Source organism: Doryrhamphus excisus, chromosome 18 (genome assembly GCF_030265055.1).
Source record: "Doryrhamphus excisus isolate RoL2022-K1 chromosome 18, RoL_Dexc_1.0, whole genome shotgun sequence".
In the NCBI taxonomy this organism is placed as follows: domain Eukaryota; kingdom Metazoa; phylum Chordata; class Actinopteri; order Syngnathiformes; family Syngnathidae; genus Doryrhamphus; species Doryrhamphus excisus.
This window is the reverse complement of record NC_080483.1, coordinates 6,795,468-7,019,842: the sequence shown is the minus strand read 5'-3', so window position 1 is coordinate 7,019,842 and position 224,375 is coordinate 6,795,468. Positions and strand designations below refer to the sequence as shown.

The 224,375-nt window shown below is 39.9% G+C and overlaps 19 protein-coding genes across 31 annotated transcripts; 14 read left to right on the top strand and 5 right to left on the bottom strand.

The window, feature by feature from the left end:
• The first annotated feature begins 678 nt into the window (after positions 1-678).
• On the top strand, positions 679-23,356 carry cntn2 (contactin 2). Of its 2 annotated transcripts, XM_058055476.1 has the most exons (24): positions 679-883; positions 4,171-4,251; positions 4,631-4,772; positions 5,777-5,952; positions 6,025-6,120; positions 6,196-6,408; positions 7,381-7,483; positions 7,700-7,881; positions 7,956-8,092; positions 8,564-8,693; positions 8,760-8,910; positions 9,967-10,094; positions 10,681-10,856; positions 11,493-11,613; positions 13,079-13,237; positions 13,325-13,474; positions 14,236-14,306; positions 14,686-14,920; positions 15,919-16,034; positions 16,144-16,330; positions 17,277-17,389; positions 19,439-19,607; positions 19,694-19,756; positions 19,881-23,356. In XM_058055476.1, exons 2-23 carry the CDS (start codon positions 4,197-4,199, stop codon positions 19,708-19,710), a joined length of 3,027 nt encoding a protein of 1,008 aa, XP_057911459.1. In that variant the 5' UTR covers positions 679-883; positions 4,171-4,196; the 3' UTR covers positions 19,711-19,756; positions 19,881-23,356. The 2 variants fall into 2 exon arrangements, with proteins under 2 accessions (XP_057911459.1, XP_057911458.1); XM_058055475.1 differs by lacking the exon at positions 19,694-19,756 and having other exon boundaries at positions 19,881-23,355.
• A 4,077-nt stretch (positions 23,357-27,433) lies between these two features.
• On the top strand, positions 27,434-33,909 carry chia.1 (chitinase, acidic.1). Of its 2 annotated transcripts, XM_058054848.1 has the most exons (12): positions 27,434-27,444; positions 27,580-27,637; positions 28,104-28,133; positions 28,640-28,844; positions 28,917-28,973; positions 29,052-29,217; positions 30,286-30,410; positions 30,537-30,660; positions 31,665-31,847; positions 31,921-32,037; positions 33,324-33,450; positions 33,641-33,909. In XM_058054848.1, exons 2-12 carry the CDS (start codon positions 27,619-27,621, stop codon positions 33,847-33,849), a joined length of 1,362 nt encoding a protein of 453 aa, XP_057910831.1. In that variant the 5' UTR covers positions 27,434-27,444; positions 27,580-27,618; the 3' UTR covers positions 33,850-33,909. The 2 variants fall into 2 exon arrangements, with proteins under 2 accessions (XP_057910831.1, XP_057910830.1); XM_058054847.1 differs by lacking the exons at positions 27,434-27,444; positions 27,580-27,637 and having other exon boundaries at positions 28,006-28,133.
• Positions 33,910-38,565: 4,656 nt separating this feature from the next.
• LOC131106342 (acidic mammalian chitinase-like) lies at positions 38,566-42,028 on the top strand. Of its 3 annotated transcripts, none has more exons than XM_058055298.1 (12): positions 38,566-38,590; positions 38,664-38,690; positions 38,767-38,971; positions 40,085-40,141; positions 40,270-40,435; positions 40,513-40,637; positions 40,717-40,840; positions 40,941-41,123; positions 41,196-41,312; positions 41,410-41,542; positions 41,697-41,735; positions 41,802-42,028. In XM_058055298.1, the coding sequence occupies exons 1-12, from the start codon at positions 38,566-38,568 to the stop codon at positions 42,026-42,028; spliced, it is 1,428 nt and encodes a 475-aa protein (XP_057911281.1). The 3 variants fall into 3 exon arrangements, with proteins under 3 accessions (XP_057911281.1, XP_057911283.1, XP_057911280.1); XM_058055300.1 differs by having other exon boundaries at positions 41,697-41,770; positions 41,855-42,028; XM_058055297.1 differs by having other exon boundaries at positions 41,697-42,028.
• A 4,006-nt stretch (positions 42,029-46,034) lies between these two features.
• Positions 46,035-48,544, top strand: LOC131106341 (acidic mammalian chitinase-like). The gene is made up of 11 exons (XM_058055296.1): positions 46,035-46,078; positions 46,159-46,185; positions 46,269-46,473; positions 46,582-46,638; positions 46,929-47,094; positions 47,171-47,295; positions 47,379-47,502; positions 47,566-47,748; positions 47,832-47,948; positions 48,032-48,164; positions 48,252-48,544. The coding sequence occupies exons 1-11, from the start codon at positions 46,054-46,056 to the stop codon at positions 48,500-48,502; spliced, it is 1,413 nt and encodes a 470-aa protein (XP_057911279.1). The 5' UTR covers positions 46,035-46,053; the 3' UTR covers positions 48,503-48,544.
• Positions 48,545-50,446: 1,902 nt separating this feature from the next.
• arfrp1 (ADP-ribosylation factor related protein 1) lies at positions 50,447-55,606 on the top strand. Its single transcript, XM_058054968.1, has 7 exons — positions 50,447-50,756; positions 51,084-51,171; positions 53,284-53,366; positions 53,653-53,734; positions 54,626-54,696; positions 54,774-54,874; positions 54,946-55,606. The coding sequence occupies exons 1-7, from the start codon at positions 50,664-50,666 to the stop codon at positions 55,031-55,033; spliced, it is 606 nt and encodes a 201-aa protein (XP_057910951.1). The 5' UTR covers positions 50,447-50,663; the 3' UTR covers positions 55,034-55,606.
• Positions 55,607-56,069: 463 nt separating this feature from the next.
• On the top strand, positions 56,070-61,742 carry LOC131106546 (serine/threonine-protein kinase 35-like). The gene is made up of 3 exons (XM_058055723.1): positions 56,070-56,735; positions 58,033-58,773; positions 60,511-61,742. The coding sequence occupies exons 1-2, from the start codon at positions 56,234-56,236 to the stop codon at positions 58,749-58,751; spliced, it is 1,221 nt and encodes a 406-aa protein (XP_057911706.1). The 5' UTR covers positions 56,070-56,233; the 3' UTR covers positions 58,752-58,773; positions 60,511-61,742.
• A 1,859-nt stretch (positions 61,743-63,601) lies between these two features.
• On the top strand, positions 63,602-64,597 carry si:dkey-78k11.9 (P2Y purinoceptor 1). The gene has a single exon (XM_058055832.1). It carries the CDS (start codon positions 63,602-63,604, stop codon positions 64,595-64,597), a length of 996 nt encoding a protein of 331 aa, XP_057911815.1.
• Positions 64,598-67,378: 2,781 nt separating this feature from the next.
• Positions 67,379-85,317, top strand: si:ch73-267c23.10 (serine incorporator 1). Its single transcript, XM_058055187.1, has 10 exons — positions 67,379-67,547; positions 73,460-73,621; positions 75,265-75,458; positions 79,390-79,469; positions 80,164-80,301; positions 81,786-81,955; positions 82,100-82,190; positions 82,836-83,037; positions 83,476-83,700; positions 83,947-85,317. The coding sequence occupies exons 1-10, from the start codon at positions 67,512-67,514 to the stop codon at positions 84,080-84,082; spliced, it is 1,434 nt and encodes a 477-aa protein (XP_057911170.1). The 5' UTR covers positions 67,379-67,511; the 3' UTR covers positions 84,083-85,317.
• Positions 82,663-87,234, bottom strand: tp53rk (TP53 regulating kinase). The gene is made up of 2 exons (XM_058055188.1): positions 86,978-87,234; positions 82,663-85,849 (listed from the first exon to the last, which is right to left on the bottom strand). The coding sequence occupies exons 1-2, from the start codon at positions 87,198-87,200 to the stop codon at positions 85,359-85,361; spliced, it is 714 nt and encodes a 237-aa protein (XP_057911171.1). The 5' UTR covers positions 87,201-87,234; the 3' UTR covers positions 82,663-85,358.
• Positions 87,235-87,565: 331 nt separating this feature from the next.
• Positions 87,566-94,181, top strand: ap5b1 (adaptor related protein complex 5 subunit beta 1). The gene is made up of 3 exons (XM_058055712.1): positions 87,566-87,873; positions 88,591-89,373; positions 90,698-94,181. The coding sequence occupies exons 1-3, from the start codon at positions 87,736-87,738 to the stop codon at positions 92,576-92,578; spliced, it is 2,802 nt and encodes a 933-aa protein (XP_057911695.1). The 5' UTR covers positions 87,566-87,735; the 3' UTR covers positions 92,579-94,181.
• Positions 93,980-96,650, bottom strand: c18h1orf50 (chromosome 18 C1orf50 homolog). Its single transcript, XM_058055713.1, has 5 exons — positions 96,376-96,650; positions 95,808-95,923; positions 95,280-95,366; positions 94,997-95,128; positions 93,980-94,514 (listed from the first exon to the last, which is right to left on the bottom strand). Exons 1-5 carry the CDS (start codon positions 96,422-96,424, stop codon positions 94,329-94,331), a joined length of 570 nt encoding a protein of 189 aa, XP_057911696.1. The 5' UTR covers positions 96,425-96,650; the 3' UTR covers positions 93,980-94,328.
• Positions 96,651-99,173: 2,523 nt separating this feature from the next.
• Positions 99,174-109,375, top strand: p3h1 (prolyl 3-hydroxylase 1). The gene is made up of 15 exons (XM_058054962.1): positions 99,174-99,786; positions 100,011-100,163; positions 100,234-100,423; positions 100,488-100,619; positions 101,287-101,426; positions 102,828-102,917; positions 102,999-103,051; positions 103,124-103,251; positions 104,477-104,604; positions 106,264-106,359; positions 106,841-106,991; positions 108,372-108,489; positions 108,560-108,635; positions 108,702-108,842; positions 108,914-109,375. The coding sequence occupies exons 1-15, from the start codon at positions 99,307-99,309 to the stop codon at positions 109,214-109,216; spliced, it is 2,379 nt and encodes a 792-aa protein (XP_057910945.1). The 5' UTR covers positions 99,174-99,306; the 3' UTR covers positions 109,217-109,375.
• A 4,331-nt stretch (positions 109,376-113,706) lies between these two features.
• cldn19 (claudin 19) lies at positions 113,707-124,296 on the top strand. Its single transcript, XM_058055752.1, has 5 exons — positions 113,707-114,366; positions 117,985-118,149; positions 119,564-119,648; positions 120,879-121,025; positions 123,963-124,296. The coding sequence occupies exons 1-5, from the start codon at positions 114,144-114,146 to the stop codon at positions 123,997-123,999; spliced, it is 657 nt and encodes a 218-aa protein (XP_057911735.1). The 5' UTR covers positions 113,707-114,143; the 3' UTR covers positions 124,000-124,296.
• Positions 124,297-131,765: 7,469 nt separating this feature from the next.
• On the top strand, positions 131,766-152,172 carry nucks1a (nuclear casein kinase and cyclin-dependent kinase substrate 1a). The gene is made up of 8 exons (XM_058054781.1): positions 131,766-132,084; positions 144,752-144,801; positions 146,035-146,125; positions 147,695-147,741; positions 147,830-148,009; positions 149,305-149,454; positions 150,353-150,505; positions 151,303-152,172. Exons 1-8 carry the CDS (start codon positions 132,068-132,070, stop codon positions 151,560-151,562), a joined length of 948 nt encoding a protein of 315 aa, XP_057910764.1. The 5' UTR covers positions 131,766-132,067; the 3' UTR covers positions 151,563-152,172.
• Positions 152,173-152,404: 232 nt separating this feature from the next.
• Positions 152,405-165,151, top strand: nuf2 (UF2 component of NDC80 kinetochore complex). The gene is made up of 13 exons (XM_058054780.1): positions 152,405-153,863; positions 154,242-154,316; positions 155,997-156,073; positions 156,861-156,922; positions 157,539-157,636; positions 158,787-158,860; positions 159,681-159,774; positions 159,847-159,909; positions 159,985-160,122; positions 160,204-160,344; positions 162,385-162,560; positions 163,258-163,393; positions 164,951-165,151. The coding sequence occupies exons 1-13, from the start codon at positions 153,741-153,743 to the stop codon at positions 165,056-165,058; spliced, it is 1,365 nt and encodes a 454-aa protein (XP_057910763.1). The 5' UTR covers positions 152,405-153,740; the 3' UTR covers positions 165,059-165,151.
• On the bottom strand, positions 162,310-182,452 carry cfap57 (cilia and flagella associated protein 57). 8 transcript variants are annotated; one of them, XM_058054773.1, is made up of 23 exons: positions 181,059-181,265; positions 180,228-180,714; positions 179,643-179,956; positions 177,428-177,457; positions 177,207-177,364; positions 176,945-177,119; positions 176,719-176,871; positions 176,367-176,506; positions 175,925-176,090; positions 174,835-174,948; positions 173,765-173,977; positions 173,131-173,304; positions 172,707-172,859; positions 171,706-171,861; positions 170,880-170,973; positions 170,201-170,391; positions 169,609-169,782; positions 168,482-168,640; positions 167,305-167,448; positions 167,117-167,233; positions 166,883-167,017; positions 165,606-165,755; positions 162,310-165,531 (listed from the first exon to the last, which is right to left on the bottom strand). In XM_058054773.1, the coding sequence occupies exons 2-23, from the start codon at positions 180,550-180,552 to the stop codon at positions 165,376-165,378; spliced, it is 3,591 nt and encodes a 1,196-aa protein (XP_057910756.1). In that variant the 5' UTR covers positions 180,553-180,714; positions 181,059-181,265; the 3' UTR covers positions 162,310-165,375. The 8 variants fall into 8 exon arrangements, 7 of the variants coding, with proteins under 7 accessions (XP_057910756.1, XP_057910755.1, XP_057910758.1 ...); XM_058054772.1 differs by lacking the exon at positions 181,059-181,265 and adding an exon at positions 181,650-181,792 and having other exon boundaries at positions 177,207-177,457; XM_058054775.1 differs by lacking the exon at positions 181,059-181,265 and adding an exon at positions 181,650-181,765 and having other exon boundaries at positions 177,207-177,457; positions 180,228-180,394.
• Positions 182,453-182,645: 193 nt separating this feature from the next.
• On the bottom strand, positions 182,646-194,002 carry acad9 (acyl-CoA dehydrogenase family, member 9). The gene is made up of 18 exons (XM_058054778.1): positions 193,550-194,002; positions 193,022-193,115; positions 191,641-191,742; positions 191,100-191,206; positions 190,922-191,022; positions 190,542-190,620; positions 190,304-190,475; positions 189,060-189,133; positions 188,387-188,462; positions 188,249-188,319; positions 188,050-188,169; positions 187,029-187,157; positions 186,624-186,703; positions 184,939-185,065; positions 184,780-184,857; positions 184,325-184,453; positions 183,365-183,437; positions 182,646-183,246 (listed from the first exon to the last, which is right to left on the bottom strand). The coding sequence occupies exons 1-18, from the start codon at positions 193,736-193,738 to the stop codon at positions 183,146-183,148; spliced, it is 1,902 nt and encodes a 633-aa protein (XP_057910761.1). The 5' UTR covers positions 193,739-194,002; the 3' UTR covers positions 182,646-183,145.
• A 6,113-nt stretch (positions 194,003-200,115) lies between these two features.
• ptpdc1a (protein tyrosine phosphatase domain containing 1a) lies at positions 200,116-222,599 on the bottom strand. Of its 2 annotated transcripts, XM_058055063.1 has the most exons (13): positions 222,388-222,599; positions 221,111-221,247; positions 220,875-220,930; positions 216,059-216,261; positions 213,120-213,215; positions 211,310-211,481; positions 211,091-211,171; positions 210,603-210,721; positions 209,175-209,312; positions 206,466-207,523; positions 205,468-205,650; positions 202,563-202,673; positions 200,116-201,480 (listed from the first exon to the last, which is right to left on the bottom strand). In XM_058055063.1, the coding sequence occupies exons 4-13, from the start codon at positions 216,165-216,167 to the stop codon at positions 201,361-201,363; spliced, it is 2,187 nt and encodes a 728-aa protein (XP_057911046.1). In that variant the 5' UTR covers positions 216,168-216,261; positions 220,875-220,930; positions 221,111-221,247; positions 222,388-222,599; the 3' UTR covers positions 200,116-201,360. The 2 variants fall into 2 exon arrangements, with proteins under 2 accessions (XP_057911046.1, XP_057911045.1); XM_058055062.1 differs by lacking the exons at positions 221,111-221,247; positions 222,388-222,599 and adding an exon at positions 216,922-217,054 and having other exon boundaries at positions 220,875-220,893.
• barx1 (BARX homeobox 1) lies at positions 220,887-223,968 on the top strand. The gene is made up of 4 exons (XM_058055064.1): positions 220,887-221,264; positions 222,365-222,635; positions 223,231-223,315; positions 223,452-223,968. The coding sequence occupies exons 1-4, from the start codon at positions 221,075-221,077 to the stop codon at positions 223,623-223,625; spliced, it is 720 nt and encodes a 239-aa protein (XP_057911047.1). The 5' UTR covers positions 220,887-221,074; the 3' UTR covers positions 223,626-223,968.
• The last annotated feature ends 407 nt before the right edge of the window (positions 223,969-224,375 follow it).

The window sequence follows — 224,375 nt, the reverse complement described above, 5'->3', positions numbered from 1 at the left end:
GGTGTTATTTAATGTCTAGAGAGCTGAAATAATGTTATAAAAACACATTTAAAAGGAACAGTTTTTCTAGGTTCTAACTACAGAACACAGAAACGATATCAATGATATAATTTATTATTTATTATTATTATTTATTTTGTTAAAAGTTAAAAATAAATAATGAGAAAGTCCTTATCATTATTAAGCTCCCCTTCTTTATGCTTTTATATCATGACAATATTGATTCTGCTGACGTGTGGCTTCATTTACTCTTTCTGCTCCCCTGGGAGAGGAGGATGGAGGAGACGAGGAGGTAGGAGAGGAGGATGGTAGGAGGGAGGCAGGGATGCAGCGCCTGCCAGCTCTTTGCATCACTTCCAGGCAGACCATAACAAAAGAAGTGCTGCGACTGGAGGAAAGCTAGATTTAGCATATATAAGAAGTTGTCGCACTTTGCCTTCAGTATAAAATATAACCTTAATAAAGCTGAACTGTATTTACACAAATATCCCAATGGATGATAACAAAAATGATTCTGTTTACGTTTCAAAGCCAAAACACACCGTGGGAAGTCTTCATATTGTAGTTTGGCTGGTAAACTATGCATGTAGTAAACTCATAATACAGCAATAACGAGAAACGACTGAATCTGTCATTTATTTTGTTAGACGGCAACCGGAAGTAGATTGTAGTATTTGCGCGAGCTTCTTTAGTGCCGCCATGGAGCAGACAGAACGTGAGGATGCAGGCGAGATGAACGTGAAGCAAAGCGAGAAGGCGGACGTTGACTAATTAAAAAGGTTGCTTGGTTCCGTTAGCGAGGATTTAAGCAACGTCTGGACTCCTGCGCACATTTTTCGCTGCTCCGCATTTCGGTGTTGGGAAAGGCAGGACCGTCCGCAAGGTATTTGTAAATAAATACATTCTTTTCATCCTTACATTCAGCACATGTGTACGTTTGTCGTTTAAGGGTTTCAGGACGGACGCGTTTAATACACAACAACAGCATGACTTGTATGATGTCACACACATGTGTATCTTTCGAACTTCAACCCAGCCATTTGTCTTACTTACGTACAGTACCTTCTGACTACATACACACACATACATATAAAACCATATATAATACCATACAATATGCTGAAATTCTTGTGGTAAGATAATATGATGGAACTTTAACCATTTTTCTGTTCACTCACCGATTATTATTATTTTAGCTAGTGCACATATCACTCGGCTACACATTTACAGTATTTAGAGTATTTGTTTTTGTATTTAAATATATTTAATATATTCAAATGTTATTGGTAGTAAACACACTGGTAGAGAAGTATTTATATATTACACTTGTGTATTGGTAGTAAACACAGAAATAATTGTAATTTTTGTAAATTTTTAAAATATATAATTCTAAGAAATATTTACATATTAAATGTATATATTATTTGTTATAATCACTTAGCTGGAAAAATATTTTCATATTGCCTGGTCGAGAAATATTTATATTTGGTCAATTCTTTGCATATAATATTCATATATTTATAGTAGTAAATACTTTGCTATATAAATATTTATATATTATGTTAATATATTATTGGTAGTAATTATGCTAAAAGGTAATTATGTCTATACTGTCCAATCAATTTTTTTTTTACAATATATATATACATTTATATCATTGTAGGAATCACAGAAATATTTATATTGTATATTTATATTTTATTTGTAGTAATATTACTGGTAGTAATACCTGCAGACCAACATTGATATATTATTGGTAGTAATGATACTACCAGACAAATGTGTGTTTTTTTTATCTGGCAGAAAAATATTTATATACTATATTTTATGGTAGAGAAATATATTTATACTCCATTTAAGCTAAAGGGGGTTTAAGGTACGTTTGAGACTTATCGTGGTATCAGCAGCTAAAACTAATTTATTACCATTCAACGTATACAGGAAGCCAGTGCAGTGAATCTAGGGGAGAAGAAATATGATCTCCTCTTGCTCTGGTTAGAACTCTTGCAGCAGCGTTTTGGACCAGTTGGAGACTTGTTTGGGCAGCTTATTCCTAATTTATGTAATACTACTGCACTTGATCCTCGCTTTTCACAGGGGTGAACATCAGCAAGTCATTGAGACACTCATGAAAATGTCTATATTCATTAGACATTTCTCCACCCTCCAAATCCTTTTGCTGGTGTTCTACAATTTTGGATCAACATTTGAAATAATGTAATTATTAGATTAGATTCAGCTCCAGACTCTTCAATTGTCATTGTTGTACAGCATGCCTCACACACTTATTAAGTACATTTAAAGTACTATATGACATGTATTGCTACTCACCACTATTGAATGATAATGTAGATGATCTGTGGGAGTCACTGCACACAGCTGTGGTGTGTTCAAGTACCTCTGAAGTGTAAATCGTTTGACGATGTGACGATGATCACATATTTACAAATGATTACCAATTTTAAGTGAAGTGTCTCCTATTTTTGGAGCAAAAAACGCAAAAATCAAACACAGTCGTTTTTTTTATTTCACCAAAAATCTGTGAATGTGCGGGGCCATGAACGCTGAATCATGAATTAGTCGATGAGTGAAGTTAGAAAGTGAAGACGACAAAGACTCTTTGATTCAGAGACAATTATCCATTCTAAAAATCTGCACACTTTGCTTCTCAGCTGCCCCATACTTGTGTACCACGCCGTAATCCACCCATCAAATACACTCCATTGATATCTCACTCTCTGAGAGTGAGTGGACACTTCAAGCTTTGTCATTCGTGCTGCTCATGTCTGACCATTTGGATGAATCGTTACTTGTTTGAGTGAGACTTCATTTTGACACATGAGAAGCCGTGTCTGCACACTGTGACCAAAGAGCCTCTCAGCTACATCATAGATGGTACAAAATGCAGGGGGAAGGATGCGGCTCTTATCTGTTAAATCATACTGGCATTTAATGCAATTGGACAAATATCACAAACGTCTGGTCAGCGTGGATATATTTTCCTCCATCTTGGCGGTCAAATGTATTAATTCATTCAGCACTAAATAAAAATATCCTTAATGCATTTGACTGTAAAAAAAAGGCTTTTCCTGTCTATGGAAGTACAGCAGTGACAAGCACTTTTCAGATCACCCACACCCCACCCCTTTAGGATGATAGGTATAGATTTAGGTAGGTATACAAATATACAGTAGTCATTGAGGAAGTAATAAAGAACTAATGAGGAACCAATGACTAACACACATACATTTAGAGTAGTTACAGAGGAACTAATGGAGAACTGATGAGGAACTAATGAGTGCAGTAATAACTGAGGATTTAGAGTATGTACATTTAGATTAATGAAGAACTAATGATTATTGCTTGTGTCAGAGTGAAAGTCATGATTGAAATGTATCTTTTCACCATTTTTTGTTGAGAAGTGATATTTTGCTGAAACTGATGACTAAAGAACAGAAAAAGGTAGAAGCTGATGAACGATGAGAGTATTCATTCATTCATTTTCTACCGCTTTTCCTCACGATGGTCACGGGGGGTGCTGGAGCCTATCCCAGCTGTCTTTGGGCGAGAGGCGGAGTACACCCTGGACTGGTCGCCAGCCAATCATAGGGCACATATAGACAAACAACCATTCACACTCACATTCATACCTATGGACAATTTGGAGTCGCCAATTAACCTAGCATGTTTGAGAACATGCAAACTCCACACAGAGATGGCTGAGGGTGGAATTGAACCCTGGTCTCCTAGCTGTGAGGTCTGCGCGCTAACCACTCGTCCACCGTGCCACCCGATGACAGTATAATATTTCTTTTTTCGGCAGGTCCCATGCTTATAGACCTCTAGAAGCCAATATTCTGTGTGCCTTGACAATTCCGTGTAAATCGTCCAAAATGGCCGATACTGGGATTGGGCCTGGGATTGAATGAGCTAAAAGACATTCAAAAGTCATGGTGTATAATAAATGTTTCTGCAACATTATACTAGTGGCCACATCCTGACAAACACATAGTTTTTTTGCACTTCAATGCAAATAAATGCAATATTTGTCATATGTATCATGTTTCTTTAGCAAAAAATAACCCCCTAAAAAGTCAGAGTCCCATCCACCACCACCCACACGTACAGTATGTACCGTATACATTCAACTCATCTGTTTTTTATACACAGGGACACATTGGAGTTGGACTGAGAAGATGGCGTCTTTGCTGCCATTCCTGATCCTCACCTCGCTGTTTCTCACGGCTTTTGGCAAGTTCACTTTCTCACACGACGGGCACTCTGATCACTCAAATGGTTTTCATCCCACTTTTCTTTGTATTGCTTGTGATACAGTATACGGCACATGTGCCAAACTCCGGTGCACTGCTGCTATTTCATCCCGCCCACGGAAGTGTTTGGAAAATAGTATTGAGTTGGCTCACCTCACAGACTTTATCAAACAATCTGTGTAATTAAGCACCTCCAGTATAAACTACTCCTCTGGCTTTTTCATTTTATATGCGGAAATAATATTTGTATACAGCACAAAATTCACAAGCATTCGTAAGGGTGCCAGATTCAGGTCAAGGGTTCTTATTTAATACACCAGGTGATGTGTGGTCTGTGTGAATTGTTGTCCTTTTTCCAGGTGGGGACGTGTGTGTATCTGGTCATGACAGTGGGCCAGTTTTTGAAGAGCAACCAAGTAGTGTCATTTACCCAGAAGGTCTGAGTGAAGGGAAGGTGGTTCTCAGCTGTCAGGCCAGGGCCAGTCCAGCTGCTTCCTACAGGTGGGTAGTGCCAAACAGCTCATGCACAGTTGTCACATTGTCACACACACATTGTCATCTGTATCATTCATTCATTTTCGACCGCTTATCTTCACAGGGGTTGTGTGTGTGTGTGTGTGTGTGTGGGGGGGGGGGGGTGTTATGGGGGTGCTGGAGCCTATCCCAGCTGTCTTTGAGCGAGAGGCGAGGTACACCCTGGACTGGTCGCCAGCCAATCACAGGGCAAATATAGACAAACAACCATTCACACTCACATTCATACCTATGGACAATTTGGAGTCGCCAATTAAGCTAGCATGTTTTTGGAATGTGGGAGGAAACCGGAGTACCCGGAGAAAACCCACACATGCACGGGGAGAACATGCAAATTCCACACAGAGATGACTGGGGTTGGAATTGAACTGGTCTCCTAGCTGTGAGGCCTGCTTGCTAACCACTTGACTGCCGTGCAGCCTAATGTTTTTTTTTTTATAAACATTTTTTTGTCCCAACCAAAAATTGATTTTAATTATTTTCTTCTCCCTCATGACTAAACATATAAACTAAACACATATAGACAAACAACCATTCACACTCACATTCATACCTATGGACAATTTGGAGTCGCCAATTAACCTAGCATGTTTTTGGAATGTGGGAGGAAACCGGTACCCGGAGAAAAAACACATCATCTATTTTCTATATCACTTGTCCTCATTAGAGGTGGCCTGGATTCTGCTTACCATAATGGCGACCAAACCTGCGCAGGGCATACTACGGATATGGACTGTCCTATTTCTGTAGCGTTGACTGACAAGGTGTTTTACCGGCACCGTTTATTGCAGCTGCTAAATTTCCCACCGTGATGATGAGGTGCACATGCACTGGACTACCACAAGATGGTCTCCCACACAAATCTAAATCATTTATCAACCATTGAACCATTATCAACCATTACCAATAAAATGGTATTATCACGTACTATATACTGTATATTGGATGCTGTGTTTCTCTTTGAAATACAGGTGGCTGGTGAATGGCACCGAGGTCCCATTGGGTTTAGACCTCCGTTACACTCTGGTCGCTGGCAACCTGGTGATCAGTAGACCAGAATGGAGTCGAGACACAGGTTCTTATCAGTGTCTGGCCATCAACCGCTGTGGAACCATCATCAGCAGAGCAGCTATTCTTAAATTTGGCTGTAAGTAAAAATGAATGTTTTCTCTTCATGTGACGACAACCACATCATCATGGTGGTCTTTCTTTACTTCAGACCTTCATGACTTTCCTCCGGACAGCAGGAGTCCTCAGACAGCTTATGAAGGCGCTGGGACATTCCTCGCATGTCAGCCACCCCCACATTATCCAGGTATCCTGTTCACTATTGGTCATCCGTCAGTACATTTCCCCTTGATCCATCTGATCCAATCTTGTCCCCCTGTAGCTCTGTCCTACCGCTGGCTCCTCAATGAGTTCCCCAACTTCATCAAGAAAGATGATGGCCGCTGGTTTGTGTCCCAGGTAACAGGGAACCTGTATCTGGCCAAAGCAGAGCCCAACGACACCGGAAACTACTTCTGTTTTACCACAATCAACATGGACATCAGCACCAAGAGCACCTTTAGCAAAGCCAACCAGCTGACTGTGCTGCCTGATGGTAAGACACCAGCTCAGCAGCCCAGCAGCAAGTCACACTGCTGACACGGCAAATTTAGGTGCAAGTCTTTTAAAACCAAACATTCATTTTCAAAACATTGATGGTAGCACATCTCAGGAAAATACTTATTTAAACAAGATACAGTACAATATGTCTTTGTGCGTCTTCCGTATGGCTAACGTGTGTGTTTTGTACGTTGTTCTGTTGACAGGTTTGCGCAAAATGTCTATTTTTTTGTATGCCGTGGTTGTGAACACGTGATTTCATTCATTTTCTACCGCTTTTCCTCATGAGGGTCGCGGGGGGTGCTGGAGCCTATCCCAGCTGTCTTTGGGCGAGAGGCGGGGTACACCCTGGACTGGTGGCCAGCCAATCACAGGGCACATATAGAAAAACAACCATTTACACTCACATTCATATCTATGGACAATTTGGAGTCGCCAATTAACCTAGCATGTTTTTGGAATGTGGGAGGAAACCGGAGTACCCGGAGAAAACCCACGCATGCACGGGGAGAACATGCAAACTCCACACAGAGATGGCCAAGGGTGGACTCTAACGCAGGTCTCCAAGCTGTGTAGCCTGCATGCTAACCACTCGGCCGGAATTTGGCATGAAAACCCATATTATTATTATTTTTCCATTGGTAGAATATATGTAGCAGAAAAAATGTACTTTTACACACAGTACTGCCCTTCTCGGCACGGTTTTCTATGATCGAACCCTGGTCTCCTAGCTGTGAGGTCTGCGCGCTAACCACTAGACTGCCGTGCCGCCTCACGTGATTTCAATATCAGGATATTTATGTCGCATCTTAACCCTTCATGGTAACCAGAACTTCCCAAAAAATTCTTAGGTCTGGTTGTGACCTAAGCTGAAAGAAAGTATTTGTTTTTTTATGGTAGTCAATGTAAGAAAAGTATATGTTTTTCATTGTAGTCCATCTAAAGAAGTACTTCTTTTTTCTTTTAGTCAATGTAAGGAAGTCAGTTCCAAGCATCAAAGTTCGATTCCTTGCAGAGAACTACGTCCTAGCAGGAAACACTGCCCAGCTGGAGTGCTTTGCCTATGGGAAGTAAGTTTCTTTTTAATAAAACTTATATCTTACTACTCCAATATCTGTTTTAGATATAATATAGATGTAGTATATATAGATATACAGTATAGATGTAAATATTACCTATACATACCGTACAATGCAGTGTAATGAATTGTAAATTAGCACAGCATCAATAAAAAAAAAACAGCAATCCCGTAATATTGTGACGATTGAGTTTTTCTACTCTTGTAGCCCTGTTCCAAAGGTTCGATGGCGAAAGGTGGATGGACTCATGCCATCCAAGGCAGGTTCTAGTGTTGAAGGTCCTACTCTCATTCTGCCAGACCTCTCCTTTGACGACGAGGGTGTCTACGAGTGTGAAGCCTATAACTCGCAAGGAGTTGATACGCACCAGGGCCGCATCAGTGTGCAAGGTCTTTTTCTAGCTTACTTTGCACTTAGTTTTTGGGTTTTTTTTTTCCCACAATGGTTATCTTTTTGTCTCCAGCTCAGCCAGAGTGGTTGCAGGTGATGAGTGACTCGGAAGTGGAGATCAGTTCAGAGCTTCACTGGAGTTGTGTGGCTGCTGGTAAACCACGACCTTCCATTCGTTGGCTCCGTAATGGACAACCTCTCGCCACACAGGTGTGTCTTAAATGTCTTATTTTCTCTTATTATGTTGAATATAGGCGGCACAGCGGTCGAGTGGTTAGCACGCAGACCTCACAGCTAGGAGACCAGAGTTCAATTCCACCCTCGGCCATCTCTGTGTGAAGTTTGCATGCGTGGGTTTTCTCCGGGTGCTCCAAAAACATGCTAGGTTAATTGGCGACTCCAAATTGTCCATAGGTATGAATGTGAGTGTTGTTTGTCTAAATGTGCCCTGTGATTGGCTGGCGACCAGTCCAGGGTGTACCCCGCCTCCCGCCCAAAAGACAGCTGGGATAGGCTCCAGCACCTCCGCAACCCTCGTGAGGAAAAGCGGTAGAAAATGAATAAATGAATGTTGAATATATCGATAATAGCAGTGCAAAGGTAAATATAGGTGTGTTATTTAAAGTCTAGAGGGCTTTAATAATGTTAAATTCAATAGTGTTTCTGACCTTCTTTTATCAGGACAGAGTACAAGTGAATGGAGCTCGTCTCAAGATTAGCAACCTCGCCTTGGAAGATTCTGGGATGTACCAATGTGTGGCCGAGAACAAGCACGGAACCATCTACTCTACTGCTGAGCTACGAGTCCAAGGTAGGATAAAGTTCATTAGAAGACACTCATCGCTTAGGCTAACTTCATTTTACTCCTGTACTCCAGTTCAGGCTCCAGACTTTCGGTTGAACCCCGTGCGGAAGCTGATCCCAGCAGCCAGAGGGGGACAAGTGATGATCGAGTGTCGCCCTCGAGCTGCCCCAAAGCCCAGCCTGTTCTGGAGTCGTGGGACAGAGTTGCTCACCAACAGTAGCAGGTTTTTAGCAGACATCTTCTTCACATTAAACAGAGATCATAGTAACAAAACAAAAAAATGAACCTGTGGCATCATTCACTATCTACAGTGCATTCTTACCGGGCTAGTCAGGGTCCCCTTGACCTCAGGTGGGCCAGAACCAGCCTTCCAACACCCATGTAACTCAGGATGTTCAATAATATTGGCTGAGTCTGGCATGAAAATGATATATCAGTTCATATCAGTATTGTTTTTTTCTGCCGACTCAGCGTTACAGTCATCCATTGCCACTTTGCAGTTCAAATTTCTCTGCTTCTTTCTATGACTGTTTTTCAAAAGGATACTATTTAATAAATCTGCTGTTTCATGGCTGAATATGGCATTTATGTAAAGGCACTTTTGGGGGAATTTTGCCCATCATTCACAATGCTTATGTGAAACATGAACACATATTTTTTTCCCTTTTCTGTGCATTATAATGAGAGAAAACAAGTTAATATGAACTAGCTAACAACAGACCTCATGGGAAATATCTATATTGACCCTAAAGCCCTCAGTTCCATTTACAGACTTGTATATTAACCAAAAAAATAAAATAAATATTCCTTTTATGTAAGGAATCCTACTTTGCCGAAATTCGCTTATCACAGTCCGGTCTGGAACCAAGTAACCATGATAAATGAGGGATTACTATATTTTGCAATACCCCAAAGTCCAGCTGCAGTATAATGTATTTTCATTAAATATGTAATATTTAAGAATTTTGAGTTGACACTTTTCCACATTTTGGAAAACCAAACCAGTTGAGGACCAATGTGCTAGAAGGCTAGAAGTTACCAAAACACCATTTTAGATAGCTAGATAGATAGACTTTCTTTATTGTCATTGCACAATAACACAGCAGTGTAATTGCCAACAAAATGTCGTTGCCTGGCTCCCGTATAACAATAAATAATAAATAATAATGTGGAGAATAAATAGATGACATCAAATACCCCAGAAATGTTATGTTTTTGATTATTATATATTGTGATGTATTGATATATTGTCCACGGCTGCCACCTTGTGTTTGCACAGGGTGACCGTGACTCCAGACGGGATCTTGTGGATCACCAATATCAGCAGGGCAGATGAAGGCAAATACACTTGCTTTGCTGAGAACTACCTGGGCAAAGCAAACAGCACAGGACACCTGTCTGTCAGAGGTATAGTATGTACACACACTGCAGAAAATATGTTTACACTGTATATTCAGGGTGATTGAAAAGTAATTCCCTATTTTTAAGAACTTGTCATTTATTTCGGAAGTATAATTTTTATAAGAAAGGATCTTGAGAAGAAATTGTATTGCATAGAGTGTTATTTAAAATTTGATATGGGCGCCAGCATTCACCACCAGTTTCTCAAGATGCCTGGGGGCCGCATTAACTGATTTCATGAACTCTTGTGGGATGGATTCATAGATTTAATTATGCCATAGATTTAATTCCAATACATCATGGAACATTCACAAAAAAAGCAAAAAATATTACAACATAGTATAACTGTATGAATAAATTAATAAATTAAAAAAACATTTAAATAAATTTAAGTATTTTAAAATGGGCAGTTACTTTTCAATGACCCTTTTTATATATGTAGTCGCTCAGCTGATTTTACTCTGTTTCATTATACCATCTTCCCTAATATATAAGAGTTTAGCATTGCTTACTTCTGTTTTTTAGTGTGAAATGTTTACAATTGTACACTTTCACAATAAAGGTAACATTACTCATGATGTTGCCAAAACAGACGCCACCAAAATCACACTGGCTCCCTCCAATGCCGACATCAATCAGGGCGAGAATGTAACGCTACAGTGTCACGCCTCCCATGACCCTACCATGGATCTGACCTTCACTTGGGCCCTCAATGGGGCTCTGCTGGACCTGGAGGACTCGACTGGGCCCTACCATCGAGTGGAGGGCGTGAGTGCATGACTGATTTTTTTTTACCCCATCAATCATAATGTTCACTGTGCACTTAGTACACTCTTAAAACAACCATCCATTCACACATTTTCTATAACGCTTGTCTGCATTAGGATCACTGGTAGCTGAAGCCTATCCCAGTTGACTTCCGGTGGGAGGGACGGGGTACACCCTGGACTGGTTGCCAGCCAATGGCAGGGCACAACCAAAATATTCAACAAACCATTCACAGGCCCTTGATGAGGTCCGTTACAATGCCCGACCAAGGGTGCAAATGGATGGGCAAAGGTTGGACTAAATCAGAGTAGCTGCTACCACTTTGAGTGGAGAGGATCCATGTTGAGGTGGCTCGGGCATGCGTCCTGGATGCCTCCTTAGTGAGGTCTTCCGGGCATGCCCAGCTCAGAGGCAGACTGAGGACACAGGTCTCACAGCAGGCCTTGGAATGCCTAGGCGTCCCCCCGGGTAGAGCTGGAAGAGACTCCTGGTCCCGTGACATGGACAAACGGAAGAAAATGGATGGATGATTGATGATTGATGATTGTCGATCAGGCATAAATTTTGTTGATAGTATGAATCTTGTTTGACTTATGAAATGTCTTTGTTCTCTGGTTTGATTTATTTGCATTGCAGAAAGAAAACATTGGAGATCTGTTTATTGTGAATGCTCAGCTGAGTCAGGCAGGTACTTACACCTGTAGCGCTCAGACTGTGGTGGATGGTGCTTCAGCTGTAGCCAAACTCGTAGTACGAGGTAAGTTTGGACACACAGTTCAAAATGGACAATAGCGTTCTTAAAGAAAATTCATGATTAATGACAAACAAATTAGTCCATTCAGTGGTTAAATTTCCATTGTCCATTTGTTTACAGTCAAGATGAGAGCACTCAGCACACATTTGAGCTGGTGTGACAATACATATGAAGTACAGTAATCCCTCGCTACGCCACGTTCACTCAATCACGTTTTTTTCAGAAATATCTTAATTAATAAATCATACTTTTGTGGTTGAATGTGGCCTATTACTAGTAGTCAGCAAATTTGACATATTGATGTTTAAATTAAGCGTTTTCAAGCATAAAAATGGCAAAATTAAGTAACATACAAATACTGTATAAGGCATTCAGAAGATGCATTCAAAGACGTTGTGATGATATGTAGTAGTCAACACCGATCACTGGGTGTCAGTGATGTTATCGTAATGACATACAAGCACCAGACCCTCGCCTGAAAAACAGGCTTTTATTGTAGGTTTGAATGAGCTCACAACAGGCCCAATCGGCCCCAATAATCCATTGGAGCCTGTAAACCACGGCAAGATAAAACATCACTTCCTGTTTGCACCCCACTCAGCCCCCCTAACACCAGAACACATTTACAGCAACACACACAAGCTTTTAATGTTTTACGTTCTCTTATTATGTCTACTATATTGGGTAATAAAAGTGTAAATGTGACTATAGGGGTGTTATTTCATGGCTAGAGGGCTCTAATAATGTTAGAAGCGTATTTAAAAGGTTGCAAACAGGTTTTCTATCTAGTTTCAACTACAAAAATTAAAACGGTTACTGTGATAGAAGAGGGACTGTATATTCAATGCCAATCAAATCAGCAGGCTTTAAGTCACTGTTGGTGGAGCCATGTACGTAATACATTAAGCCTAAAGATACACATATGCAGTAAGAATACAGTATATTCAAAATGTGTCCAAAGTCCATGACAAGGCTCTGTTTATGTTCATATTCTTCTATATTAATAGTAATGGACAATCATCGCCACTATACCCATGCTGTACTAAACATCTACGTGATGCAACCAACATCAGCGAAAACAATTTTACCAAAATTCACAACCACTTAAATGGACAAATGTCAAAATCAAGAAAATTCTCCTAACATATGTTATTAATAAGTAGAGAAGCTCTATATTGGCTTTCCTTTGCATTGAACATTAAATGTTGTAATGTAAATTTGTCCCGTTCATTCATTATTTATGTGCATTTAGAGTTTTATGTAAAATTAATTCATTGTAAAACGATACAAATGTGTTTTTTGGCTTTCTGGAACGGATTAATTGGAATTACATTACGTTTCTTATGGGAAACATGGATTGGGTTACAGCAGTGGTTCCCAAACTTTGATGAGATTAGAGATATACATATATAGACTGTGTTACCTTGTGGACCTTGAAGTATACAGTATTTCCTGTTGTGGCCCCCAGGTCCCCCAGGACCTCCTGGAGGTTTACTGGTAAGGAATGTTGCAGAGACCTCAGTGGAACTGAAATGGAGTCGTGGTTATGACAACCACAGTCCCATTGGCAATTACGTGATTTTGGGCCGATCGTCTCTGTCATCACAGTGGAAGCAGATGAGGACCGGTGAGTGAAGTCATCTCACTCAATGATGTGATTTTGGTATTGACGTGGGTCCCGAGTCTTTTATGCATTATTATGATTTGAATGCAGAGCCGGTGAATATAGAGGGAAATGCGGAGTCTGCTGTCGTGATGGGCTTATTACCTTGGATGGATTATCAATTCCAGGTCATCGCCAGCAACATCCTGGGCAGTGGAGAGCCAAGCATGCCGTCACAAACCATCCGCACACAACAATCACGTAAGGACACACACACACACGTTCATTTATACTACATACTGTCCCTTTGTAAATAACGGAAATCCAAGTGTAAGATTTAGTATCACACTTGCAATGATACACCAACTGTGAACCTCATAATCAATATCATTGAAAGGTGGCTTTAATATTGCATCTATGGTTGTCCCTTGCCACTTTGCAGTTCACATTTTTCCAAAAGAAATGAATAAATTATTACTGTTTCGTCATGGAATACGTTCTAATATTAATTTAAAAAGAGGTATTTTTGGGAGGGGAGGAGGCGTTGGTGCGCCGAGCTGCGCTGGACTGCTGGACACCCCGTTGCCGCTGTGCCTACCAAATTAGAGCCCAATGACTCCAAATTGTTGTAGTACGTCTATACCAACATATAGACAAACAACCATTCACACTCGTACCTATGGACAATTTGGAGTCGCCAATAACCTAGCATGTTTTTGGAATCTGGGAGGAAACCGGAGTACCCGGAGAAAACACACGCATTCACGGGGAGAACATGCAAACTCCACACAGAAATGGCCGAGGGTGGAATTGAACCCTGGTCTCCTTGCTGTGAGGTCTGCGTGCTAACCACTCGACCGCCGTGCCGGTTTAGGCAAAATAACATCTACAATTTGCTTTTACTATTAAGTGGCAATATTCAACCACAAAACAACAATGATGGTGGCGAAACAGTAATTATGTTTTATAACTATACATATACAGTATGTTTTACATGATGTTTTTATACACTTGGTCCTCAGCTCCTTCAGTGGCTCCAAGTGGACTCGGAGGAGGAGGAGGAGATGGAAATGAGCTCATAATTACGTGGACGGTAAGTAGCAGACGATTATTTTTTTTAACAGTCCTATATGTCCTGAGTTAGTGGACAAAAAAAAAACGTAATGATTGTTAAAATGCACAATTATGTTGAACGATTACGTAAGAACCGAGGCTCAAACCAGCAGTCATCGGGGTTGGATGCGACCAATCTACCACCTGAACCATGTCACTCTGTTACAGTAATGGAAAATGATTTTGATGGAAAATGATGAGCTGAACATTAACGCTGGATTGGATTGGTTTAACAACTTTACTGTCTAAAGAAGATCTGCTCTCTCGAGTCTTTGCCCTACACAGCCTGATTTGAAACGACAGTCTAATATGTGTTTAGAATTCATCCACACACTAACATCTACTGCCCAACATTTCAGCCCATGGCCAGGGAATACCAGAATGGTGATGGTTTTGGCTACACCCTGGAGTTCAAGAAGAAAGACACGTCGTCATGGACAGCGGTACGCATTCCCTTGGTGGAGTCATCCCGATATGTGTACTCCAACGACTCCCTGATGCCGTACACGCCCTTTGAGGTGAAGATTAAAGCTTACAACCGCAGGGGAGAAGGTCCATTCAGCCAGATTGCTGTTGTCCACTCTGCTGAGGAAGGTCAGTTGATCTCCAATCCTCCAAACATACTATGTAGACTATTACACTCAATCAGTCCAACTGTGTTCTTTGTGTATTTTTGTCACACAACGTCCTCATTAGTATTATATTATCTTGCTACTGCAGTGGTACCTTGGTTAACATTCACCCCAGTTAACAGCTAAAAATATTGCTAAAATTTTGCCTTGGTTTGCATTCGCTCACCAGGTTAGCATGCAATATGGAGCACATAATTTTTTTTTAACTCAGCCATCTTGGATTACGTGTCTGCGATACTGAGTTCACACTTTACTTCAGCAGTCTGTAAGGCACATGTAGGGCCTCCAGAATCAAGCGACCAATCAATGGACCCTCAGCATTGATTACGCCTGTCTGTGCAGTTTTTCATTGAGTGCAAAAAACTCTACATAAGCCGCTATGAGTCCAAAGAAGGTTGTGAGGGACAGAAACATTCCGAAGAGCGTAACCACTATTGAATTCAAGAAAAAAGTCATAAAAAAGTAATTGCAAAGTTCAAAGATTGTCCGTTTTTCACTATTCTTGCTAGAATGTACTGGAAGGCCTTATCAACATTAAGTACAATTTGCATTTTTGGGTGTCTGGAAAAGATCAATTGGATTTAAATTATTTTATATGAGGAAACTTGCCTTGGTTAGAGCCCATTTTGGTTTGAGTCGTATTGTCCGGAACAGATTAATGACGCTAACCTGTGCTGTCTCCCCGTCTATGATGTCATCAGCGGTCGGCTGTAGTTCTTTGTAACTAAACCAACACAGTTACATAATAAGTCTCAAAAATGTTTTTAATGGGAATTATTTATTCTGGAAAAAAACTGATTTGGCTAGAGTGTGTTTTGGTTAGAGTTGGACCTTCTGGAACGGATTCATGACGCAAACCAAGGTTCCACTGTAATTGAATGATGCGACTCTTATCCGCTCTTATGATTAAAATACGGTATGTAAGTTGGTGTTTAACGTTCTTTCTTCAAACTCTCACAGAACCAACAGTTGGACCTCTGAGCATCAATGTGACTGCACTGACAGCTTTCGACATCCAGGTGTCATGGGAGCCGGTCCTGCAACCCAATACCAACGGCATCCTCAGAGGATACGAGGTGATGTCAAAACATGAAAAAATTTGAAAGATAAGTCGCATCAATTGTTTGTTTTTCACAAGAGTGAAAGATGACTTAGACTTTGTATGTCCATCCTGGATTCCTTCAGATTCGATATTGGCGCCAGCATGAACGGGAAGCGGCGGCAGACCGAGTGCGGACAGCAGGACTCGAAACAACAGCTCGGGTGTCTGGACTTCGTCCTAGCACGCGATACCATGTTGCAGTCGTGGCTTATAACAGTGCAGGCACGGGCCCTCCATCGCCCCGCTCCACTGTCACCACCAGGAAACCACGTAAGCATATACCATGCATGCATGCACACAGCAGTTTTCTTCCAGCCCTGTGATTGGCTGGCGACCAGTCCAGGGTGTACCCCGCCTCTCACCCGAAGACAGCTGGGATAGGCTCCAGCACCCCCGCGACCCTCGTGAGGATAAGCGGTAGAAAATGAATGAATGAATATACTAAGTAGGGATGTCTGATAATTATCGGCCTGATATCAGCATAAAAATGCGATATTGGTTATTAACAGTATCAGATTTTCTTTCTTGATCATGAAAAACAATTAAAAAATGCACGTTCCACCACAGGAGATATGTCATGTTAAACATATCGGTATCGGAAATTGAGCGTTATCGGCACATCAGTTTTCTGCAAAAAAGCCAATATCGGAGTATTTGAGCACTAATTATAGGTTATCACATAGGTTTGTCTGGTATCAGACCAGGTCTCGTGCTGATACTGGCACGCGGGGGCATGATACTGGGCCTGATACCAGACAAATCATGTGATGATCTTATTATCACATACTATTTAATCATGAGCTTATTATCACGTACTATTTAATCAAAAGACCATTTTGTTTCCAGAAAATGTTCAGTTTATTACATGTATTATATCTAAACAGTGTAAACTGTGTGTTCACGCTCGTGCGCTGTTCTCTGATTGGTTGCTTCACGGGCACGATACCAGAGCAGCGCGCTCTGAGTGGACAGCTACGGGGTCTGATACTGGACATGGTTAAACTCTATATTTTATCAGTATCACTGCCCTGGGCTTTGACACAGTATCATTTCAGCCTTTTCCCGTATCATTCATGGGCGGTTTCTAGGGTACAGGTCCAATTAATACTGTAGTATGTGATAAGTCATAGTACATTTATTGATGATTTCATGTTATTCAAGAAAGTCATACATACATATATATGATAAATATATACTGTATATATGTTTTTTTCAGCTCCCAATCGCCCTCCTGGAAATGTGTCATGGAGGACGGATGGTGGGTGGGTGACTGTGAGCTGGGACCAGGTGAAGGCCTTCCACAATGAGTCTGCTATCCTGGGCTACAAGGTGAGTCTTATCGTGCACGTATGGATTTATACCCTTTTTCATTGTGTTGTTACAAAGTTAAAATATCCATTAGAGTCTTAACTTGAATAAATATTGCATGAAACGTGACACCAGAAACCTTTGAGCTTTGGAGCACGTGTTTGTATTTATTATGTACACCAATTTTTAATGAATGACTCTCATTGATTGTAACAATAAATCTGGGTACTTTGATCGTTATTGATTGCCCTCATTTAGATTTCATTTCAGTGAGCCATGAAAAGGAATATCAAACAAAACGCAAAGTTCAAATGATTAAATAACCATTAGACAGTTAAAAAATGACATGCTGAGGTGACCTTGCACAAGGTCAAGATAATGCAACATGTTACCGTGTTTCTTGTGCTTACTCAATGAACCCGTTAATAAAATAAATAATAATATCGTAATCCCTCAGCCCCTTATGCTTAGACTGTAGTGGCTTCACTCTATCACATTAAAAAAAATAAATACATAAATAAATAAATAAATAAATAGATAAAAAAAATATATATATATACTAATAAAGCATGTTGTTTCGTGGTTGAATATTTTCAAATAAATTGTATGTATTTTTTGCCTAAATTAAACATTTTCAAGCCTAAAAATGGTCTAGTTGAAATAAAATAAGAATTTAAGGCATTCAGAAAACGCATTCAAAGACGTGAATTATACTGTCGTAATACTGGAATGCTAGGTGGGACACACAAGCACCAGACATGATCGCCGGAATAATTCGTAACAAGGGCTACTGTCGCCGCTGTAACCCACGCCAAGCTAAAACTCAACTCAGAACCCCAGACGTCATTTCCTGTAAGCCTCGCAACAGAATATATTTACAGTAACATGCACGAGTCTTGTTGTTTTATATGTCTTATTTTCTCTTTTAATTATGTTTGCTAGATTGCTAGTGTAAAGGTGGCTATAGGGGTGTTATTTAATGTCTAGAGGGCTCTAATGATGTTTAAAAGCATATTTGGAAGGTTTCTATGTTCTAACTAGGAAGATATTCCATGTACATTCCAGAAATGTTCATATGACAGTCAGGTCTGGAACCAATTAACTCATTCACTACCAAAGACGTATTTATACGTCGTTTTTTGCGTTTGAGGCACAAAGAATACACAATAAAAAGAGCATGTTTGGTGCAATTTTAAGCTGAAAAAACATCATCCAGGTGGCAGAAGTGTATTTCATAAGAGTCTTTGCCTTGTAAAAGAACACTCTGCAAACCAGGAAGTGAAAAGGCTTGGAGCCATGTTGCACGAAGGAGGTTATGCATTGAAGGGCAACTATAATGCATGTGCACATACACGTACAGTTCAGTTGAAAATGTGAAAATTGTCAATAGTTCATGGTGTTATATTTGTAAAAAAAAATATTTTTCATGTAGGCTGCGAGTGGTTAGCACACAGGTCTCACAGCTAGGAGACCTGAGTTCAATTCCACCGTCGGCCATCTCTGTGTAAAGTTTGCATGTTCTCCCCGTGCATGCGTGGGTTTTTCTTCGGGTACTCCGGTTTCCTCCCACATTCCAAAAACATGCTAGGTTAATTGGCCACTCCAAATTGTCCATAGGTATGAATGTGAGTGTGAATGGTTGTTTGTCTATATGTGCCCTGTGATTGGCTGGCGATCAGTCCACCCCCGTGAGGATAAGCAGTAGAAAATGAATGAATATTTTCATGTAAGACAACCTTTTTTGTGTGTTGTTTATATTGTGGCATCATTGTTAAGACCAGTAGTTTTCAAACTGGGGGGCACGCCCCCTAGGTAGGGGGCCCAAAGTTATGACAGAGGGGGTCTCTTACAAATGGTTAGAGATTAATGTTCAGTATGTAAAATGTATGTAAATGGAAAAAAGTCATCAGTATGACTGAAAATTTGCGATGGGAGCAAATTCATTCATCTAGTTCACATTATGACGTCACCAAGATCCCCGTCTCCACCAAAAACGGGCATCATCATCATCATCATCATCATTGATTGAACTCAAAAATAAATTCCAAGTGATTGTTTTCATGATGGCAGGTTCTGTACAAGCATGAAGGCCAGGCAGTTCTGAAGGTGGTGGACAAGGCCAAGACATCAGTGAAGCTACCGCTGCCCAAAGACAACGGATACGTGGTAGTGGAAGTGCGGTCCTGGGGTGAGGGCGGCGACGGACCTGCACGTGAGATTATAGTCTCACGCGACTCAGGTGAGTCTCTGTGACGGTATTTTTAAATGAGTGAAGTAATGTTACATTGATGAGACATGACATTCCATTCCATTACCTTAACAAAGCATGGAGTCAGCCATGAACATGAATTAGTGAAAAAAGTTCTCCTCCCATTACGTGTGGCAGTGGTAAGTTTTTCGTTTCTTAATTTGTCCTTCTTCATCAACTGATGTATTATTGAGCGATATGCAGCATATGGAATGTTGTGTATTATATTTATTGATGTATGAATGGTCTGTGATGTCTTTGCAGGAACCAGCATGATGGTGCAAAACCAGGCCACGGCGTGTCGTCATCCAATACATCTCCTCACTGGCTCGCTTCTTTTTGTTTTTCTGTCAGGACTGTGAGTTCAGCCTTTTGGACTTTTTTTCTTTTCTGAATTAAAAGTTCTTTTGTGTTCAGCCTGTTTGGCATTTGGCAGCTGGGGACATTTTAACCCTGCAGGAGGTACAGTTTTCATATTTGTGTTAGACAAACTCAAATGTCATTTTTTTAATGGGCAAGGCAAGAGTCAATGAATGTTTTATGAGGGACATGAGGTGTGACCAGCTATACTTTCATCTGCAGTATTTACAGCGTACAAGTATTTGGACGACTGAGTGGAAATCACAATAAACAAAAGTAAAAACAAGATGCCATATTCATCTGTCATTCACATACACAAAATGATGTAAAGTGGTTTTCGTCATCATTTGTTCCAAAATATCAGTCAAAAACGCTTTCAGGAAGCTGTGGTGATGCAGTCGTATTTCCTAGTTTCCGTGTTACCACGGGAAACTCATGCATGATATGTTCATGAACTTCTGTACTCAGCTGCAACGTCATTTTCAGACTTTTCGGAATGAAAAACACACCCACACGGTTGACATCACTCCAACACCTTGCTAAAAGGCTAGCTGTTGTGATCACATGGGTTCTTTAATAGAAGGGGTGCTGCTGGATAGAACTGCTGATACCAAGTCTGGAATGGACTGCTTGTATCGGAGTGCCAATGTCAGAGATTCTAGATGGAGGTTCATTCATTCATTCATTCATTTTCTACCGCTTATCCTAACGAGGGCTGCGGGGGTGCTGGAGCCTATCTCAGCTGTCTTTGGGCGAGAGGCGGGGTACACCCTGGACTGGTGGCCAGCCAATCACAGGGCACATATAGACAAACAACCATTCACACTCACATTCATACCTATGGACAATTAGGAGTCGACAATTAACCTAGCATGTTTTTGGAATGTGGGAGGAAACTCGGAGATAGCCGAGGGTGGAATTGAACTCAGGTCTTCTAGCTGTGAGGCCTGCATGATAACCACTCAACCAGCGCGCAGCTCATGGAGGTTCATATCATCTGGTATTGGGGTTTTTGGCTGATATCGGACCGATATCCGATATCATTATCGGATCAGGACACGCCTACTTAGAACCTCCATAAGATCCAACAGTGCAAAATATTTTTTTTTGATCAGGAGTGCACATCTATTCTTTCCCCATAACTTTCACATATCTTCTATCACTATCGCAGGGTGCTCTGTTGGGGTGCCACAGGGTGCCATGTGATTTTGTGGAATGATAGAGTACTGGGTAAACAGGCTAATTTGTTTATGCAAATGTCTACTTAAACTGAGGAAAAATTGGAGCAAACATTTTCCATGTAAAGCCAACCATACAAAAGCTGGGGCAAAAGTGCAGTAATCCTTTGTTTATCACGTATAATTATTCCCACATTCGACCATGATAAGTGAATTTCAGTGAAGTAGTATTTCAAAAATAGAGACCCGGTTTAAAAATGTTTTTAATATTATCAGAGCCCTCTAGACATAAAACAACACCCCTACAATGATCTTTATAGTCCTATTACCCAGTTACTCTTATTTGTAGATGTAACAAAAGAAAATAAGACTTGAATATTGACTCACACGTTAGTATTGGGAGACTTCCTTGTTATTCTTTTTGTAGTTCCTGTTCTGTAGAGTACTTCCTGCAGTGGCTGTTGTCCCATCAATGTAACATTACTGACACCTACTCACCAGTGTCGAATTACATACCAACATGTTGTCTTTGAATGCGTCTTCTGAATGCCTGTGTATATTTGTATGATACTTTATTTAGCCATTGTTATGCTTGAAAATGCTTCATTTAGGCAAATAATCTGTAAAGTTAGACTAAAAATGCATATTTTTGTCTAATTTTAGGCCATATTCAACCATGAACAGGATTTATTAAAAACTGAGAGCAGGAGGCCGTGAAATTTGAAGCGCAAAGAGCTGACAGGTGTAAATATCAGCATAATTATTTTGACTTGAAGTTTAGCAATGATCTTGATTTCAGGGCTTATCTCACACAAAGAACACTTCCTGTTAGTAACAAGTGTCAAAATATTTCATTCTTGATTGATCCATTCCATCCATGGTGGTGTATCAACAATATCCAATACAGTGGAACCTTGGTTGACGTTGAAAACCTGATTGTTGCCAAAGACACGATGTGGCAGCAAGATCAACATGGACCAGACTGGACCGCTTTGCTATGAGTTAGTTTTTAGTGTTAGAGTTAGTTTTTTTTAGTGTTCATTCGGTTGGACTCACTCAGTGTATTAATAACACGATAAGATGAGCCATTTTGTGTGCTATTCGAAAAAAATTATGAAAACCAAGACAAAATCTTACCGTAAATTTTGGACATTATCCATGCTGACATACACTAACCGAGGTTCCATTGTACTTGTGCCAAGACAAACACAGTGGAATTGACAACATTTTCGATCACCCTTAACTGGGACCAGTGACGTGTGGTCAGGGGAGGTAGGTGAGGCATGGTGGCCCCATAGTAGTATAAAAATGCAATATCAAAAATATGCAAATTTTGTTTTTTCCCGATCATGAAAACCGATATTAAAAAAACATATTCATTCAGGAGATATGTCATGTTACACATATCGGTATCGGAAATTGAGAGTTGGATAATATCGGCATATCGGTTTTCAACACGGGCTCACGGGGGTGCTGGAGCCTATCCCAGCTGTCTTCGGGCGAGAGGCGGGGTACACCCTGGACTGGTCGCCAGCCAATCATAGGGCACATATAGACAAACAACCATTCACACTCACATTCATACCTATGGACAATTTGGAGTCACCAATTAACCTAGCATGTTTTTGGAATGTGGGAGGAAACCGGAGTACCCGGAGAAAACCCGCACATGCACGGGGAGAACCTGCAAACTCCACACAGAGATGGCCGAGGGTGGAATTGAACCCTGGTCTGTGCGCTAACCACTAGACCGCCGTGCCGCCCTGAATTTGGACATTTCCGCCAATAATACAATATAATATTGCAGAAACATTTATGATACACCATATTCTACAATGTGTGTATTTTTAATGTAAGTGTGTCCCTCACCAGCCATGAACTTCACCGCACGTCACTGCTCTTGTCACATGATCTACTATGAAATAACCAGCAGACTGATTGGAAAAGTCACGGTGACAATATGGAAGTGTTTTTGCTGATACAGTATGAGAACAGTCTGTCCTTGTCATTGTAATGCTGTCAGCATCTATCAGCTCTTATGTAATACTTTGTCACATTTATGACAGCAGAAAGATTGTTTCTTTTTGGGATAAGATCCAATGTACAAACTTATTTTTCTTCATGGTAATATTATGTCATATTAAAAGGTCGGGTTACCATGAAAGACCAAAATAAAGACAAAAGCATCTCTGAGTTCATTGTTTACCATTCATCCATCCATTTTCTACCGTGTGGAGTCAGTTGCAGTACACATAAGTACACAGTACACATTCATTCAACGCAGGGTGAGACATGCACCAGACCCGGATGACATGTCTTCACAAAGTGAAGGACTTCTCCCTGCATTATTAATATTAGTATTACTTTATTATAAGATATCCTGTCCATAGGTACATATGCTTAAGCTCCACAGGCTGACTTCGCCAGATGGCTAACATAATAAAGTCATCAAGTCATATTGTCACAAGCATTATGTTCATACCAGTTCAAGATCCTTTATAACAGTGGTGTCCAAAGTGCGGCCCAGGGACCATCTGCTTTGCATGGCTATTTTTTGTATTGACTTACAGTACATTCTAAATATATACTTTAACAAGAAAACATAAAAAACAAACAAAAATTGAAAAATCTGCAGTCATTTTACAAGAATGAAAAAAAATATTACAAAAAAAAATTATAATTTCAAGAAAAAGTAATAATTTTAAGAGATTAAAGTCCTGGGGAAAAAACATCATTTTAGTAGCATAAAGTTTAAATAATAAAAATATGTTGTTGTTTTTTTAAAGATTTTTAAAAGATGGTAATAAAGATAAAGTAAAAATATTATGGAAATGAAGCCATACTGTTAATGAGTAAAAATTTCATCTAGTTCGAAAATGTTAAAAAGAACAGCAGACATGAAAAAAAATCTGTAATTTTACAAGAATAAAGTCAAAATGCTCTGAGAAAAAAGTTCTATTTTAAGAAGAAAAAAGTTGTAATTTTAAGAGACTAGCGTCGTAATATGACAAAAGAATCACATAATTTTATGAGCATAAAGTTGAAATATGAAGTAGATGGTATTTTTTAAATAGTTCTAATATTATGACAAATACACAAAACAAAATAAAGTAACTGTTGGAAAATTAGGTTGCGGAAAAAGTTATAATATTATGGGAATAAAGTCCTAAGGAAACGTCTGAAGATTATGTAAGAAGACAGTTGACACTTGAAACTAGTAATAGGCATGTTTAACTTCTATCATAAAGGTGTTTCTTGAACTCTACACACAGGAGAGCTTTACCCTTTTTAGTACCCTTTCATCAAAGATCCTTTATTTGACCACAGCACTCTACCTATTGTACAAACAGTGGAACCTTGGTTAATGTCATTAATCATTTCCAGAAGGCCCAGCCTGAAACAATCCTATTCATCTTTTCCAGAAAGCCATAAATGTTAACACAAAACTTTTATAGTTTACTATTATAGATTAACATGCATAAAACTACTTCAAATGCATACGCATATCCATGAAAGGAATTAGGGATTGGCTTTTTTGGCGAAAACCGATATTGTTCAACTCGGAATTTCTGATACCGATATCAGCCAATACCGATATGTGTAACATGACATATCTCCTGTAGTGGAATGAACACATATGTGTTGTATACGGCATGTTTTTAATATCGGTTTTCATGATCGGGGCAAATCTGATACCGATATCAAGCGATATTGCAACACAAGTGCTGCGCAACACAATACAGATGGAAATAAAAAGTCACAAACCCAGAAGACATTCGACCGTAGAAAAGTATTGTGTGTAAAACTACATTTTTTTCTACTACATATATTCTACCAATGTAAAAATAATAATAATAATATGGGTTTTCATGCCAAATTACGGCCGAGTGGTTAGCATGTAGGCTACACAGCTAGGAGACCTGAGTTAGATTCCAGCCTCGGCCATCTCTGTGTGGAGTTTGCATGTTCTCCCCGTGCATGCGTGGGTTTTCTCCGGGTGCTCCGGTTTCCTCCCACATTCCAAAAACATGCTAGGTTAATTGGCGACTCCAAATTGTCCATAGGTATGAATGTGAGTGTGAATGGTTGTTTGTCTATATGTGCCCTGTGATTGGCTGGCGACCAGTCCAACTGTGACCCCGCCTCTCGCCCAAAGACAGCTGGGATAGACTCCAGCACACCCGCAACCCTCGAGAGGATAAGCAGTAGAAAATTAATGAATGCCAAATTCCATGTCCAGCTAAACAGATAAACCTCAAGTCGCTGCCTTTCTTCGAATCACGGCTTCAAAATAAGCCAAAATGGAGCCAAAGAGAATCACAAGTGTCAGCATTTTGATAAGGCTAGTGATAAATATACTGTATACTGTCCAGCTATCCAGTATACTGTATCTGTATACTATCTTATCACTGACAAGAGAGGAAGTAGTTGCTTCCATGTTTCACTAAATGACAAGATGAATAGAGTCCTATAACCAACAGCTAATACAGTGGAACCTCAGTTAAGACGTTTTGGTACATTTATGTGTTAGCATACAACGCTAATACACAATCATCACAAAACGTCAGATTAGCAACCGAACCGAAAGTCAACTGTGTAGCTCGTCTGTGATGTCATCAGTGGTTGACACCCAAAAATGACACATAAAAACAAAACTAGTGTTGAGCAATCATGTTCATATACCAATGTATCGGTAAAATTGATAATAAAAAGAGTACCTTTTTATACAAGACTCACATTTTTATACTTTTACATGCATAAAACAATTCGACATGCATATAATTGGCGAATGAAAGGATAACGGAACATTTAAGATGAATTTTACCTTCACTGAAGACAACATTCCCAAACACACAATGTGGCAGCGAGTAACCAAACGGACACCACGTTCCTGTTTTGCCATGAGTTATTTCTTGAATTCAATTCAATAGTCTTTTTCACCTTTTTTATCATAATGCTGGCACCTGAAACTTATTTTTCTCCATTTTGTTATTGAGGTGGGGAACACTATTGAATTCAAGAAATAACTCATGGCAAAACAGGAAGGTGGTGTTGTTTTCATTCATTCATTTTCTACCGCTTTTCCTCACGAGGGTCGCGGGGGTGCTGGAGCCTATCCCAGCTGTCTTCGGGCGAGAGGCGGGGTACACCCTGGACTGGTGGCCAGCCAATCAAAGGGCACATATAGACAAACAACCATTCACACTCACATTCATACCTGTGGACAATTTGGAGTCGCCAATTAACCTAGCATGTTTTTGGAATGTGGGAGGAAACCGGAGTACCCGGAGAAAACCCACGCATGCACGGGGAGAACATGCAAACTCCACACAGAGATGGCCGAGGGTGGAATTGAACCCTGGTCTCCTAGCTGTGAGGTCTGCGCGCTAACCACCCCATAAACGAACATTTAAGATGAATTTTACTTTCACTGAAGACAACATTCCCAAACACACAATGTGGCAGCGCATAACGGACACCACCTTCCTGTTTTGCCATGAGTTATTTCTTGAATTCAATTCAATAGTCTTTTTTTATCATAACGCTGGCACCTGAAACTTATTTTTCTCCATTTTGTCATTGAAGTGGGAAACACTATTGTATTCAAGAAATAACTCATGGCAAAACAGGAAGGTGGTGTTGTTTTCTTTTGCATTTAAATTGTAAAACATGTTTTCTCTTCACACTTTTGGCTTTCTGAAATGGATGAATTAGATTAACATTATTTGTTATGGGAAAAATGTATTCAGGTAGCATCCATTTTGGTTTGAGTAAGCAAATGATGCTAGCCAGGTTCCACTGTATTTATTATCAGTCTTATTATGATATTGAGCCTTGCGGCACATTTAGTATGCCATGACAAGTCATGATGTAACTTTTGACTCAGTGTGTGAAGAATTGAAGAACGCATCAAAGCAAATATTGTAGTATTTTGTACCATGTGTCATGTACCAGAAGTGTTTTTAACAGTAAACCAAACAAAATAATGTATTGGTGTTGTTATTGATGGTAATAATAACTTCCTGATTGATGGATGTCACCAAATAGTAAAGTAGATACAAATGAAGCAATGAGTATAAAAGTGCCAGGAGAGGAAGAAATGATGATGGAATATGCTGTATAGCTTACATAACACCCGCTTTGTCAATAGCCTATTGTTCCTTTCTTATTAAATCCATAAGACGCCCACGCCTTCTTTATCAGCTGCACTTTGCCATTCAAGAGAAAAATATAAATGAGGCCCAAGTGTTGAACGTCTGCACTGGTGCCTGCGCTCCTCTCAATACAAGGTAAAGAAATCTCTTTCTTTCTCATGCAATCATCTTTTCTCACATGCACACCAATGCTATTATCATCTTTTCACATACAGCACACACACCGGTGTCAATGTCATCCATGTTTGAAGTACTTGTCAATCTTTGCAGTTGTTTCGTCGTTCCAGCAGGTTGTTTTCAAACAGCACGATGGCCAAACTGCTGACAGGTAAATATCTATTTTTATTCCAGGTCATCACTATCTAGTGCAGGGGTGGGCAAATATTTTGACATGTGGGCGACATTGAGTTAATAAAATTGTCTGGGGGGCCAGAACATATATATTTAACACGCACACACACACACTGCTTATAATTTTCCTTGAATTATTTGTCTAATTTTATCTGTAAAATTGTTATACTATCAGCTGTATGTTCTCATGTCATATATTTTTTTCAGGAGCACTTTAAACATCACACCACATCAAATATGAAAATTTAATTTTGCAGTTTTGTTGTTGCAAGTCATGTTGCCAGTTTGTATGTGGTCGCATGTGGTCCCCGGCCCGTAGTTTGCCCACCCCTAATCTAGTAGATATTTGAATTTGACATCATTAACGTAGCGTCACTACAGCTACAGTCAAAAATATCATCATGAAATGTATAAAGTAATAAATATGTCATGTATCCATACAGGTTTGGGTGTTCTTCTGATGCTGGGCATAGGTAAGATGTTGCTTTCATGACTGCTTCCTGTTTGCATCCTCTTACTCTCATTGCATTCATTTCCTGCGAGACAAACATGGTGTTCATCATGCAGTAGAAACTTTCATTTTGCTTAACCAATATGATTACATTGAATATTTTTGTAGTTATGGCATCCAAAACCTGTAGATGGTCTTTTAAATTGAGTGTTTAACAGTATTAGCGCCCTCAAGATATGACATAACACGCCTATAGTCACTTTTACATTTGTATTAAACCATATAGTCGATAGTATAAGAGAAAAATAGACATAAATAAGACATATTAGACACAGTTCCTTATTGTCCCGTTCATGCGGTGTCACAATAAATAAGTTCCCTAGGGAGCCTTAGTGATGAGACCTAGTGCCAATCTTACCAAACACTGACATCTAGTGGCCAATGTAGGATACAGCACTTAGAGTCACAATTACTCTGTTACTGTCTCGTGCTTAGCCCAAAACAACAACATGTCTTCTCTCTCTCCAGCCGCTTCCAGCAAACTGGTGTGTCACATGACCAACTGGGCCCAGTACAGGGCCGCCAATGGCAAGTTCACCTCAGACAACATCGACCCATTCCTATGCACGCACGTCATCTACAGCCTGGCCACCATCAACAACTTCAACCAAATCGCCACCATTGAGTGGAACGATGAGCAGCAGTATATCAGACTGAACAACTTGAAAAAGGCGTAGGTTACTACTCGCAATTAGTAGTAATTAGTAATAGTAATATTGATATTGATTGATGTTCATGTTGTTAGCAACCCTGCACTGAAGACTCTGCTGTCCGTTGGAGGAACAAAAAATGGAATTAGCCCGTAAGTCCTTAAACAATCCCTGAACTACTACTATTAATTAGTACTAATACTCAACTAAGTACTTGAACGTCCCTCCAGATTCATCATGATGGTCGCCAAGCCCGAGAGCCGCGCCACCTTCATCAAGTCGGTTATCAGCTTTTTGAGAACCCAGAACTTTGACGGACTGAATCTGGCTTGGGAATATCCCACCTTCAACAGCAGCCCCATGCAGGACCGGGAGAGATTCACTCTGCTGGTTAAGGTTAGCATCTTTTATCACCATTTAGCAACTATTGGCTATACAGTGGAAACTCGGGTATGGTTAGTGCTTTTTTTTTTTTTTTTTGGTTCGCCCATCTATGATGTCGTCAGCGGTTGACTCTGTAGTTCTTTGCTAACTAACACAGTTACACCATAAGTCTCAAAAACACACAAAATGCCTTTTTATACAAATACAAATATTTTTTGTTTGATCCTTCTGTTTGTGTAAAAGTACACATCGTATTCATTTATTCCAAAATTTAATTAAATGCGCTTTTGTTTGAGTTAATGCAATGGTTAGTAGGTATTTATTCCTATATTAACTAACTATTATTATTATTATTATTATTATTATTATTATTATTATTATTATTATTAACTGTTTTATGCATGTATTATTCCGATATTAAATCAAATGATTTAATGAACTTTGATTTAATGTATGTATTTATTTACTTCAGTATGAAATTAAATGTACATTTGTTTTAACGCATTTACACATTTAAAAAAATATATATCAGGATTTAAATGTACTTTTTTTTAGATATTTTAAATGTATTAAACATGATTTATTAATTTAAATATGAAATAAAATATAAAATAAAATAAATAGTATATTGGTTTTCACTTATTTTGTATTTGTTTTTAAAGTTTGTTATCAATTTAGATGTATTAACTACAAATATATTTATACATATTGGTATTCACTTAATTATGAAATTAAATTTACATTTGTTTGAACATATTACTGTATACATTAAAAAGTATTTATTAATTTAAATATACAAAATATATATATTTGCTTTAATGTATTTATTCATTATTATAAATTATTTAATGATCATTATGAATTATAATGATTATTAATAATTTACACTTAATGCACAAACAATTAATATACAAGTAAATGTACATTTTTCATGTATTTATTAATACAAATGTTGCATTAAATGCACATATATGTATGTATTATTATTTTTACATTACTTTTTGAATTACTTAATTAGAGATTCATTAGAGATTAATTAACTATACATTTTAATATGAAATGAAATGTACATTTGTGCAGGAGTTGTCTGCAGCTTTTGAGACGGATGCCAGCGACTCCAAGAAGCCTCAACTCCTTCTTTCCGCCAATGTGGCGTCCATCAGAGCTACCATTGACCGAGCCTACGAGGTCAACAAAATTGCAGCGTAAGCTTCAGGCAACCTTTTTTCGTGCATAAATTAGCATGCTAATCTATGTCACCTCAACAGAATAGACTACCCCAGATCATAAACCATTAGCACAGAATAGAATTTCTCTGCTTTCACCCTCAGATACTTTGACTTCATCAACATCATGTCGTACGACTTCCACGGACACTGGGAGGAAGCTACCGGACACAACAGTCCTCTCTACCCCAGTTCCATGGACTCTGGAACGCACATTCACCATAACATTGTAAGAAACACACAAATCCATCTAAATATCGCACAATACATGTTAATATTTCTAAGCGACATTGGTGAAGGTTCTGATGCTCATCCAAATAATACTGTGATACTACTTCATCACAGTAGTCAAAGAATGCACATTGTCTCTGATCTTATTTTACACGGGGGTGCTGGAGCCTATCCCAGCTGTCTTCGGGCGAGAGGCGGGGTACACCCTGGACTGGTCGCCAGCCAATCGCAGGGCACATATATACAAACAACCATTCACACTCACATTCATACCTATGGACTATTTGGAGTCGCCAAACCTAGCATGTTTTTGGAATGTGGGAGGAAACCGGAGTACCCGGAGAAAACCCACGCATGCACGGGGAGAACATGCAAACTCCACACAGAGATGGCCGAGGGTGGAATTGAACCCTGGTCTGAGGTCTGCGCGCTAACCACTAGATCGCCGTGCCGCCCCATTCGATATACTTGATCAAGTATTTAAATTTATGACTTTTTTATTCTAACAATCTATTCTTATTTCTTACTTTATTATTTTGACAATGATTTTTTTCACTTTATTATTCTAACATTGTTATTGTTATGAATGTCCTTATATGAACTGAAGCCATATTTTGACAGGAATACAAGAAGAATGAATGATGAATGAATAATTAATTTCATAGTGTGGACCTTGGCAAAACCAGTCCAGAGTGTACCCTTACTCTCGCCCAAAGTCAGCTGGGATAGGCTCCAGCATACCCCCATGACCCTAATGAGGATATAGAAAATGGATGGATGGATGAAAAGTGATGATGAAGTAGTAAATGTAGGTCAGTATTTCTGGTAGGCCTGCAGAGAAGGCTCTGCTGGCCCTAAGTGTACACCACTGGGTGTATGTAAGTAGTCATAGGTATACTATATGTCAAGAAGTTCATGTTTGTCATTGTGAGAGTAAAAGCAGCATAGAGTATCCGTATGTAGAACAACATAAGTGAAAATGTGTGTTCTTTGCCATCTTAGAACTCATCTGTGTCACACTGGTTGGCGCTCGGCGCCCCAGCCGAGAAGCTGCTCCTGGGCTTTCCAACCTACGGTAGAACCAACCGCCTTACGACGCCTGCTAACGGCTTGGGAGCACCAACTAACGGACCAGCCGACGCCGGGCCGTACACTCGCACTGCTGGGTTCTGGGCCTTTTATGAGGTGGACTGATAGTAGTTGTAAGGACTTTTCCAGGGCAAGAAAGTGATGTTGTGTGGGTTTGTTGTTTTTGCAGGTGTGTGGCTTCCTCACCAGTGCTTCCGTTGAATGGATCGAGCAGCAGAGCGTTCCTTATGCCACTTATGGCAGTGCTTGGGTGGGCTATGATGACCATCGCAGCTTCTCATCTAAAGTAAGAACATCTTATACAGCTGGTGCCTTCCCACTTATTTGGGGCTGTTTCACTTTAATATCAATCAATGCATAACAAATACAATCATTAAGGTCCTCTGACAACATTATTATAAGGCTGGCCCTTTAAGGCTGGAGCTTTAAGGCTGGCCTTCTAAGGCTGGAGCTTTAAGGCTGGCCCTTTAAGGCTGGCCCTTTAAGGGAGGCCCTTTAAGGCTGGCCCTCTAAGGCTGGCCCTCTAAGGCTGGAGCTTTAAGGATGGCCCTTTAAGGCTGGCCCTTTAAGGCTGGCGCTTTAAGGCTGGAGCTTTAAGGCTGGCCTTTTAAGGCTGGCCCTTTAAGGCTGGCCTTCTAAGGCTGGCCCTCTAAGGCTGGCGCTTTAAGGCTGGCCCTTTAAGGCTGGCCCTTTAAGGCTGGCCCTTTAAGGCTGGCCGTTTAAGGCTGGAGCTTTAAGGCTGGCCCTTTAAGGCTGGCCCTTTAAGGCTGGCCCTTTAAGGCTGGCCCTCTAAGGCTGGCCCTCTAAGGCTGGCCCTCTAAGGCTGGCCCTCTAAGGCTGGCCCTCTAAGGCTGGCCCTTTAACATTTAACATTCTCAGAGCACTTAAATTATTATTATTATTATTATTATTATTATTATTATTATTATTATTATTATTATTATTATTATTATTATTATTATTATTATTATTATTATTATTATTATAAAGATTCAGGATTAAAATGAAAGCAGCGGGATAGCAGGATGTGGTGTACACACAAGACAGAATTAATTCTCATACTTACGTCATACGTCATAACTGCATTCAAGACTGGCATGATGACCAGAGAGCTATGTTCCAATCATAAACTGTATAAGGTTCCTATAAAATATTGTGACAGATCAATAACACTCAATAGGTTATTACTTAGGCCTATAAATGTTTTTTTAATCATGCAATAACTATTTTACAATAAAAATAATTTTTATACATATTTTTATAATATTTTTATTATATTTTTACATATATTATTTTTATAATAATATTTGCAAAAAAATCATATAATATTTAATTTTTTTCATAAAATAAATCGTATTTTTAATGACCTCTTATGGCCCACCTGCAATACAACCACGGCCCACAAAGGGCCACACTTTGGGAATCACTGTTCTAATGGATTAATATGTATGTAGATTGGTTCTTCTGACAATGTTATTTTTAGTTATTATTTTATTCCACTATGTTTCTAACATTGTTATTGAACTCTATGAATGTATTGTTATGATTCTAATCATGTTATTGTTGTTGTAGGTGCAATGGCTGACTGAGATGAACCTGGGAGGTGCTCATGTGTGGACTCTTGACATGGACGACTTCAGTGGATCCTTTTGCTCATTAGGATCTTATCCACTCATCAACCACCTCAGGCTGTCAATGGGTGAATACTCTCCCTTGCTCACTTACCATAATGCCTTATTATTATTGTATATATTTTATTATCTTTATTAAAGTTCCAAGAAGCCGCAATAAAAGTAGTAAATATAAGGTAAAAGTAGAAATGGAAGGTAAATGAGTGTGTAGCGTGAATATGCTAAAAAGTATTTTTAAATGTATTTGCATGTGTGCAGGGTTCCCGCCTAAACCCACCACCACGCCAGCTCCCACCACCACCAAGGACCCCATGGCCAGCTTCTGCCACGGGCGTCCTGACGGCCTGTATGAGAACACAGCTGATAAGACCACATTCTTCCAGTGCTACCTTGGAAACACGTACTTGCACCGCTGCCAACCGGGACTCATTTTCTGGGACTCCTGCAAGTGCTGCAACTGGCCTTGATACGCAACAATACACAAACACACACACACACACACTACCGGAAGTACTGACTCCACAACACAAGGCAAACATGTAAATGAGTCTTTCATAATAAACTACATCTTTACCAAAAACAAAACTGTTGTTGTTGCTTAAGGTTGTCATTGACTAATATTTAAATTATGTGCACTGACTAAATCCACTTTTTTACGTGACTAAGTCTTTTATTTTAAAAATTGTCAAATTTTATAAATTATGACATTGTTAAAATGGCATTTTATTTAGTAAACACTAACCAAGGACTTGAAAATTCCAAGCCTATGACTTCCGACTTGACTTGAATGTCTTGTTGTGACTTAAAACTTGACTTGGACATCTTTACTTGAGATTAACGACTAGATGCTTATTTCATAAAGGCAGTAATTAATAGAAGTTGCCAAAGCTCACAGCTTCTGGAAGACTGTTCCAGACATGAGCAACATAAAACTGAAACACAGCCTCACTGTGTTTAGTCCTGACTCTGGGAACCAGCAGGGAACCATTCCCTGAAGGTTTTTAGATGGTTCATATGGCTTTAGACTTTAGTACTTGGTGCTAGACCATGATAAGACTTGTACACAAGCAGAGCTATTTAAAACTCAATTCTCTGAGCGACAAGACGCCAGTGGAGAGACTGGACTAATAATACCCTATTCCCTGGTTCTAGTCAGGACTCAAGCAGCAGCATTCTGTGTGTATTGCAGCTGTTTTACAGCTCGTTTAGACACCCCAATGGGAAGACTTTTACTGTATCCTTGCCTGCTGGGTGTCCCTGGGGACCAGCTATACACATCTACAATGTACACTTCATTGCTACACATGTCTGAAAAGGAGCAGGAAGAAACAAAGCTTATTGAATCCTACCCCTTCTCCACATCCGAGTAACCAATTCAGTTATGGATTTTTCTTTCTGCATCCACACAGAATCACACACAAAACCCAAAACGATACAAAAACAAAAGAAAAGTGAGGACACCCCCACCCCCCACTAAAACCCCCCGTCCCCCCCGGTGAAACCCCAGGACATTGCCAGAGCACACCATAAACCCCCCAAAAGTAATACATTCATGAATAAGGAATCTTTTTTCATGGAAATTCACTTTTCACAATCAGGTCTGGGATCAATTAAACAAGGATTACTGTAGTTATTGTTTGAAATAAGACCAGCCCAGAACACCCCCCCCCCCCCCGGGCCTCGGGTTGATATGGGGTTTAGCAGCACAGAGGACTTATATAGGTGTCCTAGACAACAGCACCGTGTCGGTGTTGTTTGAAATACCAGCTATGGTCACTGATGGTGGGTGCTGAGCTGGGTGAGCAGGCTGAGGATAGAATCTTCCATGTCTGGAGCGAGGGGGGCCCATTTTATTCCCTGATTTCATCCAGCTTTCAAGACAGTCAGGAAGTCTCATGGGTGATGGTGGAGACAACAATGATAGTGGGCCCCAGGCCTGTGGTGAGGGTGATGGATCGGTTGGCTGAAACCTTGACTGGGTTCTTGAGTAAAGGGTGAGGAACCTATTCTGTCGGTGGCAGGACAGGATCTGGTCCAGGCATATTCTGAGCGTGAAGAAGGTTATCTGCCAGTGTTCTCACTGCACCTCTGTTCAGGTGTTGGCCTTGTCCTTTAAACAGATACTCTCTTTGCCAGGAGAGATTAAATTTGTCAATAAACGCAGCCTTCTGGACCCACAGGCATTAGACAGCCATGTGTTTAACTTCAAGTTATTCATCCGCCTGTCGATGTTTGGGAGAGGTCCACTGATGAACTTTGGCATTGGCCACTTTCTCAAGACTGTTTTCAAGGTTTCAGACTGTTCCTTCCTGACATCTTCTTCACCTTCGTTCACAATCAGCTGTTTCAATCCTTGGTGTTTTGCCAGTTCTTCCAGGTAGCAGTTTTATGATGCCAGAGACAGTGGTAGCTGCAAGTAACTGTTCTGTTGATGTTTATATTAGATGTGGCTCCGTCTCCAAGCACCGGAGTATCTTTGACCTTTGCACTCGGTACGGTTATCCTGTCCTTCCGCCGCTTTGCGCTGACTTCACATAAAACACAAAAATTAAAGAGAAAACTACATTCCACTCACTTCCAATTCCATCTTCCACTGGTTAATGCAATCAAAATGTCACTCGCGACAGGTTACGCACCACAATCATTCCGTAAACAAAAAAATGTAACTTTGAGCCACATGTCTTAGCTAACTACAGATCAATATCCAAACTTCCACTTTTGTCCAAGATTGTAGAGAAAGCCGTTGTCAAACAGTTACAGGATTTCCTACTAACCAATCATAGACATAGACTTTCTTTATTGTCATTGCACAATAACACAGCAGTGAAATTGCCAACCAAATGTCGTTGCCTGGCTCCCGTGTAATAATAAATAATAAATAATTATGTGGAGAATAAATAGATTACATCAAATATGAACAACAATGTACAGTGTAAACAGTAATTTGTACAAATAATTTAGAATAAATAACATCATCTACAGGCGGCACGTCGGTCGAGTTGTTAGCGCGCAGACCTCACAGCTAGGAGGACTAGGGTTCGATTCCACCCTCGGCCATCTCTGTGTGGAGTTTGCATGTTCTCCCCGTGCATACGTGGGTTTTCTCCGGGTACTCCGGTTTCCTCCCACATTCCAAAAACATGCTAGGTTAATTGGCGACTCCAAATTGTCCATAGGTATGAATGTGAGTGTGAATGGTTGTTTGTCTATATGTGCCCTGTGATTGGCTGGCGACCAGTCCAAGGTGTACCCTGCCTCTCGCCCGAGGACAGCTGGGATAGGCTCCAGCACCCCCGCGACCCTCGTGAGGAAAAAGCGGTAGAAAATGAATGAATGAATGAATGAACATCATCTACCTCCTCACTGCCTCAGACAAAGGCCTCAATTATGTACTGGTTTTATTACATCTTATATTAAACACAATTGGTCAACAAATTTTAATATATCAGAACATGAAATTGGCATTAAAGGAACTGCATTAAACTGGTTTCGGTCAGATCTTGCCAGATCGTCTGCAGTTTGTAGTCATTAGTAACAAAGACGCTATAAACGCAACAGTCAGCTGGGGAATCCCGTAGCTCGGAACGCCACTAGTGAGCTTTTATGTGTCCTTAAACAACGTCATTAAAAAGCACTACATTAACTTCTATGCAGACGACACAACTCTAAAAAAAACTAGTCAGCTGTCCAAACTCCAGACATGCCTCATAGTTCTTGGTTCCCAACAACTCATTAACAAAGGTTGCAAATGATAGAACCGTTCTTGATGGTCTTGCACTGGATCCTTGGTCCCATCTTTGATCAAGATCTTTTTTTTATTTCCCAAATACGATAAGTGTTTTTTTTTGCCACTACCAGATGCCAAAAAATGTGGTGACCTCCAGGCTGGATTATTATAACTTCCCGATTTCTTGTTTTTTTGTTGTCATAGGCCTACTTCATGTGGGGAGTTCTGTGTGGAGTTTGCATGTTCTTCTCGTGCATGTGTGGGTTTTCTCTAGGTACTCCGGTTTCCTCCCACATTCCAAAAACATGCTAGGTTAATTGGTCACTCCAAATTGTCCATAGGTATGAATGTGAGTGTGAATGGTTGTTTGTCTATATGTGCCCTGTGATTGGCTGGCCACCAGTCCAGGGTGTACCTCGCCTCTCGCCCGAAGACAGCTGGGATAGGCTCCAGCACCCCCCGAGACCCTTGTGAGGAAAAAGCAGTAGAAAATGAATGAATGAATGAATGAATGTTCGTTTATCCCTTTCATTCACCAATTATATGCATGTCAAATTGTTTATTTTTATGCATGTAAAAGTATAAAAATGTGAGTCTTGTATAAAAAGATACTCTTTTAATTATCACATACTACAGTATTAATTGACCCTGTACCCTAGAAAGCGCCCATGAATGATACGGGAAAGGCCGAAATGATACTGTGTCAAAGCCCAGGGCAGTGATACTGATAAAATATAGAGTTTAACCATGCCCAGTATGAATGTGAGTGTGAATGGTTGTTTGCCTATATGTGCCCTGTGATTAGCTGGCCACCAGTCCAGGGTGTACCCCGCCTCTCGCCCGAGGACAGCTGGGATAGGCTCAAGCACGCCCGTGACCCACGGGAGCATAAGCAGTAGAAAATGAATGAATGAATAATAATGCAATAGTGCTATTTTACATGTTTCCACTGTATAGGTGTACTAAAAAGACCGCCCAGTTGACACACAGCATACAAAAAGTATTTTCTTTGACTAAATGGACGTTATAATGATAAATGAGTGTCTTATCGCAAACATCCTGTATGCTCACAATGATCTTGCAGCATTTATTATGTCTTGTCAGTGTGTGTCATGTTATCTTATCCTTTCCAACAGAAACAAGTTGTGTATGATAGATGACTGCTACCTGCTCCTTTGCACTGCTGTGATATACTGTACACTATATAAGATGCTGTACAGTAGCTACTTGTTGGGTTCTTCTGAGGTGCCAAGGTATGTAAGCATGTGTCGAGAATGAAGTCAGTACAATTTATTTTTTAGTGCAGAAGCAATAATTCATTCATTATTCATTCATCGTGTGGCAACATGAAAGAATATTTCATGTTCACAGTGTCACCATTCATTTGAGAAATTCCTCAAACATTCTCCAACATAAAATAATGTTGATGTTTTTTGCTCTCAGCCTTTGGTTCAAGATGACAAAGTTGACAGTTCTAGCGGGTAAGCGCTCTTCACGAAATACGACGTTGCATTTGTACAGTAAATGTCAAGTTTTGTCTTCTTCTTCCTTCAGGACTTTGCCTGCTGATGTGCCAGCTGGGTAATTCTTACTTCCCTCATGTTGCAAAGATTTCAACAATGCATTTTTGACAGTGTGTTCTCTCCTCAATCACCAGCAACGTCCACCCAGATGGTGTGTTACTTCACTAACTGGTCCCAGTACAGGCCAGGTACTGGCAAATACATGCCAGAAAACGTGGATCCGTTCCTGTGTACACACCTGATTTATGCTTTTTCCATCATCAACAACAAAAATGAGCTGGTCACGTATGAGTGGAATGATGAGACCCTTTACAAGAGCTTCAACGATCTGAAGCGCAAGTATGGGCCTAGAACACCTCAATATTCAATACTCAACTTTCTGCTAAAGGTCCTCTGATTTCACCTTCAAATGTTAATATTTTTTATTCCCTTAGTCATCCATGAAAGCAGACCTATTGTCTTTGTGTTTTAGGCAAAAAAAAAAAAAGTATTCCTACACATCAATGTTGACTTTGGACATTTTTGCTTCATTTCTGATATGTTGCAGACCAAACCACTGTTTGTGTTTGCTTCATATTTGGTCCATTTTGGACGGTGATGTAAAAATGGAAAAATCAGCAATAACTTTACAGGAATAAAGAAAAAAATTGTCAAAATTTAAATTTTATATAATTTAATAATAATAATTTAATTATAATTTAAACAATTTTAGTTTAAAAAATGTCAATCTAATGGGAAAAAGTAATAACTAATGTTCATGTAACAATATAATATTATAATATAATCACAATATTATCAGGAAAAATAATGTCATATTAGCAGCATAAAGTTGAAATATTAAAGAAAAATATGTTTCTAATATTGTCATAAAGAAATAAAACAAATGAAGTTGTAATTTTTGGAAACCTTAGTTGAAAAGTTATAATGTTGCAAGAATAAAGTGTATATATTGTGTAAGTAAAGTCACAACTACGAGAAGTAAATGCACAAGATGAAATTTGAAATAATTAATAATAAACAGAAATGTAAAAATCAGCTGTAAAGGTAGAAGAATAAAGTTAAAATATTAAGTAAAGAAAACAAGAAAAAAGTTGCAATTTCGCAAGAATAAAGTAATGTCATTTTAGTAACAGAGTTGAAATAGTAAAGAAAAAAATGTAAGTCAAAATATGAATGTAAACTAGTTTGGAGAAAAAGTATAATGGGAATAAAATTTACAAATTACTAAAATATCTCGCAAATTTGGTAAAAATGGTAAAAAATGAGCATGGAAAAATGCATTTTCTTTCCTGTAATATACATCACTTATTGACATGTTGCTTTACAAAAATATTCAAGTGCATCCATTCATTTTTCACTAAGTGATTGCTCCATCCAATTAAGAAGCTTCACGTGAAGAAGAATAATTGTTAGTTGCAGACGTAGAACTGACACACTTTCTTTGTTTTCAAGGAACCCAAGTCTGAAGACTTTACTTGCTGTTGGTGGATGGAATTTTGGCTCAACTCGGTGAGTTTCTGAGCATGAATTGAAACACTCCGATGACTGCATTTGGTAGTAAAAAGTCACAGGAAATGGATACATGCATTATTGCAAATTGTAGGAATTGTTCATAGCTTTGATGTTATATCTTTTAGGTTTTCCATCATGGTGTCCACTCCAACCAACCGTCGGAAATTCATTCAATCTACTATAAAATTCCTGAGGGCTCATGGATTTGATGGTCTGGATTTGGACTGGGAGTACCCTGGATCTCGCGGAAGTCCCCCAGCAGACAAGACGAGGTTCACTTTGCTCTGCAAGGTGATGCCTGAACTTTCCGGCAACAGTTTTATGCGCTGACACTATAAATGTGAAGAAACACATGTGTACATTAACAGGGACTTGCTGACGCCTTTGTGGCCGAGGCCAAGGCTACCGGCAAGCCCCAACTCATGCTGACTGCTGCAGTGTCTGCAGGGAAGAGAACCATTGATGCAGGTTACGAGATCTCTGCCATTGCTAAGTACAAAACAAATTGTTCTTTGGAAATGTCATCCTCAGTATACTCTTCTGTTAATCATGTATATCCAATATGCTTTCAGGTATCTGGACTTCATCAATGTCATGACATATGACTTCCATGGAGCCTGGGAGCAATTCACAGGACACAACAGTCCTCTGTATAGAAGCTCACATGATACCGGTGACCTCATCTACTTTAATACGGTAAGATTCTTAGTGGCGGTATTTGAAGACGGAACCATTTGTGGATAAATCAAGCACATAGCACATTTTTAGATCTTCCATTGCTCGATTTCTGTGTCAGGACTATGCTATGAAGTACTGGAGGGATAAAGGCACCCCAGTAGAGAAGCTCAGGATGGGTTTTGCTGCCTATGGTCGTACTTTCCGTCTGACGTCATCAAACACTGGAGTCGGAGCTCCAGCTAGTGGTGCTGCATCGGCTGGCCCATTCACACGTGAAGCTGGATTCTGGTCCTACTACGAGGTCAATACCAGTGCTAGTCAAGTTGGTGACTCTTCAGACCATCCATAATGTTTCCTCTGAACGCTTTTTCAGATTTGTAACTTCCTCAAGGGGACCACCGTTGAGTGGAGTGGTGAGCAGAAGGTTCCATATGCCAGCAAGAACAGTGAGTGGGTGGGATTTGATACCCGAGAGAGCTATGAGATAAAGGTTGGTGAAGCATCGTGACACAACGATTAAGGGTTCAGTGTTCCACTAGCTAGAACTTTGTTAAACTTGTTGACTTGGGTTCTTGCTCGATCCAAAGGTTCAATACATGAAGGACATGAAGTATGGTGGTGCATTTGTGTGGGCTTTGGATCTGGATGATTTCAAAGGAGAGTTCTGTGGACAGGGCAGCCATCCTTTGCTGGCACATCTACGCAAACTTATTGATGTTGGTAAGTTTTTTTGTGCGAAAAATCAAGAACTGATCTGTGGTTTCAGGACACAATTCTTAGCACTTCATTTACGAAAGCAGGAATCATCATGCTAGCAGCTATCTTTTATGAGTGGAATTCTATTGCAATAGCTTTTTTCCCTTAACTTTTCCAGAAATACCTCCAACGCCATCAACCACAACAAGGAGACCAAGTGTTACAACCACAAGACCCGTACTGTCCACAACCGCCAAACCTTTTACGACCATTTCATCAACAGCCTCAACCACAACCAACAAACCCATTGGCACAACCACCCCGCCATCCACCAAGACCACAATTCCCATCCCAGGACGTGGCTTCTGTAAAGGCAAGCCTGACGGAACATACGCCAACCCGCATGATAAAACCAGCTTCTTCATGTGTGCAGGCGGAAGAACCTTTCAAAGGATGTGTGGCATTGGCACTGTCTTTTCAGACAGATGTAAATGCTGTGTGTGGCCTTGACAGTCACATGGTGCAATGAAGGAATGTTCCTGGACAAAAAAAGGCGAATAAAACAACTGAAATGTTGTCAAATTCAAAGGTTTACGCTTAACAAATATGTTAAGAGTTTTTTTCTTTACCATACCCTAAAACTGACTGAATTTATCTCTTTCAATGCACTCAATTGCACAGGGGACAAAACTCAAAGCCTACTTTAGGTTGGGGGCCAAACTGGACATAACCCCCATCAACCACCCACCCACATGGACATTTCTGTACACCGACGTTAAGGAAATGTGTGTTTTTTTCTGCTTGAAATTTCTACTTTTCTACAGTACGACTATGGTTGTTTTGGTGTAGTTGTTTGTTTCAATAAAGAAATTGTTGAACGACTACCTCGTCATCATTCTCTAAATGTCCGAGTAAAAGCTACAGTATTTTGTCTCAAGACAAAAACAATCACAATCCGCAAGATGCATAACACCGAATTTGCATCATTCTCATTTTTACGCTAATGTTTGATCTAGTCCAATAGCTCAGTGCAATGTCAGTCGAATAACTTCTCATAGGGGCCTTCAGGACACACACACACACATGCACCTAACACAATCAGAGTTGTGCAACACTTAAGATATGACTCAAGGAAGATGACTGGGAGACCAGAGAATAGATGCATTGTTCTCACTCACACCAGTGTGACTCTCGGTCACTTTCACACAGACTTGACTTTCTCTTCCTGGGCACACAGGCTTAGGTATCACTTTTTACCGGGGTGCAACAACTGCTTATAACTACTTTCATTCTGGGCTCTTTCTTCAATCTTGAAAATAATAATCACACACATTGACTACCAATCCAATCCAATCCACTTTATTTATACAGCACATTTTATAAACAGAGTTTCCAAAGCGCTGCACAGACCAGTAAAATAAAAAGTAATAATCCAAAACTAAAAGATCATTTAAGAAATAAAATAGTAAAATATATATTAAAATATTAAAAAAAAGAAGCAAAGCAATAAAAGTACTCCGGTTTCTTCCCACATTCCAAAAACATGCTAGGTTAATTGGTGACTCCAAATTGTCCATAGGTATGAATGTGAGTGTGAATGGTTGTTTGTCTATATGTGCCCTGTGATTGGCCGGCAACCAGTCCGGGGTGTACCCCGCCTCTCGCTCAGTTACAGCCGGGATAGGCTCCAGCACCCCCACGACCCTCGTGAGGATAAGCGGTAGAAAATGAATGAATGAACATACATTGTTTATTTGTAATACAAACTGCTTTGGCACAGGTGTATATATTATATATAAACATTACCCATCCCTAATAGCAGGGGTCTCAAACACGCGGCCCTAGTTTGAGGCCCCCGCCTTGATATGAAAGTTTAATGTTAGTGCGGCCCGCGCAAGTTTGATATGGATGCTGTATGGTATCATGTACCCAGAAAAAATTATTACGTTTGATTAATGTTCATGTTAAAGGTTAAATAACTGTTAATAGTTATCCTCCCTATCCGTGTGGAAGTGGTAAGTTTTTGGCTATTTAAGTTTAAAGGAAATAACTTGAAGGCTACCGTTTAGGTCGCTAGCTCTCTAGTTTGTGAGTTAGCATGTGTCTCAAGACCCTGCAGTTGCGCAATATGTTGTTAATAAAAAGAATACGTATAAATGTGACTATAGTCGTGTTTTGTCATGTCATGTCATGTCATGTTAATTTTAATCTGAAAAAAATAATTTGTCTACCCACCAACTATATGTGGTTTCTTAAGTTTTTATTATTTGCCGTTTTATTATTATTATTATATTTATTTATTACTGATTGATTGATTTTCTTTATTCTTGATTTGTTTATTTATTTTCATTTTGTGCAGAAAAATAAAAATTAAGATATTTGAGAACAGTGGAATGTTTTATCAGAGCTTTTATTGTAGAAAATCGGAACCAAAGCACAGAAAAAGTTTGTATATTTTTCTGTTTTTAATAAATGCGTTTTTGTTGTTTTTTGGAAAACCTGATGCGGCCCAGCCTTGCCCAGACCCTAGCTGCAGTGGGCCCCAGGCAAATTGAGTTTGAGACCCCTGCCTAATAGTTTGCTGGTGGATGTTCTTATCCCTCACTTTACTGATATACAACAAAATAATCACAATCATTCTATACTCAATAAGATGTCTGCTGTGAATAACCATGTATAAATAATCACATTAAATCTCCACATACTTCAATGAGGTGCCATTTTGAACTTCCAGTGACCAGTATGAGTGAGTATAGGAGCAATAACACCAAAATGAACACACATGCTCCCCATTCACACGTAAAACTTTGTACTCATTTTTCTTTCCAGTGGATTACGACATTAAAGGTCATGTGTTGAGGGTTTTTTTACATTTATGTTTGCAGAAATGTGAGGGATAGACTCACTTTTCTGTGTAACAATGACTATCTGTGAGGTTAATTTTTACAATGCATTACTGTACAGTATTTATGACTATTGGAGCCATATTCCACCCATGACGTTCAGTACTCTTTAGATCAAACAGCTGATTTTCTCATGTTTTCTCATGGTATTTGACCGACTGAAATATATTGTCAAACATTTTTGTCACTATACTGTGTGTATTTGTTAAATCATCTTTTAAATGATGATTTTAATGTACCATGAATGGCCATTTACCATCAAGTGCCATTTATGGTGTGTTTTCAATCACACTGGTCCACAGTCCCAGATAGCTTCACACTTATCTCCAGGTTACCAAATGCTGAATGGAAAACAACAATCAGCTGTAGAAGATTGTGATGGTCAATGGTCAGTTACCAATAAAGTTATTTATTTGTGCACCCTTGTTGATGTACTTCTGTTGGCATTATTGCATTGCACATTGTAAGTTAATTCCTTTCGAATGTAAAATTGTGTGATATGATATTTTGTTTGATATGGAGAGAAGGCAGTTGTTCAGAGAGTTATTGTACATTTAGTACACAATGGAAGACAATACTCAAATGATAGTAACAAGAAAAGAGACGACTGGAATGGAATGTAACAACTGTGAGATATGGTTAGTATGTAAATATTATTATTTACTAAGCATTAAACAATGTTTAGTATGAGTTATATTTTGACTGTATTTCTGTTTTTAATGCTTGAAAATACTTAATTTAGGCCCAAATCAAATTAACCAAAGTATGATTTTTTTAAAGTTAATGTACAGTCATCCCTGCTTATAAGGCAACCCTACCCCCCTCCCCCGCCCCCCCATGACGACTCCCCGACCCTTATTATGTCCTATTGGGTAATAGCATTAATAGCTTTGTAAAGGTGATTATAGGGGTGTTATTTCATGACTGGAGGGCTCTAATATCAAAAACCATATTCAAAGGTTGTAAATGGGTTTTCTATGCTTACCATGGTTGCATCTGGAACTAGTCAACCTCGATGAAGGAGGGATGAACTTTGAAACTTGCGACAGAGTGAGGCAAGGGATGACTATATTTAAAAAAATGTCTAACTTTGCTTATTGTTGTATGACAAAAAAGTACAACATGTAAGTGTCAGCATTGTAAATATTGACAGTGATATGTTTTGTTGTCCAATTAAAGTTTGTTTCTGTTTTTCTGTGTGAAATAGCAAAGTTATTGTACAAAAATGCTGAAGTGTCACTTGAGGATTGCATAATCATACTATGATCAATTGAAAGGCACTTGATTATATAACAACATGATACAGTCCTGGCCTAATTTGCAAGAGGCACCTGTGAAGGTCTGGTAAATGATTGACAACGTGTACTTGCAATGTCTTCTTATCAAAAAAAACATGTCTTAATATTAATGACTTTTACAACCCTGACACTAATAAATGACTGGCAAACCTCCCACAAGGAATGAATAAAAGGTCCAACCGTGCTGCTGCTGGTTGGGTCTTTCTTCTGGTCCCAAGGTGGGTTTCTGAAGGAAACTTCAGATTTCAGCTTGTGACTATTGCTTCTTACATCTGTTGCATAATTTGTGTGTTTCTTTGACAGTAACCCAGTGAATTTGTGCAGTGAGATCAAGATGACCAGGCTGACAATACTTGCAGGTACTACAAGAATGCCATCTTGTAAATAGTATTGTTGTGTCTCTCTGGTGTTTTTTACCTGTTTTCTCTGCTTCTATTAGGCCTGTGCCTGGTGATATGCCAGCTGGGTAAGTTATGTCATTTTCAAATCATCAAAGCATCTTTTTGTTTAGCAGCATCATGGCTACATGGTTTCTCTTCTCCGACACAGGATCGGCCACCCAAATGGTGTGCTACTTCACAAACTGGTCCCAGTATCGCCCTGGAGAGGGGAAATACATGCCACAAGATGTGGACCCCTTCCTGTGCACCACTCTGATCTACGCCTTCTCCATCATCAACAGTAACAACGAACTGGTTACATATGAGTGGAATGATGACGTTCTGTACAAGTCCTTCAACAACCTGAAGACTAAGTAAGTGGCCAGATTGATGCTTACTTGGAAACCAAATGTCAAGCAAATTAAACAATACCTACAGTTTTAAAATGTGATTGTGATGATTTGTTGTACTTTGATTTGCAGGAACCCTCATCTGAAGACTCTTCTGGCTGTCGGTGGATGGAACTTTGGTTCTCAACAGTGAGTCACACTTCATCCATAGACACATCAACACTTGTGCTCTGATTCTGACAAGATATCATATATTCCTGCTGTCAGAATAGTAGACATAAAGCACAGAACAAAACCAAAACTTTTTGGTTTAGAGTTAAGACCATATTCTTTCAGGGTGGTGGGACCATTACTCACACAGGAGTAGCAAGAAGTTGATACCTGAAACATGGTGTTTCCAGGAGTGACCAATGGTGGCCATGGCCGCCTAGTTCCACCACTGTATACCTCGAGGCTGAATAAACTGGTGTGTCCCACAGGTTCTCCATCATGGTATCCACTCCAGCTAACCGGCAGAAGTTTATCCAGTCTACTATCAAATTCCTGAGGACCCACGGTTTTGATGGTCTGGATCTGGACTGGGAGTACCCCGGAGCTCGTGGAAGCCCCCCAATTGACAAGCAGAGGTTCACTTTGCTCTGCAGGGTAGGCACAGATATCTCTTGGTCATACATCGGCAGTATTCCTAAATTGTACTACATATATATATTCCTTCCGACAGGAACTTGTTCAAGCCTATATTGCTGAGGCCAAGTCCACTGGCAACACTCAACTGATGTTGACCGCCGCAGTGTCTGCTGGGAAAGGAACAATCGATGCTGGATATGAAATCGCTGAGATTGCCAAGTACGTGCATGCTTAGATTTCTTCTCAACGTGAATATATACCCTAAATATAAATGATGTCATCGTGTTTTTCAATGAACTTAGGGAACTGGACTTCATCAATGTGATGACCTATGACTTCCACGGAACATGGGAGCAGTTCACTGGACACAACAGTCCTCTGTTCCGTGGCTCCCAGGACTTTGGTGACCTCATCTACTTCAACACTGTAAGTAAGAAGAACGTGACACTGTTCAAAAAACTCTTCTCAATATTATGAACCCCTTTTCAGGACTATGCTATGAAGTACTGGAGAGACAACGGCACCCCAGTGGAGAAGCTCAGGATGGGTTTTGCTGCCTATGGTCGTACCTTCCGTCTGACATCGTCAAACACCGGAGTTGGAGCTCCAGCTAGTGGACCTGCAGCAGCCGGTCCATTCACACGTGAAGCTGGATTCTGGTCCTACTATGAGGTATTGTAGACGGTAATAAATATCACGTGTGAGACAACAATACTGAAAAATATAAACCACTAAAACCTAACTTTGTCATTCAGATCTGTGGCTTTTTGAAAGGAACGACCCTTCAGTGGATCGAGGACCAGAAGGTTCCCTATGCCACCAAAAACAATGAGTGGGTAGGATTTGACACCAAGGACAGCTATGAGACCAAAGTAGGTTGCCTTTAAGTGTATACATTAAGCATGCGTTCAAGATATCCAGACCTGCATTAAAAATATTGTTTTGTTCCCACTAGGTGCGTTACCTGAAGGAGCAGAAGTATGGCGGTGCTTTTGTGTGGGCCCTTGACTTGGATGACTTTGCTGGACGGTTCTGTGGAGAGGGCAAACATCCTCTTCTGTCTCATCTTCGCAAACTTCTCAATATTGGTAAGTTTTTCCAGAGTATGTTAGTAAACACATACATAGAATACAAAAACAAATACCTTAACATATACTTCTTGCATGACCATCCAGAGCTGCCCCCACTTCCTCCGACCACGACGCCCAAACCAGGCGCTAGCACCACCTCCCGTCCCACCACAACCACCACGGCAACCACCCATGCCCCAGGATCCGGCTTTTGCAATGGCAAACCCGACGGCCTGTACCCCCATCCAGACGACAGGGCCAGCTTCTACATGTGTGCAGGTGGCATCACCCACGTGAGGCAGTGTGGCTCTGGATCTGTCTTTGATGATAGCTGCAAGTGCTGCGTGTGGCCATGAGCAATAAAAGTATAACTGCCATGTCATCTATTAAACAGACTGTGATCATGTATCCACGGTGTACAATTATTTCAGTATGTATGGTTTGAGTCTGAGTCAATGGAAATGGATGATTATAGAATAGAACATAACATTTATGTTTTGGGAACACGAGTGTAACCAATAGAGGTGTCACGGGAGAGTGGGTGTACGCGAACAAGACAAAACTTTAACATTACCTTTAAGAAAAGTACAAAGAAAATATATAAAAAAATATATATTGCAATTAGATTACACTCTTCTGCACTCATGCACTCTGCATGCTACCAGAACCGCCTCCACCCACCAAGACAAAGAGACAGTATTACTGAAGGCAAAACTGTGTGATTAATTAATTAATTAATTAATTATTAATCATCGCCCCAGGTCTAGTTAGTGCCCACAAGACATCCATTCATTCATTTTCTACCGCTTATACTCACGAGGATCGGCGAGAGGCAAAGTACACCCTGGACTGGTGGCCAGCCAATCACAGGGCACATATAGACAAACAACCATTCACACTCACATTCATACCTATGGACAATTTGGAGTCGCCAATTAACCTTTTTGGAATGTGGGAGGGAGCCGGAGTACCCAAAAAGAAAACCCACGCATACACAGGGAGAACATGCAAACTCCACACAGAGATGGCCAAGGGTGGAATTGAACTGGTCTCCTAGCGGTGAGGCCTGCGTGCTAACCACTTGTCCGTCGTGCAGCCTAATGTTTTTTTTTTTTTTAAATAAACATTTTTTTGTCCCAACAAAAAATGGATTTTAATTATTTTCTTCTCCCTCATGACTAAACTACACATGTAAGGGGCATTCAGAAGGCACATTCAAAGATGTAATGATATGTAGTATTCCGCACTGGTCACAACAGGCTCTGCTTCAAATCTGTACATTCGGTTTTCTCGATTTGTTTGTGACCTGTTGTCCTTCAAATTGTTTTGCGAGCCAAGTTATAAACAGAAAAGAAGGTAAAGTAAACACAGCATCACGTTAAAAACAGTGATGTAAATAGTTTTGTCAATAAAATAAAATGTACATGATGTCCACTGTGGACATAGTGACTTCGCTATTTTTAGTTTGTGGGCTGTACACAAACTAAAACTAGCCAAGTAACTGGTCCATTTATAGTATAAGTAATAATGTACATACAGGTGTATATAATGTACATAAAGGTGTACGTAATGTACATACAGGTGTATGTAATGTACATACAGGTTTATGTAATGCACATAAAGGTGTATGTAATGTACATACAGATGTGCATAGAGCAGGGTTGCTAATAGCCGTGTCCCACCACAATCAGTGGCTCTATACCTGAGTTTTTTTAAAAACTGGTATTCCCACAAATATCATTACACATTACCAATTCTATAGATAAAAACGCTAAAATGTAAAGCAACTTACCATTCAGAGACGCCTTGAAGTAAAGTGTTTTCTTGAGAAAACTGTTCAGTCTCTACTTCCAGATCGGATTCGAGGTCCAACACATATGGCTGTATGTTAAAGCGGACATTTTAAGTTAAATCGCTGTTTATTGTCAACTCATATATCGTTGATCAAAGTGAAGGCAGAAGTCGTCCTGCCATCATTTGAGACTGACCAATAAAAAGGCTTGTACCATTGTTGAAAAGTTACAAACAAAACAAATCTCCAGGAAACGCCAAAGAAATGTACGGTTTCAAAAGCAAAAGTGCATTTAATTTTTTTTTTTATTATTTCGCTTGCATTTTTTTGTATTTCAAATCCATTATTTTCGCTTATATTTGTTTGACTGGATACACAATTTCTCCCCATAAAACCCATAGTGAAAGCAATAAGAAGGAGGACGTAAGGTTATCTCTGGGAATTGTAGTTTATTTATGAGCTTAAGGTCGAACTACGACTTCATTTCCCACAATTCCTGCAACATCGCGTTCCTTTTACGTCACATCACATCCGCTTTCAAAGTCGCAGTCGACATTTTCACTTATTTTTATTTTTATTTTTTTACATTTGTCAGCTACTCGAACGTAATAATAGAATTCTGTTCTCAAATAATGGAAGTACATTGGCATGATTGTCTATTGTCAGCCCTCAATGTCAACTAGAGTCACAATCGTTGTACGTATTTGGTAGTATTGTTTGTAACCATGTACACGTTATTATCAGGCTTGTATAAATACATGTTCCAAAAGGACGAATACTGCATTTTAATCCTGGGACTGGATAACGCTGGAAAGACGGTGAGTTAGCATTAACTTTTATTGTACTGTCGCCACATTAGTTAAATTCAGGCTACATCCTGTTAAAGATGTTTTAATGACAGTAATGTAAATATTTAGCTCACCAATACTACCTGCTCTCGTCTTACACAAATAAACGAAAAACACATTCACCATCAAAGTGGAACTAGAAACGTACAATATACTACATGACGTGTGGGACTTGACTGTTTTTGTGTAATCTCTCATTTATTTTCAAGCTCTGTATTATTGAATGCTTTAATAAAGTGACCACTGGATGTCATCTATGTCAAATACATAATGAATATGTAAATGTTGTCTTTCCAGACTTTTCTGGAACAAACCAAAACAAAGTTCAGCAAGAACTACAAGGGGATGAATTTGTCCAAGATCACAACCACAGTTGGGCTGAACAGTAAGTGTCTTCTTGTACTTCACATACAGCAGTCAGCATTCAGAAGACTGTTGATAGACTGATGATATTGATTTTATATTGATTTGATATTGCCACTACACCAAGTACGCAGAAAATGGCAAGCAAAAAAGAACAATTAGCTGTTCTGTGAGACACACAAGCACCAGACTTCATTGCCGCAAAAATAGGGTTTCATTGCAGGTTTGAAAGAAACTGTGTTTAGAAGGTTGTAAACAAGTTTTCTATGCTCTAACTATGAAAATATTCCATTTATAAATAAGGAATCCTACTTCATGGAAATTCATTAATCACAGTTGCGTCTGGAACCAATTACTGTAATTTCTGGTATAAGCTGCTACTTTTTTCTCATAATTTGAACCCTGCAGCTTGTACAATTAGGCGGCTGACTTATGGCTAAAAACTACATTTCCCGTGATGTTTAGAGTGTAGTGACATGGACGACTGAAGTGAAAGCAAATAGCACATTTTGAACTCTTATGAGGCGATCTCTGACACATCTTCAGTAAGTTTGAGACAGTTTAGAAATACTACAGCATCCGTTTGGGCTACTCGGACCACCGACCCTCCACTATCACCAAGGGGGTTTTGAAAGGCTGGACTGAATGAACAGGATAGCTCAAGCAAAGGGCTAATTTGCTCACAAACCAAGAGCGTCAACAAAAGACAGGGAGAGACTTGTTATTCTTGTCAAGACAACTTGAGGGGTTTAGTTCCCAGGAGGAGGAGGCGATAAATAACTTCTGGTTGGCTACTGTTTAACTTTTTATCTTACACTCACTGTTTGGAAAAAAGTATTCACTTAATCAAAGTTAATACGATCTTTATGTGTACTAAATATCCCATGTTAGGAAGTCTGTGGCTTAAAGACGGTACAAATCTTTTTTTCTCTTTAAATTTATTGGGTGTGGCTTACATACTGTTGGGCTCTGTAGTCAGGAAATGACAGTAACAATAAGTGAGGGATTACTGTATTTAGAAATTATTACTGATTTGGGATAAATAAGATGTGTTTTCTGTGAGGAAAAACTGCCAATTTTCAGAGAAATAAATACATTTTAGACCAGGGGTCTCAAACTCAATTTACCTGGGGGCCACTGGAGTTAGGGTCTGGGCGAGGCTGGGCCGCATCAGGTTTTCCAAAAAAAAAAAACGCATTTATTAAAAACAGAAAAATGAATAAATTTTCTTTGGTTCCGATTTTCTACAAGAAAAGCTCTGATAAAACATTCTACTGTTCTCAAATATCTTCATTTTTATTTTTCTACACAGAATAAGATCAAGAATAAAGAAAATCAATCAATCAGTAATAAATACATATAATAATAATAAATTGACAAATAGTGAGGAAAAGCGGTAGAAAATGAATGAATGAATGAATAATTAAAAATTAAGAAACACATATAGTTGGTGGGTAGACAAATTATTTTTTTCAGATGAAAATGAACAAAGCATTATTAGAGCCCTGTAGACATGACAAAACACGACTATAGTCACATTTATACTTTTTTTATTTACAACATATTGCGCAACTGCAGGGTCTTGAGACACATGCTAACTTGCAAACTAGAGAGCTAGCGACCTAAACGGTAGCCTTCAGGTTATTTCCTTTAATCTTAAATAGCCAAAAACTTACCACTTCCACACGGATAGGGAGGATAACTATTAACTGTTATTTAACCTTTAACATGAACATTAATCAAACGTAATAATTTTTTCTGGGTACATGATACCATACAGCATCCATATCAAACTTGCGCGGGCCGCACTAACATTAAACTTTCATATCAAGGCAGGGGCCTCAAACTAGTGTCCTGCGGGCCACATTTGGCCACGGGCCGCGTGTTTGAGACCACTGTTTTAGACAAAAAATTAGCAAATTTGGCAATTAATGTGCAGGGGTCCACTGTGTACACCATATATGGAATGCAATGGCCTTTATTGTCATTATACAAGCTGTACAACAAGATTGGATAGCTTCTCCTTTCAGTGCAATAGTTAAGTTAAAAAAGTAAACAAAAAGTAAAAAAAGACAGTTTAACAAGATATATATACTGTATTTATACTGTTTGTCTGTATTCACTTATGTTACAGTTGGTACAATTGATGTGGGAAAAGCTCGTCTCATGTTCTGGGATCTGGGAGGCCAAGATGAGCTTCAGTCTCTGTGGGACAAAGTAAGTATTACTGCTAGTTCCTGTCCTATAATTCAGAGGAAAGACAATCTTTTATTTGGCGTGATCATTGTCTGTATTTTGAAGTCCATGCAAAGTTTTAATATCCGCCTTTTTTGTTTGTTTAATGAGTAGACTTCTTGGCCCCTCAGTTTGGTTAGAATATGTGTACTTGTACACTTGACCATTGCTAATACGCAAGCACAACTGATAAAAATAGTGACCTAGTGTTGTATGGAGTTGGGTACAGTGCTGTACCTATGTGGTAGTAATCAGTTGTGCTTTGTAGTACTACGCAGAGTCGCATGGAGTTATCTATGTCATCGACTCCACCGATGAAGCCCGTCTTTCTGAATCCAAGGATGCCTTTGGTGAGTACTGCTTTTACGTTGGCATACTGTTCATTCACCAAATGCAACAAAACCAGTGCTACAGACCCAACCTTGATAAGTGATTTTTCATGATGTATGATTCCTTATTTATAAATTTAATATTTTGATAGTTAGCATTACACCTGTCAGGATAATGGGGGGAAAAAACAAAAAAACAGGTGGATAATTAAGATGTATATGTAGATTATATGCATGTATGTATGCGTGTTTGGTCTTCTCATACAGACTGGATGACAAGAATGTTCACTCTGCAGCTGTCTGTGCGCATTGATTCTATAAGTGGAATAAACTGAGAGAGTGGGCTCTCATCTCATTCAGCCTCTTTGTGGAGGCGGGGCTCCTAGGGCACTACCCTCGATGCAGTTAGCCAGTATACGCTAACATCAATGACAAAACAAAAGCGATTTTAAGGTGAATGTCACAGGCACAGTGTGGGAATATTTTGGTTTTTCCAGTTTTCTCGACTGGGGGGAAAAAAGTACTGATGGAGGTGCTCGGCCAGCGGTGCATTAGTTCAACGATTGCTGAAGCGTTTGGTCGACAAATAACAATTCTATAACAATTCCTGCACTTAGCTGCAACATCTTTTTCAGACTTTAATGAAAAATACTGCCACACAATATTAGAGGTTTTAGATGCAGGGTAATACGACCTTTTTGTTGTTGTTTATTTAACCAATATCTGGTATTAATATCGAATCGGGACACCAATGCTACACATCATCATGTTGTCTTTGAGTACATGTTCTGAATTCCTTATTTGCCTTATTATTTCCTTATTATACTGCATTAGTCATATTTGAGCATTCAGTGAATTATAAGAGTCCAGTTAGTCTGTCAGTACTGACTGAATTGGTTCTTGTCCTCCCAGAGAAGATGATCAGCAGTGAGGTGTTAGAAGGGGTTCCCCTCCTGGTTCTGGCCAACAAACAAGATGTAGCGGTACTGTGGCACTATTTCAAGTACACACCGTGTGGTAGTTTTATCACAGTTTTGTAATGTGTGCTGTTTTCCACCAGAACTGTTTGTCAGTTGCCGACATCAAAACATCCTTCAGTGACTGCGCACCAAAGATTGGCAAGCGAGATTGTCTGGTGCAGCCATGTACGGCCCTCACAGGGTGAGTAGGTCTTTACTCAAGTGTTTTACTGCATTAATACTGCTCTTCAATGTCAGGGTGGTGTTTTGTAGGGATGGAGTGAATGACGGCATTGAGTGGATGGTCAAGTGTGTCATCAGGAACATTCACCGACCCCCTCGGCAGAAGGACATCACATAGACAAGACCCCTCTCAGTACCATTTGGACCTTCTCATCAAGAACGTGACTAGCAACCCCTGACTCGGGGCGTGTTCACACAACATGTCAAAAAAAGACTTTAGTCTGGTTTGCGTTCACACTTTTTGTCAGCGGACCAAATACTGCTCAGTTAAAACACATCAGGCCTCCATTGGACGCCGTATGTGACGTCCCACCTCACATGACGTCTTCACATGCACTCAGAGGGCTTTTGTTTGGATGGCGGAAGGAGATCCTTCTCTCATGCGGTCTGCCCCCTTCAGTCCTGGATGTGCGCTCACACTTGACCAAATGAACCATACTCGCAAAGCAAATGAACTCTGATCCGTTTTAACTGAACACACCCTAAATGTCTTCTGTCCTTGTGTCTGCATTATGTCGTCCTTGCGGAAATCTGACTCTTTTTAGGATGCTAACATATTTCCCACCATTTTGAAAGGTTGTTTTGCTACCAATGATCGTTACTGATCAGTAAATTGGAAGAATTCTATATCATATCATAGCATTGTGTTTTAGCCTCTATCAATAAAAAGTACAACAGTTGTCTTAAAGCACTGCTTCTTAATTATTTTCTGTCATGCCCCAGTCTGTACTGTACAGACGGAACTTGAAAATGGAGAGCACACAAACATATTCAAGAGTCAAATTGCAAGATTTGTACGTTGGTACGTCTGCATTGAGATGAAAGCCCCGAAATAACATTTCTAATTTGAAATTATCACCATCAAAGCGATGTTTGTAAAGTTTGAAGGAGTGCAACATTTAAATATGTGGCATGTCGCAATAAATGCCTTCAACCTTTAAGACAAACTTGAATCAACTGATACAACACCGGAGCTATTGATATTTTGTTCCTTTGTTGATTAATCACCAACGCCAACACCAACGTCTATCGAGGAAGCAAATGTAAGCGGTCCACTCGGAATGAACGGAGGTGATGCTCGTCAAGATAGTTAAAAAGTGCCCACACTTTTATTTTGGTGGGGTTTCCCGGAAGTATACTACAGCTAATTTTACAATTACTAAACCTGACCGCCCCTCCCCTCGTGCTGCTGTGCAAGTTAGTTCCTGTTGTGGCGGTTCAAAACACGACCACACTGCCGTTGGTTCAAACCATGGCCACTCCGTCTTATCGATACTGCAGTTAGTGAAAACATGACGTTTAAATCAAGTGATTGACGATGACCACAGTTGGTGGCGATAGCTGGCGGGGACGCACGAGGCGCGGGCGAGCCCGCTTCAAGCTAGCAGCAGGGCTAACAGCTGGTTTAGCTGACGACAGCACCGTGTTACGATGCTTGAGTGTGGACAACGCAGGAGATGATCATGACATGGGGGAAGACGTTGGCTTTTTCAAGCAGGGCGACTTGGAGCGGAAGATCATGGCCCCACGCTACAACCTGATCCGCGAGGTGGGAAGGGGCACGTACGGTGTGGTTTACGAAGCGGTAGCTCGCAAGTCTGGTGCCAGGGTGGCTGTGAAGAAACTCAGGTGCGACGCGCCTGAGAACGTCGAGCTAGCCCTCCAGGAGTTTTGGGCTTTGACAAGTTTAGAGAAACGTCACCAAAATGTCGTCCAGTTGGAAGAATGTGTCCTTCAAAGGAACGGAATGGCCCAGAAAATGAGTCATGGGAACAAACGCTCAAAGCAGTATCTTCGCCTGGTGGAAACCTCTCTCAAAGGTGAGATTTAATTCTATACAATATAGGTGTATCACATGTAATAATATAACAATGTCAAAGTGAACCGTTTGAGCTGAGTCATGTCAGCACTGATTTGATCAAGCTAGTTAGCTGCTGTGTTAGTAGTGACGTCACCACGTCCAAACAACAAAAGTACATAACTAAGTTTTGTTCTAATTCATGACATTTGACGTTTTGGCATCTAACGTTAGTAATATTTCATTGGTGTGAAGAAGGAAAGGGAATGAATGCTTGTTCGTACCTTTTTCACTTCCTGAAGGATCCAGGCTAATTGTTGTCGCCATGACAGCCTGAAGGGGGGGATGGGTCCATTTGTGGACGAGCTCCTCTTCCAAAATGGAGTCACTTTTGTTGGCCACATAATGTCATCTATTACACACCACTGTACTGTATATATAACCATACTTGACCTTGTCACCATTCATTCATTCTATAATAGCATATCCATTCATTCGAACAGAAGAAGCCGTCTGGCAGTTTGTGTCTGCAACAACTAGGATATACTTTCACTTTTACTCTTGGTTTAGTTTATTTGGTACTTGCTAAACAATGTGACTTTGAAGTAAATCACATGCATACATATTTTTCTCCAAAAAGGAGTAGGATGAAGCAGGGTGGAGAATAAGAAAAGAAAGTACGCAATATTAACTAGAAGTTAGGGATATTGGGTTTTCAGGTGATATTTCAGGATGAAGCTATAATGTACTAGTCTGTAACTTTTACAGGTGAACTGAATTTGACCTCTAAACTTTTGAAAGCATACATCCAACAGATGACTGTTCTCTAACAAGGAACTAAACAGTGGAAAAATTTGGAACAGGTGTGTCATTCTACCTACTTTGGTAAGGGATGAGCCTTTGCCATGAAGCTCGGAATTGAGCTCAGGTGCATCCTGTTTCCATTGCGTCCACAACTTCATTGGACTCCACCTGCTGACTATTCATTTGTTTCATGATTTAGAAAGCAGAGCCCAGACTCGAATCCTGGTATTTATTTGTTCACTGAATTCACACAACAATGAACAACTTGTGTGGAATGGGATTGTAATGTAAAGGTTTCCTAGCTAACACAGGTTAAAAAGGTTTGTAAATAAATAAATGAACAAATAAAATAAAAAACAGATAATAAATAAATAGGTTTGTAAATAAATGCCATTTACAATGGAGTCAGAACGATCGCAATAGTATGTGACATAAGTGAAGGTAGGTATTTGTCTACTAAGTGTACACATTTGTTGTGTAAAATTCATCACACTGAATGACTGGGTGTGTTGCAGGGGAGCGGGTGCTCACGCCTTCAGAGGAGCCGTGTTACCTGTGGTTTGTCATGGAGTTCTGCGAAGGAGGTGACCTCAACCAGTTCATCCTGTCTCGGAGGCCCGACTCGCAAACCAACAACAGCTTTATGCTCCAGCTGACCAGTGCCGTGGCTTTCTTGCACCAAAACAAGATTGTACATAGAGACCTCAAACCAGACAACATCCTTATCTCCGAGAGATCAGGTACCCCTGTTCTCAAGGTGGCAGACTTCGGCCTGAGCAAAGTTTGTGCAGGTTTAGGAAATGCCATTGAGGGCAAAATAGGCGAGGACAAGAATAAAAATGTCAACGTGAACAAGTTTTGGTTGTCATCAGCATGTGGCTCAGACTTTTACATGGCTCCTGAAGTCTGGGAAGGTCACTATACAGCCAAAGCGGACATATTTGCCCTCGGCATAATCATTTGGGCCATGTTGGAGAGAATTACTTTCATCGATGCAGAGTCCAAGCGAGAGCTCCTCGGAACGTATGTGAGACAAGGAGCGGATATTGTGCCAGTCGGTGAGGCGCTGCTAGAGAATCCAAAGATGGTCCTGAACATCCCGCTGAAGCGCAGATCGTGCATGTCGGATGGAGTGAGGAAGCTGCTGCTGGACATGCTTGCCGTCAACCCTCAGGAACGACCAGATGCCCTGGAGCTCCAGGCCAGAATGGACCAGGTTACTTGCATTGCGTGACACCATGCTGTTTGTTTCTCAGGTAACACAACAGTCCCATGACTTCTTCAGCACACAGTTTCTTTGATTTAGTCCAAATGATGCATATCCACACTTTTCACTTGTTGCCTTTAATTTGTGTTTGTGTTCTTGTGACTATTGCATCATCCAACATCTCGCGATTGCATATAAAGGTTTGCTCTTGTAGCTTGGAAGCGTCAGTTCATTTTAAAGGGGCCCTATTGTGCTCATTTTTCGGCCCTTTTGTATTGAGCTGTGGACTGCTATAGAGCAGCTACGCACAATAACCAGCACAAAAAGGTTTCTAGATCTTTCATAATCGACACCTATTCCGGCTGTATTTCTTTGGATGTTGTGCGTCCCGCGAAAACTGCCTCCTTTAATTTATTCCACCCACAGCCCATCTCCAGGCATGCCCACTCCACTGTCGTTGGTCACATTCCCGGGTGCTTAGCACTTGTTGTGCCGCTAGCTGCAAACCCAACTTTATAGGAGTTGATAATAAATGCCGATTTATACATTTTTAATGTTTTTGCTTTTAACATACAGCCATATTATTGGATCCTGAATCCAATTTGGAAGTAGAGACTGGACAGTCTGAAGTTTCTCAAGAGATTACTTCAAGACGTCTCTCAATGCTAAGTAGCATCGGTGGGACTATCAGTGTTTTTAAAAAACTGGGAAACAGCTATTAGCAACCTTGCTCTCTGGATGCACACTCTATAATGCTACAGAGACAACCACTTTTGTTCCATGACTTACACAAAACAAACAGAACACTGATAAATGCTCTTCTGACTCTTCCATACTACCAAGCACCATTGGAAAGGCATGTGATGTGTATGCCTTGCTGCTGCCCCCTATAGATCAGAGGAAGTATTGCACGAATCTGCACTTCTCTAGTTAAGACTAAGAATGAGTAAGAGCAGTGCTTCTCAATTAGGAGAGCCAGCCCCCCTGTGGGGAATTAAAAGCTTTGATGGGCCTAATGGGGCCCACACAACACATGTTGAGGACCACTACTTTATATCCTCAATGTGTATTTCGGTGTAAATAGGTAGGGGGAAACACTGACTAGTAATTTCCTGTGGTGTCTGAGGTTAAATACCATTCTGGTGCCTGCTTTTGGCAGATCTCCCCTTGTCGCTTTTCACAGACAAAGCACTGTTTTCACTTTGTAACAATGTGGTGGAAATAAGTGTTTCCTTACAAAGATCACAACATTTATTTTATGGTAGTTTTATTTCAGAATTAGAATAGAGGAAAACTTGAAATAAAATATTTATTTCAGAGACAGATTGGGGGCATGATATCAAGGTTCTAAATAATTTTGAATTCAATGCGTGAAATTAGTATTTGCTCATACAATACAAAAGGGTGAATCTGAAATATGATTGCTTAAATAAACAGCCCCATAGCTAATTAAGTGACATTGGTCAGCTAGGTATAATGTGAGATTTGAAGTGCTCAATGAAGAGTTTAAACCCAACTTTACTCACCACAGACAGGGCCTGGTGTTTTCTCTTCTACTCAGTTAGTACACGTTGTTGTTGTGATGACACGGGCCCTCTCTGGTCGCTTCTGGATAGACGTGCTGGGGCAGAGTGTGCTTGTATCAGAGCTTTTTGGCGGAAATAATCGGAAAGTTGTTCTTTGCTGATATCGGCCTGATATCGATATCGGATTGGGACACCCCAAATTGGTAAGCTTTTGTCAGCTTTGTGCTTGTTCTAATACATTTTTTTACATGTGCCTGCAGACATGCATCTTTACCTTGAGCTGCTACTACAATTCCCTGCTGTGATACAATGAAGATACAGGAGACACACACACCCACCCACACCACTCACTCTGTCATGCTACTCTGTCCCCCACCTTCACTTAAGTGCTCTTTTGTTTACAACCATTATTTAGGATTGTATTTTGTGTGTGTTGTTTGTAATGTGTAACGTCTTTACGTGTTACCCCAGAGAATTGACACCTTTTATCTATGAGAAGCCACCCTTTCTGTGTTCTCCAACAAAAGCCCCGCTCAATCTTCAGCATGCTGTGTCTTCCAGTGAAAGTATTCTATTGGTCAATCCTGTCAATCAAAGAAATGGTGTTGAAGCCATCATTATTCTCTCTCTCTCTCTCTCCTGACCTTAAGTAGCGTATATAAATATCTATCACCTCAAAACACACCACTCTAATTAGTGCTGACAATGGCATAAGAATGAGTTTTATTGACACGTTAAAGCACAGTGTTTAGATCTATCTTCCACCCACATCCTTTACCTATGGTGCCTTTAGGAATTGGCTACTCTTGGCTAACTGCTTGCTTTTTCTACAATCATTTATGGTAAATGCTAATGTCTTTAGCATCGACACATGAGTGCTGGTATTTACTTTCGCATTGACACAAGTACTCCGTAGTATTTCAATGGTGTCGATGGGGCAGGTCTGTTCGGATGACAAAAGTCGAATGTGTCCATCGAGTGTGAATGCACTACCTCGTCTGCACACCTCCTTTTGCTGAGCCTTGTCTGAACACATTCCTCCTCCTCACAACACCTTCCAACACTTGATTTGATGAGCGTGTTGGCAGTCAACACTGCAAATGATTTCTTCCTCCCAAGTTTACGCCATGTACTGTGATTATTTTAATTTTTTATTACTGTTATACCTCATTTCTGGACCTTTTCCCATGTTTGAAGCGTGCAGGGTAGATGTGATGGTTTTTCTATTGGAGATGCCTGTATTTGCGTTGAGTTTTTTTTTTTTTTTCTTGAGTTCATTGTGTGCTGTTGGTGATAAGCACGCACACATACTAAGAATATTCGGTGTCTATGCAATGACTCTCAACCTTAAACTGTACCAATCTAACCAGCGAAGGTGGCGCTGATGGATGTTTCTGGTCTTTATTTCAAACGGTATCTTCATTTGTGCAACTCATTGCTTACATTTTTATTGCTTCCTTGGTTCATCAATAAAGTTTGGGAATACAATGTGCTCTGCCTCCGTTTTGACCTTCTTTATCTCCTCATTTTGTTACTTGTCTGCTGTCTGCCGCATTGCACCTGTTGGTTTGCGGACATTAGGTGTTCACAGATTACTCTGCGCATCTGAGTTCTTTCAGCTTTCTCAGACCTTGGTTGTCACCAAGGTACATCCCATGTACCAACGCTAGGCCACAAGTTGACAGGATGCGTCAGAGGCCTACATTGTTTTTTCCCGCACAGGGGGGGGGCGTTTGTCCAAGGTCTATTGAGAAACACATCTGTAGATTGAGGGAGAAAGACTCACAGAATTCTAAAGGATAACAAATGTGGTGTTACCTCAAGTTACTCCTACAGGACCTTCCACTTGGACTGTCCAGACATACTTATAATTCTAGAAAAAAAAATGCTGCTTTCGTTTTTGAGTTAAAGATCTAAATGCACAAAATGGCACAGAAGGGAAAAATTTGACTTTTTGATTCTGAGAGCGTGGGTGATTATGTAATAGGCCAAAACTTAAATGTTAATAACTCAGAAACGAAAGCAGCACTAATGTTCATTTTACTTGCACAAAACGAGAATTACACCACTTTGGTTAAATTCGGAGCATGTTTTGGGGGGGCTAACTGACCTTTGGTTGACATCTGTAATAACTCCAGAACGAAAGCAGCACAAATGTTCATTTTTAACTACACAAAACAACACAAACATAGCACAAAAAATGAGACTATTATATCTATGACCAGAGTTTTGAGTGAGGTGGGGGGCCAACTTTACTCAAGTTTTACTGTGTGGTCCTTGGATAGTATACGCTCTAAAAAGTAATTCATAGTATCTGTTGACACCACTTGATTTAATACATAAATGCAATGTAAAAAATGTAATTAATTGATTTAGATAAACTTTCTAAGTTGCTAACTTTATTTTTTAAGTTATGTTCAAATAATAATGTTGGCTATTACATGAACTTAATTTAGCATGTCATATACACTCAAATTTTATTTATTTTATTTAGCAAATTATATATATGAAACTACTTTGAATAAAATGATTAAGTCAGTTGACTTAACATATTTTTACGAGTTACGAACTTAAAACCTTTATTATTCTTTTTCATTTAAAAACAATTATTCAGTAAGCATTACTTAAAATAAGCTTTGAGTGAAGAGGAAACGCTAATTCGTGCAATGCAATATTGTTTGTTGGTTCAAAGCAATTTCAAATTAAGTTGTCATAACTAAGAAAGACTAATGGAAATTGTTGCGTTGAGTTTTTTTGTTGAGGCTAAACATTTGTTTTTTGAGCGTAGGCAGGCCTTTTCCAGCTTGTACACTGTGTCAGAGAAGCAGTAAAGGATGCTTGTGCACTTCCTAATGTAGGTTGCTAATGCCGTCCAGCCTGCAGGCCACGGTGGATGGGATCTCACATACCCTTAATGGTCACAACACATGCAGGTACAATGTCTGGAACCAATTAACCACCATAAACGAGGGCTTGGACACAACCAATAATGTGTAGTGTTCAGAAAAGCATTCTTTTGTATAGATAATGCAACATGAAGAAGTCAGCCTTAAGAGTCAGGCCTGTAGCGCTTTCAAACACATCACATGTTTCTCCACATGATGGCAGTGTTTATTTATCCTTCCCCTGCACCAAAAGGTCATGTAGATATGCTACCAATGTGACCACACAAAGATGAAGACACTAAGAAATGCAACGTCAAGGATAGCATCATTTGACGCATGCAGCACCTTCTTCAGAGAGGAGGAGCATGCATTGAGGCGTGCTTTGGCTTTTTTACGGAAGAGACACCAAGACACGTGCATCTATGCAAGGTGGCTGCAGACAAATTGAAAGGAGCAAACGTTGAAGATGTTTGGCAACATCACTCAAGGGAACAACAATTCTATGTGTGGAATAAACATACATTTCACACATGCGTTTCTGCCACCTGTCTATATCGCCATCTTTGTGGTGGGGACACTTTCCAACATGTGGGGTTTAAGAAGCGTGTGCTTGGCGTGGAACAAAATAGGAAGCATCAACATCTTCATGCTCAACCTGGGACTGGCGGACCTGCAGTACTTGTTCACGCTACCATTCCTGGTGGCGTACTACGCCAGAAATAGCAACTGGACGTTCGGCCAGCCCTTCTGCAAGGTGACGCGCTTCTGCTTCAACCTCAACCTGTACGGCAGCATCGGCTTCCTCACCTGCATCAGCATCTACAGGTACCTCGGTGTGGTGCACCCCATGAAAGTGATGGGGAAGATCAGCAGCCGGCATTCTCTGCTCATTAGCGCAGTGGTTTGGCTGATGGTCGTTGTTCAGATCCTCCCGGACATGTTCTTTGACAAGAACGACACAGACCACCAGAACGCTTGTTTTGACACCACCTCCAACGAACGAATCAGAGAGTATCTTCCTTACAGCTTTGGATGGACGCTGACGGGGTTTGCTGTACCGTTGCTGATCATTGTTTTATGTTACGGGCACGTCGTTTGGATTCTCTCCAAAAAGTCCAACATCAACCCTCTGCTTAAGCAACGCTCTTTGAAACTGGTCCTGGTTCTGCTGCTGCTGTTCTCCGTCTGCTTTGTTCCTTACCACATCTTCAGAAACCTCAACCTACAAACCAGGATCCTGAAACAAGATGGTGTCTGCCTCCCGGGCTACCGCCACGTTTACATCGCCCACCAAGTGGGCCGATGTCTGGCATGTATGAACAGCGCCATCAACCCGCTCATTTACATCGTAGGAAACGACCAATTCTTCATCAGGCTCCATCGACTTAGGGACAGAACCAGGGAATCTCTGAGCAACATCACGCAGGTCGTCTTTAACCGCAACACTTCTCCATCGCTGTGAGGATGATGAACTTTGACCTGTAGCTTTACCACCTGATAGAACAATCATCTTTTATCATTTTAACATACTGTACATGTAGTATATATATGTATATTTGACATATCAAACATCTATCATCATACAGTGGAACCTTGGTTAGTGTCATTAATCCGTTCCAGAAGGTCGGACTCTAACCCAAACGGATACTCTTGGAACTAGTATTTCCTGACTGGGTCTGTTGCCCCGTGAACCAAGACCCAGATAAGTGGGGGGAAAATGGATGGATGGAGTACCAATACCGCTTCCCAGGTACTGGTACATCAGTACCAGCTCGCTTCATATGTGAAAGATACAAATTTGTACTTCCTGTTGCGTTCTATCACATCATCAAATAGTAATCTTATTACATGAATTTCACATGATACTTGTTGTTTCTTCCTGCTGTGTTTTCTATAGTCTTCTACTGAATGTCATGTGTTATTTTGTGTACTTGATTGGAAGTAGTCAAATGTAAATACATGCACTGTGAGGTTAAAGTTACTTGCTACCATTGAAAGACTGCAGAAACTATAAAACAGCATCGTTTGTGGTTTCCTGTGCAGGTGTACTGTTACTGACTATCACACCACAAAAAGTGGCTCAACATCTTATTCAATTTTAATGCAAAAATATCAGATAATTCACATCAAAATGTACCCTAATTTACTACATCATGCACCTTTTGTGTGCGTGTGTGTGTGACATTGAAAATGGCATTCAATCCAGGGTTGTGGTCTTAAACTTTTTTTTTTGTCTCACTCCCATTTCTTTTTAATGCATTTTGAAGCTCTACTTAGAACTGCCTTAAGATCCAACAGTGTAAAACCTAAATTCAGGGGTGTACGTATGTAGTATATACAGTATACACTATAAGTGTATACATAGATTTAGATAACATAAAAATCTATGCTTCTTCCATGTCCGCAATTAATTTCTTAGAGTTAGCATTGTGGGCTGCACAGCGACTGAGTGGTTAGCGCGTAGGCCTCACAGCTAGGAGACCCGGGTTCAATTCCACTCTCGGCCATCTCTGTGTGTAGTTTGCATGTTCTTCCCGTGCATGCGCAGGTTTTCTCCGGGTACTCCGGTTTCCTCCCACATTCCAAAAACATGCTAGGTTAATTGGCGACTCCAAATTGTCCATAGGTATGAATGTGAGTGTGAATGGTTGTTTGTCTATATGTGCCCTGTGATTGGCTGGCGACCAGTTCAGGGTGTACCCCGCCTCTTGCCCGAAAACAGCTGGGATAGGCTCCAGCACCCCCCACGACCCTCGTGAGGATAAGCGGTAGAAAATGAATGAATGAATGAATGAATGAGCTAGCATTGTTGCAAATAGCATTGTTTCACACATGAACAATGGAGGTCGGAACATTCACACTTCTCCAGGAGTTCCCCTTCATGACACATTTCTTTGTGGGGGAAGGAAAGACTATTTTATCAGTCACATCAGACACAATATTATAGTCACAGTCTGGGGTGCTTATTTGCCAGCTTGTGAAATAAATAGCCAACAAAGTGTGTACATTTTTTGCAGGGGTTGTAACACCAATCCGTGAAGGGGCAGTAAGGTGAGGAGAGCCCGGAGCTGGTGGTGCCTGGGGGTGCCAGCTTATCTGTGTCGCGTCCTTCACCCCAGGTGTCTAGAGATTTGCTGCTTGTGTGTTCCTTTGATGTGTCTATGCCATGGTGAGTCATGTGTGTGGGTGTATTAAGCTGCTGCAAATCACGCAAAGCACTACGTGTGGGTGTAACTGCCTTTTAAGTATAGATAACGGCTAATCAATAAAACTATTCATTATTGTAACAAAGGATAAAATATAAGTCCCTTCATTCCTTCAACATGCTGAAGGAAGGTAGACGTTAAGGATTAAATGAATCTTCGGTTTGTTACATAAAGGAAAAGCAATATGTTTTAACAAGGATGCAAAAACACTACAGCGGAGCGGCGGCAGGACGAAGTGGCACGGTCAGAGGAACTGTGAAATACGCATGGGTCACTATTATGTTTTGTAGGTTGATCATTAAAATTCAATGAAGGTATGAAAAAAGTTAAGCAAGGGAGAAATTCGAGAAAATGTTTGAGGAAAAGTGTATAAAGTGTAAGGGTTTTACAGCCTTAAAACATCTACAATAATTGTTTTTACAATTATATATTATAAAGCTGATTACTTTGCAGATTTCACCAGCTGCAGGTTATTTTTGGAACCTCACCCCCACAATAAATGAGGGAACGCTGTAATTCTAAACTGGCGCTTGTTGATAATGTGCACTATTGGATTTTTTCCCCCAAATTGCAAACTTGTCTGAATTCATTGTAAAAATAGTTTTGGGATTTTTTTGCCCACGTGACCAGCGCCTCTCCACCAGTGAAGACATGAAGGGGATCTTCCCCCTGCCCCCATGTTGTGGCGCCCCCTGGCGTATCCATTTCCATACACAAGTGAACACAAGTTCACACAATAACTATACAACAGCAAATATTACGTTGTAAAACTCCCACAGCAGCTAAACAAGGTTAAAGTATAATAATATATCAATAAGGAATAAAACAATGTGATGTTTATGAAAACAAAGTATATAAAATAATTACACTATGTGATATATCTGAAAAAAATATTTTCTATTGGTTGACTAAATTTAACAATAATTCAGTGTCAAATTATTTGTTCATTTTGTTGTTGGGTCAGCACACTGGTGAGTGACGTCATAGGTGACTGATGCCTTCACGGTCTGTGGGCAGAAAGAGTGTTACAGCAGCCTGGCAGTGTCGGAGGAGGGTCTGAACCACAGCACCGTTTTCAGTACAAATGTTGGCGCTCTCAGAAGAGAAGACCATCGTGGAGAAGAAGACAAGTTGACAAATAGCCAAGTGAACGTCACAACAAAGGCTGCCATGGGAGCTGCAGTGTCTTTTCCGCTCCTTAGCTGTGTAAGTCATCTTGAAATTTTACTTTTTATCCCTCGTGTTTTTTACGCATGTACATGCTATTCATGCACAGATTCTTTCGCGTCATTTCACATATACAGTAACACTGATATCATACTTTGGAGTAAAGGAAGTAACCGACAGAAGGAAGTAGCTAACGATGAGATCCCTTTAAGCCCTAGTGTGCATTTATCTCATTAAATGTCTCTAACCTCATTATGAACTTACAGTACATTTATTTATGTTACTAACAATCTCAGAACTATACACATTAATTAATTTCTACACACATTAATGACAGCATGATTGATTATTTGGCTTAGTTGTGTTGGTGAGTAGTGGATAATAATTATTTTACGCATGTAAAACTATACAAACTTTTCTGCTATTAGGCCACAGAGCTAACTTCTGTTTCCTGGTTCCATATATTAGCAAGCTTACAGGATGTTAATGAGGATATTTTGTGATAAAAATTCATTAAGAACACAGTTTGACTCACACAATGTAATAATAACTGGAAAACATACACAAACTGATGACAAAATGGCAAATTTTGGCGGGAATTTTGACCATGAACTGAAAAACATGCTAACTGGCGCGTATGCTAACCAAGGCTATTTTTCAGTATGGAATATTTGGTACGGTATGAGGTTGGTCATGTTAAACTTTCCCGGTTGTTTGCCACCATGAAAAAAGTTTGGCACACACTGCAACATCTTTTTCTGACTTTCATTAAAACTACTTGGCTAGCACGTTAACACATGCTGTTGTTGTGATCATGTTTCTATGGGAGTCTATGTGAGTGCCAATATTGGACATTTTAGATGCAGGCTCATATAATGCAGTGCTTTTTACTTGGCTCTATTAGAGCTTTCTGGGTTTGTTATTGGACTGTATCAGTGAGGCTGACACAAGAGTGAAACCATGCTTGTGTCCATTTAATGTGTTTGATGTGGAACATAAGGGGTGTGGTTAGTCATGCGCTGTTTGTTATCTGGCCCACATAACCACACGTCCACTAAGCATGCTAAACTAAGCTAAGCTGGCTTGTCTGGCTGGATGGGTATTAACTTGTTGACAAGCTTCCAGGCCTCTGATGACTCCTTAATAGAGGAGAGGCATGTGTCATACCATATAAGTACAAGTTACATATAACAAATCTGTTGTCCTACAAATTATTGCTGATATTATTTTGATACAGTTTTTTTCATTATTCATTCATCCATTAATTTTCTACCGCTTATCCTCACGATGGTTGCAGGTGTGCTGGAGCCTATCCCAGCTGTCTTCGGGCGAGAGGCGGGGTACACCCTGGACTGGTCGCCAGCCAATCACAGGGCACATATAGACAAACAACCATTCACACTCACATTCATACCTATGGACAATTTGGAGTCGCCAATTAACCTAGCATGTTTTTGGAATGTGGGAGTAAACCGGAGTACTCGGAGAAAACCCACGCATGCACGGGGAGAACATGCAAACTCCACACAGAGATGGCCGAGGGTGGAATCGAACCCTGGTCCTCCTAGCTGTGAGGTCTGCACGCAAACCACTCGTCCACCGTGCCGCCCCACTAGCATCATGTATTGTAAAATTGGTCAGACAGAATAAAACCACAAACACAGGATCCTGGGCTGATTTTTTCTTCCAGTGTCCGCATGCAGCCTCCCGATGAGAAGAAGGAAAACCAGCCCTGATTCTTCCCTTTTCGTAGATTGGCTTAGATGGGGTGGAGTTGGGGTATGTGCATGAGCTGGACCTGGATCCTGTTCTCTGTCAGGTTCGAACCCCAGTAAAAACACTTGTAAAAACACTTAATTACAGAAGAGACAGACAACAAAATTCAATGTTTCTCGCAGCGAGGAGAATGAAACAACATACCCAGTGACATGCAGTTCCACTCTGAATATGCCATCCATGCTCCTCTCTTTTTGTTTTCTTTAGGAGGTCCCTAATACATTGTTGAGCAACAATGGGACGGGGGAGCAAGCAGTTGCATGAGATGTACTTGTTCATCTATGTGTGTACTATGTGAGAGTAATTGCTTTTTGTGCATGTGTTCTTATCTTGGCACATTTTTGCATGATGAACAGGAACATCTTCAAAGTCACTGCAGGCGTTCCCAGGCACCTCCAAGACCAGTGGATGCTGGGAGTAGCTGGTCATGGTCACAGAATGTTCCTACTTCAAAACACTCAAAACTCTCTTTCTATTGTCTAAGTAAACTGACATAAGGGTGATAACATTATAATAATTGTATTTACATTTTATTCTAACATTCTCGGACCAAATACTTCCTCCTTCACCCCATTATCTTTATTGCCTCCTGAGTTTACGCGTTCCATGAGTCAATGACCGTAAATGCCTGGGACCTTCCTGGCCTTTTGGTTCTCCCACAATGATCTCTGCACAGATAACACAAGACACAATTAAGCACATTCCTCACCTTGTAGTCGCTTTTACCAGTTGAATGCACTTTAACTGAAGTATTCTCATGAACTACTTGAAATAAATATGTATCTGCTCAGTTATTGAATTAATAAAACTATAATATCTAATAGCAGTGAAGCATAGACTTCACTCTATTCAGCCAATTTGTCCAGCTCCTTTCCGAGTGGAAGCTACTTTAGGTATGATAATAAAATGATAATCAAAACATCCAGCATTGCTCCAGTTGACATGGAAGGGCCATCCTCACTGAGATTGCTGCGTGTCATACATCGTTATCATCATATCACTGGAATAAATTCATTTGTCATGGTCAAAGCCAGGAAATAAGCCAAGAAAATTTTGAGCAGAGTGTAACAAATGGATTTATTCATTTAGCCACAACCCACAGCGTCAGTGGAATCAGTTGATGCTCTCACAGTTTATCTCTCGCATGATGCTTTTCTATTTGTCATGATTGGAACAGCGTCTTCCTCATCCTGACCTGCTTGTAACATCCTTGGCAAAGCAAATTGGGCTGATAATCAATACAAACACGTGCACGCATGCGTAACCAGCATACTGGAGCAATCCTAAATTATAACCGTGACGTACTAGGAAATAAAGCATTGGGTTTAAGCATGGCATGCTTCATGTGGATGTGTGGCTTTTTTTTAGCACTTTTAATGAAAAAGACGTTAAACATTGGCTTTAGTTGATTAGTCATGCTTGTAGAGTGGGATGCATGGGTGACATTGTGTTAAGGCGACTGTTGTGGTTACCAAGGGTTACAGTGTGTTTGGCACACACGCAGTATCCGATACATCCTCATGATGTCCTGTTTGACATCATGACATGAGAAAGATATGATATGATGATGTGTTGAATGTCGATGTTGAATAGGATGTTGGATTGCCACATCATTTAGACGCCCATGCGGCCCCGTAAAATCCATGACGTTGAATTGTTGTTCTGTTGTGTTGTATTCAATGAATCAGACCCAGAGAGATAGTCAGGGATGTCTTCACACAGACAAACAACACATCACACCACAAAATTGACTAACCAGCTGGACAGTCCTTCCTGAGTGTGTTTTTCCTAGAAACACTTTTCAAGAAATCCAAATTCAGACTATTTAATTAAATTGTTTGTGCATTCCCAACCAAACATCAAATAGCATGCTTGTACAAAAAGGGCACACATTCTTCCATTTGTCACTGTCCCTTTTTTAGAACGAGACACGTGAGGAATGGAATCATTGACATCAAAAATGGTACCAGGGGAAACTTACGGTATACCAAGGCAGCACTCATGCCCAGAACTAAATATGTGTTAGATAAATATTCCCCAAACAGCTATCCCTATGTCATTGCCATTTATAGAAGTTGTCAACACCATAGAAATGTGTGATGTGCATTACAGAGCATCACGTTACAGTATTTTCCGGACTATAAGTCACACTTTTTTTCATAGGTTGACTGTTCCTGCGACTTATACTCCAGAGCGACTTATCAATGAAAAAAACTGTTTATTTACATAAACACTGGACACCTTTTCTGTTAATGTATATTTTTCGTGTAGCTAAATAACCATTGTGTTAGCATATCTTACACCTATTCAGCCTGTTCTCTATTTTTTTATTGTTAGAACTTGCCTTCCAAGAGGATGTAATGTCTGTTTTGGTCAAGTAGTTTGTAAAATAAATTACCCGCAAAAAATGCGACTTATACTCCAGTGTGACTTATGTATGTTTTTTTCTACCTAATTATGCATTTTTGGCCTTGTGCGACTTATACTCCGGAGCGACTTATAGTCCAGAATATACGATAATTGTGTGTGTGTGTGTGTGTGTGTATAAGTCTGTGTGAAATTACATTCCCCCTCCACCAGTTGTGCACTCAAGTCACCAGTTTGCATCTTTCTCTGATATGTAAACAGCTGATTGGCATCTTGTTTCACCCAAGTGTGAACATCAGGGTGAAATTTGAAATCCACATTACAAATCAGGCCAGATACACATTGAATCATATCCTAACAAACTTAATGTTTGAAGCTGAATTATTGATCATCTAAATAAAAGAGCAGAGTGGACCGCTTCTCCTGATTCGCCAATGGAAGTAACATAATTGCCTTGCGAGTCCTTGGGCCAAAGTCTCCTTGTGTTGCACAAGCCAGAGTCATTTGTTCTCCCAGTCTTTCTTCTGGATGACCTTCTTGCAGGTAGCCATTTGTTGCCACAGTATGGATTCTGGTGCATGGCTTGTCCTTACATTAAAAGAGTGATCAATCCAGTTTTGAGTAGGCTGCATTCCCCTTTGGTTGCTGGTTATGGTGATTGTCATCACCATGAACATCTTGTCAGCAACGTTCACCACAGTGCTCGAGGGATGTGGGACATCTTGACTTAGCACATGCAGGGCTGTTATGGCCTGCCCCCCACACCCTCCTTACACTATTATCCCACCCATGGTGCCCACCTTGACATCAGTCACAGGTTTGGAAGGCTCTCTTCAGATCTCTGTGAAAATAGAACTGGCAGATGACAATAGACTCATCATGCATGTTGTTGAATCAGGACTCACTCTTGTTTGCATTAAAGTATGCCTAGTATATACTTACATACGTGACTCAGTCATTGATATTACTGAGATCTAATTGTATCAATAGGTGACCAAATGTGCATATGGAAATATTACAATGTGTATATTGTTACCTCATGCCAGAACTCGTTCTTCTCACCTTCTCACCGTGTCAAAGTAGTTCCACTCTGAGAGATTCCAGATTAGATTAATGTCCTGATTAATGTTCCAGATTAATGTCAATGAGGTATAGGCTGAAGGGGGAAAAAATAATTCCAATATGATCAGTGGCTGTCTGCCAACCAGCCAAGGAATCCCACTTCTGACACCAAATTGGTGTGGGGGGAAAAAAACGAAGAAAGAGAATACTTGCATGAACTTTAGTAACATTAAGTTAAGCCAATTTCATTTCCCCTCACAGTATCACAATATTAGATTTACCAAATATATTACAAATACATTAAACAGAATATAATTGGATTAACAATAAATCAGACAGATTAGATTTGCGGTGCGTCGCAGTGTCCACCCCAGAAGAGGACAAGTGCTGCTTATCAATCCTTTCGGTCTCCTTAAATAGTTGTTGTCTTAGATGATCGGCGCCGTGGTGTCCCAAGATAACTTTGTTCAACATTCTTTGATGGAATTTGGCTGATGACAGAGGGTGGTATCTGGCTTTCTTGCAGATGCAATGTCCTTGCACAAACAGCATATACTTCCCAAGGCTTTTTATTTTGTTACTATAGTTAATACACAAAGGCTAGTGGTAGAACAATGAAATAACTAATAGATGTGCCTGTCCAACACAGGCTATATCATCTTGCTACCTGCTTCACAACTTCAACCATCAAACTTCTGTTTTCAGTCGGTCTTAGCTAGACTAATAAAAGATCAACTTGTCTCCAGGTTCCATGTCTGTGCAGCAGCGCCACATGTCTCGTGTGCAGCTGCTGTCCAATCAGCAGGAACTCCACCGTGACCAGGATCATCTACGCTTCCATTCTGCTGCTGGGGACCGTTGTGGCCTGCATCATGTTGTCACCGGGTGTGGATCAGCAGCTTAAAAGGGTATGAATGCCGTGCTTCCCCTCGGTGTGTTTTATTGCAGGTTTGAATGATCCCACGACAGGCACAATAATCCCTAACATAGGCCACCTCAGACATCCCTTCCTGTCCGCCCACACACTCAGCTCCCCTAAAACCAGAACACACTTACAGCAATACACATGAGCATGGGTCTTATTTACGTATGTTGTTAGTTTTACATTGTGAGTCTAAGTGTGATTATTTATGTGGTTATTTCATGTCTAGAGGTCTCTATTAATGTTAAATGTGTATTTAGAAGGTCATCAACAGGTTTTCTTTGCTCTAATTCTGAAAGTATTCATTCATTCATTCTTTCATTTTCTACCGCTTTTTCCTCACGAGGGTTGCGGGGGGTGCTGGAGCCTATCCCAGCTGTCTTTGGGTGAGAGGCAGGGTACACCCTGGACTGGTGGCCAGCCAATCACAGTTCTGAAAATATTTCATTTATAAATAAGGAATCCTACTAGCGGAAAATTCACTTATCACTGATCCGATTAATGGTGATAAATGAGGGATTACTTTCACAGCGAATGTATTTGTGCCGTTCAAATTTATTGTTGGTGGGCCACAAATGTATTGGAAACACAGGAGTGGATGAGTAACAGTAAAAAATAAAAAATAAAAAAAATAAAAATGTTTAAAACAAACATTCCTATCCTTACTACATATAACTCTGCTAAGCAGGGTAATGAAATGTTTCAAAGATAATTACTGTTCAGTCAGTATACAGACAGTATTGTTACCACTCTGTGTGTTTGATATGCTGGCTTGGTCCCGTTGAGCACATTTCTCCTCATATGTGAAGTAATTGGATTTGGATGGTGGAGTGTTAAAAAGACATGATTCCCTTCCTATCTGTTTACTGACCTTGTATCCTGGACGTTTTATGTTGTCCAGATCAGACTGTTCTAATAACAGCCTGACCCTGCCAGTCCTGCTACCTCCCAAGGCTTGGGAGTTTGAGGCAGCAGACTCAATTCAAGAATTTCCATTTTACATTGTTGGATCTTAAGGAGGTGCTAAGGAGAGCTTCAAAATGTAAAAAGAAGAAATGTTAGTGAGACAATAAAATTGGCTTGGGCATGCTTGATGCCAGCATTCCCAGGAGACTAGTGGGAATGTTGCTCCAGGTGGTGAAGATGGCTTCACAGAGGACATCCACTGTCTGGAAATGATTTTTTTTGACAGAGATTACGACAGAAAGGGCCTTCAGTAATAAGGTGCCTACTACAACTTCTGCACATAGCCATCAGCCGTTTGACACCCCTGCACAACCTGAAACTCCATTGTTCCGTTGAAGGACAAAGCACCTCAGATCATGATGGCACCACCTCCACTGTGCTGTGTAAAAAACATCTCAGGTGGGATCTCATCCTCCACATTTGGGTCAAAGATCGTCCCGTGTCTTGACAAACAGCCAATCAACATCTCTGGCTCAGGGCCGGTGGCAATTTTTTTGGGTCTATCACTTGACTTTTTTTGTTCCGCAACCCTCAGGACGTTTGAAATGACTGGTCTTAAATCTTTCATCAGCTGATGAACAGCCTACTTCACTTTAATCTTAAAACCTAAAGTAAAAGTTCTTTAAATGTGTTTTAAATGTGACTGTCTGTAATTGGCTGTAGATCCCTGGCTTCTGTGAAGATGGGGCAGGTTCTTCCATCCCTGGCTTGCAAGCAGATGTTGACTGCCAAATGTTTGTTGGCTACAAGGCAGTGTACCGGGTGTGTTTTGGACTGAGTACGTGGTTCCTGGGCTTTTCCATTCTAATGATTAGCATCAAGAACAGCAGAGACCCCCGGGCTGCCATCCATAATGGGTGAGTACGAACTCCGTAGGAAGTGTTGCATGCAACAAAAACACTGCATGCCTGCTCAGAGGTGTTCAAAGTTAAATATGACTTGTACATCAGCAGTGGCAGTTGTCCGACATTCTCATTTGAGGTCGTAGCTGTTATCAAGTGAATCCGGACCAAAACTCATTGTGGGGCAGCTGACTGCTTCTACCAGTTGGGTTGAGATAGAGCGATGAAGGAGGGCAATAAAGGAAAGATAGAGCGACCAGGACAGGGATGACCGGACAGTGTGTGTAGCAATAGCTATAGCTATCATATTTTATGTCATTGTTATCATATCAGATTTTATATCAGTAACACTTGTACTGTTTTTTTCATTTAAGCCATTAAGTCGTCCCTCGCAACATCGGGGTTCAAACATTGCTCCCTCACTTTATTGCAGTTTTTCACAAATTTATTAATTAATAATTCATCATGGTTGACTACAGCCTATTATTTGTCAACAAATATGCACATTAGGCAAATTTTATGTAATCTTGGCCCAAATGAAGCATTTTTAAGCAAATGATTACATGAACTAGAATTAAGGGAATTTTAATGAACCATTGTCTACATTGGCCACTAGGTGTCACTATAAACACATGCACCAGACTTGATCACCTTCAACAACAATTATTACAGGGTTGAATTATCTGACAACAGGCACAGTAATAACAACAATCATTATAATCAATCATAAAACGAGGTAATGTTGTGGCTGTACTACAGCTAGAACTCAACTCTGAACCCCTGATGTCACTTCCTGTCCACATATGTGGAAGGCATTTATTGAAACACACACAAGCACAAGCAGGGCTCGACATTAAAAACCGAAATGACTTGCCCATGGGGAATCCTTAAGGTGAGAACTACTTGCCCGAACTTGCCCCATGTAAAATGAAAAGACTGCCATAATGATATGTAATTTTTTGTGGCATCACATGAGAATCTCAAATAAAGATGAAATGAGAGTACTACCATACTACCTTACACATGGTAGTCGTAGTAAGCAGTGATATTTATAAGTTGTGCACCACAATGAAACATTATTGAATAGACACATTTGTGTACTAGTAAAGTGTTTTTAATCCAGAAAAAAGCTCAATGGTCAAACAATAATTTGTGAAGCAAAGGTGAGAAAAATCCACAGAGAAATGGAAGCGCTAGATTTTGTAGCTTGTGCAAAATCAGCACTTGGTATTGGATCTAATGGGTAGTGTTTCATTGTGACCACTTCAAATTGTCACAGCAATGTGATTCACTCACCTGTGCCATCATTTGATTTGCTGCCGCTAATAAAATACTTGTTTAGGAGGCACTGGTTCATCACTTTTTGCTGTTTCCTTCAGAATTAGACGACGTTGGCAGCGCCGCCATGACGGATGTTTTCGTAGTCAACCGATCGCTGATTGGTTGATCGCGAACAACGGGTGTGGGTAAAACGCGGACTGTGGATTACAGCCCGCGGTCTAAATAAACGATTCTGATTGGTCCATTTCAAGATTTGCAAGGATTGGTTTGCAAATTACCACCGGAATTACGCAGTCCGTGTTTTACCAACACCCAACAAGAACCGCTTTTAAAAAAACTCTTGGCAGTATGGCATGCCAAAGTGCACTTGCCCGACGGGAATATCTCTGATTGGATTTACTTGCCCAAATTTTGTTTTAACTTGCCCCGGGCCATCGGTACAACGTTATTGTCGAGCCCTGCACAAGTCTTATTCATGTTTTAAATTGCCTTTTTTGGGACTATGGGGTGGTATTTTATGTCCAGAGGGTTATAATAATATGTAGAAGGCCGTAAACAGGTTTTCTATACTCTTACTACCAAAAATTTAGATTTATAAATAAGGAATTGTACTTAGTGGAAACTAAATTATTGCAATTATCTGCTTATCCCAGTGGAGGTGCATTTCCCTTGAAAAATTGTATTGGTCTAGAATTTCGTACTTTAGTTCTGGATGTGGATGTTTGTGCCACATACGAATGTGCAGCTTTCCAAATTGTGTCATCGTTAATAGTAGGAGGATTTGATTATTTAGTGACTTGTTGAGACAAAATGTTATGTTAAGTATAGTAGCTAAATATTTGTCTAGTTAGAGCATTGAGAACCTGTTTACAATCTTCCTAATATGCTTTTTACTGTTGTTAGAGCCCTCCAGACTGGAAACAACACCCATATAGTCACCTTTACGCTCCCATTACGCAATATAGCAGACAGAATAAGAGGAAATAAGGCATAATAAAGACTCACGCATCACATGCATTAGGAGAGTTCCTTGTTGTTGTTATGTAGTGTTTACTTTCTGTTCCTGCATGGCTATTGTCTCGTCAATGTTAGAATACTGACACCTAGTGAGCAGTGTAGAATGTAATACTGTAATACCACAACAACAGTTACTATCTTATCACTTTTTCTTTAAAAAAAAAGAAAAGAAAAAAACAACACATATGAAGTACAGGAATTGAAGAAACGTATTGGAATAGATGTGAAATGGATGATGGGTAGGATTAAATGGCAAATTGTACTTTGTGATATATTCCACTGTTAATTGTATGCATATTCAAATAAAATTAAAGCACTACCATGACCATGACCAAAACAGGAAGGTGGTTACTGAGCACACACAGTCGAGGGACATATCTCCCACTAAGACTTATCTTATCACATTGTCCAGTTGAAGGACATGTCTCCATTCTTGTGAGAGAGAGCAGTTGTTGCTGACTTGTCCTAAAAAAAACACCCAAGGGGAGAAGAGAAGGAGTATTTAGTTGAAAGCCATTGCAATTGTTTTGTATTCATTCATTTTCTACCGCTTATCCTCACGAGGGTCTCAGGGGTGCTGGAGCCTATCCCAGCTGTCTTTGGGCGAGAGGCGGGATACACCCTGGTGGCCAGCTAATCACAGGGCTCATATAGACAAAAAAACATTCACACTCACATTCATACCATGGACAATTTGGTGTTGCCAATTAACCTAGCATGTTTTTGGAATGTGGGAGGAAACCGGAGTACCTGCAGAAAACCCACGCATGCACAGGGAGAACATGCAAACTCCACACAGAGATGGCCGAGGGTGGAATCGAACTCGGGTCTCCAAGCTGTGTGGCCTGCGCACACAGCACTCATTCACCATGCAGCCCTGTTTTGTATTCAATTAAATATAATTAAATTAGATGGCTGCCAGAATAAACTAATCAGGATGGGCCTTGCCGTGAAACAGGGCTGGTCAGAACAGGTTTTAATTGTTTTCTGCATGTTAAACTATCATTGGAAAATTATAAAAACATGTTTGATTTGAACTCCGGTTTCCTCCCACATTCCAAAAACATGCTAGGTTAATTGGTTACTAAATTGTCCATAGGTATGAATGTGAGTGTGAATGGTTGTTTGTCTATATGTGCCCTGTGATTGGCTGGCCACCAGCCCAGGGTGTATCCCGCCTCTCGCCCAAAGACAGCTGGGATAGCCTCCAGCACCCCCGCGACCCTCGTGAGGAAAAGCGGTAGAAAATGAATGAATGTTTGATTTGATTCACACGATTTCTTATTGGAAAAATTGATATGGTTAGCGTATGTTTGGGTGAGAAGTAACCAAGGTTCCACCGTATATTGCATTGTTGGACTGAGAAATAGAATAAACTGTGTTTGTGTGGGAACAGATGTAGTCTATGTAGAAATAACACTCAAAGTAGATCTCACATTCAGAGCATCAGATATGATTTCTCTGTAGACTCTTCCATCAGGAATCAATTTTCCCAAGCTGAAAGTTGACCAATTTAAGAAGGCACGGGTGGCATAGCATGTGATGTGTCACATGACCATCCTGTGACCTGACTTTAATGGACACTGTTTTATCAATGAGCAGTTATTTGTGTGTCTGTTTTTTAATCTGCCATCTTTTTTTGGGGTAGATTTTGGTTCTTCAAGATTGCTGCATTGGTGGCCATTACAGTTGGTGCCTTTTACATTCCAGATGGGATGTTTACCTATGGTAAGATCATAATACAATACATGTCAAACCCGGTGCCTGTTGCACAAAAGTAGGATTCAGATCTCCAGGATAAATGACCAACTCAAGACAAGAGCGTCTAGGATTAATTGGCTCTGCAAAGCCTGAGCTGTGGTGAGTAGACACGGATTACTCAAGCCAGGTGAAACCAATCCAGGATTCTTTAAATAGACTCTGCTTTCGCTCACCAATTCACCATGGCAACGTGAGCGGCATACTTTTCCCCCAAATCCTCATAGAGACTTATGCCACTTATCCTCCCTTGCATAATTTGAGTATTGGTTTTGGAGGCCTATATAAAGGGCCAAAAAAGGCCAGGATTGTTAGTGCAGTGAACAGCGCGTACAGCACAGGAAACACCCGGCAGGTGCAACACCTGGATCAACAGCCCCACTGTGCATTGACCTGGTATTTACTGTTTACTGTGTTTAGCAGGTGGCATTTCCTTTTGTTAAGTGTTTTGTTTTGAAATTATTCTTGAAACGTTACATTTTGTATCTGGTTACTAATATCCTAAACAAATTATTCAGTTTAGTGCTTCTGGATCACATATAAGTAGAGCCAGGATTACCAAGATATCCCGGCCTAATCCCTTATCCTAGTTTTGTGCAACGGGACCCCAGTAAGAAGTCTCTATCAAGGCTTGGTGTGTCATTGAATGACTTTGCTGTTGCAGTTTGTTTTGTTGTAGGCTCTGCTGGGGCGTTCCTCTTCATTGTGATCCAGCTGGTGCTGCTGGTTGACTTTGCTCACTCCTGGAATGAGTCTTGGTTGGAGAAAATGGAGAATGGACACTCAAAGGGCTGGTATACAGGTCAGTGGCGCTCTCTTCGTGTGTTCAAATATTTTTTATACTACATTGCAAAGAACAATTCATTTTTTATGGTAGGCTTTGTCACACTCAATTTGACAGCTTATATTTTGAGTTACATTATCACTTCCTGTTTGTGACCTTGACAGGACACCTGTTTGGTGTTTGCAGTCAGTGCACTATTGTAGTTGAGTCTTTGTCAAGCAGGGAAATGCTCGACACTTGCTGCTGGGTCAATGTTGAATTTGTGCTTTAGTGTTTGGACTCTTTTTGCATTCTGGTAAGCATTTTCTTCACTCCTGTTGTGATATTTCTCCATTTTCTTTCACAGTCTATGCACAAATGCCTCACAATGTTAAAGAATCCTTTAAAAAATAATTCAGGATCCAGACAGTGATCCGGATCACCCCCAAAATTTTAACAGTTTGTCCGTATTCCATTTCTGACTATTTGAAAATGTAATCCAAATCTTCCCCAGAGGAGGACAGGACAGAAGCATACTTATTCAAATATTATCAGCACTTAATCAGGTGCAAGGATGTACCCTTGGAGAACGCCTTGGAGAAACTTGGTTTGGAAACAGAAGGGCTCAAGCCACAGCAAATTGTCACAACAAAGCATAGTTTGTTCTGTGAGCAAATCAGTCTGAACAGCAAAAACACTGTATTAGTATAAGATTTCCATCCCATTTCTCCCCTTTGATCATGTAAATGATCATAAAACCTGATTCAATAAACATAATGATATGACAGACAGGCGTAATTGTGGTCAGCACCCTACCCTTGTGAAAGGTTAAGATACATCTTCACAAAAACGCCTGAAAATGCATGTCATTAAATTCATTCATTCATTTTCTACCGCTTTTTCCTCACGAGGGTCGCGGGGGTGCTGGAACCTATCCCAGCTGTCTTTGGGCGAGAGGCGGGGTACACCCTGGACTGGTCGCCAGCCAATCACAGGGTACATATCGACAAACAACCATTCACACTCACATTCATACAATTTGGAGTCGCCAATTAACCTAGCATGTTTTTGGAATGTGGGAGGAAACCGGAGTACCCGGAGAAAACCCACGCATGCATGGGGAGAACATGCAAACTCCACACAGATGGCCGAGGGTGGAAGTGAACCCTGGTCTCCTAGCTGTGAGGTCTGCGCGCTAACCACTCGACCGCCGTGCCGCCTATGTCATTAAATCATATGAATTATTTTATCAACAATCATTCCTGTGGTAGGAGACTTTGTCACCACTATAACTTCACACATGTTCAGAGTAGTGCCTCCATTTTTAATAGACCTCTCCTCTCAATCAAACATAAGCCAAAGAAACCCTATAAGAGGAATAAGGACGTTTAATTTGAGGAAAACCTATTATCAGTTTGGAGCCCATACCAGAAATGTGGTGAAAGACACATATAATAAAACATATATAAAATTGGCATTACAGATGCAATGTTTGTATGACTGCTTGTCCTTGTCTTTGACAGCTTTGCAGGCAGTCACGATCATCAACTACATGCTGTCCTTCATTGCTGTTGTTCTCTTCTTCATCTTCTACACCAAAGCTAATGATTGCTTCATCAACAAGTTCTTCATCAGCTTCAACATGCTCTTCTGCATAGTGGCTTCTGTTATCTCTGTGCTGCGCAAAGTACAGGTACACGTCAAACACTGTTTGTGTCAAATATTACATTCTGTGTACCTTCCTCTCTTCTCTTGATGTATTCTAAGATGTATTCTTTAAAAAATGTATTGACTGACTTTGTTCCACATTGTCCTTCCCTAATGTTGCGTTTGGCAGGAATCTCAACCTCGTTCTGGTCTTCTACAGTCCTCCATTATCACCTTATACACCATGTTCCTCACCTGGTCGGCCATGAGCAACGAGCCAGGTGAAATGCTTGCAGGCATCTACTTCATTTTACATGACTCTGAAATTCACTCTGAAGAAAGCAGTAGTATATACACTAAATTCCGGTGCATTAGCTGCACCTACTAAATAAAAAAAACCCTGACAGGAGCAAATCATGAGCTGTGAAAAAAGTCACAGCAAGCATGACAACCCATTGGAAATTGTAGGAGGTCAATGTAACAGTCTGACTCACACTCTCATCTTATAAAGAACGCTAAAGTCATCACACAGCAACTTAACATGCAAAAGGTAGCTGGGAACTATACAATACAAGTACCAGTAAAAGTTTAAAATGGAAAAAAAAATTTGGTGCTGCAATTTTGCCTCTGAGATTTTGCCAACAGAGGAGCCCAGGATCGAGGCTGACGTCATTGCAGCCCCCCCCCCCCCCCCAAATGCAATGCATTATAGGAAAAAGTGAAAAACAGTTGCGTTATAATTCATTTCAAACATGTATTGGTACTTGTATATTTCCTAGCTACCTTTTGAGTGTTAAGTTGCTGTATGATGAGTTTAGTTTTTGTCTACAATTTCCAATGGGATGACAAGCATGTAGTGAGTTTACTTTACTTTATATTGTGTGATTAATGAAATAAAATGTTTTTTTTTTCTTTTTTTGTTTAAGATCGAACATGCAACCCAAGCCTGCTGAGTATCTTTCAGCAGATGGCGGCGCCCACTGTAGCTCCCATGGAGATGGAAAACCAGACTGCTGTGGTGATCATTGGCACAGAGGAACCCATCCTCACATCGCCTTACCTGCAATGGTGGGATGCTCAGAGCATCGTGGGCCTGGCCATATTCGTCTTATGCATCATCTACTCGAGGTGTGTAGCACTTATTTACTAATAAACACAGTATGAAAATAGTTTGAAAACAGTGTGGACACAGTTTGAAAACAGTATGGAATTGTTGTGAACACAGTATGAGCACTGAACATGGTATGAGCATAATATGAACATGATGAAAACGGTTTGTAAACAGTACATCTTTTCCCACTGTAACTGGTTCATAGCTTTTTTGGAGCTGGTTCTTTGGTGCTTTGCTTTTCCATTGTGATGGTTCCACAATTGGTTCAAATTTCGGGGGTCTTTTTTGGTTTAACTCGAGTTACAATAAATATGATAGGAAGTGAGTATGAAATTGCTATGAACACTGTATAATCACAGTGTGAACACTATGAATATGATATTAACACAACATGAAAATAGTATGAAAGTGATATGAAAACAGGAAAAACATTGCAATGGTTTATTTCTGTGCAGCATTCGATCCTCCAGCACCAGCCAGGTGAACAAACTGACCATGGCCTCCAAAGACTCCACCATCCTGGCAGAGGACGGCAGTCTGGACTCATCCATTGAGACAAGTGGACCGAGGCGGGTGAAGGACAATGAGCAAGACCTAGTCCAATACAGTTACTCCTTTTTTCATTTCATGCTCTTCCTTGCCTCACTGTACATCATGATGACCCTCACTAACTGGTACAGGTCAGTACACACACCCCTACAAAACACATTTGATGCTCACTTTGCATCCATACGCACAACAGTTGCTGTATATACTGTATATTAGATCAGGGATGATCATTTGTGTGTAATTAGTGAATGAAACAGTGTTTGATTAAAAACAAAAAATCACAGTGGGTAGCTGTTGACACCACATCGGTATTTTAGAGGCATGTGGAATTGTCAAAATAGTCAGGATGAAAGTAGTAAAGTAAGTGTTCTTTGTAGTCCGAATACAGACTACAGCATCAGCAGCAAGTGGCCAGCAGTGTGGGTGAAGATCTCCTCCAGTTGGTTGTGTTTGTGTTTGTACGTGTGGACCCTGCTGGCTCCTATGATCCTCACCAACCGAGATTTCAGCTGATCTTCTTCCACACACACAGAACTACCACATCATCAGTGTGAGCCAATCATGTAAGGTACGCTGCTTGTCACGCTTAGTTCTTTGAAGAAGCCAAAAGTGCCACAACTGCTGCTTGCGCCACTCGCTTATCCTTACTGCTTTCATTTGATGTTTTTGTACACTCCCATCCAAGCTACTGAAATGTCATTATTTGTGGATCTTAAGTCACATTTTAGATATTTATGTATAGGCATTTGCTAGTATGTTTATCCCTTATGACCATTCCATAACGTAAGAAAGCAGCACATTCTGATTTTTGCCAAATATTTCTATATTCCACTTGTATAACATGTTTTCAAATGTGGAAAGTTGAAACAAAATGTTTATATACTATACTTTTATTACAGTAAAAAACTACATGTGAAAAAGATCATTGTTATCAGTGTTTTGTGTTGACATTTTCTTTGCATGAACTGGTCAAAGTTTATTTCTAGCCCATAATCACAAAAAGTGCTTTACAAGCAGGCAACGTTAGATGACATCCCCTGATCTGAACCCCCATCCGGGCAAGGAAAAACTCAAAACCCATTTAGGGAAAAAATAAACCTTGAGGAGGGAGGAATCACCCTTCCAGGATGACCAGTCTGCAATGGATGTCGAGTGGGCAACACAATAGTATATACAAAGTACATTTTGTGTGGTAGCCAGTCGACCAGTCAAGGGTATAACCCGCCTCTTGCCTGAAGTCAGCTGGGATAGGCTCCAGCATAACCCGCGACCCTAGTGAGGATAAGTGGCATAGAAAATGAATGGATGGATGGACAAAGTAAATTCAAATAGCATAGTAGTCCGGTTCATATGTAGTGACATCAGGAGAGTTGGTCAGCCGTGGGTCTTGGGATGAGCATCAGCCCAAGCGGGGCCCTTAAACGTGGACCACAACAGATATTATTGCATTCTATGTCTACATGTGTACTGAATCTATAGAATTTATTAAATGAGTGACATTAAATATTAAGCTTTTTTTAATGTCTTTGTTTTGAAGATGGTACTCTGTGGTTAAGAAACCTTGGCATTAGGGTTAAAACAAAAAACATGACTTATCTTTCGTTATTTTTTATTGTCCAAAAACAAGACCGGTCTCCCAAAAAATTCAAAAGTCGTCATCAAAAACTGAAGTAATCTAATAGACTTAATTGAATATCCTGTCACTTATATGATGATACCTTATGGTGTTTTATACAATGGGTAAACTGTACTTTGTGTTCTTATTCCAAGCAATAAAGGATATGATTTTTCACCCCACCATGGAGCGCTTTCTCCCCCTTAATCGAACCTCATCCAACTTTTTAAGGACTGCTGCGGACTTTTTGGACGATGCTGCATAGGTCTTCAGTATCTTCTGAAACAGTGCTTCTGTGTTGGGATGGGTACTGAGGAAGGCCTTTTCCAGCACGTACAAATCCACGCCTTTATCTTCTGGCAGAGCAGAGATAGAACTGAGACCAAAGTCAATGAGGACCAGCTCACACTCTCCATGTCCTGCTGGACGCCTCAGCAGCATGTTGGACGTAGTTAAGTCGCCGTGGATGACGTCCTCGTCGTGCATTTTGGCCAAAGTGCTGCCCATCATCTGTGCCAGGCACTCCAGTGACACATCAGAAACAGAGGAAGTAGATCGCTGAGTGGATGCAATGTGGTCACGCACCGTGGATGAATCTTGTATTTCTTCCAGGAAAATGCAGTGAGATGTGTAGTCCACAAAGTACACCACAGGAGCAGATATGCCTGAGAGAATCAAGAAGGATAAAATAAACAGATCAGACATGTTGGACTAAAAGATGCTTGTGAAAATACACAGTGGCATTCTATTCCATATACACATGTTCCTGTATATACAACACCGCTTTATAACGCTACAGTTGTGCTTTAAGGGATGCACAAATGCTGAAAATGAAAATTACATTATACATTTCCAACCAATTTTCATTATGTAGAAGCAAGCTATTACTGGAAATGTGTCAACTTGGCGATTTTGTCAATAGATCTAGCAACATTCCAGACCCACTTGACAACATATTTTGTCAAACGTGACTCGGGACAAATCTAGCAACTTTTTCTGGCGTCCTTGGGGAGTTTTCTGGTATTTAGGGACTCAAAAGTGAAAGCACATATTAGGGTTGGCCGATAATTTTTATATACTGATATGAATCCTTCCAATACCAAGAAAATAACGTATATATCTGTAGAAATGATAAACGGAAAAAGTCCAGTTGATGTGTTTTTCCTGCGACTCTGCACCGTTGCGGACTGTACTGACGCATTGGCACTGCACGTCTACCACTAGCATAGTTCAGCAATGGCGGATAAATGAGAGAAAACAACAAAACGACCAAAAGGGATAAAGGGAAAATTAGTATGTATTAGTACAAAGAAATTGTTGATAAACAGGAAGTAACTCTGTAATATGGAAGTGGTTTGGTTTCGTACAGACGTGAAGTAGCCGAGCAACTCAACCATAATATGCTTTTTCCTAATGTATTTTACTACATCATATGCAAATTAGATAATGACGTAATCTAGGGACTTCACGGACAGCCAATAGCTTCCTTTCTGACTGAAAAGTTAGCAACAGCGAATACACTGCAAGGCATACTGCAATATTGTTTATAACTGAATTAAATTGATTAGAAAGTTCGTTCGTTGTGTTGCAAAAGTTTTGTGAAATCTCGCATAAAGTACTTTTCTTTCCTGATGAAAACTTAAAAACTACTCCCCCCCCATGTCCACTCGTGGGCTCTGATCATAATGACAATAATAGAGGTAAATAGGCCAAATTAGTTTAATTATTACAATAATGTTAATAAATAGGGTCCTAATGTCCTAATGTCTACGTATTGTAGTTTTAGTACTCGCCTGCTCGCCGACATCTTAGAATGGATCGAACTTCTTGAACAGTCCGTCGATGTGTGAGTTTTTCCTCCAAGAGCGGAAGTCTGTAACGTTTTTGGAATCTTTCTTTTACAATCGTCGGTCTTCCTAGAAACAAAGTCTTGTATATTCTCGCTTCAGCGCCTTGCTTTAGTAACTCGGCTTTGCTAAGGAGCTCCATTATTGCGAGGTTGCTGTCGCTGGTCATGTTTACTTCCGGGTCAAGCGGTGTTAACCGGAAGACTCGGATCCATAACCGGATCTCCTGGTCTGATATTGGTATGTTTAGAGAATTAGATAGGTTGACGATATGATGTGGAATTCTTTGCGAACTAGGTAATTTATATTATTTTTAATCAAATGGTTTAAAACAACACTGAAAGACAGAAAATACAGTCCACAGAGGGTACTTCGAATAAAAAATGCTCCACCGAGGTTACTTGGATGAAAAAATACCAAATACTTCACAGAGAGTACTTTCATGAAAAAATATTCCACATAATACTGCACCTTAATAGCTGGATAAGAGTGCAAGCCAATGCAGTAACATTATTGACCACAGGGTGGCGCTTAAGGCAGTTGAAGAAGAACAAGTGGAAGAAAACGAAGAGGAAGAAACTCGAGTAAACAAGAGAACAACAACGAAGACTTAGATTTGTTTAAGTTATATGTCTTTTATTTACATGTAATGCACTTTGGAGTGGATTGTTGTGCTGGAAACTCTGTGGAGATATCCGGGGCTTATGGCGGAAAAGTGGACGGAGAGAATTAGTGCTTTCTTTCGTAGTCCTTGTAAATTTATTTCATCCACATCAGCGGACACTTTCCTGTCCGAATTACTTAGTGAACTCCGAGATGACAAAGTCACTTACACTACCAAGGTAGGTCCACTCTAGTCATTCATTTACTGTAAATATTACATATACAGGAAATATTAGCAAATATGTATTTTAACATGCTCTTACAAATATGACAAGTACAGAAAGTGTTGATGCAGCACCATTATTTATTTACATATATGCTTTATATATAATGTGGGTCAGCGTAAAATACTAAAGGCCTGTCCACATGGGAACATTTTCTGGTCGAAACGGTAAAGTCGATTCAGCCTTTCATAGCTTTTTTTGGATACAGGTCAGATAAGTTTTAATGCAAACTATTTTACTGGTGTACTTTGGGAAATAACTTTTACTCCGTTAAATTTAGTTACATTCCTCTCGCCAAATTGTTATTTGTTTTTGGTCTGTCAGAGAGACTTCCGCATCGGACACTGTCACGTGTGTGTTTCACCAATCCAACGTCGTCACTGGTGACGTTGGACTCGATTTCGCCAATCAAACGGAGCCAGGCAGTCACATGACCTCACATGAATTGAATTTACCACATTTCGAATTAAATGTAGCTTGCCCACATTTTAATGCGTACGTTAAATATGTTAAAGCAATATAGTGTAGGTCAATATATTGTACTGAATTTGAATGAATGTATGTTTGAAAAAAGCTGCAAAATTTGAAGCACAAAGTGTCAAGAGCCGATTTTAACGAGTTTTGATTGCATACTTGAAATTAATTAGTAATGATCTTTGTCATTCGTTTCAGGTCCTCCTCCTGTCACCACTATGTGAGCATCCATCCCTCCTTTGTTCCTCCCAGTCTGTTGGTGAGGAGACACTGGTGGAGCTCTTGTCCATCTTTGTCCAGTGTCCACCTAAATGTCTTCAGTTTCGCAATCACCTCCTCATCACCCTCACATCTGTCTTCATCTGTACCTCCTGCGTGAGCAAAGAAGTCCACCTATGTGAGGACTTCCTGGATCTGCTCCTTCAGCTCGTGCAGGATACATCAGACCTCCACAGTGACCTTCTCTTAGGAGCTACAGCATGTGAATGCCTGCGAGAGCTGGAGGCTTGCTGCCCCGGACTGTTGTCTCATCGCCTGGAGCTGATTGGTGGACTTTGGAGCAAAGAAAGTTCCAGACTTCACCAGGCTTATGCAGGACTGCATACCTTGGTGTTGAGGAATTGTCTTTACCAGCTGGCCCGAGATCCAACATCTGGTGATGATCATCTCCAAACTTTGTTAGGGTTAAATGCATTTACCTGCAAGGAAGCAGACCAGGAGGTAGTTGAAATAAAGAAAGACTCGTCCATCTTCTCCTCCCTTATAAGGGCTAACATGGACACAGTTGCCATTCTTCAGACAGGGCGGGACTGCAAGGATTTACGAAGTGTCTTATCTTCCAACCTGGAGAATTGTTTCCTTTTCACGCCACTGTATCAAGCAATGGTTCTCCACAGACTGATGGAGGTGGTTGCCATAGTTCCTGCCATCCCACCGTCCATATTCAGGTCCCAGCTGCTGCGGCTGCTCGGCACCAGTGAGGTTAGTATTCTTTACCAGTCGTATTGTTTACATTTTCATCAATCATTATACAGTAAACCTCGGATATATCGGATTCAATTGTTCCCACTGGTTTTGTCCGATATAAGCGAAATCCGTTATATGCGTATACCGGAAAATGTCAGTTTTACGCATATATCAGATTTATATCCGGTACATGCGTAAATCGGATTTTATCCGTTATAAAAAGGCACTTCCTTGACTATGTTTCCAATGTACCTGGACGCGCAGGCAACGCTGCAAATGACGTCGTATAGCGGCCTGTCACGATTCGGCGAATCGGAGCGCCACGATGCGGCCATCCGATATATGCGAGGGAAATTTAATGTAAATGCATTGGAACGGGACTGGAGATTTTGTCCGAAATAGGCGAAATCCGTTATAAAAAATCCGATATATGCAATGAATTTTTATTGGAAATGCATTACAGAAAAATCGGTTCTTTTTTATCTGTCCGTTGTGAGCGAATTTCCGATATATCCGAGTCCGATATATCCGAGGTTTACTGTATTTTACATTCCCATCAAGTTGAAGGCGATGTCCATACAAACATGGATATTTTCAAGAAGTGTATGTTTAGTGCAGGGGTGGCCACATTTTTATAGTCTTAAATCCCAAAGATCTACCCCCTTACCATAAACACAGAATATACATTCATTCATTCATTCATTTTCTACCGCTTTTCCTCACGAGGGTCGCGGGGGTGCTGGAGCCTATCCCAGCTGTCTTCGGGCGAGAGGCAGGGTACACCCTGGACTGGTCGCCAGCCAATCACAGGGCACATATAGACAAACAACCATTCACACTCACATTCATACCTATGGACAATTTGGAGTGGCCAATTAACCTAGCATGTTTTTGGAATGTGGGAGGAAACCGGAGTACCCGGAGAAAACCCACACATGCACGGGGAGAACATGCAAACTCCACACAGAGATGGCCGAGGTTGGAATTGAACCCTGGTCTCCTAGCTGTGAGGTCGGCGCGCTAACCACTTGTCCGCCGTGCCGCCCAAGCCACAACATAAGCAACACAAACAAATGTTTGTTTACAAACATAACACCATGAACTATTTACAGTTTTCACATTTGCAACTGAACTGTGTGTGTGTGTGTGTGTGCACCCGTGTGCATGCATTAAAATTTCCCTTCAACCCCTAATGCGCTACACAGCGAGATACCTTTTCACTTTTTGGTTGTTGCGAAATGTATTTGAATGGGAACGATACTTACCTGGAGGGTATGCATACAGTTAATACTGTGGTACAATGGTTGTCAGTACTGATGGTGAAACGTACTGTGTTCAGGTTTGCCTTCTTCATAGTACCCTGCTGATGAAGTGTGCATACACCGACAGCCTGTTCAGCACCGACGACGAAGCTTTCCTGCTGAGACGATTGGTCGTTCTATCCCAGCATCCGCTGCTGAGGAAACCGCAGAAGCTCTTCTTCATGGACTATATTCTGCATTTTCCCGAGAACCGTCCAATCGGCTGTGGAGATGGCACGGAAAACGTCCCAGTGCTGCTGACGCCCCACCTGGGCAGTACTCTAGCACCCACGGTACTCAATGATGACGCTTCCATGCTGGGACGCTTCAACCTGCTGGCGCTGATCTACCAGGAGGAGGCTGAGAAAGATGGAGGGGAGGAAAGCAAAGGGATGCTCTATCTCTACCAACACCTCATTTCGTTATTCCACATCGTGGAAAAAGGATGCAACCGAGAGATTGTTGTGACATTTTTCCGAGCTGTTTACCTTTTTCTGGTCTACTTTTGTCCTGTGGAGAAATTCTCTCATCGCATCGCAGATCAACTCTGCAAGCTTTATCGGCGTCAAGCCCACTTGGTACCGCACATCCTCAACTTGGCCGACCAGACTGCTGATGTGTTCCCTGAGTGTCGTTGGGCTGCCAGGCTGTGCACGGCTCTGCGGGAAACCATCATGGAGACTCAAGCCTCGGGATTTACCTTACAAGACCTGACCTGGCACCTCAAGGTGCTGGCTCGCGTGGCGGAGGAAGACCAAATCCCACAGAGAAGCACCCTGAACCTACTTTCCAACATGATTATGGCGCCTTCTTCATCGCTGTGCACGAGTAGCGACTGGCGTCTGGGAAATGCGGTGCTAGGAGTTTGCCGCCGTTTGATGACACATTCCAGCCTCAGCTCACTCTTCATGCCTCTAGCCAACATACTGCAGCATTTGGCATGTTGCTACGGTGACGCTGACATTGAAGACCATGCCCGACTGTACTACACCCTCCTGACGACGCTCTGTAAAGACAAGATGTCTGCTATCGTCGCACAGGATGTGAGGGAGCAAGGGCAGCAGATGAAGCAGCGCTCGTTATCCTGCATCATGGCGGACAGCGAGAGACTCACCGTTCACCACACAGATGAAGCAGTCTTTCAGCTGGTTGAGGTACAAAACCAAACCCACCTAGAAGGTGGGGACCTGGTTTCAAAGGAGACAGAGAACCGCTCAGGACTTGAAGCCTACAGAGATCAATTCAACGACCCTTGCTTTGGCTCTCAGCTGGTTTTGTACTATCATCTCAGTCATACTCCATTTTCCAACCAACCCTGCTTCGATAAGGTCTTCAGCATCTGCCTGCATTTCAGCTTCAGGGACGAGCACTACGAAGAACTCAGTGACTTCAACGTCCCTTGTCTGTTCAGGGGGAGTCCACCTCCTGTGGTGAAGCTCAGCTTGAAGCCCAGGTTGCCCATCCCCACCACACTCTGTGCCAGCGCTGTTTTCAGCACCTCCAACGGTCTGACTTGGTCCACGTCCCTGCCAGACATCCACATGGTTCTTCAGCAGATGCTTGTACCTCTGCCCGTCCCCACTGCATGGCCCAGCGAAGACAAAGTGAGCGTCTTTGAGAGTCTTTGGGATGAAATCAGTGCGGAGAAACATGCAGATGATGCTAGCAGCCTGTTTTGTTGCCAGATGCAATCAAGGGAGGTTGAAGCCTTGGTGGAAAAACATTTCCTTCCCTTTGTTATATCACGTCGAACTGATCGGGCACAAGTCAACTTGCTCTTTTTCATCCCCCCACAATTTCACGTCCTGCTGAAGTTGATTTCAGAAGAGGATGCCGTTCATTTCAATATCGCTACAGATAACTGGCGCCTGTTGCCTCACGTCAGATCCTTTCTGTCCACTTTTACCTCCAATCTGTGATGTTTCAATCAACAATATGTACCAAAACAAAACATCAAAGTCAGCAAAATAAAGTTTCGTAGAACTTATATGCTGTCTAGTTTCAGTCAGGTTTTGATATAAAGCACTTTGGGTGTCAAGAAATGCGCTATACCAGTTCAATCAATTATTATTGATTCTAGTTGTAGTTTTAAATGCATATGTCTCGCTAAGTAAAGGTCTTGGCCACACAATTATGAAAACCTGGCATCGTGAAAACACTTTTGTAGGAACTTAACAAGCATTTAGGCCAGAAGTGAGACCCGCCAGATGTCTCAATCCGGCCCGCCATTTCCAAAGGGGACCTATTTCAGCCTTTTGTATTGAGTTGTGGACTCCTATAGAGGAGCTACACACAGAAAGCTTTCTAGATCTTCCAGAATCTACACCTATTCCAGCTGCATTCCCAAAACAGTCTGTTTGAATTTATTCCACCCACTCCACTGGGATTGGTGCCAGTCAGCTTGTACCCAGGGTCATCGATGTAAGGAAGTCACCTGCTGGATGGAGCCGGTCATGTCTCACAGGGAAGCATGGGAAGTCACCTTAAGCCAGTGTTAGAAACTCTGAAACCGAGCCTCCCAAACCTCTTTCGGGGCTCACTTCCAAGTGTGCAAACCTTATTATCTGACACTTTGGCATGGTTTAAATAATACACCATTCTAACAACATTTATATATCAGAAAAATGGAAAAAGCACAATAGGTCCCCTTTAAGACAATTCACATCAAAACTGTTGATGGCTTTTGTCGCCAAAATAGTTAGATGAAATCCATGGCTTGTAGAGAATAGCAATCCAAACAACACAATGCACACAAAGTAACCTACCTACTGCACCATGTGGGTAAAAATCATTTCTATATTCCCGCTGCAAGGCATGCTGGGTAGCTTGTGGTAAGTGTCCAACATTTTGTCACGTTTGTTGCATTTTTGCTACATTGCAAAATATGTTGAGGAGGTTGTCAGAAAAAAACAAGGAGGAGTTAACAAACATACTCTTGATATCCAGTGTTTTACTGTTCAAAATTCATATTGTGGTTGTAGCTGAACTACCCAGCATACCTTGCGGGCATTTGGAAATACCAGAATTAATTTCTGTTATGTTTAGCATTTACGTAGTTGATTTATGTGATGTAATAACTTGCTGTGGATGTGTTTGTTTTGTTACACAATATGGCATTATGCTTGATGCCACCTATATAGATGAAATAGACAACTATTCCAACAAATTACATAAAATACTGCTCATGTACTTACATGGAAACATGTATATACAGTAGGGAAAGTAAGTATATTCATAACATTTTTGTAAGTTTATCCCACATCTGCGTGTCATAAATGAATTTGGATTTTAATGTGTACAAGGTGCTACATACAATATGGTAAAATAATGTTCCTTTTATTTCCAACAGTGTAGCACAAAAGTCACATTTGACCACCAGAGAGCAGGACAACTCATGGCCATACAGTTCATATTAATAGTGCTCTTATTGGATATACTTTTTACATATATGAATTAATAATGATTCATTCATTGATAACATTTCTATTAAAATCCAATAACATCCTAAACTTAGCTGAGACAAAGTGCAAAATGTTATTAATTATTATTATTAATTATTATTATTATTCATGGTCATCTGTGTATAATATTGTTGCTATTAAATAATTGTACATTATTAAAAATAATGACCCAGTTCTTGAGCCACATTTATTGAGCGGGTGCAGCCTCTTAATCGGTGAGACCTCTGAAATTAGGTTCCATGTAAGACGGTAGTGCAGTCTGCTGGCTGACAAGCTTGTCCATGATGGCGATCTCAGAGTCCCTCTTCTGTACGTCCGCCTCAGGTGTCCAGGACATGTCATGTTGAAGTTTGAATGCACCGACAAACTGGTGAGGACAACTTGGACCCCATTCCTGAAAAAATAGCAACATGGGTGTCATTGGGTGAAGAAGCGTGTGCAGGTAGGATGGAACGGGTGGAGAAAAGTGTGATAGAAGAGTTTCAGCTAAAATAAAAAGGAAAGTTATACAAAACTGTGGTGAGAACAGCCATGTTGTTTGGTCTAGAGACAGTGTCACTGAGGAAAAGACAGGAAGCAGAACTGCAGGTAACAGAGATGAGGATGCTGAGGTTCTCACTGGGAGTCACCAGGATGGATAGGATCAGGAAAGAGTACATCAGAGGGACATTACATGTTAGAGGCCTTGGATATAAAGTCAGAGAGGCCAGACTGAGATGGTTGGGACATGTCCAGAGGAGAGATAGTGAATATATTGGTAGAAGGATGCTGCGTTTAGACCTGCCAGGTAGGAGGCGTTGAGGAAGACCAAAGAGGAGGTTTATGGATGTAGTGAAGGAGCAAAGTCTTGTTGGTTAAAATAAATTAAATGCTAACCTTTGGAGAAATGATGGAAAAGTACTTTTGTCCAGATGGTCGCTCATAGAGGTAGTACATGTTTCCTGGTTTCTTCACTATGTTACAGGCAGCATGGTGAAGGTCAGCATCTCTTTTTGCTTCTTCCAACACCTACAAACACACACATAAATAAAGAAAAATATATCAACATAAACATATCCCATAGAAACTGAATCTATTTGTGGTGTTGTTGGGTTCACGATTATGTGGTTACATCATGTATTTACTACACCCATAATGAAAGTCCTGCTGCTGCACTCACCTTTCTCGCTTGTTCCTGTAGATATCTGATATGATCAGCAATGACGGACAACTTGTTGCAGGCGTTGGCTTTAATAAAGTCATCTCCCTGAGAAAAGACAGCATTTTTAGTGCTGTCCATTCACAGCAACAATGATTCAACTTTATTGTTATTGCTCATGTCACAAAATGCAGTTAGCATCCAACCAGAAGTGCAATTTTATAAGTACCTTAGTAGTAAGTAAATGTAGAAAAATGGACAGATCTACAAACTATAACAGGCTATGACTATAATACAGTGAGGATATGTACAGGGAAATAAATGACTATAATATGGCTATTGCAGATTATACAGATTATAAACAGTATGTACAGTATGGATGTGACAATATATAATAACATGTAAATATGTACAGTATTGCAATGAAGTGACTAGAGTATGGCTATTGCAGATTATATAAATTATAAACAGTATGATCTATGAATGCAACAAGATATAACAGTGTACAGTATGTGTACAGTATAGGTAATATATTATAATGAGTAAAACCTTTTGTACTTGTGCTGCCAAAGCCACCAGGTCCATGGCATCCCCCACTCTTGTAGTCTGGTATGCACTGACAAGTTCCAGTCCACCAGGAGCACTGCTACTCTCAACCAGAACCACTATAAAACCACATTCATTACTACTTTTATACATACACGCACCTTATTATAACTTTTACACTTATACACGCATTTTTTTTTCAAACGAAACATTGTTAATCAAAGTGATATTATACCTTTATATTATACCTTATTATACCTTTCACACTTATACACACATTTTTTTTCAAACTAAACATTGTTAATCAAATTGATATTATACCTTTATATTATATTATACCTTATTATACCTTTCACATTTATACACACATTTTTTTCAAACTAAACATTGTTAATCAAAGTGATATTCAATACATTAGGTTATACATATGTCACTGCATGATCAAGTATCTTCTCCAATTTCTACCATTTGTGTTCAACTTGAGTACTGCTAGTACTACACAAGCTTATTCTGACAGCCTATTGGGATATTTTCGTGTTTGCAAGTAGTTGAGTATAAGCAAGGTGTTTACCTTTGGTGCTTTTGTCAGGTTGACTTGGTAGGCTTACGGTTTTCTCCATTTTATATCCTCTTCTCGATTCGCTGTAATTGCCTGTTAACTTAACTAAAAGGTGAAATGACCTCTCAGGAGAACATGCCGTTCTTGACACTACACACGTCAGCGCTTCCGGTGGTGTTAAGTAAGTAGTATGTAGTATGTGGTATGTAGTATGTGGTAGTGGTAGTATAAGGCAAAGTCCACGGTTGGACCCTCGAGGCACCGACTATGACCCGGAAACCAATCTCACGTAGTAAACAACGTCTGTGACGTCACATCCGCTACCGTGGTAATTATCATAGCATTTCCGCAATATTACTTCGGTGACCAAATGGAACAACATAGACGGAATATATACTATATGTATTATTTTTAAACCCCACCTAAGGTTTTCTTGTCAATCATATTTTATAATAAAGCGTTTGTGGTGTTACAGGGATGTCTATACATTCAAGAATGAACTCGCCTATCCAGTTATTACTCTAAATTCCCACAATAAATGAATTAGGCACCTTTTTGCATTTTAAACAACTGGGAAAGTGTACAATACAATCTACCATTTAAAATGGACTCATCTTATTTTTACGTTTCTAAAGGGCTGCTTCACATTTTTCCAAATATAATTCCTGTATACTGTATACTGTGTCATTTTCTAAAATGTTTTCATCAGTTATGATTAATGTTTTATCAGTTATAATCAGTATGTTCATTTATTCCACCAAACCTATAGACTGGAGATGCTCATCCATGAGTGAAATGGGCCAATGCCGATACCAATACGGACAATCTACTAGATCAGGGGTCAGCAACCCATGGCTCCAGAGCCTCTTTGTTGTGGCTCCCTTTGCAATGCTCGAATATTTTATGTGGGGAAAATGCACGTCTTTGTAATGAGTTTTAAAAATCCAAGTTTGTGTGAGACCATGAATGCATCCTATCCTATCCTATCAGAGACTGCTGATTGGATGAGCATGAGGATGAGCAGACAAGATGTTGTTATTCAGTTTTCTCTCACACAGGTAAACATGGAGGAAAAAAGTAGTACTTTCCCAGAGATATTTGACATTTCTAAAAAATAAATTAGAGATCATTTTAAGAAACAGTGGCATGGGTACTTGTTTGCGGCAGAGTAAACAAATCAGGTAGGTTTACGGTAATTGAATTGTGGACTCCTATGGAGCAGCTACACAAGATAACCCGCACAGAAAGCTTTCTAGATCTTCTAGAATCCGCACCTATTCCAGCTATATTTCATTGGCTTTCTAAAATGGTCTGTTGTGGCTGTTGCAAGAAAGACTCAAGGTTTGGGTATTGTGCAGAGCTTTATTTCTCAACGGCTCACAAAGATGGAACATCTTATATAGCGCTAACATTTACGCGCTAAAAGACAGGGATCAAACCACGCACCCAACTCGCCTACCGACTGCGTGAGAGACCTGCCCCCGAGTGTCCACCACACTGTTTTAATTTATTCCACCCATCGCCCAACTCTAGGCACGCTCACTCTGCTGTGATTGGTCCCGCTCCTGAGGACTCCCGGATACTGTAGAACCCCACTTTTTAAATTGTGTTCACGTTAAACTTATTTCTACATAATTTATTTACCCTTCAATGTTATTATGCTGTTGCATTACATTATATTCATTCATTCATTCATTTTCTACCGCTTTTCCCCACGAGGGTTGCGGGGGTGCTGGAGTCTATCCCAGCTGTCTTCAGGCAAGAGGTGGGGTACACCCTGGACTGGTGGCCAGCCAATCACAGGGCACATATAGACAAACAACCATTCACACTCACATTCATACCTATGGACAATTTGGAGTCGCCAATTAACCTAGCATGTTTTGGGAATGTGGAAGGAAACCGGAGTATTACATTATATTATATAAATAAATTAAACACACCAGTTCCTGCTTCCTGGATGTTCTGTGTTGGACACCATGAACCATTCCATACAATGCTCTCCTGGTTCAGATCATTACTGATCTGAACAATGAACAACTGGAAATGTGCCACAGCTTCTGGCTCCCACAGTGGCCCTTAGGACTCGGTTATTGGTTTCATGGTATACATATTCCCATTTTGACCAGTTTTGACTGTGGGTGAAATTCCACAAAAACATGACTTGGAATTCCATCCATCCATTTTTATGCTGCTTATCCTCATTAGGGTTGAAAGGGTATGCTGGAGTTATCCCAGTTGACTTCAAATGAGAGGTGGGGTACACCCTGGACTGGTGGCCAGCCAATCACAGGGCACATATAGACAAACAACCATTCACACTCACATTTATACCTATGGACAATTTGGAGTCGCCAATTAACCTAGCATGTTTTTGGAATGTGGGAGGAAACCGGAATATTACATTATTCATTCATTTTCTACCGCTTTTGCTCACAAGGGTTGCGGGGGTGCTGGAGCCTAGCCCAGCTGTCTTCGGGCGAGAGGTGGGGTACACCCTGGACTGGTGGCCAGCCAATCACAGGGCACATATAGACAAACAACCATTCACACTCACATTCATACCTATGGACAATTTGGAGTCGCCAATTAACCTAGCATGTTTTTGGAATGTGGGAGGAAACCGGAGTATTACATTATATTATATAAATAAATTAAACTTATTATATATACTATATAAATTATATAATAAAATGTGTAAATAACAAATCAACATAGAAGGCACCTTAAAAATATCGAAATGAACACACTAGTATCAAGCCGATACCGACACTACCCTGGTATCTATATTATCGACATATGTATCGATCCCCACGGCTCCGGTGGGCGTGTCTATCCAGTGCTTAGTAAAAGTTTTTGCTAGTTTTTCTCTTATTAACTACGAAGTAGTTTAGAACACTACTATTATTCCTATATAATACACTATTATTATTATTTGAACATATGTTAAGAGAGGACTTCAAGTTGATGAAGATGGAAGTTGTTTTGTCGTTCGCAGTGATTTTTGCTGTGTTTTTTCCATCATGGACGTCGTGTAGTCATGTGTGTTCGGAGAATTATGATTGTCTTTTTGACAGCGCGGTGGAAGCTTACTACAAGCACGACTGGCTGTCCGTTATCCTCAACATGGAGAAAGCTCTACGGAACCGAGCTGCGGTACTCAAGGTGACGGCAGGCTGCCGACTCTCATGCGCTAACCAAACCGCTTTGGGAGCGCCATTGGCGGGCGTAGGAGTCCCCATCCCTGGGGTCGGTTCTGTGGAGGACCTGGGCTTCTTCCAACAAGTCCTCCAGCGGGCACAATGCGTCAACTCCTGTCAACAAGACAAACTTGCTTTTTCTCTGCATCCCGTCAGTCAAGAAGTGGAGTTGGAGTTTAAGAAGAGGACGCCCTACAATTACTTACAAGTCGCATATTTCAAGGTAGAGTAATTCCATCGGCACACTAGTATAAAGTAATAGTTGTAGTCAAGTGTAAAAGTCTGAAAGGTAAATCGTGGCAGCGGTTGCCCAACCCCCCCAAAACACAAAGATGCCACGTCAGCATCCTTTCTTTAAAAAGTTCATCCTTCCAAGTTTATTCCGTTAACAGTTTATTATTGTTCGTGTTGCTTAGTTTCAAAACCCATGTGTGCATTTTCTTGTAGATCAATAAGCTGGACAAGGCAGTGGCAGCAGCTAACACGTTCTTTCAAGCCAACAAAGACCACACAGAGATGAGACAGAACCTGGACTACTACAGCATGATGTCAGGCGTACAGGCAGAAGACTTTAAAGATCTGGAAGCCAGGCCGCATATGGTACAAACAAAGATGTTCTCCAATCAGAACATGACTTTAACTTCATGTCTGTATGGTTGGTTTGTGTCAGGCAAAGTTCTTGCTGGGGAAGAGTTACTACAGCGACAACTCATTCGACCTGGCAGCCAAAGCGTTTGAGGAGGCGATAGATGAGTACTGGATAGCTGATAAGGAATGCAGAGCCCATTGTGAAGGAGCCTACAACTACGATGGCTACAATTACATGGAGTACAGTGCTGACCTCTACCAGACCATCACAGGTAACTCGTACGATGACTTTGGTTCCAAAGAAAGCGTTCTCTAGTGGTGTACTTTGGGTGTCAGACCATTACGTACAGGTGCTGAACTGTAAGCAGCGCTGTTCCGTGGAGCTGGCCTTGCCTGCTGGAAGTGACAAGCCCTTTGACGACTTCCTGCCCTCTCATTTGAACTATCTGCAGTTTTCCTATTACAACAGTGAGTCCTACTCTGTTTTGTATTTTAAGTTGCTAAGTCATGATCAATATCAGTATTAGAATGTCTTCTCAACCAAATTCCATTATAGTTACCCTTGAGAAAGAGACTCAGGGTGTCCCCTTGGTGTACATGCACACATGCACTTTACCAGAGTCATCGTCAAGCAAGAATAACGTCACCTTTTTGTTCACTTTTTACACTTTTATGTCTCACAAGTGGCAGTGTGCCAAGGAAAAGGAAAGCCATCACCATAACATCATAAAAAGTTCATAACACTTTTATGTCTCACAAGTGGCAGTGCACCAAGGTAAAGGAAAGCCATCACCATAACATCATAAAAAGTTCATAACACTTTTATGTCTCACAAGTGGCAGTGCGCCAAGGAAAAGGAAAGCCATCACCATAACATCATAAAAAGTTCATAACACTTTTATGTCTCACAAGTGGCAGTGCGCCAAGGAAAAGGAAAGCCATCACCAAAACATCATAAAAAGTTCATAGAGATAAGCCACGCCGATCAATATTGGCTTCTCTTTTGGTCTCACCATCATAAAGATGATTGAACGCTAATCAATGAGGGGTCGTGGATTCTGTGAGCTGTTACAAGGAGATCTGGGAGAAGAAGACTATTATTAGACATCTGCTTCAAGTTTGTTGTTGTGTTTAGGTGAAAGGTACGAGTTGGCCATAGAGTGTGCTAAGACCTACCTGCTCTTCCACCGGGATGATGAAGTGATGAAGCAGAATCTTGCCTATTATTCAGTCGTACTGGGGGAGGACAAGGCAGACCTCGTATCCGCAAGACAGGTACTGTCTGTCAACTCGCATTTAAGAAGATCCTGGTATTTTTTGTAGACTGGTGTCAGGAGGTAGACTTGCCGTTTACATGCAGTCATCATGCATAAGAATGTTACATTCATTTTCATAATTTTCATGATACTTGATGCAAGTGCAAGGCTAAAGCTCTACAGTGCATATGTTTAAAAATATCTTAGAAATCTTTGCATTATTTTAAAAATGTTAACACACAACATGTTTTTATAGTTTTACAATTATAGTTCAATCAACACAGACACCACCTTCCTGTTTTGCTATGAAGCTGAGAATCGCTCCTGAATTCAAGACATAACGGATGGCAAAACACCAAGGTGGTGTCTGTGTTGATCTCACTGCCACATCGCATTGTTGGCAACAATCAATTGCAATCAATTCAATTGCAGCCCATGTTTAATTTTTTTTATCGGTCCAAGGCACATTGTAGAAATAAAGTTGATTTTAGTAGAAATTGGATGTGAATTCTGAAGCTGAAGTGAAATGTAAAAATTAGTTAATTAATCAATTAAAATATTTGATTGTGATTAAACGCATTTTGTCCATAGTTAACTCATAATTAATTGCATTTAATCGAAGATAGAAATAATCTTATATATGTATAATAGGTGGCTGCACGGCGGACGAGTGGTTAGCGCGCCGGCCTCACAGCTAGGTGAACCGAGTACAATTCCACACTCGGCCATCTCTGTGTGGAGTTTGCATGTTCTCCCCGTGCATGCATGGGTTTTCTCTGGGTACTCCGGTTTCCTCCGACATTCCAAAAACATGCTAGGTTAATTGGTGACTCCAAATTGTCCATAGGTATGAATGTGAGTGTGAATGGTTGTTTGTCTATATGTGCCCTGTGATTGGCTGGCCATCAGTCCAGGGTGTATCCCGCCTCTCGCCCGAAGACAGTTGGGATAGGCTCCAGCACCCCCCGTGACCCTTGTGAGGACAAGCGGTATAAAATGAATGAATATAATAAGTGAGGGAAAAACAATAGCGGAGTCAGAAAAGGTATCTATTTGTCTCAAGATAGTGCAAGGCAATGGAAAAAATGTCTAAAACGTGCAAATATCATGAGTGCATAGTATTTGCAAAAATATTTACAAGGATGACAAGGATTTACTGTGTATCACAATGCAATACTAACTCCACTAAACAACTCCTACCCCGGATTATTATTTAACAAAATAAATTAGTCACCACTGTTAACACGCTATTTTTGAAAGCACTAATAAAAAGACATTACAGGTAAAGGTCTCTGCCGATATTTGGTGTTGTTCAGACAAGAATTGACTTGTCTTTTGCCATCAGAACCATGAATTACCCAAAGAATGTTTGGAATTCAAGTTGTTTGCAGCGTTTTCAACAAATCTTTTGATCCCTCAGACTGTGAAATTGTTCATTGAACGCTCCCTGCTGGAGAAAGAACTGCTGTACTTTGGATATGAAGCTTTTGGGATCACCTTTATTGATCCTGTGAGTATGTCGACGCTTAATGTTTCATTAATGTTGCCAATGATATTTTCCCAATTCAATGAATGTAGATTTTCTATTCAGGACTCTTGGACTCCAGAAGATATTATGCCTACAAAACTGAAAGACAAACAAAAGTAAGAGTTTAACATGATGAGTTTATTTGGTAAAGCATCATGTGTTGAACGTTGTCATGTGCTATATCTCAGGGCTGACAGAGAGACAGCAGCAAGGATTACAGAAGAAATAGGAAACCTGATGAGGGAGATCGAGACCCTGGTTGAAGAGAAGAAAAAGGACTCCACAGATGTAGCAAACATATTGGTAGGACAAGAAAGTAAGTATTTGAATATAAAACACTTTCACTCTGAGCTGCTCCATCCAATGAGTGCACACTTGCTAGCACACTGCCGCTCCCCACTGGGACACTGAATGACTGACAGGAGGGTTCACTCACTCCATTCATTCCGCTACAGAACAAACACATCCAGGTGTTGAAACAGATGCGGAGTGAACTCTCTTGTCATCCAGCCTGTTTGGTTGAGAGAGAGGAGGAAAACATACACATGTCAATATATTATAATAATAATAATAATAAATTTTATTTGTATAGCGCTTTTCAAAATACTCAAAGACACTTTACAGAAGAATGGAGTTGAATAAAAGCAAGTAAACAGAGTAGAAGACACACAACATACAACATTCATTCGTTAATACACAGTTAAAACATGAGTAAAAGCGGGGCGGGGCACAGCAGTCAGATATAATATATATATATATATATATATATATATATTTATATATTATATTGACATATTATATATATTACAATATATATTGTAAAGTTAGTTTTTGTTTATTGGGTATTTATTGATTATCGCGACAGGCCTATGTTTCAGTCTATATTATGTCTGAAATGTCTTATTTTCTCTTATAGCTACCATAATTGGTATTATGCTTGTAAAAGTATAGTATATATAAGACTATAGGGGTGTTATTTTATGTCTACAGGGCTTCAATTGTAATAAAAACAGTATTTCATTCATTCATTCATTTTCTACCACTTTTTCCTCACGAGGGTCGCGGAGGGTCCCTATCCCAGCTGTCTTTAGGCGAGAGGCGGGGTACACCCTGGACCAGTCGCCAGCCAATCACAGGGCACATATAGACAAACAACCATTCACACTCACATTCATACCTATGGACAATTTGGAGTCGTCAATTAACCTAGCATGTTTTTGGAATGTGGGAGGAAACCGGAGTACCCGGAGAAAACCCACGCATCCACGGGGAGAACATGCAAACTCATCACAGAGATGGCTGAGGATGGAATTGAACCCTGGTCTCCTAGTTGTGAGGTCTGCGCGCTAACCACGAGACCGCCGTGCCGCCCCAAAAACAGTATTTAGAAGATCATAAAGAAGTTTTCTATGCTCTAATTACCAAAAGATTCCTTTATCACAGCCGAGTCTGGACCCTATTAACCATCATACTTTATTATATATTATATACAGTATACTGTATCATGTGTTCATGTCTTGTCCATGACATTTCTCCTGCAGGTGGAAGTCTACTTTTTGACAACATAAAGGTGACAATGACGTCGACGCAGATGAACGGTTCGCAACGGGTCCTAATTGATGGGGTGGTGACCGATGATGAGTGCAGGGACTTGCTACGTCTTTCCAATGTGAGTTAGTATCTGAAGAATGACTGTTCCGTTAGATACTACACTGATATAATAATTATTGCAGACTCGCCGTGAACCAATAGCTTTTGGTGAGGGTGGGTCTTGAGGGCCTGGAGGTTTAAGTAGCGCATAAAGTACAGCCTTTTTAAGGGGGTGCTGGACAGCATCTCCACAGGAAGGAGTACATAACAAGGACATTACATGTTAGAGGCCTTGGCGGTAAAGTCAGAGAGGCCAGACCGAGATGGTTGGGACATGTCCAGAGGAGAGATAGTGAATATATTGGTAGAAGGATGCTACGTTTAGAGCTGCCAGGTAGGAGGCGTAGAGGAAGACCCAAGAGGAGGTTTATGGATGTAGTGAAGGAGAACATGAGGGTAGATGGATGTAAAGTAACCTTTGGGTTATAGTGGTCTCCTATAGAGCAGCTACACACAATAACCCACACAGAACATGTTTTTGCAGAATCTGCACCTATTCCAGCTGTATTTCCTTGGATTTGTGCTTCCCGCCAAAACATTCATTCATTCATTTTCTACCGCTTTTTCCTCACGAGGGTCGCGGGGGTGCTGGAGCCTATCCCAGCTGTCTTTGAGCGAGAGGCGGGGTACACCCTGGACTGGTCGCCAGCCAATCACAGGGCACATATAGACAAACAACCATTCACACTCACATTCATACCTATGGACAATTTGGAGTCACCAATTAACCTAGCATGTTTTTGGAATGTGGGAGGAAACCCACGCATGCACGGGGAGAACATGCAAAACTCCACACAGAGATGGCCAAGGGTGGAATTGAACCCTGGTCTCCTAGCTGTGAGGTCTGCGCGCTAACCACTAGACCGCCATGCCGCCCCGCCAAAACAGTTTGTTTTAATTTATTCCACGCACGTCCACTCTACTGTGACTGTGATTCACACGCCCAAAGAACTTCCTAACTACAAATGAACCCCATGGGTATAGGAGTTTATAATAAATGAATAAAGTCTTTGGAAGAGTGCTCCTTGTCCCACACACTTTGTCAGAGGTAGAGCTTAGAAGCCAGACCTGAGGGCGGTGCATGGACGCACAGCGTGTCCGAAATTACTGCACCTTTCCCGCCGAGAACACACTGCTTCTGGGTCCAGCAACATTTTGGTGGATATTTGTACACAAAAATGGTCCCTTGTGAAATGCTGTTGAGAGATGAAAATATTTTTCTCTTGCTGGGAATCACCAAATACAATTACTTTTGTCTGAGCTTGTTTCGTAAACAGAGTATAAGAGCTTGGAGGAAGGCAGAGAGTTTACATATAAGGAAGTCCGCCCTTCTGTGACATCACAAAGGAACAGTTAGACCACGCCTTTTGAAACCGAGCTTTTTGAGCCATCTCAAACTTTTTTGAGAAAATGCAAACCTCATTATCTGAAACTTTGGCATGGTTTAACAGGCGAGTACAACATTCTAACTATATTTATAGATCATAAAAGTGGGAAAAGCATCATAGGTCCCCTTCATAATGAAATGTCTAAATTTAGCCATAAAACTGAATTTAAAAAGTGCACAAGCAACATGTACTATGGGTCCTCCAGGGGAAATTCAGGATACAAATACAAATACAAGCTGCTTTCCCACTTCTCATCTCATCATGTCGTTGCCTCTGTGTGCATCTACTAGGCTGCTGCTCTCAAAGGTGACGGATACCGAGGACAGCCTTCTCCGCACTCCACCAGTGAAATGTTCCAGGGAGTCACTGTCCTAAAAGCTCTGAAGGTATGTGGGAAGTAAACTATTCATTCTATATTGCAGCTAACAAGCCACCTTTCCAGCAGGAACGTTTATTACTAATAACTTTTTTTCAAAATATCTGCTTGTCCGGGTCGCAGACGCAGTAGTCTCAGTAGGGAAGTTCAGACTTCCCAATTTAGGTCCACCTCCTCCACCAGGGGGACACAGAGGCATTCCCAGTCCAGTTGAACTAATCCCTTCAGTGTTGTAGGCCTACCCCAGCCGCAGCTTTACTGTTAGCTCCTCCCAGGTGATTGAGTTCTTCACCTTATGTCCTCGTATGACTCCCGCCGCCCTACAGAGGAAAATAATTTTTACAACTTGTACCTGCAATCTTGCTCTTTCGGTCCATCGACCGTCCATCAACCGCTTAATTGAGAGATTACCAGCTTATTGCCCTGACCATTTTGTTGAAAACCCGATCCCCAGCAAACATGTGACATTGCTTCTGTTGTTCCTACACCAGCTGGCACAAGAAGGAAAGGTTTCATTGAAGGGTGCTCGTCTCTTCTTTGACATTAGTGAGAAGGTGAAGAAGGTGTTGGCGTCGTACTTTCGCTTGACTTCTCCGCTCTACTTCTCCTACTCACACCTGGTGTGTCGATCTGCTATTGAAGGTAAGTCCGTGTATGAGTGTGCTGGTACAGTACTGTAATACTGCATATGTACTATATGTGATATTGTAATTGATAAGGGTTTACACTTCACAAGATTCTTCATCTTACCCCCATGTATGGGGTCTTGAAGCTGTGCTGATACATAAGGAATATCTTTATGTAGGACTGCAATGATATAGTACATAAACAATATCTTAGCTGTTCCGAACACTATTTTAAGACAGAACGAGTATCTTGGCTATTCCTAGGACTGCCATGATTTACACACAGTATCTTAGCTGTCTTCCGTTCCTCGGATTGTTGTTATATACGGTATACAAAGTGTCTTAACTGTTCCTAGAACTGTGATGGCACGTAGACACTATTTTAGATGTTCATAGAACTGTTTTAAGACGGAAAGAGTATCTGAGCTGTTCCTACGACTGCTCTTATATATAAACAGTATTTTAGCTGTTCCTAGGACTGTTGTGATACATACATAAACAGTATTTGAGCTGTTCCTAGGACTGTTCTGATACATGAACAGTATTTTAGCTGTTCCTAGCCCTGTTCTGCTACATAAACAGTATTTGAGCTGTTCCTAGGTCTGTTCTGATACATTAACCATATTTTAGCTGTTCCTAGGACTGTTCTGCTACGTAAAAAGTATTTTAGCTGTTCCTGGGGACTGTTCTGCTACATAGACAGTATTTGAGCTGTTCCTAGGACTGTTCTGATACATACATAAACAGTATTAGAGCTGTTCTTGGGACTGTTCTGCTACATAAACGATATTTGACTTGTTCCTAGGACTGTTCTGATACATAAACAGTATTTTAGCCGTTCCTAGGTCTGTTCTGATACATGCATAAACATTATTTTAGCTGTCCCCAGGACTGTTCTGATACATGAACTGTACTTTAGCTGTTCCTAGGACTGTCCTGCTACATAAACAGTATTTGAGCTAATCCTGGGTCTGTTCTGAGACATGAACTGTATTTTAGCTGTTCCTAGGTCTGTTCTGATACATAAACAGTATTTGAGCTGTTCCTAGGTCTGTTCTAATACATACATAAACAGTATTTTAGCTGTTCCTAGGTCTGTTCTGATACATACATAAACAGTATTTTAGCTGTCCCTAGGACTGTTCTGATACATGAAGAATATCTTAGCTGTTCCATGGTCTGTAGCGATACATCCACAGTATCTTAGCTGTTCCGAGGTCTGTGCACATCAACATGTAGCCCTTCCAAATCTATAAATATCATTTCTCTATTGCTAAAACTCAAAACATTTTCCTGTGAAGTTTTCTAACTATCTTCTCAAGACGTTGCCATCCAGAAGCGAAGGTCACGTCTAAGAGTAAAGCTTTAAGAAGTGTTCCTCTTGTTTATCATTCAGAGAAGCAGGAAAAGCGTGAAGATCTGAGCCACGCTGTTCATGTTGACAATTGTCTGCTGGTCTCAGAGCTCAATGAGTGTTTCAAGGAACCTCCTGCGTACACACAGAGAGACTACAGGTGATCACCTTGTTTTTTCATCCACAAAACCACCTGAATGCAAATGCTAAAGCTTTTCTGTCTCCAACAGTGCCATTCTTTACTTGAATGACGACTTTGAAGGAGGGGATTTTATTTTCACAGAGTTGGATGCCAAATCAGTCACGGTATGAATCCAAGATTTTATTTTGAAACATGCCGCTATGTTGTTTTTCACCTTTTGCTTTCTGTAGGCGGTGGTGCGTCCACAGTGCGGCCGTGTGGTCGCTTTTGGAGCAGGAAAGGAAAACCCGCACGGTGTGAGAGCTGTCACAAAGGGACAGAGGTGTGCCGTTGCTCTGTGGTTTACCTTGGATCCAGCTCATGAGGAAAAGGTACGTGTCATCCATGTAGCCATTACACAGCTTTTTTTTTACACTCTCATTGCCACGCTTCACCTTTACAGGAAAGAATCCAAGCGCGGGATATGCTCGAGATGTTCTCTACAACCATCAAATCGGACTTCATCTCAAACGAGGCAACCATGCCCTCAGGATCAAGCAAAGAAACCAAACCACAAGAACAAGATGGTCAGAAAGTCGAGCAGAACGCTGCAGATCCTCAGGACAAAACTCCTGAAGCAAAGGTGGATGCTGCTCAAGGTATTAGCATGGTCACAACAAAAGACACGCAAGTGGACGAAAAAGACACCAAACCACTTCAACCCAAATCAAAAACATCCACGATAGACTCTAAAGACGAGCTGTGATCAAACTCCACTTTTATTTTTTTTGTTTAGTGGTCCAAAAATGGCTTATAATGTATTTTATTTAATAAAATCTGCCATCTGACTTTTAGACTTTTGCAGGTTTTCTGTCCAAAATCACAGCTTGCTGACACATTCATCTTGAACCAGGTAAGGATTGCCGCTAGATGCTCACAAGCCAAGCTAGCCGTTGCTAACAGGCACACTTCACATCGTTTGCCTAGCAACACAATGTAATGCAGGAAAAGATAAGAATGCTGGTGAACATCAGCTTCTTGATTTCTGTGGTCAATGTCTGGCAGCCTTTTGGACAATAGGCAACTCTTAGTTCCAAGGCGCCCTCTATTGGCCTTAACATGTAAAACAGCGTACTCAAACACAGTTTATCACATCATCTGTTTTTTTGCCACGATTGATAACCAAGCATTTTCATTGGCTTGTCTTTCAAACAGCACCAACATGCAAGTAATGTATGACAATAGATATGATGTTTCCCTCTGGGAAAAAAACCTGAACAGAACTCAGGCTTTGTGAGGTGGCCATCTGTCTCGACCAGTTGGGTTAAGAGACGCATGATGAGGGGGGTGGCAATAGGAGTTATAGTACTCCCTGACTAACAGGGGCCACAAAAAATAGGTTAGATTGAGAGTTCCAATGTCATTTTTTTCCATGGATCCCAGAATTCCTGCATTTTGAATAGTGCTATTTCTAATTAAGGTGTGTATGGATTGCTGTGTCCTGAATGCAACATCTGACATATGTCATATGCTTACATATGTCATGACATATGTAATTTGCTCTGCAATGTTTTCCGTATGCAGACTGCCCATCATGCCGACAACTTCATTATATCAATCCCAATAGAAAACACCACCTTAGTGTTTTGCTATGAGTTATTTCTTCAATTCAATAGTGTGTTTCACCTTCCTTATCCAAATGCTAGCACTCCATTTTGGTTTACTGAGTGAGAAACACTATTGCATTCAAGAAATAACTCATGGCAAAACAAGAAGGTGGTGTCCGTGTTGATCTCGCTGACACATTGTGTCTTTAGCAAAAATCCCATCTTCAATGAAGTTAAAAAGTTCATTGATCCATTTTATGGCGAACATGGTTTTGGTTAGAGTCTGACCTCCTTGAACGGACTAATGATGCTAACCAAGGTTGTGCTAAAGTCCGTTTGCAAATTGCTCTAAAATAGAAATGGCATTGGGTGAATAAGAAGCGTCATAAAGGAAAGGAGAGATCGTGTCAAGAGTCGTGAAGAGTCAAGGCTCAGGAGGCAGAAAGAGAAACTGCAGGGTTGACGGTTCAAATCCCACTTCCTCCATCCCGGTTATTTCTGTTGGGTCCACTTGGGACGCTTCCCTGACCAAGATGCTTGACCCTGCTTCTGAACGCTATAGCATGGCTGCACCTCAAGGGATCAATGCAGAGATGAATATAGATTTCTTAATGATTGAAGCCATATTCATGTTCAAGGACACACATTCTTTACTCAGTGCATACAGATGAACAGTGTGTGTGTGGGGGGGGGGGGTAGTTTTGAGTAGTTGCATTGTGTCTTTGTAGAAAAAGAGAGTGGCACACTGACCGCTTTGTTTGGTTGGATTTGTGTCTTGTGGGTTGGAGCATTGTTTGTTGAAGAAAGAGTGGGAGAAAGATGTGCCCGGCTCGGAGTACAGTAAACAAAAGAAGTTTAGTCTGTGATTGGCACAGCTATCTCTGATGGCCCAGACCTATCATATGTTTCCATTTGGAATCATCATCCTTGTCAATAATACAATATTACAGTCAAAGCACGGTTTTCTGTATGATTTGGTTTTCAATTGAAATTTTGCCCTGGTTATCACACAATATTGTGCTTAGTTACCCTTTGGTATGATGAATCTTGTGGTATTAATAACGATGTGGAAGGAGGATGCTCTCTGCATTGCTTGTTTATTCGGCCACCTTGGATCACACGCCCAACACCACATCCGGTGATAGTACGGTAACCTGCAGGGCTTTCCAAAGTACGATCCAATGACTGTTTGTGGCCTATGGTGTTTTTTATTGGCCCACAACACATTCTAAAAGTAAACAACTAAAGCCAACTAAAATAAATTAAAAAATCAGCATTGATTTAATGAGAATAGAATCCAAATCTAAAGAGAAAAAAGTTGTAATCTAATGGGGAAAAGTCCTAATTTTACAAGATTAACATTATAATGCAGTGATTTTCAAAAACTGTGCCACGGCACACTTGAAATCGACAGGTGTGCCGTGAGGAATTATTCAATATCACTTTTTCAAATAAACATGTGAGGAAAAAGCGGTAGAAAATGAATGAATGTATTAATAATTTTCTGCAAATATTATGTCATTGTCGTGTGTCATTGGTGTAAAGACTGGCAGAGCAATGTAATATTCGTCCGTGTGGCAACACGTAGCGATTGCCTTGTTCCTCTATAGACAATAGTGATGCACGTGAGAGGTAGTGGTGACATTTTGTAACATTGTTGGTTAAATTAGTATGCGGATCAAAAGGATCTGCTGTGACGAGTCCGTAATCAGGAAAAAACTGAAAGAAGCAAATAATGTTGATTATTGGTATGCCGCAAAATTTTTCCAACGTAAAAAAAACGTGACGTGGCTCAAAAAAGGTTGAAAAACACTGTTATAATGTTATGAAGAAAAACATTTTTGTGGCATAAAGTAAAATATTCAGGACATTTTTTTAAAAGTTGTAATATTATAAAGAAGAAACAACACAACGAATAAAGTTGTATTTAAAAAAAATATTATTAGAGTCCTCTCGACATGAAATAACACCCCTATAGTAACTTATACATTCCTACTACCTAATAGGGTTGACATAATAATACAAAATAAGACATAAATAAAACTTGTACTCAGGTTTGATTTCAATAAATGTGCTCCGGACATGCGAACAGAAAGGGATGTCAGGGGTTCAGAGTTGAGTTTTAGCTGGAATATGGCCGCAACAGTAGCCCATGTTATTATTATGATTATTATGTTATTATTATTGTGCCTGTTGTGAGATAAACTAGTTGTGAGATAAACCTAACACATTTTCTCTTGTTATAACACACAGAAAAGGGAAAGAAACATGTGTTCATGTTTCACATAAAGATTGTGGTTAATGGTCAAAATTAAAAAATATGCATACATTTTCAACTAATGTATCACCGTATTCAATCATAGGATGATTTATGCATTATATATTCATTTTTAACTGTGATGTGGCAAAGGACAACCGTACAGCGGAACCTCGGTTAGCATACACCCCGGTTTGGAAGTTTTTTTGGTTAACATAAGAAATTGACACCATTTTCCAGTTAGTATACAATATGGCACGCGTCTTATGGTGTTATTAATACAGGGAGTCTACATAAGTCTGTTCTTTATGTATTTCTAGCACAATGTCCTTGGTAGCTTAGTTAACTCTGTCGCCTGTCTATGATGTCATCGGCTGTTGTCGCTGTAGTTTTTTGCTAACTAACTCAGTTACTCCACAAGTCTCAAAAATACTAACACATTTTTATAGTTTTACGATTATAGTACAATTATAGTACAAAGACACGATGTAGCAGCACGATCAACAAGGACACCACCTTCTGGTTTTGCTGTGAGTTATTTGTTGAATTCAATCGTGTTTCTCAAAACACTAGCACATCCAACTTTCTATTTTGCAGCTGTGATCAAAATAAAATCAGAGTCTTGTGGTGAGAAACCAGAACATTTTCATCACTTCCTGAAAAAACTAAATCCTGGGAAAACAAGACGCTTGGTCACCCCATGTTGCCCCAATAATACCACCTTGTACTCTAAGTGGCCCAGTAGTATGTGTGCTCATATGTCACATACTGTATATCTTTCTCTGGAAATACAGGATCCAACAATGGGCTCCAGGTCACCATAAACAAACACAATCAAACTAATATATCGTATAGGACCACACTTTTATGAGCGAAGTAAACTATACAAAAGAAATAGAAACTTTGTGAGCAGAGCAGTGGTTGAGTGTATGTACATATGAAGAAGTGTTGTAGAAACAATGTGGTTTTGTGTGTGTGTGTGTGTGTGTGTGTGAGTGAGTGACGTGAGGCAGAGATGTGAGAGAATAGGCGTGTGTGTAGGCGGAGTCATTGTTAGAATAGGACTATTATGTCTTGGTCGCCACTTGGTCCCCATATATTAGTGTTGCCATAATGATGGAGGAGGTGGGACTTACACTGGAACCTTGGATAGTCCTCCATTCCAGAAGGTCCTACTTTAACCAAAACGTATACTAACCAAATCAGTTGGGATTTTTGGTTAAATAAGTTGGAAAAAAAAGTAATATTATGTGAATTAAGTAATAATATTACAAAAAGAAAATGTACAAAGATGATTGAATAGAGGGATTATTATATGAAAGTGGCTTTTGCATCATTTTGTTTTGAGTTTGGACACCCGTGGGTTTAATGGTTTGATGAAAGTAACTGGGATGATGACATCTTCTTGGACATCTAGCATTGATTTGATAGAATTGTTCATGAAGATGTCATTTCAACCTTTTCTTTCTATCCCTTCCTGTGGGCGTGACTGTCAGAGGATGGACCAATCACAAGTGTAACCTTCGGTCAGCCTATAACGGACTCTTTTGTACTAGGTTTTTTTTCCTCCTTTCATCCAGCCCATCACTAAGACGCTTGAGTCGGGGAGCAGGCAGAGTTGAAGGAGCGTGTGAGCAGCAGAAAGGAGAAGTTGTAGAAAGCCATGCAAAGATACAAAAGCCACTTGATCGACTAGAAAGACTTTCTTTCTGTAGGAGCTGACAGCGGCGGTTGAGAGCTGATTCTGCCGGGGCGAGATAGCGAGGAGCAAAGAGGGTTTTGGACACTTTGAAGACTCAACAGGATTAAAGAGGAGGGTTGAGACAGGGATGGCAAACTCCGGCCTCCAGTTGTTGGGTTACTTCCTGGCCTTGGGTGGCTGGATGGGCATCATCGCCACCACCGCCTTGCCCCAGTGGAAGCAATCATCATACGTTGGTGATGCCATCATCACGGCTGTGGGTCTGTACGAGGGGCTGTGGATGAGTTGTGCTTCACAGAGCACAGGGCAGGTCCAGTGTAAGATATTCGACTCCATGCTTTCTCTCGACAGTGAGTACCATCATTTCAATGAAGGCCTTTTTAAAAATGAATTTGTGTGTACAGTACATGTAAAAATATTAGTGTCCAGCATCCTTTGCATATTTAATTGCCTGGCCGAGTGGCCTGTTTTTTTAAAAAATCAAAATATGGTCGCCCTCGTAGTGCGGTGGTCGCCAGGGGAGCCCACCCCATTTAGAAAATAGAAAATTTATATTTAAGACCATAGAAAAACTGTTTACATCAGGGGTCTCAAACTCAATTTACTTGGGGGCTACTGGAGCTCGGGTGTGGGTGAGACTGGGCCGCATCAGGTTTTCCAAAAAAAAAACAAAAACGCATTTATTAAAAACAAAAAATTAAAAAAACTTCGCTTTGGTTCCAATTTTCTACAAGAAAAGCTCTGATAAAACATTCCACTGTTCTCAAATATCTCACTTTTTATTTTTCTACACAAAATAAGATGAAAAATAAATAAACAAATCAAGAATAAAGAAAATCAATCAATCAGTAATAAACAAATATAATAATAATAATAATAATAATAAAATGGCAAATAATAAAAACTTAAGAAACCACATATAGTTGGTGGGTAGACAAATTATTTTTTTTCAGATTAAAATGAACAAAGCATTATTAGAGCCCTGTAGACATGACAAAACACGACTATAGTCACATTTATACTCTTTTTATTTACAACATATTGCGCAACTGCAGGGTCTTGAGACACATGCTAACTCGCTAACTAGAGAGCTCGCAACTTAAACGGGAGCCTTCAAGTTATTTCCTTTAAACTTAAATAGCCAAAAACTTACCACTTCCACACGGATAGGGAGGATAACTATTAACTATTATTTAACCTTTAACATGAACATTAATCAAACGTAATAATTTTTTTCTGGGTACATGATACCATACAGCATCCATATCAAACTTGTGCGGGCCGCACTAACATTAAACTTTCATATCAAGGCGGGGGCCTCAAACTAGTGTCCTGCGGGCCGCGTGTTTGAGACCACTGGTGTACATGCGTCTAGGCTTTACTTTTAACATCATTAGAGCTCTCCAGACATGACATAACACCCCTATAGTTGCCTTTACACTTGTATTACCCAATAGATTAGAAATACTAAGAGGAAGTAAGCCATTTAAGACATAAATAAGACTTGTGAGCGAGCGTGTAGCTAGCGTGTAGCAGACCAGAAGTGATGTTGGGGGTTCAGAGTTGAGTTTTACTTACGGTCGCAACAGTGGCCTGTGTTAGGGGCGGTGTAAAACCTGCAATAAATGCCTACAGATGTGGCAATCAAATCTGGTGCTTGTGTGTCTCATCCAACATCACAGTAACATGACTGACACAGAGTGAGTAACCAGTGTAGGATACTACATTAACCATTTTGGCTGCGTCTTAGGAATGCCTTATATTTGTATTTTAGTTCATTGAGACATTTTGACAATTTTGAATTTGACAATTCAAAATGTAAAGTGGTGAGGGATTATTATATGTACCCGTATGTTTTTGCCGTAATTTAAAGTTTTATGCATTAACATTCGCTAGATACAGTGTACATCATCAACAACAGACGTGGGAAACTGGTGGCAACTGGTGGCCGACAGCGTCCCAATCCCGCCCTAGGATGAATTAACTTCTAAAAATAAAACTGATGACATTGACAGAACGGGCGCACAACTCTGTGATTGGATTGTGTTCTTACTTTGAGGTTGTTTTGCGAACTTGCCGATTTTGTCACTAGATCTGGCAACATTCCAACCACCCTTGACGACATTTTTTTCTCAAAAGCGACAAAACTTTTTATGGAACCATTTTTTGGTATTTGGGGACTCAAAAGTGAAAGCATTGTTCTGCATTTTGTGTTCTCACGAAGCAACAGCGGGTGTTGTTGATTACTGTCAGTACCGTCAGTACCGTCAGTACCGCAATGCCGCAGGGTTGAAGCTCACCCTGTTTTACGCGGCAAGCTCTAAAATACAAATATTTTTATGATTATATCATCTCGCGACTTCAAGGACAGCCAATAGCTACTTTTATTTATGCTAACAAATAGTAGGCTAGCATCTATGACAACATTCACACTGCAGATCCATACTTATTTGCTTTGTTTGTTTTGCTTTTGACCTGCAGCTGATCTTTTTCACGTCAGTGGGTCAATACAGCCTTTTTTGTAAGTAGATATAAATCTGATATGTAGCTAATGCAACTGATGTCCCAACATTCGAGTCACATATGCCGCATATGCATCATGAAAGGACATGTTTTTGCTGTGCAAGAGTTGGGGAAAAGAACTGGCTCACGTCAATGTCAGACGTCAGACGTCTTCCTTCTTCATCTACGACACAAAATCAATTGGTCGAGAAAATGTTGACTCTGGTTGCAATTTCCACAAATGTGCCACGATTGAGACCACAACTTGTTTACTCCTGTAAACATGGGTTCACGCCTATGTTGTACGTCACTTCCCGGATGCCATTTGATTGCCCCCCCCCCCACCCCCCAACGTCATCATCACACAAGTTGCTTATACCTGACCTCCAATTAGCTACATCTCTGGCAACTTCATTACATGTGGCTTTATTCTTATGACTACAGTAAACCTCGGATATATCGAATTCAATTGTTCGAAATAGGCGAAATCCGTTATAAAAAATCTGATATATGCAATGAATTTTTATTGGAAATGCATTACAGAAAAATCGGTTCTTTTTTTATCTGTCCGTTGTGAGCGAATTTCCGATATATCCGAGTCCGATATATCCGAGGTTTACTGTATTACTTTTAAAACAGACACATATATTACTGATTATTATACATAGTGATGGTTATTACTACTTATTACACCCACCAGCAAATAGCGAACAGCTGTGGGTAATTGTTGACAAACCACAAAAAGTCTGCAAATGTATGTATTAAACAATGCCAAATCCCAAATACACTGTACATATATTGGCTTAGGTTCACTGAGGGTTAGTATTATGTTGTGATGCTATGGATACCGGACCCAAATACTAAGAATGATGTATTGTCTTTGTCAATGAATAAGGACTGTGTTTTGGCAAACACCAGTAGTGATTCACCCCCCCGATACACACACACACACACACACACACACACACACACACACACATACTGTACATACTAGCGGTGTAACAGTACACAGTAAAACTGTGCCCGTCTGTGTCAGCGATGCATGTAGGCGACTCCTCAGCGACGTGCCCGCTGTCGTCAAGGTGCGGAGCACCTGTTTTTGAACGCTTCAACTCTGTAAAATGATTACTACTATCATTTAATTTTCAGTGGCTTCTTACGGGTTCAATAAAAACCGTGATTTATACATTTTATACATCTTTAATTTGTGTGATGTCAGTTGTTTTGTCAAAATGACAAAATGATGATTATTATTATGTATGTATTATGTTATTGTGTGTGTAATGATGTGGAAATATTTTCCTCCCACTAAGTTATGTGCACGTGGGTTGGGTTTCTTTGCCGAAGCAGTACCAGAAGAAACTTGACTGCTTTGTTTTGGATCATTTTATTATTATTTTTATTATTATTATTACATTCATTTGTAATGTGATCAATAAATACTATTTCTGCCTGCTTGTCTTTAGTCCACATCCAGACGTGCCGTGCCCTGATGGTGTTGTCGGTGCTGTTTGGCTTGATCGGCATCATCATCAGCGTGGTGGGCATGAAGTGCACCAAGGTGGGAGATAACAACCCTGCTATCAAGACACGCGTCGTAGTCACGGGAGGAGCTCTCTTCCTTCTTGCAGGTGTGGTTTTTGTCTTTAATAATGTCCAAATATTCAAACTTATCCTGTATAGATACCCTATCTAGTATAGTTGTCGAATAAATTCATGACCGAAATATCTAGGAAATCATCCTTTGCTTGGTGAGCTTTGTGCTTGTCTTTGTCTTTTATTAAGATTAAGATTAAGATTAAGATTAAGATTAAGATTAAGATATGCCTTTATTCGTCCCTCAGTGGGGAAATTTGTATTGCACAGCAGCAAGAGTACAGAGTCAGTTAAGCAGTACAAAATACACAATATAGAAAAATAAACAATACAAACAACCCAAGTATTAACAAAATCAACAGAGTTATATACAATACAGTATGTAGATAATATGAAACAATTTTATTGACGCATTACCAGTGACATGTGGTAAGGTGAATGGCTGGTGAGGCACAGACTCCTTTGGAGTTCTTATGCAAATAAGAGAGAAACAATATCAAAACCTGTATGAAATAGCATTTTTTGTTGACATTTTTAAGTCAACCGCTGATGACATGATAGACTGGCGATGCGGCTAACTTCTGGTTCCTGTTTCCTTGTAGTGGCAAGCTGATAGGACACTAACAAGGACATTTAATTTAATCCTAAATAGATAAAAAATCACGCGGTCGCACGGTGTTCAAGTGGTTAGCATGTTGGAAACAGTTAGGAGATTGAGAACACCTGGTTTCGAATCTACACTTTTGCATGTTATCTCGTCCGTGTGCAGCTTTTCTCCGAGTATTCCTGTATTCGTCTTAATTTTTGATTTGAGAGTCGATTTTTGAGCCTGCAGACCGCGTATCGGAACTATTGATATTTCAGTATCAATCCCCACATCACAGACAGTGTGTGGAGACGTGCATGTGATGCGAAGTTGATCAATCTAGCAGTTTTTGCGTGGTGGATCTTGGCAGCGTGGAGCGATTTAAGGAGGTCCACTGTCGCTGGTGGGTTTCGGTGGCTGGACTACTGCATGCTAGAGAGGACAATGCGGGTTCGAGGGCTGAAGGAGACTGGTGGTGTGTGCTGAGGTAATAGTGGGGCTGTTGAAGAGGACGACTTTAGTGGTTATTGTTCTCAGTAGGAGGATGAGGACAGCAACTTGACTAGTAGGCTATTGTTTAACCAGATACATTTACACAATGCAGCTACCAACATTTATTCAATTTAAAGTTTGAGAACTTTGTGTAGCATCTTTCTGTGTACTAAATAGCCCATGTTATGATGAGTTTAGGTGAATTAAACTTTGTCGATAAACACAGAACTTGTTACAGTGCAGTGAGGCATGGAAGAATACACTGGACTATCAACATGCTCCATCAACCTCCTTTTGGAAGTTCAAGATGGTCTGAAGCAATGGAGTGGTGGGATCGCAGCTAACATTCTTCTTTGTTTCTTCTGTCACAGGTCTGTGTACACTGGTTTCCGTTTCCTGGTACGCAACTCAGGTGTCCTATCAGTTCTTCAACCCAAATACTCCAGCCAATGCCAGGTAGGATTCCAAGTCCATTCATTCAAAAGGGCTGGAGGTTAAAGAATCGTGTTGATCATATGAGATGACACAAGATGATCTATTTTGGTTGAGTAATGTGGTTAGCATGTTTACCTAAAGCTTATCTAAAGCAGGTTCTGGCTTTAGATAAGATGAGATCCAAATCAGTCTACTTTGCCATCTCTGTGTGGAGTTTGCATGTTCTCCCCATGTGTGGGTTTGCTCCAGGTACTCCGGTTTCCTCCCACATTCCAAAAACATGCTAGGTTAATTGGCCACTCCAAATTTTCCATAGGTATGAATGTGAGTGTGAATGGTTGTTTGTCTATATGTGCCCTGTGATTGGCTGGCCACCAGTCCAGGGTGTACTCCGCCTCTCTAACAAAGACAGCTGGGATAGGCTCCAGCACGCCCGTGACCCTTGTGAGGATAAGCGGTAGAAAATAAATGAATGAATGAACAACAAGGACATTTTGTGGTAAAAATACATAAAGAACAGTTGGACTCACGCAGTGTATTGATTACACGACAAGACACATAACTGTAAATTGTACGTAAATTAAGGTAAAAAACATTTTGTGCAAAAAATACATACAAACAGCATTCATGTGTATTAATAACACAATATGACGCGCATCATGTTGTACCATGTTGTACCCTAACCTAAAAATGTACTCAAACCAAGACAAAATTTGGGTGTAAATTAGGTAAATTAGGCTAGGTTAATTGGCGACTCCAAATTGTCCATAGGTATGAATGTGAGTGTGAATGGCAGTCCAGGGTGTACCCCGCCTCTCATTGAGAAGTCAACTGGGATAGGCTCCAGCATACCCTTTCAACCCAAATGAGGATAAGCGGCATAAAAGATGGATGAATGGAATTCCAGGCCATGTTTTTGTGGAATTTCCCCCACAGTCAAAACTGGTCAAAATGGGAATATGTATACTATGAGACCAATAACCGAGTCCTAAGGGCCACTGTGGGAGCCAGGAGCTGTGGCACATCTCCATTTGTTCATAGAACTGAGTGGAGTAATGATCTGAACCAGGAGATCATTGTATGGAATGGTTCATGGTGTCCACCACAGAACATCCAGGAAGCAGGAGCTGGTGTCAGATGATATAGCAGAAAGAGTTGGGAATGATGTGTCATTCCTAAAACTTCCATTTCTATAATACAGTATGTATGGTGATGTTTTACAAATGCAGTCTCATTGTGTTTCCTGTGCAGGTATGAGTTTGGCTCCGCCCTCTTTGTGGGCTGGGCAGCAGCCAGTCTGACGGTCCTCGGTGGTTCTTTGCTGTGTTGCTCCTGCTCCAAAGAAGACCTGCAAGGCCAGCAGTATTACCGCCAATCACAGCCTTCCACAGCCAGGGAGTACGTGTAAACCCACCCCACTCCCTTATCCATCTTCCAGCTTACAGATGAATATTTGAGGCAATAACTTTGTTATCAAATATGATCATGCATACACAGTTCAACTCTATCATCGATATCCACCACTAAAATGTAGTAGTATAGCTAAAACTCAGAGGACATTGTGACCTTCACGGTAGTATATTAAACATATCAATCTATTTGCTTGTCTTGACATATTTTTGGGGAGAACTGTGGAAAGAAAATATCCTGTGTGGGGCAGGTTACTTCCAAAATGTAATAATTATTAATTACTTTTCAAGGTCATAACATACCTTACTTTCAATTGTAGTACATTGTAGTATTTCTGCGAAACAAAACTCCCAAAACAATAAATGACGGACTATAATTCTCTTCATATGCTCACTTTTTCTTTTTTCAATTGTCATGTTAATCCAATGACCCCAATATGGGGGCGGCATGGTTGCTTTCGTGTTGCTTTGGCTATGTCCCATTTAATGTACATCCACATAATAGCAAGAACATCAACTAAAAACTCAACCAAAGCAATTTTATATTAAAAAAACAAAAGACAATTCAAAGCACGAGCACTTAAATGTAGAAAACAAGCAAAAGTCAAAGAGCAGGGTTCTGTATATCATGGATCATTTCATAAAACAAAGCACTAATGTAAGGAGCGTTTGAAACTAACACTTAACCCCTCCAACGCTATAAGTATCATTCCTCTAACACTAAAAATCACTGTGACTTTCCAGTAGTAGCGATATATACATTTTCATATTTGGGTGAGTCTCCTAAAAAGGGAGTACCAGCGAGGGTGCCATCGCTTCAAGGGCAGGATACACAGACTAGAGTGATTTGAAGCTTAAACCAACTAAAATATACTGCAAACAAATTGGATCAACAATATTTTCTTAGTGTCTGTTGTGTAGAAAACTGATCTGATGTCAATTTCAGCCCGTTTGCACATTTTGCAATTTTTTCATGTATTTTGACCAAAGTCCGACAAAATGTCATATGTCTTTAAAGGGGACCTATTATGCTTTTTTCAACTTCTCTGACAATAAATGTAGTTAGAATGTTGTATTCTTGGGTTAAACTATGCCAAAGTTTCAAATGATGAGGTTTGTGAGCCCTAATAGAAGTTTGGGATGGCTCAAAACACTTGGTTTCAGAGGGTGTTGCAAAACTGTCCCTTTGTGATGTCACAGAGCAGCAAAAAGCTGTGCTTTCCCAAGCCTTCCCCGAGTTCTATTATTGTGAACATGAACATGAAATATCCGCCAAACTGTTGCTGAAGCCAGAAGCAGGGTGTTCTTGCCACAAAGGTGCTTCTGACAAAGTGTGTCCGACAATGAGTGCTCCTCCTCGGGCAGGTGAGGTTGGAGTAGAACAAGCGGTGCCTATTCTTTGAGTTCATACATGGTAAGTCAGGGGTCTCCAGCCAGTAGATCATGAGCTACCAGTAGCTCCTAAACGCTTTTCAATTAGCTCTCCATAGACTTAGTAGTTTTGGTTAGTTAGTAGTTTTAGATACTAGTACTTTTGGAGTGTGCCTAATTACACTGGAGTGGACGTGTCCGGAGTGTCAGGTCGTGAGTGGAATAATATAAAACAGATATAAATATAAAACAATATCATAATATCATAACAATATTATATAAATATAAAACAAATCCAAGGAAATACAGCTGGAATAGGTGCCGATTCTGGAAGATCAAGTTTTCTGTCTACTTTTCTGTTTACGAAACAGTTTACGTTTTCTGTTTACGAAAATTGGGTGTCAATGCATGAGATCATTTCCATATACAGTAGACTTCCTTGATACAATTTTACTATTTACAATTTGACTACGCAGTTTGGTCGAAGGCGTTTTGTGAACAAATCACGGCAGCTGAAACGTCATGTCCAACATTTTCTATTATTTATTTCATTACATTTGTAACAAAGTTTTCTGTGTCACAAAATGGCGAAGTGCACACTAGTGATGTGTGGATGGATACTAAAATATTCATATTTCCAATACCAGTTTTTCTTGCTCTAAAATCGATTTTCAAATCAAAATATCAATACTTTTGATATGTTATTTTTGTTTATTGTTTATTGTTGGTTGAAACAGAGCCACGTGTGAATTGTGAATAAAGTTTTCATTCCTATGGTAGTTCCTAATAATAAATCAGTTATTATAATGTTTTTTTTATTATTTTACTTATTTTCTTTTTTATTGTTTAAAATACCATTTCCACAAATTTTATATGATTTGGTCCTGTTTTTTTCTGTTGTTGTATATTATCTGGGCTAGATTGTAAACCATGCCGCTACCTCAAAATACGTCAGGGTTTAAAATAAATAACTAATACTAATTAACTCACACTATTTTTTTAAATTGATTAATTGTATTATATTATTATTTCTTATATTATTAATGCTCTAATGCTCTAATGAAATACACAACTATTAGGTGAATTTGCATATAGTATTGGGATGGGCTCTGTATCGCAGATACCAGCCTCAATTTGACTCAGTATCGGATCAAATACTGAATCAGTGGTATCGCACATCACTAGCCCACACGGACTGAAATTGCATCATTCGTGTTTTATACACAACAACACTGTTTTGCCTGTTTATTCAGTGTGTTTGCGGTATTTTAATGTGGTTATAGCGTCACTGTATTCTGTGTGTCATGGCCCTTGAAGTGAAGGCAACATCCTGGTACCCCCTTTGAGGCAAATCACCCAAATCAACAAACAGGATGTTAATCACTGTTATTGAAAAGGTTTGCCTATCCCTGCTGTATAGCAAGCAAAACAATAGGATTGAATTCGAAACAGATTTAACCCTTAAAGGTAGTTTGAAGAAACATTTCTGGCCTGTTTCCTCTTCTTCTGTCTTTTAATGCAATTCTTCTCTGACTTCTTCTCTTCTCTAATTCAGGGCAGAGTTGTTGAGTGAAACTAGTTTTCCTGACTGATCAGCTTTTAATCAAGGATTTTCCAACTGTCCGACTACTGATTCTTCTTTTCCCTTGTCACCTTATGCCATACACTTCTGACAGCAAATCTTTATTTCTGTATTGAAGATGACTCTGAGATATCTCTGCTTTTTCATAAATGAGTCTTTCAAACAGAATCTATGAATGCTTGAAGTCTAATCATGCATTGAAACTTTGTCATGTTCATTTCCCTCAACTCTTATGTTCAAATGTTCACCAAATATTCCAGCAGACAAAAGACATGAGGTCCAATTAATAAAAGTATTTTTCAACTCTGCCTGTACATCCTTCATGTGGTTGCCTTGTAAAAACCTGTTTCTTGTATAAAAACAAGTCTGAAGCCTTTTCGAACAGCAGAAAGTACATGCATGTTTGTTTTTCTCATCTCTTGCCTCGCGCAGGCAGAAAGGGTTCACTCTGTGCATTGGTTCAGCACCTATGTACTTCATAGAACAACAGAGAACAGAGTGAGACCACTTGTCAGTCATACAATGTCTCTGTGGAAGAGGCGTGGCCGTTGGAAAAAGATACTTGCAATGTCCAAGCCCCTATATGGTATTATTAATCATAAGCAAGGTTAGCCCATCGACACCAACAGGCCAGTATCCAACAGCCGACTCAGTTTTTCTCTCTGGGAAAAAACTCCATATTGACATGCAGGGCCTTTGTTATGACGTCAACACTCACTGAGACGTATGGTCGGCAAAAGTAAATACAAACGGACCAGTCCAAAATAGTGTGCGTTCCCAGAAAGCCATCGCAAAAGAAACGCTGCTCTTTAACAAAGTTGAACCATTTCAAGAAATGCTGCAAAAGTTTGACAGACAATACAAATTGGCTGTGACAAATTCTAGTCACAAACTCCAATTCCACATCCTTCCAGAATGAAAGATGACATATTCAAGAAAACTATTGCATCATGATGATATATTATTATTTATTATTATACAGTGATGAATATGGTCCCAAAATATTTTGACAATAATATTTATTATCAGGTTGTTGGACAATAAATATTTAAAAACGCACCGGCATTGTTTTGTGGCTTGGTTTGTTTGTCTACTCATATTTATTTATTGTACTTTTGTTAAGATTAATGTTAAAATCTCATCTCAGGGACCCAATCTCATGTATCGTATCATCTCTTGAGTCTTGTGACACCCCTACCACTAACAAATATGAAAAAAAGTAAAACTTAAAGCATGTACATTTATTGAGTGTTTTATTAGCATTTTTGCTATTGTGAGAAAAATTCCTATGAATATTCTCATTTATTCCGGTCAGTCTTCCTAAGAGATTCAATCATTTAGCCTCTAACAAATCAAAAAGGCACAGCCACCTTGGTTTCAGGACCATGACCATCATTCCAAATGAGTGACATGCTAATGAAGTTGATTCCACCCAAACGACTGTCGTTGGTTGACAGAGGCCCCATTTCTTTTTATCTTAACGACTATCGTTTTGCACAACAACAAAAAAACAAAGGATTGATACTTTGGATTCCTGAACCAACTCCTCAGAAAAAAAGCTGTTGAACCAAGCCACTGAGCATGAATTGAGGAAGCCTGCTGAGAAACGTCTGAAACAAGCTAAGAAGTCATCCATTCAAGGACCTGAGGATGTGGTGACAAATACAGTAGCATGTTGGTTACGCGTCTTGTTGTGTTTTGCAAAGTCAGACTACAAATTACTGTAATCTGTGCGTCATGACCCTCGAACTGAAGACACCCTCCTGGTACCTCTTTCAGAAGAATCACCCATATAAATATTATCACTTAGTAGTCATTCCACTTATAGTGATATCCCCTAATCATGTCACCTGTAGAGTTCAACATGTACTGTGAATTGTACTATGTAATGTATTCCATTGTAACTTATATGCATGTTTAAGTTGAAGAGTTGCTGTTGTGCGGTCATGGACGGTCCTCCTTCACGACCTTCACAACCTTTACTAACAAAAGAGCCCTCGCCTAAAGAAAAAAAGGAGTTTACCAGTTCTAGTGGGATTTTTAAAAAAATCATTCTCCAGTCGAGTGTTAAAAAACTATGGAATGGATTGAGTAAGGACCTCAAACAATGCACAACGATGAGTGAATTCAAGAAACAATACAAGCAGTTGATGTTTGCTAAATACAAGGATGAAGAGTCTTGAACCAGTCACGATGTGCTATATATATCACTATATTGACACTTACTATGGTACCCATTATGTCATTGGATGGTCATATCACCTCGTACTTCGGTACGGGACAAAAAATTAAAAAAAATAAAAAAACAAAAAAAACCTTAAACTATATTAGGAAAGCAGGAAGTGAACAAATGTAACAGTTATTGATTGTAAAAGTACCAGATGGAGGGGTCGGATTTAATAAGCTTTGCTTTTTCCTACTCCTTTTGGACATGTGGAAATGTGAACTGATTATGGGATGCATTCAATTGTAATCTGATGCATGTTCAAATGAAATACAACCATTACCATAAAACCATTACCAATATCGGAACATTGCAAAGGGAGCCGCAACATTCATTCATTCATTCATTTTCTACCGCTTTTCCTCACGAGGGTCGCGGGGGTGCTGGAGCCTATCCCAGCTGTCTTCGGGTGAGAGGCGGGGTACACCCTGGACTGGTCGCCAGCCAATCACAGGGCACATATAGACAAACAACCATTCACACTCACATTCATACCTATGGACAATTTGGAGTCGCCAATCAACCTAGCATGTTTTTGGAATGTGGGAGGAAACCGGAGTACCCGGAGAAAACCCACGCATGCACGGGGAGAACATGCAAACTCCACACAGAGATGGCCGAGGGTGGAATTGAACCCTGGTCTCTTAGCTGTGAGGTCTGTGCGCTAACCACTGGACTGCCGTGCCGCCCAGAGCCGCAACAAAGAAGCTGAAAAACCACAGCCATGGGTTGCCGACCCCTGACCTCGAGGGACCCAGTGTGACTGTAACGACAGATGATTCCCAAACAAGTTGGGGCGCTGAAGACAGAAGGCGGATTTGGCACCACGTGGTTCAGGCATTGCACACCAACCTCCTCGAGATGGAGGCAGTTCATCTGGCCCTTAAAACACTTCCTCCAAGCTGTGACGGACAGGCAGGTGCTGGAGAGGAGGGACAACACAGCTGTGGTGTCCTACATCAATGACCAAGGCAGACTGAAATCTCCAACTGTTCACACACGGTGTCAGCTCATGTGGACTCAAATTACCTTCTCAGCTTTCTGAATGCAGCAGCGGATCTGACCTCAAGAGGAGGTCTTTATCCTGGGGAGTGGTGGCATCACTCAATGGTGGTCAGCCAGGTATAGTAAGACCCCATTTGACCTTTTTGTCCTCTGTAGTACCCAATGCTCGACCCACCAGAGCCTTTTAGGGAGGATGTCCTGAGTCTTCCATGGTCTCAGGTGACCCTCTCTGCATTTCCCCTGTTTGTTCGGCTGGGTCAAGGTTCCCCAGGCCTAGGTGATCTTGGTGTCTCTGAACTGGCCACAGTGGCCCTGACCCTGAAGATGCTGAATCAGCATCTGCCAATTAGGCCAGACTTACTCTCACAGGACAAGACAGGACAGCCCTTGAATCGCAGCGTTGGTAGTCTCAGGTGCTGAGTAAGAAGGTTACTGGTATCTTGTTCATCATCATTTACTGTTAGATGGAAGATGTTTAATTTGCACCGTTCATGGCCAGGATGATGGTTTGATTCCTGGGGCACTCCCTCTTACAACACTGCTCTTCAAGGGTGTGAAGAAGCAAGGCATCGCGAAGAGGCTCTTGCTCCATTCTTGGGATCACAAGGTGGTCCTCAACCCTGTTTGTCTGCCTCCTTTGGGTCCTTACCCCACCTAGCTCTTCTTCTCCTTAATCTGAAGACCATCTTTTAACTGCTATTGCATCAGATAAGCGAGTGAGCGAGCTGACTGCTCTGTCTGTTAGTGTGGGATGTCTTTGCGTTGAGGATAAGGACAAACGCGGTGTCCTTTCTGCCAAACCCTGCATTCCAGCCCAAAGTGTTTTCTAGGAACTGCGTGGCCAAGCCTCTGATGCTGGAATCGTTTTTTTTCCACCGCCACACTATTCCGAGGATGCGAAAAAAAGCTAAATTTTCTGTGTTTTGTGAGGGCCCTGAAGAAATATGTTGCTTGTACACGGCCCTGTAAGACCTTTAAGAGTCTTATGGTGAAGCCACGATGAGCGGGCCTGTGGGGAAGCAATGGCTGTCCCATGGATAGTTGACCTAATCCAGCTTGCCTGTGCTCAAGCAGGACAGTCTGGCCACATCTTGGGTGCTGTGTAGCGCTGCTGGTTGAACATGGTGTGATTCCGCCTGCATCCTTCATCCCCTCCACTTGTTCTCTGGGTTATCATGGCCTGAACATTTAAGTTAATGTATTGTAATGAATGTGTTCAAAGTATTGAAGTGCTCTATTGTGGTTTGTTTTGTTTTAGACAGTAACCTGCTTGTTGGGCTCCATTGCACCCTCTAATTTGGCAAAGTGTCATCACGTGGCTGAAGGTTCACTGTCATCCATATAAGGCGTGGCACATACCCACAGGTATGTTTAATTGGCATAATGCTCCTGACCTGAGGGTTGTTGTCACGTGGTTACAGGTTCACTTTGCTTCATAGAAATGTGTTTATTTACATAAACAATCATTCCAACAGCTTTCTTACACACTTGGTAGGTCCGTGTCGCGAAATATATATGTTCCTCTGCAAATACAAGAATCCATCCACTTCTCATATCTGCTCCATTTGAAGTGAAGCAAAACAAAGTCAAATGAAGCTTGTAAAAATGAAGTATCTTAAAGTACCCATGAGACCAAATCATATTAACATGTTTAAGATGGCGTATTTCCTGTGTTAGATGTGTGCTTGAATGTTGAAATGTTTCTGTCACTTTTTCCGGGACTAGTGACTTTTCCACGAGACATTCCCACCTTGAAGTTCCCATTCACTACAATGCATTTTCTATTGTTATGGTCCAGTTCTATGTGAATTTTGGTTGTTTGTTAGATATTTTTTTATGTTATGTTGTGTTGAAGGCTTTTTCTGGAACACTAAAAGTAAATAAGTAAGTTACTAATAACTAAGCTTGTTCACAGTTCTAGAAGACACTGTATACCTGATCGGCAACTTTCAAGGCACAACTGTTTCAATGATGCCCCACAGGTGGAAATAAAAAGTCAAAAACCCACAAACCGTTGGACTGTGGAAAAGCTTGCCAAGGTGGCAGGAAGTCAATCCACATTTTTTCCTGCCAATATTCCCTATCGTAGCCACCTTAGTGCTGGCGGCTGTCCTAACTGACGCACTAGCGAGGCGGCTTATGTGGTATCTGTTGTAGTGTGCAACAATGTGGGATTTGACCCACACTGGTAGAGCTAAATTCCATCTCAACAGATACTATATGTATCAGTATATCTGTATATATCCATATACTTCTGTATATGTATGACCAGTCCAGGGTGTACCCTGCCTCTCGCCAAAAGACAGCTGGGATAGGCTCCAGCATGCCAGCGACCTTAGTGAGGATAAGCGGCCTAGAAAATGGGTGGATGGATGTAGAGTGGAACCTCAGTTTGCATACACCAGAATTAGCGTGTTTTTCGTTTAACATTGAAAATTTACACCCAAATTTTGTCTTGGTTTGAGTACATTTTCAGGTTAGGGTACAACATGGTACAAAATGATGCGCGTCATATTGTGTTATTAATACACATGAGTGCTGTTTTCCGAATGTATTTTTTGCACAAAATGTTTTTGGTCCTTAATTTACGTACAATTTACAGTTATTTGTCTTGTCGTGTAATCAATACACCGCGTGAGTCCAACTGTTCTTTATGTATTTTTACCACAAAATGTCCTCGTTAGCACCCTAGTAGTCTTGTTCATTCATTCATTCATTTTCTACCGCTTATGCTCACAAGGGTCACAGGCGTGCTGGAGCCTATCCCTGCCAATCACAGGGCACATATAGACAAACAACCATTCACACTCACATTCATACCTATGGACAATTTGGAGTCACCAATTAACCTAGCATGTTTTTGGAACGTGGGAGGAAACCGGAGTACCCAGAGAAAACCCACGCATGCACGGGGAGAACATGCAAACTCCACACAGAGATGGCCGAGGGTGGAATCGAACTTGGGTCTCCTAGCTGTGTGGCCTGCGCGCTAACCACTCATCCCACGTGCAGCCCCTAGAAGTTTTGTTAATACATGGAAACAGGGAGCGGAATTCAGCTCCATTGCCTGTCTATGATGTCATCAGCGGCTGACTATGTAGTTCTTTAATCACGAACACAGTTACGTCTCAAAAGTATAATATAAAGCAAATGTTTAAAGTTTTACAATTATAGTTTTACATGCATATAAATGACAAATGAAAATGTGGTAATGAGATCAACACAGACACCACCTTTGTGTTTTGTCACCCGCCCTCAAGCGCCACCCAAATCATATTCCACCACGTGGTGGGTCTTCTTCCCTTCTTCACCTTCCCTTCTTCATGGTCGTAAGCTTTGGGTCATTGGCTCTTCACATCAAGAAGAGCCAGTTGAGGGGGCCCGGGATACCAGACCGGATGCCTCCCTGCAAGGGCGGAACTTTGGGTCTTCCATAGGAGCAGTTAAAATCTTTGCCTGTTTATTTATTTATTGAATCATTTACTTTTAAAAGGAGACAGGGTAATTTGGCGTCCCTGTATTAGAAATACACCGTGATACTTTTACTGTGATTTACTTGGCACTGTTGCTGCTGTGTACTTAACTGTTTATGCCACAGTGACATAGTAGTTAATTCGTATTGTGTTTAAGCACTACCTAGCAAGATTGTGGCAACTTCGAGTCAATTGATTTTGTGTTTGTGTCAATTAATCCTTCTTCAATTGCTCCCTCTCACCGCTGGCATGGTTCTCAGCTGTCTTCTTTTGTGCAAATTTTTCAACTTAAACTTAAATATCTTATATTTAGAGCAACGGCTTCCAACTCAACGTGAGCTGCAGCAGTGAGACCCTATCCTCTCTTTAGAACCTCGCTTCAGCAGATGTCCACAGCTGTGTATTGAATGGACAGCATATTAATTCCCCCAATCACTGTCCTTCCTCTTCAGCTCAAGCTTCACAAAGTTGTAACAAAACCTGCGACCCACTGAAAATGGCTCTGCCACCCACTTTTGGTGTCATGACCCACCAGTTGAAAATGATGGCTTTACTGTATCCAAAATGAATCAAACCGTGACCTGAAGACCATTGTCTGTACCTAACCGTGATAACTTTAACCTTTATAAAAATTTGATTGAAAACAGCCTCAGTGCACAAAAATGTGAAAAAGTACAACATCAGAAAGCACTGTGATTTCATTTCAAATAAAGTGTATTTTGCTGCTGGTAGAAGAGGTGACTGGGAGTCAGTATGTAAGGTGAAGACCTGGCTGGTGAATCAGAAATACAAATGAAACTTTGCACATTTTGATATTTTTATGATTTATTTTACGTGAAGGTAGAGCTTGAAAATCATGTTGTGCTGTTCGAAATGTTGTAATTTGTTGATTTTGGCCTTGTTTTGTTCAGTGCCACTACAACAGACCCACGAAGAAGGCGGGGAGCGAAGTCGTAGAAATCAGTCAGCAGGGCAGCGCAGTCGTCTAATGAAAAGACAGATGCTGGTTCAAATCAGCCAATGGGAGCAGCGAGTGTCCGTGCTTCTCCTTTCACGACCCTGTGTGGGCGGGACCTTATTTCGTAGGACCCACCCATCTTGACTTCAGCGTTTGGTTGCACAGTGTGCAATTTCACTTTGTTTTATTCAACGTTTTGCGTTGGCGAAGGTAAAAAATAAATGTCATAAATGTCCTTTTGAAGGAAAAGTCCTCTTCATCGTTTGATTTGAAGCGCTCGCCCGGACGAGGATTCGTGTGCTTCTTTCGCTCGCCTCGGTGTTTTACAGAGCGGGAATCGACAGTCCATTTTAGTTAGTGCTGCTTTTTTCCTTCTCCCCTGGAAAAGCTCTTGAAACACAGACATTGTCCCTGCATAATGTCAAGACCAGTAAGGTAGGTCCTCATCCGGCACACATTAGCAATACGACGCTAGCAGCTAACGCACTGTGGCTGCACGCCGCCGCCATGTTGTCTTTTTGGAATGCATTTGCTGACAAAATGTACATGTGTGCTTGACTTCTTGCACGCTTTTCTTCAACCACGGAAGAAATGCAATGTACCCGCATTTCTTAAAACCTTCAATACTATAACGCCTCGCACAAAAATCGAGGCGAAAATTTATTAGCCCGTTTGTTGAAGGCCTGATGATCCCCCCATTGACTGCGTCTCAGCATCCAACATTCTCCATTTGCAGGCATATAACTTTACCTTCTCTCATGTGCAAATATCACCATGCAAAAACGGCTTTTCGCACCGAGAAACCACATGCGCTTTCACAATCAACAGATGCGATCGCGGAAAACGAGCAGAAAAAAGCTCGCTTTATTTGAATGGAAGTAATTAGTGAATAATGTTGTATTTATATAATAATTCTAGTATCAGTGGCCTCAGTGTCTCCTCTTGCTTTGTTTCAGAAAACACAACCTCATGTCATTTTCAAATGCTGTTCTCCATAACACCCTGACCCCCCACTTTCCCTCGTTTTCCTGCACAACAATGTTGTACCTCACCACTTTGTCTGAAAATGCACACCTTTTGGTCACAACACAATGAAGTAGGGGTGTAACGGTACGCCATCATCACGGTTCGGTACGTAGCTTGCTTTTAAGGGTCACGGTTGTGTTCATTTCAGATGCAGTAAGTGAAGCATAATATAAAACTGATTAGCTTTTGTGTAAACAGCTTTAATGATTTTATAATGACATATGCAAAATCTGCAAACTGTGACCAGGTAATTGTACAATAAACACAATGCTGTATATAGAAAAATAGAAAATAAATACATTTGAAATTATATCAGGCAGCACGGTGGGGAGTGTTTAACGCGCAGGTCGTGCAACTAGGAGACATGAGTTCGATTCCACCCTTGGGTGGAGTTTGCATATTCTCCCCGTGCATGCGTGTGTTTTCTCCAGGTACCCAGTGACTGGCTGGCCACCAGTCCAGGGTGTACCCCGCCTCTCACCCGAAGACCGCTGGGATAGGCTCCAGCACGCCCACGAACCTCGTGAGGATAAGCGGTAGAAAATGAATGAATGAATGAAATTATATCACAGCAAGGGTATGGAATTTTTTCAGTGAGGCTTCATACACAAAAAAGAAGGGGGGGGGGCACTTTGATACCACAAGCAGTAAGTCAATATGCTAAACTACAAACAAAACATCCACATCTTTGTTTTACTGAGCAGCCACAACCGTGTTGGCGAGCTGTTTTAGTCACTTTTGTTGTACATGTTGCTCTAAAACCACTCATATTTATAGGATATTCATATAAGTGCTCTCATATTTGCATATTGCATATTTCTTTGCTGAGATGCTCCTCAGTTTATGCCATATAGGAATATTGTATATTCTATTTCTGTGTGTGTGTGTGTATGTATATCCTATATGCCACAAACTGAGTCTTAATCTCAGCGAAGAAATATACACACACACACACACACACACACACACACACACACACACACACACACATATATATATATATATATATATATATATCTATATATATATATATATATATATATATATAATAGCATATGTTAATGACTTCATTCACCGGTTGAGGTCTTTTTCATCCTTGTCAATTCCAGTCACAGTTGGCTCTGTCCAGGATGGTGCCATGGTTTTTGAAGAGTACTGAGTGTTGGAATGCTTTCAATAAGTGAGGTCTTGTTCAATTCAGTGATGTACAGCGTGAGAAATGGGACATTCCATCGGAGAGGGCTGTCTTTTGCCAGCCTGGACAGGCACGCGCACATTTATGAATACAGCGGCCCCTCAACGCACCGCGGTTCGAATCACGCGGCTTCACTCTGTCATGTTTTTTTCCAAACTATATGAAATCGGCCTAGTAAAAAAAAAGGCATATTTAAGCAATTTTTTTTGCCGAAATGAAGCACTATCATGCAGTCATAAGATGCATTGAAATTGTGATATGCAGTATTCTACACTGGTCACTAGGTGTCAGTAGGTGAAACATGCAAGTGCCAGACTCGGTAGCTGGATCAACAGGCTTTTATTGCATGTTTGAATAATCTCAACGGGCACAATATTAACAGTATAGTCATAATAATCATAGCACGGGCTACGGTTTCTACTGTAATCCAGCTAAAAATCAAATCTGAAACCTCGACACCACTTCTTGCCCCCCCCCCCCCCATCCAGAACACATTTATTGCAACACACATTGAGCACAAGTTTTATTGATGTCTTAAATAGCTTATTTTCTATTATGTATGTCTACTATATTGGGTAGTAGGAGTGTAAAGGCGACAATAGTGGTGTTATTTCATGCCTAGAGGACTATAATAATGTTAAAGTGGATTTAGTAGGTTGTAAACAGGTTTTCTATGCTATGAATATAATAGGAAAATATTCCGATTATAAATTAGGAATCCTAATTTGCGGAAATTTACGGTAGCATGTGGAATCAATTAACAGCGCTAAACAAGTTGTCACTGTACATAATGCAGGTAAAATTGTACTATTAGACAAAGCCCAGCTTCAGCTTCACTGATAATGTTCATTAAGCATTGAGATTAAGGGTGTCCTGATTTGATATTAATATCAGCTATCAGGCTGATATCGCCCCAAAAAAGATATTGTATTTGTCATGTACATGTCTCCTGTGGCGGCACAGAACTGGGGAAGTTTAATAAGACCAACCTCATCATGCACTTGAATCAGCTTCAAATGGGGAAACTCCCACAGAACGTCAGAAAGAGCCAGCCCTTGTTGGCATCTTATTGTCGATTTAAAATGCTTCATTGAGGACTACATTATGCTTAGCTACCACCATATCATGGATGAAACTATACCAGGGGTTGGTAACCCGCAGTTCTTCAGCCTCTTTGTTGTGGTTCCCCTCGCATTGCTCAAAATTTCCCCCGAATGGAGAAAATGTGCATCTTTGTAATGAATGAAAAAAAATCCCACTTTGTGTGAGATTGTGAATGCATCCTGGCTGATTTCTGAATGGAGGGGATAGCGGGTGTTTGGCTGCCTGTTTTGGCTGACATGTGACAGACGCGTCTTCTCCCCCGATGCAGTAAACTGACCGTCAGTATATCCAGTCAGAAACATGGGACGTTTTTGTCTTCTCTGGCTTACATTTACGCTTCATATGTGGTGAGAGACACTCAACATGTTCTGAGAAGTTAATTTTATTTCAAAGTAGATCCCTGCAGTCCAGCCCTAAACATGACGGGCTTGAAAGAGCGACCACATCTTATTGATGGGCGCCACACACTGGAGGTGACGTACACCGCCACTAGTCATGGAACCTGTACGAAGGGGTGATTATTGTGCGTCTTGGTCCAACCAAGCGATGTGTGAAATCCGTGCGTGTTTGATTTCATGCTTGTGCATGTCATTGTGCACACACTGGCTTGGGAATCGCGATGTGATCCCATAAAGTTTGAAAATTGTTGTCTGGGCAACACCATGAAACTTTAACAATCAGTGGGAGATTTATTGACCATCCAATGATGCTAGGATTTTGCATTTTTTTTCCTCTGGACTATAAATCACACTTTTTTTTCATAGGTTGGCTGTTCCGGTGACTTATACATTTTAAAAAATCTATACATAATTTCACAGATAGCCACAAGAGGGCACTCTAGACGCTCACACTATCTCCTATTACTTGACAATTCAATATTTAAACAGTAGACGTTATCTTACAAAGACAACTGAGAACGACAGAACACAAATTCCCCCCAAAAGAAAATCATATTCTGCAGACTACTAGCTCCATGTAGTGAAATTAGCATCTGAAAACAGTAATGGAGCAGCAGAGAGAAAGTTTTGTATAAGTGAGAAACTTGTTAGCGACTGCCGTAAAGCGGACAGTTACTGTACTTGTTAAACTGTTATGTTACATAAACACTGGACACCTTTTCTGTTCATGTTTATTTTTCGTGTAGCTGAATAACCATTGTGTTAGCATATCTTACACCTATTCAGCCTGTTCTCTATTCTTTTATTCATGTTAGAACTTTCCTTCCAAAATGACGAAATGTCTGTTTTGGTTAAGTATTTTGTAAAATAAATTACCCACAAAAATGCACTTCAGTGTGACTTATGTATGTTTTTTTTCCTACCTAATTATGCATTTTTGGCCTTGTGCCACTTATACTCCGGAGCGACTTATAGTTCAGAAAATACGATACTTGCTGTGTCAGATTTCATGGAGTTATTTGACATTTCTTTAAAAAAAAAAAAAGTAAAATATAAAGAAAAAACAGCCGTATTGGAACTTGTTGGAATGTGTTTTTAAAATATTAAAATTTAATGTCAGCATTAGGGTAATTTTCACAGGCTTGAGCAGCAAATGCATTATTAAACTTTTAAAAGCCTTTTCTTTTCACGTTTTCTTCCACTCCTTTTATATGTCAACTGCCAACAGGACAGACAGGTGATTCCAGTGCAGCGAAAAGTTTTTATGTTTGAGAAATTAAAGTAATGCAGCTGTAGTCAAGGCAACAAGCATTCAGCATTGAGCACATTTTCCAATTCATCTTATCAAACAAACATGGAAAAACAGTTCATGAGTTCATGATGCAAAGTGCAGCCATGAAACATATGGCTTTTTTTCTACATACGTCGCTGCTACATTTGTACTGATAACTTTTGTTATAGATATAGACATCTTACCAGGTAGTTCAAAGGTGAAAGTTGCATTATCCGTGTCTTTCAACCGTGCTTTTTTTTTCTGCCGCCGCCACGGCACAAAAGTGAATCAGGAAGTCAGCTGACTGTCATATGACGTCTATGAATTAACTGTTCTGACACGTGACCAGCACTCCCTTCGTGATTGCCGTAATGTGTAATGCTGTAATGTCCATCCATACGCTGTATTAATTACTTTGTTTTTACATAAAAAAAAATCACTTCCGAGTAGTGGCAGCTTTTACTGAGATGTGGCGCCCCACCATGATTGGTCACATGTAGCGGAAACCCTGCTTCATAAGGGATGAGTTTCAGCTTTTTTCACCAGCTTTTTCACCAACCTTGCCTAAAGTTGCTGCATGGACATGTCTAGTTCAGAAGGGTGTGGGTTTGTGAGATTTCGCCATAGTTGAATGGTCTGTTGGGGAAATATTTTCACACACAAATGTTTGTTCTTGTCACAATGACAGCATTTCATTCACATTATGTCAGTTTACCTCAAGATTACGCATTTAACAGGAGATTCTTTCCATGATTGCGTTAATACTGAGATTGTAGGCCCCTATAGAAGTTAATGGGTGAGTTTTTCCTCATACCTACTGTTGCTCTGATTGACAAATAACACTTGGTCATTTTTTAAGAACATTCCACACTGCAAAATAATTAACTTACTGATATCTGTATTGGATAAATTTTATGTATGTGTTGGAGGTGAAAAAGTTGCATCGGGACAGATGCAACTCCTAGATGAGATTTTGCACTTTGTACGGCGGTCCTTGAATGCCTAGTTTTGGGCTGTGAGACACAAAAGTGACGTTTGCTGTATATAATGTATGACTTCTAGGCTGTGACTGCAATTCCATATGTTGATGGATCATAGCTAGCATTCATTAGTGGCGAGTATTCACAAATTTTACACTTTAAAAGTGTGTGAGGTATAGCCTGACAAATATGGGATTTTTAGAATCTATACAGATATCGAGGGCTGAAAAAATTCTAGATAACAATATGTCAGTCAATATATGAAAAGAGAGCATTGATATATACTGTATATGAACATAAAATCTTAGTATCCAAAATATGATTCAACCCAAAGAAGCAGAAGACTAAATTAAAACCAAATAATAAGGAAAAATAAGGACGTTCAATTAGTAAGGAGATGCCTCTTTGTGATTTACCTTTATGTGTTGCCACAAATTTGTCGTGCTATTTGCTTTGCTGGTATTGAAGCCCTGGCGAGCTTGCACACTGCGGCTGTGGCACCTAACGTACCGCCTCTGCCTGTCTAATGAAAACATTTACATTTAGAGCATTTTGGTAGTTAGCCTCTAATTTGATACTATAATTGAGCATTAAAATAAAAACAATTGCTACATTGGGTTGAAACATCCGGTACATGTGTTTATAAAAGGCTTGGCATATACAAGATGGATGGACGTTTGCAAAAACATCTTACCCATATCAATAAGTCATATTAACTATTTATTGAGAAGTTCCATCTGCAGACGCTGAGTGTTTACAAACAGCTGAAAAAGAAATGATGTCGCTAACATTAAAAAAGGAGGGAAATAACAGTTGACGTCAAACAAAAAGAAATAATCAAAAGACAAACGCATTACTTGGAACATTTTCTAAATGATTTGCATGAAGACATTAATTTGTGAATGTATGAGCCTCTGGAAATCTGCATGGAAGTACGAAGTGGGACGTGCTGTATATCTGCATATAACTTATTTCACTTTAAAATGCTGTGTTATGGATAATGGTGGACAATTAACAGTTTCAATTAACTCGGATAAATGCCATTTATACTACATTAAAACACTGTAATACGCTCTCTAAAACTTCAGTGAAAACTGGAATATTCTCCCTGACGGGGCCTGACATCGTGACACCAAAGTGTTGTGTTATATTGTTTTACAAACTAACAGCTTCCATCGTGTAAAAAAACAAAAAACAAAAACATTTTCAGTGTGAGAGCGCGGCAGAGGGAGAGCCTGCTCTATGTGTGAGGGGGAGGGGCCAGGTACACGAGCAAGCAGATGGAGAGAGATACTGGGAGGAGGCGACTGAATTGCAGCGCGGCACAAAAAAAGTTACATATCGGCTACATTTTTAGGGATATTGATTAATCTGTGATACGTCATAAACAGCCTGCCGATATATCGTCCAGGCTCTAGTGTGCGGCATACAGTATTTTTACGACTTAAAACCTGGCTTGTGTTGCGAGTGAACAATGGCCGCCCATCATAGCAACAGTCTAACAACAGTTACTCAGTTTTTCTGCTGGTCCTTCTTACTACCAGCTCGCCACCTCATTATGAATGAATCAAATTAGGTTTGTTTTAGGCGCAAAACCAAGTTGTCAGAAAACAAGCATTGGCATTTCTTTCACTATTTATATTGTCAATCATTCACCACTAGTCACTAATTAACAAACAAGTGAATGAGAAATATTTTTGCGAAGTTTTGCCAAATTTTTGGTCTGGTTTTTTGTTTCATTTTGTTTTCCTTCTCTTTCCTTGCCTTGTCACATTCACTAGCGTCTTCAGGCTTCATTCTACTCCTCTTCCCCCGTCTTCAAACACCCACTTTCTTCTTCGTACTCGCCATTCATCAACTGATCAAAAGATTAAACATAGCTCAAACAAACCCGAATCTCACCTAAAAATTCACAAAACAGTGAATTGCGATGTAGCGGGCCAACACTGTATTGACAACATCTTTTGAGACCATTTTTTTCATCAATTATATGGCGTAATAATGTGAGTACATCGTATCAGAGGCAATAAACTTTAATTTCTCAAAATTATTTAACATTTAACAAGTGTAATGTCAAGGGCCTTTAAATAAAATAACATAAACAAACACGAACAAAGAAAAACCCAATGACTTTTTTTTCGCAAAAATTGCATGTAAATAAAAATCAGTCATAACCAATAACAATAAAAAATAAACCCTGTCTCTATTATAAAAAAACACTCCTTGAACATTGGGAATTATTCCTTAACAGGAAGGCTCAAAATGTTTGGTTTATATCGACATTTCCCACCAAACTCCCCAGTAAGCGTCTGTCAGGGCAAAGGCTCTGCTGCATCTCCAGTGGTAGTTTTTTTCGGTTTGTCGGCGTCCATGCTCTCACCCTGTTCTTTATGTTTAAAAGTGAAATATTCCCACATTGGGGCTGTGGCATTTGGCTTAGAAACCACCACCTCTATGCCTTCATTCATATTTGCTTTGTTTGCTCACCATGCTCACTTGTGCAAACGCTAACCTGCAGGACTTGAACTCTGTGCATCAACTCACTAGCCAGCCCCGCCTCCTGCTACTGGGACATTGAGGCTGATTGGCTGAGAGGATGTTTCACTCTCTCCTTCATTCCAATAGAGAACCAACATGCCCAGAAATATACAGTGTGAACCCACTTGTCATCCAGTCATGTGGTGGAGAACAAACACGCATGCACATGTCAATTTATTGAGCCTGGCAAAATGATCAAAAGAGAAGATTTGAACCGACAGACCAAATAAGTGCACAAACATCGAGTTGCTGCTTGAATATTCTGCTAAAATAATGTGAAATAATACATTTCTGAATATTTGTCAGTTTCAGTAAAACAATAAATGTACACAAAATACATACAAATGTATGCTACTGTATACACCTCCAAAATATGTAAGCTACTATTGAATGTAAAGTTAAAAAAATAGAGCCGTGTTTGTGGTTTAATAATGGTGGAGTAATAAATAAATGCAAATCAGAAAACCCCGTAACAGGATAAATATTTTGTGTATTACTAGAAATGAGGAAAACAAACATGACCGCTATCACATATACTGACTGGTGCACACACTTTGAGATGCACGCACTCATTCTTCAAGAACTTTGTATTGCAATACACAAATGTTCTAATAACATGCTCCTGGAACAGATGCTCAGATGGCGTTAAAAGTACCAGGCTAGAATACAGACAAGGCTAGAATGTTGTCGTGGCTTACCCTGCTTTTGAGCTCCCTTCATCCCAACATTCAGTTTTTGTAGTGCTCCTTTGCCATGTCATATCACTTTGCAAAGCTTGCATGCTAAGCATTCTTTTTGTTTTGTGTAGAATGTAGTGCTCCCACACTTTTGAAGACTTTAATCGACCAGTTTTTTCTTCGTGTTTCATTTGTTGAATTTACGTTTCCTTTTGAAAATACCACCTCTGCTCTGGCTACACCTATCTCTGTTCAAGTCTCGCTACAGGTGGACGTTTTTATAAAACTTTATTTCTGTCAACAAGCATTGACAAAGCTTTGTGACATGACATGACATGACACAATGAATCAATAATGACATTTGTTGTTGACACTTTTGTTGATTTTCATCAATGTTGCAGCCTAAAAGAACCTTTGCTGAAACATTTAGCTGAAACCTGTCTATGTTCTACTGCCCATTTCTAGAGAATGGTACAAACTAGAGGTCTACACGGAGCGGCTGGCCCCACGGCCGGCCGGACTCCTCGGCTAACGGGGCGGGGCGAGCTGAAGAAATCTTTTTGAAGACTTTTTGCTTTCCGCGATAGTTCTTCACAAATGTCTTAATAAATGTGCATTGAATTATGGTTTATAAATTTGTGTAGATAATAAAAATCACCAAATGTCTTAACATTTCACCATTAAATATAACATTCAACAGTGCAACATGCATAGAACTTTTGCACAAGCCACTGCTGCAGAAGACACTTGAGGTGCACCTTCTGGAATTGTAAAAATGATCTTTAATATTGATAGCCTCATTTGTTTCTTGAAAGGTCACCTATATTGTCCATAATCCTTCCTTATATCATCTTTTTTCACACAATTTATACTATCTTGAGCTGAAAAGAGGTAATTTAATTTTTGCGCTTGCTCAAATCTCACCACGGCTGTGGCTGTTGTGCCATGGCTGTGGGGCGGGGCGGCCAAGGAAAAGCACAGCCGTGTAGACCTCTAGTACAAACTAAGGTTGGGCGATATTTTTTTATGTACCAGTAAACTGGTATAGATTCTTCCAATGATGAGAAATAACTTATACCGGTATAAATGATATGCATATGCAAGCTGAGTTGATGATATAAGATGAATGAAATGCTGTCATCGTGAGGAGAAGGAACGTTTGTGGTTGGAAGTATTTACTCGACAGTCCGCTCAGTCGTGGCACAAAATCATTATAAACACTGAACAATCCCCTCCTGACCTAAACTGGTGGAACTGGTGATACACGCCAGCGAAAGTTAGCTGACTCCTCTTAGTGCAGGGGTCTCAAACACGCGGCCCACGGGCCAAATGTGGCCCGCAGGACACTAGTTTGAGGCCCCCGCCTTGATATGAAAGTTTAATGTTAGTTCAGCCCGCGCAAGTTTGATATGGATGCTGTATGGTATCATGTACCCAGAAAAAATTATTACGTTTGATTAATGTTCATGTTAAAGGTTAAATAACTGTTAATAGTTATCCTCCCTATCTGTGTGGAAGTGGTAAGTTTTTGGCTATTTAAGTTTAAAGGAAATAACTTGAAGGCTACTGTTTAGGTCACTAGCTCTCTAGTTTGCGATTTAGCATGTGTCTCAAGACCCTGGAGTTGCGCAATATGTTGTAAATAAAAAGAGTATAAATGTGACTATAGTCGTGTTTTGTCATGTCTACAGGGCTATAATAATGCTTTGTTAATTTTAATCTGAAAAAAATAAGATATTTGAGAACAGTTGAATGTCTTATCAGAGCTTTTCTTGTAGAAAATTGGAACCAAAGCGAAGTTTTTAAATTTTTTTTGTTTTTAATAAATGTTTTTTGGTTGTTTTTTTGGGGGGTGGAAAACCTGATGCGGCCCAGTCTCACCCAGACCCGAGCTCCAGTGGCCCCCAAGTAAATTGAATTTGAGACCCCTGTCTTAGTGTGAATAGAAGCTAGCGGGGTTAGCTTGTGTTGTTGTGTGTGGACTTGACTCGGGCTCGTATTTTCACCACGTTGTATTTTACGGCTTTAATGTACGGGAAGGTTTTACAGTCAAGAAATCAACAAAAAGTAGTTAATTTGTATTTCCCGCAATTATTTTCAGATTGAAGATATACAGTTGTGCATTTATCGTTTTTGAGGTAAAACCAACCAATTTATCATGGTATTGATTTGAGGTCAAATGCTACTATAAGGGTGTTGGTTCAGGTCTAGAGGGCTCTAATAATGTTAACAACCATATTTAATAGATTGTAAACGGGTCGACTTGCGGCCTGCATTGAGCCAGGGAGCCAGACTATATATTTGATACACATGTACTTACACTTACCATTCCAATTTTACACAGTCCACCTGGAATTGTGTCTTATTTTCTGTATAAAAGTGTCATACAAACGTGTGTCCCTTTTTCAGAGGCACTTTAAACATTACACCACATCAAATAACAAAATCAAATATTACTGAATAAGACACCTGTTATGTACATGGATGTGGGATATAAATTATATGAACGATGAAAGATAAAACAATGATAATTGAAGAATGTCACTTTTTTTTTTTTTTTTTTACTTCTCAGGCAGTGCAATGAGTAGTTTAAATAGTGTCACTTTTTTTACTTGTGATTGTTGGCACCATGGGTGAGGTAGTTGTCTGGATCACTGCATGTTACTACGTAAACCATCAAAAGCTTGTCTCGGACTGGCTCTGACTACTGGCAAGTTGGAGTGCCATCTCCACGTCAGGAATGAGATCCTGCTGAAGTGGAGGAGTTAAAGTACCTTGGCGTCTTGTTCAGGAGTGAGGGAAGGATGGGATGTAAAGTCGACGGGTGGATTGGTGCAGACTCTGCATCGGTATGTTGTGTTGAAGCTGCACTAAAAGCTAACGTTCTCAATTTACCAGTCGATCTATGTTCCTACTAGGGATCGACCGATATGTTTTTTTTGGGACCGATGCCGATACCGATTTTTTTCCATCACCCTTAGCTGATGGCCGATTTTGCTTGGGCCGATATTTGTGGCCGATACTGCTTTTGATCCCTCAATTGACATGAAAAAATGACCATGATAACAAATATTCCAGGTCTCGTGTTTAAACAAATATTTATTGAAATGTAAACACTGAACACAGTAGGATTCAGCTTTCTTAAACACACATTTAAACGACATTATCAACTTTAAAAGGAATAAATATTCAACCATGTGCAAAACGGGAGTACCGTGACTACGTGTGTTGCGGGGTCCTCTGCCGCCGGGGCAACACAAAGCTGCCCCGGCGGATGCCTGACTGTAAATCATGCGGTGGAAAAATACATCGGCGAACCCACGTGCGTATCGGCCGATACCGATACAAGGAAAAAACGCAAATATCGGCCCGATATATCAGCCAGCCGATGTATCGGTCGATCCTTAGTTCCTACCCTCACATATTGTCATGGATTTTGGGTAGTGCCTGAAAGGACAAGATTGTGGGTAAAAGCAGCCAAAATAAATGTCCTCCATAGGGGTCTCCTTTACAGATAAGGTAAGAAGCACTATAATCCGAGAGAAACTCGCAGTAGAGCTGCTGCTGCTGCTCCACATTGAGGGGAGCCAGATGAGGTGGTCAGGCAACTGGTCAGCGTACCTCCCAGACAACTCCCTGGGGTTGATGGCACGTCCAGCCAGTATGAGGCCTCAGGGAAGACTTGGGACACGTTGAGGAGACTATGTCTCTCAACTGGCCTGGGAACGCCTTTGACAAGTGGAAGAAAATGCATGGCTATTGTAACACTTCTGTTACCATTCATTTTTTATTTTATGTATTATATATATATATATATATATATATATATATGTGCATTATTCCTTTATTTTCTAAATGAGCTGTATCTATTGGTATTATGATGTAAAGTAAGCAGTGTTACTTCTTTACAGGAACAGAAAAGTGGTGAACTACTCGCAATTCAACGAGTCTGATGATGCAGGTAAGAGTTACTTTTTTTGTGCTGATGGTTGAATGATATGTCATTTTTATTATATCATGGAGGAGTTACTGTATATACCCTCTATGAAGTTCCTGGTGAAATTGAAATGAGAGAGTGGAGCAATTCAATCCCAGATCAAATGACAAAATACTACAGTTAGGTCCAGATGGACAATGGTGGTTTGTATTTACCCCACCACAGTGGAATTGAAATAAAACGGTGGAAGAGTAGACCTCCAGCGATTTCTGCTGAGTAGCCATGATGAAGTTCAAGGAGATCTTTATGCATGTTAATGGTGCATTCGCTCCTGGTCTCCAAATCGGGTAGCAGATGTTACCAGTAGATGGATCAAATAAATGTCTATTTGTCACAATTCCAAGTTAAAATGGTCATACAGGTGGAATAAAGAGACTGGTGTTCATGGCCGTCCATTGACTGCTGTTTGGTACACGTTTACATGTCCTTAAACAGAACAGTCTCGAAGAGGCCACCATCAATTTGGAGTCATTGTGTGGTTATGATAGGCTCCACATTCAATGATACGTAGCTAACATTAGTAACTAATCTTTGGCAAATCGCTATCATTAGCTGTACATGCATGTGCATATGCGTTATGTAGAGTGTTCCTTGCTGTTGTTGGAGCAGGAAGAGGGTGGATAATTGGCGCCCTTCATGCAGCACCTACAGTCGACTTCAATCAAGGATACAAAAGAGAATATTGGCTGATTGCGGAAATTTGCAATCAAAATGCATTTTCGTCAAATTAATTGCAGAAGCTTCACATAACTCCACCATATATTTTCAGGTCAAAAGTTTTGAGAATTAAACAAATATAAATTTCATAAATTTTTCACAAAGTCTGCTGCCTCAGTTTTTCCAGAATGTATGTGTATGTGGGTAGGATCTTGCATTTCTCCTCATAAGGCTACACTGTTCTGCACTCGGTATGTATATGCTACCGACCCCGCCTCCGCCCACTGAGACAAGGAGACTGCACTGTATGATTGACAAAAGGGCATACCCGTTCATGCTGTTGTTTATGGAACAAACTCAAATAGAGGACAAACATGTACGTTGAAAATATGCCTTGATGCTAAATGAGGACATAAGACCATTGAGGGAAAGCTGACTCCCAGATCCAGCTGCGAAAAGCGTTTAGTGTGCAACATTTGGTAGACATTGCTTGGTCTTCTAAGAGTGCTGACAGATGACAGACTCATTGGTTCTCTGTAGATGAGGAGTATGGTGACAGTAAGCCCACCAAGGTGCGCACAGCCCCCCGTGAGCCGAAGCAGAAGCGCTCAAAGAATTCACAGGATGAAAGGTAAGCCTTTAGTGCGGAGAAAATATGCATCATTTTGCACATTCATTGTCTATTCATTGTAATAAAATGATGTGTTACTTCATCGAGCCCCACCGAAGTGGGGTTTTTGGGGCCGATCCCAATACTCATAGTGGGGCCTGAAAAAAGACAATAATGATAAATCGGTTGATATATGAAATAAAAGCATTGATATGCACAGGATATATGTGGGCATCGACCGACATATATCGGTCTTTCAGCCCTCAATATTGGTATCAGACCCAAAAATCTGTCAGGCCTTTTTGGGGAGGGCGGTTTCAGCGACCTGATTTCAACACCTGATTTTGACCAAAAAACAGAAAATGAGGTTTTTCTGCAGACAAGCAAATTCAAGCTAAAGGGGGACTGAAGTCCGTATTTTGTGTTTTAGTGACGCCTCAAACATCTGAACAAAAACAACACAGGAAGATTTTGATGACAAAATAACTACATTTATTCACAGCTTTAGAACATAGCCCAAAGTATTTACAGGTGTTTGCATGTGTTTGAACTATTTACATGCTATTCATATGAGTGCGTAAATTATAGACGTGTGCATGCATGCAAACTATTTAGACTAACAACAACGGCGTCACCAACGTCACCCCTATCCTTCGCCATTGTGACACATCCACAGCCAGACAAACATTTGCCAGTGTAAGCTGTCTGTCTCTGCTGGATTCTTCGCCATTTCCCTCTGTCGGCGCGTATTTCAGCAACTTCTGTCTTCTTAATATCTAAGCTGTAGCTGACGTTCGGAGGAAAATAGAACTGTTGCCCCCTCCTGGGACAGAAAAACATTGCCAACAAGTCTAAAATTCACACACAAGATGCATAAGATGTTGATGTTTGCTTCCATGAAAAAGGCAAAATACATCAATTGACGACTTGTGCTTTTTTTCATCAACGTTACTTTTTGAAAAGACGTCTATAGATGTCTTTGGCAGTGAATGAGTTAAGAAGGGGTAGTGCTTCTTTTAGAGTTGGGACACCATGGAAAGATTCCAGTCTGATAATGGACATTTTAAACTAAGCAAGCACGATCAAAAGTAGTTGCCTCAACATTAAAAAGTAAAAAGGTTGACTACAAACTAAATTATAAAAGTACTACAAACTAAAGTATCAAAACATGCATCATGTTGCTAGACTTAAAGTAGTGTAAGGCACTAAACTACATTTTATGTAACAATGTAATATCAAATTAGAACTAGATAATTGCTTGGAACAGTCTTTATTTTAATGAAGACATGAATTTGTGAATGTATGAGCTCCGGGAAATCCTGCATGGAAGTATAAAGTGAAGTGCGATGCTTTGTATATCTGCATATATTGTATGTTTATTTCACTTTAAAACACTGTACAATCGTCAATAGATACAATTAGATAATGGCGGACATGTTGCGTCTATCTTTGTTTATATCACAGAAGTCAATGTCATATTATTTTATAGCGCCAACACATAATTTATAGACTAATTTATATATTTATATAAATTTATATAATTTATAAACTAATATCCTCATCATTGTTTTGTCTTTTTTTCATTTCCAGTGAGGACTCAGAGGACAAGCTCTCCAAATCCAAAAATGATTCAGCAGGTAAGGCCATGTAAACCTTGCTTGGACATTTCCAAAGCAATAAGGAAGTGAGCGTGTATAAAGTATGCGGACTTCCATTGTCTTGCAGATGACTTTGGTAGTGATGAGGAAGACAATGACTTTGGAGAGGAAGAGGAGGAAGAAGAAGAAGATGGGGATGGGGATGGAGATGGAGGAAGTGATTATGAAGAAAAAAAAGTGAAACGAGGAAAGAAGCCCAAGGTGGACAAGCCCAGCAGGAAGACACCAAAAAGAAAACGGGCTGCAGGTACGATTTCTATAATATTTTATGTCAAAGTAGGGATTACACTTGGTGATAAAGTGGATCCAAATGTTTGGCTTTTCTTTCAACACGTACATTTCCATGTCATGAGGGTTTTTCTTTTTTTAACTATACTTCACCTCCAATGATCTGTGTTTTGTTAGGTAATGTTGCGTCACATTTGCAGTTTTAACCAGGGCTAAAGTTTCTGAGAATATGAAACAGCGGTTTGGCACTGTATTCTGGAAAAATGAATATTCATATTCACTTTTACATGTTTGGCAACTTTGGTGACAGGTCCGTATTGGGTCTGTATGCGGACCGAGGTCCGCCATTTGGTAATGGCTGCTCCAAATTGTCCATAGGTATGAATGTGAGTGTGAATGGTTGTTTGTCTATATGTGCCGTGTGATTGGCTGGCCACCAGTCCAGGGTGTAGCCTGCCTCTTGCCCGAAGACAGCCGGGATAGGCTCCAGCACGAGGTCTAGGTCTCTCCCTTTACAGTAGATATCCCAATATTTGTTTCCCACAAAGTAAAAGTCTGAAGTTATTTAATTAAAATAAAAATTAAATAAAAACATTCTGACCCAGGCAAGTGACGGAGCCCTAATAAGGTTTGAGTCTAATGAGTATGTCATGAAAATTAAGAAACATCTTCATTTGAGGTCCCGCTCTGTAAAGCAGGACAAGAGCCATTCTGGTGACATCCTTGCCCCCGAGGATGTGTGGAAAAGTGAAAGTTTACTTTCACTTTTATGTTCCCAAATAACAGACACCCCAATGATGCAAGAAAAAGTAGCTAGATTTGTCGCAAGTCACTTTTGATAAAATATGTCACCATGACTGTTTGCGATGTCGGCAGATTTAGCACGGCGCACCAAGGGAGAAGAGCACAAATCCAGTTTGTATCGATATCAACGATATGTTGACTTTGATATCATGATTAAACATCCACATTTTTTAAATATCTATAACCCAGCCCTAACCTGCAACTGGAGTCAGGGTAAGGAACATAGATAGTGGATGGATGTGTAATTGCTTTTAAATGTTTACATTTTTGAGGATACTAATACTACAAAACAGAACTAAAATACCTGTGCAGGCCAGTCAGAACCATCTAGTGTGCTGTGTAATTTGTGCTTTTGTGAAATGGGTCTTAAATTGTATTTATTTTCTTTCTTACAAAAAAATGTTGTCTTAAATTGGAGTTGCTGAAAGCTGCAAGACCCCGCTACAGGTTTTGTTCGGTTACTAAGGTGAGAAGAACTAATCCTATCTTGTTTTTGTTTGTTTTGAGAAGATGACAGTGATGATGACAGGGACGTCAGTCGAAAGCGAACAGTACGCCAGGCAGCCTCCAAGGCGGTGTCCAAACAGAGGGAAATCCTTCTGGGTGACGGAGGCAGTGAGGATGAAGAACAGGATGACCCGGAGGAAGCTTACCTGGACCGTAAGTGCAGTACGTTTTGAAGGAGCATCTCTTGATAATCAGTCACGTTTTCTAAGCAGATGTGTGGTTATTATACATCCAGCCTGACCATCACTAGCAAAATCATTGAGCAATACATGAACAGTATCTGACAAAGGTCTTGTTGCTTATCCAAGATGTAGGAACAATAAATGACAACTTCATTTGGATTCAGAAATGGCTTGTATGAAAGGCAAATACCTCTAGATGATGCTTATTATACAGTAAACCTCGGATATATCGGACTCGGATATATCGGAAATTCGCTCACAACGGACAGATAAAAAAGAACCAATTTTTCTGTAATGCATTTCCAATAAAAATTCATTGCATGTATCGGATTTTTTATAACGGATTTCGCCTATTTCGGACAAAATCTCCAGTCCCGTTCCAATGCATTTCCATTAAATTTCCCTCGCATATATCGGATGGCCGCATCGTGGCGCTCCGATTCGCCGAATCGTGACAGGCCGCTATACGACGTCATTTGCAGCGTTTGCAGCGTTGCCTGCGCGTCCAGGTACATTGGAAACATAGTCAAGGAAGTGCCTTTTTATAACGGATAAAATCCGATTTACGCATATACCGGATATAAATCCGATATATGCGTAAAACGGACATTTTCCGGTATACGCCTATAACGGATTTCGCTTATATCTGACAAAACCAGTGGGAACAATTGAATCCGATATATCCGAGGTTTACTGTAGCAAAAATAAGTCTTGTATTCGTCATTGAGTTTTCATTGAGTCAGATGGTGCTTGGACAAAAGTCTCAATGGTCATTTACATATGCCACTCTGCTTATAATTAAATGTGCATTATATTTAAGCACTATTGAAGGGCAGTTTCAATATTTTAAATGTTATGTGTTTGTGCAGCTGATGAGTCTGGCAGTGATGAGGACTTCCTGGTGGAAGATGACGATGACAGTGACTATGGTCAGTCCAAAAAGAGAAGCAAGAAGGTCATTCGACGAGGCAGAATGGACAAGAAGGAGAAGAAATCTCCTAAACCCAGATTAAAGGCTACAGGTAAGCTTTAGCTCGTACTCACACGAGGTATATTGTGCTGGACTTGGGTTCGAATCCCCCTCTTGTCCTCAGCTGGCCTGCTCTTGGAATATGAACTAACTGCATCCCAGCAAACATCTGGAAACAGATTGACTCCAACCCATTGTATGAGCCTACCTAGCTATAATCTTCTTGACATTATATGTTGACATAATGACATACAGTACATAGTCAGAATAATGAAAACCAGGGCTGCAACTATGATTAATTGGGGCACTCCTATGCCAAGGTAGTACTGTATAAATGACATTAAAAAAAAATACTGGCAGTGCTCCAGTACCTTCTCGCTTCTCTCTGGCAGGCCATATACCCCGTGACAATTCAACGACAGTAGATACAAATTAGGGATGTTCCAATCAGGGTTTTATGGTGCAGATACCGATCCTGTTCGCCCATGAGTGAAATCGGCCGATACCGACACCATTACCCACACCAATACCGATCACATAGATATACAACTGGCTATATTAGGGGCCACCGAGATTTTTTCTTGTGAGAAACACTTACAAAATGAAAGTGGCTCATATATGTAACATTTATTTTTATAGCTTATTTCAAGCCAAACAAAGCCAAAAATGCTGGTATCCACAACTCACGTTTTGTATTTCACAATGCATTTATTCATCGTCTTGTCACATTATTAACTTAAAACCTGAATGAAATTGTCATAACAAAATAGAAATCCAAATAAAAATTCAATTAAGTAATGATGAAAACGATTACGGTAACAATTTGTTCCTTTTGTTCTTCTTTGCCAGTAAACCCCAGCCCAATGAAAGGCAAGGGCAAAGGCCACAGCAGCACCAAGGCCGTGGAGAAGAGTTCACCCAAAGAGGAGGAAGAAAACGATCCAGAGAGTCCTTTGGGAGAAGAAGAGGAGGAAGCTGAGAAGAAGACAACCTCTCCTGCTCCCAAGGTGACCAAGAAGGCTGACGGAGAGGAAGATGAAGAGGAGGAAGGCGACAATGAAGAAGAGGAAGGCGAATCGGAGGAGGAAGCTCCCTCTGGGGAAGACTAGACGGTATCAAGTCCATTGTTCAAGTTTTTTGCTTTTTTGTTTTGTTTGTTTGTTTTTTTTGGGTGTCCTGACTAAATGGTTTGACCTCCATGTGCTTTCATCACACTCATCTTCATCATGGTCATCTTCTTTCTCAGCAAGTCCACTCATGCTTTGATCCGTCCTGTCAACAATTCATCTTCCAATCTTCCCTCTGCCACATTACTGTATATGTTATGAATGTTAATACAACGTGAAAAGAATGATTTGATTTCCTGGAAAGACGAGAAAAAGAGTGTGATTTGTACAAAAGATAATTTCTACATCTGCTGTTTTTGCTTCTGCTCTAAGCCAGCATGTCTTCATGGTTCTTTTTCAAGTGGAGCAGATCCACTTTCTTGCTGTTTTACTTCCTTTCATCAGCGCTTTGATTTATTTGCGCCCCCTGCAGTTTATGTGAATCATTGCAATTGAATCATTTCTACCAGGCACCACCTAAATCTTACTTTATTTTCTTTTTGATTTTTTTAAAAGAAAAACAAGGGTTATTTTCCTTTAAATTTGTTGGTTTATCTTTCTTGTTCATTGTACTAGTTCTCTATTAAGAATGTTTTGTATTTTTTTTTAAGAAACAAAATAAAATGTATCTTGATTTTAAAGAAATATGAGCCTGTTGGATAAATTTTTCTCGATGGTTATATACTGCAAACTCTTTGTTTATCGTGAAACAATGGGATGGAAATACATTTCCATCCAACTGTCCGCTTTCTGTGAGTAACTGCCGATACAATCCCCTTGTGCGTTTTCTCGCACCTCCATGCTGTTACTGTGACCCGGAAGTCCAACTCACGCCGCCATATTGTTCAGATCACAAAGCGTGGGGGCTACACAGGAGCGGTAATCGAGGAAATTCGGTAGTGACGTATATAAAATGTCATGTGCGCACATCACAACTACCGCAATTTCCCCTTTCTTCCAGTCGACCTAATTTTACTTTTAACTTGAATCAAAAACTAGTATGTCTGATCAAATTATGTTTGTTGTGTTCACCGGTAGATGTCGCTCGTGCCTCTTGGTGATTTATGAGTCTTGATACGGAGACCATTTTGATTACTTTCCGCTTGTATAGCATTAAATGAACAATTGGCGTGTTTTATATCGTCACTCGTCTGCATGTGGAGTTGTGAAAGGTCGGTTGTGTCGTATGCTTTTACAAATGGCAGCTGAATGGTGTAGTTCACGCTCCGCCTCACTAGATGGCGGTCGCGTTACTGTTGCTGGCACAACAGAACGGAAGTAGTTTGTCGAGGCGCGCTCGAGATTGCTTTTAAATTGCTGATCGCACTGCCACTTTTTTAACGAAGTATTGCAACAACGTATGTGCGCTTCATATTGTCTGTTCATTGTTTTCGTTGTTGTATAAGACGTTTGTCATGGGGTTGTATGGAATAGTTTACTGTCGTTTACTATTGGACCGACGGGAACCACGTGACTATGTCATATTAAGGAGAGAAATAAATATTATTTCGACTAATTAACTGACAGAATATACTCACAGCATGATATATCAAAATAAACCATAATGAAGTATTAGCGTCGCTAAGATGTACAAAATTGTACATGATTGGATTTTTCCCCAAATTCCAAACCCGTCTGAATGCATTGTAAGTGATATTATTTTTGGGAATAGAAAGAGGCAAAAAATGTATGAAGATTTTAAATGTAATCATTATTTGGGGTACATTTTCCATTCACAAATGTTGTTAACAAAACCAGCCTTAAAAACGTTTGTCCCCTTAAATTCATGGACAAAAAACAAGCAGTGGACTTACTTCACACAATTCATATTTTGAACCTAACTTTGCCTTATTAATTCATTTATGTGTATTATTAGTTTTTTTATGTATGAATAATTTCTGTGAGACCAAGTTTGTGTGTATGTATGTTGTGTTTGTTGCAATTAAAAACAACAAGCGGTATAGAAAATGAATGAATGAATGAACAACAACACTGCCTCTCGAACGATGGCGCTATTGCGCCTAAGTGCAAGTTGTCGAATAAGAAGAAAAGCAAACGAAGAAGAAAACTCACCAATAAGATGCTGAGCTTTGCAACGGTACTGGAAAGTAGATTTGGGCGCCAATAGTTTGTATTTGAGTTCTTGTATTCGTGTATTTGTGCTGAAAGTACGAGGATAAAATGTCGGAAAACACTTTTCCTGTTCACACGGCTGATGCCATAGTAAGCTTTTATCGATCAGAGGTGCTTACTGGGCAAGAGGCGAAACATTTCAGCAAGTCCGACTTGACTCCTTCTCCCAAGGTAACTTCTTTTTGCTTTTCTTTGTCCATACAGATGATCCCTCACATTTGTTATGTTGTGTTAGATAGCACATGGATTATCTATTGTATTTACATTTAAAGCTCAAAGGTTTCAAGTAAGAAACGTTACAGCGATGTGAGAGAAAACGAAGAGTCCAAATGAAGCCAATTTGCCTTAAAAGCAGGACGTAATTGGGACATCTTTAATAATAATTTTATGACGTAGTGCCTCTTATTAAACTGAGTATGAGAAAAGTGAAATAGTGTAAGGGTTAATTGAGTTTTGGCTTCATGGAAGGAAGCCAAACGACATTTTGTATGCTAAACTTATGTTGTACATTATATAATTTTAACACAATTCTAAATCGGTCTTTTCCAGCCAGAAGTGATTCAAATGCTCTACATGAGAGTGCTGCATCTGTTGTATCGTTTCAGACCTGAATGCCACTCCATGGTAAGTACTGACTACTGACACATGCTAATGTCACTGTTGCTAACATTGCAGTTACCAATGATACTGTTGCTGACATTGCAGTTACCAATGATACTGTTGCTGACATTGCAGTTACCAATTATACTGTTGCTAACATTGCAGTTACCAATGATACTGTTGCTAACATTGCAGTTACCAATGATACTGTTGCTAACATTGCAGTTACCAATGATACTGTTGCTGACATTGCAGTTACCAATGATACTGTTGCTGACATTGCAGTTATCAATGATACTGTTGCTAACATTGCAGTTACCAATGATACTGTTGCTGACATTGCAGTTACCAATTATACTGTTGCTAACATTGCAGTTACCAATGTCACTGTTGCTAACATTGCCGTTACCAATGTTACTGTTGCTGTCATGCTGTTAAAATGGAGTGTACAAAACTTCCTGCAGGTTGAACATGTAAGGTGACATTAAGAGCTCAGGAATACAGTAGTTATGGGGGGAAATTGCAACAATGGAGAAATAAAATAAAAATAAATTCATTGTACTTTTCGTGAAATGAATGTTAAAGTCTCGTCTCGTTCTCGAACCCAATCTCATGCATAATCTTTTCTCGTGACTTAGGTGTCTAATGGGGTACAACGTCTGCATAGTATCTTAATAAACTAGTAAAGTACACAACTAGTATTTAACTTACCTCTATGTGTGTATTTGCCAGCTTTTTATATGCTGCTTGTTCGCTCTGTCTGGAAAAAAACAAACTTGAAGCAAAATTGCTCTCTTAAATGTGGCCAGGGTGGCGTTTTGTTCCAGTTCATCTTATACAGAATTCAATCATCGTTTGTCAGCAAAGGCCTGCCTGTCAATTCCAAAAAGTACTTTGTTACTAAGAGCAAGTTGAGAGATCCTTGAGTCTCGTTGGTGAAAGTTTATTTCTTAGTTCAGTTCACGTGATTGCAACCATTAAACAGAGACAATTATTTAGAAAGAACAGCCGACATGAAGGTAACGCAACAAAAAGCTAAGCCAATGACACCACTAATCACTTAGTAACGCAATAATAAACAAGTAAATGAGAAAAATCACATTTCCGCATGGTGTTAATGGAGCGATCGGTACAGTCAAACATGTAACTTTTCCACACAATCTACACAACACAGCGACTTCAAATACAATGGCTGGCAATTATGAAAGATGTGTACATCTTACTGCAGAATGAGTTTATCCGTCAGCCGCCCTGGTGTTTCACGCTGGCATTTTATTGTTGCAGCATTGTTGATACAACGGTGCAGCGGATACACGTCATGGTGTTGAACGTTATGGTTATAAATGACATATTTTTGTAGGTTTCTTATGTTTCAGTGCAGAATTCTACGTAGTGCAACTTACCTATCATTGTGTTTTCTGAATGCCTTATATTTTTAATGAACTAGCCGTCTTTATACTTAATTTACATAAGTTTGTTTCAAACCATGAAACAGCAGATTTAATCATTATAATATTGATATAGATATGATATTGATATATGAAGCTGTGAAAATGGAAGCACAACGTGGCAACGGCCAACTAATCTATATGCCCCTGAAGGAGACTCGAGGAGAATGAACTGCTCATATTACCTCACCCAGCGTCTGAATTGGCGTATCCATACGTAAATTTACTCTGAATACATATCATTATTGTACCACAGGTTCCACTCGTGGAAAACATCCAGTTCCCAATGTACCATGAGGTGACAACTGCTATCATGAGCATCTACATACGCATGTGAGTATTGTATGGGATTACATGGCTACATTACAAGTGTTTGTTGTATATTTTAAACATCAGTTTACCAGGAGATCCTTGCTACTTGTTGATGTCCAAGTAGAAGCTGTAGTAAATATACATTTGATCAATTTTATTTAAAAGGGAACTTGCACTTTAATATTGGAATTTTGCCCATCATTCACAATCCTTATGTGAAACATGAACACATATTTATTTCCCTTTTCTGTGCATCCAACGCCAAGAGTGTTCCATTTACATAACTGACTTTATTAATCAAGCTACAGCGATATTATTATTGGAGCAGCTAGATGTAGTTATTTACAAATGTTTATGTGACTAATCATGATTAAATATTTGAATCGATTGACAGCCCTAATACCTAGTAAAACACAACAATTTTGTCTATTATCGGTATGTTTGTTAATTAAAAATTCAAAGGACAGCTGGACAGTTATTATTATTATTGTTAAATATTGTCATAACAATGGTTATTTGGTCTAAAAAAGTTTGACAGTAATGGGGACACTTGTGGGACAATAAACATTTCAAAACACACCTGCATTGTTTTTGTGATACGGTTTGTCCCATGATATTTTTTCACTGTACTTTTTTCCTTAAAATTAATGTTAAAATCTCATCTCTTCTCGTCATGGACCCCATCTTGTGCATCGTGTCGTCTCATGAGTTGGGCGTCTCATGACACCCCTATTCTATACTATGAAAGACCTGCATGCACAATAATATTGAATCAATACCTCTTTTTGATGATGTATTGTTCTTTTAGGCAACAGTTTCTGCCGATGTGTTTCGTGTATGACTTTTCACTGAATGACCTTCTCGCACCAAGTAAGTATATCTCACAATATACATCTCCATAATGTGTATATATATTCATGCACTGAATGAATATGGATATGACAATCTGTAGAGTATATTTATAGCATACTACATCTATATCCACCCATATTATGTTTGTTAATATAGTACCAAATGTTCATTACACCTTTATTTATCATAATCAGTACAGTATAGCATCTGTATGATCTGTATATTGTATACAGGGATGTATATATTGTATATTATATGTTAATCACACCTTTTTATGACTATTGTATGTCCTTCGGAATTCATTTAGGTAGAAATTCTGGCTTACATTAAAACTCAATTACATAGACCGTCAAAACCTTCCAATGCAATAGGATGAGGAAGTGTGTCCAAACTTTTGACAGATAGTGTGCATCACAGTCTAGGTAGGAGTAGAACGTGTTTGTAACTGGTGTAGCACCTGTATATTTCTAACATATGGTAATTCTACACGTGCTGTTTATTGCACTTGTAGTTACATGCCAAATGACATTTGCTTACCACGTGTAAGGACAATACAGTGTACATTTGTGTGTTTTACTGAAAGCAGTTGATCTCTGAAGCGTAACCAGGTCGTGTTTTTGTTCATCCTTTTCAGAGAAACAGAAACAGCTTACTATTTTAAGTGCCATCATGAACTTTCTGCAGTTCAGAAAGATGAGACTGAATATGACGCAGGAGAAGCACGACAAGTTTGTATGTGTCATTTATTTACCAAGTCTTTGTTTGTGAGTGTGTTTGACTCTATTTTCAACTACCAAAAATCTGCACAAGGATTTCAAACTTATGCAAAATAAGCAAGTAGGATTTCCACCAACCAGGTGTATAAATGAGGTCCATTTATAAAAGTAGGTGTGATAAATACAAAAAGTGGCACACACACACACACACACATTCACACAATTTGTGCTTCACCTTCTGTCCAAATGTGTGTATGCAACTCCACCTCACATCACACTCTGTCCACAGCTTCAATTCTCCAGTAAATGGTCAATACAAAGTGGCTCATGAATGCGGCGTCCATATTCATGGACCTTTTGATTACATTTCAGTCAGTTCTCCTGGTTCATGGCAGCTGGCCGAAGACAAAGAAGCGGAACTTGACTGAGGTGGAAATCTAAAGGTCTGTAAAAACATAATGTTTGGAGGACACGGCAGTGCCACTCTGAACAAGAGAAAGCTGAACAAGTGGTTGCAAGCGGCGTCTGCTGTCTCCTAAAGTCCACAACCATTTTCCTGGTTTTGGTGGTGTTGAGGTGCAGGTGGTTTGCATCGCACCAGCTGACTAAGTGTTTTCTGTACTCATCCTCTTGTCCATTCCTGATACATCCCACGATGGCCGTGTCGCCTGCATATTTCTGTACATGTACGTGTTAAATGTTCATTCATTTTTGACCTAATACATATTCTTAGGACAGTGGAATTAAGACGTCTCGTCTTTTGACCTGTCTACAGTGTCTATGTGCAGTCCAACCCCAATTGTTACTACCAATAGCAGTGTTTTGATAAGACCAGTAGTTTATCAATGCATCCTACCAATATCAATTGTCAAATGAAACAATTTACATACTAGTTCTACAATGAGTAGAACTGTACTTGACCTAACAAGCATACAAAATGACATAGTTTTCTAGCTGTGACCTCATACTTAGATATTAATTTACTACATACAAAACACTACAGTATATTGTTGAGAATCATTTAAATGTTTCTAAATATTTCATGCTGACAATACCAGATGTGTTTGCTTCATTACGATAACTAAAAAATAAAGTGGGGTCAGTATCACAGGAATATGCACTACTTAGGATATAGAACTAACTTTTTTTTCTGTGTTTATTGACAGAGGGCAGATGTGGACAGGATGCAAGCATATGCAAAAGAAAACCAAGAAGCAGAAACAAAAATAGAGATGCTGACGTAAGCCTTGATGAAACATGGTTATGTACACACTATGAATGCCATCATACCAACACTGGACTGGCACGCGCCAAACAGGCACACGTTCTGTTTTGTAGTCACCTGAGTAAGAGTAAGAAACTACAACTTGACAATAAGTGGAAGATTTACAGTCGGTTACTTGGAATCGGAATCTTGTCTAAAGTAAACCTGCTCTCTCGACGGCTGTGTTCATATGTGTAATTCAGTGCTCTGGTCCAGACCCAAAAAGTACAAATAAATACTAGATACACTTTGGTACAGTTTCATATTGGTATGATGGTGTTTTACCATCATATCAAAACATGTGCATAAAGTAAGGACCTGATGGAGCAGCATTTGTGACATGCTAGTGATGGAACCACATCATTTGACTCCTATTTTTTAGGACTGCAAAAAAAAGTGACATTGATGTTCTCTTCTGATTTCAGATCTACATTTGCAATTTATGTGACTTACAATCATTAGATCAGCTTCTCTCCTCGATTGCCATTGTTCACGAGTGACAGACAAGCTAAATGCACAGTACAGGTTTAAAATGTTATGGCTTAATGAAAAAACATTATCATTGCACTAAGACAAATATGTATGTTTGTAAACATGGGCTTTTTCTAACAGTGGTACATGTTTTCTGCAGGGGAAAAAAATTACGGAGAAAAATTTAAACTTTCAGTGGTGGTTGGGATGATTGCGTTCACACTTGAATTTGTCTGCACTGAAACTCACATCATGTTTGGTTAATCGAAGACTACACTGTCACCGACGTCAGCCTTGTAATCGCTTGATTTGTGCACTTGATCAGGACCATCCCTCCTGAGCAGAAGGCTGAGGCCGACGAGCTGGCAGCTGCCTTCTCGGAGCTGCAAGCCACCACAATGCATGAATACCAGGAAGTGGTAGGTGATGAAGAAACGGTTGCATGCAGAAATACACTTCTTGTACTGACGGACTTGACCATTGTCTTTCAGAATACAAAGAAGGATAGCATCACAGAGTGGAAAAGCATCAATGCAGAAAAAACCTATAAACTGGTATGACACCAAACTATCACGACAAAGCTTGTGCCAAACTCGACTAGTGTACTTTAGCGTTGTGTGTGTGTGTAGGCCCAGATGAAGACGGATGTTTGCAACCTGAAGGATGACATAGCCAAGTGTAAGTCTCAAATTGTCGAATCACCAGAGGAGCTGAAGAGCCAAATGGAGATCATGAGGACAAACGTCAAGAACATTAAGAGCTCCATCGTGAGTGCTAAATTGTTTGACGAGACGGCGAATGAGAGAGACGTGCATTTGCAAGTCTTACAAATATGAACGTTTTATCAGGAACAAACCGATGAGTGTGTCGTGGAGCTGCAAAACATGGTGCAGAGAGTGGGCTACACCGATGTGGAGATCCAGCAAATGCATAATCTGCTGCAGGACCTGGAAAGCAGCATGAACAACAGCAAGCAGTGGCAGGAGGAGGTATGGACACATAAGCATGAACATATGTAACCATTCCAGAATGTGGTGATGATATGATCAACAATTAGCTTTTCTGTTAAACACTATAAAACCACTGCAGTGGTGCTCAAGATATGCTAAGGTGGTTTTCAACATCTTATTATTATTAGTTTAATATCTTGGTCCAACATATTTCAACTGTATACATTTCCAATTCCTTCATATATTGTACAGTAATCCCTCATTTATGTATGGTGGTTAATTGCTCCCAGCTGTGAAACATGAAGTAACCCCCCCCCCCCCCCCCCAGTCATTTTTACGCTCCCATTACCCAATATAGTAGTCATAATAAGGGTAAATAGGCCATTTAAGACATAAATACTTGTGCTTATGTGCTATAAATGTTGTCCCGAGGGGAGTCCCCGGGCGGACAGGAAGTGACATCAAGGGTCACAATTGAGTTTAAGTTTAGTGTGAGTTTGAAGTAGCTCGTGTTTTTATTAGGGATTACTCTACCTGTGGTGAGAATATTTCAACCTCAAATAAAAGCCTGTTGTTCTGTCCATCAAGTCTGATGCAAACATGACAGTAACATTACTGACACCTGCTGACCTGTGTAGAATACTACATTGTATTTAAATGCTTATTCTGAACGCCTTAATTGTATTTTACTTCAGTTAGCCATTTTATTTTAGAAAATGCTTTACTGAAGCATCAAATACTTTCCACTTCTCTGACCTATAAATGTAGTTACAATGTTGTATTCTCGTGTTAAACAATGCCAAAGTATGAGATGAGGTTTGCACATTTGGAAGTGAAGCCTGAAAGGATGACTCAAAAAACGCTCTATTTCAAAAGGTGTGGTAAAACTGTTCCTTTTGTGATGTCACAGAGAAGACCTCAGTTTAGCAATGCCTCAAAAGGGAAAGCCACATTTGTTTACAATTCCTAAAGACGCCACCACAATTAGTAGCTCTTTCCATGGTTTTTACTTAATACCAATGCTGTAGAAAATGCTTGCTAAACTTGCTAAAGCTACTTACCATTGAGAGACCTCTTGAAGTAACCTCTTTTCTTGAGAAACTTCAGACTGTCCTGTCTTTACTTCCGGATCGGATTCAGGGTCCAATACGTATGGTTGAATGTCAAAGCTTTTTAAAAAGATAAATTGCTTATTCTCAGCTTCTATACCATTTATCAACTCCTATGTGGTTAGCGGCACAAACCGAAAGTGTTTCTATGCAATTGGCCAGTGGGCGAAATCGCCATTTGTCAACTCTTATACCGTTCATCAACTCCTACACAGTTCCACAAACTGGAACTCTTTCTATGCACTGGCAGTGTGACAGACCATAACAGACACAATGCCTTAAAACAGACCGTTTTCACAGGAACCACGAAATCCAAAGAAATACAGCTGAATAGGTGTAGATTCTGGAAGGACTATAAATCTTTCTGTGCTGGTCATTGTGTGTCTATAGGGGTCCACAACTCAATACAAAAATAAGCATAATAAGTCCTCTTTAAAATTAGTTTCAATATACATATTTTTGACTAATAACAGGCTGTATTCAACTATGAGACAGCACAATCTATGAATTAAAACTGAGGGAAACTGCAATTTTGAATAGCCAAGTGGTGAGGGATTACTGTACTCGCAATGATTCAACCCCCATTGTAAATTATACTGTAACACAAAGTTATACTCATGCTAAAAACCAAGAAAAGGCTACAGAAAGGATCAAAATACTGTACACTATAATGTTACCAAGTGGATGAGCTCACTTGCCTTCATATGTGAACTTAGTGGCATCCCATAAGCTTTCATATGACATTTGCCCATTCTTTATTCTTTCTGGGAAGGCTCATCACAAGCTTTAGGTGTTTATGACCATTCCTGACCATTCTTCCTGAAATGCTATAAGGTCAGGTCAAAAGTTCTTTTGGCAATACAGTATAGAGTATCTAATATTACAAATGCTATTTTGTGCTGTAAAGTTGATTATTCCAAATGAAGCATACTCTCTTGACTGACATGTGAGTGCTAACACACGTGTCCAGATATCCAGCCTGATGCAGCTTGAGGAGAAAAGGCAGAAGGAGAGGAAGAACCTGTGCAACGAGGAAGCACAGCTGGGGCGATCTTTAAGGATGAAGCTGGACAAGGAGTCCAAGCAGAGCATTCGTAGGCAGAAGAAGAGGGAGATCAAGGAGCAACATGTTGAAGATGTGTTGGGGTATGTACAGTATGCAACACTCATTTTTTAATCTCTTTCCGTCTTCACTCATTTGTAATAACAAATTTCCAACAAATCAATAACCAATTAATAACTTGTGCACCCAATTCCAGAACTGTCTACATATTTTTCCTACTTTTCGAATTGTTTACATTGCTGCTCTCAGCCACGCTTTTTATTGCACCTCTTAAACAAAACTCCTCCAGCTGACCTTGAAGGCTGGGATTGGTTGACTGGTCATACGTTACTTCCTGTCTGTACACAACGTCTTTAGAGGATCGACAGGATTTGGATCAACTGACTACATTGTAGTGTATACAATAAGGACTGTTGTTTTATTGGAAACATACATTTTTAGAAAGCCCATAGTATTCCATTTTGTTTCATTGTTCCCCGGGGGTCCTTGAATGCACCATAGTTGTGTGCTGAGACAGTGAAAGTCGAACTTTCTCGAACTCACCCTCATCAAACAATGATGTAATCATCTTGTCTACTCAATTTTGTGCGATTTTTGTACTTCACTGATTTGTTCAGTATAGTCAGACAAACTAAAAACCACTGAAGATGCCACATTGTATCATCATTCCACCCTTAAATGAATATGACATTCATGTCCACCATGAGTATTAGCCACCCTCTGAGCAAGTGAAATGTCGGTTACTCTGGTCTTATATCTCTTGCATCATTCCAAACACAGACAGTGTAACCAAATCCATCACAAACGGGAGAAGATGGCAGACAAAATCCAAGAGATCTCCAGAGAGACACAGCAGCTGAAAGTGAAGATCCACAGCCTGAGGGAAGTATGCAGTAAAGACACCCAGAAAGCTCAGGTATGCTAATACGTATTTCATTTCATCCCATGCTGCTTCTGTACCTTTTGCTTCTTGCACAAATATGACTTTTATTGTAATGGAGAGACAGGAACCATGGAATGGTTATACTAGTACATTGAGTGTGTTTGATCCCCTACCTACCAAGTAGCTAGCATGGAGTGCTTACTGTACGTCTCCATGCAACACACAAATCTATCTACTCTATCATCGGCAAGACCAAAGAGCTTGCAAAGGATGAATTTTTTAAAACTGCGTCTTTGAATAGAAAAAAAAAAGAAATCATTAAACTCCACCTTTTGCTATTGAGAAAAAAATGTAGCATAAAAAATGATGTTCATATCTTTGTAAGGAGGGAAACCCAATCAGAGTGGTCAGATACAGTCCAGTACTGTTTTGTACAGTGTGGCAAACAAAGTAGTACAATAGGCCGTGGAACTAAGCACCCTATGCCTTGCTGAATCACTGCCCGGACATTTTAAAAAAATAATAAATTTGCTAAATAACCCACCATGGGGCCAAATTGCTGCGAGTGCCAAGAATGGCTAAAGCAGGTGAGAAACACTATTGAAGAAAGAATCCACAGCCAAGTAGGAAGATGTCGTCCCTTCTAAGCGCCTTCAGTACAGATAATGTTAAATGTTCATTTATTTATTCCATTCTTTTCTACTTGTAAAACATGCATTTATTTCTACAATTATTCTTACTAAAGTGTACTTTCTGTTCATATTTTGGAATTGATTAATTGGATTTACATTATTTCTTAGAGGGAAATTGCAATTTGGAATTAATAACAAAAACCGAGGTGTCACTGAGGCTGTTTTTGTGTTGTTGCCCAAGCGTATCCTATTACATTTACACTTATTCAGTTCATAAATAGCACTGACTCTCTACACTCAGTTTCACATCAGATAGGGTTTGCCTGTGTAGACTGTATTTAGAGGTGAAAACAACAAACCAAACAATTGTGAATTGAGAAGGTGTAAAATCAGAACCATTGCACATGAAAACATCAGCAGGTGATTAAAGAAAGCCCAATACAACTATTAGTGACATCAGCAACAACCAACAGGACAGGAGTGAAGGTATAACTATCTACTCTTCATGGAAGAGTACTACAATTCAAAAAATACCACAAGATGCAAACCACTCATTAGCAAGAAGAACAGTTCTGGCCAAGCTGGAATTTTCACCCATAGACAACGATCTGGTTTTCATGTTGTTTTCACCTCTAAATGTAGTCAACAGCGGCAAAACCTATCCTCCCGAACTTATAACTAAGTGTAAAAGTTCAGTGCCATTTAAGTACGGTAATTTAATGTAATTGGACACACCTGTCAGTCACATGTTCCAATACTTGTGTTCACGTGAGAAATGGGTGTGCTCAAACCAAAAGGTGCTATGTTCCAGTGTGTACAAATACCTGGAAATAAAACCTGAAATGTTGCTCTCTGCGCTCTAATTCTAACCTTCAGTTAAAAGCAAAGGAATGTCGTCCCAATACTTGTGGACGACGTCGTACGTGTTTTGATGTTGATGATTGCTGTGTGTTTGCAGGCGATGTATGACACCCTCTGTGCTGCAATGGAAAAACTACACGGGAGAATCGAGAAGCACTGTGTTGATCTTAAACAAGATCTCACCAAGATGTCCAGCAGCTTCTGATTTCTTTTTTTTTTTTTTTTTTTTACTTACTGTTAGTTCATTCTTGTGCTCTTACTTTAGTCTTCATTCCAAAATAAAGTGTATGTTAGCATGTATTTTGACTGTGTATTTGCTCTCTGAAAAGCAGTGCAGGTGTGCTGTATGTTTTCATGTGCTGGATTTAGAAGGCAACAAAACAAGTAATGTCAAGGTACTTTGAAGCACACCATCAGCATGCAAAACAACTAAACTCCATCTGGCAAACAGATGATACTATTAGTACTATTAGTACTATATACTATAGAATGTACTATTTTGGTGGAGAATCTGAAAGCCGCTTAGTTCAAGTCCTGATTTCCATGGTTCTGAGTGGTTGAGGAAGTGATGGACCTTTTGAAAAGGCCCACCTGACCTTTGTAGTCTTTGAGTTGACTTCTTAGCTGACGAAGTTCATTCCTCTGTTCATTGATCTCACCAATCAGCATCACGTTTTCCTGCACACGCAACAAAACGTCAGCATCCTCCTTGTCAAACAGTAGAGCAATATCTGAATATGCGTAGGCTTTACCTTCATGATTTTCATGTAGTTTTTGTCCTGGTCATCAGCAGCAGCAGCAGACTTGGACCGTCTGGATTTGAAACTTACTGGAGTCTTTTCGTTGTTGTCCTGCTGGCATCTTAATGGCCTCCAAACATCAGCAGAGTGATTTTTATCCACCTGCAAAACACAAAACACCATGGCTTCACGTGTGTTTCTTCATGTTCACTGCATGGAAGTGAAACATTACACATTTCATGTTCTTGCTTTACTCATTCAATTGTATTCCTATTTATTAACCATTTATTCTAAATGTTTTATTCCCTTAATAATACACAAGGTAGAATAGTGGCATTTTTTAACGTGTACTTGCTTCTTGATTATTTTAACATCACCTTTTCATAAAGGAATTGGGGGAAAAATGTCAAGCAAAATATTGTGTCAAATAAAAAGTATGGTATGATTGATCATGATCATCATAAACATGTGGAAGGGCTAGCATTAAACCTAAGCTGTTATTCCAAGTCCTTTTCAGACATGTTGAATTGTGCAGATCAACAAATAAACATACCATACGATCTGTTTGTCTTGTACCAATCCAAGGTTGGCTTCACTCTATCACTGTTTTTTAAAAATATATGAATAAATCATGCTGTTTGCTGGTTGAATATGGCCTATTATTAGTCAAAAATATGCATATTTAAGAACATTTTACATTATTTTTTGCAAATGAAGCATTTTCAAGCATAAGAAAGCTAAATGAAGTCAAATAAATCAGAAGACATGCAAATATATGATGGGTATTCTACACTGGTCACTAGATATCACAATGTTACTGTAATGCAGTACTTCACAACTATTCTGTTATAAGCAGTTTCATGGGGATGGCTAAGGTGAGACCATTCCTCACATAGGGGTGGAAGTACGTTGATATGTCTTTGCATGTCTCTGCCAATAGTTATGCCCTCCTCCGCCTCATTCTGTAAGACTGAACTTGAAAGTAAAGCCAATGCAAGTAAATGTAGTACAGAACATAGAGTCACATTGAATATGCAGTACAGCAAATCCATCCATACAGGATGAGGCATCCATGAGACGCTTCTACTCTGAGTTTCTCCTGGTGCTTCTCACCTTATCTCTAAAGGAGAGCTCTGCCACCTTATGGGGAAAACTCATATCAGCATTATTTGCATAATTGTATTTATTTGGAGAATTCCCTGCCGACTGTTCATTTCTTACAAAGAAAGACACATTGGCCGGGTATTGGACGTCAACTTTCTGAATGAATAACACAAATCCTGGCCTACCTCATCAGCGTGCTGTACATAACGAGTATAAATCATCTGTACGCTCTTCTTCAGTTTCCTTGGCTCCTGGATGAAGCTCACACATTCGTGCAAGTCTGCCTTCAGACGATGGAGTTTGGTGTCCAGGCATCTGGCCTGTACAAACACAGGTCCCGACGAGCGTTATTGAAATACGCAAAGAAAGGAATGCTGCTTCCTGGTATGAACATATGGATATTTCTGGTATTTGCTGACTCGTTGCATCTCCTTGTGGATGTCTTTATCTTTGTTCCTCAGCTTGAGCTTCAGGTCGGAGATGGTGACCTTCAACTGGGTGTTGTCCTTGTCCAGCTTCACCATTTCTTCCTCCAGCTGTGCATGAAGAGTACATAGAGTACAGTAGTAGTAGTAGTAGTACAGTAGTACAGTAGCACAGGACTTACTTGATGGATCCTTTCTTTCTTCTCATTGATGCTTTCTTGTTGCGGCTCCGTCTGCTTTTTCAACTCACTCAACTGGAAATCGAGAAGAAACTTGAACTTCTCCAACTCCTGGTATTTCTTTTTCAAATCAGAGATGGTCTTATCCTGTACGCAAAAAGAGAAAACAAGACAATGTGATGCCCTTTTCAATCCATGAAAGGACTTTCTTTACGTGTGTCTTTGAGCTCATCACGTCCCTCAGTGAGATACAGTCATGCCTCGGTTCATTGCTTCCAGATTGCTCGTCACTAGAGCTTTAAAAAAATCAGTTTTAACATGATTAGAGTCCTCTAGGTCTGAAATAACACCCCTATAGTACACTCCTATTGCCCAGGAGCAGGATGAAGGGAGCCAGACAAAGGGAGAGAATATAGTTACATAATTAGAGATCACAAGATGGGAAGGGGGGCAGGCCCGGCGGTCGAGTGGTTAGCACGCAGACCTCACAGCGAGGAGACCAGGGTTCAATTCCACCCTCTGCCATCTCTGTATGGAGTTTGCATGTTCTCCCCGTGCATGCGTGGGTTTTCTCCGGGTACTCCGGTTTCCTCCCACATTCCAAAAACATGCTAGGTTAATTGGTGACTCCAAATTGTCCATAGGTATGAATGTGAGTGTGAATGGTTGTTTGTCTATATGTGCCCTGTGATTGGCTGGCGACCAGTGCGGGGTGTACCCCGCCTCTCGCCCGAAGATGGCTGGGATGGGCTCCGGCACCCCCCGCGACCCTTGTGAGGAAAAAGCGGTAAAAAATGAATGAATGAAGATGGGAAGGGGAGGAAAAATAGCAGCAGGAAACAAAAGTTGACGCGCATTTTCTGTTTAATGGCATGTTTCCTGATGCAGTCTCTTCCATAAGCGCATGTAACCAAAGCCAAAGAAACATTGCATATCATATTGGTATGTTAAATATCCATCTGGAAGTCATCATTGAAAGTGTAGCACAAGAAGAAATCAGGAAGTGGACAAAGACTTGACACTACTACTACTACTGTGTACCATGTTTGATATGAACTGGTAGTATTTGAAATGTCTAGTACAGTACTGTTGTACAGTATATCTGCCATCAAAAATGATTCGTATGGGTTAAGGAAAATGGAAGCATACGGAGTCTCATATATGAGCTTTACATTGCTACCTTGTCTTCATTGGTCCGCTTGTGTCCACCAATGTGCCATTTCAGGTCTTTGATGTCATCCTGGAGGGACTGGATGACGCCCAGCAGCTTGTGTCGCTCCAGTTTGAGCACGCTGATGTCTGCCTGTCTGTCATCCACTTGCTTCTGCAGACTGGACAACTGCACACACACACACACACACACACACACACACACACACACACACACACACACACACACACAACAGCAGAGATGCTCTGTATTAGCTTTGGTTCATAGCCCATATTGGACTTCATGACCAATACCAATACAGGCAGCTGATGGATCCCGAGGTGTTCTGAAGCCATCAAGTCCTGGGTCTTCCCCAAGACCTTCTAATGGTTGAACATGCCCTGAACACCTCCCTAAGGAACCAGATACCCAAACCATCTGATCTGGTGGAGAAGCAGCGCCCCTACTATGAGTTCCTTCTGACTTATTTCGGCCGCTTGTACCCGTGAGCTGGTCCTACCCAAAGTAGATAGTCCTTTACCTTTCAGCTCAGTTCCCTCTTCACCAAAACAGACCGATGAGGAGTCAGCATCACTGCAGACGCCGCACTAATTCGCCTGGTAATCTCATGTTCCATCCTTCCCTCACACAGGAACAAGACCCTCCACTCAGAATAGGACCTCATTCCCAACTCAGCGATAGCACTCCACCCTTTTCCAGGAAAGAACCATGGAATCAGACTTGGCTGTCAATCCAGTGAGAGGTGAAGATCACGGCACAGTGAACATCATGTGTCAAAAGTGAAGACCCGATCCTGCAGATGGCCTCAACACCGAGGAAATTCGCAGACAAATTCTGTCCTGAAATATTATGAGCACAACTGGTGACTGGGACTGGAGTCCAACCCTCACTGGGAAGGAGTTTGACTTATTGCCCACAATATTCCACATGCAGACTGGTTGGGCCAACACCCATGGACCCTCCAGGATCCTCTAGGACCCTGCCCAGAGTGCAGAGCTGGTCCATAGATCCATGACCAGAAATAAAAACCACACTGCTCCTCCTGAATGTGAGCTAGAACTATGTGGGCCAGATATGATATGCCACAATAACAATAATAAAGATTGGTAAGAAAAGTCGAGTGAAGCTTTGCTCACCTTTTGCTTGATAATAGTAGCATCTTCCTGGAGATGTTTGTTACTTTCTTTCTCTGTCAGCAGTTTCTTCTCGTACTTGATTTGCATGTCATGGATTTTTCGGACTTCATCCTCTTCTAATTGCTTGATGATGTGTTGGAATTTGAGGCTCTGCTGCTGCTCGTCTCTTTGACACTGAAACACAAGTACACAACTATTGGTCGTTTAAAGCCTTCATCATCCTGCTTTACGGCCTGTTTTACCAGACATGTCCTGTTTCTATGGGGGTCCTTGGGGCTCTGGGGTACTTTTGCAATGAAAATGTATTCTTACAGGCTGATTTTTGTAGATATATGCAGTTTTCTTGTGTTAGAATGCACAGAAAAGGTCTAATATAATATAGTATAGTACAGTACAGTATCCTGGTTTTCACTAACTATGGTCACTCTAGGTAAATCATCCTGATAAGTCCTGCTATTAAGTCATCTTGGTAAGTCCTGATGGTAAATCCTGGTGATAAGTAATGATGGTAAGACCTGCTGGTCAGTCCTCCTATTAAGTCATATTGGTAAGTCCTGCTGATAAGTCCGGCAGGTAAGTCCTTCCAACATACCTTAGCCAGGAGCTGCATTTTCTCTTCCAGTTTAACCTCATGAAGTTGGCTAAGCTTCTCAACTTCTGTGGATTTGCTTTCTGCAGCCGCCTTCAACTGTCCCCTGTAGTCTTCCTGCATGTTTTTACATTTGTCCTGAAGATCCAGGTACTTTTCATGCTCCACAATCAGCTTCTGACTGTAGGATGACTCTGTATGATAATGACAGAATTAAAAAAAGACAAACTGATGTCTTCTTGTTCGAACTTGTAAACAAAGTATAGCATTCACAGATGATCAGAATACATACGGAGAGGAGGAAATGCAAATGTTTATATTTATTTATCAAACCTGAAACCTTGTTTGCGGTCTGTGTTCTTGCGTCAGTATTAGCACGTTTGGAAGGCAGATGCAAACAGGCACAGTGTCAATATACTTACTGTATTTGTAGTGTGATAAATAAGATAGAGACGTATGGTCTATCCAGCAATATCATCCTAGAGCTGCTGGAACGGCTGATGTTTGGAGCCAGCCACAAAAATGAGCCATGCCATACCTTTTAAGAAAAAATTCCTCACAAAACTGCATTTTCGCCATGGACCGATATCCAATTTGGCCAATTTACTGTCCGTACATGGCCTGGTGCCACAGTTTGGACACCCGTGTTCACAAAAGCTTTTGTGCAAGTTAGTGATCTTACCTAAGTCCTGCACTTCTTTGGAGTGTTTCCTAATGAGTTCCTCATAGCTCTGCCGATGCTCAACTTCCTGCTTTTCCAAAGCTCTTCTCATTTCCTGTTGTAAAGATCAATATGACAAAACATTCTATGTATACATGGATCCAGTGTGCAAAATGGGTCAGTATACATGTTTAAGACAATTCCAGTTTTTAATTGATTTACAAAGTGCGTTAACCATAAAGTCTTTTTTTGTGTTTAAGTGCGGGTGGATATTTATGGTAAGATACTATTGATGTTATATAAATATGATACATAGTTTATGCTCAAAGTATTTCTTGTTTGAAATAATGAATTTGACCTGTTACAAAGTCCATCATTTTAGTAATAGATTTATTTGAACAGAGAGGCAAAGCTATAACATCAATTAACAAACATTGTGACCCCCACAGAGCACTTTGCGTCCATGAACCACACAAATGACTCCTGTCCCTTTAAGGAAGTAGTCCCAATCTCAATTCATTGTGTGGATAAAAGACACCAGTCACACAAACACTCTCCTCCATTCGCATCTCTGCACCACCATGGGGAAGACCAAAGAGCGATCCAAGGACCTCAAGGACATGGATTGAAGCTAAGTGAGGAGGAGAGCCCTATTGGTGTAATTATTGATCAATACCAGAACTCCAAAAATAATTGTCAATCACTCACTCTGCAGCTCCATGCAATGACTGTTGTGAGAATGACCAAAGTCAGGTGGGGTAGGCTCCTACCACAATGACCGCCGGGGACGATACAGAACAGACACTCCATTTAAGAGGACAAGATGAGAAGATGATATCTGACAAACCTGTTGTGCTTTTTCCAGAGCTTCCACTTGCTGAGTGAACTTGTCACATGACTCTCTCATCTTCTCATTGTAGTTCATTTCTTTGAGTCGCAGCTGGTACTCATTTTCCATTTCAATCTCCTCCAGACGCACTTTCAGCTCCAAGATCTTCTGAGACTGAATCACAAGAAACCCAAATGTTAAACGTTGATTTATTCCTCTCATTTGTCATCACCCCTCGCCACATTGAATTTGGCAGCTTCACTCATGGTTGTTCATAAATATTTCAATGAATAAATCATGTTATAATATATATATACATATACATATATGTTGCTGCAGTAACCCATACCAATTTAAAACTGAACTCTCAACACATTTATAGTAACAGAAACATTTTTTGTCTTCAATGTCTACTATATTGGGTAATAAGAGTGTAAAGGTGACTATAGGGGTGTTATTTTACATCTTGAGAGCTCTAATAATGTTAAAAGCCATATTTAGGACATCATGCAATATATTCCAAGTATTTTATTTTGCCCAAAAATAAACACTTGAATATCTGCTTGTCAGCTTGACTTCTCATTTCAATGCAAGCTATATCTGAGGAAATTATATATTTATGTTTATATAAACAAAGACAGTAACAAGCGGCCTTCTGAAAGCAGTCATAACCAGGATGGCCTTCAATTGAAACGAGCTCGACAAGCCTGTTTTAGACAAATTTCTCTTTTTTGCAGCATACACTTTTTAAGACTCTTATGATTATTACATAAGATAAGATTCAGCTCCATGAGACCCCTTCCCCTCTTCTCTCTTCAATTGCTATTATTCACTCATGACGGAAGCCAACAAGCTAAATGCACAATGCAAGTTAAATATAGCATAAAATGTATCTAATGAATGATAACATAAGAAGATACAAGCTCGAGCGTACGCAGTAATTCTACACACATTTTTAATAAGCACACGTATGTACTGCTCATCGTGTATAATATGTGACAAGATGCAAATAAACAAACCTTGTCTTCCAAGCGTGACTTGCTAATGAGGGTCTCTTCAATGTGTTTGTTGTCCTTTGTTCCGTAGTCATGATCATGAAGGATCTTCCACAATGCCAGGCAGCTGTCTTCAGAGATTGTAAGTATGAACTGATCATCTGATGTGATCGCCATCTGAGGAGGGAGAGTTGACCAGCATCAGATGTTGTTATGCCTTTTTTTACAAAGGCCTTTCCTTAGCCTTTTTAATGCCTTTTATTGTGTTGTGTTGTTTTATTGCTTCACTATAGGTTATTTGCTTTCTTTATAGCACTTTGAGATTTCTGTAATGTAAAGTGCAATATAAATAAAAAATTTTATTATTATGCTTCAAATAGTCCCTGGAACATTAGCATTTTATTGTGAAGAAATGTATATATAGAGCGGAACCCTAACTCATGCCTACCTTGGTGACAGGGCCACGGTGAGCATGGTAGATCATCCACTCCTTCTCACAAGGGGATGGGAATTGAATTGCCGCAATGTTGCCAGAATCGGTACCAGCGAAGACGACATTGCCAGAGCGAGACGCTGCCATGGCTGTACAAGCTATATCAGCCGCAGCAACCTGGCTCACCATCTGTGGAAGCAAATATGAACATGTGTGAATATGTTGGTTCAAAGTTTAAATGCACAAAGAAGCTCGGAGACCAAATGTCACACAAACATTTTCGTGGGCTCTATGTGCGCTGATTTTCAAGAGAATGTATACATCATTGGTGATGTAATCACATCACTATATTGATGAATAGATGTGGTGTAATGCATAAGTTAGCTGTGACTGATTTTTCAGGTTTCTGATTGGCCAAAATGCGCATGGCAGCTGGTGAATTTCTCCCCATCTGATATGAAGACCTGCCATGACCCTACAATATGTTGTAGCTTCAACTCTACAAATCCAATACATGGTGAAGACTTTTGTATTGTTTTCTTGCATAATTAAGCACTGATGAAGCAGAATGAGGAAATGAGTTTTGTGGTTGTTTCCTGAACTTGATGGACTATCTTAGCAATAATGTTTTCCACAATACCCCCTTTACCTGACAAGCCCGGAGTTCTTTCAAGGTGTGGTCTGAGGCCACAGTGAGTACGGACCTGCCGTCAGAAGAGAAGGCCGCACTTGTAGAAGTGCAGGACTTGAGGGTGGTTTCGGACTCCCGCTTGCCAGTGTGTGTGTTCCAAACATACAATGTACCATCCATTCCACATGACACCAGCCGACTGTCGTCCATGTTCCACTTCATGTCACAAATCTTTCAATATACACAAAAGGACATAAATACGTGAATGAAGGAGACACAGTGGTATGAAAGAATACATTTCTGTGTAAACAGTGTGACAATGCTGAACTGAAACACTATAGAAATTAAGTAAAATTTTGACATTTTCACAAGCAGAATTTAACATATAAAAAATGGCAGTGACAATTTCAATTAACTCATTCAATCCCAGCCATTTTTCAAAAGGAGTCCATCTCGGTACCGGCCATTTTTGATGATTTTATCTGATTATTCAAGGCACACAGAATGTTGTATTCTTGGGCTGCATGGACAAGAAGCCAAAAGAACCAAAGAATGATTAGACTCTCATCTTTTATCAGAATAAAGTCTGTTTTTCCAGCAGTAGAACAAAGGTAAGTTTCAGCAAAATATAAAGAAAAAGGAGAAAAAAGACTTTTTGTGAAAAGACAATGTGAAACGACTCCAAATTGTCCATAGGTATGAATGTGAGTGTGAATGGTTGTTTGTCTATATGTGCCCTGTGATTGGCTGGCCACCAGTCCAGGGTGTACATCGCCTCTCGCCCATAGACAGCTAGGATAGGCTCCAGCAAGCGGTATAGAAAATGTATTGATGGAAACTATTTCCAATTTTCACAACAGCAACTAAACTGTGTGTGTGCATGCGTTTAGACACGAGTGCGTGCGAGCACATGTTTGCCCATGCGTACATTAAAATTCCCCTTCAATGCATAACCTCCTTTGCATAACACGGTGAGATGCCTTTTCAATTGCTTTTGGTGGAAAAACTTAGGACATCCCTGTCATAACGCAAATTCTGTTAGGAATGGGGCACACCATTTTGTGCACATTGTTGCATGACAGACTCACCTTTCCATTGTGACCTTTCAGACTGTGGATGTTCTCGAAAGAGGTAAGAGAGTAGATATGGATGACATTTCCACTGGCAGCTGCAAACAAGTGGCCGCCATGACTAAAAGAACACTAGGGGTAGACAGAGCAAAATAACACATAGGTTAGACATGGACAAACTGTAGCCCACAGACCATAGTATATGTTATGTTAGATATGGTCAACTTTCCCAAATTATTTTATTAAAAACACCAAAACTGTGTGTTTGCTATGATATTTTTACCATAATTCTTAAAGCATTTAAGTTTCCTTCAGACTCACTAAAATATCTGTATACATGTAGATCTATCAATCAAATTCATTCCTGCATTCTGCGTTTTCCAGTCATATCTAAAGTAGTTATGGTACTCCAAAGGACTGCGTACAGCAGTTCCCAAAAGACAAGAGTTTCATACAAAGCAGAGTGGGGGTTTGTTTACAAAGCCACATCAGCCTGTCTGATGAGAAGGGACAAAGAAGCAAGTTTAATATGGCAAAGTTCTGCCGAAAAGTCACATTTTTCATGTTTGTTTTTTTTGTCACATTTTTGTTGCAAACAGGTGGAGGAGATTGTCCATAAGGTAAACAATACAAGGCTGATACAGGGAGGGAGGAATTCCCACTAACTACTAAAGATCATTAGAAGTTTGACTTTCTTTATCTTCTTCAATAAAGCTAAACAGTTCAATATGAAATACAACAGTACTTATCTATATACAGTACTTAAAAATACTACTTAGTTCAGCTTCTGTATGTTTAATTTGTCTCCTTGTTGGTGTAAACATTGCCCCCTCCCCCTGACTTCGTTTTCTTGCTTTAATTGTGACAAAAAATTGACATACTAGTTTATACTCTAAATAGTATTTCCCAAATACTTTATTCATGCACATTCTGTGTGCCTTATTCAGTAAAAACCTGGAAAATGATGTTGTGTATTTTTGACTTGGTCTGTCATGTGACCTTGGTAGAAGACTTCGAGCCCACCCCCATGGCCACCATTTTTAACCCATTGTGATCAGTGAGTCAAAAAACCTTTGCTCACCCCCGATATAGGTAATATTTCAATTACCTCTTTGCAACTTTGAATGGTGAAGTCCTTCAATGTGCAGACGTCATCCATATGCAGGCCCATCAGCCAGAGTTTGTCTGAAAAGCCCACTAGCAGGAAGAGACCAGTGGGGTGGAGAGCCACACTGTATGGTTGGTCATGGAATTCCTTCACCACTTCTAACATTCTGTTAATAGACAGAGAGAGAGATAGTCTTTACACATATTTACAGATATAAAGCGAGTACACGCCTTACATTTTTTGCATGTCTTTTCACAACACTGAAGATATGCCACTTGGATAAAATGTAGTCAACACACACACATTAATTGTTTAAATTGCTGGCTACAAAAGCCAGTACACATGCTCTACTTCAGTATGTCACAATACATGTTGACATCCAGTGCACGACCCTACAAATGTACCAATTTCTGGTCCAAAAATGGTCAATTTCTGGTCTTACTTTGTTTCATAGTTCCAGATGCGGACTGAGTGGTCCAGAGAGCAGGTGGCTACAATCGGCTTCCAAGTGCAGACAGACAGGTCAGTGATGCGTTCTGAATGGAAGGGCTGTGACAAGAACTCAAAGTGTAGTCTTCTTTCCTGGTGGATAAAATATGTCATGCAAAGTTAGCCTTAAAACAAATACACACAATTCTTTTACAATTCAATACAAAAGTGTTTGTGTGTGTTCTTATAGTGTGTTATTGTGCTGACCAACACAGTCCAACCACACACGTGTACCAGGCAGCACTACATTGGTGTGACATGAATGATAATAATAATAATATCTATGGTACAGTATATTTCTCTACCTTCTTGATGTCCACAGAGACCATGTTGATGCCATACAGTTGTCCTCTGTCAGTGCTGACGGCCAGGGTTTCCTCTGATGGACTCATGCACATGGTTGTGATCTCCTGGCATTCCACTGAAGTCACATGACTATTATCATGATGGCGAGGGATCTGACACAAGCACACGCACGCAAACGTGACTGTTGATGTTGCCAATGTTAGCAAAAAGCGAGTCGATATTTACCTGTATCTCCCTGCTCTTTCTGTACGTGTTCTTTGCTGTCTTTTCATAAAGACAGACGCTACCAGGTTTTGAAGAGCACGCAAAACCTTTGGAATATTTCACAACAGATGTGATAGCAGTCAAAACGGGCCCCTCCTTGATATCTCTGCCTCTGGTCTTCTTCATCTCCACTTGCCTATACAGAAATGACATTTCATATTTCATTCAAAAGACAACAGAAAACATCATCAATGGTAAAAGTAAAAGAGGCTGAAGGTGGGACCTGTCAGGTATTGCCAATGCAGTCATATCCAACTCCCAGTGCAGGTCTCCATCTTGAAAGACCAGCATCCTGCCAGTGCTGGTTGCTGTTATCACTTGATCCTCAGCGATCCAAGCGTGACTCACAAAGTTCATGCACACCACCTTTGGAAAGCTGCTCTGCTTGAAAGATCCCTCTGAATAACACAAGACCTGAAACACTCCACTGCCACTCACACACACCTGGGCGTTGTTGTACGGGTTGAAGCTGACCTGAAATCAGTAAAGACTAGTTCAGAGAAAGAAGACCAATCACAATATGAAAGATTAGTTGGGAAAGGAATATGTTTGAATATGTCGATTAGTTAGCTGCCAAACTGAAAAAGTACTTTGGCAACAGCCTAGGACGAGGAAGAAGACTAGTTTGGACTACAAAGAAGACTAGTTGGGGCATGAAAAAGACTAGATAGGACAGGGGAAAAGATTAGCTAGTTAGGATATGAAAGAAGATTAGCTAGGACTAGAAAGAAGACTAGTTTGGACTAAAAAGAAGACTAGTTGGGACATGGAAAAGACTAGTTAGGACATGAAAGAAGATTAGCTCGTTAGGCTATGAAAGAAGATTAGCTAGGACTAGAAAGAAGACTAGTTGGGACATGAAAGAAGATTAGCTAGTTAGGCTATGAAAGAAGATTAGCTAGGACTAGAAAGAAGACTAGTTCGGACTTAAAAAGTAGACTAGTTGGGGCATGAAAAAGCCTAGTTAGGACATGAAAGAAGCTTAGCTAGTTAGGCTATGAAAGAAGACTAGCTAGGACTAGAAAGAAGACTAGTTTGGTCTAAAAACAAGACTAGTTGGGGGATGAAAAAGACTAGTTAGGACATGGAAGAAGATTAGCTAGGACTAGAAGGAAGACTAGTTTGACTAAAAATGAGAGTAGTTAGGGGATGAAAAAGACTAGTTAGGACATGCAAGAAGATTAACTCGTTAGGCTATGAAAGAAGATTAGCTAGGACTAGAAAGAAGACTAGTTGGGACATGAAAGATTAGCTAGTTAGGCTATGAAAGAAGATTAGCTAGGACTAGAAAGAAGACTAGTTCGGACTTAAAAAGTAGACTAGTTGGGGCATGAAAAAGCCTAGTTAGGACATGAAAGAAGCTTAGCTAGTTAGGCTATGAAAGAAGATAAGCTAGGACTAGAAAGATTAGCTAGGACTAGAAAGAAGACTAGTTTAGACTTAAAAAGTAGACTAGTTGGGGCATGAAAAAGTCTAGTTAGGCTATGAAAGAAGATTAGCTAGGACTAGAAAGAAGACTAGTTTAGTCTAAAAATTAGGGTAGTTGGGGGATGAAAAAGACTATAGGACATGAAAGAAGATTAGCTAGGACTAGAAAGAAGACTAGTTGGGACATGAAAGAAGATTAGCTAGTTAGGCTATGAAAGAAGATTAGCTAGGACTAGAAAGAAGACTAGTTCGGACTTAAAAAGTAGACTAGTTGGGGCATGAAAAAGCCTAGTTAGGACATGAAAGAAGCTTAGCTAGTTAGGCTATGAAAGAAGACTAGCTAGGACTAGAAAGAAGACTAGTTTGGTCTAAAAACAAGACTAGTTGGGGGATGAAAAAGACTAGTTAGGACATGGAAGAAGATTAGCTAGGACTAGAAGGAAGACTAGTTTGACTAAAAATGAGAGTAGTTAGGGGATGAAAAAGACTAGTTAGGACATGCAAGAAGATTAACTCGTTAGGCTATGAAAGAAGATTAGCTAGGACTAGAAAGAAGACTAGTTGGGACATGAAAGATTAGCTAGTTAGGCTATGAAAGAAGATTAGCTAGGACTAGAAAGAAGACTAGTTCGGACTTAAAAAGTAGACTAGTTGGGGCATGAAAAAGCCTAGTTAGGACATGAAAGAAGCTTAGCTAGTTAGGCTATGAAAGAAGATAAGCTAGGACTAGAAAGATTAGCTAGGACTAGAAAGAAGACTAGTTTAGACTTAAAAAGTAGACTAGTTGGGGCATGAAAAAGTCTAGTTAGGCTATGAAAGAAGATTAGCTAGGACTAGAAAGAAGACTAGTTTAGTCTAAAAATTAGGGTAGTTGGGGGATGAAAAAGACTATAGGACATGAAAGAAGATTAGCTAGGACTAGAAAGAAGACTAGTTTAGTCTAAAAACAAGACTAGTTGGGGGATGAAAAAGACTAGTTAGGACATGGAAGAAGATTAGCTAGGACTAGAAAGAAGACTAGTTTGACTAAAAATGAGAGTAGTTGGGGGATGAAAAAGACTATAGGACATGAAAGAAGATTAGCTAGGACTAGAAAGAAGACTAGTTTGGACTAAAAATGAGACTAGTTGGGGGTTGAAAAAGACTAGTTAGGACATGCAAGAAGATTAGCTAGTTGATGAGCTAGCTAGACGAGTTAGAATATGAAAGAGCTGTGGACTGAGCGACTCGCCTGGTTGACGGGATTATTTTCGTTAGTAGTCTTCATTGTTGACACAAGTTTGTGCTTTTCCCAAAGCCACAAGAAGAGCATGCATTCTCGTCCGCCCGTCTGAGCCAAAAGATACTTTGAATTGGGGGAGAAAGCCACGCACACAAAGTCTTCATCAACAATGTTTTCTGCAGACAACATTTTTCTCTTTTTTCCTTCATCATCCTGCAGGTCAAACACTGTGATGGCGGCCTTCCCTCCACGCTCTGAAATGGCCAAGAAACGCCTGTTGGCACTGATGGCCATGGCACGCATTCCTTGGCTCTTCTCGGATGCTGTTTAAAATAAAACAACACATACACACCAAACATGAATGGAAACCAATAGCAAATACAACTAACTCACTTGTATGGATTTTTTACATTTAAACCATGAGAAGACATTTGTCCTCAAAGTCTAAATATCTGTGATGTTTTTTCTAACATTTCTGAAATATCTTTTCCACAAGTAGGATGCGAGTTGGAGGAATAGGATAAATTCTAGCTGGACCTTGATGAAGTGAGGCAGAGCATCCCTAGAAAGGAAAGAGTTGTCACTGGGACAGACCTGAATGGACATGTTGGTGCAGGAAATAGAGATGATGAAGAGGTGATGGGCAGGTTTGGTATTCAGGAGAGGAACGCAGAAGGACAGGTGGTGGTTGACTTTGCCAAAAGGAAGGAAGTGGCTGTAGTGAGTACTTTCTTCCAGAAGAGAGAGGAACATAGGGTAACCTATAAGAGTGGAGAGAGGAGAGGAACTGTGGTATTGAGGAAGTCTGGAGTGACAGAAGTATGTTAAAGTGGTGCAGGTCATGTATGAGGACTGTAAGACAATGGTAAGATGTGCTGTAGGTGTGACAGAAGAGTTCAAGGTGGAGGTGGGACTGCATCAGGGATCAGCTCTGAGCCCCTTCTTGTTTGCTGCGGTGATGGACAGGCTGACAGATGAGCTTAGACAAGAATCTCCATGGACTGTGGTGTTTGTAGTGATTGTGATTTGTCGTGAGAGTAAGGAACAGGTGGAGGAGATGCTAGAAGAGTGGAGGTTTGCCCTGGAAATGAGAGGAATGAAGATTAGCTGCAGCAAGACGGAGTATATGTGTGTAAATGAGAGGGACCCAAGTTTCAACATTGTGTTCAGTTATTCTGAGAGGACGGGTAATTTACACTGTTATCCAAGATGCACACTAACTACTTTGCACTGTGTGTGTGTTGTGATGTCTTACATTACTCAGGATAAAAGTATCCACTGGCCACTTTGAGAAGCACCAATGTTCTGTATATTCATTTAACATAATTTAAACTGTGATACTGAATGTCTTACTATCACTTATGCAATGTTTGACACCCTATGAATGCAAATTAATTCAATGTTAATGGAAATGCGCTAGCTTACCGGGCACACCGCCATTTTGGAGAAGCCATGTCCTCGTGTAGCCACTAACTTGACACACAACGTTGCCATTTGTACGATAATTATTGTACAAATCAATCACAACATGCCATTATGTAATAATTATATCATAATTTGACCCATTCATTACAAAGTAAACATAAACAGGATACATCTTGCCCGAAGCATGATGTTGTGCATTGTCTTACGTGCCTCTTTGCAGCCATGTGAGGGCGCTGTTCTGTTGCTAATAGTATTTCAAGTTACACTGCATTATAGGCTAGATTTTAGACTATGCAAATGTTTTACTGTAGCAGATGCTGAGCAAGGTCAAAGCTGGTATGTACAATAATTTCCCTCAAAATACACTGGCGTGTACAATAATATCCCTCAAAATACGCTAATTGTAAGCTTCTTGTACAATTTGTCAATTTCCATCTGGCAACACTGGGCAGGTGTCACATGACAACCATTCCAAAATGTTTCCTTTTCGCCACTTAAGGACTATAGACTATAAGTTCAAGTCAAGCACAAAGCTCTTTAGGACACATTTTATCACATTCAAAGTGTTTTTAATAACTTTTGAAAACTTACCGAATATGAATTTCTGCCGCTTGTGTACAAAGTTGTAGCAAACACAAGTTTTCCCACACGGAAAGACAATATTTTCATCGTCGTAAAAAAGTATGTTATTTGTCACATCGCTTTGTAATCCAAATAAGAAAGACTGAGCAAGAAAGTCCGCCATCTCGGTTGTTTGCAGTCATTGACAATAAGACTTAACGACCTACCTAGCTCGGTTACACGAGTTACCGTCAACAACACTGTTTCCCGGCAACTGAGATCTCGCAGCAAGTCCCGCGAGATGTGTGAAACCATTTGGTTGCTCTTTTTCATTCTTCTTCGTTCATCGTATTTCTCAGAGCCTGTACTGTATAACGGGGTGTACAAAGTTTTTCATCGAGGGCCGTTTAAAGAAAAATTAAAGGATGAACGGGCCACTTATTTATTTTATTATTTATTGTCTGCAACACATGCCAATATATGACTTATGTCAGCTCTGTGATTTTAATTTTAAAAAATATTTCAACTTTCTTCTTAGTTCAGATTCTGTATTTAATGTTGTGCATTTAAGTTTTTGTCATTCCATGTTCATGTATTTAGTTTTTTTGTCATTCCATGTCCATACTGTAACTAAATACACAGTGTGTATTTAAATACAATGTGTTTATTTAACAGTTTGCTTTTATTTATCTGACACCATAACTAAAGTTTGTTCTGTGCAGTTGTTCACGCTACATTCAATATTAGCGTGTCGACCTGCCAACATGTCATCAAGATGCTTCTATGCTTCACAGCTCTCCATTTTGTAGCATTTTCCTGTTTTCAGTACAGTACAGTTTCTCAATAGTATTTAAAATGGGGGGAGAGGCGGCTGGAAACATTTCCATTCCCTGGGGCCAGAAAATAATTGAAAATAACATAATAATAATAATGACAAAAAATAACAACCACTGTATTACTGTAGCTTCAGGAACTTCATACTGTGTCATGTCACATTCATCATTTTTTTTATTAAAAAGCCAACACCATAATGCACTTAAGATAAACCACACAAAAAGTCAGTATTTAAAAATGTTAAAGTAACACTTTCATTTCAGCCCATTTTATATCAACTTTTGCTGTTATTTCTGACTAATATTACCACTGTCAAAAGTATATTATTCTACAGGGTGTCCCTAAAATCTGGACACATAATGCATGCATCTATTATACAGCAAGTTTCAATTTTTAAAATGTATTTAATATTTTTTTCTATTAAATTGTTTTATGTATTTGATATTTATTAACTTTTTAAATTACGTAATTGTAATTTTTCAATCTTTTCCATCCATAGACCCATCCTTTCCTTCTGCTTATTCTGGTCCAGAATGAGGTAAACATTACATTTTATGAATGATTTAATAGTTTTGAATAAAATTAGACTTTTTTGTATAATGTATGTACTGTATAAGTATATTGTGTGTGTATTTATACGTGTGTCCAGGCTTTATTCTACATAAATGCAATCGCAGTGTTAGTCACACAAGTCAAAATGTTCTCTCCAGAGGATGAGAGCAGATGTATGATCTGTTCTCCAAGACATCCCGAGCAATCTTCTTGATGCTGGCATCATTGTTCTCAGGAGAGTCTGACCATAGAAACCATAGAGATGGCAATTCAAAATCAAGGCTTATCAATGAAAACAATGAAAATAGTGTGTGAGATGTTCAAACATGGACAATGTTTCACTTGTTGCATTTACATACATTTTTGCAGTTGAGTCATCCAATAATTGTTCTTGAAGAATGCGTCGCTGCAGAAGGTGTTGGTGAGCAGCACCTAAGAAAAAAGATTGACACAAAATATAAGAGCAAACATGCTACACTGATTCTGCAGTTAGGGTTAGGCTTGGAAGCTTACAAATTGTTTGATATCCTGCACCCAGATTAGGGCATGTTTAAGTGCCTGCAACATTACACACATCCTGCAACATTACACAATCTGAGGCCATGGTTTCTGAGTCGTAAAAAGGGTTGATTGCACCCATTGTGTTTTGAGCTTTGGGTCGTGACCGAACAGACGAGATTGCGGATACAAACGGCTGAAATGAGTTTCCACCGTCGGGCAGCTGGACTCACCCTAAGAGATAGGGCAGGAGCTAATTCGCGAGGAGCTTGTTCATTCAGGAGGGACTCAAGAGTTAAGAGGGACTCATGTCGAGAGAAGCCAGATAACGTGGCTCAAGCATCTAGTCGGGATGCCTACCGGACGGCTCCCTGGTGAGGTGTTATGGGCATGCCCAGACAGGAGAGTGTCCCAGGATTGACCTATGACACGCTCTGGGATTATGTCTCACAGCTGGCCCGGGAACGCCTTGGTGTCTTCCCGGTGGAACTGGAAGAGGTGGCAGGAGACCGGGAAGTTTGGACTAAGCCTGGACTAAGCCCCCCGTGACACGGACCCAGATAAGTGGAACTAAATGGATGGAATAATAAATTCATGTGCGTTTCATCCAATAAGAACTCTTATTATAAAAAATACCCTTATTTAAACCATGCACATTTTTATGACCCAGCCTTTCAAAAGGAATAACTGTTAGGAACCATAATCGAAACTAGGAATCGGACAAATTGAAATGATGCTCAACCCTAAACTGTACATCATCATTCATTGGTGGGGAGTACTTCCACATTTGGTGCTTTAAATGAGTGTGAGTGTGACGATACCTCGTGATCATGGTTCCTCAGGCCCAGGCTGATGGAGCGGCTGCTTCTGGACAGTACAGCTGTCATGGCGTACAAGTTGATGAGCACATCTGCTACTCTCTTCAGAACGAGCTGTTCATCCACAATTGACTGATTCCATCAAGAAAAGAAAAGGACAGTATGACTTTCTCACTATTTCTACAGCACAGAATCGGAAGAGATTTTGACCTTGACTGGTGCTTTGATTTGCTGTCAGACAATCAATTTCCCCTGCTGGGGATGAATGAAGTATCCATCTACTTATATTATTTATTTGATAGAATTATTATTATATTACTATTGTGTGTTTTTGTACATTTGTCACAATTTCATGAGTCATGAATAAACGTGCAATGCACTACCTGATCATCTGTTCTTCCAGCAAAGTCAAATATTAGTCTGATAAGAAAGTGAAAGACCAGAATGAGAAACGTTACCTTTCCATATCTGTACAACAAGCTCTCCACAGTCAGTCCAAAGAGGTGAACATTCTGTTCAAACTTCAGTGCACTTTCCTGCAACAGGACAAGCACACAACTCAAGAAAAGGAAAACCTTGGCATAGAAATGAAACGTTTATCCAAAAATAACCCTGACCGCTAAGTTTGGATGGACAACTCCATTTTTCCCACCAAGGCCAAAGTCTGGAGAACTTCCAAATAAGTTCTTCATCTTCTTGCCAACCATTCCCAGGGCCACGCCTACATTTCCTTTTTTCATCTCTCTGGGGACAAAGGAAAATAAATGAGGACAAAGAGGAAGGCATGCAGTTCCCTCCAAATTATTGTGTGGTCAGTTCCTTTATGTTGGGGTTTGATATCATAACGTGAATATGAGCAGAGAGGAATATTTCAGCTTTTATTTCCAGGCATTTACATCTGGATTGGAAGCACCATTTACAAGATTGTGTCTTTTTGCTTGAAAAGAATTAGGACAAGTGATGTGCGATACCACTGCTTTCCTTTCCGATCAGATACCGAGTCAATTCAATACGCCTAAGGTGTCTGGTAAATTTTATAAAGCAGTGTATTTAAAATTATAGCATAGCTGATAGCATGAAAATACTAGTCCTACCAGCTTTATATTGATGTGTTTTAAAGTGTCAAGTACATTAATAGTTTCATTTTATTTGAACACACAATTGCTCACAAGTTAAAGTGGAATGTCCAAAAGGAGTAGGAAGAAGTCAAAAAGTGGTCAAAAAGTAATAATAACATAATAAAACAATAATAATTTTCCACATTGTTACTATTACTTTCCAACTGTACACTTTATAACTACATTGTCTATTAGTAATATTAATAATATTTTTTAATATTAATATATTAATTATAATTATTATATAATATATATATATATTATATATATAATATAATTATATATTAATAATATATTAATATATTGAATATTTTCACAGTCAGAAAAGAAGTCAAAACCTGTTCATTAATTCCTGAATAAATTATTAGAGCCCTCTAGACATGAAATAACACCCCTATAGTCACCTTTACATTCCTATTATTCTTTGTTTATAACATATTGCTCGACTGTAATGTGCAGGCTATGGGATCACCACTTTTAAGAATGTATGCTAGCAGGCTAACTAGTTAGACTTCAACTTATTTATTGTAAGCTAAAAGTGTTTCAAGTGGGGAAGAAGTACAAAGTAAGAAGCCAAAAACTTACCACCACACGGAATGGGAGACATGCCATGGCTGACTACATGCAGAGATGTTAATCTAACGTCATGTCTCATCAATGTAATAACGCTCATGCCTAGTGCCAAAATAATAAATGGAATTTGTCTTCAAAAGAGACATTTTGAAAAAACAGCCTGGAGCTGTAAAACATTATACAGCTTAGGACGTTTTAATGTTTTTACACTTTCTTTTTACACTTTTTACAACTGTTCCAACAATTTTCGGAATAATTATGTATTAATTTATTTCATTCACAGAATAGATGCTCTAATATTCTTATGAACAATTTGTTCATGTATTTTCCATATGAGTACTCCATCCACATGCTCATGTGCAGCCATGGTCTATTGGGGCCGACGTTGAGTTGAGAGCATTCGTCCACATCTTGGAAAGTATGCTTGCTCTGCTTAACCTTCCATAGTAGTTGGCTACTTTTCAGAAAAGCTGAGTGCTTGTTTTGAATATGTCTTTCAATGTTACATTTTCCATTATTTGGCATATTTAAACAATGGTCACTGAAGGGAGAATGTAATGTAATAATTCACTGTAAATGTGAGAAGATCAAGTTCAGTTAGTATGACTTACTTGACTTTTCCAGTGAGCGTTTTACCAGCATGCTGCATTCCAGTCAGAGCGATGTACATTCTCAGAATTTCATTGGTACCCTGAAAAACAACACGTTGTATAAACTGTTGCACTTGAATGCATCCCTATGTTTTCAATATTAAAAGCACAGTACAAATAGGTTCTTGTACTTGTAGTCAGTTTTCAATCCATTTGTGAAGTCAACCTTGGATCCAATGTGTATCCTTTTTTTATGAAGACTGGACAGTCATGAGGCACAAATTCAACACCTTTATTCACTCAAAAATGAAATTAACAACAAGCAAGGCCCGATTCCAAGCTGTGCTGTACACCGATGACTACATTCAGGTTTAATTTCAATGACAATGACTCTTGAAATAATGAAACGGTTGCTGATGAGCTTACCTCAAATATAGGCAGGATGCGACAGTCCCTGACGTAGCGTTCAAATGGATAGTCCTTGGTGTAACCCAGGCCTCCAAGGACCTGAAGAGCTTCACTCACACAAATCCAACCTCCCTCTGAGCTGAACACCTGCAGAGAACACAATCACATCATATCCATAAGTGACGTACAGGAAACATTTGGGAGTGCTTGTCCAAAATGGCAGTGAATCATTTCTAAAAGCTTATTTTTCACATTAATTGCTAATAAATACATTTGTTTACTTCCTGTATGTACCATTTACCAAATCTGAAGTACCGTACGAAAATAATCAGGATGTATAACAACATGTTACAGTAGAATTAAGGTGTGTAGATCAGTACAACAAATGACAGAAAAAGATTATAATCCAGATCCATATTAATCTCTAATGCAATTGTTTGTGGTCAGGATAGGTCTTCCCATCCTTCATTCATTTTCTACCGCTTTTTCCTCACGAGGGTCGCGGGGGTGCTGGAGCCTATCCCAGCTTTCTTCGGGCGAGAGGCGGGGTACACCCTGGACTTGTCACCAGCCAATCACAGGGCACATATAGACAAACAACCATTCACACTCACATTCATACCTATGGACAATTTGGAGTCGCCAATTAACCTAGCATGTTTTTGGAACGTGGGAGGAAACCGGAGTACCCAGAGAAAACCCACGCATGCACGGGGAGAACATGCAAACTCCACACAGAGATGCCCGAGGGTGGAATTGAACCCTGGTCTCCTAGCTATCAGGTCTGCGCGCTAACCACTCAACCGCCGTGCTGCCGTCTTCCCATCCTGTATCTTTAATATTCATATTTATAATATGAATCCAGATCCAGGCACTGTTGCATCTACCTGTCCTCCATTTAGCTCGATGCAGTCAGTGCTAAAAGTACCTTGAATCTCCTAAACAATATAACGTCATGCATGTTTGCCATGACTTAGTACTATGTCAAATGTGTTCTGTGTGGTACAGCCGCCACCGTTATGGTAAGTATTTGTCTAACCTTGACCATAGCAGCCTCCAAAGAGCAATCTGGCAGTCCAGGTCTGTCCATCATTCCTGCAGTCAGGTAAGCCATGCTCTCCATGACGAAGGCATTCAGTGCCATGAGTGCAAACTTCTCCTGCATGAACAGGACAAACGGCAGCATTTCACACGTGTTCCTGCTGGGTGCTCATAAATATTACTGATATTTACTCTACCTGTATCATACCAAATTCACTCAGGCTTTTGTTGAACTGCTTCCTTGTTGCAGCATATTCAGAAGTCAGCTCTAAAATGACACAAGCATTCATTCACTGCTACTTCCATCTATCTTTGGTTAATACCAGCAGAATTACCAATCAGTTTCTTAATCATTCCAGCAGAGGAGCTTCCCATGCTGAATCTTCCAGAGTTGAGTATGTTCATGGCGATCTGAAAAACGTAAACATGAGAATTGTACAGGTTTTTACTAAATAACACACCCAAATGTACATAAACTAATGAGTTTGGATTTACAGTTTGAACTATGAAGTATAAAACATTGGACATCAAAGAGTATGTGAACTTTGGGCCAGTAGCCAACTCACACTTATATCCATCCACACTTGTATCCATTAAAGCCTGATCTTCTGGTCCCTTGGTTTACCATAATGACATTTACGCAAATGTCATTATGGAAAGCACAGAACCTTTTCATTCATTCATTTTCTACCGCTTTTTTCCTCATGAGGGTCGCGGGGGTGCTGGAGCCTATCCCAGCTGTCTTTGGGCGAGAGGCGGGGTACACCCTGGACTGGTCGCCAGCCAATTACAGGGCACAAGCACAGAACCTCTACTTTCACAAAATGTTGGAAGTATTTCCACTGTGCAAATGCATCGACGTTCACACTGTAGCATCGCTAATTCTGTCATCTGTGTTAAAGTTTTTCATAAAATCATTTGGAAAGGTGGTACAGGCTGGATTTAAAATACTGACAGCTCATACATGACCGAGGAGTTTCAGACAAAGTAAGGCAGAGGAAAGATTACCTTGAATCCATCACCTAATTGTCCAATAATGTTCTCCAAAGGCACCGGTACGTTGTCAAAGGTCACTTCACAAGCTGAAAAGGTTACATGAATCATTAGAAATGATGGTAAAAATGACTTTCAACCAGTGACGTGTGGTGAGGTTCATGGCTGGTGAGGCACAGACTCCTTTGTAGTTTTTCACATTCATACTCAATTACTCAGAGAATCACAGAGAATGCTGCTGTAAAAACATTTAAGAAATTCCTTGTCACTGCTGGAAGGACAGCAGTGACAAGCACCTTCCAGTTTCAGGAAAAAGCAAGTAATGCAAGTGCGTCTGTATACAGTTGCCCTCATTTTTAGCCGTTAATTGGTTCCGAACCATAACACCCATATAGTCACCTTTATACTTTATTATTCGTTCTTTTATAGTTACACATTAGCAAGCTAATATGCTATCTACAAATGTATTTCTTCTTCATTCATTCATTTTCTACCGCTTATCCTGGACTGGTGGTCAGCCAATCACAGGGCACATATAGACAAACAACCATTCACACTCACCTTCATACCTATGGACAATTTGGGGTCGCCAATTGACCGAGCATGTTTTTGGAATGTGGGAGGAAACCGGAGTCCACGGAGAAAAAACACGCATACACGGGGAGAACATACAAACTCCACACAGAGATGGCAGAGGGTGGAATTGAACTCGGGTCTCCTAGCTGTGAGGTCTGCGCGCTAACCACTCGTTCACCGTGCAGCCCTGTATATCTTCTTAAGAAGCCAAAAACGTACCACTTCCACATTGAATGGGAGAACCTTTTTTCATTCTATCATGTCGGACATGCCATGGCTGACTTAATGTCAGGTAATGTCTCAACGTTGTGTGATTACCACCACCTAGTGAGCAGAATACTACATATAACTTGTATTTCAATGTCTTGACTAAAAACAGACCATAGTCTACCACAAAACAGCAATCATTTATTAATTAATTAATGTCTGTAAAAATGCTATATAGAGAGATATTACTAACCACGATATTACAGGGAACAACTATATGATGTTTCTCTGTATTTAATTGTAGGATTGGTACTAAGCAGTACTTTTACCGGTACTTAACCAAATGTTTGATGGACAAATATTAATATTTATTTTAATAAGTTAATTAAGTTAATTTTTTTTAGTTTTTCCAACATGACAGACCTCATTGGCCTCCCCAACCACACGTCATTGCTTTCAACATAAAAGTCGCTTACTGTTGGAGCCCCGGATGCCAAGTTTGTCTTCAGGCTTTCCACTGGTGATTCCTCCAAACGCTCTCTCCACAATAAAGGCAGAAATCTTATCCTTCTTTACGCCCTCTACTTCGACCTCAGTGCGTGCAAACACAGTCATGACATCGGCCAGTCCTCCGTTGGAAATCCAGATCTGATTGACAGCCAGCAGCGTTTCAATAAGGTGACTAGACTTACAGGGTACATACATGCCTTTTACCTTGGAACCGTTGATCAGGTAATGCTTTCCATCCTCTGACAAGGTTGCTCGTGTCTGAATGGACGCTGCATCACTTCCACTGAAAACATTAACATAATGATGTGTTATGTGGACATTACCTCAAAATCAGGGCATATTTACGACATGGAGTCCAGGACACATCATTGGTATTTATTTTTATGTTGTTCCACTGTGTTTCAGTTCATTCTTGTATTTAATCTTTGTATCACTTTACATTATGTCTAGTCTGTCTGCAATGAGTGACTTAATTTTTTTTTATTTTGTAAAAAGGTTACCAAAACATATATTTTTAAAAAGTTATCAGTAGATGGTCTGCTGGTTTTTCAAAGCACTAGTTGCATGGATTAAAAATAGTTTACCTTCCAGGTTCCGTCAAACAAAAAGCTGCAATGTTTTCTCCTGTGGCAAGTTTAGGCAGATACTTGTTCTTCTGGGATTCATTCCCCGCTATAAGAATACCCTAAAAACACAACAGGTGGAAAAAAAAAAAACGTAAAGTTATGATCAGAAATTTAGCATTCTTGCAAGAATGTTGACCTTCAATCCGATAGCTTGGTGTGCAGCCAGAGTGACAGCAATGGATCCATCCAAGGAGATGATCTCTGCTAGACGTGCATACATGGTGTTGGACAATCCAAGACCCCCTGACATACAAACACAAACAACTCCTTAACAACCATTGTTATAATGAGATGGATACTTTGATATTGTTTACATTTCTTTAGAAGACACAATAAAAACACATGTGTCGCAATAAATGGGCTCCTGACATGTGGACAGGAAATGATATTGGTGGTTCAGAGTTTAGTTTTACCTGGATTACATGAGATAATTCAAACCTGTAATAAAAGCCTGGTCTCCAGTGATGAAGTCTGGTGCTTGTGCATCTCAAAGAACATTACAGTAACATTACTAGTGACCAGTGTAGAATACAATGGGCTCTAATTCTGTAGACCAGACGCAGGCATGGCGCACAGGATATGGTCAGCACACTTTGCAATTTTTGTGAGCAGTCCGGCGCAGCGCGCAGTCCGGCGCAGCGCGCCGTCCGGACTATCTGGTTACTAAAGAGTCTTACCATACTGCTCGGGGATCTGGATTCCAAAAAGCCCAAGCTCCTTAATTCCATTTAAAGTCTCCTTGGGAATGCTGGCTTCTCTGTCAATTTTTGCAGAGTCGACTGTCAAAAGATGACAACATTGTGAATCTATTTCATATTTCTTTGGATGGGGGAAGCTTTCCACACAAAAAAGCTTTCAGACTTGTATGGCAAGGTCTTCATGAAAGATTGTGACAAATTCATAAGACATACAGCAATGCACTAATAGCATTCTACTGTAGGAGGTGCTAGCTGCAACTTTTTGTCCAGTCTCATCAATGAAAACTCACACAAAAACTCACATTTAGTCATCAAAATTATTTTGTAAATCGTTTCACGAAACTCCAGAAACGTATATGTCACTGACACAACTGAGCACATCGCCCTGGGCAAAGCAAGATCGCACACCCACAATGTCAACTGTGGAGTCCCTAAGGGCTCGGTGCTGGCCCCACTCTAGTTTTTCTCCCCTTCGACAATCCTTTAGCAAGCATGGGTTACCTTACCATTGCTACGCTACCACTGATGGTTGCTATGCTCCTATTGCTATACTTGCTATATAAACGCACAAAAAATTATACCTCAAAAACATTTTCCTTTTTTTTTTTTAAACATATTCGTAAATATATTTTATCGGTTTTGTTTTCCTTTGGTTTTATAATTAATAATATATTATAATATAATTTTATAATAATTTTTTATCTGGTCTGTAGCACTTTGAGATTGCTGAAATGCTGAAGTGCAATACAAATCAAATCTATTATTATATTATTATCATTCAGCAAGTTATTTCTTCTTCAGTTATGAACTTTACAGCAATATGCAGGACACAAATGGTATATTATACAGTGGCTTTACAGTATCAATCATATGGACAGTAGCTTAGATATGTTTGTTTAATAAACCCACTTTAGCATTGATTTACTATTTATATCATTTTTAATTATTGGTTCAATTTAATATTGACTTATGGTTCCAATATATTTTAAATAAAACTGAATTTAGTGGTGAATTACTGTTCAGATTTTTTTAAATAAAGTACATTTTTTATAAATTTGTTGCCTAGATATTTTTAAATAACATTTTGTACTGGTTTTCTGTTCCATTTTTTAAAATAAACAAACTTTGGTATTAACTTCATGTTTTACATTTTTTAATAAAACTGAATTTAGTGTTGATTAACTGTTGCAATATTTTTACTAAGCTCAATGTAGTATTGATTTACTGTTCCATTTTTTTTTAAATAAATGTGGTATTGCTATTTAGTGTTTTTTTAATTAGATTTTGTTTAATAAACAACATTTTGCATTGATTTACTGTTTTAATGTTGAAATGACACAGGGTATATACATATAATCACCTTCCTCGTTGAAGAATTTTTCCACAGGAGCAACAAGCTGATTGATTTCTTCCACTTCTTCATTTGTAATTTGTGGAAACGGGAATACTTCTGCCTGGAAGACACACAAGCATTGAAATCGTCACCATAACCAAATACAAACAATGATCATATCTCCTTATTGGGTTTAATAAGAGTTCATTGGAAAAAAGGACAACATTATTAGTAATAAAACGATAGAATAAATAAATAATTTGTGCAATTTACTGTTTACACTGTACATTGTTGTTCATATTTGATGTCATCTATTTATTTTCCACATATTATTATTATTTATTATTATACGCGAGCCAGGCAACGACATTTTGTTGGCAATTTCACTGCTGTGTTATTGTGCAATGACAATAAAGGAAGTCTATCTGTCTATCTACAATGTATAACAATGTCTGCCTTTCATTTTCCTCAAACGTTCCTTTTCATTTGATTGTTTATACATTGAAAATAGGCAAAGTTTGATGAATAATTAGAATGATAATTATGAAAGTGTACCTTGTTGACTTGACCGAGGAACAAGTCCTTTGCGTAAGCGAACTTTGGTGAATGACTTTTAAATGACCTCTGCAGCGGCAAATAACACAGTTTATGTGTGAGATATATTTGTCTGTCCAATAATAAATGTTTCCTCAACTGAACTGTGCTAACACGGTTAGCCACTTGGCGTATTCCACTCAGATTCATCTTTACTTCCAAGTCAAGGAGCCGCTTGTAAACCTCTCCTCCACCTCCTTCTTCTTCGACTCTATGTGGATTCTCGGCATAAACAGTGGAACTCGACACTTTAAATGTAAAACTCCTTTTGGGTTAAAGGTGAAACGTCTTCAACAAGCAAGGATCCAGTTGTCTTGTGTCAACGTTGGCCGTAGCCAATTTCAGGGTCTGCAGCCTTCGCACTGCTTCCCAGTGATTGTTTGTTCGTTTGTAGACTGCTGACGAGTGATGTGTCTGTCGTGAACGAATCGGCTCTAAGAACCGGCTTGCGTCGTTAAGAGCCAATTAGTTTTTCCTGGTCTTTTTTTCTGTGTGGCGGTGTTAATTTTTATTTATGCTTTATTGTTTTGTGTGGTGATTTGTTAATGTTGTTTGATTATAGTAACAAATAGTTATTTAAAAAATATTTTTTGTAGCTGTTGGTTGAGGATATAAAGAAGCCAATTTAAATAGTTGACATTGGCATCATGTACTTTTTACATCAGTAATTTATTTTACATAATACACAAAATTTGGTACTGAATTAAGCAAAAAAGGAGCCACTTGAGAGCCGAAAGAGTTGGACCTTTCTAATGAGCCGAGTCAAAAAAAACAGTCTCTCTAAAATGAGCCGAAAGGTCCACCCTACTGCTGACGTCATCCGGCAACGCGATGTGTTACTAGTATGTGTTTCTTTACCGCCACTATCTGGTGTGGAGGTGAACTACGACTGTTTTCACTCCTATTGTACCGTTTCCTTTTTTTTCAAATATTCAGAAATTGTCTAGAAATGATCATACATCGAGCAATTCATTATAATTAATGTAAATATACTGAAGTACTGTTGACTTATTGTCAAATACTGACCGGGGTGAACTTATCTTTGGCAAACAGAGGCAAGGGCAAGCCTTGTCATGAGATTTCCTGGGGTCACCAAACGTCTCATGAAAAATGATTTTCATATTACACACATACAGTATATATTACTATTCAAGTTCTAATTCCCGTGCATAAAAAAACTACCAAGTGCCTAATAGAATGACACCTCTGAAGAGTCCAATGTTTTGCTCTTAGCCATCCTCTGGTATTTTTAGCCTTGTGTTATTAAATCATTATCCCGGTCATTATCCTGTTGCCAGACACACTGGGCACTGTACCCCGCAGAGATTCAGCCCAAGAACACGACATAGCCACCTTCAGGTTCCACAGTGGCGCCAGGGGACTTTCCTTGGTATACTTCATTGTTGCATCTGTGAACATAGAGCTGATGTGCCTTGTCAAAAAGTTCCACTTCTGTCTGCTCTGTCCATAGGACATTCTCCCGGAAGCATTGTGGCTTTGTTTTTTTGTTTTAATAAAACAAAAAAGCAAATACAAATATAATAAAAAATTATTACAAAGGAAATATGTAATTTTGTAGTATATATTCTGTATACTACAAATATTTTGTAGTATGTACTACAAATTTACATATTTGTTAATTGCATTAATGAGTTTTATTATCCTTTAAGTGTGAAATTTGTAAAAAAATAAATAAATTTCTATGGATGGTAAAATGTGCTCCAAATATTTGACATATACACATACATATGTACAAAAAAGGGTATAATTTAATAATTTATAAAAATACAAAATATAGTATATACACACATTACATTTTTGGTTGATTAGACAAGTTATTTTTTTACACTGACACATAATGATGACAAAGACTAAATGTGTAATGACAACCATAGAAGCAGGATCAAATACTTCCTACTTGCAAAAATGAAGGTAATGGCACTCCTCAAGGAAGGCAATAGATTGTATAGTTATCTCCAAAAGAGGGCAAAATCACAACCCATCAACTATACAAACTACTACCTCACACTGCGTGAGCACCTATTTCCCAGATGATGGAGCTTTTACAAAGCCGACACATGGAAGATCCATTTGTCACTTTGAGAAAGACAGTAGCTTGAATAGTTATCTCCCAGTGCGGGTATGACCCTAAAACTATTCAACCTACTACCTCATCCCACAGTGCAAACATGGCCGCTGAAGATCACAGCTGGACAACTCAGCAGAAGGACTGAGTTGAAAGATAAAGAGAAATCATGGAGGTTTTACAAACACTTTGCAGGGTTTAGTCCTCTCGTCTGTCACTGACGGCTCAGCTGGGAGCCATCCTGACCTTGCATCATCACCTACTGAAACCCTCATCCTTCTATGACCTCCATCACTGCGTGGTGTTGCAGCTGTACAGCCATGGAGAAGCAGGAGCTAGTAAAAACCACCAGATAAAGAGCACATTTTAGCTGTGACATTATGCAACTGTTGTTGCAGTGCATTGCTACTGTTTCAACATTGCTACCATTGCTGCCATGTGAGTGTGTGTCATTCATGTTTATGTTTCTGTGTTGTTTCTATTCAGTGGAAGCTTTTATGTTGACACCAATGAGACTGATGTCGACATAAGTGGTTGTCAACATATCCAATATTGAAAGCAAAACTACCATTGCTTTCACATTTACTGGTGACATTGTCCACATAAGGAGAATGGATGACAATAAATCATTTGTTTGTTGACGTGGTTTTACCTTCTTTTGTGCACGTCTTTTTTTAATAGAGATTGTGTTTTCATATGATATTTTTTACTTATACATACTTATACATACTAACAAAGCTGGTATGCTCGTTGACAAATGGCTGGTATGACAGTGACAAACTTTTTGTACATATGTAAATCTTTCTACTGGTGATTAACTATTTCAAAATAAATAAAACAAGTTTATACTGCCAAGTTTTTATTTATTTTGAAGCTTACTTTGCACTGAGCATGAAGTGAATGCTGTGTAGTTAGTAGGTAGTTATGTTGCTACTAAGTGATAATGATCAAGTTAATACAACGGCACATGTTGACATAAATTGATTCTCTTCCTAGAAATTACCTCTTTGGATCTCAAAGTTTATGTCGACGTTGACTTAAGCGGGTACTTTTCAGTAACACTGCTTTCATATGTACTTGTACTTTACATGTCTTTTTTTACTCTACTTTTTGTATACTTTTTTAAACTTGACTACTGCACTGAAAGGAGAAGCTCTCCAATCTCGTTGTACATCTTGTATAATGACAATAAAGGTCATTCCATTTCATTCCATGTACTTTTCTTGTTTTGTTCCATGTCCCATGTTGTGAAGGACAAGAAAGAATCCTTTCATGCTTTCATTTCTAATATAAAGACTACTAAAGTGTTCTTTTCTTGTGGTAAAGGGTTGAACATTTCTGTTTAACGTATTTAAAATGAATGTTCAATGTAAGATCTGCACTTGACTTTATACAATTTATCTGTTTTGTCGTATGTTAGTGATGAACCGCACTACTTACTATTACTATTAATAGTTTTATATATGGTTTGGTATAAAAAAAGTGCTGATTAGTTCAGCGGGAGATGAAAACAGTCGACTTTTGACATTCAAGCGGACGAAGACGTTGAACGCAACTCATCCTGAGCCACAACGTTAGCTTCAACGTTAGCCACTCTACCAGTCAACTAACACGTACAACAAAGATAATTTTACTCACTAGTACTTGGTAATAGTACAAAAAATATGGTGACAAGTAAGAGAAAAAGCAGAAGTAATTTACCATCGAACTGCAGGAACGCTACGTTAGCACTCACGAACAACTTGCTAGCCGTCTGAGCTAACAATTGGCTCAAAGCATATTGTGTCGGGAGACAAACCTTTATGGTAATTCAGACACAGCAATCACGTAGCGTAGTGTTATGTGTGTGTAGATATACACATATACGTATATACATTAAGATGATTAAATTACCGTTATGTTGGGACAGTGTCTACTTACCTGCCTGTTTGCCTGTCGGTCTGTCTGCTTTACTTGAACGATCCTCTGGCAATTTGTTTCTCCTTCTGCTGTTTTCTTGTCTGTTATCAACAAGCTTGTATTAGCTCATTAGCGCCACCATTTGAACTGGAGGTCATTTTGGAGTCAGGGACAGAACTAAATAATACATTCATTCATTCATTCATTCATTCAGTGATATTATTAAATACATTCTTGATATATTTATTAATTTTATTATTATATATACATATTTTTTCAATTTTATTTTTTAATTTATATATATATATATATATACATATATATATTTTTACATTTAATTTTTATTATTATTTAACTGAATAATTATACAATGTGTGAATAATTATACAAATGTATGGTATTGTAATACCATACATTTGTATAATTATTCAGTATACATACATATACATAACAATATGTATATTGCTCTGCTTTCTATGAGTATTACAGTCGGCGGCCAACAGCAAAATCTGTGTGAGTAATTCTTCCGCCCATAAAAATATACTTATTTTGTTTCATACACACACAGCCCCCTGACACCTGCCTGCTAGTTCGACATTGACATACTCAACATTTTCAATAGTGTTCCACAACACTTTCTGTCTGCACCCCCCTCAGCTTGTCTAGCAATGGAACGCTTTTACAGTGACACACAAGTCTTATACCATATTGGGTAATAGGAGTGTAAAAGTGACTACAGGGGTGTTATTTCATGTCTTGAGGGCTCTAATAATGCTTAAAAAGTGTATTTAGGAGGTGGTAAACAGGTTTTCTGTGCTCTAACTATGAAAATATTCCATTCCATCCTCCAGTGAGTTGCATGACTGGTGAGGCACCGATTGGATGTAAATACAGGTTGCTCATAAGAGTTTAACCAAAAGAGAATCATTCATTCATTCATTAATTTTCTACCACTTATTCTCACAGGGGTCGCAGGTATGTTGGAGCCTATCCTAGCTGTCTATGGGTGAGAGGTGGGGTACACTCTGGACTGGTCGCCAGTCAATCACAGGGCACATATAGACAAACAACCATTCACACTCACATTCATACCTATGGACAATTTGGAGTCGCCAATTAACATAGCATGTTTTTGGAATGTGGGAGGAAACCGGAGTACCCGGAGAAAACCCACACATGCACCGGGAGAACATGCAAACGCCACATGTTCTCCACCCAAGGGTGGAATCGAACTTGGGTGTCCTAGCTGTGTGGCCTGTGCGCTAACCACACGTGCACTGTGCAGCAAAGAATAATTTCCATAATCAATATCCATTTAATATAGCCGAACAACAAGGAGCAGCAATAAATAGATGAACGGCCATCGATGTGCCACACACTGAGGCCAACCAGTACCAGCTAATCCACCTGTTTGTATTACAAGTGTATGCACCCTATCCTTCCACCGGGGAGGTTCTGATACTTTGGTGTAAAACTCTGATCATCTTCTGTTGGGCTTGGATATACAGGATAATCGTCCATTTTGGCAGTCAAATTAATTCCACCTCCTGAATAAAAAATATAGTGTGTTGTCCAAATGGAAGGACGGCAGCGACAAGCACCTTCCAGCTCACACAAAACCCCATTGGGGATGAGGAAATTACAGCACATGCCTCCGGTATGACATGTCTGTGTATTTTATTGTGGGATTAGCACAAATAATGATATCACACTTACGCTAAATACATTACATAGGCTGCAGAAAGTCATAGTGCGGCCCAGCTTTAAACTGGGTGAGGGGGAGCTCTAAATCAATAAATAGCTTGCCCGCGTAAATATAAATTTTAGAGGCGAAACCTCCGCCAGCTCCCCACATCTACAAACTACTGTCAGGATGCATGACCACTTCTCATTTTTGGCCAATCAAAGTAAGACACATAATATACTGTGTTGGAATTTGACCTCCTGTTCTGTCAGTATTCCCGTGGGTGTCGTGTTGGAGGCAAGAGATGACAACGAACTTGTCAGTTATATGGTTTACTCTCAGACCAGTCAGATTACACGGAGCTCCGGAATCATAAGTCTTTCCCTGCATCTACAGCAACGTTGGCTTTACTTCCAGGTCAGAAGAAAAGAGCACAGCTAACTGTCCCTGCCCGGCTTTTATTATGCTAAGAAATGTCGGTAGATCTCTGGCGAATCACAGGCAGACGTCTTCTCACCAAGTCAGGGCGGGCGGGGTGGAGCGGTGGAGCCAGCTGTTATCAGCAGGCCGCAGCTGCAGATGCCAGGTCCTCCTGTTATCTGTAGTTAGTCAAAAGCGTGTCTGTGTGGATGTGTGAGAGAGTACCGAAGCTGTATGTACCTGGAAGTAATTATGTGTCATGTGAGTTGCCTGAGGCTGCTTGGTTCTATTTGATTAAATGTAGTGCATAGTTATATGAGTGAGACACAAAAAATAGGAGACAAACAAACAGACAATCCTTCAACTGCTACATTATACAGTAAGACAATACAATCATATTGTAGACAAGAAGACTGCAAAGGAACAAGTTCCACACTTTGGAGCGTTTATTTCATTCATATTTGAATCCATAAGAAGCTGCCTGATGAAAGAGTAGAAACATTGTTTGAAAATGACACAAATCATGTCTTTTGTCAGTCATATGATAATATAAGAGTTGTACATTGGCCATGTGGCTACAGTGTGTTACATCGTGTTCTGTACATTATGAGGATGATTCTCACAACACGCAAATGAGCACATCAAAGCAGAACCGTACATAACATCAGCAGGACGTGGCAGTGGTTTTCTCAAGCATGACAAAAATATGCAGGCAGGCATTTTGCTGCACAAACATGAAGGACATTAAAAAGTGGAATAACTGCAATAACTTAAGACCTCGGCTTTGCAATTTGATTCATGTTTGATATTTTTGTGTTTCAAATCACATCTTCTCAAGGGACAATACTAACGGAAGGTAGTAGTTACCAGTGTACAGCTTTAATAGACTCACTACACACCGTTACTGTTGAAATACCTAGACAAACACAAGCCAGTACTGTTACCTGCCAGCTACATTCATGGTGTCCAAAGTATGGACCGAGGGCCATTTTGTGAATTGTATCTTGTTTTTTTATTGGTGCTCAGTATGACACTAATGTGCTATGTCAGATATAACACAAAGACAAGACGTGGATGTTTTGTTCAGATAGTTTAAAGTACAAAATGTATCAAAGCGGACCTTCCCAATCCTTTCATTTTTATGTCTGCAACCCCCACTGTAAAAAGTTTAGACACCCCTCCTGTATCATAGGGAAGATGCTTACACGCTAAAATACATGCAAACAAGACTATTTTATAATAATTTATTAACCACAAAGCATGCTTGGAGTCTCACACACACACCTCCGAAACAGGAAGAGACTCAGCACGCCTTGCGGGTTATAAATAGATGTCAAATAGTATTGAGAGGAGAAAGCGGACCATACAACTGATGTGATGTTGGCGCACCAGTGAATATTATCCCATGAGAAGACATGTTAACATACAGTGTGTTGGTTTAAATACGAGCCATCAACACTAGAAAAAGCTTTCTAAGCTAATGTGACATTTAATAAAAACATGACATTAGACAACAAGAAGACAACCTGAGAAGAGTGGCACATGATGGTTAAGTATGGCAGTGCGTCAAAGGAGCGTAGTATGAGCTTGAAACAATATGGAATGCAACATTCCACATCGCATTTGGTTAACACGTAACAAAAAGCTGTCTTTTAACCCAGTCGATGAGTTGTCATCATCGGATTAGGACGTACCATTCTCCTTCATTTGCAAAGCTTTGTTTTGCAGATCATGAAGAATACAAGTCAGGATTTCTTTGAGTGTGTTGTATAACCACTGATTCTCCCCCGAAGACGACTCCATCTTGAGAGGGGAGAAAATTACACCAACACACATCTTCTTACATTCAATAGCATGTCATAGGCATCAATCATTCATTTTGGGCCACTCTAGACTCATTTGAAGGATTCCCTCCCACACCACTTTTGGGTGGGTTGTGGATAACAACCCACCCAAAATGTCAATAATACATTTGCTGAATATTTGTATTTCTAAATTTTTAATTATACAATCAGAAAATAAACGTCACTTGCTGGACTTAGATGGAGAACTGCCATCATTCATCATTCTGATGTATTCTGAACAGTTTTGTGCAGGTAAAACTATTATTGTAACACTATAAAAACATGTTATGTGTTAACATTTTTGGCTTTCTGGAATACATTAATTGGATTTACATAATTTCTTACAAGAAAAAATTATTTGAGTACGTTTCGGTTGGAGTTCTGGGACGGTTTAAGGCCACGAACCAAGGTTCCAGTGAACATATCTCATCATTGGGTTGAATACTTATTATTCTTATATGATGCCACAATGCTTTTTTTAAACACGTGGCAGAAAAAGATAGCATGAAAAGCTATCCAGTACAGATATCCAGTCAGAATTATGCCAGAAGCTTGTTGATGGCCACAAAAAGTAACTGGTCGAGTTGAAACTGGCTAAGAGACAATTAGCATTTATGTACTGTATATACAGTTATGTTCATAATAACAGCAGTGTGTTTAAAAAGGTGAGTAAACCTCAGAATTCTTCAAATTAATTGTATTGTAATGCACACATATGCATTGGGGACACTGCATATTTTATTCAAAGCCAGAAAATAAGAAAAAGTCATTTAATTTTACATTATATTTTATATGATATTTTACAGAAAGTCATGAAATACTACCTGTACATGTACATAAATAGGCAGTTTTCAACCTGTATGAATCATTTTGAACATGTGCAAACTAAAATAAATTTTAGTGCACCCAATTCTTGCCTTTAAACAACCATGTACATGTATGTTGTGGTATAATCATGACACCCTGGAAAAACTACGGTCTAAAATAAATCAGTGAGAGCCCAAAATGAACATGACAAATAAGATGTGTAAGCATACTCACTTTCGTAAAGGTTTTTATGGTTTTCTTTAGAATACTCGTCTCCACTTCTTCAGGCGTTGGCAGGAGATGAGCAGCACAGTCGAGGATACACAACAGAGTGAGTCGGTGGCCCTGTAGGAGGGAATTTTTAATGAACATTAAGGGAACAGATGATAACTTATTATTTGCAAAGATCAAGACATCTTCTAATGTAATCTTAGAATGTATTAGTTCAAATACAGAAAGTACATTAGTACTGTGGGGAATGGATGTAATGTAATGACACTTCTTAGAAACAGCATCAATGCATCAGGACTCAGGATGGTGATTGACAGTATTTGCTAGAGTGGTATCGGAGTGTGAAGCTTCATGGATTAGACTCTGTATCTTCTACACCCTTGCAAGGCTACTGGAGGATGCATGGGAATTTTCCCAACTTAGACAAGGTATTCAACACTGTTGTCATGGTTCCATTTATCACAGCAAGTCTTCCAGGTCCCGAATCAGCAAAATAGCCCCAGACCATCACACTACAACCACAATATTTTACCATCTGTACGATGTTCTATAGGCTCCAGCATACTTCTGTGATAGAAATTGGATGGATGGTAATGGAACACAAACCTTCCAAGAAGTTAAACTTTTGTCTCGTCAGACCACAGAGTATGTTTCCAAAGGTCTTGGGGATCATCAAGATGTGTTCTGGGAAAAAACCCATAATGTTCTCTTTGTTTAGCAGTGGTTTTGGTCCTGGAACTCTACCATGCAGGTTGTTTTTGGTCAGTGTTTTTTTGTATGGTTTAGTCATTAGTTCTTTGGATGTTGTTGTGGGGTCTTTTGTGACCTCTTGAATGAGTTGTTGCTGTGCTCTAAGGATAATTTTGGTTGACTGGCCACTCCTCGGAAGTTTCACAACTGTTCCATGTTTTCGCCATTTGTGGTTTGCTGGACTCCCAAAGCTTTCCTACACTACTAGATCTTAATGAAGTTACAGTGCATCCGGAAAGTATTCACAGCGCTTCACTTTTTCCACATTTTGTCATGTTACAGCCTCATTCCAAACTGTATTAAATTAATCTCTTACCTCAAAATTCTACACAAAATACTCCATTATGACAATGTGAAAAAAGGTTTTTTTTGACATGTTTTGAATTTATTAAAAATAGAAAACAAAAAAATCACATTTACAGTATTCACAGCCTTTGCTTAATACTTTGTTGATCCACCTTTGGCAGCAATTACAGCCTCAAGTCTTTTTGAATATGATCCCACAAGTTTAGCACACCTATCTTTAGGCAGTTTTGCCCATTCTTCTTTGCAATAAGTCTCAAGCTCCATCAGGTTGGATGGGAGACGTCTGTGCACAGCCACTTTCAGATCTCTCCAGAGATGTTCGATCGGATTCAAGTCTGGACTCTGGCAGGGCCACTCCAGGACATTCACGGAGTGGTTCTGAAGCCAATCTTTTGAGATCTTGGCTGTGTGCTTCGGGTCGTTGACCTCAGGCTGGGGCGAAGGTTCATTTTTCAGCAGGACAAGAGCACTCTGGAGCAGGTTTTCATCCAGGATATCTCTATATATTGCTGCATTCATTTTTCCTTCTATCCTGACTAGTCTGCCAGTTCCTGCTGCTGAAAAACATCCCCACAGCATGATGCTGCCACCACCATGCTTCACTGTAGGGATGGTATTGGCCTGGTGATGAGCAGTGCCTGGTTTCCTCCAAACATGGCGCCTGGCATTCACACCAAAGAGTTCAATCTTTGTCTCATCAGACCAGAGAATTTTGTTTCTCATGGTCTGAGAGTCATTCAGGTGCTTTTTGGCAAATTCCAGACGGGCTGCCATGTTCCTTTTACTAAGGAGTGGCTTTCGTCTGGCCACTCTACCATACAGGCCTGATTGGTGGATTGCTGCGGAGATGGTTGTCCTTCTGGAAGGCTTTCCTCTCTCCACAGAGGAACGCTGGAGCTCTGACAGAGTGACCATCGGGGCCTTGGTCACCTCCCTGACTAAGGCCCTTCTTCCCCGATCGCTCAGTTTAGAAGGTCCTGGTGGTTCCAAACGTCTTCCATTTACGAATAATGGAGGCCACTGTGCTCATTGGGACCTTCAAAGCAGCAGAAAATGTTCTGTATCCTTCCCCAGATTTGTGCCTCAAGACAATCCTGTCTCGCAGGTCTACAGACAGTTCTTTTGACTTCATGCTTGGTGTTTGTGCTCTGACATGCACAGTCAACTGTTGGACCTTATATAGACAGGTGTGTGCCTTTCCAAATCATGTCCAATCAAGTGAATTTACTGCAGGTGGACTCCAATTAAGCTGTAGAAAGATCTCAAGGATGATCAGTGGAAAAAAGATGCACCTGAGCTCAATTTTGAGCTTCATGGCAAAGGCTGTGAATACTTATGTAAATGTGATTTCTTAGTTTTCTATTTTTAATAAATTCAAAAAAAGAAAAAAAAAACTTTTTCACATTGTCATAATGGAGTATTTTGTGTAGAATTTTGAGGTAAGAGATTAAATTAATACAATTTGGAATGAGGCTGTAACATGACAAAATGTGGAAAAAGTGAAGCGCTGTGAATACTTTCCGGATGCACTGTATGTTTTAACAGGGGGCAATCACTTTTTCACACAGCCGTACATAACGTCTTAGCATAGCTACATGCTTTCTTTACAAAATGATTGGGCTGTGGTGGTCCTTGCATCCTTTGATTTTTCAGTATGTCGCCCTAGCTGGAATAAGTCTGGACACCCTGGTCAAGTGTGACACCATAACCGTTTCTCGCACCACATCGTGTCATCATCTTTGAAGCAGGAAGGGGCCTACTGATAAACATGGTGCACCTGATTCTTCTTCCACTTTTGAGAACTTTGGCAGAGAACATTCAAATTAACAAGAAGCAGAAGAACCAAAGCTACCTTTTCCAGAGAGTCTAGTGCCGTCTGTGGGTTTACGTTCTCAGTCAGAGATTTGACATTTTCACTGCTGATGACAGGCTCCCTCAACTGTTCCAGCCAGGACCACATGAGACTGGACAGTACCAGTGGATCTTTCTCCATGCACAGCCTCTCCCACGCACCCTCTTTGGAGTTCAACTCTGTCTGTCAACCACAAAAAAAAAGAATGTAACAAGGTAATACAAATTTAAATACACTAGGGCGGCATGGCTCAGGTGGTAGAGTGGTCGTCTCCCAAACTGAAAGTTGCTGGTTCGATTCCTCTGTCTTACTGTGACAATGTTGAATTATCCTTATGTTCCTTCAGTTGCGCATAACAGTGTCAAAGTGCTTTGAGTACCTTGAAGTTAGAAAAGCACTATAAAAATGACTGAATATGATTAACACAATCAATATGATGTTAACACTTGCGTTACTGTTACAACATTAAGACTGCATAATCTAAGTAGATTGAACACAAAAGTTGCATCAAAAACCTGTATAGATGCACAATAGATTTTGTCATAGGCTTAAAAAATCAGTATGGTGTTAAATACTTGATTTCCCCAGAGTACAGCATTTGAACTACATGTTAAGTTGTGAGTTAGAATGAGTTAACATGCTGCTCCTTTATTGTGTCTTCCATTCTTTTTCAATGAAGATTTTTGCCAATGAACATGCTAGGTTAATTGTCCATAGGTATGAATGTGAGTGTGAATGGTTGTTTGTCTATATGTGCCCTGTGATTGGCTGGCCACCAGTCCAGGGTGTACCCCGCCTCTCACCCAAAGACAGCTGGGATAGGCTCCAGCACCCCCGCGACCCTTGTGAGGAAAAGCGGTAGAAAATGAATGAATGAATGAACTTTGAGTGTTGCTAAGACTACAACCATTGAGGAGCCATTATCAAGTCAGTAGGACTGATTATTTCATTAGACTCGTGTCAGATCTTTTGTAAATTGTAGTTTTGTAGCAGCCTACCTGCCACATTGTGACCTTGGCGGTGACATCCTTGTCTGTCTGGTCCATGGCCAGCGCTTTGGCCACTTGAAGGGTTCTGCTCTCTGGGGACAGCTCAGAATGGAGAGTAGGTACGGGAAGCACAGCGTTATCTCCATCATTGGCTGGGACGTGCATTTCCTGCATCTCTTGACCGGCTACCATTTTGGTTGGCAAAACTGGCAGTGTGGTGTAACAGTGACCTTTCATTTCCTGCTTAGACAACGCTAAAGACAAACCAGGGTCACCCATGCTAAGAATTGTTTTCACAAACGGGCATCCGGTTTCAAGAATGCTTGTAGCAATGTCCTGAGAATGAAATGAAGAGGCAGTAAGGCTACTGTGTGATCGGGAATGTTTGTTTAAACAGTGAATTGGTCGTGTGCTGCTCTTGCAACCTGCAAAATCACGCTGATGTGGTTCAAGTTTGTTTAGGACGGAATCGCTGTAACTGAGGTTCTTATTGTTGGACAGAGAGGATCTCAGAGGGGTTGCTGCATTCTGCCTCCAAAGTGGGTCAAGCTCATTATCACTGATGAGAGGTTGATCTTGAGCAGGTCTGGTCTGCATCGGACTAAAGGGATTGGATGAGCAAGGAGACACCGGGATGCCTTTCCCTCTTAGCTCCTTCCCAAGCTGCTGAAGGGCCTGTTGGGATACAGTCTTCTCCACCTCAGCGGTGAGGTCAGGGATGTCCAGCCACTCCTCTTCAATCACCACTTGTCGGTTGGCGGCAATGTCAACAAGACGCCGGCAAACCAGCTGGACCAACTTGGGTACATTCTTCATCTGCCGTGCTTCATAGCCATGCAGCAAATGACGCTGCCTGGTTAGGTATTGGGACAAAGTCACAGCGCCGGTTTTGGGTTCTGCACAGGAAAAGACGTTTCTGAGAGGAACCAGGAACTGGGCAAACTCCCTGACGCACAGCAGCTGGCCTCTGGTCTGAATAGAATTGGGCCTCTTGGCTCGCACAAACAGGATGGCTTGGTCAGCGTTCATCCGACATGTGAAGACCAAGTAACAAGCCAACAACACACCTACAGAGCGAGAAAAGCAAAACAAATATCCAATTGAAACGCAAGTTGGATCAGACAACGCATGATAAGCACAAACAAAACATCCTTGTTACATAACACATACAGTAAGGGTGTAATGGTACATGCATTCGGAATTGGAATTTTTAGGTTCTTCTACTCTAATCTGCGATTCTAAATTGTACAATTGTATGGTATTAATGTGAGTGTGAATGGTTGTTTGTCTATATGTGCCCTGCCATTGACCGGAGTGAAGTGCCATAGAAAATGAATGGATGGAAGTACTTCTACTGGCTCACCACAAGTCCTGTGTTCATTCTGTATACAAACTGTTAGGGGTGTCATTACATGAAAATAATTTTTTTTTTAAACAAATGTAACACCATGAACTATTTGCAACTTGTTTAAATGTCCCTTCAATGAGCAACCTCCTTCACACAACATGGGTCCAAGCCTGGGAGTGAGTCGTTGGGTTGAAAACTTTTATAAATACATCTGTGGTCGCGAATGAGTTGAAAAAAAGTTTCATTTAAAGTTTTATTTAAAAACTGCATTTTGTGTTCAGTTGTATTAACATTTGAAACATTTAAAGGAGACCTATGACGCTGATTTTTGGCCCCTTGTATTGGGTTGTGGACTCCTATAGAGCAGTTACCCATATTTTTTTCTTGCTGATCGGAAATCTGGAACTCCAATCACTTCTGCCTGATTTCTGCCTCTTTAGGCAAGTTAGCCTTCCCTCAAACCTGAATAAATATTCCCTGGAAGCCAATGTTCCGTACTAACACGGTGAAATCTTGGACAAACAGCAGAGCGGGGGAATGGCAAGCCTACAGTTTGTACCCGGGAACACCCATATAAGAAAGTCCGGCTGACTGTGACGTCACAGTGAACTGGCGTTTGAAAAAACTCAAACTTCTTTCAGGGCTCCCTTCCAAATGCGCAAACCTCATTATCTGAAACTTTGGCATCTTTTAACAGGCGAATAGAACATTCTAGCCACATTTATCGATCAGAAACGTGGAAAAAGCACAATAGGTCCCCTTATGTGTGACAAACATGCAAAATATAAAATCAGGAAGGGGGCCAACACTGTATATGTAACATCTAAATGTTTTTTTTTTTTAGCACTTGTGGTATGGTAGGTCTTTTTATGGCATGTCTGTGTTTTTCCTGCATGTTAATGGATGTGCTGATCTTGCTGGGTGCAAAACAAGTTTACCTTCAAGTACAAATATAGTAACCTTTGAACTTTTCTCGGTACAGTACATTCAGTTTGTTACAGAGGCATACTATTTACCACATGGTGCACATTAAAAGTGAGGGACAGAAAGAGTTTGTTGCATTTTACATTTACATTAATAAATACAGTGCAGCCCGGTTTTTGGTTAGCTGGAGTCATGGCTAGTGATGGTGCAGAGGAAAGGTCAGAGCTTGAAAAGCCTCTTCTGTGGTTAAAGTCTCATTTTTGGGAACACTTGGCCTTTCCTGGACAAGCATTCATACTATGCTTCAAACAAAAAGGAACTTTACTACAAATATATTCACACTGTTCAAACTCTTACTGTTGCACCTATCATGTGCCACTACACCCGTACAAATTAGTGGAGAAATGCAGGGAGGAAGGCTGTAGTTCAGGCTTGACTTTACAAACCTGTTCTTCCAAGACCGGCATGGCAGTGAACAGCAATCTTCCCCTCTTGGACAGCAAATGACATGACCTTTACCATATCAAGAACTGTCGTCAAAGACGCAACACCATAGTCCTTCCACCCAAAGTTGTAGTAATAAACTGAAACATAAAAACAAAAAAATAATGCAATTATGGACCTATAGTACACTTTTCACAAAACACTAGGGGTGTCACAAGAGTAAAATGTGACAATATTTCTTGTTCTTGTCTCGTGGGCACTAGACCTCGGACAATAAAACAATATAAAAAAAAACAATAGCATTCACACTGTGAATTCATTACTTAGTTTCAGTTTTATTTATATTATTTAAATATTTAAATTACCATATTTTCTGGACTATAAGTGGCTCTGGAGTATAAGTCACACAAGGCCAAAAATGCATAACAAGGTAGAAAAAAACATACATAAGTCGCACTGGAGTATAAGTCGCATTTTTTGCTGGTAATTTTACAAACTACTTGACCAAAACAGACATTATCTCCTCTTGGAAGGCAAGTTCTAACAATAAAATAATAGAGAACAGGTTGAATAGGTGTAAGATATGCTAACACAATGGTTATTCAACTACACGAAAAATAAACTGAACAGAAAAGGTGTCCAGTGTTTATGTAACATAAACAGTTTTTTTCATTTATAAGTCGCTCTGGAGTATAAGTCGCAGGAACAGCCAACCTATGAAAAAAAGTGGGACTTATAATCCGGAAAATACGGTACTATTCTGTAAAATGTACACCTTTTCCTTTATCCAAGTACCAGTTTAAGTACCTGAACCGTTTCAAAAGTATCGATGTGACATGGTATCGGATCATAAATAAACAACACCCTACTCTTCAACCTGCTTTATGCATTCCAAAACCAGTTAAGATGCATTTTTGGGATCAATGTCCATTTGGAACACACCCCTTCCTTAACAAATGATGAATTCATTTATTATTATTGTCTCATTCAGTTTTTTTTCTAAAGGAGAAATGTTTTAATCCTGTTTTAATCTCCCAAGGTCTTATAACACCAATCAGCAAAATACGGCAAGATAACTTCTTTCCATGTTTCATCCATCTGCTTTGCGATACAGTTAAAGAAATTGGAGGTAGTCCTTCCATCCACTTTGTACAGTGGGTCAGTACCACTGACAGCCAGCCCCAAGAACATGATGCTGCAGTTTTTTTTTTAGGTCTGAATCATCACCTTGACTCCTCCAAATGTACTTCATCATTGTGGACCAATAATAAATCTTTGTCTCATCTGACTATAATACTTTAGGAGACACATGTCTTGTCCACGTGGACAGCAGCAAATTTGGAAATTAACTGCGGTGCTAACCTATAGAAAAATATTAAAACAAAACAGGCAAAGTATCGGAAATGTGTTAAAGGCAGCTAGAGACTCACTTCCTGCTTCCATGAACGTTTCAGGTCTGTAAGTAAAACCACTTTCCTGCTCCAGTGGATAGCCACAGCTGGAATGCTCTCCAGGCCGCTGCAGGTTGATGACAGTCTTCACGTCACACCTGAGCAGAACAATTTCTCCAAATTAGTTGATTATGTATGCTGCCAGGCATAACCGAGAGATATTTTGCTGCATATATGCTAAACTCACTATCATATGTATTACAACTAGCAAAACGTTAACGTTAACTCTCCAGTTGTACTGTACTGTGCTGTGCTGGCAGTTAAGTTCCACCCGGCATGTTTTTGTTTTGTTTTACTAATAATATGCTGTATTCAACCACAAAACAGCAAACATTTAATTAGAGTGTGAAAATTCAAAATAGAGTGAGGGGGCAATGATCGAACCATGATTTTGTGAGGCACTGCATATGCATTAAAAAATGGGAGGATGCACTTGTGTATGTGTAAAAAAAAATACAGTACTTTACCTTTGAAATTGTTCAATTATATTATATTTCTCTATAATTTCAGAGGAAGGCCTTGCCATAGCTAGCAAGTTGTCTGTAACCCTGCAAAAAAGGACATGAAAAAATATGTTGAAGGAACCAAAAACACAAAAGGAGTGTGACTTAATAACACAAAGGGTGTTACTGAATGATTCCTTAGCATACTGTAGCATGGCATCAACAACACTATCGTCAACGTACCAGGAGGAGTATAATCCTTTAATAGCTTGCTCCTCATCACTCCAACGAGATGGGTTTTCATATTTACAGGCTTTCCCTCCACAAGCCATGGAGCACTGCATGTGACTTGGGATGACGTATCTCAGAGTCTCCCCCATTTTTGTGTACTTTGCAGTCGGGATCCTAACATTAGCTGAGGGAAGGACAGACACATTAAAACACTCCTAGAATTCTAATTTAACCTTGCACAATCAAATAATGGCCTGGAAAAGACACAACCTACTCTTTTGCTACAAGCCATTTAATACCAATCAGCAAAATACAGTATATATAACAGGGCTTCGGAAATAGGTACTGCCCAATGACATGCAATGTTAGCTAGCCCATACCAACTTGTCTTCTTTAGTTGGAATGCACAGACAAGGGACAGACAATATGGCAATATGTATTCATGTTTCGCATAAGCATTGTAGATGATGGGCAGAATTCCCCAAAAAGTCAAATTTTCCTTTAATGTACTGACTCCTTTCTGCACTGTTCTCCTTGCACAGTGAGGCATTCAGGTGCACTCATAATTGATAGGTGCTAATTGCTTTTCATTTTTCTTCACGTACCCCCTGTTACAATTCACGTACCCCCGGGGCAGTGGCGGAGTCAGAAATGTGTCATTGGGATGACCAATTACTCAATTACTCAGTCCATGACTCACAAAGCGGAGGCAGGAAGTTGATATCTGAAATGTGTGGATGGCCAGCGGGGTGGCAGGAGAGTGGCCAGGGGTGGCTACCTCCGTACCTCCGCCACTACCCTGAGGGTACGCGTACCCCACCTTAAGAACATAGTTTCTCGCCAAGTAATAGAAAGACTATCACATTTAACAAAAGTTTTGGCTTACATACCAAAAACACATCTAACACACTAAAATTAAAATACATATTCACGGCTCTACTTTAAAAACAAAAATGACTTGCCCATGGGGAATCCTTAAGGTGAGAACTACTTGCCCGAACTTGCCCCATGTAAAATGAAAAGACTGCCATAATGATATCATCTAATTTTTGTGGAGTAAAGTGTTTTTAATCCAGAAAAAATGCTCAATGGTCAAACAATAATTTGTGAAGCAAAGGTGAGAAAAATACACAGAGAAATGGAAGCGCTAGATTTTGTAGCTTGTGCAAAATCAGCACTTGGTATTGGATCTAATGGGTGGTGTTTCATTGTGACCACTTCAAATTGTCACAGCAATGTGATTCACTCACCTGTGCCATCATTTGATTTACTGCCGCTAATAAAATACTTGTTTAGGAGGCACTGGTTCATCACTTTTTGCTGTTTTCCTTCACAAGTTGTTGAAGAATTAGACCATGTTGGCAGGGACGCCATGATAGATGTTTTTGTAGTCAAACGATCGCTGATTGGTTAATCGCGAACAAAAACGGGTGTGGGTAAAACGGGGACTGTGGACAGCAGAACGCGGTCTAAATAAATAATTCCGATTGGTCCATTTCAAGATTTGCAAGGATTGGTTTGCAAATTACCACCGGAATTACGCAGTCCGTGTTTACCAACACCCAACAAGAACCTCTTTAAAAAAAAAAAACTCTTCAAAGTATGGCATGCCAAAGTGCACTTGCCCGACGGGAATATCACTGATTGGATTTACTTGCCCGAATTTTGTTTTAACTTGCCCCGGGCCATCGGTACATCGTTATTGTCGAGCCCTGCATATTCCCTCCATTCCCCAAAAAAGAAGCACACTCACCATGCACTTACGTATTACAGTGCTTATAAAAAACTATATAAGTAATATTGTATTGCAGAGCTCTCTTACCTGTTTCCATCTCTGTACTGATCTCAGCACTGTGAACTCCAATCACGGAGCAAGGCAAGTCCCTCAGTAGTCTGACACCGATTGCCATGGCATGGTCTGAAAGGCGTGGAGAAGAACGTCAAAGACAGCAAGACACAAATTGCTTACTGCTCAGAAGGTATTCCCAAAGTGTTGTACACAAACGAGTGTCAGCGCTGTTGCTTGGACCCAGGAGACAGCAGTAACTGTGGAAAAAGTGTCCTGACTGCTGCACTGCTGGGACCTGGCCGGTACGAGCTTGGCAACACACAAGTGGGAGCCTTGAAGGTGCTGAATTACAAACAAGCATCTCCCAATGCAGGTAACCTGAGACGCTTCAAGATGTTATTGCAACACCTTTGAAAATACACTTTAGTACATTTAACTGTACAGTACTATAACTGTATATACACTGCTGGGATTCTAAATAATTCCATAGTAATGTCAGGGATGCTCACGTTTCATCAAAGCCCCGAATGACTTTGTCACTTGTGGGCTTGCAGGAGTGAAATTCTGCACCTTTGGGGTTCTGTCTCAGTGTGATCCGCTGACAACAGCAAGATCACCGTGCTTGGTCTTTAACTTTTCATGAGGAAACATGCTTTCCTTTCAATCAAATCACTTATTAATAACATCAACAAACACAGCTCCACAGAGCAAACACCATTACGCAATACAATTAGTCAGCCAATACTGTTGCTCTGTCTCACTTAAAATAACTACAATAAAAACTATAGAATATATAATATTAGGACTGCAATGAATATTCCAATAATTCAAATATATACAAAAAATGTATTAAAAAATAAACCGAAACTTATTTTCTTGGCGCATTGATACACATACTTATGCTAGTTCTGTGCAGCGACAATACATAGGCTGTCCGCTCTCATTGGGATGGCTGTGTGTTCCACCAGATGTGTGCTCCAGTACTCAGGTATTGTAGTGAAATTGAGAGATACGTATCCACTCTTCGGTCAGTGAGGTGTTGTGTTAGTTAGTATCAATGAGGAAATAAATTTGGGTAGAGTTTAAAATCATCAAAATACGGCAAGATACTGCAACTATTACATGTTATCATCAGTATACATGTTAAAAAGGACCTATTATGCTAATTCTTCGGCCCTTTGTATTGAGTTGTTGACTACTATCAAGCAGCTACACACAATAACCAGCACAGAAACAGTTCTAGTTCTTCCAGAATCTGCACCTATTCACCTGTATTTCTTTGGATTCTGTGGTTACTGTGAAAATTGTCTGTTTTAATGTATTCCACCCATGGCCCACCTCCAGGCACGCCCACTCTGCTGTGGCTGGTCACATTGCCGAGGCCAAGGCCATAGAAACACTTGCGGTTTGTGCCGCTAACTATTTAGAATCAGTATAAGAGCTGATAATAAATGGTGATTTCGCCCACTGCCCAGTGCATATGAAGACTTCCAGTTTGTGCCGACAACTTTGTTGATAAACTGTGATTTATCTTTTAAAATGTCCACTTTTTACATACAGCCATATGTGTTGGATCCCGAATCCGATCCGGAAGTGGAAACTGACTGTACAGGCCAAAGTTTCTCAAGAAAAGAAGTTACTAAGAGTTACTAAGATGTCTCCCATGGTAAGTAGCATTAGTGCTTTTTCTCCATGACTTTCACAATATAAACTCAGTTAGGACACTGACACTTACTACTTGCCCTTCTGTCTCCTCCACACGACCAAGTAACGTTGGAAAAACGTAAGGCTTCAGCAAGTTTGTGGGCTAGTCCAGCTGCATACTGGCCCATGTTCACAAAAAAGTCCAGTATGAAATGCCGTTGATAGATTAAAATGCATTTATTTTGCTGGTAGGGAATCAATAACTCCAACCACTTGTGTCTGATGGTGGCGTCATTAGGAATTGTAAACAAATGTGGCTTTCCCTTTCGAGGCATTGTGACATCACATAGGAACAGTTTTACCACATTTTTTCAAACAGAGCGTTTTGAGCCATCACAAAGTTCTTTTAGGGCTCTTTTCCAAATGTGCAAACCTCATTATCTGAAACTTTGCTATTATTTAAAATAGCAACATTCTAATAACATATATAGGTCAGAAAAGTGGGAAAAGCATAATAGGTCCTCTTTAATGCATGATCACAGCATGTATATCAAATGATGCAACGTTGTTAAGGTTTTTTTTTTTTTTTACAGGGCTTCATAATCAAAGTAGGTGTAGCCCAATGACAGCATTATCTCAAATTAACTTGTTTTCTCATGTTATAATGCACAGAAAGTGGAAAGAAATATATGATCATGTTTCACATAAGGATTGTGAATGACGGGCAAAATTTCCTTTAAGTTGCGGTGTTGTAAAAGTAAAAGCTGTCTGCTTATTAAATCATTGTTTTGACTGGCTGTTTGTTTTATTGTGACATTTTGTTTCAAAACATTCATTTTATTTAAATGTAATCTGTTTGCCTGCTTCATTCACACCAGTTAGACTCCCTCAAGAACTGCATGTGTTGTGTGTTCAATTTGAGTGATGTTGATGTTAATCTAGCTATAATTTCAGTACTAATTCACACTTACACTAAAATTTATACTTGACTCGTAGGTGGAACTAGAACCTCGTGTATGTTGTGCACATCATTGTACACAAACACAATGCAATCTCTACCCATCAATGTCGTTTGATATTGAAAAAAAATACTAATCATCATTGCAATGGTAGCACGCCCTATCATAGCCATAAGATATTCTCATTGTGACATGACATTTACTTGTACGTGGACGTTAATAAATATTAACAAGCTGTGGGTTTTTGAAATGATGACAATCTTGTCCATGAAAACACATGATGTGCATGAGCCGTCAATGGTGCTGATGCTGCAACTTAATGCCTTGATGCTACCGTGTTTGCTCATGCTAACGTATGTCTCCACTTACCCTTCTCCTGTACGTTTTGTCTGCACTTTTCTTGAGCGTCCCTTGCATCTTCTACGTCCGAGAGTGCGTTGTCGCTGCTGTATAACCGACGGGGATGCTCCAGCCACATCCTTTGACTAGCAAGGTAACGCTAGCTTGTTAAGCTAACTCAGCAGGCAGACATGTTGACAAGCCATGACGAGTCGCGTCACGTCACGTAACGGCTGTAAACAACGGCACAAACATGCAAACAGTCTCTGATTAAAGTGGATCACAACTTTGTTCTCTTTCACGTGTTTGTAATCATCGGGGAGCAGCAAAACGACCACTTTTGCATCGTCTTTAGATCCGATTCATTGAAATAAGGGGAAATAGAGCACTTTGCTTTTGTATCTTTTGAGTGCACAAGTGTAGTGGAACACAACTTCCCCCTGGTGGTCTTAGTTGAGATTGCAAGAACAAATCTTTCCACATGCGATGAAGTGTGGTCAAAGACACATTTATCATTTTAAAAATGTGCCTACTGGTCTGTGCTGTAATGTTTTATGTGATTTTAAAACATATTATTTTGCACGTTATTTGCATATGATGTTGGAAGTGATGTATGAATTTTTATTATTATTTAGGTCTCTCCAACTTTTTTTCTCTGCAGACTTACAGCATATAAGGGCAAGGAGCGAAAAAGGGTGTGACCACGTGACACAACTAGCAAGTGTTTGATATCGTTCTAGTCGCGTCTGGAGCACTTTCATAAGGACAGGCCTTCGTTCATGACTGGGTCATTTAAAGGATCCAGACCCCGAATTGTTACACAGCTGTAGTCACCACACAATACGGCTGTGTTTTAATTAAAGGGTCTGCATCCTACTAGGCCAGTAGCTTACCCGGTCTACGAAGACCAGACGTTCGGAGGCTCTGCCAGCCTCGTGAATTCAGATGGTCTGGCCCTCCTTGCACTTCCTGGTTGTGTCACGTGGTCTCATGTTTATCCTGACGTCCTGATAGAATGACATCTGCCTTCAAAAACGAGTTAAGTAGTAACATAACTGAAGTGAAGACGAACAAACAAAATTGTCAATATACAAGCAAAGTTATTAGTTTTTTTTATGTAGGTTTTACAGGAGAGAAGAAATGTTCTCTGTCTGCATATTTATCACCTACCCACAACTAAACTTTATATATTAAACAGTAGTAATATGCCGATGTCATGTATGACTTATGATGTAGTATAATAATGTAGCATTCTGCACTTTATCAAGCTGGAGGGCGGGTGAAATAATGATGCCATCACTGATGTTCACGTACTTGCAATTTGAAGAGGTAATATGCACATTTCAAGCATTTCACTATAAAAAAAAAATAACACTTGAAATCCCACATTACATGTGGCACAATCTCAGCTATGACCACCAGGGGGAGCATGTGTTCCACCACTGGTAGTCTTTCTGTGGGCGCGAAAGAGCTGCCTAAACATTATGTGTTATTGTTATTTCACAGGCCTAACGGCTCCATCTTTGTTCTCACACAGTAATATATCCTAATAGAAATAAAAAACAAATGTGTAGCTGTGTGTTGGAGTGTTGTGAAGCGATTATATGATACATAATTATTTACTGGGATGCAACCGTCACTTTAATTTGAAAGGGACAACAGTGGAACTAATTTGTAGTCCACAACAATGTAATCTATTGTTTGTGCCACCTATCTTCCTCTCTCTTATTTTGTAGTTGTCGCCTCCTTCTTATGTTTACACCTCACATTCCCTAACTTCCTGAAAGTGGTGGAGCAACAAGGCACACTTGCAGCCACTTGGCAACTAATAATAATAATAATAATTGATTGGATTGATGTATTGCATAAGCACAGCTATTGGCTATTATTCCACAGGATGCAGTGTGGTTTATTTTTTTGCATGATTATCATCCTGCCACTACCTTTCCGCTCTACCTTTTTTATCCTTACTTAGTTTTTCCATCTCAGTGCAATTTAGTTATCCAGACTTGCACCATCACCCTTTGTTTGTATTAGCTGTATATTACGAGCTGTGCTCATGTCTCCTGTCTCTATATGTGGGCTCCAGGTTTTGCAGAAAACACAGCAATGTTATACATATTGTTTTGTAATACACAGTGCCCTGAAATATTATCATTCATTCATTAATTTTCTACCACTTATCCCCACAAGGGTCGCGGGGGTGCTGGAGCCTATCCCAGCTGTCTTCGGGCAAGAGGCGGTCCACCCCGACTGGTCGCCAGCCAATCACAGGGCAGATACAGACAAACAACCATTCACACTCACATTCGTACCTATGGACAATTTGGAGTGGCCAATTAACCTAGCATGTTTTTGGAATGTGGGAGGAAACCGGAGTACCCGGAGAAAACCCACGCATGCACGGGGAGAACATGCAAACTCCACACAGAGATGGCCGAGGGTGTGAAATATTGTCATTTTAACAAATTTTATATTGAATAAAATAAATATTTTAAAATGATTAGAAGCAAATATTTGATAAAAAATAATTTACAGTTCATTAAAGAGGCAATTTTATATTATATATTCATTTTATATTTAAATTTGTTATTGGGTTTTTATTCATATATTAATGTGTTTTATAATTGTATAATCTCGACCCCTGGGACACCTTGCATGAATATAAGATACGGTACATACACTATACTGCAAAAATATATATTTATATATAATTCAAAATTTTAACATATATTTTTATAATCACATCACACAGTGGTATGAAAAAGTTTGTAAACTGATAATTTTCAAGATTTTCCTCTATAAATCACTGGTTGTTGGCATCAGTAATTTCCGTTAAATATCACATAGCAGACAAACACAGTGATAGATGAGAAGTGAAATGAACTTTATAGGATCTACAGAAAGTGTGCAATATTTATTTCAACAAAAGTAGGCAGGTGAATAAATTTGGGCACCCCAACAAAAATAATGACATCAATATTTAGTAGACCCTCCAATGAGGGTCTGGATTCTGGTTGAAGGCATTTTTGACAATTCTTCTTTCCAGTTGAGTCAGGTTTGATGGTTTCCAAGCATTGACAGCCCGCTTTGAATCACACCACAGATTTTCAATAATATTTAGGTCAAGATGGCCATTCTAGAACATTGTACTTGTTCCTTAGTAGAATTGGAGCAGTGTTTAGGGTCATTGTCTTTTTTCATTGACTTCATTTTTGTCACTGATTCTTGAACACCTTTGGCAAGAATCTGATACTGACTGGAATCGATGCCACCTTCAACTTGAACAAGATCTCCAGTACCTGCACTGGCCATACAGCCCCACAGCATGATGGAACCACCACCAAATGTTACTGTGGGTAGCAAGTGTTTGTCTTGGAATGCTGTGTTCTTCATCCGCCATGCATCCTTCACCTACACCATGATGTTGAACAATCTTTGCTTTCAGGTCATGTGACAGTTGTTTTGAGGCTACCATGTTGCTATACTCTTCAGAGAAGATGCAACTTGCAATTGGCCACCTTAAATACCCTTTCTTATGTGTAAGGTCATATATAGGTTTGTTTCTTTTGGCTTTTTCCTGATTACAGAGTCGCCACAGTGGATCTTTTTTGATTCCGCATAATTAGTGTTAAAGGTATTCAAATCAATAAAACAACAAGGTGGCCCGAATTTATGCACCTACCTAGTTTTGTTTAAATAATTATTGCACACTTTTTGTAAATCCTATGAACTTAATTTCACTTCTCATCTATCGCCATGTTGGTCTGCTATGTGATATTTAACTGAAATGGCCGATCCCAACAACCATGTGATCTTAAAAATGACCAGGAAAATGCATTTTTGTCTTTGTGTCCAGACTTTAGGAACACCCTGTACTGTATTTTACTTCATGTCATATCATGAGTGGATATATGATATTGACTCTTTAATGTCGATCCTGAGCATACTTTATTGATCCATTGCAGGGAATTACTGTACAACGGTGCAGTGGGAAGTGTACATAATATTGTTACTTGTGTATCAATAATGTGAAGGGTTTGAAGTGTGCAATAGTTAGAATGCACTATAGTATCTGTAAGGTCATTTACAAAGGCTATAGTAGACACACTCTTCCAAACTAAATACAAAAAATACACAACACTAACAGTGTATATTTGTCGACACATAATTCACTAAAAAAGTGTGTGGTGTGCAGGGGCGTCACTAGGTTCAGGACAGGACAGGATTGGGGGGGGGGGGCTTAGCCCACTGGAGATGCACAGGATATGAATGAATGTAGTAGACATAAAAACAAATCCCAAAAAATTCAAAAATCCAAAAAAACAAATAAGGAACAAGAACTGGGATATAACTTTCCCTCTTTTGGACAGATTTAGTAGAAATCAATAGTTTTAGGCCACCATTACATTTACACAAGTACACACAATCTACACTGCAAAACCACTGCTCAAGCTCTGCAACCATTCTGTCCAGTGGACAGTGATCAATTATATAATAATCATTATTATATTACTAATTAGCCTATTATTATTACTATCATTATTCTTATTAAACATCATTCTTCTGATTATTACTACTACTAGTACTACTAGTAGTAGGCTAGTATTAGCCTGCTTATTGGCTTGCTTATTAGCCTGCTTTTGCCCTATTATATGACATTTGTCAGAGATTTAAAGAAAAAAAATCAATAAAAAAATCCCCCTTAAATTGGCTTAATGACGCCACTGGTGGTGGTGATGTGTGTGTGTGTGTGCGTAATGGCTGTTGACAGGAAGTTGAAGTCAACGTAAGTAAAACGAGGCGGAGCTTAAAAGACAAAAAAAAAATCATCTTGTCAACTCACCCTGCTGACTAAAGTTGTTGGCGGATCCTCCCACGCGGTGGAGAGCGGACTACTTTCTTTGTTGCACATTTCATTGCAGGAAAAGCAGAAAGAGGACCAAGACGACGGCGTTGTGAGGATACGTTGCACGTACAGCATCCATGTGTCGATAAAAAAAAAGGAATATGAGCGCTTGCTGTCATCTTTAAAACAACAAGAAGATGATGCAGCATCCTGTGGACATGGGCTCTCTTTACCTCCATCCGTGCAGGACGCATCGCTACAGGAGTTTCATGATGGAGGAGATCCTCACAGATCACCAGGAGCACAAAGTTTCCGCTCCTACCGGAGAACTCCTCAAGTTCGGTGTCAACGCGCTCTTGTCCACTACAGCCTTCCACAGCCACATGGGTACATACAGTTCATTTTCATATATATTATTTCATATATATTATTTGTATGTATTAAATATAATATAAACGTCTGTAGGCTGTGCCTATACTGAAAAAAATAGAAATATTCATGCACCATTTAAAACGTTAAATCCTGTATATTTCATGAACAAACACACTGCATGTCAGCTTTGTCTTATAATAATACGCTTTTAGAATGATTGTTTTCATGTGTTGAAATAATTATTATATAATATATTAATTATCGTTAAAAGTGTTATTAGTTAGTTATTATACCGCCTAATGTTTCCCCAATACTTCCACATTTGTCAACCCGTTCCAACATGTAAAAAAAAAACAACTACTTCTACTTTTCATCATCATCCACAACTTTTCTGTCATTGGAATCAACATTCGTTCTTTTCTCCGCACATTACGGATTTTTGCAATTATTTTTGGGTAGTTTTGGTTGTTAAATTGCATTTTTAAATATACCGAGGGCCAATCCCACACATCAACATTATTATTTGTATTATTATTATTATTATTATTACACGTCAGAAGAGCACTTGTATATCCTTAAATAGGGAATATATTGTATAGTACACGATGGTCGGAGTGCTTTAGTTTGTGTTAAAAAAATCAAACTGAATTGGTTCCTTAAATAGAAGACGATATCATTGCTGATATATATACATTTTATTCATCACCGATACCTTGAAGTATTACTAGTTGATACAACACACACACGTTTATTATAATGACTATACTGTAATATCATACTTGGCAATTTCATACAAAATGAGTTTATTATAGGAAATGTATTAAAAATATGTAAAATATGAGTTGCAAGGATACTGCGGGCGTATTAAATGTGTCTTGGAGTTAACGCGATATAATTGACAATTAGTTGTTAAATGCACTAAAATGATAGATTTTCATTTATGCCAAATGTATGTATTACACATAAATATTGAATGTTCAATTTACTGTATAATCATGTAATATAAATGAATAGAAATAAAATAGAAATAGTTATCATTGAATGAATGAATTTACTGTATGTCATATTTAGTATTTTTTAATGAATTATTATTTTTGGTCTATTTCTGACACAAGTGTTGAAGGCGGACCAGACGAACCTCGTCAAGTTCTCCATGTCTCCTCTCGGCCCTCCGCTCCTGTCCGCATCTCCGAACCTACACGCCGGCGCGCCTTCACACCACCTGCCGCTGGACCTGCACCTCCTGCGGGCGAAAGTGGACCAGGGACCCGACGGAAGCAGCAAAAGCAAGAAAGGCCGCCGCAGCAGAACCGTCTTCACCGAACTCCAACTTATGGGTCTGGAAAAACGCTTCGAGAAGCAGAAATACCTTTCTACTCCGGACAGGTTGGTATCCATTAAATGTCATATACGTACTAGTATAATGCTACTAACACAAACATGTTACAGATATCTGACTTATTTATATTATTAATATGGTTGAAAATTTATTTAGACATTTATTGAGTGTTAGCATTTTGCTTTCTATAACAACTTGAAAGCTAACACGCCGATAGTGATATTATGCTAGCTTGTTTTCGATGGATTTATTGACGAAATACACTGTAGGAAGAAGAGTTGATTTTGTAATATTTGACACCTCATTACTGCATTACAATTGTTAAACTAATTTAAAATGGAACAAAAATAAGCATGCTTAAAAAATGAGCTAGCTTACCTGACACGAATGCCATTTTGGATAAGCCATATTCAGGAATAGTCACATGACCGTCACGTGACAACCGCTTTTCTATAGTCACTTTGGGACTTGATGAGTTTAAGTATAAGATAAAAACTCATTTAAAGTTATGGCTTAATGGTTGTTTGAGCTGATATTTATTATAATACATAATTCACTGCAATACAAAATAATTTTATATTGTATAATGTCAGATCATCACATAATATATAATACAATATTGTGTGTTTCCTTCACTTCCAGAATAGACCTTGCAGAGTGTTTGGGTCTGAGTCAGCTCCAAGTGAAAACATGGTACCAGAACAGGAGGATGAAGTGGAAGAAAATGGTAAGTGAACATGAATATGTCATTTATTATTATCAATATTATTTCTTGCATTTCCGACACACCTTTTTTTTGCAAATGTCTTATGTATTGTTGCTCTGTGCAAGTTGAAATGAATGTTCCTGTTGTTCATGTGGAGGTGCTGCAGGGAGGAGGTCTGGAATCTCCAACCAAACCCAAAGGCCGCCCAAAGAAGAATTCTATTCCGAGCAGTGAGCATCTGTGTGAGCAGGAAAGATGTTCTGCTAGCACCACAGAAGGGCCAAGTGATGCCTCCAGCAGCTCCCACTCAGAGAACGTTCAGCTGGAATGACGTCAGTACATCACGTTTTAAATGAACAGTGGTCCTGGAAGAAGACATGTACTGTATAAGATCCATTTTTGTATATTTGTATATTTTACATGTCCTGACTCAGCAACATTCACATGCACGCGAACATTTGCAGGCGGTCCCTTAAGCCTCATGGACTCATACACCCAGCAATAAATCATACATTAAATAAATAGGTCATTATTTCAATCAATAATACATTTATGTATAATTTAATAATTGTATAATATATGTATTTTGTGTCCAGACTTTGAGAACATGTACTTTCATCTCTTTTGCATTCCTCCTGTGTATGTTATGAATGATTAAATCTATTTTTACAAACCCAATTCTCAATTTATTTAACTTTACTGCACAAGGGAAATTATGTACTTTACCTAATTTGACAACTGAAAAAAAATAGTTCTAGCAGTATCATTTACCAAAACACAAGTTAATAAGAAATACCGTTTCATGTAGCCAGTAAAAGCATATTTAATTATTGTTATAATTATCATATACATACATTCATGATGTCCAAGAATAACAATAATTTAAACTCAAAGTAGAAAAAAAATTGTACGGATTGTACAACAGTCGGTGATTAATATCATAATCATATATTTGTTAGTCTGTTTCAGTAATTACTTGTATTTTCATCCAGTTACCACTTTTTCATATTTCAATAAAAAACACGCCAAAATCACTTTCAATTTATATGTCCATCAAGTTTGGACATTGAATATGCACATT

Excerpts from the sequence above, each read along its gene's own strand:
- cntn2 (XM_058055475.1), top strand. The coding sequence starts at position 4,197 with ATGGCGTCTTTGCTGCCATTCCTGATCCTCACCTCGCTGTTTCTCACG. Across the intron at positions 6,409-7,380 it reads GCTGACTGTGCTGCCTGATG|TCAATGTAAGGAAGTCAGTT; the intron begins GTAAGACACCAG and ends TTTTTCTTTTAG. Across the intron at positions 14,307-14,685 it reads AGCTCATAATTACGTGGACG|CCCATGGCCAGGGAATACCA; the intron begins GTAAGTAGCAGA and ends CCAACATTTCAG.
- barx1 (XM_058055064.1), top strand. The coding sequence starts at position 221,075 with ATGATGCAGCATCCTGTGGACATGGGCTCTCTTTACCTCCATCCGTGC. Across the intron at positions 221,265-222,364 it reads AGCCTTCCACAGCCACATGG|TGTTGAAGGCGGACCAGACG; the intron begins GTACATACAGTT and ends TTCTGACACAAG. Across the intron at positions 222,636-223,230 it reads TACCTTTCTACTCCGGACAG|AATAGACCTTGCAGAGTGTT; the intron begins GTTGGTATCCAT and ends CTTCACTTCCAG.
- LOC131106546 (XM_058055723.1), top strand. The coding sequence starts at position 56,234 with ATGACCACAGTTGGTGGCGATAGCTGGCGGGGACGCACGAGGCGCGGG. Across the intron at positions 56,736-58,032 it reads GGTGGAAACCTCTCTCAAAG|GGGAGCGGGTGCTCACGCCT; the intron begins GTGAGATTTAAT and ends GGTGTGTTGCAG.
- ptpdc1a (XM_058055063.1), bottom strand. The coding sequence starts at position 216,167 with ATGTGGCTGGAGCATCCCCGTCGGTTATACAGCAGCGACAACGCACTC. Across the intron at positions 211,482-213,119 it reads CAGTACAGAGATGGAAACAG|CTAATGTTAGGATCCCGACT; the intron begins GTAAGAGAGCTC and ends TCCTTCCCTCAG. Across the intron at positions 207,524-209,174 it reads TGCCGGTCTTGGAAGAACAG|GTGTGTTGTTGGCTTGTTAC; the intron begins GTTTGTAAAGTC and ends CTCGCTCTGTAG.
- c18h1orf50 (XM_058055713.1), bottom strand. The coding sequence starts at position 96,424 with ATGGAGAAAACCGTAAGCCTACCAAGTCAACCTGACAAAAGCACCAAA. Across the intron at positions 95,367-95,807 it reads TGGCAGCACAAGTACAAAAG|GGAGATGACTTTATTAAAGC; the intron begins GTTTTACTCATT and ends GTCTTTTCTCAG. Across the intron at positions 95,129-95,279 it reads TACAGGAACAAGCGAGAAAG|GTGTTGGAAGAAGCAAAAAG; the intron begins GTGAGTGCAGCA and ends GTGTGTTTGTAG.
- ap5b1 (XM_058055712.1), top strand. The coding sequence starts at position 87,736 with ATGGCGGAAAAGTGGACGGAGAGAATTAGTGCTTTCTTTCGTAGTCCT. Across the intron at positions 87,874-88,590 it reads AAGTCACTTACACTACCAAG|GTCCTCCTCCTGTCACCACT; the intron begins GTAGGTCCACTC and ends CATTCGTTTCAG. Across the intron at positions 89,374-90,697 it reads GGCTGCTCGGCACCAGTGAG|GTTTGCCTTCTTCATAGTAC; the intron begins GTTAGTATTCTT and ends TACTGTGTTCAG.
- chia.1 (XM_058054847.1), top strand. The coding sequence starts at position 28,067 with ATGTATAAAGTAATAAATATGTCATGTATCCATACAGGTTTGGGTGTT. Across the intron at positions 28,974-29,051 it reads ACAAAAAATGGAATTAGCCC|ATTCATCATGATGGTCGCCA; the intron begins GTAAGTCCTTAA and ends ACGTCCCTCCAG. Across the intron at positions 31,848-31,920 it reads GGTTCTGGGCCTTTTATGAG|GTGTGTGGCTTCCTCACCAG; the intron begins GTGGACTGATAG and ends TTGTTTTTGCAG.
- acad9 (XM_058054778.1), bottom strand. The coding sequence starts at position 193,738 with ATGAATCTGAGTGGAATACGCCAAGTGGCTAACCGTGTTAGCACAGTT. Across the intron at positions 188,320-188,386 it reads AATGATTAAGAAACTGATTG|AGCTGACTTCTGAATATGCT; the intron begins GTAATTCTGCTG and ends GTGTCATTTTAG. Across the intron at positions 186,704-187,028 it reads GCATCCTGCCTATATTTGAG|GGTACCAATGAAATTCTGAG; the intron begins GTAAGCTCATCA and ends GTTGTTTTTCAG.
- LOC131106341 (XM_058055296.1), top strand. The coding sequence starts at position 46,054 with ATGACCAGGCTGACAATACTTGCAG. Across the intron at positions 46,474-46,581 it reads TTCAACAACCTGAAGACTAA|GAACCCTCATCTGAAGACTC; the intron begins GTAAGTGGCCAG and ends TTTGATTTGCAG. Across the intron at positions 47,749-47,831 it reads GATTCTGGTCCTACTATGAG|ATCTGTGGCTTTTTGAAAGG; the intron begins GTATTGTAGACG and ends TTTGTCATTCAG.
- nucks1a (XM_058054781.1), top strand. Across the intron at positions 147,742-147,829 it reads ATCCAAAAATGATTCAGCAG|ATGACTTTGGTAGTGATGAG; the intron begins GTAAGGCCATGT and ends ATTGTCTTGCAG. Across the intron at positions 148,010-149,304 it reads AAAAAGAAAACGGGCTGCAG|ATGACAGTGATGATGACAGG; the intron begins GTACGATTTCTA and ends TGTTTTGAGAAG.
- p3h1 (XM_058054962.1), top strand. The coding sequence starts at position 99,307 with ATGTTAAGAGAGGACTTCAAGTTGATGAAGATGGAAGTTGTTTTGTCG. Across the intron at positions 100,424-100,487 it reads CCTCTACCAGACCATCACAG|ACCATTACGTACAGGTGCTG; the intron begins GTAACTCGTACG and ends TTTGGGTGTCAG. Across the intron at positions 104,605-106,263 it reads ACTTGCTACGTCTTTCCAAT|GCTGCTGCTCTCAAAGGTGA; the intron begins GTGAGTTAGTAT and ends TGCATCTACTAG.
- nuf2 (XM_058054780.1), top strand. The coding sequence starts at position 153,741 with ATGTCGGAAAACACTTTTCCTGTTCACACGGCTGATGCCATAGTAAGC. Across the intron at positions 156,923-157,538 it reads GAATGACCTTCTCGCACCAA|AGAAACAGAAACAGCTTACT; the intron begins GTAAGTATATCT and ends CATCCTTTTCAG. Across the intron at positions 159,910-159,984 it reads CAGAAAAAACCTATAAACTG|GCCCAGATGAAGACGGATGT; the intron begins GTATGACACCAA and ends GTGTGTGTGTAG.
- LOC131106342 (XM_058055297.1), top strand. The coding sequence starts at position 38,566 with ATGACAAAGTTGACAGTTCTAGCGG. Across the intron at positions 41,124-41,195 it reads GATTCTGGTCCTACTACGAG|ATTTGTAACTTCCTCAAGGG; the intron begins GTCAATACCAGT and ends ACGCTTTTTCAG. Across the intron at positions 41,543-41,696 it reads ACGCAAACTTATTGATGTTG|AAATACCTCCAACGCCATCA; the intron begins GTAAGTTTTTTT and ends TAACTTTTCCAG.
- si:ch73-267c23.10 (XM_058055187.1), top strand. The coding sequence starts at position 67,512 with ATGGGAGCTGCAGTGTCTTTTCCGCTCCTTAGCTGT. Across the intron at positions 67,548-73,459 it reads CTTTTCCGCTCCTTAGCTGT|GTTCCATGTCTGTGCAGCAG; the intron begins GTAAGTCATCTT and ends ACTTGTCTCCAG. Across the intron at positions 82,191-82,835 it reads GGCCATGAGCAACGAGCCAG|ATCGAACATGCAACCCAAGC; the intron begins GTGAAATGCTTG and ends TTTTTGTTTAAG.
- si:dkey-78k11.9 (XM_058055832.1), top strand. The coding sequence starts at position 63,602 with ATGTTTGGCAACATCACTCAAGGGAACAACAATTCTATGTGTGGAATA.
- tp53rk (XM_058055188.1), bottom strand. The coding sequence starts at position 87,200 with ATGACCAGCGACAGCAACCTCGCAATAATGGAGCTCCTTAGCAAAGCC. Across the intron at positions 85,850-86,977 it reads TCTAAGATGTCGGCGAGCAG|GCATATCTGCTCCTGTGGTG; the intron begins GCGAGTACTAAA and ends TGATTCTCTCAG.
- cldn19 (XM_058055752.1), top strand. The coding sequence starts at position 114,144 with ATGGCAAACTCCGGCCTCCAGTTGTTGGGTTACTTCCTGGCCTTGGGT. Across the intron at positions 114,367-117,984 it reads CTCCATGCTTTCTCTCGACA|TCCACATCCAGACGTGCCGT; the intron begins GTGAGTACCATC and ends GCTTGTCTTTAG. Across the intron at positions 119,649-120,878 it reads AATACTCCAGCCAATGCCAG|GTATGAGTTTGGCTCCGCCC; the intron begins GTAGGATTCCAA and ends TTTCCTGTGCAG.
- cfap57 (XM_058054772.1), bottom strand. The coding sequence starts at position 180,552 with ATGCAGTCCCACCTCCACCTTGAACTCTTCTGTCACACCTACAGCACA. Across the intron at positions 173,305-173,764 it reads AAGAACTCCGGGCTTGTCAG|ATGGTGAGCCAGGTTGCTGC; the intron begins GTAAAGGGGGTA and ends TTGCTTCCACAG. Across the intron at positions 167,234-167,304 it reads AGAAAGAAAGGATCCATCAA|CTGGAGGAAGAAATGGTGAA; the intron begins GTAAGTCCTGTG and ends CTTCATGCACAG.
- arfrp1 (XM_058054968.1), top strand. The coding sequence starts at position 50,664 with ATGTACACGTTATTATCAGGCTTGTATAAATACATGTTCCAAAAGGAC. Across the intron at positions 53,735-54,625 it reads TGAATCCAAGGATGCCTTTG|AGAAGATGATCAGCAGTGAG; the intron begins GTGAGTACTGCT and ends TTGTCCTCCCAG. Across the intron at positions 54,697-54,773 it reads CCAACAAACAAGATGTAGCG|AACTGTTTGTCAGTTGCCGA; the intron begins GTACTGTGGCAC and ends GTTTTCCACCAG.